Consider the following 288358-nt stretch of genomic DNA (forward strand, 5'->3'; position numbering starts at 1 on the left):
GTATCAACCTCCACCCAACTTGCATCCTCCCAACCTCTGTGCATCTTTAAAACAAGCTTTGAGAGATTAATTAGCACATCTTTAGACAGGCTTATGATCTGGTCTGCTAGGTGCATTCCTTCTGGCTCCCTGATTCTTCCCTCTGAGTTCTCATCTTTACTTCCCTAGTTTCCCTAAGAAACCCCCAAGGCTAAATTTCCCCTATAAAAGATCTGGTTATAATGAAGATCTTTGCTAAGTTCTTTTCAGGACTAAGTCCACTACACTCTATTTCCTTCACAGTGTCTTCCCTTAAATGGCATCTTTCTCCTCACTCTAGTTAACTCTAGTTAATCTAACCTGCTAGCCAATGGCTTGTTTCTACGTCAAAGTGTATTCTCTTTGTTAATTGTGAGTTCTCCTGGGGAACTTGTCTTTTTCCTTGCTAACTATATGTCTCCCAACTTTATTTTATATTTGTCATTCCTGGTGCCTATTTTACGTCTTATTTTGCCTGTAATCTTTTCCCCTAAATAAACCTACTTTTTGGCAATGACAATGGCCATTGTGAATTTGTCACATGTTTGTTTATTTTGAACTAGGAATTAGCTCCCTGGACATAGGGACATGTATCCTCCTTAGTCTGTCATAAAGATATGACCTGAAACTGGGTAGTAAGCAACAGAGCTGCCCGTTTACACCTGCTCTTGTGCCCTTCACACTTTTAGGAACCTCTTGCTGGATCTGGGACTTTTTTGCCCTGGTGTACATCTGCTTATGCTGGAATGCTCTACATGACTGTTTCTTCCATATTTTCATCTCCTGTATCCATAGATCTCTCTTTTTTTTCTTGCTGTGCTGACCTGGGATGATAATAACTCACTGGGATTTTTTCTTGAATTTCCAGATCAGCATTCAGTCTGGTTTTCTAGATGTTTGGAGATATTGTTAGGAAGAAACTTCCTGTAATTCTCATTACCCCATTCTTTAGGCTCCTCCTTCTCTTTGATGTTAGGGAGGTATTGGACTAGGGTCAAAGGAGAGAAGGGAACATGTTTAAGAGATGTTGTGAAGGTCACAGCAGACTTGGGCAACAGCTTATATATGGTGGGGGGTGAAAAATAGTAAGGAAGTCAAATTATGGAATCTGTTGATAGTGGAGAGAATTTTTTGAGTAGAATGATGGGGAAAGAAGCCAGAATTTCAAAGATTTAAGGGTTTCTGACCAATGGGTAGTAAGGAATGTAGACTTACTACACTCCTCTAAGGAGCTCATTGGGAGAGAGCACTAGAGGAATATCAAGCAAAAAGTAATATAGCTGAGACCAGAGCAGCAGAGGCTCCCAATTTAATAGTTCATTTATAATTTCAGCAGAGGACATTGGAGACTCTCTCATCAGTGGGGTAGCAAGAAACAGTATGTTTCTCCTTGTTTACTTAGCTTACAAAGGTCTCCCACGGCATCCAGCTCAGACTGAATGTAAATAGCAATTATTTCTGTTTTAATCAGAAACCCTGAAGGTCCTTCCAGATTTATTTTTCTTTTTACTAGATAAAAGAGGCTATTTTTTGCTTCAATTCTTATCCAATCTTAATTATTGAATGGGTGCTACCTCAGTCAAACTGAGACCTGTTGAAGACCTTAACTTAAAAAGGAAAAGGTCTCCCTTTGCATCCAATCCAGGGCCATCTGCAGTCTTCCTGTTCTCTATCTGCCCCTGGACCCAGATGGCTCTAGAGGGGAAAGTGAGGCAGGGAACCTTGCATAGCCCTTCCTCCCTCAAATCCAATTAACTTGCATGTCATGGCATCACCTCCCTGATGTCATGATCCTCCTTGAGAAGGAAGGACAAACAACTGCAACAGCAGTAATAGATGAATCTGTTTGCCTCAAGTCTCTTTCTAATCCATTCTCCATTTATCCACTAAAGTGATTTTTTTTGGGGGGAGCAAGGTATCAGGATTAAATGGCTTGCTCAAAGGTCACATAGCTAATAAGTGTAAAGTATCAGAGGGTGGATTTGAACTCAGATCATCCTGACTCCAGGGCTAAGTGATTTTCTTAAATCTTAGATTCATTTCTAAATGAATCACTCCTCTACTCAGTAATCTCAAGTGGTTCCCTATTGCCTTCAGGCACAAGTATAAAATACTTATTCAGCAGATAAAGCACTTCATAATCTAGTCCCCTGCTGTCTTTTCAGTCTTATACCCTTACTCTTCAGTAATGTACTCTTCAATCCAGCAACACTGGCCTCTGAATATTCCACAAACAAGACTTTCATTTCTCTAATTAATAGTGACTTGGAGCACTTTTCATATAGCTGTTTATTGTTTGGATTTTTTCCTTTAAGAACTGTCTGTTCACAAATTAAGACAATTCTGAGATACCACAACACACCTGTCAGATTGGCTAGAATGACAGGGAAAGATAATGCAGAATGTTGGAGGGGATGTGGGAACACTGGGACACTGATACATTGTTGGTGGAGTTGTGAAAGAATCCAGCCATTCTGGAGAGCGATTTAGAACTATGCTCAAAAAGTTATCAAACTGTTCATACTTTTTGATCCAGCTGTACTACTACTGGGCTTATATCCCAAAGAAATTTTAAAGAAGGGAAAGGGACCTGTATATGCAAGAATATTTGTGGCAGCCCTCTTTGTAGTGACTAGAAATTGGAAACTGAGTGGATGCCTATCAATTGTGGTATATGAATATTATGGAATATTATTGTGCTGTAAGAAATGACCAGCAGGATGATTTCAGAAAGTCCTGGAGAGACTTACATGAACTGATGCTGAGTGAAATGAGCAGAACCAGGAGATCATTATACATGACAACAATACTATATGAAGATCAATTCTGATGGACGTGGCCCTCTTCCACAATGAAATGAACCAAATCAGTTCCAATAGAACAATAATGAACTAAATCAGCTACACCCAGTGAAAGAACTCAGAGAAATTAGTGAAATTAGAATTCCCAATCCCTCTATTTTTGTCCGCCTGCATTTTTTATTTCCTGCACAGGCTAATTGGACACTATTTCAAAGTCTGATTCTTTTTGTACAGCAAAATAACTGTTTGGACATGTATACATATATTTTATTTAACTTATATTTTAACATGTATTGGTCAACCTGCCATCTGGGGGAGGGGGGGAGGGGAAGGAGAGGAAAAATTGGAACAAAAGGCTTGGCAATTGTCAGTGCTGTAAAATTACCCATGCATATATCTCTTTATAATAAAAAGCTATTAAAAAAAAAAAGAACTGTCTGTTCATATCTTTTTGATATGATCTATGACATGGGGTTTTTCACCAAATGATGGCAGACATCAAAAGTTGGGGTATAGTCATATGAAGAATTCACAATAGCCATTCTCTTTGGTAAAATGTAGATTTATTGGGGAATATGTTTATAGCCAAAATAAAGGTATGCAATAGAAACCAGGAATGGTAAATATGAAAGATAAGATCCTCAGGGGAACTCATAATTACCCAGTAGAAAGAGAGCACCCCATGAGCTTGGTATGTCCTTACCTGGCAGGCTAAATCCTTAAAGAGACTCAGCACCCTAAAAGTTAGCTTTAAGGAGGAGAAGTGGGGTTGGGAAGCATAGTGGAGTTAGGGGGAAATACCACGTGGCATGGGGGAAATGGAAGGGGAAGGGGGAAAACATCACAAGGCAAAGTACCATGGTGGTCTCAGGAGTTTGACATAACTGGATTTCAACTGGACCACCTCCCTAATGGGTGGGACCATAGAATTAAACTAATTATCAGAACCTTCTGCCTGCTTGCCACTGGGATCAATTGTTGTTTCTCTTGGTCCAAAACAATATTCAAGACTTCCTCACTTTGATCATCGTTAGGGAATAGCTGTTATTTATTTTATTGGTAGAGTGAGGAAATTCTCTCTATCAATTCTTTCTTTCTTTTTTTTTTTTTTTTTTGTTTGTTTGAATATCTTTTTATTTACAAGATAAATGCTTGGGTAATTTTACAACACTGACAATTGCCAAGCCTTTTGTTCCAATTTTTCCCCTCCTTCCCCCCATCCCCCTCCCCCAGATGGCAGGTTGGCCAATACATGTAAAATATGTTAAAGTATAAATTAAATACAATATATGTATACATGTCCAAACAGTTGTTTTGCTGTACAAAAAGAATCAGACTTTGAAATAGTGTCCAATTAGCCTGTGAAGGAAATAAAAAATGCAGGTGGACAAACATAGGGGTACTGGAAATTCTATGTAGTGGTTCATAATCATCTCCTAGAGTTCTTTCACTGAGTGTAGCTGGTTCAGTTCATTGGAACTGATTTGGTTCATCTCATTGTGGAAGATGGCCACGTCCATCAGAATTGATCTTTATATAGTATTGTTGTCATGTATAATGATCTCCTGGTCCTGCTCATTTCACTCGGCATCAGTTCATGTAAGTCTCTCCAGGCCTCTCTGAAATCATCCTGCTGGTCATTTCTTACAGAACAATAATATTCTATAATATTCATATACCACAATTTATTCAGCCATTCTCCAATTGATGGGCATCCACTCAGTTTCCAGTTTCTGGCCACCACAAAGAGGGCTGCCACAAACATTCTTGCACATTTAAGTCCCTTTCCCTTCTTTAAGATCTATTTGTGATATAAGCCCAGTAGTAACACTGCTTGATAACTTTTTGATGGCTGTTATTTTTATAACCTTTAACCTGTGGATGGCTGGAGCTAAACAGAGTAGGCTAGAGACAGAAGAGTCAGGAAGCAAACAGAAGTTTAATTTCAAAGTGAGACAAACAGCTTGCAAGCAGGGACACATGTGCCAGAGTCCTGTCCCTAACTGGGGGAGGGGACCACATCAGTGTGGCTGAACCTTGGTTTATATACTTGTGATTAGACAGAGTCAAACAGCATATTGTAGCACTAGTAGTGAGGTTCAACAGCAACAGTAAGGCACAAGAGCAATCATGCGGCAAGGTTGTCTGGTGACAACCTTGTTCCTAGAGGGGTCTCCTGTCTGGGCTTGTTGTTGCCCAAGCTTAGAGACCATTGGCTCCAGAAAGTGAGCTTAAAGGATTGTTGTTATACCAAGCTTAGGGCTCAGCTTGCTTGCTGGAAAAAAGGGTCTCTTCTGTTCTTGATATTTTCCCCTTCTAGCCAATAAGGGAGAGGCCGGTATAAGCCAAGGTACCATGAGAGGCCAGTTGAGCTAAGATGAAATGTTGCTCAAGGTGGGGTGGACAGTGAGTTCTGTAAGGGGACCTACTGGGGTAGTGTGTCCCAGGTATCATTGCTAGCCATTATTTGCAGAAAAGAGAAGGCTAAGAAGGTAGAGGGAGAAAATGACAACACGTGCTTGAATTAGGGCTTTGGTGGTTGGACACATAACCAAAGACGAAAAGGAGATTGCTTCTGGATGAAGCCCAGGAACTTGTAGCTAGGAGCAATGCCCAACAGCAACAGTGAGACCATGAGAATGTGACACATTGGGGAGAGAGCTTCCAGAGACTGAGATGGGAAGAATTACAGATATGACACCTAGTGGGAAACAGCAGAGGTACAACAGCCAACCAGAGAGAACAACGTAATGAATCATCGAAGATAGGGAATAGACCCACAGAAGTACTCAAAGAGGTGAAATAACTTGCCCAGGTGATAAGCAATGCCTTGGCTGGTCTGACAAAGCAAATCCGAGGCATACAGCAGTCCTACAAAGTTGCTTTACTTTCTGGGATATGTTATTAATTTTTTTTTTTAGGATGTTATTAAGGAGTACTTATGAGTATTTGTTTTTAAAACATTTGTGGTAGAGAAAATAAATAGCTATCTTATCCTGTATCCATTGTCTGTTGGACACTTCTGACAAGACTTTTTAAAGTCTCTTTTGGGAAGATCATAGACACAAACTTCATTTTGGATATTGTTCTTAGAGTTTCAGTGAGGAAGCAATGAACCAAAAAGTGCGGGTAAAAGCCTAACCCTTTTTTTTTGTGGAGTCAGACTCCCCTAAAACTGAATCTAATCTGTTGCAGCCCAGAGCCAGAGGCCCTTTTTCTAAAAATGGAATCTCCTTGGGCTATGGGTGATAATAAGCAGGCATTCAATAGGCAAAAGAGAGATGAAGGGCATTCCAGATATGGGGGGACAATGTGAGCAGAGATAGGAAAATGTGACTTTTGAGAGATGTATTATGTGGTACAACGGAAGATTAGAGCCAGAGTACTTAGATTCAAAGCTTAGCTGTGACTTAATGCTTTTTGGACCTCCATTTCCTCATGTTTAAAATTCAGGATTTGGCCCTGGATGCCTTCTTAGGTTACTTCCAACTCTTAAGTGTATGGTTCTAAGATCATCTCTCTCAAATGATACTTTCTTGACGAGGTCCCGAATGGTGGGTGTGCTGGGCAGAGAGAAGGGAAGAACAGATAAAAGGGATCCCGGGGCAGGGAACAAAGGACACACAGCAACCGCAGATTGATATCCCACTTTGTTCTCCAAGAGGACGACTTCAGGAGGGTAAAGTTGTGATATGCAAGTGAATTGGATTTAAGTGAGGGAGGGCTGGGCAAGATGTGAGTGAGACTAAGCAGGGCTAAGTTTCCACAGAACACTTAAAATTCAATTCCTCGGGAACCTTGAACAGACGATGAAAAGCTAAGTTTCCACAGAATGTTGTTAGCTCAGAGGTAATGTAAGATAATAAGTATCTCTGACTAATGAGCTTTCCGAAGGAGAAACTGATTTGGCTACAGAATTCTGATAAAGGGGTCTAAGCTAGAAACTGGCTTACAGCAGCCCGGGCCAGTGACTCAAAGGCCTATTCTTTATTGCACTTGCTTAATGAGGCTCATGCATTGTATCTTCTCCTCCCCAGGGGGAGAAATAACACAAACCTAGTCACAATGGGATGGGCAAGAGGGTGTTCCTCTTCTAGCCAATAAAAGGCTAAGTGGGAGGGAACAGGGAAGGGACAGACCTAGAAAAGCTTCCTCTGGCCTCCTTCACAGGGCACTGAGGGGGGGGGGGTGCCTGCTGCTGCATCCTTCAATCTCTCTCATTCTTTCAAATTTGCCATCAGTAGATACTAGATCCTAGGGCAAAGCCCTGAAGGTCTTCCCCTCCCAGATTCATGTATTTATTTATTTAGATTTTTTTGTATTAGGTGAAAAATTTCTACCTAGTCTTTCCTTCCTTCCTTCCTTCCTTCCTTCCTTCCTTCCTTCCTTCCTTCCTTCCTTCCTTCCTTCCTTCCTTCCTTCCTTCCTTCCTTCCTTCCTTCCTTCCTTCCTTCCTTCCTTCCTTCCCTCCTTCCTTCCTTCCCCTTCTTCCTTCCTTCCTTTTTTCCTTCTTTTCTCCCTTCTCCTTCCTCTCTCCCTCCCCTTCTTCCTTCTTTCCTTCCTTCCTCTCTCCCTTCCTTCCTTCCTTCCTTCCTTCCTTCCTTTCTTCCTCCCTTCCTTCCTCCTTTCTTTCCTTCCTTCCTTCCTTTCCTTCCTTTCTTTCCTTCCTTCCTTCCTTCCCTTCTTCCCTCCTTCCTTCCTTCCCCTTCTTCCTTCCTTCCTTTTTTCCTTCTTTTCTCCCTTCTCCTTCCTCTCTCCCTCCCCTTCTTCCTTCTTTCCTTCCTTCCTCTCTCCCTTCCTTCCTTTCTTCCTTCCTTCCTTCCTTCCTTTCTTCCTCCCTTCCTTCCTCCTTTCTTTCCTTCCTTCCTTCCTTTCCTTCCTTTCTTTCCTTCTTTTCTTTCCTTCCTTCCTTTCCTTCCTTCCTTCCTTTCTTTCCTTCCTTCCTTTCTTTCCTTCCTCCCTTCCATCCTCCCTCCTTTCCTTCCTCCCTTCCTTCCTTCCTTCCTTCCTTCTTTCCTTCCTTCCTTCCTTCCTTCCTTTCCTTCCTTCCTTCCTTCCTTTCTTTCCTTCCTCCCTTCCATCCTCCCTCCTTTCCTTCCTTCCTTCCTTCCTTCCTTCCTTCCTTCCTTCCTTCCTTCCTTCCTTCCTTCCTTCCTTCCTTCCTTCCTTCCTTCCTTCCTTCCTTCCTTCCTTCCTTCCTTTCTTCTTTCCTTTTGTAGAAAGAGAGTGCCACATGACGTTGGGACAGGCTAAATCCTAAAGGGGACTTAGCACCCTAAAATAATTAGCTGTAAGAAGAAGTGGGATTGAGAAGCATAATGGAGTTAGAGGAGATATTGAAGAAGGCACCCCTAAACTAAAACCCCTTGAAGGAGAAAAATCTGAGAGGAAACAAGATAAACAGTTTCATTCTGTTATCTAGGTGGGGTTGGCTCAGTCCTGAGCTAAAAGAATTCCAACTCCATTCAATTAAAGAAACTCCTATTATAAAAGAGCCAATCTAAAATCCTCTCTTTTCAGAGGTCCTGACATGCCAGCTATGCCATGCTTGCTATGCCAAGGGCCTCTGCCCGCTAGAATATTCTTTTCCAGTGCCACCCTCTCTTTACCCTCACCTATTTCCCTAACCAGACTTTATGCCTCTGTCAGGATTTCTAACTGTACTTCCAATCCCCATAAAAACCTCTTTTATCAATCTAGGTTTTTGGGTCTGTAAATTCCTTTACAGAGAATCCCTGCACCGCCAAAAGGGGATTCTCTAAACTCCCTACCCTTGTGCCGAATCCCAAGGGGGTACAGGGGAGCCAAACCTCTCCATTTGGTTCCCTGAAACCCAAACTTGCCTCTAGACCTTTTCATTTAACTCCCTGACCACCAGAAACCCTAATCTCATTTTGGTTCCCTGAATCTCGACCTCATCATTCGGTTCCTGAAAGGGAACCCCAAAACCTAAACTTCATCAATACCATGTGGCAAGGGGTGGGGTAAGGAGAAAAACACCACTAGGCAGAGTGCCATGGTAGGCTGACCCAAAGTAGGGTAGCAGCCATTGGATGGCCCACAGTTAGATTTTATAGGGAAAATTTCATCTCGGGGACATGACTGGGATTTCTGACTGGGTATGGCAAGGTGAGACTGCTGGAAATACTACAGGGGAGAGTCACAAGGATTTGACACAACTTGAATTTTTGACTGGAGGCCCTTCCCAAAGGGACGATGGATGAACTGATCTCTATCACTGCCTTCTGCCTGTTTGTCTCAAGATCACCAAAACAGCATTCAAAAACCTACCATTCAAAACCTACCTTCTGCCAAGGAGAATTGTGAACTTTTCACATGACCAAATCCTAACATTTGGTGTCTACACCAGCCATATCATTTCAGGCTTAAGGAGTTTAAGAAGTAATTTTTTGCATTTTGGAATATGGCTATGTACCTGGGGTGTGTATAGGTGTTTTTTTTCCCTTCCCTTTTTATCATAAGCTAAAGTAAACTCTATTGTGATAGAAAGTGCCATGCACATCCAGAGAGAGAACTATGGAAACTGAATATGAAAGCATAGTATTTTCATTTTTGTTGGTTTTTGTTTGCTGGTATTTTTCTTTCCCGTTTTCCCCCCCTTTTGATATTTCTTGTGCAGCATGATTGATATGGAAATATGTTTAGAAGAATTGCACAAGTTTAACCTATTTCAGATTGTTTGCTATCTTGGGGAGAAGGAACAGTGGAGAGAGGGAGAAAAATATGGAACATAAGATTTTGCAAAATTGAATGTTTAAAACTATTTTTTCAAGTATTTGAGAAAATAGAATACTATTTTAAAAATTAAACAATTTAACGAACTCCTCTTCCCCTCAAAGTCTAGACTTGGTGGATAGTCACACTTCCATTTAAACTTTGGTTCTGGCCACTAGAGGGTACCCATAGGATTACTAGTAGTCATCTCTGCCATTCCTACCTTGCAATATAGGGTGCCATCTCTCCAAAGTCTCTTTCCCCCAGAAAAAGTCCCCCAGACTGTGCCTGTGACTATTAATTTGCTTGGATACATCTGGCTTTTTTTTTTTTTTTTTGCTTTGTTGATTCATGAGATTTGGTTTCCCATCCTTTCCCCTGATTCTCTTATAGCATCCACAATGAACCTGAGGAGGCTCTAGAGAGAAAAATGAAGGAGCCCATGGCTGCTCTTCTCTGCTGCTGGCAGGGCTTTTTCTAATTGGATAAATCTGATTAAAGGGATTAGGGTGACCTCTCTGGCAGATCCTACTTTAATAATCTGCAACATTGAGACTGTTTCTCCTTTGCTCGCACAGGACGGCAGTTGGTGCTTCTTGTCTTTGATGAACTGTGAATTTAATGCTGCTACTCCTGAGCTCGTTGGAGCCCTAGGATAAAGGAGTAGACATGGCCAGACCTGAGAAGGGCTCCCTGCAGACTATGCCATCTGCCGTGTCCCAAAGGCCTTGAATTTTTGTCTCCCACCAAGTTTAAGAGCCCAGAGCCCACTTGGGCTCCAGCCAGTAAAAATGGCACTGATGAAAATCAAATTCGACCAGAAGAAGAGAGTCAAATTAGCCCAAGGGCTCTGGCTCATGAACTGGCTTTCAATACTAACTGGAATCATCCTCTTCAGTTTGGGAATATTCCTCAAGATTGAGCTCAAGAAGAGAAGCGAGGTAATGAACAACTCAGAGAGCCATTTTGTGCCCAACTCCCTGATTGGGGTCGGGGTGCTAGCTTGCATCTGCAATGCTCTTGGAGGCAAAATATGTTATGATGCTCTAGACCCTGAAAAATACTCCAAATGGAAGCCATGGTTGAAGCCCTACTTGGGCTTCTGCGTTCTATTCAACATCCTCCTCTTCTTGGTTTCCCTCTTTTGCTTCCTGATGAGGGGCTCCCTGGCAAGCACCTTGGAACATGGGCTCAAGAATGGCATGAAGTACTACAGGGACACAGACACCCCAGGTCGGTGCTTTATGAAGAAGACTATAGACATGTTGCAGATTGAGTTCAGGTGCTGTGGAAACAGTGGCTTCCGGGACTGGTTTGAAATTCAATGGATCAGCAACCGTTATCTGGACTTTGCCTCCAAAGAAGTTAAAGAGTGAGTAGCGGTATGGGGTTTCTTTGTGTGAAAGTGTGTGTGTGTGTGGGTTTGTGTGTGTGTGTGGGTGTGTATACCCATATGGATGAGGAACGGAAGCAGCCAGGGTGCCCCTACCCATGACTGGAGTGGAGGTCCTTAAGGGAAACCAGCTAAAGTCTAGGTCAACTTCATCAGATTTGGGAGGAACTGTTCATTCCCAGGTCACATCTCCTGAGAAATTATTTCTCTTCCCAACTCATTCACCTGTAGCCATCAGACCAGATTGATTTGGGACCTGGATGTTTTATTTAGAAATGCTATCCTGTCCAAATTCAAGTATTTTTTTTTCTCCACCACCACTTATTTCCCAAGATTCTGCCACAGACCATTCCATCCCAAAGAACCCCATCGTTTTAAAATCATGGTTACAAAATACATGGTTAAATGTGTCTATTGTTTTCTTTGACCGAAAGAAAAAAAAGGATAAGCTTTTATGAAGGGAAGAACCTTGATCTTCACTTTACATATACATTGTTTAAAGGGCCTCACTCCACAAGGAAAGTGTTTGTCCAACTTCTAAGTGATATATAAATATAGCATATTTAGTAATAATTTAATAAATATAAAATAATTCACAATATAATAAATATAATATGAATAGCACTTAGTAGGTTCTTAAATGTTTATTGACTGATAAATATGAAATCATGAATGATGAATTTTATACTTTCTAACTTGTGATTATTATTACTATTTTGAATACTACTACTACTATCTCTTTGGTTTAGCACAAATGCCTGGGACCTAGTAGGCACTTAAATGTTTATTAGCTGACTGATCTATGATTTCACCAGTGGAACTTCCAGAGTGGAAATTATTTCCACTAATACAGATCAGCAACTTGGCAGTAATTTATGATTTTACAAAGTTGTCTGGTGGCACTCAGAAGTTCATCTACCTGCCCAGGGTCATATAAACACTATGTGTTTATATCCCTCTATTTCACCAATTGCTTTTCTGATGAAGTAATCATAGTAAACTAAAATGTCCTTCTGAGTCAAGTGTCTTCCTGTCCTTTTTCTGAATGAATGTCCACTGTCCACTCACATCTTACATTGTTAGGTTCAAATTCATGTCAGAAGAAAGCTAGTCAAAACCAATCTGGTAAACAGGATGAATGATGCATCCGAGGGCATGGAAGTTTAGATCCCTATTGATTTTCTTGTATGGCTCATAAACTAGTTTATAGGTTATTTCAAAAGAGGAGATTCAGAGGGAAAATCCTTGCTGGAATAGACAGGAAAGGAAAAGAGACAGACCTTCTCTTACACTTGAGAAAGCTGTAGACTTGTCTTCATTTAATATGTAAAGATGACATTATAAGAGCAGACAATGAGATGTTCTTCAAGGATAACACTGAGCTATCTACCTACTGGTTCCCCTTTCATCAAGAGTAAGGACTAGTGGGGCATTAAGTAGATATAAGAAAATGCTTACTCTAAGAATATAAGAGGCAACCTTACAGACATTCCGTTATATGGTGAACTAATGAGCCATACATACTTGAGAGAGATAGGTAAAGCCACATTAAAACGTTGTCACAGTGGACAATGTCTGGGTCCAAGTGGCAAGCTTTGCTTCTTACCACTATAATATTTTTATGTTACCCAGAACTATATTTGAGTGTTTTATAACTTTGGACCCAGATGGCTTCTAGCTCAATAGAGTGAATGAATCACAATGTATTTGGAGTCAGAAAATTGAGATTGGGATCCCAATTCTGTCATTAACTGTGTGAACTTGGGCAAATCAGTTAATTTCTGTGATTCTCAGTTTCCTTATCTGTAAAATGAGGAGGTTAGATTACATCAGGGGTTCTTCACCTTTTTCATGTCATGAACTCTTTTGGCAGTCTTGTGAAGCCTGTGGACCGTCTCAGAATAACAGGTTTTAAGAACATAAAAATAAAATAAATATAATTACAAAGGAAAGCAATAACGCTGCAATAAAGATGTAAATTCCCTCTCCTATCCACACTCACAGACTCTGAAATTTATCCATAAAATCTAACCATAAAAATCTATCCATATAACCCAAGTTAAGAGTCTCTGAGCTGGATGATCTTCTCTCACTCTAAATCTATGAACTAGATTAGCTAATTATAGCCAATTTGTATATGATGACTTAAGGTTTGCAAAGCACTTGCTATCCTTTATTTCATTTTTTCCTCACAACAACCCCTGTGAGATAGAAGCTATTATTTTCCTCATCTTACAGATGAAAAATTAAGGCTTAGAGAGATTAATTGACTTCCCAGAATCACACAATGACAGAGTGTCTGAGGCAATATTTCAACCTAGGTCTTCCTGTCTCCAAATCCAGCCATCTGCAAAGAAAGGTCTGGGTCTCAGTCTTCTCTTCTGAAAAGTGAGGTTTGGGTTAGGTCACCCCTAAAGTGACTTGGAGTAGGCTATGAGTCTGAACATTAATGAACCTCCGAGGGCTTTGCCTAACTAACTACACCTGAAAAGATAAGAAATTCAGACTGAAGGTCATTACTGGAAGATTTTGTTTTCTCCTTGCACAGGGATTATAGATGTAAATCCCTGTTGGAGGAGGGGACCATAAGCCTTTCTGTCCTTCATACAAAGGGAGCAGTGTGTGAGTATATGTGTGTGCCCAAGTGTCTACACATATGTTTCTTATGTGAGTGTGTATGTGTGTGTAGTATCATTGAAACTTTCCCTCTCTCAACATGGGTGTGAGACATAACAAGCTTTAAGTTTTGCAAAGTGCCTTATATATGTTATCTATTTTATAAATACTATGTATTTGTCATATATATGTTATATATTTTCTAATTTGTGGTTAATCATAATGATAATTTCTGTTTGGACCTGTGATTTGACCAGTGTAGTGATCTTCCAGAGAGGAAACTCCCTCCATTTATGCAGACTGGCATCTTAACTGTAATTTAAAATTTTATTTATTTATTTTGAAAGGGGGGGTGTTTTTCATTAACTTTACTTCTTAGTAATAAAAACAGGTAAGTAAAAATGGCAGACAAAAAGATTGTATCTAATAATATATACAACACTAGACTCTCAAAGCTTCCTACTCTATATTTTAAAAAGGAACAAGTACATCACAACATTGCATTTGGCTGCCTTTTAGTGTCATATTTATTTATATTATTATAGTCACTGCTTGCTTTGTACAAATTCATACAAATTTTCCCATGAAAAGGACTTTTAAAATTATTATTATTATTTTTTAAGACAATTGGTGTTAAATGACTTGCTCAGAATCACACAGCTATTAAGAGGCAAGAGAGGATTTGAACTTGCGTCCTCCTGACTCCTTGATTGGCGTTCTGCACCACCTGGCTACTTATATTTTGTAATTTTAATAAATCCACCAAGACCAATGAGAGGATAAACTATTTACCCAGGGTTGTGTAAACAGAGGCAAGTCAGAAACCAGGTTTTCTTGGAAGGAGAAAGCAGTTCGCTGGTGGTTTATCTTTTGAGAGTCCAACTCCCAACTCTCCATGCAAACCCCAGCTTGGATTCACGTCTCTCCAGATAATCGCTAAACCCCTTACCAGGAGGGAGCAAAACTGGGCTTTTTCCAAGTATCAATTTTGCTCTGAGGAGCTGGATGCTTCAGGCAAAATTGAGTTCTAGGCTGACTGTTCACTGTATCAATTGTTTAGTTACAAGAAGCATGGAGGGAGAGCCAGTCTTGAAGCCAAGAAGGCTCAGGTGAAAGTCTGGCTTCTGACACAAGCTGTGAGACAAATTCAAATCTATAGACTTCTCTGATATAGAACAGTCACAGACATATGTTGGTGGAGGTAGACTTCCTCATGAGGAGGTCCCCATATTGACAAAATTACAGGTTTAGACTAAAAAAAAATTGTTTCATTTGTTTCTTTCCTTCCCTTTCTCTCTCCTCCCCCCTCCCTTCCCTCCTCTCTCCTTATCCCTCTCTCCCTCTCTCTCTCCTTCCCTTCATTCCTCCCCTCTCTCCATCCATTCTTCCCTCCCTCCTTCTCTCTTTCCCTTTTCCTCCTTTCCTCCTTCTTCTCTCTCTCTCTCTCTCTCTCTGTTTCTCTCTCTCCCTCCCTCTCTCTTTCCCTCTTCCTCCTTTCCTGCTTCTTCTCTATCTCTCTGTTTCTCTCTCTCCCTCCCTCTCTCTTTCCCTCTTCCTCCTTTCCTCCTTCTTCTCTCTCTCTCTGTTTCTCTCTCTCCCTCCCTCTCTTTCTTCTTCTTCATCATCTTCCTCTTCCTCCTCTTCCTCTTCTTTCTCCTTCTCCTCCTCCTTTTTCTCTTTCTTTTTCGCCTCCTCTTCTTCCTCCTCCTCCTCTTCCTCCTCCTCCTCCTCCTCCTCTCTGCCTTGGGTGGAATGCCCCAACACTAATCATATCTCTCACTTTTACTACATCTTGAGCAGGTCACTCTCCATGTCTCAGTTTCTTCATCTGTAAAATGAGAGTTTGTATTGGTGGACTTCTAAGGTCCTTCCAACTCAAAAGCTTTGATCCTTATGATCTCTTATAAAAGATATGGTGCAGGTCTTCAGATCCATTATGAGGTACAGTAATTCTAAATAATGGGGGGGCCGAACTTCAGGCCTGACTTGTATACCTCTGGCATCTCATTAACTCCAATCCTCCAAGAGGCTGTGGAAGGGGCAGCTGAGGTCAGGGGAAGGTGCCTAGGAGAGGTACATCAAGGTGATAGGATCTTTAAGGTTGTAGCCTGGGACGAGGCAAGGCCTGTGATGATTACACAGGACAGAGAGAGTGACCATAAGGATGGTGGACTTTAGGATCACTGTGGGAAAGATATGGCTTCCTCAGATTGTCAGCACCCTGGAACAATTCTCAGTCTCCTCATCCTAGTTATTGCTCTGCATAAACCTGTCAGTCTGTTAATTCTTCTGAGGCATTTAGAAACTGCTTTCTGACCACCACCAGGAAGGGTTGCAGAGATAATGAATAGAGAGCCTGCCTTTGACCCACATGTGTGAAGCTTGCTTAACCTCTTGGTATTCAAGGCCAGTTTGTAAGGTCAAGTTTTAAAGAAGGTACTGATCTGTATGGTGGAGGGAATTTCTTCCTCTAAAAGTTCCTGACACCAATAAAATAATAACTAACATTTATATAATTCTCATTGTATACCAGGCACTGTGCTAAAAGTACTTTACAGTTATTATCTTATTTGATTCTCATATCAACCCTGGGGTAGGTGCTATTATTATAAAATCCACATTTTATGGGATTTTATGGAGGAGGAAACTGCGGTAGATAGAGATGAAGTAGCTTACTCAGGATCACACATAGTAAGTGTCTGAGCTTGGCTTTCTGACTCTAGGGCCAGAATTTTCTATCCTTTGCACTCCCCAGCTGTTTATGAATCACAAGTCCAGTCCCTTATTTTTTTGTGATTTATGCATGATAGAATGTAAGATCTTTGAGGGCAGGGATTGTTTACTTTTTATCTTTATATCTCTAGCTTCTGGCCCAGTCCCCAACACATAATAGGACCTTAAATACTTATTTGATTGATTTATATTGGTGGAAGAAGGTTTTCCCTAGGAGTTCCCTGACAGGCCTGGCTAAAAAATAAATAAATAAATAAACTAAAAACCAAAACAAACAACTCTCTTCTTCCTCCCCCACCCAACCGATATCTTTCCCACCAAATTCATACTGAAGCTAGCAGCTGAGCTACTGCTGAGGTTTTTTTCCTCTACTTATTGCCATATTCCTTGTTTGGAGAAAAAGCTACCAAGCAGTGATATGGTCATAAGGCAGATGGACCTGAAGAAATCACTCTGAGGAAAGAGTCTCTAAATAATGGAGGTGGGCAGAATCCCAGAGGATAGGAGCGCCAGTGATGAGGTATTTGTGAGAGCTTCCACTATACATTTGGATAGATTACCCCCTCCACACTTTGGTAGACAGTCTTCAGGAATAACTGAGATCCAAAAAACTGACATCTCCTGGTGATCAATCTTCTGATAATGAGTTTATCTGTGGTTTTACATGGTTCCACATAAAATATAATTCTTTGGTACCACAAAAACAAGGTTAAGTAAAAGAACCTTGATAGAGGCAGTGAACAATATGAACAATGTTATGAACATGGCATCACAATGAATTTCATGACATTGAGGTGAAATTCCATTATAATGCATATTTAGGTTGGTTTTTAGACTTCCAATAGAGTCCATCTCTAGACCCTTCTTCAAAGTCTTTCCAGGGCCAGTGATTTCTTGGCACAGACTTTGAAAATGTAGGGTCCTCACATGTGCAGAAATGTTTGTAGCAGCCCTTTTTGTTGTGGCAAGAAACTGGAAACTGAGTGGATGAAGAATTAATTGAAGAATGGCTGAATAAATTGTGGTATATGAATGTTATGGAAAATTGTTTTATAAGAAACAACCAGCAGGATAATTTCAGAGAGGCCTGGAGAGACATGAACTGATGCTGAGGGAAAGGAGCAGGACCAGGAGATCATTGTACAACAACAAGAACTGATCTTCTGATGGACGAGGCTCTCTTCAACAATGAGATGATTCAAACCAGTTCCAATGGTTTTGTGAGGAAGAGAGCCATCTATACCCAGTCAGAGGACTATGGGAACAATTATGTTGTGGGACTATAACATAGCATTTTCACTTGTTGTTGCTGTTTGCTTGCATTTTGTTTTCTTTTTCATTTTTCCCTTTTTGATCTGATTTTTCTTGTGCAGCAAGCTAAATGTGGAAATATGTACAGAAGAATGGCACATGTTTAGCATATATTGGGTTGCTTGTCATCTAGGGGAAGGATTGGGTGAAAGGAGAGAGAAAAAAATTGGAACACAAGGTTTTGCAAGGGTGAATGTTGAAAATTATGAGTATGTTTTGAAAATAAAAAAAAAATTATAAAAAAAGAGAATGTAGGGTCTTGAAGGCAGCTGGGTGGCTCAGTGGGTAAAGCACTGGCCCTGAAGTCAGGAGGTCATGAGTTCAAATGTGACTGAGATACTTAGCTATGTGAGCCTGGACAAGTCACTTAACCTCAATTGCCTTGCAAAAGAGAAAAGAGGATGTAGGATGTAGGAATCACAGATTTAGAGCTGGAAGAACCTCCTACTCTAACCTTTTATTTTATAGTTGAGGAAACTGAGGTTCAGTGAGGTTAAATGACTTGTCTAATGTCACAAAGTCAGTAAGTATCAAAAGCAGGGTTTGAATCCAGGTCTTCCTGATTCCAAATGTAGGTCACAAATGTTTGTTGCCTCTTTAGGAAGCATTGTGGGAGGACATTAGTGGAGAAGCACCATAGACCCATGTTGAATTCCCAAAAAATCAGGGTTTTTTCTCCTACTATTCCAGTTCTTCCATTAGAATAGAAGTAGATGTACAAGAATACAAAAGCATATAAATTCTATCCAAGAGCAGACAAATTCTATACAAGAATGTATTAAGTACCTACTATGAGCCAGGAACTGCTAGATACCAGGAATACAAGACAAAAATAACTCATACTCAAAAGAATCACAGATTTTAAAAAATAAACTTAAAAAAATTTTTTTGAATAGGCAATTGGGATGAAATGACTTGCCCAAGATCACACAGTTAGTGTTAAGTATCTGAAGCCAGAGTTGAACTCAGGTCCTCCTGATTTTAGGGCCAATACGCTATTGTTCCATTTAGTTGCCCCTAAGAATTGCAGATTTTGGACTGGAAGGGACCTTAGAGGCCATCTAATCCAGTCCCATCATTTTATAGATGAAGGAACTAAGGCTCAAGGAGATTACATGACCTCCCCAAACTTATAGAGCTGGTAAATAGCAGAGGTAGAATTTATATCTGGGTCTTCTGGCTTACAACTTAGATGTCTTTCCACCATTATAGTGTAAATTCTAAATTCTTACTTCCTCATGTACCATTGTCTTTATCCTGCCTCCTTTTCTCTGCCTTTATTCCATAAGCAGCTATAATGACTCCACAGAGACCCAAGATAGGGAATTTGGGTTTTATGCTGGCTTTGACTCTTAGCTGTATGAATTTGGGTAAGTTAGGCCATGAAGCAATGGAAATGAGATTGGTTTTTCCCCACAGTTACATGTAAAACAACTTTTTTTTGGGTTATATATGTATGTTCATTTTTGACATATTTACATATGAATCATGTTGGGAGGGGGAAAATCAGAACCAAAGGAAAAAAACATGAAAAAAAGAAGGAAAAAAAGTGAACCTAGCATGTGTTGATCCATATTCAGGCACCAATAATTCTCCTTCTGGCTGCAGATGGCATTTTTCCATTTAAAGTTTATTGGGGATTGCCTTGGATCACTGAACCGCTGAGAAGAACCAATCTATGATAGTTGATCATTATACAATCTTGCTGTTGCTGTTTTACAATATTTTCCTGGTTCTACTTACTCATCATTAGTTTATGTAAATCTACCTAGGCTTTTCTAAAACTAGTCTGTTCATTATTTCTTTTAGAACAATAATATTCCACAACATTCATATACCATAATTTATTCAGCCATTCTCCAACTGATGAGCATCCATTCAGTTTCCAGTTTTTAGAAGTCACTACAAAAAGCTGCCCCAAACATTTTTGCACATGTGGGTCCCTTTCCCTCCTTTAAGATCTCTTTGGAATACAGACCCATTAGAGACATTGCTGGATCAAAGGGTATATACAGTTTGATAGCCCTGTGGGCATAATTCCAAATTGTTCTCCAGAATAATGGGACTGTTTTTAGAATAATCAAAGAAGTTCTGGAATCAAGTCTGGATCTTATATTTGCAATCTGTGTAACCTTGGACCAATCCTTTAAATTCTCTAGACTTCATGTCCTGTATCTGGATACTGAAAGATCCAGGCCTTTAAGATCCCTTCCAACACTAACTCTGTGTGCTTTTAAGAGTTCTACTTTTGTTCCCTTTGAGCTCTGGAGCCCATTCTTCTTATACTATTATCCTCAAATTCCATGAGCCTCAGTTTCCTTATCTGTAAAACTCCAGGATTAAGAACATTTGCACTACTAGTAAGGCAGCTAGATGGTGTCATGATACATAAAGTGCTGAGCCTGGAGTCACAAAAACCTAAGTTCAAATTTGGTTTCAGACCCTGTCTGAGAGATCCTGGACAAGTCATTTTATTTCTATTTGCTTCAGTCTCTTCATTTGTAAAATGGGCACCTACTTCCCAGGGTTGTTATGAAGATCACATGAGATAAAAATGTAAAATGCTTTGCACTGGGTTGTAGAAAGAAATGTACTCTGTAAACCTTAAAGTTCTATATCTATCTATATGTATGTGTATAGTTAACCTAAAGTTCTATATAACATCAGTTATTTTTGACACAAGCATAAGATCTACTATGTCTACAATGTTGGACTAGGTATAAAAGTGGTACAAAACTAAAGTTACAATCCTTGTTTTTCCAGGATTTTATAGTATCAAGGTGGTTAGAATCTAATGTAAGTATCAATCCTATGTCTGTGAGAAGTGACCTCTGGAATGGTGGGGTGGGGAAGGGCTGCCTCTGCTGTCTGGTGTTTTCTCCTCCTGTTGGAAATGCTATCAAATGGTGGAGGGGCTGAGGGCTAAATTCATTACTCTGCAGTACCATGTTCTAACAAGCTAAATGGTCATACACACTTAAAAGACCCAGTTGGGATGATTTAGAAGATCCAGGTAAGAATGTGATGGGAGAAGGACATAGAGATGACCACCTTTGAGGTTTCCTAGTGGTTGGGAATCCTCTAATCATAGAAATTTTAGGGTTAAAAAAGGATTTATTTTATTTTCATTTTTATTTTATTTTTGGCAAGGCAATTGGGGTTAAATGATTCATTCAGGATCACACAGTATTAACACAAGTGTTAAAAGTCTGAGGTCTTATTTGAACTTAGGTCCTTCTGATTTAAGTTTTTTCATTTTTTAAAAAAGGATTTAAAAAAATCTGGGAAGACGCATTGTACATTAACAACAACATTGTAAAGACAAACAACTTCAAAAGACTTAATGGTTTTGATCAACACAGTGACTACTATATCTCATGATAAAACATGCTACTCACCTCCATATAGGGGTGAATGGCCTTAGAATGCAGATGAAAGCATCTTTTTTTCTTTTTCCTTTCTTTATTTTCTCTTTCCTTTTCTTTCTTTCATTTCCTTTTATTTTCCTTTACTTTTGACTTGGCTAATAGAGGAATTTGTTTTTCATGGTTATACATATATTACATATGTAATTTTTTTTTTTTTTGCCTTCTTAATTGGTGGGGAAGAGGGAGATGAGAGGGAGAAGATGTGAAACCCACAATAAAATAAAGCTGAAAATTTTTTTTCAGTTCCAATTCCCTCATTTTCCAAGTGAAGGAACAGAGAGAAGTGAAGTGATTTCCCCAAATTTGTGTAACTCATTAATGGAGGAGCCATCATTCACAGAAGGGTCCAAGTCTATTTTGGCACTTGTGATTAATTCTTGTAGAGAACAATGGGACATTGTTGGACAGTGGTCCAAATCTTGTGGTTCCCATTTTACATGACCACAGAATATTGAAAATTGGTATTACTTAGAAAAATTAAGATCTGATGAACTGTGAGCTCTAGCATGGCGCATATTTTTCCAATCTCCAAAAATGTTTGTGAGTGTGTACATATACAGGCAAAGCAAAGTGGGTGAGGTTTTCTTCAGTGCCCCTTCTCCTGCTATCTCAGATACTCATCTTGGGAACCCCATTCCTCTGTGTTCACCTATCCCTTGACCCCTTAACTTATTCTGTGTCAGGTTCCTCCCTCCTCTATCCTATCCCACTCTCACCAGTGAGTCTTCCGCCTGAGGCTGAACAGAATAATTGGTTAACTTGATGAACAAATCTATGTGAATATTCCAATTTGAGAGGCAGTGGGAGTTAGTGGAGAAAACACTAGAATGAGATTAAAGAAACATGAGTTCAAGTTCTAGCTCTTTCATTGACTGTATGATTTGGGGAGCCAATTAATCTCTCTGCTCTTCAGACCTTGCCTTACCCACACCTCACAGGGTGGCTATGGGCAGGACCAAATGGGAAAATGAATGGGATAGTGCTTTGCAAATTGTGATCTATACATATGTTATTGCCATTATTTACACTTTGATCAAATGTATAGTGCCCAGGGGTGTACATGATCATTATATCATGATGAAAATGAATTGGAGAATAAATATCTGGAGCAATGATGTTTAAAAGAACACTTTAAAATATCTATTTATTTCTTAACATTACTTAAAAAAATACATTTCTAAGGTTTCCTCCCTCCAACTCCTCTCCCACTCATAAAGAAGGCAAGCAATTATAATATAAATTACACATGTGAAGTTATACAAAACATATTTCCATATTAGTCATGTTGCAAAAAAAGCAAAAAAATTTTAAAAAGTGAAAAAAAGTATGCTTTATCAGTTTATCAATTCTCTGGATGTTGATAATATTTTTCATCGAATCCTTTAGAATATGCTTGTATCATCGTACTGATAGAAATAGTCAAATCTTTCAGAATTGATCATTGTTTCAATGTTGTTACTGTGTACAATGTTCTCCTGGTAAATAAATTTTCCCATGCTCTTCTGAAACCATCTTTCATCATTTCTTCTTCTTCTTCTTCTTCTTCTTCTTCTTCTTCTTCTTCTTCTTCTTCTTCTTCTTCTTCTTCTTCTTCTTCTTCTTCTTCTTCTTCTTCTTCTTCTTCTTCTTCTTCTTCTTCTTCTTCTTCTTCTTCTTCTTCTTCTTCTTCTCCTTCTTCTCCTTCTTCTCCTTCTTCTCCTTCTTCTCCTTCTTCTCCTTCTTCTTCTTCTTCTTCTTCTTCTTCTTCTTCTTCTTCTTCTTCTTCTTCTTCTTCTTCTTCTTCTTCTTCTTCTTCTTCTTCTTCTTCTTCTTCTTCTCTTCTCCTTCTCCTCCTTCTCCTTCTTCTCCTTCTTCTCCTTCTTCTCCTTCTTCTTCTTCTTCTTCTTCTTCTTCTCCTTCTTCTTCTTCTTCTTCTTCTTCTTCTTCTTCTTCTTCTTCTTCTTCTTCTTTTTCTTCTTCTTCTTCTTCTTCTTCTTCTTCTTCTTCTTCTTCTTCTTCTTCTTCTTCTTCTTCTTCTTCTTCTTCTTTTTCTTCTTCTTCTTTTTCTTCTTCTTCTTCTTCTCCTCCTCCTCTTCCTCCTCCTCCTCCTCCTCCTCCTCCTCCTCCTCCTCCTCCTCCTCCTCCTCTCTCCTCCTCCTCCTCCTCTTCCTCCTCCTCTTCCTCCTCCTCCTCCTCCTCCTCTCCTCCTCCTCCTCCTCCTCCTCCTCCTCCTCCTCCTCCTCTTCCTTTTTTTTTTTTAATTTTTTGTCATTTCTTATTAGTGGAATAGTGTTCCATCATAAACATATAGCACACCTTTTCAGCCATTCCCCAATGATGGATATTCCCTCCATTTTCAATTCAAAAAGAACACTTGTTGATGTTTGTTTTGGTTTTGTATTCACTGACATGTGCTTTTGTAGCTATTCTTAATATTATGTCTCCAGTCAGACTGGATGTTCCTCAGGGGCAAAGATTACTGGGGTTCCTGGAAGAGGGAGATGATAATTATTCCCTCTTCTGTATGGGACTTTTTATCCAGTGAGTACTCAACAAGAAAATACCTATCAACATACATCCATTCATTTATTCATTTAAGAAGCATTTATTAAGGCTTTTAAAAAAATTTATTATGTCTATGGGCTAAAAATTGAGCTAGGAGCCAGAGATACAAAGATAAAACTAATTCTTGTCTTCAAGGAGCTTATATTCTTTTAGTGGAGAGATGTACAACGTGTACACAAATCAGCAAACACAAACTGGATGCCAATTTAATCCAAAGTAATTGGGGGGGCAGTTCTAGCAATTGGGGACATTAGAATAATGTTCATATAAGAAGTTGACTTAAGTTGACTCTCGAAAGGATTCTATAAGGCAGAGATGAACAGGAGTTGGGTTCCAAGCATGGAGTACAGACTACAAAGGTACAGAGAGAAGAGAGAGAAAATTGTGTACAAGAAAATTTTTGTACTAAATAAATCATTGTGCTTATTCAGGCAAAATCTAACCCCTGGCCTAAAAGGTTGAATGAATTTCTATTAAAACCTGGCTAGACTAAGAAATTCCTTAATTATTATAAATACTCTGCATAACCTCTCTTCTAGGGCTTAATAAGATTCTTATTAAGAGTCTTATGCACCTCACAACACTGAAAAAGACCTGACATTCCCCCCCCTTTATATTTAAAATTGATTTTTTTTCTTTGCTACAGCCCCTTAAATACCTCTTCCTCCTCGCCACTCCCCATTCCTGTCAGATTTTTTGTAAAAAAAAAATAAAAAAAGGAAAAAAAAAAAAAAGCAAGGCAGCCAAACCAACCAATGAAATAATTGTGTCAGAAAAATATGCAATATTTATTTATTAAGTACCTACTGTGTGCCAGTCCCTGTATGAGGAATTCAGGATACAAAAACACACTGAAACTAGTCCTGAAGTTCCCCACAGAAGTGGGATTTGTAATAGACCTGAGAGGGAAATCATTGAAATACTCTAGGAGGTTATAAATAGATGCCTCAATGACCTAGGACTTGAGATCTCCTTGGCCTGGCTTTGGCTTAAGAGTATGAGCTGCCTCTTAATCCAGAATTGGAACAAGGACAAAACCCCAGGCAAACAAGGTGAGGCTTCAGGATAGGCTGATTCAGGAAAAGGGAAGGCCCCAGGAGAGGGGAGCAAGGCTGAAGCTTAGAGAAGACTGAAAACCATAGACCTTTCCTCTCTGCAATCTGTTTTCACAGATTTCATACAACCTTGTACTTGACACTAAAGTGGATGCAGAAAGAAATGATACAAATCTTGTCTGTTGATAATTCTGTGTTTAATGTGGGGAGTCCCCTAACGGGAGCACTTTCATTCTGATAAAAGAGAGGCAATCCCTAAACTTGCAAATGCCTCATAGCATTTACCTCCTAAAAAATTTTCTGTGGCTCTCCATTTCCTGTAGGGTGAGATACAAACTCCTTAGTCTGGCATTTAAGGTCATCCACTGTTGTTCCAGTCTATTTGTCCAGGTTTATTTCAACCAATAAATCAATAATCATTAAGTGCCTTCTGTGTGCCAAACTTTTTTTTTTAATTAACGCTTTTTATTTTCAAAACATATGCATAGATGATTTTTCAACCTTGACCCTTACAAAACCTTGTGTCCAATTTTCCCTCCCTCCCATCCTTTTCCTAGATGGCAAGTAATCCAATATATGTTAAACATGGTAAAAATATATGTTAAATCCAATATGTGTATGCATAGTTATACGATTATCTTGCTGCATAAGAAAAATCAGATCAAAAAGGAAAAAATGAGAAAGAAAATAAAATGCAAGCAAACAACAACAAATAGAGTGAAAATAATTTATTGTGATTCACACTCAGTTCCCACAGTGCTCTTTCTGGGTTAGATGTCTCTTTTCATCACTGAACTCATTGTTGAAAAGAGCCAAGTCCATGAGAATTGATCATTGTATAATTTTGTTGCTGTGTATAATGATCTCCTGGTTCTGCTCATTTCACTCAGCATCAGTTGATGGAAGTCTCTGCAAGCCTCTCTGTATTCATCCTGCTGGTCATTTCTTACAGAACAATAATATTCCATAACATTCATATACCACAATTTACCCAACCATTCTCCAATTGATGGGCATTCACTGAGTTTCCAGTTTCTGGCCACTACAAAAAGGGCTGCCACAAACATTCTTGCACATACAGGTCCCTTTCCCTTCTTTAAGATCTCTTTGGGACATAGGGCCAATAGAAACACTGCTGAGTCAAAGGGTATGCACAGTTTGTTAACTTTTTGAGCATAATTCCAGATTGCTCTCCAGAATGGTTGGATTTGTTCACAACTCCACCAGCAGTGCATCACTGTCCCAGTTTTCCCACAAATCATCCAACATTCTTCATTATCTTTTCCTGTTATCTTAGTCAATCTGACAGGTGTGTAGTGGTATCTCAGAGTTGTCTTAATTTGCATTTCTTTGATCAATAGTGATTTGGAGCACCTTTTCATGTGAGTGGAAATAGTTTTAATTTCTTCATCTGAAAATTGGATATTCATATCCTTTGACCATTTACCAACTGGAGAATGGCTTGAATTCTTATAAAGTTGAGTTAATTCCTTAATTCCTTACATATTTTAGAAATGAGGCCTTTATCAGAACCTTTGAATTAAAAATGTTTTTTCAGTTTATTGCTTCTTTTCTAATCTTGTCTGAATTAGTTTTGTTTGTACAAAAACTTTTAAACTTAATATATTCAAATTCATCTCTTTTGTGTGCAATAATGAATTCTAGTTCTTTGGCCACAAACTCCTTCCTTCTCCACAGATCTGAGAGATAAACTATCCTATATTCTTCTAATTTGCTTATAAGGTTACAACAAAAAAGCCAGGCTGTTTGGATTGTCCAAGCTGGGCAGTGATGCATCCACAATTGATTTCAGACTCTCACCTCAAATGTATAGACAATGAGGGGTGAGGAAGGGAAGCCAGAGCCCATGAGCTCAGCTCTGTTGGCCAATTCAGAAGATAAATGGGAGTGGGGGTAGGTTTAGCCAGTGACATTTCTATAAGACTGATGTATCAATGAATGGCACACAGTGGTGATGACATGGAGAGTAATAGTTTAAGTAAGGGAGGATAAATGGGACACAGTCTGGATAAGGCACTAAGAGGACCAGTAACTATTCATCAGGCACCCACTACTTACCAGGCTAGGCACTGTACTAATTGCTGGGGGTACAAAGACAAAAATGAAATAGTCTCTGTTCTCAAGAAATGTGCACATATACCTTCGTAATTGATACAGTCAGTTAGAACATCACTAATAACTTGTTGCATAACCATGGGCATATGAGTGTGCTGGCTAGATCTCAATTTCTTGGTCTTTTAAATGCTGGGGAGGAGAGAATTAAATGGGATAAACTCTAAGATTTCTTTTAGCTTTGCAATCCTAGGATTCTATGTCTCTGGGATTGGGATTATGTTTATGTGAGTTTATATTCATAACTATTAGATTGAAAGCAGGCGCCAGGAAACTTACATGAACTGTTGCTAAGTGGAGTAGAATCAAAAGAACATTGTACACAGAAACATCAAGATTATGTATTTATAAATTCTGATGGATGTGGCTCTTTTATTTTATTTTTTTATGGAAGTTTTTTATTTTAAAAATATATGCAAGGATATGGCTTTTCTCAATAGCGAGATGATTCAGGCTAGTTCCAATGATCTTGGGATGAAGAGAACCATTTGCACCCTGAGGGAGAACTGTGGAGACTGAGTGTGAATCACAACATAGTACTTTCACCTTTTTTTGTTGTTTGTTTGCATTTTGTTTTCTTTCTCATTTTTTTCCTTTTTGATTTGATTTTTCTTGTGCAGCATAATAATTGTAGAAATATGTATAGAAAAATTGCACCTATTTAACATATTTATAAACATATAACATATCTAAACATTATAAAGTTATAAACATAATATATTTAACTTTAGATTGTTTGACATCCAGAGGAGGGAGTGGGTGGAAGAGAGGGAGAAAAAACAATTTTGCAACAAAGGTTTTTGCAAGGATGAATGTTGAAAACTAGTATGTGTTTTGAAAATAAAAAGGTTTATTTTAAAAAAGTAAGTTCTGACTTCTATGAAATCATTTCTCAGTCAGTCAACAAACTGACTTGAAGTAGGCTCCAATATATGTGAAATCATTTCTGTTTTGTACATTATGTTTTTGGTATACAAGTATCACTTCTTTGGGATTTTCTGTTTTCATTTGTAAGGAGAAAGGCACACCCACATACACACAGAGACACAGAGGCAGAAAGAGATCAAAGAAAGTTTTCTTTAATATGCAAATAGGTTGTGGAGAATGATTAATAAGGTAAGGAGCTGTGGAGTGTGTGAGTGTGTGTGTGTGAGTGTGTGTGTGTGAGTGTGTGTGTGTGTGTGTGTGTGTGTGTGTGTGTGTGTGTGTGTGTGTGTGTGTATACTAAGTCTATCATCATAGAGCACCCTTAATAGCTAAGTCTTGAGGAATGTCCAAGACCCAGAGAAGTTAAGGAGCTTGTCTATGTTCACACAGTTAGTAAGGGTCACAAATATATTTGAAGACAATTTTCTTCCTTAGGTCTAAGACCAGCTTATTCTCTTGTTTTGCCAAATACTCACCAAAATGCCAGAATAATTCCATAGCTGATCTACATGATTCAAGTCAATAAAACACAAGTATGACTTGGGGTTGGGGTGAGGCAGATGCTCTTTCTTTAAAAAAAATACTATTTATTTTTGACATTAATTTTTAATGATTCAGAGTTCCAAATTTTTTCTCTTACTTAATTACCTTCCCCACCCACTGAGAAGGCAAGTAACATGATATGTATTGTATATATGAAATATTTATGTATGTAATATACATATCCATATTAGTCCTGTTGGAAAAAAAAAACCAAGATAAATAAATGAAAAACAAAATATGGAGGAAACTTTCCTTATTGGAATTTATTTTTAAAAATATTACTTTATTTTTCCAAAACATGTAAAGATAGTTTTCAATATTTACATTTACAAAACCTAAACTAAATTCTTTTTGAATTCCAAACTCTGTTCCTCCTGTCCCTTCCCTACATTAAGAAGGCAATATATCAATTATTCATGTGAAATGATGTAAAATCTTCTCCATTAGTCATATTGCCAGAAATAAGAAAAAGAGAAAACTATATTTCACTTTGCACTTATAGTTCATCAGTTCTTCCTCTAGAGGCTCTTAGAGGCCTTAGAGACTCTTCATCATAATTACCCCGGAATTGTCCTGGGTCATTGTGCTGATCAGAATATCCAAATCTCATAGGAAACTCTTTTGATGTTATATTATTTATAGGATGGTAATATCCAGAACAAAGGGGATGATAATCCTGCAGCACTGTTGTGATCATACATTGGGAGTTCTAGGTTCAGTTGTGAATGTGACATTTTTGGAAGGTCATTGATGAACTAGAGCATATCCAAAGGAGGACACTAATATAGTGAGGGGACTAGAGCCCAAATCATATGGAGGAACTGGAACTGCCTACTCTGATATAATAGTAATAGTAATAATGATGATAATTATAGATAACATTTACATAGTATTTTAAGGTTTGAAAAGCATTTGACAATTATATCATTCAATCCTCAAAACCCTGGAAAGTATTATTATTATCATCCCATTTTACAGATGAGAAAACTGAGTCAGAGAGAGAGTAAGTGACTCATGCAGGGTCATACAATTAGCAAATGTTTGAAGATTTGAACCTAGGTTTTCTTGATTCCAGATTCAGTTCCATCCACAATTCAACCTAGCTTCCTCTACTACGTGGCTCTTTATGGTCTGCAAAATGTATTATTTCAGTTGATCTTCATAACAACCCTGTGAGGTAGTTGCTATTATTACCCTCAGTTTACAGATGAGGAAACTGAGGAAGAGAGAAGTTAAGTGGTTTGTCCAAGGTCACATAACAAAGGGAAAGTCTGGGGGGGATTTGAACTCACCTTCCTCACTCCAAGTCTAGGAGTCTATCCATTGCACCAGCTGTCTTAGGCAGAACAAAAAGAGACATCTAGAAATATTTGAGGCAGCCTGTGCAAGATCAGATTTTTTTTTTTCCGCTTGCTCCCAGAGAACAGAATTAGGAGCAATTGGTTGAAAGTTATAAAGAAGGTGATTTAGATTAGTCAATTGTGTATCATGCTACTTTCATTCTTGAATGTCTTCCTTTCTCTTTCCCTTGTAACAAAAGACAAAAAGAAGAGGAAAAAAAGCAGGTCAGCAAAACCAACTCATTCACTAATTGTATCTGAAAATATATGCTATATTCCAATCAATTTATCTTGTTTGAACAGAATTGTCTCCTTCATTAGACCATTAGCTCCTTGAGGGCAGAAACTGTGTTTTGCCATTCTTTGGATCCCCAGCACTTAGCACAAAGTAGGTGTCTAATCAATGTCAACTGACGGGTTCACAACATTAAATGTTTACTATATGCCAGGCACTGGGAATACAAAGGCAAAAGTAAAAACAGTCCTTGACTTGTAAAGGAGCCTAGCTTGACTTAAGGAAAAACTTCATAAGAAGTAAATCTATTTAAATGAGAGGTAGTGCATCACTTCACTGGAGAATCACTTGTCATGCTGGAGAGGGATTTCTGTTTTGCCCTCAGCTCTGCTAGATGACAGCTGAGATTCTAGGACTCATTGGGATTATATTGCCTCTCTTTGCCTCAGTTTCCTTACTTGAATAAAGGATGAGAGTGGACAGGTGATCTCTAAGAAGCCTTCTAGGATCCTGCTAAGTGAAGCAGAGCCCACAGAGAACCTGGTAATCTGACAAACCAGGGTGTTAGCTGGAAAGATGCAGGGTGGAAAGATGCAGGCTCCAGGTAACATCCCTCAGTGGTAGGAGAGACAGGGAACTGAGACTTCATTTCATTTCAGCCAGGTTACAGAGAGGAGATTGTGGGAAAACAATTTCGGTGCTGGTCTTGGGGACAGGGAGAACAGTTCCATGGATGTCTGCTCAGTTGATTAGGCCATTGGTAACTTCTCCTTAACCCCAAATATCCTATTTTTGTTCCTTATGTTGGCCATAGGGAAATAGATCTATTCAAAAATTATTGCAGAAGAGATCTTAGTAAGGGTCCTCCTTCTTTTACACTATTTCCCCTGCCTCTCTGCAAATCCAAATTTTCCTTTCCCTGCAAAGTCCAGTTCAAGCCTTGCCTCCTCCATGATTCTTATAGTTCCCACTGATGCTTTTCTTATCTCTTATAGTACCATTCCTTCTTAATTATGTTGTTCTCCAATAGTTTCCTGAGCTTGAAGTAAGCTTGAGGACAAAAGTTGAGTTTTATATAGTAGAATTGCAAGACCTCAGTATTTCAAGGAACCTCAGAACCCATTGAGTCTCTAAGGAGGAATATTCTATCTAATATCCCCAATAAATGGTTATCTAAGGTCTACTTGAAGACCTCAAGTGATTGGGAACTCACCACCACCCAGCACAGCCCAATCCGTTTTGGCTAATGGTAATTGTTAGGAAGCATCTCCTCTTCCTCTCTGCAGCTGTCACTGACCTCTGTCAAACCTGCTCCCTCTTTTACACACTGCCCTTCAAGTATCTGGAGAACCAGTATCACTCCATGACAAGTCTTCTCTTTAGGTTCAATAGTCTCAGTTCTTTTAACCAGTCTTTGCTTGAAATGATCTTGAGACCTTTCCTCATCCAGTTCATCCTTTTCTAGGCTTGCTCTGATTTGTTAATGCCCTTAATATGGCATGTTCTCCAGATTCAGATATGTTCTACTTGTATCCAGGGATGTGCTAGTAAATGTTTAACAACTAAAAACCATGCCCTAAAAACCCTTCTGTTATTGACATCTTTATTTGAAATCTTATTGTTCACTCTTTGTTTCAAAGAGGACTAAAGACATCAGAAAGGCAATGTGTTAACTTGTAAGCAAATTGGATTTAAGTGAGACAGAGCTGTACAAAGTTATCAGCCTCATTCACTCTCTCCTTGGAGTCATCATGTCCAGTGCCAATAAATAGATTAGGATGACTAACGATAGCCCTGGATGCAATGGGAGAACTTGGCCTTTTTCAGCTAACATCGTTCCCAGGTCTCCATTTGTCTGATGTAATGCTCATTAAGTGATTAAAGGCTAGCTAAGAATTGAGGCAAAAGATGGCTTAATTTGCCTTCCCAAAACAATTTGGAACCTTCAGAGTTTCTCATTTGAAATCTAGAAAATAAACAAAACTTCAGCAAGCCCAATGTATAGTGTTTTCCAGTTTCAGAGGCATGAATGCTCATATTGAAAATTTAAATATCAGCTTTCCAATTGGTTCAAATAGGCACTAGCTTATTCCTGCTTGCATCCCACATCTTCAAGCACAGTGCTGAGCTCAAGGCTACAAGGTTAATAGTGTAGCTATCACTTTACATCAGCCATCAATAATGAATGTAGTTTTATGGACAAGTGCTCAGGTTACTACAGCTTTAAAAAATTTTTATTTTTTAAATCATAAAAATCTACTTTCTCTCTTTGCCCTTCCCCTCATTGAAAATAAACAAATAAAAAATATACATAGTCAAGCAAAAAACATTCCCACATTTTCCAAAGGAGATTATTCTGTACCCTGAGTCCATAACCTCTTGGTCAAATAGCATGTTTATCCTGGGTTCTCTGGAGTTGTTTGGTCATTGTTTTGTGTGGAGTTCTTAAGTTTTTCAAAATTGTTTGCCTTTACATTGCTGCTATTGTATACATCTTCTTGATTCTGTTCATTTAGATTTCACCTAGGTGGTGCAGTAGCATGTCAGTCTACTTACTAGTTGTGTGACCTTGGGCAGGTCACTGAGAAAACCCTGTTTGCCTCAGTTCCCTCATCTGTAATATGAGCTGGAGAAGGAAATGACAAACAACTCCAGTATCTTTGCCAAGAAAACTCCAAATGGAGTCACAGTCAGACTCGATTTAACAACAAAATGTTTTCAGCACCGAGGACAGAGCACATTAAGGATTTTATGAGTCATTGAAGATATTGGTCTCAGGGCTGGTGGCCAGGTTTCTGTACAGTATGATCCAGTAACAGGTTATGATTTCAAGGAGGGAAGGGGAAGAGAAAGAGGGATAAACAATTTAATCTTACCCTAAGAATGACTTTGGGCTAGAAGGTAGCTTTCATGTATTTATTTATTTTGATTATTTTTACCCCTCTGTCCTTCACATCAAGATCAGATAAGAATTGGATGGGTTGGGCAGAAGATAGATGATAGGTCTGGAACTGTCACTGACTTATGAACTGATAGCAATTAACGAGACTCCTCTGGAACAGTTTCCTTGCCTGTAAAATGAATTTGTTAACTCTTGTCATGCCAATCTACTTCAGAGCCTTTATTTATTTATTTATTTTTGCTTTTTTTTTTTTTTTGGATGTTTTTGAATTTTTTAAAATTTTCAGTAGTATTTTATTTTTCCAAATACATACAAAGATAGTTTTCAACATTCATTTTTGTAAGACTTTGTACTCTAAATTTTTCTCCTTCCCTTACCTCCCTCCTCCCCAAAGCAGCAAGTAATCTGATATGAGTTAAATATAGGCAATTCTTTTAAACATATTTCCATATTTGTCAGGTTGTGCAAAAAAAAAAAATCAGATCAAAAGGGACAAAAAACATGAGAAAACAATCAAACAAAAAAAGTGAAAATACTATACTTTAATCAATATTCAGCCTCCATACTTCTGTCTCTGGATGTGGATGACATTGTCCATCTCAAGTCTATTGGAATTGTCTTGAATCACCTCATTATTGAAAAGAGCCAAGTTCATCACAATTGACCATCACATAAGCTTATTTTTACTGTGTACAATGTTCTTGTAGTTTTGCTCACTTCACTCAGCATCATTTAATGTAAGTCTTAAAAAAATTTAAGTGAAAAAAGCAGCTTTAATTTGTACCCACACAATCTCTCTCAAAGTTGTCTTAAGAACAACATCAATCTAGAGACAGCTATTTGCATTTAGAGAGAGGATAGTGGGGACTAACTGTTGTTCACAACATAGTATTTTCACCTTTTTTGTTGTTTGAATTTTTTTTTTTTGATCTGATTTTTCTTGTGCAGCATAATTGTGGAAAAAATTCCATATGTTTAACTTATATTGGATTACTTGCTATCTAGGGGAGGAGGTGGGGAGAAAGGAGGGAAAAATTAGAAACACAAGGTTTTGCTAGGGTGAATGTTGAAAATAATCTTTGCAAGTATTTTGAAAATAAAAAGCTATCATTTAAAAAATACACCCATACATACACATATACCATTAATCAAAATGAATTTCTACTCAGGACATATCTGAAAATTTATCTTGAATTTTGATCCTTGAATCTCTTAGTCAGGAGATGGGTATGGGTAGCATGTTTTATATGTGTCCTCTGTGAGTCATTACTTGGATCAAAGTTGTTTGTCTTTAAGGTTTTATTGTTTGTTTGGCTGCATATTATATTAATTACATAATCATATATAGAACACTTTAAAGGTTTCTCTGAAGAATGTTGGAATTGACTGTGAAACGTGGAAGACACAGGCACAGGAATGCCCAATATAGCATGCCCATATCAAAGAAGGTGCTCTGCTCTATGAGCAAAGCAGAATTATAGTCACTCAAAAGAAATGTGAGATGTGCAGATTTGGAGATGTTTCTGCTCTATGTATTCACGTGGATTATTTGTGTCCAACTTGTGGTAGAGCCCTCTAAGCTCATATTGTTCTGATCATCCAAAGTCAGAAACGCCGTACTTCAACCTCAACATAGTAATGTCATTTTGGCTCTCTTCAAGGATGAAGGGCAACAACCAACTGATAATAATAACATATTAAACTCCACAATTTGCATATCTACTTTTTGAACCAAATATGAATGAATAACCGTCTAGGGTTCAGAGCAAAGTGGTGTCTGATAGCAACAGATATACAAGGACAATGAATGAAATAATCATTACTTTCAATGAACTTGCATTCTAATAGGGGACATGTCAAGCACACACATATTTATATACATATACATATTTTGTATATATATAAAGTTTATCTGCACACAAAAATATAAATATAGTTTATCTATATGTACACATGAAGTAATTAAAATAACAATAGCTAGCATTTTTTAGCACTTTATACATATATAACTATTTTCACAACAACCTTGAGAGTCAGATGCTATTGTTTCCATTTTACAGGTAAGAAACCTGAGGCAGAGAAAAGTGGCTTGCCCAGGGTCATGCAGCTAAGGAAATGTCAGAGGCTGGAGTTAAACTCGGATATTTCTCACTTTAGATTCAGCACTCTATCCATTGTGGCACATGGGTGCCTAGTTAAACAGATGATAGTTTGGGAACTAACTGGGCAGTAGCAGTTGGTGGTAATAGTGCTGGTAAGAATCAGAAAAAGCTTTGTGCAAAAAATTGTTCTGAACAAATGGTTCCCCTTCTCTAGGTCCTTTCCCATTTTATAGGGATCAGTAGGATACGTAGACTGTCCATTTGTCATCTTTTACTTTTACAACATGATTAAGTCATGTCCTTTTCTTTTAGGGAGGGGGGACTCTTCCTATTTATCCAGGCTAGAACAGAAGTGGTCACTGCTAGTCTGATCCCAGTGCTAACTGGCAGGGAAGCTTTTACCTGCTCTGCTTCCAACATGGACACTTTTCCTCTCCTTAGGCAGTCTGGTGGTTTCCATTCCTGTGGGCTTATCATATTGGTACTAGACTTAGGACAGATACATGATCAACATTAGTCCCATTTCAGTTCCTAATTCCTAAACTCAAGCAATCCACAATCTTCCCCAGCGCCCAGTGGCATGGATTATAGGTATGTGTTTCTGAGCCCAGCCCATATCTTCCAATCACATACCCTTTCTACTGAGAGATGTCTTGGCCTAAGGCAGGGTTTTTAAAGTTGGTGTGTGTGTGTGTGTGTGTGTGTGTGTGTGTGTGTGTGTGTGTGTGTGTGTGTGTGTTTCCCTTCCTATAAACCCCTTCATAAAATAATTTTTTGAATACATAAAATAAAAATCATTATATTATAAAAGAAACCAATAATATTTAAATACAGTTATCAGAATATTTTAAAAATCAAATTCATGGGGCCCATTATGACTCAAGAAGTCTCAGGAAGACATGGTCAAGTCCAGTTTCTGACTGACACTGGCTGCCTGATTTGGGCAAATTACTTCTCAGTACCCCCATAGGTACTAATTAATATGCATTGGTAGAAGGAATTTCTTCCTTTAGAATTTCCCCTATTAATGAAATTGCAGGTCCAAAAAAGTCTTTTATGCTCCATCTTTGAGCATTTGTTCTCACTGGATACATGCTGTGACCCCATTGTGTTTGCCGTATCTCTCTACATTGCTAGCCATTTTTATTGTTTTAGTTATCTATATTTGAGACTTATTCCCCTCCTAGATTGTAAATTCTACAAGATCAGAGGATTTGCCTTCTATAGACTAGTTCCTGGCGAAGTATTCTATATATAAGTGTTGTATGTTATTAATTAGGGTAGAGTTGGGATCAAAGAAAATGTTTTCAAGGAAATTTTTTTTCAAAACCTTTGGGAATTTGGTCCTATCACTTTTTACTTTTCTCTGAGGGGCTCTGGCTGGACTTAGACCCACTTATTCCCTAAAGCTAAAGGACTGGGGAAATCACGCCAATATACATCAAACAGTTACTGAAAACGCAGCTCTGTGAGAGACAACAAGAAAAGAAGATAGTTTCTATTCTCAAAGCCCTTACAATTTAGTTTGAAAGAGGACTAACATACATGAAATGTTTAGAAACTAACTGTATGGTTTTGATTATGAGCTCAATGGAAATTAATTTTTTAAATTAAGAACTTTTTAATGAGCCAATTTTTTTTCTTTCCTCCCCCCAACACTGGGGAAAAAGACAAAATCTTTGTAACAAATACACTCACATATATATGTATGAATACATACAAACATATACACATCATTCATATATTTACATAAACAGATTCACATAGATGGAAAACCAGTTCCCACACTGGCCATGTCCAAGAAGATCTCACTCTGCCCCATGTCCTTTACTTGGCTCTGTTACAAGGTGGGTAGTGTACTTCTCCCAAATTATGGTTGTTCATTGCATTCATTGATCAGAATTCTTGAGGTTTTCAAAGTTGTTTGTTACATGGCCTTGTTGTTATGATATAAATTGTTTGGGTTCTGTTTGCTTCACTCTGCATACATTTAGGGAGATCTTCCCAGGTTTCTCTGAAACAATAATATTCTATTATGTTCACATAATTTGATCAATCATTCCCCAGTTAATAGGTACTCCCTTAGTTTTCTGCCACAAAATTATCTGCTGTAAGTATCCTTTTGCACATGAGACCCTCTCCTTTGATCTCGTTTGGGGGCAATAGTTTAGAGAGGTGAGGGATGGAACTTCATGGAGAAGATAACATGAAGTAGAGTTTGAAAGAGGAATAAAATTTGAAGAAGAGGGACAACAGATTGAGGTGTGTCAGGTATGGTGCTGGGAATGAACCGGGAATGAACAATGAGGTATGAGTGACTGGGAGACCAGTCTGATAGAACAATAGGAACCCATGAGAGGTGATGTTAAATAGGGACGTTGGTTTTGGATTGTGGAGGGTCTTGAAAGTCAGCCAGAGGACTCTCCCTCTTCTTCAGTCCTCTGGCTTAGAAATAACATATGTGAAGCTTCTTCAAAGTAGAGGGATGGTAGACAATGACCTCTAGGGACACAATAATAATTGATGATAAATTTATATACACCTTTAAGGTCTGCCAAGTCTTTTACAATAATCTTGTTGGATCTTCACAACACTGGGAAGTAGGTGCTATTATTATCCTAATTTTACAGATAAAGAAGCTGAGGCAGATGGTGACTTATCAAGGGTCACACAGCTCTCAAGTATCTGAGGCTGGATTTGAACTCAGCTCTTCCTGAGTCCAGGTCCAGCACTTTATCCTCCCTCACACAACTAACCTCCATTTCAGCTGCAGGCAATCAGTGACCTCAGGAATCACCTTATCATGCACTTATCTCGTCTTTCCTTGCAGTCGCATCAAGAGCAATGTGGATGGACGATACCTGGTGGATGGTGTTCCCTTCAGCTGTTGCAACCCAAACTCTCCCCGGCCTTGCATACAGTACCAGCTCACCAACAACTCTGCCCACTACAGCTATGACTACCAGACCGAAGAACTCAATTTGTGGGTCCGTGGCTGCCGGGAGGCTCTGCTCCATTACTACAGCAATATAATGAACACCATGGGTGCCATTGTCCTCCTTGTCTTGCTCTTTGAGGTACAGATTTGGCCTGTTTGCTTTTAGGGCTATGTGGAAGGTATGGTCAGTAAGGAATTTGTAATGAGACTAGGCAAGGAACTAGGGGTCTTGCCATAAAGTAGACTTAGCCCTATAACAGACCAGGATGCACCAACTCCATAATAGCCTACAATGACAGAGACACTAGTGTTTGTATAGCACTTTTATGTTTGAAAAGCACTTTACCAAATGTTGTCTCATTTAATTCCACGCTATTCCAAACAGTTTCCCAAACATTGTTCTCAATCCTTACTGCCACCTTATTACACTTACCTGAATAGATGGCCAACCAGTAGAACAACCATTCATTATCATTGGCCAACTAGCTTCTATACTTTACTTCCTACTAATCCTTATCCTTATACCTCTAGCAGGCCTATTCAAGAACTATATATTAAAACCTAAGTGAAGAGTGCAATTAATTTAACCAAAATACTGGCCTTGTAAGTCAGCAATGAAGGTACACCCCTTCCTAGGACACACCAGGAAGAAGGCATTACACCCCACCATCAACACCCAAAGCTGATATTCTCTCACAATCTTGAGGAAGAAATACTCTTCTCTTTCTCCTCCTTCTTCTCTCCCTTCCTTCCTCTCTCCTCTCCTTTCTGTCTCTCTCAACAAATAGAGAAACTGAGGCAGAGGTTGAGTAATTTGCCCAGGGTCACACAGATAGGAAGTGTATAGGGCTGGATTGGAACTTAGGTTTTCTTGCCTCCAAGTCCAGTGCTCTTTCTGCTGAACTAAAACTTGAACTTAAAAAAACAAAACAAAACATCACAATAGAGAACTTGTGCGTGGGGGTAATCATTAGTATTACAAAGGCACTTATGGAACAGGGCTCTCATATTTTTATATTAGGAGCTCCCCAAGTGCATTTCAAATTAATGATCACATCAATTACACAAAAGAGTTGTGCCTCTTTTAAAAATCCAGTTTATAAAATTGAAAGAAGGGAAAGAAGAATAGTAGAAGTTTTTTTTTTTTTTTTAATTACTTCCACAAACTTAAAAAAAAAAATACTACACCAATTGAGTAGGGAACACAAACACTAAACATTAATCTGTGAACTAATAGAAGAACAATTGGTGAGTTGGGTGGGCGCAATCAAGGAAGATTTCTTGGATGAGGTGGTTTTAATCAGGGAAGATTAAGGAAAGACTTCACCAAGTCATCGAATTTAGTTCCCTGTAACCAATCAGGAAGATACTTGCAACATCCCAAGGCCTTCACCATTTTGAAAGATTCCCTGGGGAGAGCCACAACCCCTTTCAAAATTGTGATTCTGAAAATATGGTAAACATAACAGAACTAAACATTAAGAAGTTGCACTTTTGGCCTCCTAAAAGTAGCAGCCAATGTGTAATGCTTCGTTCTCTGAGTTTTCTCCTTCCCTCTCCCCAGGTGATTATTACGGTCGGATTACGCTACCTACACACCTCCCTGGAAAGCGTGGCCAATCCCGAGGACCCTGAGTGTGAGAGCGAAGGCTGGTTGCTGGAGAAGAGTGTGTCAGAAACCTGGAAATCTGTCCTGGAGAGTTTGAAAAAATTTGGCAAAGGCAGCCAGGTGGAAGCAGAGGGCGATGAAGGCGGCCAGCCCCCAGTGGCCAGCTGAAGTGTTTTTAGGGAGCTCCCGCCAGGGACTCTCCCACTGAACAATGCCGTACAGAGAAATGGTGGGACTCAGAGCGGCAGTGGAAACTCTGTTCCCCTAATGTAATATACATTTAAGACCCCCAGTGGAGAATGACCATCTTGAAATAAATAAACCTCTCTTAGTGGGTGGGTGAATGGAGAGTCAAACAGGAGGGTTACTATAATGCTGGCTATATTTGCAAAGGGGTCTCCTTCCAGTTCACTCTTCCTGGAGAAACTTCACATACCCTTCAAAGGCTTCCTCCCTTCCTTTTGTGCATAAGGGCAAGTCTTAACAAAAGAGCAATAGCTATATTCACAATTCTTGCTCCCCTACTACATAAATGTGATCCCAACATCTACATGGGATGTCTGCCTATATTCATGCTCTCTTCTCCCCATTCCTCATCCTAGCAAGTGCTTCATTTACTTAAAAAAAATCATTTCCCTTGTGTACTCTTTGGGCAGGTGTCACTCAAATAATTCAAGAACTTGAGATCTTGTCTGGGACTCTATTGTGTGTCTGGAGGGGATGCTGAGAGTCCCCTTGCTATTTCCAGGTCTGCTTCATTTCTAAGACCATGTATATAAAAGCATCATTTGATAACTCTAGGTGGGATCACAGTAGAGGAGTCTGAGAAATTAACTGTCCTTTTAAATTATAGGCCAACTCCTTGGCACAGTTGATGCCTGGAATGTTGAAAGATGTGTGTGTGGGGAACAGATGAGGGATCAAGATTTCTCCTGTCCCAGATGGGCAGGACTTTCAAGGTGTTGGTGGTCCTACAATAGAGTGTGAGCAAAGAAGAAAAATGTTAGCTCTTTCCCCGTTGAGACCTATGCATGGTCTTTGACAGAGTTCCTCACGGATTCATTTTAGCAGAGCAGGTCAAAGGTAACATTACCTAAGTCGGCACATGGTATCTCAGAAACTTCACTTATACTCTTATTAAAACACCCCATTGGAATTTTTTCTTAAAAAAAAAAATCAGATATTCTCTCCTCTCTGGAAGGGAGTAGGGATGTTTCCTAAATGAAACACTTGCCCCTTGGGAAGTGTTGTGCATTTCTCTTGGGGGTAGGGACACGGGGATAAGATTAAGCGACCAGTAGGACTTCACAAGCAGTTTTCCCAACATACTCCGGGCCTCCCAGGTAAGAGATGGGAGGGAGGTCCATATTCTTGGGATGCCTGTCTTGAAGAATGACCTTTTTGGCTCTTATCCTAAGCCTAAAGACAAGAGGAACCCTGGTCAAGGTACATTCAGGTACAGTATAAGAATGGTCTTGCCTCCAACCTAAAATCTTAGAGAGACCAGGCCAAAACAAGTACTCATCACAGCCCTGAAGCAATGGTTAAGGGATCTGCTGCTTAACTGGATCTCCATTCAATTAAAGATTCATTTTGCAGTCCTTGAAACCAAGGCTGGAACAGGGAACAGTTTTTTTGTTGTCAGGGCTGAAGGGGGCTGCATATCTATCTATCTATCTATGTTTCCCCCCCTCCTGTGAGTGCTTCAATTCAATCGAGGCATTTGCAGTCCAAATGCAACCTAAGTACCTTTCACAGTCCACCCCTCGCCTTCTTACTTTACTTTATATCCACCATGATGGGAACTTCTGAGGTTTTATCATCATTGATCTGACTAGGTACCACCACCTTTTGCTCTACCCTTGTGAATAGAGTGAAACACTATGGAACCTTGGATAAGGAAGCCAGGACTCCAAGTTCTAGTTTTTGCTTTGCCATTGGTTTTACTGTATAGGTAGGCAGTCTACACAGGCTTTTTTAACCTGCAATTGAAGGAAGATGTGACTGGAGGATTGCATTTTTTTTTTTTTTTTTTCCTTCTGCGGAATTGGAATGTAAGCCTGCCTATTCTCAAAGTAGATGAAGACATTTAACCCAGGTGCCAGCAAGAATTTTTTTCTGACCCAAAGACCCTGTATTAATTTTTTTTTTCTTTTTCTGAGGCTGGGGTTAAGTGACTTGCCCAGGTCACATAGCTAGGAACATTTAACAAGTGTCTGAGATCAGATTTGAACTCGGGTCAAATCTCAGGGCTGTTGCTCTATCCACTGCACCACCTAGCTGCCCCGACCCTGTATTAATTTAAAAATTCTTTCACTCTAACAGGAAAGCTATGTATTAATTACTTATACTTGGGCCCCTGTCCAGGGCCAAATGCCGCCATGCAAATGCTATTTTAGACTCACACTTGTACCTATACTATTGTCAGCTGTAACATAGATATTAAAAACATTTTAAGAAAAATGTTTGTTAAATGAATGTCACTTAATATAATAACACTGCCTAATGTTAATATTTGAGACATTTCTGCTTTTCAAAACCAGTATCTTATATTGGTGATACTTCCCACTGATTGATCTGTTGAAGATGGCAACTTTGATTATTAAGATTATCCAACTAATCTCAATTTGAATCTAGATTTAGACTTCATTTTGGCTTTTAAATGGAAAATAACCTAAATTATTCTTTTAAATTTTCATGCAGAAACATCTGTAGGCCTAACTCTTTGAATTTTTTGATGGTCTGCTTTAGCTGACACACATTCCCACAACCATGGAGATCTAAAGGAGGCAGCAGAAATTTGGGACTGAGTTAATTTCAGCCACCTTAAGGATATCAAGTCACCTCATTATTAATACCATGAATCCTGGCAATTTCACAAATAAAAAATTCTCTGGGAAGATTCTATGGAGGCTCTGCTCACCTGCATCAATGATTAATAAACTTTTATCATCAGCCACTTCTTCTGTCAATCCTCACTTTCACTGGTGGCATAAAGCAGTTCAATTCTCTATTTATTGCCTATCTGTTGTACACAATATAATTTCAGGCATCATGGAGGATATAAAGATAAAATAGTTTCTGTTCTCAAAAGAGACACTATCTAATCTAGACAAATCTAGAAGACACTGGGCTTGATTTACTGTTCCTCTAGCTTTGTGTCTGACAGTCCCTCATATTGGGGACATTATTAGGGACCATCCTTGATGACCCAGTGTCTGGCAACAATTCCCTTTCTTAAGCTGGGCTGGTGCTACTACAATAGATGCATAAATTTGTTGCCAGCTTTGTGCCTGAAACTGTTCCAGATTAGTGAGTAGGGTCTACTGGCTTCCAAGAGCCAGTTTCCAAGAAACTGAGTTATTTTTGCACCATGGTAAGGCATCAGGATAGAATTTTAAGGGAAGCAGGGATTTATTATTTAAAAATCAAATAAAACCCATCATGAAATAGAAGCTGTAAGTTTATTTAGAATACTTAAGGATTGTAAAGGATTTGTGCACAGACTGAGAACATGGAACAATTATCTTTCGGGTCCTAAATACAGCTAGCTAGTAACTTCAAGGCATATAAATCTTGAGTAACCTTAATATAGTTAAGAAGATTAACTGCTAGCTCTGCACCTTCCCAGGCCAACCAGGACACTCAATTCAGGGCACAGCCCAGGCTAGCAGGTTTGCGGCTTAGTCAAGTCTGGATAAGACATTAAGTTCCCTCCTCTTTTTATGATTAAACAAAACTCACTCCAGTGACAGGAAAAGACAGCAGCCATGAGGTTTAGTAGGACTTTGATAGAATTTAGAGTGTCTTTAAAAAATCATTAAAATTAAAGGTGACAGAGAAATGGAAGGAAGAATGAAGTAGGGATCTTCCTAAATAGGGAAAATGTAAGACCACAAGCAAGAGAACATACTATCTTTTCTTCTGAAAGTGGAATTTGAGCAGAAAAATAACATAAGCTGGAAATCAAATTGACTGATCCATATCCTCCCCATCCCCTGCTACTTCTTTTTTGGGTTTATTTCATTTCCCAAAGGGAAGAATTAGGTATAAAGTGCATTTCTTTTATACAGTGTCTGCTTTCTCTGTTTTCCCATTAACTAGTTTGGGGAAATTTGTCAGAAGCAGTAAACCTCTTGTTCCTTTTCTTAGATAGGATCATCGTAAGCCTGCAATGTCTGATATAACAAGAACAAAGACCCGAGATGAGGAAACTAGAATATGAAAATTCCTGAAAGACCTTAAATCTACACATTTTCTAACAAAATCTAAGTCTTTCAGCTGTGGGGGCATCTCCAGCAGCCCTATTTTCTTCTTGGACTTAGATCCATCATGATTTGAAGTAAAAAGGTCACAAGCGGTCATATCCATTTAATGTGCAGCTTAATGAAGCAAAGTGATGACCAAGCATTCTTTGGGAAGGTGAAGAGAAGGGTTCAGCTAATGGTCATAATTGACACTAATAATATAATCATCTTAATTTACAGCTTAATACAAATGCCTCACATTGTCAGCAAGGTCAAAGGGTGAAAACAGTTCCAAAGCATTTAATATGATAAATTTAAGAAAGGGTAACAGGCCAGTATGATGTTAACATCAACACCTAAAGCATTTATTTGGATACCTTTTAAACTTTTTACATATGATACATTCCAAATTTTACAAGTTGTCCACAGATTTTAAAGTTATAGCCAATTTATTAACAGGTATGACTTCCCCTGATATTGAAGGCTTGTATATATAAACATTTCTACAATGAACATAAATACATGCGGAACAAATAATAAAACAAAGAAAGTCCATTATGGAAAGAAGAGGACTAGGTTTAAGAGCAAACCCAACTCCTCCCCTCTCAAATAAACCCTCACAAAGTTCAAAAATGCATGTTGCTATTTTATGCAAATTCATAATTCTCTCAAAGACTATGAAAGCCTCACTATTTTAGATAATGGAACCTGAGAGAATCAAATTTTCTTTGCTAACTCAGGATGTTGTGGGTTTAGGCACAATAGCTGGTGTATTTGTATTAAGGAAGTGCCTACACTGAAACCTTTATAATACTCCTGGGAAAAAAAGTCAAACTGGCCTTGCAATTTTAAACAAGTGCTCTGTGAATCTATGCAGAAGAGCTAAAGGAAGCCGAGGCAGAAACACCATGAATAACCTAAACATTAGGATTTATTTAGCTCTACCTGAAGGCAAAGAAAAGGTGGAGAGTGACTGGATTCCAGTTTGGATTTGCTTGCTGCTCTTAACTAGGTGTGCCTGTCAGAAGAAGGAAGACGGTTCAGTAGTGCTCTTTAGAAAGGATGGACTCCTTTCAGACACTGAATATATTGAGAGGAAACAGAGCTGATGCTGGCTACTTTACATTGCTTTTGCATTGCTGTTTATTTTATTACAAGGTCTGGATTTGTAATCCTACTCATGGATCTCCTCCCAGTACATACCATGTGGTATGCAAAAAAGATTTAAAACACTAACTCTATAAAACCCCTGAAAATGACTTAGAGTCATAGTGAACATTCAAAGGATTAAATTCTCAGGGGTTCAAAGAAAAGTAGATGAAAGGTCACTCGCATAGTTAAAAACAAGAAAATTCATTGTATTTATTAGTCCTTTACCAACATGGTGACTTAGAAAGAAAGGAGGGTCTTGATTTGCACCTTGCACCATCTGGCATGCTGATCTCCAAGCACATAAGAGCAAATCTCAAAGGCTCCTGGTATATTGGTATACCAAGTCTGAGTGTCTGTGCTATTCTAGCATATATTTATAAAATAGACCTGAAGCAGACATCTTTCCAGGAAGCCAAGTCCTAGGCAAGGGTGGACGAGGCCCAAGAATGATTAATAGTAAAGAAGGGCCCACTGTGACATGGGCTGACTGAGAAACATATTGAGTGTTGCAGGTTAAGTAGAAATGAAATCAGTCCAGAGAAATGCTATAGAGGAAAGACATCCTTAAAACATCGAGTTTTCTCCTCTGTAAGCTTTGATTCCAGGAACAAACATTTCCAATAATTTATTCCTGGAAATTAAGCCAAACAGCATTTGCATCTGAAAAACTAGGATATTAAAAGATTAAAAAAAATTAGCGGCATATTCCTTATACAATCCCTCCCTCCCCCCCTTTGCCCCCCAATTATTCAAAAAAGCCCTTTAATGTGAGTTCTTTGTGCATGGAATCTCCAAATCACCAAAAAACAAGAGCCTCAAAAATACAATGTCAACCTTTTAGAAATACTGAAAACCAACCAGCATATTTTCAGGAAAACTGTTCCCCTGAGCGGCGCTGCCCTCCCCCGTGCCATTCACACAATCACTGGGAACAGTGCAATGCAGCAGAGACACATTAGACTTAACTGTTTTGCTTTTAAAGCTATTGTTCCTTCAGCAGAAGGAAAAATAAAATTGGAAGGCAAACCAAGCTCCAAGTGTACAGAGTTGTCCAGGGAAAACCTGGAGTCTTAAGAGATAAAAAGGTCACCCGGCAGTCCGTTCACACAAACACACACATGCACACATAAGCACAGACATACATACACACATACATACGCCCAATGGCGTAATTGCTTCATTTCCTTGCCTGAATGTGATCAGCTTCAGGCCTGAAATGCAGGATAATAAATAATGCAAAATGGCTCAGATCACTGGAGAATGGCCAAAGACAACTAGGGGGAAATATCCATCTTGGCAATCGTCTCCTCTCTCCATTTGTGAGTAAACTCACAGTCAAGCTTCCAAAACAAGTCACACTCTTGTAACAACAAAAGGAAGCGCCTTATCAGGGGCTACAACCCCAAGAAGTTTCATCCAAAGGAAGGGTAGTGCAAACAGTGCTGACAGAAGGGGACCCACTAAAGGAAGATGCTGTTTACCCAGTCCCTGGAACCAAAACTTTGAAAATAAAACTGGGGGGGGGCAGGGGAGGGAAAGCTTAAATAAAGAATTTATTTTCAAAATCAGTCGACCTCATTTTCTACTCCCTCTCTCTGAAAAAATGACTGGGTTACAAAAATCAAAGTTCATGTTCTCCCAGGGTAAGTGATTATAAATGTTGCCAATCAATGCCAACAAGTGTCTGGTTTGCTTCCTGGGCATGCCCAATTTCCTCTGTGATACTGTGCTGCTGCCAGAGTTTCTGAATCTTCTTAAATCGCTCCTTGCACAAGTGTAAGGGATTCCCGCGCCTATAAAAGAGAAACATCTTTCTTAGGCATGTTCATTCCAACATTTTCTCTCTTTCCTCTTCAACAATTATGAATAAAGGCAAGTTTGCATTTTTTAGTCCCTGTGCAAAATTTTTGATTTGGCTATTGTAGTTGTTAGCAATAACTTGAAAGGACTGATAAGAGTAGCAAAAAGGTGGGAACAGCCCATGGGCTGAAAAATGCTTCCATTTCTTTTGTTAAGGCAGACAGAAAACTACCCATCAGGTTATAGTTGAAGGGGTTGTTTCAAGAGCTTCATTTAATAATTACAGTATCTATTTTGGTGGTAAATTATCTCCTAAAAGCAGAGAGACTGAAATTGATCCATTAAATATCAGGGAATAGAGTGATTTTAGAGCCTGAAAGAACCTTAAAGATCATCAAGTTCAAACCCCCTCATTTTATAGCTGAGGACACAGAGGCCCAGGGAGCTCAAGAGGATCACATAGCTGGGCAGTTGTCCAAATCCAGTGTTACTCTGCCCATCCTGGAAGTGGGGGTAGCCGGGCAGTCAGAAAGCTCTGACGAACTCAAATTTGGATCCTAATTTAGTTGCAACCCCAACTATTACTAACCCATTTGATGGATTATTATGTACAAGGCACCAAGTTGTTTTAGTCATGCATTCCTGTTCCTGATTTTGGTCTCTAGTCCTTCTTTTCTTCTTCCTCTCCCTCCCCTGACCCTCCCCAACTAGGGGCATCCCTTTCTGTCCCTGAGCCAGGAGGACACACCTGTGAAAGGAGAAAAATACATTTAGGACACCATTCTTAGAACCAGGCAGGAGGAGGAACAGAGGTGGGAGGCACTAGGTGTACAGCTGGCAAAGACTTGGGTTTGAGTGTGCCATCTTGGGCAAAGTCACTGAGTTATATTCTTCTCATTTGAATAGTAATGTTTATAATGCCTACTCACAAGTCTGTAATGTAGAAAATGCTTATATCTTAGAGTGCTACATAATGTGATTATTTCCATCACCATCAACCATCATCAACCTGGTCAGGGATTTCTTCCTGTGTCTGGTAAAAAGGACTCAGTTTCCATACTCCTGGGCTTTAGTATCTGTGCTGTCTATACGGCAAGGCAGTATTACCCTCAGCTAAAACTCCCCAAATTTTTTTGAGGCTATGGCATGGTTTGTAATAATGTTCTTGGGCAGCAATATTGTGTTTGTGGAAGCAAAGAACACACTGTTCAAAGACACTGGGATTGTCTTTAAATTTTTCATGGGATAAGTTAAGAGGAAGATGAGGGACGCACAAAGAAGGTGAGCAAAGTGGTAATGTCCTAAGAGTTTTGTTTATTCTTTAAATAAATAAATAAATATTTATACGTATGTGTGTATATGTATATACATATATGTATACATACAAACACACAGACACAATATATACACAAAGATAACAACTCTCATATTTAAAATAAATCATATATATAAATATGTGTATGTATGTGTGTGTTTTTTAAGTTGGTAGAGTTTCAAAAGTTATATATATTCTTTCTCACTCTCCTGATAATTGCCTTTATATCTGTTACTTGCCTAAGTTAAATCAGTCAATTTTCTCCAAGGCTACTAAGAGTGTTAGAACAAGTCAGATTGGCTGTAGTCTTAACTTCCCTATTTAAAACAATATTACCCTATGCTATTACATAGGAGCCTACAACTCAGTCAATTATCAGGAGTGAAGGACAGGAAAAGAAGGTACTTCTTTGTTAGTATCAATATGTTAATGATTCTCTTGGATTATTGAGGGCTCATTTAGGTTCTCCTTGCCCTCCCCTCCCCAATCCACACATTCATCTGTCACCCTGGCACAAGTAACCATTCGATTTCTTGGGACTGGGTCAACACTATGACTAACTAGTGCCCCAAACTCCCCAAATTTTGGTAAGAAACAGTCATTTAATATAAGTAATTAAAGTCATTCAGAGCAATACAAACTAATCTTCTTGCCCACTAGGCAAAAGAAGTCCTAAAGCCATAGAAACAGTCAATGATATCATCAGAAGTGTTACATGTTTAGCAGTGGAATTATCATTAGGTCTTTTATTTATTACCTACATAATATTAAGTCAGTCATTTCTCTAATGGGGATTTCCTTGCTTTAAAATGAGTTTGAATTAACATAGTCCCTATGGTGCCTGCCACCTTTAAATACCACATGACATCCATATCATTATCTAAGAATGCAGTATTACCTGAGTCCCTGGTCTGTTTCTCCATAGTCATCAAGGTATGGAGGAGCATAAAAGCAGCCTTTGGTTTTTCCAGCTAAAAACAGCACCTGACATTCTCGTACTCTATAAAGACAGGTTCTAGGTTAGTAACCAAAGATTGAGTATAATTTCAAATGAATGAATGCATAAAGAACATAATGCTACAGAACAGAATATACATAAAGTCTTGTATGGGTCTACTTAGGATATAGCAGTATTACAATCTGGTCTGATCTAAAATAAGGTTTTCCCTACATGTCTATATATCATATATACATTACATGCACTATGAATTATTACTAGAAGAGTTAGGCAGGAACTGAGTAGTTTTTTAAAAAGATATTTTCAAGAAGCTGAAACTTTAATCTTCTAAAGGATCTGTGATCTTTCCAACAATGCAGAATGCACACTTGTCTATCAATTCTATGTGATTCTTATCTACATTCTATTATAAGTTGGCACAGGGGATCCATTCAATATTTCTGAGCCTTTCTTGCGTTCTCTTGATATTGTGTAGCTAACAGTGGAGCAGCTGGTTAGTTAGTTCATCAATTATCCCTTGCTTTCATAAAGTGATTAGCTCATCTTTTTTTTCTACCATCTATTTCTTTACACCATGTTTTCTTTCTAAGATATTGTAGCTTGCTCACTTGAATCTCACATCTTGTGAAATAGCTGCTTTTATTATTCCCATTTTACAGAAAAAAAAAAAATTAAGGCCTAAAATTAAGTGACTTGCCCAAGGTCATATAACTGAGGTAGGATTTGAACCCAGGGCTCCAAGTCACTGCCCTAAAGGTCTCAAAACTTCTCTGAGTTACTGGAAGGAAGAAAAAGGACCCAGAAAGCCTGGACTGGTTCTGCTAAGAATCATGCAAGTTCTTACCTTAGAAAGATCCCTACTCCAGATCCACAAGTATAGGTATGTGCAGTACAGGCTCCAACATCTTCCCCTTCTAGCTCAGTCTGGCAGCAGTAGCTCTGGGAGCACAGCATGGTCCCACACACAAGGCACAGGGTGGGTGCTCGGCTCTTGTCCCCTCCAGATTTGGGGCACCTTGGGGCCAAGGGAAACACAAGCAATTTTTTTTTATTAAGCAATTAAAAAAAAACACATACAAGTGTGGTTAGAGCTTTAGATTTCTAGATTTTTTTCATATATATATATATTTAATAAATAGTATATTATTTTTCTAATTATATGTAAAGATGGTTTTCAACATTCATTTTTATAAGATTTTGAGTTCCAAATGTTTTTTCTCCCTTCCTCCCTGTCCCCAAGACAGCAAGCAATCTGATATAGATTATGCATGTATAATTCTTATTTTTTATGTATAATTATTTTTAACATATTTTCAGATTATATATGGTTTTGAAAACTTCTAGTTAACTATTACAAGTTTTTTTTCCTTTCACTTTATCCCATGCTTGGATGACATTTTAAAAATATTTATTTTTATTTTATTTATTTAATATTTTCCCCCAGTTACATTTAAAACAATTTTTTACATTTTTTTTTAAATTTTTGACTTCCAGATTCTTTCCTTTATCCCCATTTCCAGCTCCCATTAAGAAATCACATGTTTCTTGTTATACAAAACATTTTCATGAAAGACATGTTGCAAAAGAAAACACCTCCCGTCCTAAAACAAACACTTAAATAAATAAATTTTAAATAAAGTGAAAAGAGAGAAGGAGAGAAAGGGGGAGTGGGGAAGAGAGAGAGTTAGTTGGTGAGGGGAGAGAAAGAGACAGAGAGAGAAAGAGAGAGAATTCTTTAATCTGTATTCAGACACAATCAGTTCCTTCTCTGGGTATGGATAGGATTTTTCATTATTAAGTTCTTCAGAATAGTTGTGGATCATTGTACTGTTGATAATAGCAAAGTCATTTACAGCTGATCATCCCAGTACATTGCTATTACTTTGTATATAGTACATTTTACTTTGCTTGAGTTCATGAAGGACTTTCCAAGTTTTTTCTGAGAACTTCCTGCTCATCCTTTCCCATAGAATAATAATATTCCATCATAATCACATACCACAATTTATTCAGCCATTTCCCAATTGATAGACATTTCTTCAATTTCCTTTTTTTTTTTTTTTTTTGCTCTGATAACTGGCATAAGTAATTTTATACATACAGGACAGATGACATTCTGAGAAATTAAGTCATGACTATTAGGAAAATTTTTAAAATCCTCAAATTTTATGTAAAATGGTTGAATACTCCCAGTGGCATCAGATTTCATGGTTTAAAATAGTAATAGGGCAAAAAACTTACGAGAAATTAGATGCTTGATTAATGAGGCTGCTGTAATCATCTGGAAGATCTATTAATTTATTAGATTCTCTTGCATAGCTAAAACAAAACAGAATATTATGTTTATGAGGATACTAAGGTTACAACTGAGACAGTCCACACACATCCAAATCCAATAGTGAAATTTATTCAACTTTATTAATATTAAGTTACCACTGTGCCCATAAAGCCACCATAATAACATATATATTACTAGCTATCAACATTTTTTAGCAGAGCTATCTTCTCTAGGGAATAATACTCTTCTTTCTCCCTTGCCCCTAAAATGGTAGTTTTAATGTAATTCTTTCTAGATTAAAGAGGTCAATCTGAAGTCTATCTTAGAAGCCTACCTTATCTCAAATATTCTGGAAGTCTTAAGTTTCAGCAAGATTTTATTCAGAACAATGAATGTCTGCTCTGTGGCAGGTTGTTCCAAAGGACTAACCCAGTACCAGTAAGAACATAGCTATCGGCACCCCCGATATAATATGGCTGTCCAGTCAGCTGGTAATCCACAACAAAGAGAGGGTGGTATGGAGGGAAGACAAACATATATAGCAGGGGTTCTCAAACTACGGCCTGCGGGCCAGATGTGGCCTGCTGAGGATGTTTATGGCCCGCTGGGTTATGGCAAATGGGCTGAGGGGCAGAGACAGAGTGTGAGGTTTTGTTTTTACTATAGTCTGGCCCTCCAACAGTCTGAGGGACAGTGAACTGGCCCCCTATTTAAAAAGTTTGAGGACCACTGATAAATAGTCTCAAAATAGGAAGGAAATAAGACTAGTAGGAAATATAAGAGAAATTACTTTTTTCTAGAACTTGGAATTTCTTAACTAAACAATGATTTCATTTTTACTAAATAGTCATGCTTTATGGCATTTCTTATGCTAAATAAAATAGCCCAAGCCAAAGTAAATTCCTCCTAAATGGATTGAAGCAACTATCAAAATAATGAAAAGTGCTGACTTTGCATACAAAATGGAACATGCCTATGTGTAATTCATTCAATGTCAATTTATTTCTTTAAATTATGATAACATTTTCATAGATGGAAAATATCTGTATAAAAATATGAATGAGAAAAACTCAAGAGAGGAAACCCAATTATCCTTCCCCCTTCTCACAGATTTCTTATAAACTTTTACTTACCTTATGGCTTCTCTTCCACTTTCCAGATATTTTTTGACTTCATTGTTATTGCACCAACTTCAATGGGGAGGAAAATTACATTTTTATTTATAATAAAGACTATAATTCCTGAAAAGTCTAATCTTAGTAACCATAAACAAAAGGATATTTCAATACATAAGCAAAAGTAAAATTATTTGCATGAAGTTGCAATTACACACTTTACATTGTGTTTAAAAATGCATAATAATTTTTGATAACCCAATTGCCTATTTGACTATGTGTCCCATTTTTGAGCTGATCCGGTTAAATAAACTATTTTTTTCTTTTATGGTTTTTGTCTTATTTTTTTTGAGATATAGGATCTTTATTCCTTAATATTCCTCAATATTTATTCTACAATAGATAATTTTCTAAATTATTATCACTTTTTAAACATTTAGATCACTGATCCATGCAGAATTTATAGTATATGCTGTCAGATGAATATCTAATTCCATTTTTTCTATGCTACAAAACTGCATGGCTATTAACTTTTATTGAATTATTCTCTTCAGCAATGTTTTGTGAATTTACTGTAGATCTTTGGTTCTAATTCTAATGATCTATTCCATTTCTCTGACCTCACTTTTATTTAGTATTAGATAATTCCAATACAAATTTATGCTACTTAAGCAGTAATTATTGAAATCCCATATTAAAGAAAAAAATCTCCTAGTTCAAAATAATATAATCCCTATGCTAAAGAAAGATGGAACAAATAAATACAGTATTTGATTTGCAAATTTTATGAATGCAGTATCACAGGATGATGGCTCTAGGGCTGGAAAGGATCTCAGAGGCTATCTAGCCCAATCCATTTTACAGATGATGAAACAGAGTTCAATGGAAGCTAAATGACATAAAGAGAAAAATTTCTCAGGTAGGAAGCACCAGGGTCTAAACCCATGTTCTCTGACTCTAAGGCAAACTACTTTCTACACTGTACCATAATGGCCAGTATTTGAATTTGCAAATTCAGGAAATTATGATAAATTTAAATTAACTGAAGAAAAGTCATTTTGAATCAATAGCATGGATGAATTATGAAGTATTAAAATCCAAAAATTTTATTCTTTTCAGATGTATAATTAGAAACAATTACAAAATGTTCCCAAGTAAGAATTTTTTGAGGTTGCATGAATGAATTGACAAGGTAGAAAGAGCAAATGTTTGCTTGTCAGGATGTCTGGGTTTCAGTCTTTCCTCTATCCCCACTAGGCTTAAGTCATACAATCTTCAACTTCTTTGGGTCTCAGTTTTTTTTTCACATATTTAAGAATTCATCCAATATGGAATCTATAATCTATTTACTAAAGTCCATAAGGTTCATTGCTTTAGTAAGGTGAAAAATCCCTCTTCCATTCTGTTTTTGTAATTAATCGGCTTTGCAAATGCTTCAGTCTAAGATGGGGACATGTTTAAGTGGAACACCTTCTCCATTCGTGGAACTCTAATGAAGTTTTGTTATGCCTCTGGATATCAACCTAACAGAACAAGTGAACTTTTCATGTTAATCTAGGATAATTATAACTGAGGGAAAATTTTTTGTTACCTTTCGATTAATGTGTTCATTATCTTGCTGTTTTCTTGGAAAAGGCAAATGAGGTTGCTTGGCAGAGAAAGATAGCTACACAAATGTTCGAACTGATTTGCTCCAATTACTGAAGGGAGATAAAGAAGGGAGAAAATGTAAAATGTACAAATTTTTACAGATGGCACAAATATCAAATAAAACTATGAGGATCAAAAGGAAAAAAAGTAAACAATGGAGGACCCTTTAAAAAAGCTAAAAAGATAAAGGAGAAAACATTCCAACTTTTCTACATAAATTAAAAATGATGGAATAATATTACTAACAACTTTCTATTGTGAAAAGAATATTGGACTGGGCACTAAAAGATCTGTGCTTTAGACTACTGCCTCAGCTATTGACTTACTGTGTTACCCCTAGCAAATTATTTAGCCTCTTTAGGTCTCAGTTTTGCCTTTTGTAAAATGGATATAATATATCTGAGCTTACAAGACTATTGTATGAATCAAATAAGATAAAGAATGTGATAGTGTTTTAGAAAGTAAAAATTATTATACAAATTTGAAATGTTATTGTGAGAGATGGGTACATCCTTGCTAAAAGATAATAGTTAAAATATACTCTAATGGTCAAGAATTGTAAATGTTTCAGGAGTTTGGACTATTTTTGTTTTTAAATGTTTTAAAATTTAATTTTTTTCAATTAAAAATTTATTTCATTACTCCTCACATCTTTCCTTCCGCCCTATACTTTGAAAAAGAAAAAAAACAAAACCCTTGTAATAAATATGAATAGTCAAGCCAAAAAAAGTTCCATATTGGCCATTTTCAAAATCTCTATTTTAATCTGCCTCCTGAGCCTCCACCATTGTGAGGTGAGTCAGCAAGTTTCATCAGTCTGAACTATTTTTAGATGTCATTTTTCTGGTTTATAATGTATGATCCACATTCAGACTTGTTATTTGGTAAATGAATGAAATATAAAATAGCTAAAAGAATAGTAAAACATGCAATCAAAACAACATCTAAATGGTCTTACTTGGAAGTTACAACTCCCATATTTTTTAATATATGTATGTATATGTGTATATATATATATATATATATAAAAATTTTAAAGTTCAAAATGTTTATGATCCTTAAAACTGGTTTGGTTTAGTTTTTTTTTTTTAATTATCCCAGATAGTCAATTTATTGATAACATTAAATAAAATAAAAAAAAATCTGTAGACAATGCTCTGCTGCTTAAAAATGCTTTTGTTATTGTACACTTTTTGGAATAGTATACCAAATTAGATCTATTCATGTGAGAATTTCAATCTCTTCATGAAGCAGTACAATATTAATATAAATTATAGTAAAAAACTGTAGTATAATAGCCGGCATTTATATGTTCCTACACAAATAGTATTTCATTTTATCTTAATAACAACTCTGAGAGGTGAGTGCTATTATTATCTCCATTTTATAGATGAAGAAACTGAGAAAGATGGCAGTAAAGTGTCTTGCCCAGAGTCACACAGCTAGTAATTTTAATTTGTTTTCTTTCCTTTGAATCAATCTTTCCCCAAATATTCACAGTGAGAGGACAGAACAAGTTTTCCAATAACTCGTAACTGAATAATTTACCTTGAATTTCAGATGGGGCAGGTACTCCATTTAAGTAATGGAAAAACAAGGCAGAGCATCTCAGGAAAGGCATAATTCCAGCTTTGACACTCCTCCACAGATGCCAGCCTGAGGGAATTTCTTTCAAGGCACTTAAGTACAAAATGAATTGTTATTGGGAAGTGTAATGAGAAACGGTCACTTTAGTTAGAACATAGAATAGAAATAAGGAGGAATAGTTGAGTCTGAGGCTAGATCTATTTCAGAGAGAGAGTTTAATAAGATAATGACATCACCTGGCATGCAGGATGGCAGGTATAAAGTCATAATGTTCAAGCCTCATGTATGGCTTGAATTACTCTCTTGATATACATGACAGACAGGGTCTTTCCCAGCTAGGACTCAGCAGGTTACAGTGCCCAGAATAAATCAGATATCCTAGAACCTATGTCTGTGACTCACCAACCTCTAAACTTAAAATATGCTTCTATTATTTGATTTTTGAAAAATCTTGTCTTGAACCTACTATTTTCCTCAAAATGTTTGTTATGACTCCTACCAATGTTCTCCAGTTTACAGAAAAGACACTATAAAATAAAAATTTTGTCAATTTTGAAAGATTTGTGATCTTGTTGATGTGGGTACTACTTCTAATAGTTCATCCAAAACACTTATCATATACAACTCACCTGTAATTCTACACAGGAGTCGACTGACTATATGGAGGATATGCTACTTACTATTATATGAGTATAAATGGACTATACTTCTGGTTACTCCTCATTCTTGCTACCTTTTCTATTTATTAAATTTCCTGATGTCTGATAATTTTCATGCAGATTTTGTAGATTGCACACTATATAATTTAAATGCTTTTGCATTTTTGCTAAAAATAAAATAGCCAACAAACAATAAATGTAGTGGAATCTTGATGAGAGTGATCTGCTCTGGTTTTTCTTATATGCTGTTTTTCTCCCAATTACATTTTATATTTTTAAAAATGAAGATTGTTTACTCTTCTTTCTACCCCACTCCAAATTGGGAAAGCATGCAAAATAAAATCTCCTCTTACAAACATGTAGAGTCAAGAAAAACAAATATCTGAACTGACCATCCAAAATGTTTGACCCCACTCATCACCTCTCTATTAGGAGGTGTGTAGCCTGTCTCAATTTGAGTCCACTGGAATCATAGTGGGTCACTGTGTTGATCAAAATTTCTAAAACTTTCAAAGCCGATTGTCTTTACAATACTACTGTTATTGCATAAATTGTTCTCTTATTCAGCTCACTTTATTCTGTATCAATTCATACAAATCTTCCAGGTTTTTTAAAACTACGCCCTTCATCATTTCCTACAGCACAACAGTATTCTTATATACACTTATATATCATAATTTGTTTAGCTATTCCCCAAGTGATGGGCATCCCCTCAGTTTCCAACTCTTTGCCACCAAAAAGAGATCTACTATTAATAATTTTGTACATATCCTTTTTTTTTAAAATCTCTTTTTGGGGTATAGATCTAGTGGTGGTATTACTGGTTCAAAGGGGAAATACAGTTTAATAACTTTTTGTGCATAGTTCCAAATTGCTTTTCAGAATGATTGGAATAATTCATAGTTCCACCAGCAATACACTAATGTACATTATCACTCAAGCTTCTCCAGGATTTGACTTTTTTTTTTTTTGTCAACTTTGACAATTTAATGGGTGTGAGGGAATGTGGGAAATTGTGGAAAATGTAGGAAATTGAAATTGAAACCTTGAAGTTGTTTTAATTTTCATTTTTCTAATTATTAGTGATTTAGAGTCCATAGTATCAAATTTAAATGTAGAGAAGGACCTCTGCAAGTAACATGACTTAAGTTTTAAAAACTTCAATATATGTTTTGATAAATGCTTCCCAATTATATACTTGGAAGAGTTGCAGGCTGCAAGAGGCCCACAGAACATATGCTTAACATTGTTGATTTAGAGCACTTTTTCCTAAGTCTACTAATATATTGAATTTCTTTCTCCAAAGAATACCTGTTCATATCCTTGATCTTTATCTACTGGAGATCCTTATCTACTGGAGAATGGTTCTTGATGTAGCTTAGGAATGAGAGCTTTATGAAAATTGTTGCAAAGATTTTTTTATTTACCCATGTCTCTTCTAATCTTGTTTTATTTTTGCTTGTGCAAAAGCTTTTTAATTTCATGTTATCAAAACTGTCCATTATATCATTTGTGACCATTTCTATCTCTTGTATGGTCATGAATTCTTCCTTTATCCATACATCTGCATAATTTCTTCTTTGCTCTTCTATTTTATGATATCATCCTCAAGAACAAATCTCTCTTCATATATAGGTTTAGTCGAGAAGAGTTTCAGTTTTATTTTCTTTAGTATTAGTTCTACTTTTTTATATGGCACATCAGGACTGATGTGACAAATGTAATGAGTGACATTGATCAAGAGAATAATTTTTAATTACATATTATAACTATAAATATTAGATATTATTATCAAAATCTTGATAGCTCTTTTCCTTTTTATATGCTGTTCCAAGTTTCTCTTTAAAAACATTAAGCTGATGTGGCTAAATTGTTATCTTTCTCCAAGCTCTTAACTTGTGTTTTCTCCACCATTTCTTGCTATCTTATAAGACAATATGGCTCATACTCCTCCATCAGTCTCCTCCATAAGATTTTTTTCAAATGAGTTTACATTTTAAATTGGAGTTAACCTGTACTCTCCTTTATTCTACATGACAATGAAAATAAGTATTTATAAAATAAAGCAATTGCTTTTGGCTTCCTTATTGTGGCAATTGATTTACATTGGCTTAACTTCTTTAAAAGAAAATTACAATATTTGTCAGTTTCCCACATTTATGCTTTTATTTTATGGCTTATATTTTATTTATTCATTTTTTAAATTTTATTTTTGCTGAGGCAATTGGGGTTGAGTGACTTGACCAGGGTCACAAAGCTAGGAAGTGTTAAGTGTCGGAGGATATATTTGAACTCAGGTCCTCCTGATTTCAGGGCTGATGCCCTATCCACTTCACCACCTAGCTGCCCCCTATTCTCTTTATTCTTACTTCTAGTTTCTAATTCTTTGTCTTAATTCTATCTTAATTCTCATTTTGACATTTTAAAAAGTCAATGAAAAGTTGCCTATCTATACAAAAACAGTTGATTTGGAAAAGACTCCCATATTTGTACTAGGTACTTCTTGCCTATTAAAATATATTTCAATTTTTGTGATGTTTTTTAACATTCACCATTCAGTGCCTACTCTGTTATTGAAACAAGTAGGCGAGAAGCTCACATATGTGCAAATATTCATTGCACTACAAATCTTTGGCCTTTTTTGTTTATTAAATCTGAGTCATATTTTTCCAATAAATTTTTTGGCAACCACTACCATGCTCAACTTTGCATTAAAATTATCAATTGTACATTGATTTCATTTGTTGGTTTTATGTTCTTTTTATAACTTCTCTAGCTCCAAATTTTCTTCAACAATGTTGGTAGGTAAATGGCAATTGTCTTTAATTGGCCTAGTTAAGAATGCTCACAATGAGCACTATCATGAGTTGACTATAGTAAAATAACCTTTTTTTTCTGTTGCCTTTGGATGCACAACAAAATTTCATTAACTCTCATTATTTTCCTCTTCAAGAAGAACTTGTGAGCAATGCTTTCATTTAACTGCAACTTTCCTTTATCTTCTACTTTCATTTAGAACAATAATGCAAATTCTGATATGACTAAGGTCATGTAGTTTAGCATGTTCTTAACTATTTTTTTGGTGACATGAGCTCCTTAGGCAGTTTGATGAGGCCAATGGAACCTTTTTTTTTTTTTTTTTTTAAATATAGGAAAAAACTCACTGGATTACAAAGAAAGTAGTTACATTGAAAGACAGTTAGAATATATTTTAAAAAAACAAAACAAATCCACAGCCCCAAGATTAAGAATCCCTGATTTACTTAAAAGTCCATTCAGTTACCACTAACATTAGAGTACTAATAATTATGTACATATCTGTAGGTGTCTACAAATTGTGTAACTGTGTACTATTATAAATAAATATTTAAAATGCAAAAGGGAAGGTCACATTTAAAAAGTCATAGTAAATACTTTATAATAAGAAGAATTCCTTTTGTTCTTAACTGGTAATAAAATTTTGAGATTGCTGAGCAACTATTTAAGTGGGGAAAACAATCATTTGAAAAAGTCTAATTGAATTAAAAATAATTTTGTTTTGAGAATTTTGTGGTACCTCTATTTTCTACAGCAAGCAGCCTAAGATTCTACTCAATCAGGGAATAAGAAAATAATTGGATGATATCTGAGGTTAAATAGGAAGTGCTTCTGATTCTGAGTTCTACTTACTTTGCCACTCACTGTTCATGCAATGATAGACAAAAAGGCTCAATTCCACTCCTAGGTTTCACTGACAATGCAACGTTCACCTATTTATAATAGGAAGGGTCAAAAGTGCCACTTAAATGCATCACAAGGAATTCAAATGTAAAAATAAAAAATGCTACAGTGCAAGTATTACTGCATGTCAAAAACCTTTTCTGCATGGTAAAGCTCATGTAGAAGAGCAACATGCTTCCTATGTAGTACAGATGTTACCTTCCTGCACAGTGACAAAGCGTTTTGTACAAAGCAAGCACTGCTAACTCTTCTTCACCAGAAGGATTTTCTTGATCCATGCCATTCTCTTCTAAAAAGATAAGGAAACATCAGTATAACTATCTTTGTCAATAAAGTATATTGAAAATGAAACATCATAATTTCCAAATAATTATGAGTACTTTATACCCTTCAAATGAAATATCTGAGATGAAATGCTTTATTCCCATACTCCCTCTTCTCCTCACCTCTCACTCCCAACAGTAAAAGAATCCCAGTCACCCAGGATGAGCAGAAATTGACAACACAACAATAGGACATGCTCAGCTCATGAGATAAGCCAGGCCACCCAGGGACCAAAAATGGTTTCTGCTAGGGGAGAATAATGTATTCATAAAGAGACTAGTTAATTAACAAAATACTGATCACAAATCAACTGTTTCTCTGAGATCAGCTTAGAAAAGGTGGACCTATTAGGGAAGAAGGGAGTTATGATAAGAGCATAGCTATTAGAAGATAGAAGTCAGAAAAGAACTGTTTGGGGTCCTTAACTCTCCTTAAAAATAAACAAACACTGAATATTTCCCTTGACTCTACTGGACAACATTCTACAGTTCATTCTGAATTTTTATCTCACCTTTAAATCTATCCTGTAGTCCATTCTTAGATTATATCTATTTTCTTCCATTTGAGCCTGTTTCTCCCCCCTCCACCCTCATTGCCTATTTGCTCTCTCAAAAAATTTCCAGATTAAGAGAGGTGTCTCAAAGAACGATGAATAAATGAACTAAAATTACTAACAGAATGTGTTCGGAAATAACAATGTATAAGATAAGTGCTAAACAGAGTAGAATAAAATAACTTTAACAAAAAACCTAAAATATTAACATGATTAGTGAAGGGCCTCTAACTTCTTTTAAATATTTATTTTTCTGTCAAAGATGTTTGAGTATATCAGGTCTAAATTCTTCATTGCCTCTTTCATTGATTAAAATTGGCTCAATATATTGCTTTAAAACTTATAGTAAAAAACAGATCTTATGTGAATCACCAATGTATAGCCATTACACTGTAAACTCTTTGGGCATACATATGCCATCCCTTATGTACTATCAATGAGTATTTAAGATACTGACATAACTAAATGTGCTTCAAAAGAACTGAATTTTCTTTTTGAGAGGGGATTGTTAAATATTTTATTTTAAAATATTTTATTCTGAGTATAACTGAAAAATCAAAGCAAGCAACTAAATTTGCTTAGTAACTTATTTATATTTATATTAAATATATATGCTATCATAACAAGTAAGAATTTCTTTTTAAGGCCACAAAATAAAATATGCACATTTCTGCAGAATTTTACTTTATGTAAATAGAAAAATGGATTGCTTCAATTCCAAAACATTTTATTTGCAGTTGGAATGTAATCCAATTACAATTTATATATTCATCTTTTAAGTGATTAAAAAAACAAACAAACATGAGATAACTCAGTGTTTTCTAAAAGAAATTATCAAAAAAATGTTAAGGAGAAGTCATTACCTGTACATGAGGTAAGCAAGATTTGTACAATGTGTGCCATGGTGACAAGATGGAAAATGTGAAGATCTCCAGTGGTGAGGCTAAATCCTGAAAAATCTTGACATTGTAAAGTAGGGAACGAGAGTACCAAGCTTACCTAGGAAAGAGATAGAATACAATACACTAAGTATCAAAGAGTATTCACTTCATTTTTTTTTTTTTTTTTAAATTATGAGTATGATAGTCATTAACAGCCAGGAATACTTTCATAGATGAAAAGACTGAAAAAAGAACTATCTATGAAATAGGAACTCTACTGTGTACTTCTTTTTATGCAAAAAATTTCCTTTACTTTCTTTAACCAAAGTATTTTTTACATTTCTTTATTCTATAATCTAATATTCATCATCTGACCAAGTGATCTTCCTTCCTTCCTCCCTCCCTCCCACTCCCTGCAATTGGGATTAAGTGACTTGCCCAGGGTCACACAGCTAGGAAGTATTAAGTGTCTGAGACCAGATTTGAACTCAAGTACTCCTGACTTTAGGGCTGGTGTTCTATCTACTATACTGCCTAGCTGCCCCAAGTGATTTTCCTTATTAAAGATCACAAACTGGAATTTTCACTCATTCTTGGCCAACAATAATCACCTAAAAAACAAAGGATCTATATGAAAATTCTGCCCTAAATCATTTAATTTGTAATTCTACCTTACCTTTCACAATAAAAACGATACATATTATCTCCACAACTACACTATGAATAAGGTAGAATGGATGTAACTTATGCATCAGATATGTAGCTGAAGCACTGAAAAGTTAAATCATTTGCTTAAGTCACAGGGAATATTTTAATTCTAGAGACTGACTCAGAACTAGAAAGTCTTTTGATACCAATAGCTAGAATTCTTTTAACTAGAACAATTCTCTTTCTCAGTACTTGCTTATTTGTTTTTTTCCACTTCCAAAGAAGACTTCAATTTAACAAACTCCAAAATAAAATCTAGACTTTGCTATTCTCAGAAATACAATGATCCAAGACTAATTTAAAGGACTTATAATGAAAAATGCTATACATACCCAGAGAAAGAACTGATTGTGTCTGAAAACAGACTAATAAAAAAATTTTTTTTGAGGTTTTTTTTTTTGGGGGGGGAGGGAAAATGTGTGAAATTTGTTTTATGTTTGTTCTTTTTTTTTTTTTTTAACGGATATATTTTGTATAATTTTCCATTTTCCTTCTCAATGAGAGAGGGAGATAGGAGGGAGGAAGGGAGAAAATCTGGAACTCAAAGTTTTAAAAACAAATGTAAAAAATTGTTTTACATGTAACTGGGAAAAATAAAATATTTTAGATAATTCTTTCCTGATCAAACTAATTATGTGGGTAACTCAGCTTTATTGAAAGTAATTATAATGAACATACTCACCAATAAATGAAACATGTCAATGTCTAATATGCTAGGAAGATTTCCATATTTCTCATTAGGCACTAGCGCTGAATAATAAAAACAAAAATAAATTAGTAAACATTAAATTCATTTTAAAACTAAATAATATCTAAATTTAATTTCCCACAAGATACAAATATATCGATACTTAATAACTCATAAAAATAATTTAGTTCATCCTGAAAGGTATTTATATTTGAATATTTCAGGGCTTGTCCTATCTAAAAAAATGTGTTAAATAAGAAAAATTATTTTACTAAGTGAAAATGCATATTTATTTTATTATTTTTATACTCATTAACAAAAACATTTCAAAATGTCAAAACTTACATGCAAAAAGTGTACAAAAATGTTCTTGCACCACTGAAAATGATGCTGCTGTCCAATGTGCAGCTGCAAATCTTGTTAATGACTTGAGACAGTCGTCCTGAAATGAGAAAATGGAATTATTAACTATTAATAAAAACTGCTACAGATGAATTGTTTGTATTTTTGCAGAGGCAACAATTAAAAATGTAGAACACAGAATTCTATTGTCTTTGGGAATTTACTAGGGTAAATTCAATTACATACCAGCCTTTTGATTTGTCCCAAGAAGGCATTATCTCATGTAAAACTACATTTATGCCACAAATATCATACAAAATGGTTAGCATATAGATATTGTCTTGATTGTGACATGGATGAATACAATTTAGGTGTCAAGGGCTTTAGTGTTTGAGATAAGAAGAGAAATAGGGTGTGTTTAGGAGCATTCATGCACATGAAAGTGTGTGCGCACGCACATACGAATACTATAGTAATAAGCTGAGGAGATATAAAATTTACTCAGAGAACTTCTGGGGGGGGGTTATAGAAACATACTGTGTGTTAGAGGGCAGCTAAGTGGCACAGTAGTTAAGAGCGCTGGGCCTTTAGTCAGGAAGACAAAAAGAGGAGCAATCCATTCCAATATCTTTGTAAAGAAAACCTTAAATGAGGCCACAAAAAGCTGGATATGATTGAGAAGATTTGAACAATTTGACACTTCTGCTTTAGAGCAAGGTAGATAAGTCTGTTTTATTTCATTTTTTATTTTTGCTATATTCATAGCGGAAATTCTACATATGAAGCTTATTTTAATCTTCATGAAAAGTAAATGAAATAATTTTAAGTGGCATAAAAGAACATGTTTTAATATGAAGGGAATGAACGAAAATATAAGTAGCTATTTCATAATTTAAAAAACCTCAAAACACTAAAAAAGTATCTTAAATTCATCCCATTCATATTTTTCATATAATCAAGAATAAGGTGAGATCTTACCTGTCGGCAAGGCAAATGACCAAATAATGGTTTCTCTTCATCATTTAATATTCTTTCTATAGAAAACAATATAATGATCAAATTTAGGTGCTAGAATTTTTTAAGTCATTTCATTTGTAATATGCTAATATTGAGCTAAAACTCAAAAGTGTTACTTTTGAACTATAAGAAATCAGTCCCCAAGGACATTATTTTTTAGAATGTTCATTCATAATTTATAATCTGTCAATCTGGATATTACTGCTGAAGTAGTTGTTTGTCTTTTATTTACATTACTATACTGACTTACAATGGGCCTTACCTATAGTTTGAATAGTATATGCACAGCTACCCCAACACATTATAGGCACACGGGGATCCTCTTCATTGGGATGAACTTTTAGTCCTACTTTGTAAGTAGCTGTTCCAAATGTTGTCAGCATTTCTTTAATACTTTCAGAATATGGATTCCTGAGGTGGACAAATATAGGGTTAGTTCCAAAACATTGTATGCTCACATTAATTTGAAGGCAGATTTTCTTGAATGCTATTCCCTCTATTTGATATGAGTTCAATGTGCAAGTTTTTAATGTTTTTTTTTTAAGACATTAAGTTTTTCACAATATACTGCACATGTGTAAATGTGAATTTATTATATGCATCTTTGCTGTGAGAAGAAAAAAAACAACACACAAACCAGAATTATACTACAATGTTTAATTTTGAAAACATAGAAGCATATTGAAGAACTAATAATGGCTAAATTAACTATAATGCCCACAAAAGGAATGGAATACTATTGTGCAGTAATAAAGCACCAATATAAAAATATAGAGAAACACTAACTCATATGAAATGACCAAAATGAAATATTCATATATTTTATATCAATATATACAATGATAATAACATAAATAAAATAAACAAAGAAGCAAATGAACACTAACTAATAATAATAATAATAATAAAAATGACTCCAAGAGATGAGAAAATACACCTCCATTGCTTCAATGAAAAAGTGGGAGGTCTATGATTTGAAACACAGCCTATATTCTCAGATTTGACTGACAGATTCACTGGTTTTATGGAACCTTTTTCTTTTTCCTTTCTTTTTTATTTGCTGTTACAAGATGGCTCTAAAAATAGGGGAGATGTGAAGGACATACTTGAAAATGGAAGTTATATAAAAGTAAAAAACATCAATAAAAACAATGAAAAAAAATGAACTGTATATTTATAATGTTTACTTAAGATGAGAAGACTTACTTTGGTCGAAAATCAGGCCTAAATCCTTCAGGGAACTGTGGTTCAATCATGCTTTCTGCGTTTTCAGAAGACAGAGTGCCTATAAGAAAAGCCACACATTATATATGTATACACACATACATACACACTATTCAAACCACTGAAAATATTTTTATCTGGTGATTAAAAGCAATAATAAGTCAAAGAAGCAAGTCAAAGACACAATCTAAGAAATTCAATGTAACCTCTTTAATCTCTCATAATTGTGCCATGAAAATGGGGCTTCCCTAGCTCCTTAATCTCCTCTTTGGAACAAAAATTAAATGCCAACTAACATAACCACAATTTGTTGAATGTCTAAGTTTCAAAGACTTGAAGCTTTGCGGGTTAGACAATATGATGTTAGATGGCATAAGTGGGATCCCAAAACGATCCCCAAAGCCTGGGGATCAATACTGGCTTAAATTTTATAAAATGAAGTTTTATTTAAGGAATGAATATATTTAAGGGATAAATGTAAAGTGTTATAAACAATCAATCATACAAGTATAGGACAAAGAATAGTTAGGTAGCAGTTTATATGAAAGATGTTTTTTAGAGGAGAAGATGATTACTGAATTGATAATATGATGTGGCAAAGTTAAACTAATATAAATAATATATTCTTCTTAAGCTGGATTAACGTATGTGCACATGTGTATGTATGTGTCCAGAATATGATTCAACAGACAACACCTACTCCTAGCTAGACAACATTTTGAGTACTGAGTCCAGTTTCAATAGTTACATTTCAGGAAGGACATTGATCAGCTGACACATATCTAAAGTGGTATATGTCTTCAATTATTAGAAGAGTTTCCATATAAAGACTGTTTTGAGCCATAGGACAGAATTAGCTTTAATGGCTGAAAGTACAATGAAAAGAATGCTGGATTTGCAGTAAGATGAATCCAGGCTATTTTATTTACTACCTTTGAGAGCTTGGGAAAGTTACTCCTTCTCCCCTCCCCCCCTTTCTGAGATGAAAAAGAGGGCACTAGACTAGATTACTTCTTTAAAGCCTCTTCTAACTCTAACTCCATGATTCTCAGATTGGTACAAATGGATAGACAAGCAGGGAATAAAGAAAGACTACTAATAATTAAGTTAAAAAAATAAAATGGTTGTATCAGGATGTGGTTGTTATCCTTCTCATCATCGTCACCATTATTTTCATCGTCATCATCATGTTTTCTAGGATCACCTGAGTTCTGATGGCAGGTATAGAAAGGCTTTAGAAAGCAAGGGTGGGGTGGTAAGAGACACCAAGCTAAGCTGCTTTGCTTTCTTAAATATTGATACAAATTTGCTTCTATTTCTTGATGACAAAACAATGTTAGTAATAATGTAACTAGCTGGTCTATTAGTAATAACTGACTTCATATAAATAGCACTTTATAAAAAAATTATAGTTCTTTATCTCACTTCAAAACAATTCTGTGAGTAGGTATAGTATTATCATTTCGTTATACATTTGAAAGAAGGACTTTCCATTATCACACAGATAGTAAATATCTAGTAGAATCTGAATTTAGACCTTCCTCACTTCAAATCCAGTGCTCTATGCACTATATCACTCCTCACTAATATGTAGTATTGCCATATTAAATTAAAATTTATATTATTTACTCCCAATTGCTATGAAAAGGAGTGGCTATTTTTGCTATAAGCTTCACATGTTCATATGTATGTTTCGAATGAATAAAGAACTAGATAGCAAAGCTAAAAGAAATAGTGAAATGGAATTAGTAATAAAATAATACTTATTATTATAGAGGGGTAGAGTAATTTTCCCAACTTCTCAAAAATAATAATAAAATAGTAACTAAAACAGTAACTCAGTGCTTGCCCCTATGGAAAAAATTAAGTCAGAACTTATTAAACTTACTTTCTTCTTTCTGTAGGATCTGCAATGCTTTTATCTGTTGAGATACGGTTTTAATCCACTGAACAAGATTTGGTTGGTCAGAAAAATCTAGCCTGTCAGAAATGATAAGCAATGTTAAAAAACAGGCAAGAGTAAGATACCAAACATAGGAGTTCTTCAAATAATCACAAATATACTTCAATTCTTTCAACTAATTACAAGGGGAAAAAAAAAATCACATTTGCATGAGTAAATAAACTATATACGAGTGCTTTCAAAACAAAAACTGTTATTTATCAGTCTACTACAAATAAAAATAACTCAGAATGTTCGTCTTCAAATTTTCCAAAAGTAGAATTTTAAACTTTAAAGCATCAACCACTCTTAACTAAGCTATGTGTATCTAAAAATATTTATATATGAATAAAGCAAAATCCCCTACATATGAATTAGGCATAATTCATAAAATTGAATTACAAATTTCTAATGTAGTTTTCTGTAACTTATAATCTTTGAATCCTCCAAAATGTAGACTCATTTCAATATCATACTACCCTTTCATTATTTAAAAAGTCAAATCTGACTTTTTAAATAATGTGATTTAAGGCTAAAAAGTTTCATCCCTTTTTTTTTAACCAGCTCTTTAATAATCTAAGTGTTATAGTTATATGAATAGTGGATTTGATTTCAAATTCCCAAACATTAACACATGAAGTATAGATTACTTGTAAGAAAAGAACTGTTTAAAATTCTTTATTATTAATACTTGTTGATATCCTTAGTACTAACTTCTAAATTTTCCAGTCTATTTGTTGTCTTCTGATGGCATAATCAGAAACCTTGCATAATGGAGGGCTAAATACATTTCTCTTGTAAGAAGCTGACTTATTTGAGGGTATTGGGAAGAGTAACAAAAAAAAAAAAAAAAAAAAAAAAAAACCGAGTATCAAAACGAATAAGTCTCTAAACTATTAGGAGCTGGCAAGAATCAGAGGAAGGAAGAAAATTGAGTCTGACAGAATATAAGAGCAAAACAAAAAGAAGGTCCATATAATCTAACTTGTAAGATTATTGCCTTGGGAGAAAGTGTTGTGGAAAAGACAGAGAATATACCATATTTGGATGATGAGGGGAAGAAGTTTGATGACATTGTCAAAGTGAAAGATGGAAAGAGCTATGATTATAGGAATTTGTGGTATTATACCTATAAGTTAGTACTTAGACTATTCTTTATACCTGTTCACATTCGAGAGAGAATGAGTCTGGAACCAAACATCTTGTTTTCTGTTTTACCAATGTTTAATACTAGGAAACTAAGAGACATGTGGACTTAATTTACAAGTCAAGTCAAATTCATTCTTCACAAATTTTTAAAGGGTTGAACAAAATATCAAAGGTCTCCAAAACCTAAAAAAGTCTGGAGACATTTAAAAATAGTCTAATTTAATATACATACATACTACTATATATTACTTTTAAGTCCCCAATTCCTAGCGGCATTTATTAAAAAACAATGTACAATTTGAGGCTTCTAAGCTACGTTATAGAGTTCAAAGGAAAAATAATGAAAAAAATTGGACATGTGATAGGTTCTTTAATGTTTAGAAGGCAAGATTATATAGACTTAATTTTCAAATATAAGGTTTTTAAAATATCTATACAATGTAGAGGCATTTGTGAGCAATGATTATAACCCTCCTATTCTTTATGGAAATGAAAAATATACTGCATGGATTTGTTCTAAGAAATGACTAATAGAAGTTTGTAGAATGCTTTGAAAACATTAAACAGAAACTTAGATGATTAATATGTCATTATCTTTAATGCATATTTTCACTTCATTAACGAAGTATTATAATAAGCTAGAATACCTGTTAGATATACTTCTTGGAGGCAGAAGCAAAGGAATAACAGTATTGCTTAAACATTCACAAAGGGGACAAAGGAATTCTCCATTTTCTACATCATAGCTTGTGTGCACACGCAATCTCTGTTGTCTTCTTTGTTCTTTTGCTTGTACAGCATCAAAATACCTTTAAAATAGGAGTTTTAAGTATTAACAAGAACTGTTAGGTCTTTTAATGAACTTTTAACTTTAAAAAATGATTCACTAAGTATATAGTTTCCACAAAAGATTCAGCTCTGGCACCAACTAGTAATGTAACTTTGGACAAGTCAAACATTTTTGGGTCTTGTTTTTATCTGTAAAAGAAAGTTGTTAAGCTAGATAACTTCTAAGGCTGATCCTAGCTCTTCTATGGTTCACAAATGACAATCCAGACAGAACATAGATGAAGCTCTGAGTGTAGTAGGTTTTACTCTTTTGCTTAAGATTTGGTAGCAGGAAACTGTATTTCCTTATTAAGAAATTATATTTACCAGAATCCTGTGAAATATATAACATATTTATCAAAGTAAACAAATAATGCATTTTTTGCAAAGAGGTATCTTGATTTCTTATGCAATAATTTTTTCCCAAGTTTTATAATCAGCATTTAGAATACAAATAATGAATTTTATGTTGTAGGAGAGGTAAACTTTTATTTTTCTGCATGAATTTTTCTTCATTCCATCCAAAAGACCTCTATTGACAATGGGTAACTGATATCTATCACTCTTTCTCACTTTTAAGTAAAAATAATAAAATATTTCTATGATCACAATCGTGAAATAATCCCATATTATATCAACCTCGAGGGGTTGATATAAATAGTGGCACAAGTAGTAAAGATGATCCAGGGCTATGATTATTTTGCTTTATTTCCCAAGAACTCCAGTTAGCGTGGGAAACTCAAAAAAACCCTACGGCTGCCTTAGGCCTTATTCTATACAAAATGGCATGGCTGAGGTGGTGACTGCTCTAGGGCAGAGTCCAATCTTGTGGCCGTCTTTAGCAGCAGTAAGCTATGATAGCCTGGGAAAATAAGTAGCTAGTATTACTTCCCTAGGAACCAAGACTATTTAACTTGGGCCTAAAGACAGAAAAGAGACCATTTCCTAAACAAGAGGTCAATTCGGATGAGAATTTCCTAAAACTAAATTCACTTTTAAAATTTTCCTTTCCCAATTATAATATTTCATATTTGTAAATATGCAGTATCTTCCTTATAAAGGAAGAAAGGGTTATATTTACTTATAATACTACTTTATATGTATTTACACAATCTTATGAATATTTGTAAATCATTACTTTTATAAGCAACAAATAGGGCACATCAACTTTATAACTTATCCAAATAAGGTATCTGTCACTACAATTCTGGTGTTCTTTTTTCTGGTATTTAATTCCTTTAATAGCTTAAAAGTTTGATTTTGAGAATTAAAATAAGATTAACATTTTCTAATTTACTGAATAGCAATTACCTTTGCCAACAATGAGCATGCATTATGTGCCCACAGCTACCAGTGTGTGTTCCACAGGACAATTCAGGATGCATGAATAATGGATCATATTTTTCTATACAAAAAGGAAAAAAAAAAGCATTTATTCTCCATATGAAAAAATGTGCACTCAGAAGTTGTATTTCAATTCTCCATCATGGTTTAAAGATGACCTACCTTCTTAAAGGCTAAATCAATCATTTAAACACCTACTATATGTCAAATCCTTTGCTAGTGACAGACAAAAAAATAATAATTTCTGGCCTCAGAATGCTTGGTTTACATTCTATTTGAGGGAACAACATGCACACAAATAAGTACATACAGAAAACAAAACTAAATTTTTTTTGAGGGTAATTTTGAGCAAGAGGCTCTGACATCTGGAGGAGGAAGAGAATCAGTCAAGGTCTCATATAGAAGGTAGTGCCTGAGATGAGCTTTGAAGGAAAGTGTATTGTAAATGGTGGAGGTAAAATGGGTATATGTTTGAGAAATGGGAAACAGCCTTTGCAAAGGAAAAGTATGTGAATAACAGCAAGATCAGCTTGGCTGGACCGTAGAGGCAAATATATACTAAGACTAGAAAGGTTTGTGGCTCCAGTTTCAGGATTATTCATGTCAAATAGAGAAATTTGCAATTGATCCTAGAGGTAACAGGGAGCCACTAATGTTTACTGTCAAATGCATGCTTTAGGAAAATCAGTCTGTAGGGTTAATGAGGTAGAACAGAGAAAGACTTCAGGCAAAGAGATCAATTACAAGGTTACTATGATAGTCTAGGGAAAAAGACATTAAGAATGTGGAATAGAGTGATGGTTGTTGAGTAGATCAAAGAGAACAGAACTGACATGTAGGGGAGGAACAAACAGAATTTGGACACTCATTAGATATATGAGGAGAGTGAGGAGTCAAGGATGATTCCAAAGTTATAAACTTGATGACTGGAAGGACACAGTACCTTTGATAGAAATAGGAATATTTGGAAGAGAAGTGGAGGAGAAAGAGAATGAGTTTTGTACTGGAAACAGTGAGTTTAAGATACCTATAGTATAACCATTTAGAATGTGAAGAGAAACTGAGGGGATGCCCATCAATTGGGGAATGGCTGAATAAATTGTGTTATGTAGCTATGATGGTATATTATTATTGTATGGGAAAGAATGAGCAGGATTCTCTTAAAAAACAAAAAAACAAAAACCTGGAATGTCTTCCAAGAACTTCAAGCAAAGTTAAATGTATTGTATATAAAGTAATAGCAATATTCTGGAATGATCAGCTGTAAATGACTTTGCTATTCTCATCAGTACAATGATCCAAAACTGCGCTGAAGGACTTATGATGAAAAATCCTACACATACCCAGAGAAGGAACTGATTGTATCTGAATACAGATTGAAGCATACTCTTTCTCTCTTTTTTTAACTTTTATTTTTCTTGAGTTGTTTTGTTTGTTTGTTTGTGTTTTAGGGTAGAAGATCTATGGTTTTTTTCCCCCAAAAGATGTTACATGTGAAGATGTTTTGCATATTTTCACATGTGGTTTCTTAATAGGGGCTGGGAGTGGGGATAAAGGAGAGAATCTGAATTCAAAAATTTTAAAAAACAAATGTAAAAAATAATTTTAAATTTAATTGGGGAAAATATTGTATAAATAAGTAAATAAAAGAGAAAAAAAAAGGAACAAAATGTATAAGAGGCAAGAGTTGATACTAGAAAGGCTGGGGTGGGCAGCTAGGTGGTGCTATGGATAGAACACCAGCCCTGAAGTCAGGAGGAGCTGAGTTCAAATCTGTCTTCAGATACTTTAACACTTCCTAGATGTGTGACCCTGGGCAAATCAGAACCTCAAATGCTAGGACTTGATACGTGGACCTGGGAGTCATCTGCATAGAGATTAAGCTCATGAGAGCTTATGAGAGTATAGAAACCAAACGAGAGTGTAGAAATAGATGATAAGAGGATCAGAGCCTAATGGTATGTATACTAAAAAGTTGGAGGATAGACTATGAATGATGATCCGTCAAAGCAAATTAAAGGAGTAGTCACACAGGTAGTAAGAAGTCCAAAGGAGAGCAGTATCACAAAAGCACACCAAGTCATATAGATCTAGGAAGAATAGAATATTCAGAAAAGCTACATGCTACAGAGTTCAAGTAGGAGGAGGATGGACAAAAGACCACTGGTGACTTTTAGAGAAAATCGATGCCAGGCATGTACTACATATGTAGGAGATAGAGGAAAAACAAAGTCTTTGCTCTCTCAAGAAACTTACTTTTTTTTTTTTTTTTTAAACTTGATAGGTTGCTTTAGTTAATCCACATCACATGGACAACACAATGAATATACTTTTCAAGATAGTTCAAATATATCGATTGTACAAAGACAAGTATATATACTATACAAAAAAAGTATTAACATTGGTAAACTCATATCAATTAAATACGGATAAGAAATCCCTCTTAAGTGTATAAACAGAAAATGATGCCTAATTAATAGCCATATAGCTATAGTACATAAATAATATTAGCATATAATTAAACAGAAAAAAGAAAATAGTAAATAAAATGAAATAGCAAAAATGTTAATGAATAAATTCAATTACATACAAGATACATATTCCATGGGTAAACTTTGAAATTTTTATCTGGCTATATATGAAATGACTTCTTTACTTTTTCCAGTGACATCATAGATTAATCTCTACCAAGGATTCTTTATTTTAAATTTAAAATAATAGCTTTTAATTTTCAAAATATATACAAAGATAGTTTTAACATTCACCCTTGTAAAACCTTGTATTCCCAACTTAAGAATTTTATATTCTAAGCGAAGAGACAAAACATGTATAAAGTTAGGACATAGAAGATACACGCAGAATAGATATTAAGTCTCCTACAGAACCTGGAATTCTAAGAGGCAGAGGTTAGGAGGGAGTATATTTTAGACATGGAGAAATGCCAATGCAAAAATGTGGAGAAGGAAGATGAAGTGTCAAATATGAAGAACAGGAAGTGAGCAGGTATTGCTAAACTATAGTGTATGTGGAAGGGGAATAATATATAAGAAGACTGGAAAGATAGGAAGGAGTAGGGATGTAAAAAGCCAAAGAAGTTTTAACTTTGATTTTGGAGGTAAAAGGAAAACACTGTTATTTATTGAATGAGACTTTAGAAGAGGGAATGATATGGCCGGATATTGTTTCAGGAAAATCACTTTTGCAGGTGTGTGAAGGATAGATAAGAGTAGGGAAAGACTTGAATTATGCAATCCAATTTGAAGGAGATAAGGGCATGAAATAGAGTGTGATTGTATGAAGAGATGCAAGAAATAATATAGGGAAATAAATTGCAAAATTTTTCAACTGAATGGTTATATAGGGTGAATAAGAAGCTGAAGATGATTAGGTTTTATACCTGCATGACTTGGAAGACTTGACTTGATACCTTCAACTGTAAAAATGGGAACTTCTGAAACTGGGTGGAAGTAAAGATGCTCTGATTTTGGATATGTTGTTTGAGATTTAGATGAGACATTCAGTTCAAAATGTATAGTAAGCAGTTGGTGATGCCAGACTAAAGTTCAGAAGACTAAGAATGGATATATGCATTTGAGAATCTTACCTTCATTAAGATGATAACTTGAATTCATAGAAGATGAAGATTATCAAGTGTGGAAATGTAGAGAAAAATGAGAAGGCCTAGGACAGAGCCTTGGAGCATAATTAAAGCAGATGTGCCATACCTTAAGATCTTACATAGACAGGAGGAGAACCATGAAAACACTAAAAAGAGACTATTCAGGAAGAGAATGTGATTAACAGTTTCAAATACTGTAGAGAAGATGATGAGTGGGGACTAAGAAAAGACCGTTAAAATTGACAATTAAGAGATCACTGATACCTGTGGAGAGAATAGATTCAATTCTGTGATGAAGCTGTGAGTCAGAATGAAATGGGTTGAGAAGTGAAGGCAATAAGAATATACTCCTTTTTCTAAGCCTTGGAAGAGAGATTTAACAAGATGGTAATAAATTCAAGTGAAGTTAAAATTTTTTTTTTTAAAGACAGAGAGACACCTACCTGCGAATGTTTACAGACATCAGAGAATTGTTGAGTACAAAAGGTATGCAACTGTTGGTGGGTTTATGAACTAATTTAACCATTCTGGAAAACAATTTGGAATTATGTCCAAAACTGTGTATTGTGCATGTGTAACCGTGTATGTATAAAACTGTGTACCTCCTATGAACCAGCAGTAATGATCTAGGGCTGTACCCTAGGACATCAAAGAAAGAAAAAAGGATCCATATATAACAAAATATTTCTAGCAACTCTTTTTGTGGTGGCAAAGAATTAGAAACTGAGGGGATGCTCATCAATTGAGGAATGACTAAACAGGCTATGGTATATGATTGTGATGACATACTTTGTTGTAAGAAACAATGAAGAGGAGAGTTTCAGACAAACCTAAGAAGACCTGTGTGAACTAATGAAGTAAGGAGAACCAGGAAAACAATCTCCACAGAAACAGGAATATTGTAAAGAAAATCCATTTTGACTTAATAACTCTGATCAACATAATGACTTATCACAATTTCAGGAGTCAGGATGAAAAATGCTATCTATCCTCCAAATAGAGAACTGAAAGATTCAGAATACAGAAATTTGTTTTTCTGACTATATGAGTTTGTAATAGATTTTGTTTTTCTTTCCTTCTTCTTGGGTAGGGGAGAGAAAAGAGAAGGGAGAGAATTTGTAACTGAAAACAAAAGGATAAAAAACTGTGTTCAAAAATAATAGGAAAAGAAGTTAAAAGTTCTGGCAGGAAGGTCCTCTGAGACTGGAAAGAATTAGAGTTTGGCCTCAGGGACAGAATTATCATTGACATTGTCCTATCTTGGTTCAGGGTTCTTATCACTACAAACTTGATCACCAGCTGAGGAACTTATTTTTACCATAGTAACTCATGAAATCTTTTATAAGACTTGAAGAGAACACCTATCTATACCAATGAAATCACATATTTTTGGAAGTAATGAAGTACATAGCTTCAAGATGTTATTAAAGTATTAGTAAATACTGGCTTATTAATAAGTATCATCAATTACATCAATTACTTTTCCAAACTACTCACAAAGTAGAACTTAAAATTTTTTTTTATAGAACTGACCAAATCAATATCACATTCCTGAATTAACAGTTAAAATTAGTACTTAGTATTTAAATAAATGGACATTTATCAAACTTATTAGTAAATCAAAAAGCATGACAATTGAAACAAATGTTTATGTCCATCCCATCTCCATGCTCCTTTTGTAGAGAGTGAAACATCGCATATAAATAATATCAAGTTCTCCTAATTCACTGATTGATTTTGTTGAACTCCCTCACCCCCTACTTTTTTTCTTAAGAAAAAAATAACAACTATTTGTTGACTCTCTGAGACAGGATAGGAGGAAGGATACTGGGGAAATATGGACAATGTTAAAACAAAATAAATAAATAAAAAAAAATAGAAAAGTCAGAAATTTGTAAATATTGCAAAATAAAAAAGGTCATTAAGTAAAAAGGCAAAACAAATTAAGTACTAAACTGGAATAGGATCATGGCTATGACAGAAATGACATACCTGGATCTTGAATCAATTTATTTCTGTTTTTTGACAATACAGTTGATCGTTGAACAAATGCTGCTAGTACCATAGCTTTGTTGTCAACTTTAACCTCCTGTTCCTCTTGACACAAAATACAAGTAACAATTTGCCTTTGTTCAGTTACTTGAGTTTGTTCTGGGCCCAAGGCTATAAGGGGGGTATCTGAAATCATAGGACTAAAATAAAAAGAAAGCTGTGAATACATAGGTAATTACGTTGTGATGAATGACCCTGAAAACATTCTGGTAATTATAGTATATTATTTAATAAAACCCAGAATAATGTTACTTGGCATTTAAGCAAAAGTGCTTGAATTCGAACCATATCCAAATATCCATTCACAAACTACTTGCTTTACAAATCAAAATTTCAAAGATTTATTCAATTCAGCAAGAGGAAAACATCAAAAACTCTTCTATTAACATGAATCAATGTATATAACTTCAGATTCAAATTAAAACTTACAGACTGAAAAATTAATATGAAACCTAGGTCTTCTTCATGAGAATTTTATCAACTATTATTTACCCTAAATAATTGCTTGAATCCATTTCCCTTCTACATTCTGCATATTTCTTTCCTATCCTTTAGTCCTTCTAGACTGCCATCCTGTAAAACTTCTTCCTGTTGTCAGAAAATTAAAGGCTCATTGTTCCTTTAAACCCCCAAATTTTGTAAATTTCTAGTTGGACTAAAAAAAAAAAAAGGGAAACAATATTATTTTAACTATAGAGCACCTTGAGCTATTCAGCAATCTATTACGTTTATTCTCTAAATTTATCGATAAGTTGATTTAAGAATACATTTAAAACTCTATGTCACCATACCCTAAAACTTTATTAAAGTCTTATAGGAACTTTGGATAAAAGTAGGAACTTTTCTGTATAAAAACTGGGGATATAGAATGGAATACAATTTAAGTCTTAGGAAATATATTTTAAAATACTCTTCAGTTAATTTTATAACAAATTCTAGATAAGGATATGGAGAGGGCATTTCATAAAACCTAAACTAAAGGTGATTAGACTAAGATGTTAAATATTTTGGATTTAGAGCAACAGGGAGAAGAAAAGAATTTATAAAAAATCTATTTTAAAAAATTAGCCTACACTAATTTTTTAAGTGCTCAATTAAAACAAGATGAAATATTTGAATTATCTTAGTCTAAAAATGAGAGGGCATGGCATAGTTGAGAGAGAATCAGACATGAAGTCAAGAAATTCTGGGTTCAGGCCAGCACTGCCTTTGATACATAACGATTTCCATGTGTGTGAACCAGGAGTTTTAAGTTCAACTCTACAATATATATTATAGATGAGCTGCACATCCCCTAAGAAGGCTAAAAACATTTCTTTACCTGTTATCAAGCACAGTGGATGTAGAAGCATCTAGTTCCAATGTTTGCTGGAAAAGTTCTTTGTTTTCATCTATGAAGTGTCTTTGCATTTCAGACATTTGAGCCATGATCTTTTCTCTCCGCAGCCTGGCTATTTCAGCTTTTCTCTTCCTCTCAGCTTTGTCTTTATCTTTTGAGCTCTGAAATGAAATTCAATCAGGCATTTTGGAAACTTAATGATTACATTTAAATTCTGTACTGCCTATATCTTTCTTCTTTGAGCAAAGGTTAAAAAGATCTCTTTACCACTGTACTTTAAAATATAAGATAATAAAAGCCAAAGAAAAGATGAAATAAAGTAAAATCAATATTCTAAAATAAAGTATGGTCAATTTCTTGATATTTAAAAGGGTAATTATTATCAGTAATACAAGATGAGATTAGAAATTTACTTGTTAAGAGTCAATTTGCTAATATATTACCTATGCCTATATTATCAATATAGTTTACCTCTTCCATTATTGTTCCTTCTGCCTCTGCCACAGGACTAGTAGAAGAGCTCTCTCTTATCTTCTTAATGGCATTAAAAGTCTATTTAAAAATAGGAAAGAAAGTAGAAATGAAATTATTTCCCAAAAGGTACATAAAAAATTTGTGCTAAAGCTGGGACTCAAACCTATGATTTTTTTCATATCAAAGTCCAGCAAACTTTCAATACATGATATTTCAATTCCTTAATTCTTTAGTCAAAATATTTTGTATCTATAACTCTAGTGCTCAGAATAGAGTTTGACACACATCAAATGCTTAATGCTTTTTCATTCATTCATTCATAAGCAATCAGTGCTAGGTGCTAATCATAAAAATAACAATAGTGTAGGAAATTTTACCTTCAATATCCATCTGATCATATCTTTATGAACTTCCAAGTAGGGGGCATTTTGCAGTGTTTCTAACATAGCTAGTATGCTAGGAGAATTGCTGGGTGATTCACCAGGTTCTAAGAAAAATAAGCAAAAAAGATAAGGAAAGCTGATAAATGTTATGCTTGGCATTGCTAATGTTAATAGTAATGACAATATATTATAATGGAGCTGTGACCTTATGGATTCTATACTCCAATGGCAGAAACCACAATTTATCCAAACCTTCTCACTTCATGCATCTTTTGCATACAGGTCTTTCTGTAATTCCACCATATTAAGTCTACCCTAGTGCAGGCCTTCTTACAATGCGAGATACTGAAGGAGCACATGTATTCCTCCTTGATATGAGTAGCCTTTTCTAAGCATACATTTCTCTGGCAACATCTTTTATGCGGATCCTCTTATGTTAATCTTAATATGCTATCACCTATTACATGAACAATAGACCTTTACATGGTCCTATGTGTGAGACCTATAATTTAAAGTTTTCAGGGACGATTTCTAAGTCTCATAGTTATAAAGGATCAATGGAATACAAGTGTTTGTTTAAAACAATGGACTCATGTTTTAGGAAGTACTTTGGGGTCATAAAAAGCACTGTGTATTTCCCAATGTAATCATGTCTACTTTTTAAATTCTGGGATAGATCCAACTCCATTGTTTGTCTAAAGAAAATGTATTTTTGTCCTACAGCTAGCACATTCAACTGCAAACCACAGTATGGACGATAGGCATTCTCCATTTACTTGGCTTTTCCTCTATAAAAAATTAGGCTAAAATCTTTGGAATGACTTTGCAATATTTTCAAGAGACTCTAATTTCAGTGTTTAATCAATCAATAAATTTACATTTAAGGCTTACTATATCCCACATACTATGTTAAACATTAGGGTACAAAAAAAGTGCAAAAAGTTCCTCCCTTTATGAATCTTAAATTCGAATGGAATCCTCATTAGAAGATATGTACATAAAGAGGTCCATAAAATTCCAAATAGAGTAGGAGAAAAGATGGGAATACAATGAACATCCTGGAGAAAATAGCACTTGGGCTGAATCTTAAAGTAACTCAGGGTGCTAAGGGAGAAGATGAGAAAGGAGACCATTTCAAGTCTGGGTAGCAGCTGATGAAAAGGCACCAAGATGGAAAATGGAGAGGTCAGCATGAGGAATGACAAGTAGGCCAGTGTGGTTGGAACAGAAAGTTCACGAAAGGAACTAGTAAGTGATAAAACCAGAAAGATCCCAAAAGAAAAGTGATACTGAATTTTAAATGCTGAAGACGTTAGATGTACTAGAGAGCCAAAGGATTTCAGACTTATGCTGTCACTTTGGCAGTAATGTAGAAGATGGACTGGAGTGTGGAAAAACATGATACAGGAATTCCAATTAGAAAACTATAGCTGATCTAGTTCTCGGACTGCTCCCACTGTGGTTCCTACCAGCCCAGTGGTGGGAGGAGGAGCGTTTAGGCCCAGCAGCCTTGCTGAGAAGAAGCACTCATGGCTGAAGCTCTTTTGCCTCTGACCCCTGTAGCCCCCGCTGCTGTTTGCCCTGCTTTGGGGAGAGGGAGTTGATCCACACTGGCAGTCAAGATCCCTAAGAAGAAAAACAATTCTGCAGAAGGGGAAGCAAGGAAGGAGCCCAAGAGGAGGTCGGCCAGATTGTCAGCTAAACCAGTTCTTGCAACGGTTGAACCTAAACCCAAAAAGACAATTGGGAAGGATAAATCCGAGGACAAAAAAGTTCACACATAAGGAAAAAAAGGAGCAAAAGAAAACAAGCAGAAGCTACTAACCAAGAAGAAAATAAAGAAGACTTGCCTGCAGAAAATGGAGAAACTAAAAACGAAGAGGTTCCAGTCTCTGATTTAGCAGGAGAGAAAGAAACCAAATCTGAATAACATCTTATACCAAGTCTTTTAACAATTGTCCCTGTTACCTCCCTTCTTGTACAATTCAGAGGAATATTTTTATCAACTATTTTGTAAATGCCAGTTTTTTAGTAGCTCTAGAAACACATTTTTAAGAAAGAGGCAATCCGATTTCATCATATTAATTTTTAAAAACATTTGGATAAGTGTAAGCCAATCTAAAATGGCTTTATTTAAAGTCCTATTTAAAGAGGTGAAATCATGTGCTGGTTGTTGATTTGGTTTTTTGGTTTCTGTTAATACAACCAGAAATAGAATTATTGATTAGGAAAATGGTATATTGTACATAGACTTAACATTCCATAGACAGTTTTTACATCATATTTATTAAATCATAGATAGCAATTTGGAGTTGTGACCATGAATTTTAAAAATCTTATTTTGATTGATCTGTATCCATCTTGTCTAAAATTGTCTACAAGTCTTGTATACAATTGTTTACTTTTTTTTTTTTTTTTTTTTTTTTTTGAGGCTAGGGTTAAGTGACTTGCCCACGGTCACACAGCTAGGACATATTAAGTGTCTGAGACCAGATTTGAACTTGGGTCCTCCTGGATTTAGGGCTGGTGTTCTATCCACTGCGTCACTAGCTGCCCCCTACTATCGTTTACTAAATAAAATTGCCCCCTAGTGTTGGATCTCCCCTTCAAAATTGTGTGCTCTCTGTGACATTGTTATCTTGGTAGAGGTGGAACAGGTTTTTTTCCCCCCCAGTAACTTTGTTAATGTGCTAAAAAAAAAATAATACAAAATTAGTAGAACTTTTTGTAAAAGACCTAATACCTTATTCATTTCAGAATGATGGTATTTGATAACCTCTTTTTAGGGAGAGTTGCCTCCAAATTTAAAGTAAGAAAGTCACTAGAATAACAGTTTAGAAAAGGATTACAATTATGTAATTTTTAGACTTTTCTAGCAGTTTTTTAAATGTACAATTTATTCATAGTGTTTATGTACTGATGACCAAACAAACTAATAAAATCTTGATTATAAAATAAAAAAAAACCAAAACCAAAAACTATAGCTATTAGGGTTTTAGATAGTGATTAGATAGTGATTGTATTAATGGGGAGTGGAGACAATTGGAAAAAATAATGTAGAGGTAGAAATTACAAGATCTGTCAACTGATTGGATATGAGAGGTGAGAGAAAAATAAAAAAATGACAATGAGGCTGCACACCTGGGTGCTTGCAAGGACAATGAAGCTCATGAGAGTTGTTTGTCCCTTATTCTTTTTTTCCCCACTTTATTTTTATTTTTTAAAATAACAATAGCTTTTATTTTTTAAAATACAAGGATAATTTTCAACATAAACCTTGTAAAACCCTGTCTTCTAAATTTTTCTCTGTCCTTCCCCATTATTTCCCTCTCCTAGACAGCAAGTAATCCAATATAGGTTAAACGTGTGGGGCAACTAGGTGGCACAGTGGATAAAGCACCAGTTCTGAAGTCAGGAGAACCTGAGTTTCAAAAATGGCTCCAGACACTTAACACTTCCTAGCTGTGTGACCCTAAGCTAGTCACTTAATCCCAGTTGTCTCAGGAACACAAAATACAACAAAACATGTGCAATACTTCTAAACATATTTTCACATTTATTATTCTGCAAAAGAAAAATCAGATCAAAAGAAAAAAGAGAAAGAAAAAAAAACAAGCAAAGAACAACAACAACAAAAAAAAAAGATGAAAATACATTCAGTCCCAATAGTTCTCTCTCTGAATGTAGATGGCTCTCTCCATCACAAGTCTATTGGAATTGGCCTGAATCACCTCACTGTTGAAAAGAGCCAAGTCTATCCCAGTTGATCTTTATGTAATCTTGTTGTTGTGTACAATGTTCTCTTGGTTCTACTCACTTCACTTAGCATTAGTTCACATAAGTCTCTCTAGGCCTTTCTGAAATCAGCCTGCTGATCATTTCTTATAATATCTAATTACATAACTTATTCAGCTATTCAGACATCTACTCAGTTTCTAGTTCCTTGTCACTACAAAAAGAGCCACCAGAAAAATTTTTGTACACGTGGGTCCTTTTCCCTTTTTAAGGCTCTTTTTGAGATACAGGCCCAAAAGAGACACTACTGAATCAAAGGGTATGCACAGTTTGATGACTCTTTGAGCATAATTCTAAATTGCTCTCCAGAATGGCTGGATCAGTTCATAACCCCAACTATGTATTAGTGTCCCTCTTTTTCCATATCCCCTCCAATATTTCTCATCTTTTTATGTCATTTTAGTCAATCTGAGAGGTGTGAAGTGGTATTTTCATTTCTCTAAGCAATAGTGACTTAGAGCACTTTTTCCATATGATTAGAAATGGCTTTAATTTCTTCATCTGAAAATTATCTGTTCATATCCTTTTTATTTTTCATTCTTGAAGAGAACTGTAATGACATCTAGAAGGTAGGTGATACCATGACATGCAAGTGAACTGAATCTAAGTGAGGGAGGGCTGTGCAAAGTCACCAGCCTCATCTTCTCCTCTAGAGCCATCTTGGTCCAGTGGCAAGATGTAGATCATTATGAGTGGATGGCCCTGGATGCAGAAAGCTTTTTAAAAACCCTGGCCTTTTTAAGCTAAGGTCTTTAACTTATACTTTAACATATTTAATATGTATTGATCAACCTGCCATCTGGGGGAAGGGGTAGGAGGAAGGAGGGGAAAAGTTGGAACAAAAGGTTTTGCAATTGTCAATGCTGAAAAATTACCTATGCATATATCTTGTAAATAAAAAGCTGTAATAAAAATATGTAATGGGGGAAAAATAAAATACTATTTATTAAAAGAAAAAAAAGAAAGAAATGAGGAGAAGAATGGCCTTTTTTAATCTAATAAAAAAAAAAGGAAGAAAGAAAGAAAGAAAAAAGGAATCAACCTGGGAGGGAAAGACTCTTAGGATTTCTGGCTAAAACAGCAACAATTTCTGTTTATATTCATTCTGAAGTAATAAGGATAAAAAAAAAAAAGTATGTTTTAATTTGTATTCACACACAATCAGTTCTTTTTCTGGGTATAGATGGCATTTTTAATCATAAGTTCTTCAATAGATCACTGTACTGCTGAGAATAGCAGTGACAGCATTTATAGCTGTTACTTTGTAGATAGCACATTTCATCTTGCTTGAGTTCACGGAAGACTTTCTATGCTCTCTGAAGCATCTTGTTCATCATTTCCCATAGAACAATAATATTCTCTCATAATCACATACCACAATTTATTCATCCAATCCTCAATTGATGGGCATCCCCTCAACTTCCAATTGTTTATCCTGAGAAAGTAATTGCTATAGATATTTTTGTATATATCGATCATTTTCCTTTTTAAAAAACTCTATTGGGATTCATGTCTAGTAGTGGTATCATTAGGTCAAAGAATATGCATGATTTTATAGCCCTTTGGGCAAAGTTCATTTTTTTTTGATCATTTGTCAATTGGGGAATATCTCATTTTTCTCATAAATTTGACTTCGTTCCCCATGCATTTGATAAATGAGGCCTTAATCAGAGAAACTTGCTTCAAAAATTTTTCCAATTATTATTGCTATCTGTATTTATCCTGTTTATTTTCTTGATCCTTTCACCCTGATCCTTCACAAAAGTGTTTTGCTACTAACCAGCCCCTCCCTCCAAATGACCTTTCTTCTATCACCCTTCCCTCTTTTCATATCCCTTTCCCCTTTTTATTTTCCTGCAGGGTAAGATAGATTTCTGTGTATGTTATTTTTTCTTTGAGCCAATTCTAATGAAAAATGTTTACTCACTCTCCCTTCTCTCTCCTTTTATTGCAAAAGCTTTTTCTTGACATTTTTATGACAGATAACTTATGTCATTGTACCTCTCTCTTTCCCATTCTTCCAGTAAATTTCTCTCACCCTTAATTTTACTTTTTTAAAGCATATTATTCTTTCATATTAACTTAAACACCTGTGCCTTCTATGTATGTTTATATATATATACATATGTATACACACTCTAGTTGCCATAATAAGAAAGTTCTTGTGAGTTACAAGTATCACCCTCCCATGCATGAATATAAAAAGATAAATTTTATTAAGTCTCTTATAATATTCCTTTCCTAATTACCTTCTTATGCTTCTCCTGAGGACTATATTTGAAAATCAAATTTTCTATTCAGCTCTTGTCTTTTCATCACAAATGCTTAATTAAAAGTCCTCTTTTTCATTGAATATCCATCTTTTGCCCTGAAGGAAGTTTTGCTGGGAAGATGATTTTTGGTTGTAAATCCTAGCTTCAGTGCTCTCAGGAATATTATATTCCAAGCCCTCTGATTTTTAAATTTGTAAGCAGCTAAATCTTGTGGTATCCTGAATATGGTTCCACTATACTTGAATTGTTTCTTTCTGAATGCTTGCAATATAGTCTCCTTATTCTGGGAGTACTAGAATTTAGCTATAATATTTCTGGGAGTTTTCATTTTGGGATCTCTTTCAGCAGGTGACAGATAAATTCTTTCCATTTCTATTTTATCCTCCGATTCTAGAATATCAGCACAGTTTATCTTGATAATTTCTTGAAAGATGATGTCTAGGTTCTTTTTTATTAATCATCTTTTTCAGGTAGGGCAATAATTTTAAAATTATCTTTATCTGGATCAAGTTTCCAGGTCAATTGTTTTTCCAATGAAATATTTCACATTTTCCCCTATTTTTTCATTCTTTGGTTTTGTTTTATTATTTACTGATTTTTCACAGAGTCATTAGCTTCCATTTGCTCAATTCTAATTTTCAAGGAATTATTTTTCTCGATGAACTTTTGTACCTTCTTTCCCATTTAGACGGTTTTGCTTTTTCAGGCATCTTTTTACTCATAAGTTTTTGTATTTCCTTTTGCATCACTTTCATTTCTCTTCCCAATTTTTCTTCTTGATTTTCACAATTCCTTTTGAGCTCTTCTATGGCCTGAGACCAATGCTTATTTTTCTTGGAGACCTTAAATGCAGGAGCTTTGACTTTATTTCCTTCTGTATGTGTTTTGTTTAGATATTTCTTGTCATCATAGTAGCATAATAGAATTTTTTTTTTTTTTTTTTTTTTACTGTTTGTTCATTTTTCCAGTCTATTACATGGCTTTCAATTCTTCCTGACATATTATTTTCCAGTTTTCCCAGAAATTTTTGTGAAATAGTGAGTTCTTATACAGAAGGTGGATTTTGGGTTTTTTTTTAAATACTAGGTTACTATCACATGTATCTAATCTATTTCATTGATCCACCGCTTTATTTCTTAGACATTAACAAATGTTTTTGATGATTGCTGCTTTATAATAGTTTTAGGTACTGCCAGGCCACCACCCTTTGTATTTTTTTTCTCATTAATTCCCTTTATTTTTGCCCTTTTGTTCTTCCAGATGAATTTTGTTATTATTTTTTCGAGCTCTTTAAAATAATTTTTTTTTTTTTTTTGCAGTTTGATTTGGTATGGTATTGAATAAGTATGCCAATTTAGGTCATTTTTATTATATTAGCTCAACTTATCCATAAGCAATCGATATTCTTCCAATTGTTTATATCTGACTTCATGTGAGTATTGTCTTATAACTGTGGTCATATAGTTCCTAGGTCTGTCTTGGCACCTAGATACCCAAATATTTTATTTTGTCTAGAGTTACTTTAAATAGGATTTCTTGTTCTATTTCTTGCTGCTGGGCTTTATCAGTAATATACAGAAATGCTCATGATTTGTGTGGGCTTATTTTATATCCTAAAACCTTGCTAAAGGCATTAATTTCAAGTATACTTTTGGATGATTTTCTAGAATCCTCTAAGTATATCATCATATCATCTGCAAAGAATAGTAGTTTTATCTCCTCATTGCCTATTCTAATTCCTTTAATTTCTTCTTTTCTTATCACTAAAGCCAAAATTTCTAGTACAATACTGAATAATAGTGGTGACTGGCATCCTTGTTTCAGCCTAATCTTACTGGGAATGTGTCCAACTTCTCTCCATTACAAATAACACTTGCTGATGGTTTTAGATAGATGCTATATATTATTTTAAGGAAAAATCCTTTTATCCCTCTTCTCTCTAGTGATTTTAAAGGAATGAGTACTGTATTCTGTCAAAAGTTTTTTCTGCATCTACTGAAATTATCATATGATTTTTGTTAGTTTTATTAATGATACGGTCTTTTATGACAATAGTTTTCTTGATACAGAACCAGCCCTGCATTCCTGATACAAATTCCCCTTGATCATAGTGTCTTATCCTATTGATAAGTTGTAGTAATCTTGCTAATATTTTATTTGAAGTTTTTGCATCGATATTCATTAGGGAGATTGGTCTATAATTTTCTTTCTTTGTTTTGACTCTTCCTGGTTTAGTATCAGTACCCATTGTAGAAGGAATTTGGTAGGACTCTTTACCTATTTTTCCAAATAATTTATATAGTATTGGAATTAATTGTTCTTTCAATGTTTGGTAGAATTCACTTGTAAATCCATCTGGTCCTGGAAATTTTTTCTTAGGACTTGAAGTCTTTGTGGAGTAAAGAGTATGACATCCTTAGCTTTGAGAATTTTGTGTAGCTGTTTTCAAAGATCCTTCTAGGGACCTGGCTACAAGCACTCTTTTCTGCCTTGAAACTATGAAGAGGGTCCCTCCACTGTGAATGTAAGTTATAGTGTGCTAAAGCAACAAAGTCTTTCCTTTGTACTAATAAAGAGACCTCCTGTGGGCTGAGGTCTCTGGAAGCTGCCGCTATCACCACCCATTCCTGGTTTGCTGGTTTCCCAGGTCCTCTCACCCTAGTTGAGACAAACCTCTCCTGTTTGTCTCAAATTGTCTTTAGTGTTTGGATTTCGTGTTCCAAATTTTTTCTCCTTCCCTTCTTTCCTTTTCCCCAAGATAGCGAGTAATCCAATATAGGTTAATACATGTATAATCTTTCTAAACATATTTCTATATTTATTGTGTTTTACCAGAAAAATCAGATCAAAGGGAAAATGTCATGAGAAAACAAACAAACAAACAAAACAAAAAGTTGACTAACACTATCCTTCAATCCACATTTAGTCTCCATAGTTTTTTCTCTGGATGTGGATGGCATTTTCTACCCCAAGTCTATTTGCCTCCATTAATTCTTCTCTAACAGTCCCCATCTTTGTAATCTGGCTTTCAACCTGATATAAGATTGCTGGTTCTCTCCAAAGTTGCTCATAATGTTCTTAAAGTTAAATTTTTATTGAAATCTTAGGTTTTAGATTAGCTGCATTTTCCAAAATAGATGAGAGAGTGAGATTTCCCAATATTCTCCCCAGTTCTGTCCATATATACCTGAAATGCCCTGATGAATTCCAATGGTACATTGTATACTTTAAGTTCAAATACAAATTCATCTGTTTTGGAACTTAAATTTTTTTAAATCTTTCCAACCATTTCTCAACATATGTTCTACCCCAAATTTCTTCTCATTCTACATCTCAGTTCTGCATTTTTCTACAGAGGAGGGAAGTATGTTTCATCAACTGTTCTCTAGAGTCAAAGTTGGCATTTTAATCTGAACTTGGTGCACCTAACTTCTCATTACCACCAGAAGTTCAGAATTTAGCTTCATTTTTAATTATAGATTAGATCAGAAAGATAAAGCGATGGTTCTAAAACATATCAGTTTATGTCCATGTCTTTTAATCAATCATTAAGAATTTACCAATTGCCTACCATGTGACAGGCATTAGGCTAAGCATTGCAAACACAAAGAAAGGAAAAAACGAATCAGCTCCTACTCTTAAGGAGCTTAAAAATCTAACAGACTTCTTCATCTATGGATGTACTGAACAATATTTATATAAAAGAAATACACCTAGATTTGTAATTGCCCATAGCACAATGATGCTTAGTAAACAAATGAATACTTGGTCTCAGTTCATTTAGTGCTTCTTAAAATAGATTCCTAGATGTTACAGTTTATTAAAAAGATGTACAGCCTTCATTTTCACAAAGGGAGGCAAAATAGATAAAAAGCTGACCTTGGAGTCATGAAGAATTGACTTCCACTTCAGACCGTGACCTCTCTCTCTCCCTTTTTTTCTCTCTCTCTCAATTGTGTCTCTCTGTCTCTCTCTCTATCCTGGCCGTGTGACCCTAGGCAAGTCACAAGTCACAAGTCACTCTTAGGCGCTAGCCAATTTTAGAACACTTTTGGTCGATGAGAAGGTGCTAATCTGCATGGGTAAAGGAAGTTCCTCACTGGGAGATCCCCATAGCAAGGCAATAACATGTATGGTTAAAAAGATTAAGAAATAAAATTGAGACATACTTGATATCTTCTGAGTGAAAGTAAATGTCACTACAGACTCTTCAGTGACATTTTCTAAATGTTGTTTTTCCTCTTGCAGTGCCATTCCAATCAAATGTAAGACCTAAAGTAAAACAGAAGTTTTAAGAAGAAAATATCTGATAATTCAGTTGTCATATGAAAGACCAAACTGTAAGTTACAAAAAAACTGAATTTTAAAGACAACCTACCCGTTGTAGCATAGATTCCGACCAAGCATATCCATTATGTTCTACAGCCCATTGCAGTATTGTCCCCATGATACACAACATAACATCTGATTGCAAAATATTAACCAGACTTGCAAACAAGGGGCAGAATGGAGGCAAAACAGGAGGTGGAAGTGCTGAAAAACAAATTAATTAGTTTTTTTCTCAGAATTAATTTTTTTCCATACTATTTCAGTGTCTAATTAATTCCCATTAACTTATGTCTTGGCAGTTCAAATTAATCTTAGGAAAGCAAAACTTTTTTTCCCCTACACATTCCCCTCAATACTCCAGATCAAAAACTTTCAAAGGCTAATTATAGAATGAAGTATACACTTTTTGGCTCAAAAGCTGTATCTTGGTCTTAACCTCTTCTTTTTTCAGCCTTACTGCTGGCTCCTCTAAAGTCCATATTCAGTCAAAAACTGAGTTACTTCTACCTCTTCCCAAATGCTCTCCTGGTTCTTTCTTGAAATTCCCTCTAAGAGGTGACAGACTCAAGATGCAGAATAAGAACTTTACATTTATCTTGAAAATGTGCTCTTTTATCAGGCTGTCAGTTTTAAGAAGAGGAAGAGGGAACTTAGTTTTATTCAGTAAGCCCAGTGAGAAGGATCTTATTATCCTTACGCCTAGATCTCCTGCCTAGGCAGCAGGCTGCTTCTCATTCAGATCCACTCCTCAGTATAGTTATCCAGAAATATTAAAGAGTCCTTGAGCATGAATTCTTGTTAACTACTCTTCAGCATCTGCCCACCTCAGGCAAACTTGAAAATAGCCTTATGTCTCATGTAGAGCCAGAGCCTCTACTCTTCCCTTTCCTCTCATCTTCAAAAGTAGCAGTAAATAGCAATTCCAGCTAAGGGAAAGGCTTTTTGGTTTGGGGCCTAGCGTTCAGATCTCAAAATCTACTTATGTAAGTGTGACAAGATATACAGGAATTATACTCAACTTATGGAGATACAACCCTAGGATAATACTGTGGAAGGACTGAGTTAGGGAGAAAGGAGTTTTATGTTAACAATTGAGGAAGAATCTAAACCAGTGGCCCAATACTCTAAAATCAGATTTAAATGTAATTGGGTAATGTTTAACAAAATAAATAAAAATACAATAAAATATAGATAATATTAATTTGTGATTAATTCTAAGTCAATATGTAGCCCACAGGGATACATTTCTATTTGAACTTGACACCACTGATCTAAAAGATTATTTAATGTGGACACTTTTATATAATACTTTGTATTATAGCCTCAGTCCAGGTAAAAGTTCTGTACCTTACATATTGTGCCTTGTTTGGTTCACAATGGACATGAATCCCTTAAGTCATGGAACTTTTAATGTCATTCAAACTAAGTGTGATTTAAAAAAAAATGCAGAATGTTATATAAATATTTGAAAATGGAAAATATAGTCCTTTGTTTTACTCTAGAGTGTACTTGAAAATTTTTTCTTTTATTCTAAGGAAGGGAAAGTGAAAAGAAAAAAAAAATTTTTCTTTCTAGATTATTTTTCCTTACACATTTCCTTACACATTCATCCCCCTTAAAGGCTTCTTTTCTGATTCTTTCTGGGAAAAAGGTATTTCTCTTTCCTGTAAATTCATATAGTTTAATATTATATCATGATATATGATTATGTAGTAACTATAATTATTTATAGAAATCTTATTTTCCTTACTAGACTCTAGGCTAGAGGAGTGCTGGATTCACCTTCCTTTTACTTATTTCCACATTGAAAATGTGCTCCCCCACCACAAAAATCCTTTCTTTTAGGCTCAAATCAAGTGCCTCTTCCTGTACTAGGAATTTTCTAATTTATTCAGTTATTAGATCTCTTACTATTTCATCCCCAGGAAAAAATTACTTTGTATTTACTTTTGTATTACTTATTGATCTATAAGTTGTTTTCTATCATAGAATATGAACTCTTTGAAAGCAGGAACAGTTTTTATCTCTGGCTCACATCATGGCACTTTACATAAAGAAAGTACTTCTTAAATGAAATCACATCTCCAACAACTTGTGTAAATATTACTGAATAAAAAAGAGAAATAAGAGAAATAAGGTGCCAACCTGTATCTTCCCTATTTTGCCTTTTTAATTTTCTTTGAGCTTCTTCTGCCTAAGAAAAATAAAAAAATATTTAGTTTAAAATTCAATAAGGAATACCTGAAAATCATAAGTTAATGATCTATCAATTTTACAAATTACCAATCACACAATTAGCAAACAAGAGAATAATCATTTGGCTTGAGCAAATTTATATTCTTTAAAACTGTTTTCAACAACAGTTGTGAGAGCATTTAAATATATTTTTAATCGTGCAAAGCATCTTTACTGAAAAAAAAAAAATGGGGGAGGGGGACATTATGGCAAAGACTTACTAGAAGTAAAATTAGCAGCAAAGAAGCAAATCAGAACTTGGATATAAGATGAAAAGTTTAGCTCCACTCACTGAAAACTACAGAATTTTTATAGTTCATAGTTGGAGGTAGTAGGAAGAATATTAAATTCAGACTCTGAGGACCCAGACTTGGATCCTGATTGTCATTCATAATCTGTGTTATTTTTTGGGGAAACCATAAAATCCAATTAGATAATAAATCCCATATTGGTTAAATGAGGAATTTGGATTTATGATTCACAAAGTCCCTCTCTTTCCAGTTCTAGATTATATTACTTTTTGAAGTATTCAATTAGAATGAGAATTGATAAAAGCTTGACCAAATTTTAAACTAGAAGTTAAAAAATGAGATTTCAATAAATTTTCATGAGAAAAAAAAACCCACTGCCATTAAAATGATTCATCAATCATTCAGTAAGTTTTTGTAAATTGCTTACTAAACACCAAGCATTTAGGGTTAGATAGGAAATATACAAATATAATGAAATGAAACAATCTCTGTCTATAAGGGGCTCACATACTAATGGGAATGAAGGAGGACATATACAAGTATATGGGGGAAAAAAAAGAAAAAATGAAGTACTATTTGGATGAGAGGGAGACAGCAGTTAAGAGAATTAAGAAGAAGCTTCACAGAGTGGGCAGTTTTTGATCTGAATCATGAAATAAGAAAGGGATTTGATGTGGTGAAGGAAAAAAATACATTCCAGGCAAGAGGGAAAATAATTAAATAGCACAGAGATAAGAGATAGCAATGTCATATCTGAGAATCAAGGAGACCATTTGGCTGGGTAGCAGAGTATAGGGGGGAGAGTAATGAGTAATATGATTAGAGAAGCTGGATAAAAATTGTAAAGAGCATTAACAACTAAAAAGAATTTATATTTGATCCTTGAAGAAATAAGAAGCCACTGCAATTTGCTGAGTTGGGGAGAGGGTGTCACAATCAGATCTTCACTTTAAAAAAATCATTTTAGCAGCAATAAGGAAGCCAGACTGGAGTGGGCAGAGACCTGAAGCAGGGAGGCCACTTCAAGAATAAATTTGAGAGGTAATGAAGGTCTGAATTGAGATGATGGCTGAGTGAGTAGAAAGAGAATGGGACAGATGCAAAAGATGATATAAAAATAAAAATGGCAAGATTTAGTAACTGACTGGATATATAGAGTGAAGGAGAATGAAGAGAAAGAATAACACAAACTATGAATCTTGAAAATTTTATAAACTGATATAAAATATAACGGCTTACAATTTGATTTTAAGTAGCTAACAGAAAGCATCTGAGTATGTTTTTCCCCATAATTACCTTAGATTGCTCTGCTCTTGAAAAATGGTAGAAATATAGATTGAAATCTTTAGTGCATTCTGGCTTTAGTTCATATAGACCTCGTCCTGTCAATCCAGGCTTCCTATAAACAAAAAGCAATGATATTAATTGTTATCACAAAATTTTTGAAATGACATTCATCCTTGTAAAGGACAAAGCCTCTGATCTCAGATCAAAAATGTAGAAGTTAAACCTAGTTTTTGATTTTTACAGAGTTTTTTTTTTTTTCCAAAAAGAAAGTCTTTTTATATATAATTTATGGTCATATTTATTAAATACTAAGTTTTTTTTTTAAACTGCTTGCTGCTCACTTATCAATCTTTCACTACTACCAGTTTTGATGATTATTGTTTTATAATATAGTGAGACCTGATAATTATCCTTTCATTCCTATAGTTTCCTCCATTATTTCCACTGAGATAATAGATTTTATTCCTCCATTAAATTTTGCATTTATATAGTTCTAGTAAATATTTCCTCAATAATTTAAGAAGTATAGTACCAAATCTATAAGTGAATTTACATAATATTATTTTTATTTTACTGTCCTATCCTAACCAAATCTGCTGAATTTCTATTTACATCTTTCTTTCTGTGGAATGTTTTATATTTGTATTTATTTATGACTTTTGTGGAACTGAGTATCTGTGGGATTCTTAAGATGTTTTATGTATTTTGTAATTTTGAAGAGAAATTCTTTTTTTTTTTTCTTCTTGATTGTTGTGAGGGATGGATCATGCTCGTAATTTTATCTGCTACTTTAATGAATATAAATATAATATAAATTATATATATTACATATATATAAATACCATTATAATATATATATATACATAAATACAATCCTTTTGATCAATTTCTTCACTGATTCTGAGGTTTTCAGGATATTACATTATCTGAAAATAAGAGTAGTTTTGTTTCCATTTTTGTCTGTTTTATATCTTTAATTTTTTTGTTCTTGTATTTTGTTAGCTAGCACTTATAGAAGTATCAGAAAGAATGATGAAGTCAGCTAAACTTAGGAGTAACAAGACTTGAGATCAAATTCTTTTTCTGCAAATTATACAATTTATATGATCTAGAATAAGTCATTTAACCTTGCTGGATTTTTGTTCTTAATTTTTTAAATAAGGGGATCAAATTTGATGATTTCAAAGTTCCCTTCCAGTTTTAAATTTATGACCTTATGAATGACATCAAATAAGAGTATTTAAAGAGGACAGTTATATTTTTACCTATCTGGACTGGGAGTTTTTCTAATGTTTTTCAACATAAAAGATGTTCTTAGTTCTACATATATCTATTTATTGAAAAAAGGTAACTCAATGGCTATATTTTTTAGGAATTTTCATATGTGTTTTTCTCCTGCATTTATGTAAAGCATCATGTGTTTTGTTGCTTATATAATTAATTATGCTTCTGAAAAATTTTAACTTTTTAAAATTACAATGGAAAGTTCAATCTTAGTAAGAGAAATTTCCAGAAATCAATGTGATATAAAAACAAATAGCACGCACACACACACACACACACACACACACACATATATATATATATATTTTTTTTTTTTTAGAAAAAGATACTAATGCCATAGAATTTCCTGGTATTATGATTCTTTGTTTTTGATGAGGATATAATGTTCTCTTGTTCCAATATCTGGTGCTTGGAAATACATAAGAAAAAATTTTATAATAAATTTAGAAGAAAAATTATAAAAGTACAAAACATGTTAATGTTTTTCAATATAAATGGAATTATATTTACTATAACTTTGAAAACATATTTCCAACTTCCACTTCATTCAGATCGATGTTTATTTTCTACATATTAATGGTGATGTATTTTAGAAGGTTGATAAAGTATGATTAAGAAACTTTTCTAAAACTCAAAAATTTGAAGTCATTAAAAACTATTAAGGGCAGTTCACACAGGTTAGCCAGAAAAACTGAATGCTAAAGAGAACAAAGAAGGATATTTCAAGAAGTATAAAACATTAATTTAAAATAAAAATTTTAAAAAATTTAAAAGTTAACCATTATTATTATTATTATTTTTAAAAAATAATCAATATATAAAAAAAACACTCAATCTAGATAATTCAGTGAGCTGCTTCAATATCATGGCAACTGTCAACCATAGTTTTTTTTTTAATTTTTTTTTTTTTTAATTTTCTCAATTGTATTTTTTTGTTGTAAGGCAATATGGTTAAGTAACTCATTCAGTCAAACAGCTAGTTAAGTGGCAAATGTCTGGGACTGGATTCGAACTCAGGTTCTCTTGACTTCAGAACAAGCTCTCTTTCTACTACGCCACCTAGCTGTTCCCCAAATTATTATGGGAAGCTGGCTTAATTTAATTTTGTAAAGCATGTAGTAGAAGGGTCAAGATGTCATCAAGAAGATATCATCTAAAAACATGGCCCTGTGAGATTAAATTTCACACTTCACTGCTTACTGTTAAGAGAAATCAGCTATGTTAAGAAAATGAAATTTTAGAATATAATATTACTTTAGAAAATAAACTCACTTGAAACAGGCAACTGCTTCAATTACACTCTCCATTCCCGTCTCCTTGTTCTCCTGAATGGCATAATAATAAGTTAAAAAAGTGTTTCATATTACTAGTTAATAGTAGTCCAGAGGCTTCATACACAATGTGTGTGTAAGATCTTCCTGTGTGCTGACATTCACAAAACTTAATATAACTTCAAAGAACAGTAACAAACGCCACTATATTATATGGAATCAAGGCCTGAAAGGGGTTAAATGAAAATGCTAAACTCATTTTAATAATACTTAATGACATTTAATAATCTCATATTAAGGTTTACATGCATTAATTTACACATATATTTATATGTATTACTTCAATTAACCACAACTTGAAAATGAAATTTAAAAAAAAATTTTTTTTTGGAGTAATTTATCACTATCTCAAATTTTTCACTTTTACAATTACAATATGCAGAGTCTTTTGGTATCTTTAAATATGGTTTTTGATTTTTAAATATTCCTTACTCAAATTATTAAGAAAATTTAAATTCATTTTTTTTAACCCAGCTGGACAAAATTCTATTCCTATGCCTCACTAGAGATAAATAGCTTCTATCAACCTGAAACAGTTTTTGAGCAAGGACAAATGATACTTGTTTAATGATATGGATAATTAAGATCAAAGAGACTTATTAACCTAATTCTATGATGATTAATTTTTTATCAACCACAATTCTGGAAAAACATTTATTGAGTCAACAAAAGGGTTGTAATCTGTAACTGTGAAAGGGAAATCTCTTTGTCCCCTGGATACCCTCTCTCTCCTCCTACTGTTCCATGAGTTATGAAAGTATACTTGCTAACTTCACAGGTTCTTACTTACTATAGAAGAGGGGGTATGCAAAAACTTTTCATTGCTTTATAAAAGATTTATTATACAATAAATATAAAAAGCAGAGATCTTTAAGAGCTTTCTATTTGTTCCCTGTACATTCAAGTAATGTGTTTTATTTTTAGTTTGGGAAAACTTAAAGAAAACTTGTTCTATATATTGTGGATTTTTAGATACTTACATCTTCTGGCAAAGCTTTTACCAATTCACTATGAGCCATAGGTCTAATGCTCAGCTGATGGATAATCTCACGTTTAATTTCATCTGTAGCATTTACATGTCCAACTCCAGGACTAAATCTTTCTCCTGTTAAATTAGAAAAAAGTATATAAACATATACATTTAGTGTAGTTATAGTGTTTATAGCTAAATAAAATGTTTATTTTTATATTTCTATCCCTTAGTCTGCCTTGGAAGTGGGAAAGTGAACAGTTTGGCAACTGTCACCAAAATCAATGGGTGTTAGTTCTTAGGTCCACAAACAGTTGGAAAAGAGGCCTGGGCTTGGAAAAAAGCAAGGAAAGATAAAAAAACCTTTGTATCATAGCCGTACTGAATCATAGTCATGTCAGGTAACTACAAAACACTGTTTTGTTTGAACTGGGGATGAGGTGGGAGCAGAATATGGTAAAAAGAGTATAATAATGGAGCAGATGGAAAAAATAGCAGTTAAGGTACCTCTTCTCATTCATTTCACCTGCTACTTGGCAAACCAACCCAAAAAAACCCTTTGTTTTCACCACATTTTCCCCTTTTTCATCCCCTTGGCAGTAATTATAATTGTTTTTCTATGGTACACAGAGATGTTATAGGGGAGCTAAAATAGCACAGGATGAGGGGAAAGACAGGAGACAAGAAAAAGCAGAGGATAAAAGAAAGGAAAGATTAAAAAAAAAACCTTTGTAACTATAGTTCACTAATTAAAATTATTAACCGTTAACACTGCCAAGAAAATTTTTTTGCTTCTTAAAGAGAAGAGAAACCTTTTGGACCAAGTGCCAGGAATCTCAGCAACAATGGTAGTGCACTGGACTTTTGAATATTCTGTTTTCTAGTATGCTACCATTTATTCCTTTAATTTTTTCAAACCTTGGAACCCTTTAGGTTGATAGTACTCTAAGAAGCCATTTTTCACAAATCTTCCATCACACCTAACTGAAGGAAAAAAGGAGTAAGAGGGGTAACATCTATTCTTACGAACTGAATTTCAGAAACACATCAGGTTATTAGGATTTCTGAGCTATGTTCAACTGAAAGACCCACCCAAATTTATATTTGTGATAGATTGAAAAACTTACCAACAAGCATTATAATGAGGTACAACATTTCTTCTATTAGAGTATTATTTTGCTGAACGATATCCTATTGTAAATAAGGGATGGAGAGACAAAGGGCAAAAGTTTGAAAAAGCACACCTTATGGTTTATTGACAAAAGGAAAATGATGCATTTAGGCTTTCAAATAGTAAGCAAATATCAAGTTGTATGCTAAGCAATGTTATATATCTATATTTATATTTATATGCATATGTGTATGTGTATGTGTGTGTGTGTTTTTAATAAAGGAATCCAACATCTCATACTGTTCACAAATTAAACAATTGCTAATTTTACTTGGCACTGACCATTTTGCAAGATTCATACAAATTCCACATAAAGCTCCTATTTGCTTTGGTACCTGTTTTAGAAATGTGAATAGTGATGAGGGATAGTTAAATGAAAAAATATAATTAGGATCCCTTGACTTCTTATTACTGTGGAAGCATTAGAAGAACGGCATCTGTTTTATTTCACTATGCTTAAACATTGTCTGATAGTGCACAGAATCTGAGAGTCATGAAGAATGTTAAATGCTGTCTATTCTAACTCAATCCTGATTAAGAATATTTGTATCTCATATATTGTATTTAACATGTATTGGTCTACCTGCCATCTGGGGAAGGAGGGGAAAAATTGGAACAAAAGGTTTTGCAATTGTCAATGCTGAAAAATTACCCATGCATATATCTTATAAATAAATAAAAAGTTATATAAAAAAAGAATATTTGTATTCTTACAACATACAGGAAAAGTAATATAATGTACTACTTCAAATAACTGTTTGAAGCTTCATTACAGGACATCATTAATTGCTAGGAAATTTCCCCTTTATACCAGGCTAATGCTCTTGATTTTATTCTGTGGAACAAAGAATATTAAGTCTTTTACTTGATGGCCTTTCAAATACTTAAAAATAATTAATCATATCCTCCCTCTACATCTTTTTTTTCCCCTTTAGGTTTAATATTCCGATTTCTGTCAAACAAACCTTATATGACAAAATGCTTCAAGATCTGCCTAGGGCAGAATGTGCTGCCCTAATCTGGATCCTCTTTAATTCATCAATGTTCACCTCTACAAGCAGTGCTCAGAACTAAACCTAATATTCTAAATATTGTCTAAAGGGACATCACGTAAGGACCATTCCCCCTTGTCCCAGACACTAGACCTTTCTTAACATAGCTGATATCACATTAGCTTTTTTGGTTGTCACATTGTGCTACTTCATGTTAAGGTTGTAATCCCAGATTGCTGGGTTTTTCTTAACTTTCTTTTTTAATTCTAAGTTCAAATTCTCACCCTCTTTCTTGTCCCTCCCACATTCACTGAAATGATAAGCAATATGATACCCATTACACATAAGAAATCATGCAAAAAATTTTCTATTAGCCATGTTGCATAAAAAAGGGAGAAGAAAAATAAAATTAAAAAATATACTTCAATGGAATTCATCAATTCTCTCTCTGTAGGTAGATAGCATTTTTTATCAGGAGTCTCTTTGGAATTATTGAATTGTATTGTTGATCAGATTGGCCAAGTCTTTCACAGCTGGTCATTAATACAATATTGTTGTTATCATATACAATGTTGTCTTGGTTCTATTCACTTTCATTCTGCATTAGTTCATACAACTCTTCCCAGGTGGTTCTGAACCCATTCCCCTCATTACTTCTTATAGCACAATAATATTCCATCACAATCCATAAACTACAATCTGTTTAGCTATTCACTGAACTGATGGACATCCCCTCAGTTTCCAATCCTTTGACACTACAAAAAGAGCTGCAATAAATATTTTTGTATAGGTACATCCTTTTCCTTTATTATTATTATTATTATTATTATTATTATTATTATTTTGGTGGTAGTGGAAAATCTCTTTGTGATATATATCTGTTAGAGTCTATACAGTTTTATCACCCTTTGGGCATAGTTCAAAATTATTCTTCAAAGTGGTTCGATCAGTTCACAACTACCCAAGAATGCATTAATATTCCTCACCTATTTTTCCACATCTCCTCTAGCATTTGTCATTTTCCTTTTTTTGTTTCTGTTGTCATTATAACCAATTTGATAGGTATGAGGTAGTAATTCAGAATTGTTTTAATTGGCATTTTCCTAATTATTCATATTTAGATAATTTTTTCATGACTATTGATAGCTATGATTTCTTCTCTCAACATTGCCTGTTTATATCCTTTAATTGGGAAATTATTTTTATTTTTTTGTAAATTTGGTTTAGATCCCTACCTATTTGAGAAATAAGGTACTTTTTCTAAAGGTTCCTTCCCCCCATTCCCACCTTTCCCTAGATCCTGCTTTCCTCCTCATTCTGGCTATACTGGCTTTGTTTGAATGAAAACTTTTATGTTTCATATAACCAAAATTATTCATTTTATTTCCCATGACCTTTTCTAGGTTTTGTTGGGTTATAAAAGCTCCCTTTATCCACAGATCTAACAGTTACTTTTTTCCATACTTCCCTAATTTACTTTTCATTTTACTCTTTATATCTACATCATGTATCCATTTTGATTTTATTTTGGTCCTCAAAAAGCCTGTTTTTGCTTCTGAACACCCTCCTGCCCTCCCCTCTAATCATTCCCCTCTTTTCTTCCTACTTCCTTGTTGAGCAAGACAGATTTATAATCCCAATAGAATTTATATTTAGGTCAGATGAGAATGAGATTTTTTTTTTTTCATTCTTTTGATTTTGTTTTATTATTTTGTGTTCTCTCATGGAATCTACTTACTCAATTCTAATTTTTAAGGAATTATTTTTTAAAATCAGTTTTTATACTACTTCTTTTTACCATTTAGTCAATTTTGTTTTTTAAGGTGCTATTTTCTTCACAATTTTTTGAGCCTCTTTTAACCAACCTGTTAATTCTTTTTATAATTTTCTTGCATTGCTCTTTCTCCAATTTTCCTCTACCATTATTGTTTGATTTTTAAAATCAATTTTTTTGCTCTTTTAAAAACATCTCCTTGGCTTTTCCCATGAATTTTTGTGTTTATGTCCAATCTACATTTTAGTTTAAGGCTTTGCTCTTTGATGTTTTTACATTGTTGTCTTAAGAGTTTGTGTCTTAAGCTTCCTTATTACCACAGTAGCTTTTGATGGTCAGATTCCTTTTTTGTTGTTTACTCATTTTTCTAGTCCTTTTTCCTTTTGGTGTCATCATTGCTCTCCTGATCTGCACTCTGGTCCTTATCCGGATGATGGACTTATTCCACTGAAATAAGAACTACTACTACCCCCTTTTTCTGCCATGGAACTGAGACTTGGAACTAGGGATCTTGGAATTGCTCTGAAATTGCAACTAGGGTCCTTGTTCCCTTGCGTGTTCCTCTTTGCCCTGAATCTGTGACCCAGAACTGAGTATGGATAATACAGTTGCTAAACAGGAACTAGTCTTGTGCCCAATACTTTCACAAGAATCTCTTGTAAATCTTTTTCAATCCTTTTACTGTCTCTGGGTGATGAGGGCTTCTAAAACTAAAACTAAACTAAACTGAACTAAACTAAAATTTTTGTTGCTGTTATCCACTGCCACTTCCAAGGTCCACAGCTGGTCCTGCCATAGTATGCTGCAGGCCAGCTCCTACTCCACTGTCACACACCTCACTTTTTGATCATCCAAATTGTCTTTGACTGGAAAAAAGTCTCACTCTTGTTTTTTGTTGTTTACACTGCTCCAGAGTTTGATTTTAGGGCTTCCAAAGGGGTGTGATCCCAGTAGAGATGTCATCACTGCTCTCCTGATCTGTACTCCGGTCCTTACTCAAAGGCACCTATTCCCTTGAAGTTAGTTACTTTAAAATTGTTTGAGAGGAATGATCACCTACATTGGGGTGACAGGAACCATCACTATATAAAATTTCAGACTTTTCACCCTACTCTTTGCATAGATAATTCTGGGGGAGTCTATAAGTTCTTAGGGCTTCCAAAGTGGTGTGATAAGAATAGAGGTGTCATCATTGCTCTCCTGATCTGCACTCTGGTCCTTACCCGGATGATGGACTTATTCCCTTGAAATAAGAAATAAATACTACTACTCCTTTTTCTGCCATGGAACTGAGACTTGGAACTAGGGATCTTGGAACTGCTCTGAAATGTCAAACACTTACAAATTGTGTGATCTAGGGTACTTAGCCCATCTCAATCTCAATTTCCTCTTTTGTAAAATGAGGATAATAATAGCACTTATCTACTGAATGAACTGAGAATAAAATGAGATAATATCTGTTAAGTACTACAAAAAGTGCCATAAAATGTTAATTATTATCTAAAAGTGTTCAGTATCTTCCCCAATACATCACATTCCTGATGAATGCTTTCAACATTCCTCCAACCAATATCACTTGTGATCATGAAGATAAACAAAAGTAGACACCATTCATCAAATTTCAATGTTCTCAAAACACTGTTCAGATGCTAGAATTAAAGCTGACTTTTCTACTGTTAATACGTCAATAAACAGCTGCTTTAGCATTATGTAGTAGAAGATCCCCCAAATACCTTATCAATATTTTATTTTCACCCTTGTTGGATGACCAGTCCCTTCATGCTTCCTGAGGCTTCCTATCCACATTCTTTAGAATAATTTGAAAGCTGTTTCTTCTGTAGAGAACTCAGCTTCCACCATCAAGGGAAGAACCTCACAAGTTCAAGAGTTTTCTTTCCTCCCTCTTTCAACTTTCTGACAGATAAGGATTACTCTGCTTTTTCAGATCCTCCTTTTTTTTTTTTTTTAAATGAAGTATTCCATTGATATCCATTGATAACATAGAAAGTAGAAAATTATTCTTCTAATGCTTAACTTCTTTCTAGGAGGGAAACCACTGTGAACATTGAGCATAGATAATGACTGATTGATCATAACAGAAGTAACAGAAGGAAATGTTACACATGCTCTTCGGGTCATTACAAAATTCATCCTGCTCTCTTTACATTCTGGAAACAAAAATCTCACTCCTTTATTGTTCTTGCTAGAAACTCATATAGCAGCTTGGCAAACACTTGTTGGAGTCTAATTCAGGCATGTCAATCTCCTTACTTCATTAGCTCTTTAACAGATATACCCAATTTCTTCCATCTTTCCACCTTTCTTCCTCAAATCTCTCTCCTGATTTTGTCCCTTCTCTTTTAGCCTAAGTCCTCTAAAATTTTCATTCCTCAAAATTCAATGTCAGGTCTCTTTCACAATTCAAAACCCTTCCAAATTCAACTTTGCAATCCCTTCATCATATTCTTCAGTTGAAGTCCACCTTCAACCAACTTCAACCAACCCAGAAATTTCAAAACAACAATAAAAGCACAAAACAATTCATAAGGCTACTCTTAATTTTAATAAATAAAAAACCTAAATGTCTACTTGGTTAAATTTGTAGATTCAATAACCTTTTTTTTTTTTTTTTTTTTGGTTTGATAAATTTTATTGATATCTTCTAATTTTATATTACACTCAATTCCCCCGCTAAAAACCCAAAACAAAACATTTTTAAGAATGTGGGCCTGAGAGATTATGAGTTGTTTATACTTATATTTAGAATGAACAAAAAATAAGAGTTATACCTAGATAAACAAATACATTATACAAATACAAACAGATTATTCTGTAGACTTCTACTTTCTAAGTAATGTGAATACACATTGACAGAGGGAAGAGGGGCAGGGTAGGGTGCAGGAAGGGGGCCACACAACCAAAAAGAGAAGTCTGGCACACAGTTCAAGGACACATTAGGGCCAGAGACAGAGAAGCGTGAGCAAGAGGAGAAACAAATGAAGTTGGGACCAGCCACATAGGGGCCTGGACAGAACTGAGGGGAAAAACATGTGGGGATACAGAAATAGCTGGGAGAAATGGGTGATATGTGGGGGCCAAGGGCAGAGAGATACACAATACTAGAGCATAGATAAACAGAAGAGACATTCAGGGACCAGATACATGGTGGAGTAAAGCAAAGGTCTCCTTTCCTAGCCTACTAGAGATTTAAAGTCATGCCCCTGCTCCACCAGAGGCAGTGGAGTAGCAGTAATAGTCTCTCCACTTAAGTCTTTGTTCTGCTGTCACTTCAAAGTTTGTTTGTTTGTTTGTTTGTTTTTGTGGGAGAAGGGAGGCATGGAGTGCTGAGCCAAGGAGCAGTCATGGAGACAGTGAGAGCACAGTACTGTAAAGCTAACATAGATGATTTTTTGGGAAAGTGGATTTCTTTCAGATTTCTTTACTTAAAGTTGAATTTGCAAGAACTGTCTGTAGATTCAATCATTTCAGATTAGCAGTCTAAGGGCAAGAATCTCTTCATAATCCACCATGGTCTCTCCTCACTAGCTGAAAGATTATGTGTAGAGGAACCACTTAAGGGTGAAGTACCATAGTCTCAATGAATAAGTCTGGTTAGTTCAGTAAAAAAGACAAATTATGAAATGTCAATTCATCTTTTCAAAACACAACAGGATAAGTAAACTCTTCAAAAGGAAGGAATCAATATTAAGTATATATATATAATGAATTAATATAAAAGAGTAACAATAATTACCTTTCCCAAATACAAGTTAGTATTGAGGGAATATATTATACTTGAAATAAATTTAGCTTTGAGAAAGAAAAATATTTTAATGTTAACAAAAATAATAGTTATATATCACATTGCTTTAATATGCTGTAAAACTATCTTTGAAGATTTGGTAGAACATCCTTAAATATTGGGATTACAATATTGAATAAAAGTTCAATTACAGATTCCTTTAAGAAAAAAAAAAACCTGTCTTTTCTGCCCTATAAACCTTTCATAAAGACTAACACAATACTTTGCAAAATAACAAAATGTGTTCAATAAATACCTGTTAAATATTACAATTTTGCCCAAAATAATGTTAGTTTGTTGGAGGAGAGAGGCAAGAGAATTTGCAATGCAACTTCTTTTCAATAAAAAGTCACTGAAACAGACCATACATATTATTTACTATTTAATCATGTAAAAATCATATTTCATATTCTGATTAATATAGGGCAACATTAAGGGACTCAAAATTCCATCTCCCGTCTTTACTAACGTTGATAAAGATTGCTAAAAGATGTATTAGTGATATGAAAAATATTTGGAAAATTATGCATCTTACTTACCTTATTGCTATTTTCAGAGCTGAATCTTTTCCCATAATCAGGAGTACTGAAAATTTGATAAAGTTCAAACCGACTGAGCATTATCATTAGGAAATGATTTGGATCCATCATGCTTACACCTGTCTGTTTAAAACAAAGGTTGAAATAAAAGAGAAAAGCTTTAAAGTTAAGATTTGGCAACTCACTGATGACAAGTATTGTTGATTTTCAGGCTGCCTGAACTTCTTTTAATTCCTTAGACATTTTCTGAAAGTTGTATAGTCCTGAACCTTTATATCTATTTCTTATCAACTGAAATTCATATTGGTGGCCAACAAGTTTGAAAAAAATTGACTCACATGGACAATTTAAAAATACACTTTTTTGGGGGGAAGGGAAAGTGAGATAATTATAGTTAAGTTACTTGCTCAGGGTCACACAGCTAGGAAGTATTAAATGTCTGAGACCAGATGTGAACTCAGATCCTCCTGATTCCAGAACTGATACTGTGTCATCTAGCTGCCCCTTAAAAATGTTTCTTAAAAAATGCATGGCAATTCCACATCAACAAATTACTAAAAGCAGCAGATTCACAAAGATATAATACCATATTAGGAAACTTTCCATTTTTTTTTTCTTGTGAGGAATACGTCATCAACATGTGACAACTTTTTAACTACTGCTATTTTCAAGTATCTCTTCAGTTTTCTTTAATTGCACCTTTGTAAGTTCTGAAGCAATCTATATTTTTTATATAATCTTGACCAAATATTTTATTTCTTTTTGATGTTCTTTTTTTCTGGACATTTTCTCTTTTAATAGTGTTATTACTTCTTATTTTTATGCTACCATTCTTATTCTCTTCCGTAGTATTAAAATTTTTTTTTTCTGAATGTTATAGTAATAACAATTAGAAAAAATATCTTTGTGTTAAAACTACGTATCTTAGTCTCATTACCTGAAGCATTACTATATCCTTGTCAAACATCTCACGTCTGCATTTCACATTATGGTAGTAATAAATCTGTTAAAAAAACAAAACAATACAACACACATCAACTTTCCTAAGTAATTTGTCTTTATTTATAAAAACATTCTAACATACAATAAGTGATAACCTTAAAAAAATTTGTTTATAACTTTTTATTTTTCAAAATATATGCAAAGATAGTTTTCAACTTTCACTCTTGCAAAACCTTGGGTTCAAATTTTTCTCCCTTCTTCCCCACCTCCTCTAAACAGCAAGTAATCCACTTTAGGTTAAACATGTACAATCCTTCTAAACATATTTCCACATTTATCATGTTGCACAAGAAAAAAATCAGATTAAAAGGGGAAAAATGAGAAAGAAAAAAATAAGTAAGCAAACAAGAACAACAAAAAAAAGTGAAAATACTACGTTTTGATCCCCATTCAGTTCTCATACTCCTCTCTCTGAATGCAAATGGCTCTCTCCATCACAAGTCTATTGAAACTGGCCTGAAGGCAATAGCTTTTGTAATCAATTTATCAAATATATGAAGCTACCGAATAATGAAAGTAATTCTATGTTCTACAGATCAAGGTATGCTGCATGCTTTAGATGATTTGCAGATGAACAGTTGTAAACTAGTCTCAAAATTAAATGGGAGAAGTAGAGTAGGCTAGAATGCATTTGAGAAAATATGCAGCATATTTACACTAATAATCTATGGATGTGATATTGCTGAAAATCATGGAACATCATAATCTCTGAAGAATAAAAACCTATAAAAGACTCAGCATAGAGACAGATGGTAGAACTAAATAGGCTGTGGCATATTATTCCTGCATAAACAGTTATGTAAAAGATACTCAGATTCATCATCTCATCAATTACGATAGACCCTTCAATAATGCAGATCATAAGCTATCCATGCTTATCTAATGAATGCTACTGTTATTTTTGTTTTCCCCTAATTCTTCTACAGGACACCTACTTACTCTCCTGGAGGCATTCCTTGTTTTCTCTGACGCTGCAAAAATAATTGTGGCATACTCTAGCTGTTCTTTTGCTGTTCCTCAATATTGACACAGGATGAACCCAATTTCTCTTCCCATCATACATCTCTTTGATAATATCTTTTACACCTATTCTTTTCCAGAAGTCTTCATTGGTTTTAAGTGTCAGTCTGCTCATATCTATCATGTACCTCTTTAACACAACTCTCTGTGACTTGCATTTTTAATTCTTTGTATATTGCTATATTTCAGATCTGTTCCTTGTTTTCAGAGAAGCAGTATGAAAGCTCTGAAGTTTTCTGAAGGCAACCCAAGCCCCTCTTCCTTATTTTGTTTGGTCTTGGGCCTAATTAACTGTCTATGTGTACTATCTGTCCAGTATATGCATTTACATATACATAAATACAGACAAACCTGTGCATCCATATAAATACATATATATTTATGCATATATACAAGTATATAATATGTATAGATGTTATATAATATGTATAGATATATCAAATGTAAACTTCTTTAGGTTGTCCTGATCTTTCTTGGGGGAGGGCCATAGTAAATTTTCTTGAGCTATTACTGTTCTTTTCCAGGAAGTTTCTGCTATGTTTGGGGTTTGATACCACTGATACAATGCCATTCACAAATGGGAGACCTCACTAGTTATGAGGAATCACGAATCATGCTAGCCTTGGAAAAAGGAATCCTTGGGTATGAATCCCACTTCAGATATCAACTAACTGTACATATAACCTCAGGCAAATCATTACCCTTCTCTGGACCTCAGTTTTTTCATTATGTAAAATGAGAATGTCAGAATCAATTTTACATTTAAAACCCTTTGAGTGAATCCCTCTTGTGTTGGATATTCACTGTGTACAACTAAAAAAGGAATTCTTCAGGAAATGTGTTGTCCCATGTGTGTTGTCATGTAACAAAAACTAGATATGATAAATGGACATTTGATTTCTCAATTTATCCATGAAGGGTTAAGAGATCAAGAGAAAGGCCTCAAATGCAAACACCTTAGAGAACGTAAGGGAAGAAGAACATGCTTCACATAGGAAAAGAAGTTACGGATGAGATATGACTTGAAATGCCATGACATAGCAATGTGCTAGAATGAAGAGCTCAAAGGACCCTTATATATCATTTAGAAGAATAAGGACAGATAAGGAAATTGAGGCTTAGAAAAAGGAAGTAATTCTTTTCTAAGCTCATACATGATAGTAAACATTAGGATGACCAGTTCTTTTGATTCTAAATCCATTTCCCATACCTATACATCATACTGTTTCCTGCTCTAGGACCAATTTCACTGATGAAGTGATAGATTAGTTTAAGCAGTATTTCTAAGGATGCCAGCAAAATAGGGCTCCTAGGTCTATCTCTATAATCATAATTCTTCAATTTCCAGCTTGTCTTCTAGTAAAAAATAAGGCCAAAAGTTATGGGGAAAAAAAAGCTCCAAAGTCAATCTAGACTAAGTGAAATTTAACAATAATTAAAACTCGAGTTTTAATACTATAACAGCTTTTAGCTGAATTTGACAATGAAATCTAGATTATTGCTTTGCTTTTCTACTTTTAACATTGTGTTTCTTATACACTTAACAAAGATAGATTATGAGAACTTTGAATTCTATGATTAAATTTGTGTTTTTTCTTTTTTTCTTTTTTCTGAGGCTGGGGTTAAGTGACTTGCCCAGGGTCACACAGCTAGGAAGTGTTAAGTGTCTGAGACCAGATTTGAACTTGGGTCCTCCTGAATTCAAGGCTGGTGCTCTATTCACTGTGCAACCTAGCTACACCCTCTTTTTCTTTTCTATTGTAGCTTTTAAATTAATGACTAAGTGCCATGAAAACTATGGTAGCTAATAATTACAGTATTTGGATAGCATTTTTAATCCTGCAAAGTCTTTACAAATATTTCATTTTATTTTCACAATGATCTTGAGAAATAAATGGTATAATTATTGCCATTTTGTAAATAAAAAAATTAAAACACAGAAAAGCTAAGTGTCTTGTCCAGGGTCACACAACCAGTGTCTGATGCAGGGTTTCAACTCAAGTCCTCTTGACTCCAGGGCTAGCTCTCTAACCCCTATACTCTACCTCTATCTATTATACTCTAACTTCTAATCACTGCCCTCTCACTCCAGCCACAGCACTGCCTATACATTATCTATGCATATATGGTTAGAGGCTTCGAAATGTAGTAAAACCGTCTTCCAAAATCTGAAATACAAACCTGATTAACAAGAGAGAATCCATTTCTTCTCCACATTCCTGCATGCACTTGAGCACATAGAACAAGGCATCGAAGAGGGTGTTCTATCAACATGGGTGGACTGAGTTCACTCTGCAAATAATAAGCCACATAAAATCTTAGTATTCTATATTAACAAGAGCAGATGGGCAGGGAAATTTTGGACTAAGTTCAATTTAAAAAAATTTGCTGTTAAAGATAAAGTACTTGGGACTTCAAAGATAACATGAATGCTACAGAAAAAGAATTTGCTTTTAAGTTTCAGTACCACTTACCAGAGGAAGTAGTTCTGGAAATTTATATGCCACTTCACTTTTGCTTAACAATACATGTAAACCTGAATGGAAAGACAAAACCCAAAAAAATTTTCTGAAATAAATATATAAACAACCATTCACTTCTAATTTTTCCATTTAACTTTGTTGCCTACTTCATATCTTTAAGGGTTACAAAATTAAAATTTTAAGTGAATTGTACAATAAAGCAGTTCTTTTGATTTCAATGATTTAACATGATGACTGTATAGATGCAGTAACAAACATGAAGCAAAACCTCAGGATTCTAGTTCTGGGGAAGCAGAGCTAGACTAGACTGGGAAGAAGAATGGTGGTTGTATCATAAGAGAAATATGACTTTAAATTCTAACCTTGGGCAAGCCACTGAATCTTTTTGGGCCTTAGTATACTCATCCATTAAAACCTATACTGTTCCAGGTACTGTGCTAGGAACTGGAGAAACAAGGACAAATAGGAAGTAATCCCTTTTTTAAAGTTTACATTTGATCCAAAGAGATGACCAATTACATAAAGAAGTATATACAGAAAAAAACCAAAATAAATAAATACACTATACATTTAAGGAAATTGGGGCCCCAGCGGCGAGAAAGGGAATAGATCTATTCAAAGTAGAATAAGGATGAGCGATGAGGCATAGTGGCTTCTCTAATTTCTTTTAAGATTCAGCTCAAATCTGAACTTCTATATTCTACATTGATACATTCATAGTGGGTACTTAAATAATTTTTGATTAATTATTTGGGGCATATGAACTAACCTTTTAAAAGTTAAAAAAAATTTCTTTAAACACTCTTATCAACAGGCCTTCCCTAGGTCTAAAATTTCATCAGATATTTATAAAAACCAACAAGTGTGAAGAAGCAAAAATTTAGATAATTTCTATTTATTAGCAGTTGCTTTGATATAGTATCTGCATCAGATGCTCTTGAATTACAAAGAAAAAACTACCTGATGGGCTTATCATAACAAATTATTATACTATAAAGACAAAAAGTCAATAAAACTTCTTTAAAAGTAATTTTTCTTTTTTTTTTATAATCACAACTTTTTATTGACAATACATAGGCATGTGTAATTTTTTACAACATTATCTCTTGCACTCACTTCTGTTCCAATTTTTCCCTTCCCTCCCTCCACCCCTTCCCCTAGATGGCAGGCAGTCCTATACATGTTAAATATGTTATAGTATATCCTAGATACAATATATATGTGCAGAACTGTACAGTTTTCTTGTTGCACAGGAAGAATTGGATTCAGAAGGTAAAAATAATCTGGGAAGAAAAACGAAAATGCAAGTAGTCCACATTCATTTCCCAGTGCTCCTTCTCTGGGTGTAGCTGATTCTGTCCATCTTTGATCAATTGGAACTAAATTAGATAAAAGTAATTTTTCTTAAAACAATCTGAATATACCAATAAATATAGGCTGCTCTACAGGCTAGGTTGATTTATACTCTATAATAATATCATAAATTAAGAAAAAATAAAATTCCAAGTTTTCAAAGATTATTTACCTGCAAGTAAGCGAGAGATTGGAAGATGAATGCTAACTTTTTCTTGGGAGACACAGTATCTGATGGTGTCAACTGCGTGCCCACAGAGAGTAAGTGTGATGGGCTGCTCCCCGTCAGTGAAGCCACTATGGCATTGCATCAGCACTGCCAGGCATTTCTTGTATGCTTCGATCAATACTTTTTCCTAGGAAGGAGGATTGAATGTAATTATTCAGTAAAAGCCAGACTTCAGAGACAACTAACACCGATTTCCAAGCCCAAAACCAACAATTATTTTATGATCAAATCAAAATCAAAAATTTCATTTAGACATAACATTTTGAAAAGTTATTTGAGAAAAAGTGGCATGACAGAGGCACTAGGAAATCACAGAGCATTAGCACAGTGGTGCTCCGGGTTTCTATAGTCTCTTTCACCACTTTCTGTAAGTTTACTATAAAATTACCAATAATTGTGGAAGACAGAAAGATCAACTCTAGGAAAAAGGATTGTGATTCTAAGAACTCAGAAGTATTCATCTGGCCAAAGAGATCCCACTACTACTACCCTGCCCCCAAACACGCGGGATTCCTTAGCAAATCCTTAGCAAATTTCTAGTGCTCCAGGCAACTTTTTAACATACTAAGTTTAGAGTAGCTGACAATCTTTATTGGTAGGCTCCCTGAGTTCCCTTTATCAATAAACAAGGTCCAGTTTAAAGATAAAATAACTGTTATTTAAAGATAAAATAACACAGTAGAACATAAGAGGATGAGGACAGCATAAAGACCTGGAAAAAAATTGAAATGCACTGCCGAAAAGGTAAGCCTTGGACATTATAGAAAGACTATCTTGGGCGGTAGATACCAGGAATAAGTGGCATTCACATAAAGGAAAACTATGTATTTCAATTTTATTTCCTGACCCTGGAAAATCAACAAAAAAATCAAATAACAAATACCATACATCTAGTCTTATATTAGGTGCTATAAGAGATATGAGAAGTATCCTTTCATTGAATTTATAGATTAGTCAGAGAAACAATATAAGAGAGGAATATAAAGTACTAAGTGGTCTGATACTGACTATAAATGCTTAAGACTGGGGTACAGAAAGATCATTCAGAAGAAAAGTATATCAGACTAAAAAGAAAATATGTTTAAAATGATTGTTCCTGTATAATCTATATCAGATTGCTGGTTGCCTTGGGAAAAGGGGAAGGAAGGAGAAAAAATATGGAACTCAAAATCTTATAAAGATGAATGTTGAAAATATTTTTACATTTAACTGGGAAAATAAATACCATTGAGGGAAAAAAGGGAGAAATGCCTACAGAAAAAAATAAAAAAGAAAAGTATGTCAGAGAAATCAGAGACAACTTCATGGAAGAAGTATTATTTTAGCTGAGTCAAAGGATAAGTAGGTTACAAATATGAAGAGGAGAAGAAAGGTATTCCAGGCTAAGGAGCTACATACATAAGCAAAGTCCTAGAGCTAAAGATAAGTAAACTATAAGAAAAAACTATAAGAAACTATAAGAAAAGCCTGAAAGTAATAATGAAAGATGATTCATAATAATGAAAAATGAGTCTTAATAATGAAAGTTGAATAGAGTTAGAAGAAACCTAAGAAATCATCTAAGTCAAATAATTCATTTTATAGATACAGAACTAATAGGTTAAAGGATTGGCCCAAAGTCACATAGATTTATAGTATGAAAATTAAAATGTGATCCTGGGATTTCTGGCTCAAATCCAAATAAAAAAAATTAATTATGAATTTGAGATACCAAAAAAAACCCATCATGTTCATATACACAGCAGAACACAAAAAGAGGACTGTATTTGCAACTATGACTGGTCCAGTTTATTTTTAAATTTGCCTGTTTCCTTCTGAACTTCTTTATGTTCTTTTCTGTACATTAATAAGAATAATGTTTCAGTGGCTCTAATGTTGTGGACACTGTTTTAGGCCCAGCCTCCCATAGCTCTTCCCCCCCAATTAAAACTAGACTTTGTAGGAAAAGCAGAGTAGAGCCAGATTAGATAGATTTTGAACTAATGTTGTAGTCATTGGAAAATCATTCTAAGTTCCTGAGGAAGGAAATGACATAAGTACTTTTAGTAAAACACTCTGTTATCAATCTTGTTATACATATAGAACTTGTTATACATATAATTGTTATGGGAGAGAATAAGGGAATATAGAGAAGAGAAAATAGCAGGGATACCAGTGGTTGCAGTTATCAATGCATAAATTTATGAGAATCTGGAATAAAGTAGTGACTGAGAAAGGAAAAGAAATAGTTTACAGTTACAAATTCAGGCTTTGTGTACAGGTAATGGAATAGATAAAGATATGAATATGGAGTCATCTGTTTAGTGATGGTAATCTATTCACCTCAACAAGTATTTGCAAATGAAGCCATGAGGCTAGGTGATATCTATAAGAAAACAAGTATATACAAAAGAAGGACTAATAAACAGAATCAGAATTAGAAGAGAGAATGATAAGAATATTTTTACTGTCTCTTAATCATTTAAGTCATGTACAAAACTGAAACTTTCCCCAGTGTTTAGATTGCTCACAACAGACTAAGTTTAATACACATCTTTTTGGTTTCAAGTTTTTTCTTGACTTCTTAACATGAACAAGAACCTTTTTTATACTACATCACATGTATGTATGGATGGATGTATTAGGTCTTTGGTTTGAAAAAATTCAAATGGCCCAAACTGAATTTCAATTAAAAAAGAAACAAAACAAACAAACAAAAAATCATTAATGTATAGAGGAAGGACTATTTCTTCAATTGGTTTTGTATATCACCATAGTACCTGCTATATAGAATACTTAAACAACATAGCAATTCAAGTATACTATGGGGAAGAATTTGTATGTAATTTCAAGTTTAGATTTCATAAAATTGGAAAGGGAGTTCTACAGGAGCCCACAGTCACAAGTATCATATAATTTATGGCGCATTTGGAGTGCCACTGGCCTATGATGTGGTATTGCTTTTGGTACATGTACAGGACCTATCTACTTTTGAAAGGTTCCTTTCCAGGAATTTCATGCAATGGTAAATTAGTAACCTTCTCAAGTCAGACAGCTGACAAGGCAAATCACTCTTCTAAGAGTATACTTAAAATAATAGCTTCTGAGGCAAACAATGTAAACCAAACAGCATAATGTATAATTTAGTTTTTCTTCACTAGACATAATGCCTTCAACTACCTTGAAATCATTTTCAAAAGATGGAAATGGTTATTTAAAGTTTGGAAATTGTTGAGAAGAAGTGAAAATAGCTTCTGATCTAGTCTTTGTAACTCAGATTCAAATGTACAAACAGTGAACATTTTAAAATGTATTCATAAATTTCTGTTTTAGGATAAAAGGCCTCTTCATTGAAAACAAGATTCATTAAAGTTCCTCTTCACATATGTCCTTGCTATTATGGGAAAGTTGACACATAAGTAGACACAGCAAAAAGAAACTTACATCCAAAGCACACCAGTCCTGCATCATGGATATGACATGTGTTAATTTCATTTGTAGAGTAAAAGCTGCTTCCCACTCAGGTTCCATTTCAATATGCTGTCCTACTTGGCGTGTAATTGGATCCATTCCCTAAGAGTAAATAAATATGAATTGGAAATCAAAATACAAAATAAATTAATATAATGATTTTATTGAAATTTAATTGTCCTGTATGGGATAGATTTTTATCTTTTTAATCTTCAAATCTTCAAAAGCCCTTTTCAGCTCAATGACTCTGTATAAAAAAAAATTACAAGATTTAAAAAAACAAATGAAAAAGTCTTTGGTTAAAGCTATATAATCATCCCATATATACTCAGAGTATAATCTTTTTCATAATAGTTATCCTCTTTGAAATTAAAGCATTTTTCCAGTCAGAAAAAAATCGATAACAGAAAAACAAAAAAGCTAAATTTTCTATCTCAATTCATTAAAAAAATTAAATTTTTAGAATTTAGGCATAAGTGCTATGGAATTAGCAGAGCTAATTAAATGGAAATGTCAAATCCCAAAATATCTTAAGTATATTAAACAAATTTTTAAAACTTTTTTTCTTTTAAAAAAGTTATAGCAAGATCAAAATGGTACATATACCTAACCTTATGTAATGCAGGCTGCCTGTCTTTTTGCAATTAAAACTAGTTAAAATGTAATGATTGGTCTTCGCTGGAAAATTTAGCCTCTGTTTTGGGATATCAACAGAGGAAAAGTAATTTCACTTGATAGATATCTATCAAGAAAATAGAATAGTGAAAATTTAATATTATGATTTCTAAATCAAGTAAACTATAATGTAACATTATCCATGTGTGTGTGTGTGTGTGTGTGTGTGTGTGTGTGTGTGTGTGTATTTTTTATACATGGACATGTAAGAATAAAGATATTTGTTCCCTTCAAAAGAAATGAAGGAAACAACTGAAAGTATTACCAATACATTAAAAAAATATTCCTATAACACTAGATTAATAAACAGTTTCCTGACAAAATCCTTTCATTTAAAATCTTGATTATTTTTTTTTCATTAAATGGATCCAAACCAAAACTCTCTTAATATCCCATATGTATATTTCACTACAAATTAAATATTTTAAATGTGATGGGCTTATTTTAGTAATAAACTAAAAAACAAAATCATTCTTGACATTTTTTAATATGTTGGTCCACATACCTGCATGCATTTTAGCAGTTCTAAGAAAGCATCAAATCCTTCTAGGAACTTGTGTCTCAGTTCATCTGACCAGTCAGTGGGTTTACTAATCAGCACATATCTAAACAAAAAGAAAAAAAGATTATGAAAAATGTAGGAGTGTTTAACATTTAAAGTCTTAAAAAAAATCCAAAACTTTTAGCTTACTTTTCCCCAATTAACAAATTTTATTTCCCCCCTTCTCACTTTGTTTTTTCCAAAGGGGGGAGGGGAAAGAGAGAGAAAAAAAACATATAAAATGCATAATCAAGCAAGACAATGTCCACATTGGCTACATCAAAAAATGTATCTCATTTTGCATCTTGAGATTCTCACTTCTCTCTCAGGAGGTAGGCAGCATGTTTTATTGTGGATCGTTTGCAATTGTAGCTGGGTGTTACACTGATCAGATGAATATTTTATTTTAACTGATTTAATAATTAAGCAACGCTTACTTGAGGTCTAAAATAAGGCTCTGAACCCTCCTGAACTTGAAGGCTTGCAAGGCTGTGTATCGTTCAAATTGAAACCTGCCCTGGACATCTCGATGCTTTAAATGATCCATGAAAGTCTTGATGATGGTAGTCATGAGGTTTTCTTCTGTGATTAGCATTCGAGCCTAATCAAAAATATATTAGAATATTTTGTAATAAAAAAAACTATTCACTGGGTAGATAAAATATGGAATAAAGGATTTCATAAATAATATTTATTTTTTTAGTTAGGGCCTATTTCCTCCCCACAGGCATGATAATACTAGCTCTTTCCTTACATTTCTCAATTATTGTTAATTATGTTGTTTTTTCACTGTTTTGTGAGGAGACAAACTATTCAGGGAGCTTAAAGTATTACAAAGATCCTTGCATTTCAGTTAAGAGGTACAATGGTCTATTCAGTAGCAGAACTAAGCTACATATTTACTTGAATTAATGTGTATATAAATAGGAAATACAAGATAATTGATAAGAAATATAACATTATAAGAAATCTATGCAAGAGGAACTTTCATTTCATGCATTCTCCTTAGTGGAGAATTATAATTATAGACTCTAACCTTTTGATATTCCCAATGACATCTTGTTGCTTTCCTGTTCCTACAGAGTGTCTCTTAAATGTTGTCTTTCCAATCCCGCTGAGTTTACCTGATATCACCCCAGGGTCTGGACCAATGTACAGGAAGGGATTTAGTAGCTACCCAGATTAGACTGTGCATATATTATTTACAAAACAAAGAAGTAGTAACAAGCTATGTCAGGGTGACCACACTCTCATAATGATTATCAATGAAGAAATTTGCATGGAGAAGTAATGAGAAAAATGTTCTAAAAGAGAACTTGTAAAAAGTGAGATTGGATACAATATAATCCAAGGTACTGAGAAAAAAAATAGGACAAGAAGTCTCAAGTGTAAAAGAAACTTCAAATTTGTTAATAAATGTCAATGGGACAAAATATGGTATTTATTACTGTCTTGTGTAAGAAAATATGACCCCAGATCTTTTTGAGAGTCAGTTAATTTGCTCACATTCTGATACTAAAAAACAGTTGCTTAGAGGCACTGTGGTACAGTGGAAAGCATGCTAAATCTGGAGCACTGAATTCACATTCCAAGTTCTGCCATTTACTTTTTTTTTTCCCCCCTGAGGCTGGGGTTAAGTGACTTGCCCAGGGTCACACAGCTAGGAAGTGTTAAGTGTCTGAGACCAGATTTGAACTCGGGTCCTCCTGAATTTGGGGCTGGTGCTCTATCCACTTGCACCACCTAGCTGCCCCCCATTTACTTTTTGTGTAAGTTTGGGCAAGCCACTTAACTTTAAGGGCTCTCAGTTTATAAAATGAGACAGTTGGCCTAGATGATCTCTGAAGTTCCTTCCATTTCTGTAACTATGACCCTATAACAACTAAACTTATTGATCAGGGTTCTGCTGCTGTTGACTAGATGACAAATCCAATATTTAACAGAGTAGATCATTTTTACTATTCTACTCAACAACAACAACAACAACAAAAACAAAAAAAAATTATCTACTAGTTTGGCCCAGGGAAATTCCAAAGCCCAAATCTGACTTAAACTATTATAGTTCTGCTGGCAAAGTTACAAATAAGAAAGATCATAAGGGGCTTAATATTGTCTCTAATAATTGCTTATTAAAAGTCTGATACTTTATAATTTTCTAATCCCTAAATTTCTAATTGTTTCTCAAGATGCCATTCTACATGAAATGGATTCTAATGCAATAGATATTTAGAGCTAATAAAATAGATCCAATTCACCATTATCTTTGGGACTCTTATTTTATTTATACATATGTCTTCTCTTTACTTTGTTTCAGAATATTAATCTCTTACTTACCTTAAACATTCTCACTCTATGTAATTCTCAGCCTCATTTAGAGATGCCAGTCTCCCACATATACCTAACTTAATATGTTCAAAATAACAAGGCAAATCCTCTAACACTCTGGAAAAATTCATAGAATAAGGATAAGTCTCAGTGTTCACCAACTCCTCTTGAGTTGCACTGTATATGGTATAGACAGGGCACACATTTGGTCAAATAACTTGGAATACAGGCTAATTGTAAGATGTAATCAAATTATTTACAAACATAATCTCTTTGGATTAGCCTATTATTAACTGAGAATGAAACTGGTTCTTACCCAATTCTCAAGAATCATGACCTATTTTTTCATGGATACCAACAATTTTTTTTTCAAGGATGGGATGTGGTTCTGTAATATTTAATACCTTTGTCAATATTCAAAAGGAAAAGATTATATTCATGAATATTACCAAGTTGAGAAAAAATGAGAGAAAAACTTTAGCACTTTGCAAAGTAGGTACAAAAATTAATACAAGCATCATAAACCAGAAGTGATCAGAAATAACCAAGAATAAACATGGAGAGGAAAAAACAAAGCAGCAGAAGTAGCTGGGAGTAGGAGATGTTATCACAATTAGGTTGAGCAAGTAATCAGCCCCAACAAATTCTGAAAGGCAATTCTGGCATTCTGATAAATAAACATGTACTCAAGATGTTGACTTTTATAAAAGCTTGTCATAATCAGACAGGAAACAAAAAAAATTATTGATACACGGGAAAAATTTAGATGATTTTTAAAATGTTGGATAAAAGGACCTTAAAGAAAATGAGGTTTTGTTGTAAATCAGGAAAAGAAAAAGTTAAAAGATAACCTCATGTGCAGTTATTCTTATTAAGAAATAAATCAGACTACTGCCAGAAAAACATATCTCAGTACTTTTTCTATCCATGGGAATATATTCTGAATTATCCAAATTCTCTTAGGCATACCACATCTGACCAGAAGGGCTGTTCAGGCTTAGACATAATGTAATCATAGAATAATTTTTAAACTGGCCCCATAAAGATATCTGGCCTGTATATTTAGCCTCATTAGCTTGAAACAGTTAAACTAATGACTCGACATCATTTTCATCTTCATCCTTATCCTCACCATTCCTAAGCAATGTAAATAATTTTATTTAATTCTGTCCTTTTCTCTGTTACACTTAGAATCTGATTAAATACATGTCCCAAATGACCATGGCCCAATGTTTGTAGCATATAATAATTAATGTAAGGCAATTGTCAAAGAAGGTTTTCACCTTCTCTTATATGTAGGGGTAGCTAGTGTTAATAACTAAACAATTCTGTTGTCTGAGACTTTTTTATACTTATTTACAAGTCTATGTTAAGGTTTTCAGCAAATAAAGTTTTAGAAACTATAACTCACACCTAACAACAAGGGAATACTAAATTACCTTTTAAAGTAAAAGTAATCCTATTAATCTACAAGCCTACTATGTGCTATGCACCGAAATACAAACTCAAAAAGTGATACAATCTGTTTTCTTAAGGAGCTTGTACTACAAAATAAAGCTGTAGTTAACACTTCATTTATTCATATGAAAATGATGTTCAGATAAACCACTAAATATCTAACTGTGTCAAACACAGAGCCTTTTATAGAGATACAAAATATTTTTAGTATTTCTTTTAAGATTATTTACTGCTTTACTCTTGCTGAAAATGTTTCCAAAATGTATTATATAATTCTATAGCTTATTAAACAAGAATATAATTTAACTTTATCTTGGTGATTAGGAGTCATTTTAATAAATTATTGGACTGGGAAATAATACACCTACTAGGACCGACAATTTTGTTGCCTCCTCCTTCCCTTACAAGCCTCAGCATATCAACTTCTAGCAATTCCCTTATCTTTGGATGTTTGACTACAAGAGATACAAGAACCAAAGGTTTAATTTTACATGAAATTCTAAGTGGTTGTCTTCTGACAGTTACTCTCTTGACAAATAAAATTCACATGTTTTGTGACAGTTATTTTCACACAAGCTAAAAAGCTTTTTCTTATGGTGCTATGTTCTAAGTGATTGAAGTTGTCTTAAAGTAGGCTTTCAAAATAGGTGGAATATTACTGTATTTAGGCATATGTCAATCTCAATAGTCTAAAATTTAAGGCTTCAGTGCTAACAGAAAACAGGAAAATTCTTCTTAATCTTTCAGTACTTACAAGTGAAGGAACTGTGAATATCTGTACCGAGAGGTCTGCGATTGAAAACTCTCTGTCGTGGTCATCTGTCACATAATCACTCTGCAAACGCTCATAGTTCTATTAAGAAGGCAAAAAAAGGCAAGGAGTGCCAACTATCAGTTAAGAAGAAAAGGCAAGCACTACTCACCAGAGTAGGTGCAGTGAAGAACTGGACAGATAGAGCAGTCACCGACACTGCTCGCTCGTGATCATCTTCCATAAAATCTCTCTGCAACTGCTGGTAATTCTAAACAACAAGGGGGAAATTCACCTCTAATCCACACGGACCAAATTTTTAGTAGTTATAATGACTAGTCTGTACTGAGGAAATTCAAAGAGATAGTACAAGTATAAAAAGGAGTGTTCCTCCCCCTTAAAGTCATTCAAATAATTTCCGAGAACACAGTAGCAGTTTAGTACTGACAAGATACAAGTAGTTCTCAAAATATTATCATATAATAGAGGAGGTAAATATTAACAATATTATAGTTCCTGATGATATTATTCCTTGGGCTTAATTTATTGTAGCTGAAACCTACAGGATTGATGATTCAATTTTGGGCTGCCATAAGGAGAGAAAATCCAAATGTACATCACTTAGAATTCATGGCTTTTAGAGCAGATAGTACTTATTAAATTAATTTTCTATATCTAAAAGTCTATAGAAGGGACAACACTTTAATTTCAGTGATGATAGCTTTAAATTCTCCATTTTCATTTTGCCATTTCAAATACCATTCAGAATTAAGTATATGGATATATACATTATATTGGTATAAACATGGAGTCAAAGATTATTGACCTGAGGTTAGTCCATAAATTTATTTTTAACTAAAATATTTTAATAATTACCTTTCAATAAAATTTATCTTCATTGTAATCCTATGTATTTTATTTTATAGCATTTTAAAACATTATTCTGAGAAAGAGTTCATAGGCTTTATCAGATTAGCAAAGGGATCCCATGGCACAAAAAGGTAAAAAAAGGGGGTTTCCTCTTTCCTGCAGACTATTAATTCTGCAATTAACAAAAAATGAGAAAAGAGTTACCCCTTTATTAAAATTTTCTTTTGGACCCCAATCCATTTCACAAATTCAATTTGTACTTATTTATGTACTTATGTACATATTTGTATACGTATTTATATTAAGTAGATTTAAATGTTTGGCCCCAAAGAACTAGGAGACATGTAGAAAATTTAGGTTACATGTAAAAAAAAAAATCCTAACAATTAATAATGTTCAAATGTCTGCATCATGAGATAGGAGTGGGTTACTACTCACTGAAGGTCTTCAAGAAACAGTTCGATGACCACTTGTTAGGTATACTGTAGTTAGTATGACTAGATGGCTGATGAGTAAAGTCCTTTCCAGTTCTGAAATATTGTGATTCTGCTATAAGCTGTTAAATAGCCAGTTCTACGTGTTATAAGCCTGAACTAATCCATTATTTATGCTGCTTATTTTAGAGGTTTTCAAAGTTGAAAAAACTACTTACTTTTGCAAAGTGGATGGCAAATAGTTTCTTATATTTTAAATCCATAAGTAAACTGCTCATGAACAATTGATGATAGACACTCCTAGCTCCTATTAAGGAAAAGATCAGGGTATGTGAGGAAAGCAAGAAAGAAAGTTATTTCCAAGGAATTTTGAAACTGTATTATAAACTTCAGGGGTTTAGCTTTAGCTCTTCTTCTGGGACGTACATTTGTGCTTCACTAGCAGAATTTAAAATTCATATTTGCTTTTGAATTATATTAAAAAACAACCTTATTAAATACAGCAAAAGTGAAAATATATTTGAATTTACTTTCTCCCTAAAAATGAAATTGAATTTCTATTTGTAAAAGACTATTAAAAAAAAACTACTAAGGTTTAAATATCTAATAATTACTCAAAACATAAAATCATTAAACATATCTACTAAAATGAACTTTTAAAAAAAGATTCTTCTACTAATCTGAATATATTATCTTTCCAACTTTTAAAGAAAATTAAAAGAGACTCACCTTTCCATAATTTTGAATCACAGAGCATCAATTTATCCACAAGAGAAGAGTTTTCACCATCTGGTCCTTCCTGTAAACCAACCTGACATAATATTCGACGAAGTCCATCTTAAAAAGACACAAAGCGGGGGTAAAACAACTACTTCAGCCATCTTTTAAATAGAGATTTTAATACAAATCAAGTTGAATCTAGCTGTTCCTACATATGCTCTTAAAACTCATACATAGCTATAAAAAATGAAAAGGATCAGCAATTTATGAATTCTTTACAAAATGGCCAATTCACAAAGTGATTTAAAACTCTACATTAAAATTTGCACCTTTAAAAGGGAATAAGAAAGTAGAAGTAATGAGTTCTTATGCTTCAAAAAATTTTTCATTAAGAAAAAAATGAGCTGCCAATCACCAATGGAAGCTGTGGAACAGGAGAAAGGGCATAAAAAGATCTGGGGATACTAATCCCAGCTCTGAGATTTACTATTCTCATAACCCTGAACAAGGTATTTAACCTTTCTATTCCGTAGCCTAAGGAACAGAAATACTCTAATAATACTAAATACTCTAATAATTATAATTACATTACTTATTATACCAGGGTAATAATAAGGAAAATGTTTTACAAAAAATGCAGCAGTGTGTATATATAAAACATATGTGGGTACATACAATATTTATAGGTGCATATTATTATCATAATTTTCTTTGAGCAAATTTCATGCTAACAACTAGTTTACTACTACCAATATTTATATATAAAACTTGAAGCAACCTTATGTGCCAGCTAAATCAGGATTAAAAATTCAGTAAATAAGTAAGTAATAGATTGGGAATCAAAGGACTTGGGTTCAAATCCTGACTACCACTTACTACCTTTGTGACCTTGGGCAAGCACTTCACCTCTCTGGGCTTCAGTTTCCTCATCTGTAAAATGGGGAGGGGGAAGGACGACTCAATGAACTCTAAAGACCTTTCCACCTCTAAATCTATGTTCTACAATCCTATTTTATAGGTAGCACTTATTTATAAATAATATTTATATTTTCATATGATGAAATAATCCAACTTTAATTAGAAAAATAATACTAAGGAGGCATGCAAGTGCCAACAGGTTAACAAAACCTAAAATGTAATTCATACTATAACAAATATCAAGATTCTAATCTATGACAAAATTACTAAAATATACTTTCCATTTCAAAGTGAATATCAAATAACAAGACAAAAATTAACAAAACAAACCAAGAGTTTCCAAATTATGTCCCCCAAACAGTATTCAGTCTTTCCCCACATAATCACTGCTGGGTGTCACTTTCCAATGTTAAGATCATTAGGAAAACAAGGGTTTGTTGGTTTTTTACTTTAATAAAAATACTTAAGCCATATGTGGTGATATACACCTATAATCCATTATTGGAGAGGCAGACTGTTTGACCTTGGGATTTATGAATAATACACTGTATGTTTCTACAGTAAGTTCAGCATCAAAATGGTGAATCCTGAAGAGTGCGGGTTTATCAGGATGCTTAAGAAGGGGCCAATCTGCCCAATTTAGAAATGGAGGTCAAAATTCCTGTGGCAATCAACACTGGCTTTGAGGCATGAAGGGCTGTTACACTTCCAGCCTGGGAAGACAGGGAGATCTATGCTCTAAAAAAATGGATAAAAATTTCTCTAAAGTTTCAAATAATAATAATAATAATATTAAAAAATTATGAAGTCCTAACAAAAGGACTGTCAAGAATTCTCATGAGAAATTTTCCTTTTGAAGGAAAATGAAGATATTAAAATATCAATATTCTCTTTATTAGCATCAAAGAAAAAAAAACTTTAATGAAGGCATAATTAAATCTGTGAAATTCACTGTCAATTTAATAGGCCAGTAAATAAATTCCCCTAAATTTCCAGAATCTCATATTTTCATAAGGCACAGAATAACGTTCTTAAAAAAACCTCAACTGCAAGAGCATTCCAGCTATTTAACAAAAACATTTGAAAATTCTCAGTCATTCCTCTGTTTCAGCACTTCTCTTCAATAAAGTATGTAGGGTACTTCAGACACACGCCTGCTCTTCCCTTTCCTGCCAGGAATAATGTTTGCTTTTTGGTCTTTGGTAGGCACACGAGAAGAGAACAATGATGGCTCTGAATTCTCTAATGACTACACATTCAAAACATCTTATAGGCAAATTCTCAAACTATATGGAGGAAAACAAAGCAAGATTTACTAGTTTAATTATATTATTAAAAATCAGTCAGGATTTTGATGACAAAACTATAAAGGAAAACATTCTGGTAGCAAAACAACAATAAAACATCAAAAAAAAAAAAACACAAAAAACACCCAAGTTTAAACATGACTAACACCAATAAAGAGTCAAGCTATGAACAACATAAATTTTCCCAAGTATTGGGGGGGGGAGTTGTTGAAGGCATCAAATTTAATTTAAAAATTCTCTTCACTTGCTGTTTTTTCAAATAGTTTAGATATGATGCTACAACATTTCTTAATAATATTTAGCCATTATTAAGAAAATGGATAACATACCTGAATATCCAATAATACTGCCAAGCCAAGTCAAAAGCTTCAAACCAAAACTCTGATGTGCAACAATAGATGAATGCATAACTTGTACTTTCAATGGTTTAGTCTGTCGACTGGTATTTCTCTTAAAAAAAAAAAAAAAAAGCAGAATGAATAACAGAACTTAAAGAGATATTTGAGTACTAGTTTATTTAATATAGCAATGATCCTCAACTGCTCAAGTCTGCAAAAGCTCCATTCTTAAAGGCCAACATTATTTCAGTGATGTTACTTAAATGAAAAATTTTAGTCTAAGAAAAATAAAATTGCAAACCACCTAAAAGGTTCTTAAGATTCTGAATACTATAGTATTATATATAAACCATTTGAAAAAAATAAATGAAGAGGGTTTTTTAATATTGAATTTGATGCCCAAAAAGAAAAATAAAAGATTTGTGTATAAGCAAGATTGTAGCACATTATTAAAGATGATTTAAATATAAAAACTGGTGCAAAAGACTTGAGGCTATTATTGAATGGAAAAAAGAAATGATTCATGTATACATACCATATATAATAAAAATAAAGGATGACAGAGAGGTCAAATGGCACTTTATTCAATTTATTTATTTATTTCTTGCTTAGGCAATTGGGGTTAAGTGACTTGCCCAGGGTCACACAGCTAAGGAGGTGTTAAGTGTCTGAGACCACATTTGAACTCAGGTTCTCCTAACTTCAGGGCTGGTGCTCTATCTACCGAACCACCTCCCTGCTCCACAAATGATGGAACAACATTAACACTGAAAAAGGAAGAGGAACATCTCTCCTATGTTAAGTAGGTTTTTGGAGGATTTATGGGAATACATTGAGAAGAATCCTAGAAAAGAACCCTAGAATCTTCACTAATAGACAAAATTATCATATTGATGAAATCATGGATTCAAAGTTTTCACAATGAAAGAAAAAAAGAATGTTAAAAATGCCTTTCCATGTAATTGGGAAAAAACAGAAATATTAAATTATTAATTTAAAGTAATCAAAATTATCCTATCTCTATCTCTTGTTTATTCATAAATTCTCTCTTACTTATCTGATAGGTAATATATTCCATGTCCTATGTATACTTATGTCTCCCTTTATGCTTAGGTCATATGCCCATTTTTCCTTATCTTGACAAATGGTGTAAGATATTCATCTATGTAACTTTGAAGATGAAAAATTATAATGAAAAATGCTATCCATATCTGGAGGAAGAACTGATAAGTGTTTGAATATTGATTGAAAAATTTTTTTTTACTTTATTTTTAGTTTTTTTGAGAGGGAAAGGGAGTTGGTCTGTGCTTTCTTTAACAACATTATGGAATTGCTTTGCATGATTACCTATATATATATGCCTATATATAACTTACACTGAATTATTTGTATTCTCAGTGAGGGAGAATAGGAAAGGGAGAATGGAAGAGAATCTGGAACTCAAAGTTTTACAAAGAATGTTAAAAACTGGTTTTGCATAACTAGAAAAAATTACTACATTTTAAAAAATGAATTTAAAAATAAAAAGAATTATTAAAATACATATTGTCTATACCTAGTTTCTCCCAGATTGCTTTTGTTTTCCTCAATAGTTTTATTAGTGAGTTCTTATCCCAAAAGCTCAAATCTTTACATTTTTCAAACACAAAATTACTATAATCATTAAGTGTATGCCCACTCTACTGCACTAATCCACCATTCTATTTCTTAGCCAGTACTAGATAGTTTTGATAATTACCATCTTATAAATATACATATAAAATCTGGTACTGTTGGACCTCCTTCCTTTACACCTCCCCCCCATTAATTCCTTAGATATTCTTTATCTTTTTTTCTTTCTGATTAAAAAAACAATTTTTTTGGTAGTTTAATTGGGATGGTACTGAATGAGTAAACTAGTTTAGGAAGAACAGTCATTTTTGACATATTGTCTCAGCCCACCAATTATTTAATTCTGATTTTATTCATGTTAGAAGTGTTTTATAATTATGTTCATATAGTTCTTGTGTTTGTCTTGGCAAGTATACTCCCAAGTATTTTATATTGTCATTTTAACTGAAATATTTCTTACTATTTCTTCTCACAGGTCTTTTTGGTGATATATAAAATTTCTGATGAGGTATGTGGGTTTATTTTACAACATGCTACTTTGCAAGAATTATTGCTTCAATTAATTTTTAGTTGCATTTATAAGATTTTCCAAGTAAACTATTAAATCACATGCAAAAGAACAGTTTTCTTTCCTAATTGCCCATTTTGATTTGTTCAATTTCCTTTTTCTTCTCTTAATGGTTTTGCCAGCATTTCTAGGACAATGTTAAATAATACTGCTGATAATGCACATCCTTGGTCTTACTGGGAAGGCTATTGTACTTCATTCCCATTACAGGTAATGTCTGTTGAAGATTTTAACTAGAAGCTTATTACCATTTTAAGAAAAAAAAATTTATTAACACATATGCCTTCTTATGCTTTTAATAGGAATGAGTGCTGTATTTTGTTGAAAACTTTTTCTGAATTTATTATGTTAATAGCTGTTTTTATAGTGAACCAGCTCTACATTCATGATGTAATTCCCACTTGGTCACAATGTATAATTTTTGTAATATATTGTTTTAGTCACCTAGTATTTTATTTAGGATTTTTGTATAAATATTAATTAGTGAAACTAATCTGTAATTTTTTTTTCTGTTTTCACTCTTCCTGCTTTGGTATCAGCACCATATTTGTTTCACAAAAGGGGTCTGGTGGGACTCTTTTGTTGCCTATTATTCCAAATAATTTATTCAATAATGGAATTAGTTGATAAGTGCTTGGTAGAATTCACTTTTAAATCCATTTGATCTTGATTTTTTAAGTAAACTTATTTATGGGTTGTTCAATTTCTTTTTTCTAAAACAGCTTTATTTAAATATTTGATTTTCTTTTCTGTTAATCTGTGTAGTTTATATTTTTATAAGTATTCTATTTCACTTAAACGTTAAAACTGTTTTACTATATCAGCTAATAACTTTTAATTTTATCTTCAATAGTAGTATATTTACCCTTTTCATTTTTGATAGTAGTGATTTGGTTTTCTCCCATTTAAAAAATCATATTAACCGATGTTTTATCTATTTTATTTTTATTTGTTTTTTCACAAGATCATTTCCTAATTTGACTATTAACTCAATGATTTTCTTACATTCAGTTATATCATCTTAATCTTTAATTTTTGATATCATTTAACTGGGGACTTAAAATTTGTTCTTTTTCTAATTTTTTTAAATGAACAGCCAATGAATTGGTCTATTCTTTATTTTATTGATGTAAGCATTTAGATATAAAATTTTCTCTGCTGCTTTTGCTGCATTCCATATATTTTGGTATGCTGTTTCATTCTCTTTAATAAAATTACTTATTGTTTCTACAATTTGTGCTTTAATTAACTCATTCTTTAACATAAGGTGATTTACTCTATTTCTATGGTTCTTTATTAAATGCAACTAATTTCTATTCTGTTTCTTTATTAAATGAAATTTTAAATTGCATTATGACCTAAAAAAGATGCATGTAATATTTCTGCATCTGACCATAAAGGATTTATGCCCTAATATGTGGTTAATTTTTTTTTATAAAGATGTCATATACTACTGAGAAAAAAAGGTATATTCTATTCATTCAGTTTTCTCTCAGTGTCATCCTATCTCACTTATCTAATATTCTACTTATCTCTTTGATTTTTTTCTAATTTTTTGGTTAGATTTATTTGAGAAGAAAAAATTGAATCTACCATTAATGTAGTTTTACTATCTATTTCCACCTATAATTTATTTTTTCCTTTATAAATATGGATGCAATAGAATTTGGTGCATCTATGTTTAATATTGACATGATTTAATTATCTATGATACCTTTTAACATGATACAGTTTGCCTGAGTATCTTTTAAAATTAAATCCATTTTAGCTTTAACTTTGTCTGAGATGATTGCAACCCCTGCTTTTTAAAAAATTTCAGCTGAAGCATAACAATTTCTACACCAGTCTTTTATTTTTACTCTGTGCCTTTCATTTATAAATGTTTTTCTTATAAACCACATATTTTGGGGTTCTCATTTTTAATCCTTTTTATGGGTGAATTCATCCCATTCATATTCAAAGTTATAATTACTGTGTATTTCCCCCAAACTATTTTTATCCTTCTCTTTTTACTTTATTCTTCCTCCAAAGTCTAATTTACTTTTGATCACTGCCCTCCTAATACACACATATTTTCTTATTCTATTCCTTTGTAAGAAGAATTTTATACCCAGATAGAGGTATTGTTATTCCCTCTTTTGCCCAGTTCCAATAATAATAAGGTTCCTACATTACTTGCTCTACCCATCATCTTCCCCCTCTACTGTAATAGTTCTTACATTTATGGCTCTTTTTTATGAGCTAATCTAACCTTTCCTTACCCAATTTTATTTTTTAGAATGATCCCATTATAATCAACTCAAACCCAAGACTTCCATTCATATATACTCTAACTATCCTAGTAATGATAACATTTAATATTAAGAGTTACAAATATTATTTTCCCATATAGGAAGTAAACCGTTTAACCTTATTAAATACTTCATGATTAGTCTTTCATGTTTACTTTCTTATGTTTCTCCTGGTTTTTGTATTTAAGTCAAAATTTTCTGTTCAATATTAGTCTTGATTCCTCAAGAATTTCCAAAAGTCTTTAAATTCATTAAATATCCATTTTCTCCTTTGCCCAATTGTAGCATTTTCTTCTTAATACACTTTTAAGTTTATTGCTCAATTCTAGTTTTTAAAAATTTCAGTAGTATTTTATTTTTCCAAATACATGTAAAGAGTTTTCACTATTCATTGTTGTTTAAAACTTTGTGTTCCAAAGTTTTCTGCTTCCCTTCCTAACCTCCTCCAAGATAGCAAGTAATCTGATATAAATTAAATATGCACATTGATTCTAATTTTCATGTAGTTATTTTCTTCACTAAATTTTTGGATCTCTTTTTACAATATTTTTGATTTTCTTGCATTGCTTACTTATTTTTCTTATTGATTTTTAAGGTCCCTTTAAAGCTCTTCCGAGAACTCTTTTGAGGCTTATGATCATTTTCATTTTTCCTAAAGCTTTATAAATAGTTATTTTGACCTCATTATCTTCTTCTGATTTTGAAACTTTTTCTACCCTGAATTTTGATTATTTCTGCTACTCTAAAATTCACTTTAAGGTATTATTTTTAAATTATTTTGGGGAGAGCCAGATAATTTCCTGTCTTATTATGCCATTTTTCCTCAATTACTTTCAAATTAAATTTTTTTTTCTATCCAACTGGTTAATGAATGGATTTTTAAAAAAAAAGTTTTGTTCTAAGAATATTTCAATTAGAATTAACAAATGCTGATACATCAATTCTTTTATTATTATAGTTTTTTATTGACAGAACATATGCATGGATAATTTTTCAATATTGACCCTTGCAATCACTTCTGTTCCAACTTTTCCCTTCCTTCCCTCCACCCGCTCCCCTAGATGGCAGGCAGTCTCATACATGTTAAACATGATGCATCAATTTTAAAAGCTGTTCCTTATATGGCTCTTCTCAACAATGTGGTGACTCAAGATCCAATAGGCTTGGGATGGAAAATGCCATTCACATCCAGAAAAAGAAGTATGGTGCCTGAATATAGTTTGAAGCATATTATTTCCATCTTTTTTTGTTTGCTTGCTTTTTATTTCTCATATTTTTCCCCCTTTAGTTTGATTTTTCTTGCACACTATGAGAAATATGGAAATAAGTTTAAAATGATTTCACATGCTAACCTATATCAGATTGTTTGCTGTCTTGGGGATGAGGAAAATAAGGAAGGAAGAAAAATTTGGAACACAAAGTCTTACAAAAACAAATGTTAAAAACTATCTTTACATATATTTGGAAAAATAAAATACTATGACTAAAAAGAAAAAATAAATAAATGAAAAATAAAATTAAAAAATAAAAAAAGTTCTTCACTTTTAAGGATATTAATTACCACCAGTTACTGGTACAACCAGTAACCAATTGAGTTACATGAAATGGTTATGTATTCTAAACTCCTTAATTTAAGTATTTTTTATTTACTGATCACAGAAATCTTACTCAAAGACATGAATGAGGAGCTTTTGGAAGCAAAACCCAATTCTATTGCTTAAATACATATCCCAGGATTTTGTTATCTAAATTACAAAAATTTAAATTTCTGTTGAAAAAGCAAATTTTTGTTTAAAAATATTTTGTTCCAAAACATGTAAGCTCTATATTTTCTGTAGAAGTTTTAAGTCATTGTGGTAACTTTAGCTGCTAGGAAAAGTAATATTTGTATTTCTTAGTAGGAGGGGGAATTTTTCCATCCCTTTAATTTGAAAAAGTGGATTATTCTCTTTTGACTGAAAAAAAGAAATAAATGTAGTTTCCAGATGATGGCATGAAATTTTAGCAAAGTATCTGGTACTTTTTCCCGAAGGCAAAAGTTTTCATCCCGGAATTAAGAGTATTAGAAAACACAAAACAACCAAACCAGTCTGGGACTATCTAGCGCTTTACTGAAGAAAGGTTCAAAGGCACTTCTTAATTCTAAATTGACCTCAAGTTTGATTGTAAAATACATTCAAAATAGGTAAATAATTTATAAGTAGGTTTGGGAATATAATTAATATAAGATCAAGTTAAGATGGATAATAATTAAAAATAAGAAAGAAAAAATGTGCTATTTAAAAAAAAATCTGACTTTGTATGTATTATCTGAAAATGTTCCTTGCTGCTTGTGTTTTAATAAATAATTTAGTTTAAAAAATTATACAGATTTTTTAAAAAAGTTTAAATAAGGCTAACCTCAATATTGTTCAATAACTTTCAATATATTGTATCATGTTTCTAATGATATAAGCTTGGTGAGGCAGAAAATACAAAATTCCAAGGCAATTATTGACAACTTGTGGTAATATATCCTAAAAATTTAGGATTAAGTACTTCTTAGTAGTAGAGAAACCTCCTGAAAGTTAAATTTACTAACCCAAATGCAAAGTAAGAACAGCAAACATAAAGATTATTATGCGAGTAAAGTGAATTCAATATTTAAGCAATATGATGTGATAAGTACAACAGACAAAATTTCTCCATCTATAATACTTCTAGAATTTATCTTTCACAGGTGCTAACCTTTGAAAACCTGAAAATATTGTGTAAATGTATTTCTTTAGTTAGAAATTACACATTTAAAAAGAGAAGGAATCTCAAGTCATTACAGTGTAAATTCTTCACTTTACAGATAAGAAAATAGCCCCAGAGAAGTTTAGTTACTTCCCCAAGGTCCCATAGTTTATAAGTGCAAGAGCTGAGATTTCAATCCAAGCATTCTGAATCCAGTGCTTACTACACTAGATTGCCTTTCTGGCAACAAATTACTAAAAAAGGCAAGAAATAAGTCCCCAAAATTAAATTAAGAGGAAAAACTAAATCCATATTACATTGCTAGCCAATAGCAGCTCTTTGCATTCATTATTATTACATAGTTAAATATCTAAATATTTTATTATCAGATCTATACTTTTTACTTCATTACTCCTGAGGAGGGAGCAATGTTAAACTTAGATTATATTCACATAAAATGTAACAAGAAGATAGTAAAAACAATGAATAGAAAATTTCTAAAAGAATTAGAACATCATATAGAGTTGGAAGAGATCTCAGATGTCATGTAGTCCAACCTTATCAAATTTTATAATTAGGAAACAGAGTCACTAATTGTAAGGAATATTTTGTTTATTTGAATAACAATGTAACACTCTAGTATCAGGTGTGCTATTATAGCAATGTCCTTTCCCTGTATACAAGATTTCAGAAACCAGAAAGGCAAAGTCTCCTTGAATTGAAAAGTTTGGATGCTAATATATCAATTTCATTCCAATAGAATTGCCTGAAATCCTTTCCTATGGATGTTCTACAAACTTTTCTGGAAGAACGTCATAATAGAATACCATTATTTTGACACATAAATATCAGAGAGAATAGAAGAAAAATAAGCCTTATCTAAAATTTGTACAGGCCCTAAATCTCAATTATAACTATTAAACAATTGGAGTAGGGAGAACTATGCATAATAGCCATATACAATATGTAAGCAATACTTAGTTAAAATTTTTTTGTAAAGTAAACCTTAAAATTAAAAGAGAAATTAAATACATAAAAAACCCAATAAATTCTGGAATTGATAACTGCTGTAACATAAAATAGAATGGTACTAATATTACTTACCACAATCACTGATTTTGCTTGTTCACAATACTGGAAATCTCCATATCGAACTGACCTACGTCCCTTAGGATAAAAATAAAGTTTTGAATTACAATCAACACAAATAAGTTTAAATGAGAAAAACATTTTTGAACTCTTAAAAAAATTATACGATTTCAAATAAGTAATGACTGACCCTATTATTAGATGGAAAACAAAATCAAAGACGTGCATGTCAAACTTTGAAAAAACTTTTTTGAGTAACATTCAATAAATTACATTTTAAAGTACAACAAGAAGTAATTCTAACTAAAAAATCAAGCACTTTTACTCTCTATTAGAATAATAGCAATTTAATGTCTTCTAATAATTTTACTGTCAGGGAGTATTTTGAAATTACTTAATAATGTGCATAGAATCACATTTAGAAAAAAGAAAAATATCTCAGATGCATTGTAATTATCTCCAAGAAAAGTTATTATATAAAATTAAATGTTAAAATTGTTTTTTAAAAATACTCTTTTTTACATCATTAATAAAATGAAATCACTTACATCTCGATCTACAGTGGTTGCAAAGCCAATGGCTTCTTTCTGAGTGCAGTTAACAGCTTTCTGAAGAGTATAAATTACTTGTTCATATGTATGAACCTCATCATTAAACAGCATGCAATAATAGGTGTCACTCTTCCCTCTGTGGGATTAAGAAATCATGTAATTACTGGTTTCTGAAATTAAAAAAAAAATTATTTTGGTTACAGTACTAAGTGGAATGATTAAGTCTAGGTTTTCACTTTTTTTACTAAAAAAGTCAAGAGTAAGCTATCTGATAGTTTAGTTTTTCTATCTAACCATTCATAATAAGCAAGCTCAAAATTTATTGCTTATATTACTCATTGCAAAATCCTAATTATCTACAATTCATCATCTTCCAATTTATGAAAAAGCTAGATAAGATTGAAGCCACTATTTCTTCTCTATCATACTGAGTACTTGATTCTTTGGGATGTATGTTTATGATTTAGAGTCAAACATTAATACAAATATTTCAGATCTTCTAAAAGTTTACCTTAAGTCTTGTAAAAATAAAGAGTAATGTTTTATCCAGCTGTCACCAAAGTGCTGTTATTTCACAAGACAAAAACTAAAAGGAATAAGGATACAACTATAACTCAAAATGGTTTAAACTTTTTTTCATCATTTATAATTAGCCTTAAAATACAAACCTGAAAATCTAATATTATAAACTAATCTAACTTAATCTAGCTATTCAATAACAGACTCTGGTGTTTAATATCTAGTTTATTTCATTATCTTCTGGACTCAGGAAAGGCTTCTATAACAAATCCCTGGGTATCCAAAGCTCAATGATCTCTACAGAAATAATGTATTAAGGACCCCACCAAACACAGAAACACAAAGGACAAACAAGTTATATACTTACACCACCTCTAAATCTGGCGGTAGTTCATTTTCTTTCTCCCATGTTAATATATCTACTGCATAACGAAACATAATTGCAAAAATGTTGTAGGTTCTTGCGATCATATCTTCTGTTAAATGTATAAGAGGATCCTGAAAAGAATTTTACAGTGGAATGAAACAATACATATTACTTTCTTTTTATATATGTATGTGTAAAAAAAAAATTACATTCCCATAGTCACCATTCTATTCAGGCTCTTATCTTTTCATGTGACTACTATACGTCAGCCTTATGGGTCACTTTGTCATCAGTCTTACTATATACAAATACATATACACACATACATATATGTAAATGCATATATCTTACAATATTTTCAGTTAATCATCCTAAAATATTATTTTATGACAATATAACAAAGCAGTAATCATCAAAACTGTTTAATAATAGTTAAAATATAGAAAAGCAGATTTGTGGGAGAGATTACAGAGGCAAGAACCAGGACTCTTGGAAAAGATTGAGAGCTGATTCCCCGTCTCCCCACAGAAAAATACAGATAAATTTTTCATCAAGCAAGGGATAGAAGAGGTCACAAAAGATAAAAGAACAAAAATACAATTTTTGTAAAGCATGGCTCAACAAAAGCAAAGGCCAAAGTATGAAGAATAATGAAGACAGAAAAATAAATTACAGAAGGTATTCCCCATTAAATATCTTCAAGTGGATAATTGAAACATTTGTAGAATTCAAGGAAAAATGAGCACTGAAAACAAAATCAGAATAAGCAATAAAAGAAGTTATTGTAGTTAAAAAGAATCACAGAATGAGCTAGAGCTGAATAATATCAAAAAGATAATGAGAAAATGAGAAGCTATAATCAATATGAATAATACAAAAATCTAGAAATATCAAAATAATGAATCAAAAGCAGAGTCATCTTTATTCTTAAAATTATGAACAAACAGAAGGGAAGTGGAAAGACAATCTCAAAAAACAGCTAAAATGGATAAGGATTCTGAATAGCTTCACAAAACAAATTAAGTATCTGGAAATTAAATCAAAATACGACTTAGGACCACTCATCTTTCTGAGTTCAAATCTGATCTTAGATACTTACTAGCTGTGTGGCTCTGGCTAAGTCACTTAACCCTGTTTGCCTCAGTTCCTTATATGTAAAATGAGTGGGAGAAGGAAATGGCAAACCATTCCAGTATTCCTGCCCAGAAAACCCCAAATAGGATCACAAAGAGACTTGACTAAAAAAAAAAAAAGACTGAACAACATTCATAAAAATTTCAGATATTAAAAAAATGAAAACTTAATATTTTAAAATTTACCATAAAACCTTGACAAAATGTTCATAATTCAACTCCCAGAGATATGCTATATGTTATTACATAACTTTAAAATTACAACAGGAAAAAATCCTTGAAATTGCCAGAAGAAAGAAAGCCATGACAAAGAACATTAATTAAGAAAATAGCAGATCTTTTTCTAGGAAGTTTAGGAATAACAAAAGAAATTAGGATATGATATAATATAACATTTTAAAATCTGGGCTATCCATAAAAAATGGCTAAACAAATTGTGGCACAAGAATATAATGGAAAGTCTATATTATGAGAAACAATAGGAAGAACTGAAAGCATAAGAAATTTTTCACGAAATGAGGCAGAGTAAAGCCTGCAGAAATGGGAAAATAATATATACAATGACAACAATAATGGAAATAACAAGAAACAAACAAGTTTGAATGTTATATGATTAAAATGAATGATGTGCTTATCCTTAAAGAAAAGATACTGCCACTAGTGAGACTAGGAACTATAATGTGGAACACCGTATCTACAATAGATTTAACTGATATTGTTGATTAGTTTTGCTGAACTGTTTTCTTTTTCTTTCTTTTGTTCTTATTTATTTTTAGTGGCACTCAGTAAATAGGCAATTTGGGAAGGTATGTATTAAAAAAATTAAGATGATATAGAAACAAACAATATAAAAAAATTCAAATACAAAAACATAAGTCACTCTTCTAGTGAAACTAACATGCTGTTTGAAGTCTTGTTCCTGAGACACTAGTATTGGAGTCAAAGGAACTAGATTGAAAATCTTTTCTATAGTACTTGTAGATCTTAGGCAAGACTTTTAGTCCCTACTGAATCTCAGTTTCCGTATCTGGAAAATATAAAGGTTAGCGATTCAGATGACTTCAAATATTCCTTCCCACTCTAGTTCTAAATCTGCAATGCTAAAGCAAGATACACACATATATTTTAAACACCAAAACAATTAAAGAAATTCAAAGAAAAAACATATTTCAAAGAAGTCTCTGATATCTACAATATTCAGATACTATAATGCAAATAGAAAATGCCAAAAGATAATAAACAAACAGTATTAAAAAGAAGTGTAAACTAATAATAATCATATGAATTACTGCCTCAAATTTCTTCATCATAAGAGAAATACACATAAAATAACTCAAGTTTTACCTTAAATCCTGAAAACTGGTAAAGAACACAAAAGATAGAAATATTCAAAATATTCAAAAGTTGACATGAGAAGTCAGGTACAATAATGCATTACTTTAAAAGCTGTGAATTCCCATTCTGGGAAGCAAATGAGTAATTATAATAAACAAATGATTCAAACATCCACTCTTTAACCCAGAGATCACATTGCTAGTATTGTTCAAGGAGATGAAAAACTGAAAAAATTTTCACCAAATACTTTGAAATATTTACAGCAGCTCTTTTTTTGTGGCAAAAAAAAAAAAGAAAGAAACAAAATAGAAGAAATTGATTTGGAATAGTTAAACAAATGTAAATGCAATGTTATTATTTGACTCTAAGAAAGAACTTTAAAATAGTTAAAAAATAAATGGGAAGGCATAAGAATTAATAAAGGATTTAATTACTAGAACCAAGAAAACAATATATATGACTATGACAAAACAAATAAATAAAAAGGACAATAAAATAAAACTGAATACTATATAATTAAAATGATCGAGGCTGGCCCTGAAGCAGAGTTTAAATATTGCTTCCTTTTACTCAAGAAATGGTAAACTATGTCTGTGAAACATTGAACATAATGCCAGACTTGGTTAAAGTATTAATTGATTTTACTGAACTGCTCATCTCTCCCCTCTCTCCCTCCTCTCCTTAAAAAAAAATCCTTAAACCCTTACTACAAGGAATAACTTACTGGGTAGGGGAAGTGTGGAGGGGATACACTGATATGTTTGGAATAAAAATGATTTAAAAACAAAAAGGAATCAATGTAAACAAAGGTAAAAAATTGAAGTACATAGATAAGGCAAGAAATAATAAATATTCAAACTATTTTTACTTGGTTAAATTTTATATTACAATTTTTTTTCTCTAGTAAAAATGCAAACAATTTGAATTTTAAATTTTTATTTGAAATATCCGAAAGTCTTAGAAGTTGAAAGCCTAAATAGCTACTTAATTATTAAAGTTTAAAACTATACAAAGATTTTTGGGACACCCTGTATTATTTGCAACTAAATTCACAAATTTAAAAAAACCCCAATAAATATATATTAGGCATTATATGATGCCATCAAAGATGGCAAAATGTTTTAAATAGTCTAATCTTAAAACACCAGAACAATAAGGCAAAAACTAAAAGTAATAATGCATTCATTTTACAAATGAGAATCTCACGATGCTTAAATTTTAGCTTTCCTTTTTCCAGGTCAGAAACAAAGCTTTTTATATAAGACTAAAGACACATAATGTATCTATGTTCTTTAGAAGCTATGGAAAAATTATTTTTCTCCATGGTACAGTTTAGCAGAGTATCTTATGCTGGTGATCGGGGATAAAGAAAGAGAACAGAGGCAGAGTTAGGAATTCTTTCAGCTAGGACACACTTTATTATTGTTTTTAGGAAGCTGGGATGGAAACAGTGATAAATGACAGTCCAACTGGTATGTGTGTACATGTAATATTTGGGGGTTTTGCTATATGTTTCATAAGCCCAAACCAATTCTTGATTATTTATGCTAAAAACAGATGATGGTAACAGCAAAAATATATAAATTTTTTTGGCTGATTCAAAATTTTAATTGAATTAATATTACTTAAGTGAATTAAATCAATAAGCATTTATTAAACACCTACTATATACCAGCAACTGTGTGAAGTGCTGCAAAAAACAAGAAAGAGGAAGAAAATTGAGAAAGATAACACACAAACCAGAGAAGTCAGGAAATAGATTTGAAGAAAGAATTACAAGAGAATTGCCAATGAAAATGCCCAATTGTCATTAGATTGCTGTGTGAGAGAGAGAGAGTGTGTGTGTGTGTGTGTGTGTGTGTGTGTGTGTGTGTGTGTGTACAGGTAGGAAGGGGCCAGATTATGGAGGGAGCTTTAAAAGCCAAATACAAAACTGATCCAAACCTTCTAGAAAGCAATTTGGAACTATGCCCAAAGAGTTATAAAACTGGACATACTCTTTAATTCAGCAACATCACTACTAATTCTGTATCCCACAGATTTGTACAAAAATATTAATAGCTGATCTTTTTGAGTGGCAATGAACTGGGAAATTAAGGGGATGTCCATCAATAGAAGAATAGCTACACATTGTAATGGAATACTAGTGGGCCATAAGAAATGACAAGCAAGATGATTTCAAAAAAACGTGGAAAGACTAACATGAACTGATACAAAGAGAAGTGAAAAGAATCGGGTGAACACTGCACACAACAACAACGACACTGTATAATGATCTAAGACAATTTCATAAGGAAAAATAACATTTCTATCCAGAGAAAGTGTTGATGGAGTTTGAATGTAGATCAAAGCATGCTATTTTTCACTTTCTTTTATTTTTATTTTTGGGGTTTGCTTTTTTTTAAAAAAATGTTTCAGGATCCATGCTCTAGTCACTGAATCACCTTGCTGTCCCACTTTTAAGTTTTCTTTCATAACAAGACTGATATGGAAATATGTTTTATATGTTTGTACACATATAACATTATCAAATTGCTTATTGTCTCAGGAAGGTATATGGGAGGGAATTTGAAACTCAAAAATTTAAAAAAAAGCTAAAATGTTTTTATACATAATTAGGAAAAAAATTACAATTTTTGAAAAGACCAAATACAGGATTTTATATTTGATAGTGGGCACCTGAAACAGAGTGCTTCTGTAGTGCTACAGTACTAGGACCTAGTTTCCATTTTTTTTCTCTCAAACTTCATATCAGAAGCACAGAAAAAAAAATCAATTAAAATTCAAGAAAAATACATACCACCTTTCCTAATCTTCCTTATAATTCATGTTTTATTAACATTAAAGAGTATAAAATGAGAGACAAAAAAGATGATGATTCAATATTATACAACAGACATCTGAATAACAAAGCTGACAGCAGGAAAAAGAAATGTTTAATCTGGAACAAAATTAATGTAGTGTTTATACAAAATGCCAATGACCAACTGTTGATAGGGAAGGTGCTTTGTGGCAACAGTGGTTTGTACTAAGTCGTTGTGACTAAAGGCTTATATTTGCCAGACAGTGACTAAAATCAATAGATTTAGAGTGGAAGAAGAAAATAAAAACGAACTGCTTGATGTAGGATTTATCCTTGTCTTTTTTAGTATCATACTATAATCATTCGAGCTACCAGAACTAGAAGGGAAAATACAAACTCTCAAGAACCGATTAGAATTCTCCAAAAATCATAAATGTGAAAGACCACACAAAAGTAAAAATCAATGAAGTAAATAATGATTAGAGTTCAGGAATAACTAGTGGTAATCAGACCCAGCCCTGAGCTCTGGCCAGAAGAATGGGAATACCGAGAGCTGATCACAGACAGACTTAGCAGCAGCATGGAATCTTAGGGGAACTAAGAACAGAAACAATGTTTGGAGCTCAATAGTGGGCCAGCAACACAAGGATACTGACAGGTGATCTTGGACTCAGTTCTAGATACAAGGGGTCAATATGGAACCAAAAAGGGTAAGATAGTAGACTCATGTCCAAATCTCCCAACTAGGTTAGTACTGGTCATCCAAAGGAGATCATGAACTCTTGCATAGGACAGCAGGTAAAGAAGTGGAGTATAGAGGAAAAGAAGAAAGGGTATCCCAGAAAGGCCAGGATTGTAGGTTCATCTCCTAGGTTTTCCAGATAGGCCAGCAACAACTGACCAAGATGCCCAGAACAACTCAATGGAATAGGGAAACAAAAGAGATAAAGAGCTAAAGAAATGCTGTAGACACAAACCTAGAAAAGAAGATCTCTCTCTCTCTCTCTCTCTCTCTCTCAAGCAAGCCAGGGAAAGAGTCTTGCTTGCAGTCCCAGTAAAGGCCATGCCAGTGCAGCCCTAGCCACAAACCTAGTGGCCCCAGCATCAGCAGGGCAGGACTCTGTTGCTTCAGCAACAGATTTTTACATCTACAGTGGGGCAGAGACACTCCTAACATCTCCAAGGCAGAAAAAAGTGCTTATGGTCAGGTTCCTAGAAGATTTTCTGAAAACAGCTGTACAATATCTCTGATGCTTGGGACAGTGCACCCTCCATCCTGGAAACAGAGCCCTACTTTAACAGAGTTAAAAGCTGAATAATAGGCAAGGAAAATAAACAGATAATAGAAAAAGTTTCTGATCATTGAAAGTTATTGACAAAAACCAAAACATACACTCAAAAGATGATAACAAGGTCAAAGCTCCTACATCTAAGCCTCCAAGACAAATAAGAATTGGGTTCAGGCCAGGGAAGAGCCAAAAAGAGATTTTGAAAATCAAGTAAAAGAAATAGAAGAAAAATTAGGAAAAGAATTGAAAATGAGGCAAAAGGAAATACAAAGCACTAATGAGAAGAATGCCTTAAAAAAAAACAAAACTGGCCCATTGGGAAAGGAAGTACAAAAGCTCACTGAGGAAAATAATTCCTTAAAAATTAGAACTGAAAAAATGGAAGATAATGACTTCATGAGAAATTAAGATACAATAAAGCAAAACTAAAACAAAAATGAAAAAAAAAATCAAAAAATGTGAAATATCTCACTGGAAAAACAAATGACCTGGAAAATAGTCCATGAGAGATAATTTAAAAATTATTAGTCTACCTCAGGGGTTCTTAAACTATGGCTCAAGGGCCAGATGCGGCCCGCTGGGTTATGGCAAATGGGCTGAGGGGTGGAGACAGAGTGTGAGGTTTTGTTTTTACTACAGTCCGGCTCTCCAACAGTCTGAGGGACAGTGAATTGGCCCCCTATTTAAAAAGTTTGAGGACCACTGGTCTACCTGAAAGTCATCATCAAAAAAGAGCCTGGACATCATGTGTGTGTGTGTGTGTGTGTGTGTGTGTGTGTGTGTGTGTGTGTGTGTGTAGAACCGAATTTTTTGTTGCACAGAAAGAACTGGATTCAGAAGGTAAAAATAACAGTTTACATTCATTTCCCAGTGTTCCTTTTCTGGATGTAGCTGATTCTGTCCATCATTAATCAATTGGAATTGGATTAGCTCTTCTCCATGTTGAAGAAATCCACTTCCATCAGCATACATCCTCGTACAGTATCATTGTTGAAGTGTATAATGATCTTCTGGTTCTGCTCGTTTCACTCAGCATCAGTTGATGTAAGTCTCTCCAAGCCTCTCTATATTTCTCCTGTTGGTCATTTCTTATAGAACAATAATATTCCATAACATTCATATACCATAGTTTACCCAACCATTCTCCAATTGATGGACATCCATTCATCTTCCAGCTTCTAACCACTATGAAAAGGGCTGCCACAAACATTTTGGCACATACAGGTCCCTTTCCCTTCTTTAGTAGTTCCTTGGGGCCTGGACATCATCTTTAAGAAATTATCACAGAAAACTCTCCTGATATTCTAGAATCAGAGGGTAAAATAGAAATGGAAAGAATTTATCTGAAACTCCTGAAAGATATCCCAAACTGAAAACTCCCAGGAATATTACAGTCAAATTTAAGAGCTTCCAGGACAAGGAGAATATATTGCAAGCATCCAGAAAGAAACAATTTAAGTACAGGTGGAGCCACAGTCAAGATACCACAAGATTTAGCAGTTTCTACATTAAAGAACAAGAGGAATCTTTGGAATATATTCCAGAGAGCAATGGAGCTAAAATTACAACCAAGACTCACCAGCCAACAAAATATAATCCTTAGGGTAAAAGATGGACATTTAGTGAAATAGAAAATTTTCAATTCATGATAAAAATTCCGAAATGAATGGAATAATTTGATTTTCAAATACAGGACTCTGGAGAAGCATAAGGAAGTAAGCAAGAAAGTGACATCATAAGGGATTTAATAAGGTTAATCAGTTTACATTTCTACATGGGAGAATTGATACTTGTAACTTATTAGAACTTATAATTATGGCAATTAGTATATATAGACAGAGGGCACAGATGTGAGTTGAATATGAAGGGATAAAATCTTTTTTTTTTTTTTTAAATGATGAAATTAAGAGTTGAGAATGTATTGAGAGAAGGGGAAAGGGAGAACTAGAATGGTACAAATTATTTGCAAGAAGCAAGACAAAGCTTTTATGGTGAAGGGGAAGAGGGGGAGGAATTGGTTCAAAGAGGAAATAACGTACAGGCTCAATATGGAAAATAGGAGGGGAATGGAACATGGGAAGGGGAAAAAAGAAAGAACATACTGGGAGAAGGAATGGTCAGTACCAAAGCATTTTTGAGAAGGGACAAGGTAAAAGGAGAGAGAGAATAAATAATGGGGAAATATAGTTAGTAATAGTGTAAAAAGAATTGCAAAACAAGTTTCTCCGGTAAGGTCTCATTTCTCAAATACAGAGGGAAATGAGTCAAATTTATAAAAAATAAGAGCCATGCCCCAATTGATAACTGATCCAAAGATATGATCTGTGCCCAAAAGGCTATAAATTCATGCATATCCTTTGACCTAACAACACCACTACTAGCTAGGCATGAATACCAAAAGAGATTTTAAAAAATGAAAATGACCTATATGTAAAAAAAATATTCATAACAACTTTCTTTTCAAGGAAAAAAAATTGGAAACAGAAGGGATGCCCATCAATAGGTGAATGGCTCAATAAACTGTGCTATGTAATACATTGTTAGTCATGTTGTGAAATGATTCTGGAGAGCAATTTGGAACTATACCCAAAGAACTATCAAACTGTGAGATATATTATATATAATATATAACATATAGATTTGTGATAGAGAGCTATTTACATCCAGAGTCCCCCAGATGGGGACTGCCTGTGAATCACAACAATAGTATTTTCACCTTTTTTGTTGTTGTTGCTGCTTGCTTGCTTCTTATCTCTCATTTTTTCCACTTTTTGATATGATTTTTCTTGTGCAGCACGATAAATGTGGGAAATATGTTTAGAATAATTATCCATGTTTATATTGGATTATTTGCTATCTAGGGGAGGAGAGAGAAGGGAAGAAAGGAGTAAAATATGGAATATAAGGTTTATTTTAGCAAGGGTGAATGTTGAAAACTACCTTGCATGTATTTTGAAAAATAAAAATTTATTATTAAAAAATTAACTGTGGTATGTGTTTGTGATGGAATAATATTGTTTATGGGAAATGATAAACAGGATGCTCTCAGGAAAAAAAAAAACAAATAACAAACCAACACCTGGAAAGTCCTCCATGAATTCAAGCAATGTGAAAAGTACTATACACAAAGTAATAGCAATGTTCTGGGATGAACTGCTTTAAATGAAGGATGGAATTGGAAATTGAGAGGATGTTCATCAATTGGGGAATGGCTCAATAAACCGTGTTATGTAATACACTGTTAGTAGAGTTGTGAACTGATCCAACCACCCTGGAGAGCAATTTGGAACTACACCCAAAGGGCTATCAAACTGTACATACCCTTTGACCCAGTATGCTATTACTGGGGTCTATACCCCAAGGAGATCACAAAGGTGGGAAAAGAACTCACATGTACAAAAATGTGGATTGAAGGACTTGTGATGAAAAATCCTATTCATACCCAGAGAAGGAAATGATTACAGATTGAAGCATTCTCTCTATCTTTTTTAACTTAATTTTTATTTAGAGTTTTTATTTTCATTGAAGTGGAAGATCTACACTTTCAATCCAAACCTTTGATATCACATTACAAAAAAATCATGAAAGAAAACTGTCCAGATTACTAAGAACCATAAGGAACTGAGCCAAAGTTATAAAAAATAAGAGTCATGCCCCAATTGATAAGTGATCAAAAGATATAACCTATGTCAAAAGACTTTTAATCCATCATATCTTTTGACCTAACAACAACACAACTAGGCATTAATACCAAAGAGATTTTTTTAAATGAAAATGATCTACATATTTAAAAAAACATTCATAGAAGCTTTCTTCTCAGGAAATTGGAGATTGAGGGGGATGCCCATCAACTGGGGAATAGCTCAGCAAATATGGCATGTAACAATATATTGTTGGTGAAAATATGAAGAATACACCAGTCATTCTCTTAGTGAAATCCTAAAATGAAAACTTTAATGAACTTTAGATAAAAAAAAAATTATAACTTTCATGTCAAAGGAAAAATATTAGAAGTAGCCAAAAAGAAAGAGCTTAAATATTGAAAAACTATAGTTAAGATCATATGAAATTTGGATAACAAACTTATGTAACACAACTGGGGAAATGAGCATTTATTAAAATAGACTACTTCCTATCACTGCTGATGAAAAATTTGAGTTAAAACTTGAAAATACAAACACAGAAGCAAAATAGAAACACAAAAAGGCAATATTAATGAGAAATTGGTAATTCTTTATAAGGTAATATTAATGAGAAATTGGTGAGACTTTATCATAAAGGGAGAAATTTTAAGGATAAATCATTTGAAATGGGAAGAGAGAAAGTGTGATGATACAAACATTCCCTAAGAATCATTTATCATTTAGATTATAGAGGGAATCAAATAAGAGAGGACATAGCAGTGATTTTTGTTACAATGAATTTAGTTATAAGCAAAACAAACTTTAAATTCAGAAGGGAGATACTAAAGACAGGTTTAAAAGAAAAGAAGAAAAGGAAGTTTGTCATATAGAGATATCATTTCCAAGATATATAAGGAACTGCATCAAGTTTGTAAGAAGAAAAGCCATTCCCTACTTGACAATGGTCATAAAATATGAACAGGCTGTTTTCAAGGAAGAAATCCAAGCCATTTGTAGCCATGTGAAAAAAAAAATCTCCAAATGACTAATAATTAGAGATACACAAATTAAAACAATTCTAAAGTTTCACCCTACAGTGAATTTGGCAAAGTTGACCAAAAAAGAGAAAATGATAATTCTCGAAGAGACTGTAAAAAAAAAAAAATTAGGCACACTGATGCATTGCTAATAAATCTGTGAACTGGTGTAAACATTTAGAAAGCAATTTTGAATTATGCTTCAAAAATTATAAATTATTCATATCTTTGATCCAGCAATACTATTGTGGTATAAGGAATAGAGAAACTTGGGAAAAGTTATTTTATATAACTAATACAGTGAAGTAAGTTGCACTAGGAAAACAATTTATATTATTACATCAATATTGTAAAAACAATTTTGAAAGACCACGATCCTGACACAGAAGTGATGAGACTAATTTGAAGAATAAGATATATGTTTCTGGATATGACAAATATGGAAATTTGTGTTGTTCAACTATGCTTTTTTTTGTTACAAGGTTTCTATGTTTTCATTTGTTTTGTTTTCAGGGGGAAGATAGAAGGAGGAAAAAAAATATGTAGCTGATAATTACAAAGAATAAAATTTAATATCAAAAAGGCTGATTAGGATTAAAGTATATCCAAATGTTATGTTGACAATAGTAGATATGGCACAGGCAAAGAAAAGTGAACATAAACAGTTACAGAATAAGAAAAGAAAAAAAAAGCCTGTTTTTTTGTTAAGACTTTTCTAAGAGATAGCATTTCACCATTTTGTGATTGAGCAGGAAAAAGATAAATGTTTTAATTGCTCAAATGAATAACAATACTTTTATATAGAAGAATTAATATGTTAAAATGACATTTGTAACCTATAAATACTGTCTCCTAATAAAAGTATATTGAATTTTTCAGTCTTTTTCTTGATCAGTACAGGAACATATCTTTTTTGCATACTGAATGTCACCTCTAATTGCATCTACTAAATAATGTACTTTTACCCAAAATCCTAAGTAAGGTATAAGTTTATTAAAATTACAGTTCCTACAAGTAATACTGTCAGAGAAAAACAATTACCTCCTCTTCCTCAGTTTCAGATATGTTAAGTTCATGTTTTGTACAATAAGGACCTTCTTTCCAAGCTTCAGTGTCACCACAGTCACAGAAGCCTCCACCTCCAGATGTTGTCATCTTAAAAAAAATGGTAAGAAAACACTTGATCAACATCACAAATATATTAAGACCTAAAGAGTACATATTTGCACAAAGGAATTGAAACTACTTTGATGTGTGATCCCCCCCTCAATAACAGAAAATATCTCTAGAGTTATTTTCAAGTAACTTCATTAAATAGCATGCAATATCAACTGATATCATTGCCAATGATGTAGCTTCCAAATTGTCTGTGCTTTCTTGATGTTTTAATTAAAAAAACATAATTTTGTAGACCAATCTAAGTGATTTCAGGATATAAGCTATTTTACAGTGCCTAACATTTTATAAATATTTTTAAAGAGTTTTACTACAATATTGCCCAAGAATATGAAGGATTTTCTTCCTGATAATAACTCTAGTTGTTAACAGGAAATGCTCTATTTAAATTTAAAAACCTTTGGATAACATTTTAGTGTGTGCATAAACTGTATTTTTATGACCTGGGTATTTATGTTATGTCCATCATGCTCAGAAACACTAAGCAAACCTAATAAAAATTCAGACTGTCCTCTGATACCCATCATTTACAAGTTTCCCTTAAGTAAATCATAAGGATATTGGTGACCCAGATGTAACAGAAGAGCCACCTGGATAATGGTTTCTCTGCTGTCAGAACATTTTACAAAGTATTTATTATTTTTCCTTTAAGGAAAGATACTTAAATTGCATTGCACTTTGGTTCAAATAAATGGCCAACTATGAAAATCTCTTAACAGATTTTTTTCCCCAACCCGCTTAATGGTTTATTTCTCTCCCCAAAAGACTGAAAAGGAAACTCAGTTCATACAAAGTTGAAGGACAGGCAGGATTTAGAACCAAACATTTTAAAATGCAAAAATGATTCCATTGGTCAATATTAGGAAAAAGGGAAATTGTACTTTTAATATCATAATGAAATAAAAATAGGTGTCCAAATATAGAAAATACTAGGAAGAAGATTATAATAACTGGGGGAAGAAAAATTCAAGCTACCCAGAATTCATTTTTATATTGCTATGATAGGATTTTTAATTCCGTTCTGCAATTAGTAGTTCTAAAAAACATTTGCAGATTTTGTCAAGATAAATGATAGATTATAGACTCAAGAGCTGGAAGGGAATTTAGAGGTCATATAACCCAACCCCTCATTTATTAGTGACCGGAGTCCAGAGAGACCAAGTTGGCCAAGATCATACAAGCAGCAAGTAGAAATGCCAAGATTTGAAATCAAGTAGTCTGACTCCAAATCTAACATTCTTTCTACTGTACCATACTACCCTCCCCTTCATAACACCCCACCAATCTATTTACATGCTTATTCAGGCTTTTTAGTACAGGTAGGATTGTTCAAAGAGAAATGGACATTTCTCAGATCTACCAGAGAGAGAAATAGTATATAAAAGTATTCTGAAGAATCAGAGCTCACTCCCATTAGAATTGCATAGTTCCTATTATTCACATCACTAACATGTAAGAAGGTACTCAGTAAGAACAAACTGGAGGGACACAGCAGGTTTTCTTAGCATAGCAGACACCAGCCATTTCTGTCTTCTACCTTTTAAGGTGTAGGGAATATAAGAAAAGAGTAAATGAAAACATTCATAAGAGCAGGTTGAGGAATCAACTATCAATTGAGGAATGGCTAAATAAACTATGGTAAATGAATGTAATGAAATATTATTGTTCAGTCAGAAATGACAGATAAGAGGAATTCAAGGAAAGGTGAGATTTGTGCAAACTGATACTGAGTGAAATAAACAGAGCCAAAAAATATACATAATGACGATTAAAAGATGACTAAAAGGAACAAATGAAAAACTAATAAAGGTCCTAGAGAATAGATACTGAAAAAGAACTCTCATGGACATTCCCAGACATGATCTGTATGAAGCACTTTGACTTAATTGTCTTTGTTAGAAGGGAGGTTTCAACTTGGAACAAGTTAGGTTATATATTTCCAGAAATCATAATGATCTTAAAACAAAGATATCAATAAAACTTTACTTTTTTTTTAAGAATATAAGGAGAAGTTTCATGTAACAACACCTTGATCTATTGTCCTCTAAATATGCCTAGCTTTGTTTTAGGTTTCTAAAGAAACCACCAGAAAAAGGCATTAAATTTAGACATATGACTATTTTTTATCTATAGAACTAATGTCAAAGCAAAATGTATTCAGAATTTTTAAAAGTACTAATTATTTATAGCAATAACTATGGGCAAAACTGGTAATGGGCAATGTGCTCTGCAACTGCATCCTCCTCTAACTTGACAGAATTCTTAACATTAAAAAACTAGTGTTCTACAGGAAACAGATAATGGAAGTAGAGAGTTGAGTATCATAGACAGCAAAAGACATTTTTTTTTTTTTTAAGTTTAATGGTAATTTTTGTCACTTTTGGTTATTTCTTTCCTTTTCTCTCTCTTTTCTTTCTTTCTTTTTTTTTTTAAACTTCATATTCCCAACCACTATTCTCTTTCCTTTAAATTACTAATAATTTAACTTAGTGAAGTTACAACAATGGTTAAAAATAATGCACATAAAGCAAACAAAAAACAGAAAACATAACATTTTAAAATGTGGTTAACAATTCTTTTTGAAACCTGTCTCCAATTAAGTTTTAATTTTTGGACCATCTGTTCCTCAATATTTAGAGTCTCATTTTTTTTCTTAAGTTCATTTCTCATTAATAGTGTCATGTCCTTTAAGAAGCTTACCTAATATCTTGTTAAATCTTATTGTACATCTTTTAATCTTATCATAGGGAAAAAGTACAGTAGAATAGCAATATATTTATTATAGCCATACTAACCCTATATCGATGCTCTCTGTGAATACTTCCCAAAAAGCACTCCATGCATAAAACACAAGTTGGATCAACAGCACAGTCTCTGTAAAATTAAAAAAGAGAAAGTCAGGACAATTGACAGAATGAAGCATTTTAAAATGTAATATTTTGAGATGAGAACATCCCCTACAACAAATAGGATACCAAGAGGCTGGTAAACTACACTGGATATGCTGTCAGCTAGTAAGCTTTTCAATCTGGAATTAAGCAAAGGAAAATGACTAAAAGGTTCATATCCTTTGACCTAGAGATTTTATTACTGCGCATATCACCTACATAGGTCAATGACAAATAGTAAAGTGCTCATGCCCACCAAAATATTTGTAGCAACATTTTTTGTGAAATCATAAAAAAAAAGCAACAAAGTAGATGCTCAAAGAGTAGGAAATGACTAACAAAACTGTAGTGTGTGTGTGTGTGTGTATATATATATCTATATCTATATATATAGATATATACACACATACTAGAATATAATAAACAACAAATATGATGAAGACAGAGTAATATGAAAAAGATTTATATTCAGAGTGAAGTAAGGACAAATAGAAAAACACTATCTAACAATGCAAGTGGGAAAAACAAAACCACTGAAAATGAATATTGTAAAGTCAAAATTACTAAGCCAGAACATTAAGAAATAAAAGACACCTTTGTAGAAGTGGAGATCCATAGATACAGAATACCACATATGTTAGACTTTATCAACATATTGATTAGTTTTGCTGAACTTTTCTTTCTTTTACTTTTGAAATTCTTTGTTATAAAAGATGGCTTTATAGGAGAGGGGTAATAGAAGGAATTCAGCAGGAAAAATTCGTGAAAAAACAAGATTCAATAAAAATCTATTCAATAAACTAGTGTTAAACTTAGTTTAGCTGACAATCACAGCTTTCTATCAAGGGGTTCTATGTAAACCTTTAGGACAAGAGTTTTTAACCTAGAGTCCACAAAAAGCCTAATAGCTTTTGTAAGTGATAATTTCATCCTTATAAAGATAATGGAAGCAACAAGAGAGAGTCTTTTCAGGTTCTGATTCTCACTGACAGGGAAAATGAGTTCTTAAATAAAAATGATGGGGGTCTTGGGGAAAAGGGACCTTTTCCTACAAAAATACATGAAAGGGAAAGAAAAGATGGAGTCACTGAATAGTTTTCGTTAAATACTTGAATTTGGGTAGGCATAAAATTATATCTTTATCCCATGTATTTATTTGTTTATTTTTACAAATTTAAAAACAACATTTTGAGGAGTTAAAATCTTATTTTTTTAATTAAAACTTTTTTATTTTCAAAACATATACATGGGTAATTTTTCAACATTGGCCCTTAAATCTAATATATGGATATATATTTACACAATTATCTTACTGCTCAAGAAAAATCAGATCAAAAAAGAAAAAATGAGAAAGAAAATAAAATGGAAGCAAGCAACAACAAAACGAGTGAAAATGCTATGTTGTGATCCACACTCTGTTCCCACAGTCCTCTCTCTGGGTGTAGATAGCTCTCTTCATCACAAGATCATTGCAATTGGCCTCAATCATCTTATTGTTGAAAAGAGTCATGTCCCATCAGAATTGATCATAGTATAATCTTGCTGTTGCCACATACAATGATCTCCTGGTTCTGCTTATTTCACTCAGCATCAGTTCATGTAAGGCTCTCCAGACCTCTCTGAAATCATCCTGCTGATCGTTTCTTACAGAACAATAATATTCCATAACATTCATATACCATAATTTATTCAGCCATTCTCCAATTGATGGGCATCCACTCAGCTTCTAGTTTCTTGCCATTAAAAAAGTGGCAAGATCTCTTTGGGATATACACTGATGGATCAAAAGATATGCACAGCTTGGTAACTTTTTTTTTTTAATAGCTTTTTACTTACAAGATATATGCAAGGGTAATTTTTCAGCATTGACAATTGCAAAACCTTTTGTTCCAATTTTTCTCCTCCTTCCCCCCACCCCGTCTCCCAGATGGCAGGTTGACCAATATATGTTAAATAAGTTTAAAGTATATGTTAAATACAATATATGTATACATGTCCATACAGTTGTTTTGCTGTACAAAAGGAATCAGACTTTGAAATAGTGTACAATTAGCCTGTGAAGGAAATAAAAAATGAAGGCGGACAAAAATAGAGGGATTGGGAATTCTATGTAGTGATTCATACTCATTTCCCAGAGTTCTTTTACTGGGTATAGCTGGTTCTATTCATTATTGAACAAATGGAACTGATTTGGTTCATCTCATTATTGAAAAGAGCCATGTCTATCAGAATTGATCATCATATAGTATTGCTGTTGAAGTATATAATGATCTCCTGGTCCTGCTCATTTCATTCAGCATCAGTTCATGTAAGTATCTCCAGGACTTTCCGAAATCATCCTGTTGGTCATTTCTTACAAAACAATAATATAACGTTCATATACCACAATTTATTCAGCCATTCTCCAATATCTGATGGTCATCCACTCAGTTTCCAGTTTCTGCCACAAACATTCTTGCACATACAGGTTCCTATCCCTTCTTTAAGATCTAAGATTTAAGATATAAGCCCAGCAGTAACACTGCTGGATCAAAGGGTATGCACAGTTTGATAACTTTTTGGGCATAGTTCCAAATTCCAGAATGGCTGGATGTATTCACAATTCCACCAATAATGTAAGTTTGATAACTTTGTGAGCATAGTTCCAAATTGTTCTCCAGAATAGTTGAATCTGTTCATAGTTCCAACAATGTATCAGTTTCCCAGTTTTCCCACATCCCTCCAACATTCGTCATTATCTTTTTCTGTCATCTTAGTCAATTTGAGAGGTGCATAAGAGGTGCCTCAGAGTTGTCTTAACTTGCATTTCTCTGATGAATAGTGATTTACAGCATCTTCTCATATGACTAGAAATGGTTTCAATTTCTTCACCTGAAAATTATGTATTCATATCCTTTAACCATTTGTCAATTGAAGAATGGCTTGAATTCTTATAAATTTGAGTCAATTCTCTATATATTTTATAAATGAGGCCTTTGGCAGAACCCTTGAGTACAAAAATTTTTTCCCAGTGTATTGTTTCCCTCCTAATCTTGTCTGCATTGGTTTTGTTTGTACAAAAACTTTTCAACTTAATATTAGCAAAATTATCTATTTTGTGTTCAATAATGAGTTTCAGTTTTTCTTTGGCCATAAACTCCTTCCTTCTCCATGGACCCAAGAAGTAAACTATTCTTTGTTCTTCTAATTTGCTTAAAATATCACTCGTAATGTCTAAATCATGAACCCATTTCAACCTTAAATTAGTTTAGGTGTTAGGTGTGGGTCAATGCCTAGTTTCTGCCATACCAATTTCCAATTTTCCGAGCCGTTTTTGTCAAATAGTGTCCCCAAAACTGGGGTCTCATGATTTGTCAAACACTAGATTATTATAATCAATGATTATAGTGATCAATTACTCTATTTCTTTTTTAAAATTAATTTCATAATTATAATTTTTTTGACAGTACATATACATGAGTAAATTTTTTTTTTAAACAACATTATCCCTTGTATTCATTCTTCCAAATTTTCCCTTCCCTCCCTCCCCTAGATGACAGGCAATCCCATACATATTAAATGTGTTACAGTATAACCTAAATACAATATATGTGTAATTACTCTATTTTTTAACTAGCACCAAATGATTTTGATGGTCACTGTGTTATAATATAGTTTTAGGTCTGGTACAGCTAGGTCACCTTCATTTGCATTTTTTTCATTAATTCCCTTGAAATTCTTGACCTTTTGTTCTTCCAGATGAACTCTATTATTATTTTTTCTAGATATTTAAAATAATTTCTTGAGAGTTTGACTGGCATGACACTGAATAAGTAGATTAATTTAGGTAGTATTATCATTTTTATTATAATTGCTCGGCTTACCCATGAACACTTGATATTTTTCCAATTTATTAGATCTGACTTCATTTGTGTGGAAAGTATTTTGCAGTTGTGTTCATACAGTTCCTGATTTTGCCTTGGCAGGTAGACTCACAAATATTTTATATTATCTACAGTTCTTTTAAATGGAATTTCTCTTTGTATCTCTTAAGGTGGACTTTGTTGGTAATATATAAAACAATGTTGATGATTTCTGTGGATTTATTTTGTATCCTGAAATTTTGTTAAAGTTGTGAATTGTTTCTAGTAGTTTTTAATTGATTCTCTAAGTATATCATCATATCATCTGCAAAGAGTGATAATTTGCTTTCCTCATTACCTAATCTAATTCCTTTAATCTCTTTTTCTTCTCTTATTACCAAAGCTAACATTTCTAATATAATATCGAATAGTAATGGTGTTAGTGGGCAACCTTGCTTTACCGCTGATCTAACTGGGAATGGTTCCAATTTGGCCTCACTATATATGATGTTTGCTTATGGTTTTAAGTAGATGCTATTAATCATTTTAAGGAAAACTCCATTTATTCTATGCTCGCTAGTGTTTTTAATAGGAATGGGTGTTGGATTTTGTTAAATGCTTTTTCTGCATCTATTGAGATAATCGTGATTTTTGTTAGTTTGGTTATTGATACAGTCAATTATGCTAATAGTTTTTTTTTTTTCCCTAATATTGAACCAGACCTGCATTCCTGGCATAAATTCTACTTGATTATGGTGTATTATCGTAGGAATAACTTACTATAATCTTTTTGCTAATATTTTATGTAAGATTTTTGCATCAATATTCTTTAGAGAAATTGGTCTATAATTTTCTTTCTCTGTTTTGACCCTACCTGATTTTAGCATCAGCACCATATCAGTGACATAAAAGGAATTTAGGAGGACAAAGAGTCCAAATCACACTAAAAAGTTAAACACTCCATTTTTTAGGACTTTCATTCTTCCTTCTATATAGAAATCAACAATTAACTTGCCAAATAGCATTATGTCACTAATGCTTGCTGATCTAACCTGGTTCAATATGAAAATGATTGCCAACATTACAAATTTAAAAAATAAGACTCATTGTAAGCATTAAACAACATAGTGAAGCTGGTCAGTTTCCCCTGACTATTTTCTCAATTTTAAAAATATTTAAAGGCCATGGTAGCCTTAAATTCAGGTTTTATAATGCTTTGCTGTTACCTAAGGTAACAGGAGTTGTTTGTCCTTCCTTCTGGAAGAAGACCATACATCAGGGAGGTGATGGCATGATTTGCAAGTGAGTTGGATTTAAGTAAGGAATGGCTGGGCAAAGTTATCTGCCTCGCTTTCTCCTCCAGAGTCATCTAGGTCCAGTGGCCAGATATAGATCTAGATCACTAGAAATCTTGGCCTTTTTAAGCTAAGGTCTTCAACAGATCTCAGTTTGACTGAGGCCATACCCATGTAGTAATTAAGGCTATAGGTAGGGACTGAGGCAAAAAAATCTTCCCTTTCACATGGTTAAAAAAAAAAAATCTAAACAAATAAATCTGGGAGGGGAAAATTCTCAGGGTTGCTGACCAAAGCAGAAATGATTTCTATTTGCTATTTACATTCAATCTGAATGCATCAGGATTCTTAACAATGACCAAATGTAACTTGGCCTGGGACCTATAGGTGGCCAATCAACAAGAATCAGAGTGGTTCTGGTTTAAGACATGGTCTTTAAGAAAGAAATCTAGCCAGCAAACCTCAAGCTATCTTGGGAAGTTTCAGCAATCCAAAAGAAAAAAGATTTTAAGAGCATCTGACCTTTCCGTGGACTTTTCCTTCCTGAGAGTTCCTTATACCAAAGCCCAGGATGAAAAGAAATTTCCATTTCCTAACATCCCACCTGGCACATATTATGGAAAACTCTTCACAAATGTACAAAGAATTAAAGTGAAATGAGCTGAGAAAAACTGCCCCCCCTGGAATGACCAGGAGATGCCTAAAGAACTTTCTTGCTGGTACCAACAAAAGATTGAAAAACCCCAAAAACTCTAAACCATAAAGCTGAAAGCCCAACCTAAAAGAAAATCTGCTGCATATAGTTAAAAAAAAATAACAAAACAAGAAATAGAAAGCAACAATTATGTACCATTCTTTTTTAAATTCTTTCTTCTCAATAGTATTTTATTGCTCAATTATATATAGAGTTTTCAACATTCATTTTTGTAAGATTGAGTTCCAAATTTTTTCTCCCTCTCTCCTTTATCTTCACTTTCCCAAGACAATAAGCAATCTGATATAAGTTACACATGTACAATCATTTAAAACATATTTCCATATTTGTCATACTGTACTACTCAGTCTTAAAAGCATCAAATAAGTGTTTTAAGTTTTAAAGCAAAAACATGGGAAAAAAAGGTTTAAAAAAATCTACTTTTTTCTTTGCAGCTAAGAATAAACTACTAGAACTAAGGAGATTAAATATTTTGGCTTTAAAATTTCCAAAACAAATCCCTTCACAAAATTTTCCACCATCAAGAGTACTTCATATAATGTTATTAATTGCCTGGTGGTATAGGTCTGGAGAATAAGGTTACTAATTTAATCTTATACAAAGAACACCTTGAGTTTCATCTCTCTTTCCCTGCCAACCCATTCAATTTTATTAAGTATTACCACATCAAATTACAGCTCTAAATCACATATCAACTGTGAAAATTAAATAACACTTTCAATTGTCCTCTTCTTCTAGGGTAATATTATTCTTACTTCTTTAAAAATAGACCCAATGACTAAGTAAATCAATATTATGCTTAAAAATAACTTTTTTGAGTCAGAAACACAATTTTTTTCATTAGTAACAATGAAATAAATTATAATTAATCTACCAATTATAAGTGTTTTGGTTGTTACCTCTTCCCCTTGTAAAAATTAAGCAGACAAAATTGTTATTAAAATACAAAGCAACATACAAGTAAAAGACTGCTATCATGGGTTTTAATCAAAACAATTCATAGGGCCCTCATAAACTTACATATTGTAATGCAAAAGGCCAAAAGAACACCCATCCCATCAAGAATTTTAAAAATTTTAAGCCCTTCCTTAAACAGTTCATTTTTGCAATTCTCAAAATCACACTAATAATCTAGGAAGAGGAGTAACAACTCTGTGTAAAATAATGTGAAATCTGTGTGGAAAGGTGGCTGTAAATGGATGTGAAGGGCTATAAATGCTAAACAAAAAAGTTTGTACCTTATGTTAAAGATTTTAGGGGGGCAGCTGGGTAGCACTAGCCCTGAAGTCAGTAGGACCTGAGTTCAAATTTGATCTCAAACACTTAATACTTGCCAGCTGTGTGACTCTGGGCAAGTCACTTAACCCCAATTGCCTCAGGGAAAAAAAAAAAAAGACTTTAGGTAGGAAGCCACTGAAGCTTTTTAAAGTGGGGAAGTGACATGGTTAGAACTGGACTTTAGGAATATTAATTTGGGAGCTGTATTTAGGTTGGCTAGAAGAAGGGAGAAACTAGATATAGAGAGATTGATTAAAAAGCTATTGCAATATGCTGTCTAGTGTAAAAGGGAGCTGAATTAAAGGGGCTGCAGTATAAAACAAATAATGAATCACAGAGATAAAATAAACAAAATCTGGGAAATGAATTCATATAGTAAGTGATGATGATAAATTGATTCATCCTTCTAGGCTATAAAATAGGGTAACTGGAAGAATGGAGAAGATTTTGAAGAGATATAGGACAGGAAAAAAAGTGGGGGGGAGTTTAAGAAGAAAAATAATGAATTCTGTTTCAGATATACTGAATTTAAAATGTTGAAGTTATTGAAGTGAGAATGTCCAATAAGCAAATGGTAATATAGGTCTAGAGTTCAAAAAAGATAAGAGATGGATATGTAGATATACGAATCAGCCATGATGATGGCTGTTGAACTAAAAAGTGTGGATGAGATTACCAAGAGAGAGTTTAGAGAAAGAAAAGAAATCCAGGACAGAGATCTGGGGAATGTTCATACAAGGATAGGTCATAAATGGTCATATTGCAAAGACTGAGAAGAATCAGTAAGGTAGGAAAATTAAAATATGAAAAGAGAAACAAGAAATTACTGATAAAATATATGATTAGAAGGAAAAATGTTCAATAAATTTATGGCACAGACCAAAAAACTGGTAAAGAACTAAAATATAATAATATTGTGAACTTCAACTATCCAGACATCTCTATCTGTTTAAAATAGAGGAGTTGAGAAATTCTTGACACACCTCACTACCAATTTCACCATTCATAATGCTTCAAAAGATTATTTTGGATCTGACTCAAACAATGAGAAGAGATTAGCCTTATCACATATGATATGGAGCCTTAAAAAAAAGGTGACTTTAAGATCTTAGACTTTCTGACCAAAAAACCCAAACCTATCAGATTTAGACTTTTAGTAGAAATGGTTATAGAGAAAACCCTAGGTTTAGACTTCTAGACAAGATGGTTACCTGAATGCAAAGTTGACGGTACAGCTTCCACATATACCTATTCCAGCAAAACCCTGAAGTTTACATAGTACCATATAATGATGAAGAAATCCAATGAGAAATCAGAAAAATTTCTTCTTCCCCGCCAGGGTTGCATTAGAAATCAAGCCAGAAGAAGCCCAAGGAAAATAGGAAAGGAGGCCCACCAGAGCAAGAGGTATCATAGAAGGATATCCTTAGGCCTAGGGTATCCTAGCACCATAAAGTGAGGTACAGAGAAAGGCTCTGAGAATTTTGTGGTCTAAACTTAGAAGATCCAAAATGGCCAACCCCAGAGAGTGAAGATAATAAATACAGGAACCCATGCAATCCATCCCACCTGAAAAGCAAACTAGGAGTAGAGCTTAGCCCTAACACAATACCCCAATTTAGGAACTAAAACTAAAGAAATGAGTAAATCAAAGAAAACAACAAAACAATATGAAAAATTATGAATTACTACAAAGTAGGGAATAATTATTAATTGCAGAAATGCAAAGAAAAAAATTGACTTTCCACTAGGATTACATGAATAACTCAAAGAAATTAAGACTAACAAATGAAAAGAAGGTACATAGGGAAAGAATTGGAAGATTAATAAACAGCTTAAAAGATTTAAAGTAGTAAGACTTAACCAAGAAATGGCCTCTGAAAACTAAAATGTACCAAACAAATCAATGACTCTATGGGACAAGAAATATTAGAATAAAATCAAAACACTGAAAGCAATTGAAGAAAATGTAAGATATCTAATTCTGGGTCAAGGAGAGATAATTTAAGAATCACAGGACTCCCTGAAAACTCTGATGGGAGAAAAAAAAACACAAAAAACCTGGGTGCTATCTTTCAAGAAATCACAAATAAAAACTGTCTCCATATATTAGAACCAGAGGGTAAAAAAAAAACAAAAAAAACCCAGAAAGAATACATTGATTACTTCCTGAAAGAAACCCCTCTAGGTAAGAGAAAATCCAGAATTTGTACATCAAAGAAAAAAATATTGCAAACATTCAAAAAGAAGGCAGTAGTTTAAGTGCCAAGGAACCACATTCATGGTCACACAAGACATAGCAACTTCTTTTCACAAGAGAAGTCTTGGAATAAAATATTCCAAAAGGCAAAAGATACAAACTTATATATAGACTTCTAATGGAAAAACTACAACTGAAGAGGAACTCTGAATTACAAACATAAGAATTCAAAGAAACCTATAGAAATAAATTTATTGGAACTGAAAAAAACAAGAGTGATGATGTAGTACTAATGGAGGATTCTAATGGAAGAAAAGAATTAAGAGAAAAATCCCTTCAGAAATTTAATGTCTTCAAAGGCTATTGAGGAAGTTAATACAGAAAAATAGAAGTTATAAAGATGAATTAGTATTACTCTAAGGCTTTGAAGAAGGCCAAAAGAAGATAGGATAAAAAGAATATATAAAAAAGAATACTAGTAGTGTAGAAAGGAGAAAGAAGGGGGTGGAATTTACTCTTTATCATAAGGTATGTAAGGTTATACAAACATGGAAGAAGAAGTGGGGGGAAGAGAGAGGAATCATACCAGAAATGAATAGGAGTTGAACATATACATGAAGAACTTGGTACAGAAATACATTCAAGGAATTCAACAAGCTAAGAAATGAAATGAATGAAATGAATAGAGAATACATAGAGGATGAAAGGATTAAAAGAAAGAACACAAAGGAGGGAAGAGCTACAAGCAAAACAAAAACCTTCTTGATTCTGAAGAGTCAATAGGGAAAAAAAAAAAGGAAAAAACTAGAATTTAATAGGATGACTTGGATCACCTCTTAGCCAAATAAGGGATAGCTAAGCAAACTATGATAAGAATATAATGTTTAGTTGAAACAGAAGTTTTATTTATTTTGCTTTCTTTCTTTTAATTAGGAGAGGGACCTGGGAGGATATCAAGAAGGTTAGCAATAATGAGCATTCCCCCCTCACCCCCCCAAAAAAAAAAACCTTCGATGAAACATTTTTTTTAAATACACATAAAAGAAAATCAGAAAGAAGTAAAAATAATTGGGATAGTTTTGAAAGTAAAACAGAATTTATTATCTTTTTTTTAAATAAAGCTAGCAGCTAGAATGGAGATTCACAGTTTTGCAGAGAATACTTTTTATGTTTTATTGTACATGGAAATCTTTTTTTGTAAAATTCAAAATGTTTAAGGTAAAAAACAAATTTTTAAAAGGATTAACAAACAACAACAAAAAGAAAAGAGATTTGACACTTAGCATGCACTTTGGAAAGGCACAAAATAAACAGTGTAGGGAATGAACAGGTAAATATACCATGAACCCTGGAAGAAAATATTATGAAGAATAGGAGACCTTCAAAAATTGTATTCTAATATCAGAAACATAGATTTCTCTATTGAATGAGAAAATGGTAAGCTATTTACTGATTTCATCAACTAACTAAAATTTTTAAAATCCAAGAAAACAAAGACAAGTAACTAAGGATGAATACAAAAATGCAACATGGGTGGTTAAGAATAAAGTCAGATTGATGCAATATATGTAATAAATGCTAAGTTTGACAATTAAAAAAAAAAGTTATGTTGGTAGTATGAGAAAGATCAAGGAAAGGCAAGATATGAATGATAACCTGTAGAGAGAAGGCTGAAATGCTTAATTCTTTTTTTTCCCTTTGTTTTTTCTACCAGTGAGAAGATTCTTTAGATTATAAAAATAAAATAGTTCAAAAACACAACATAAGCGAAAAAAAATCATTTAAATATATTCAAGTCAATGACTCTATGGGACAAGAAATATTAGAATAAAATCAAAACACTGAAAGCAATTGAAGAAAATGTAAGATATCTAATTCTGGGCCAAGGAGAGATAATTTAAGAATCACAGGATAATGATAATGAAGGAAATGAAGGAAAGGGGCATTGATACACATTATAACCTTTTCCTAAAGTTTAACTGATAGAAATTAATTATCATGATAAGACTACCAAAAGGCTTAGAAATCATCTCAGCTAGCAAACATTTGATTTTCTTGTTAGACTGAGCGATATGTCAACCAACTACATCATTTTAAAATATAAATTCATTTTAGAAATCTTACAGAGAAAAATGGTGGAAAATCTCATAAAACACTAAGAAGTAACAGAGAAGAAAATAAGTTTAAGAAAGCTTAAAGAGAGATCCGTAAGTCATCCTAAAGGCATGTAGGAATGAAACTGGAAGGTCAACAGACAAAAAAAGAGAAAGATCTGTAAAGACTTTGAAAAAAAACAACAACAAACTCTTCAACATCAAAAACAATGGTGCTACCATATTTGGACTTAAAATCCTAGATGAGTTATAAGAAAGTAGAAATAACATGGAAGAAAACAAAGAGAAAACAAAGCTGGGTCAGATAAAGTAAGCCCAGAGGAAAGCTATACTGTCCAAAGACAATTTTAAGTGCACTGAAAGATTAATTCAATAACAAAGATTAAAAAAAAAAAAAAAAAAAGGAGTACCTTGATGGGATAGAACAAATCTCAAACCTTATTAACCCCACTCCCCAAAAAATGACCAAGGAAATAAAACACTATCAGCAAAACAATCTGCCCTCTTTTATAGCTCTATAAAATGTTCATGAGAATAACATTCACAGAGAGAGACAAAAAGGCAGAGAGACAGAGAGGAAGGAGAGAACATCCTTGATGGAGTTGTATAAAAAAGGAACAGGAAGGCAAATGATATTCTATAAAAGACCACGTCTTTATAGTTATACAATTGACAGTAAATAAATTGTTCACTGTGCTTACTGATCAAAAAAAGCATTTAATTTGGTGGACCACAAAGCTACTCTAAAATTAGTCTCTCCTTCAAAAAAGTATCTTCCATGCTTATAATCTGAGATTGCTTGAAAGTTATTCAAGTTATAATATGTAGCTTACCTTACTATGATTATTCTCTAATTACTAAAGCATTATGTATATAATATGTACATATACAAATACACACACATATAAAAACACACATATGTATATATATGTAATAAGGAAGCCATTCTTTCTAAAGGTATTTGTCATTGTCATTGAGGCTTTCACTGTAGAGGCCAAATGGAAGAGGAATTCCCTATGGATGGAGAGGTCTTCCAGAGATACCTGTTTGTAGTAATAGTAATAGTGTGCTAATTGCATAAAGTTCTAGAACATTTTCAGAGTCATTGACACAAGATACAAAGCTTGGAAATCTTAAGCCATATTCAGGAACCAGAGTAGTCCACACGGCTGAAAAGTGAAATATATGGTAGTGAACTATAAGAGACAAGGCTCAAAAAGTTGGGTGCAACCAAAAAGTGGGGCTTCAGTGCCAGGTAAAACATTTGAACTTTACTTAGGTAGATAACAGGGAGTCACTAAATGTTTCTGAGCAAATGAGCTGACTAAAAAGATCTTTTTCAGTAAAAGAGCTATAAATAAAGATTAGCTTGGCAGCAGTGTGACAAACTGATAGGAAGACTCCAGATTTGTGGTAATATAGTCATCTATAAATTTTGTGACTATATATACAGAACTAAAGTACAGGGTGTGAAACATATTGAAATGATAAAATTAGTAGGACTTGAAAAGTAATTAAGAAAGGGAAGAAAGGAAAAAGAATTAAAGGGAAAAATCAAGGTTTGAAATATGAAATCCATGTAAATGATGATGCAAAAAGGGAGAAAGTTTGGGGCATTTTTAGTTTGAGGAGACATGAATATATTCAGGTAGACCCCATATGTGGTTAGGAATATGAAAAACTGAAAAGAAAGATCAAGGACAGAGATGTTGATTTGGAAATAATTCATATAGAAGTGATAGTTGAAGTTTGAGGTCAAATAAGATTGCTTCAAGAAACACTGTAAGAGAGAAGGGAGTTAAGGGAAGAACACTGAAGAATATTTTACTGCAAAAGTTTTGAAGATGAAGAGCTAGTAAAAGGCACGGAGAAAGAAGACTTAAAAAGGTAAGAAATCAAATGCGAAGTGTCATATCTAAAGACAAAAGAATGGTGAGAATGAAATGGGTGGTCCACAAGCAAAGGTCAAAAGAATGAAAACAGAAAATCAACCTAGGGATTAGGATATAGGTTACTTCTAAAAGAACAGTTTCAATACAGTAGAGGGAAGCATAACTCAAGACTGTTTAGGGATGAGGAGAGAGATTAATTATACAAGTATAGACATTGAGTAACAAACTCCTGTTTTCCAAGAATTTTGGTAGTAAAAGGAAGGAGAAAGGCAAGCACTTGGTATAGAAATTCAACAAGGAAAAGAAATGGAAATACTCTGAAGAATCAATAGGAAAGTCAATAGAGAGGAAGGATATTTACTAAAGCAAAGTCATGGAGGAAGAATAAAAGGATGGGGTTCAAAAGCATTGGCATTGAGCAAGGAATAAGTATATTACTTCTTCTTGTGATCCAAGAGAACAAAATAGCTGTGAGGACTGAAGTTTGCTGAAATAAATGAAGAGAATTAAGGAAATTCAACAAGTGAAAAAAAATTATTAAGTGCCTATGTAGCACTATGCTAAGCACTGGATAAAGAAAAAGCATAATAATAATAATAGTTGTCATTATTATTATTATTCATTCCCTCAAAGCACTCACAATCTAGTAAGTCAAAGTTATATATAGAGAATAGGGATATAGCTGGAGGATGGAAGATAATTTTGGAAAAGTTTCTAGAGAATGGAATAGGGTATTGATAAGAGCAAAAACACTAAATAATAAACAATTTGTGTATTCAATGAGAACGCTACTTAATTCTAGGGGCTACATTTTAGAAAGGCTTTAATAAATTGAAGCAGATCCAGAATAGAGTGACCAGTTTAGTGAGGAGATTTAAAACTATGCAACATGATGACTGATTAAAGGTCATAGGGATTAAAGGTGAAGTTTAAGGGAAAAGTTGGTAGCTACTTTCAAAAATTTGAAGGTCTCTCAGATAAAAGAGGGATGATACTTGTTTTGCTTGGCTCCAAAGGGCAGAACCAGGGCCAAAGTATGAAAAAATATGTTGAATTTAGAGACAGAAGACCTAGGTTAAAAATTCCAGCTTACTACTTACTACTCATGTAACTAAATAAGTCCCTTAACCTTTCTAGGCCTTAGTATGCTCTATAAATAAGGGGGTTTAAAACTACATAAGTTCTAAGGCCCCTTCCAGCTTTAAATCTATGATCCTAAAATTACAATGAACTGTTCAACACGATAATAAGTTCCCACTTATTGGAAGCAGAAATGATAATCAGAAATGTAGCTTTTCTGATGAAACATTGATTGTACTAGGTAACCTCAGTCTCTTACATTTCACTACCTCTACCAAAGTCCCCTATTGCCTTTCCCCAAAACACAGCTTTTCAGAATACCTACTTCTACATGATACATCTGCTGTCCTAAATTCTCAAACTAAAATCTACTTCATATCCACATGATCCACTAGTTCACAGCTATTTAAATTGTGGGAAATCACACTTTAAAAAGCATAGAAAGCTACTGTCAATGTACGTAAGAACAATGATATCAATACCAAAATATCAATTTTAGAGACCAGTTCAAGACTGAAAAGAGAATTTTAGACATTTACAGGCTACATAACATAGAAGAAATAGTAATGGACTTGATATCAAGCAACTTGGATTCAACTTTCACCTTAGGTAGAATTGCTTTACAGAAAAGTCACCCAATTTCTAACAACTGCTGTTTCTTAATTTGAAAAATGAGGGAAATATCTGTACTATCTACTTCACAGGGTTGTTAGACAAATGTAAAGGCATTCCTTTATAATAAGGATTCTAAAAACCTTAAAACACTATGTAAATGAGTTAACATCCAATACCTTTAAGATCCTATTGCATGTAAATGACTTACTCTATAGAGTGATACATGATAGTATATAGTGAAATGGATTGAGTGGTCATTACTGATTTGATATCAACTTGGAAGGAGGCCTCCAATGGAATTCCCCCAGGATTTATCTGTGCTTGATCAATGACTTATATCAGAGATGTCAAACATGTATCCTATAGGCCTACAACATTCCCACAAAATAAATATACAATAAAACAAAGAGAGCAGTGCAGTTTAAAACTAAGTCAATATGTACCTTATAGAGATTCTTATCTATGTATTAGTGGTGCCTATTTCCCTTTCAGTTTGACACCACTGGCTTAGATAAAGGCATAATGACATCTGTAGATGACACAAGGCTAGAAGAAATTGACAATATATTGGATGAGAAATCCAGAAGTTTTTTTTTTTTTTTTTTTAAAGTTAATGAATGTTTCTTTAGCATCAATACTAAAGCCAAAAATTTATTTCTTAGGGTTTAAGATTAACAAACATTCAAGCATGGCAAACATTCAGATATAGCAATAAATTCCATTAAATGCCTGCTTCTGACCAATGTCTACAAATCCAGAACATAAATAGAATTTTACAAATGAAAAAGATTGTATAGAGGTAATGTGGTGTAGTTATTGGATTGCTCAAGTTGGAGTTAAGAAGTCCTGGGTTTAGAATTTGCGTCCTTCACTTCATAAGCAGAGGGTAAACAAATTACTCTCTCCTAAACTCAATGTCCTGATTTGTGAAATAAGGACAAGAGTGACTCTAGCATCTACAAAAAGGATTTATCAGAGTCAATTAATCAGCAAAGATTTGATTACCAGTTATTTGTCAGGAGTATTCATGCACTAGGTATCAGGTCTACAAAGGGGGTCTAATCGAAGCTGTCACGTTTTTCAAAAAGTCTTGTATAGGGAGGAAATCCATAAGTTTTTCTAGAGGCTTTAGCCACATTTAAATGTGGGACAAAATCTTATGAGACTAAATTTAATGAGTATAAATGTGGTCTCATACTGGTAGTCAAGATTAATTTCACAAATTCACTATTAGTAAAGTGTGGTCACATATGGTAGTTCATATAGATAGGATATGGGAGTTTTATTGAATTCTTTAAAAAAAGCTTATGGAATCTTGGACAATATTACGCAAGCCAGAGCATCCAGGAATAGGCAGGCTAACATTCGGCTGTACTCTGCCCCTGATCAGATGCTAATTGAAATACTGTTTATTTTTGAGAGCCACATTTTAAGGACACTGATAAGCTGGAAAGCTTTCAAAGGAAGATGACTAGGATGGAAAGGGCATGAAGGTCATGAAATATAAGAATTTACCAAATAAAATGTGGACATTTAGCCTGGAGAGAAGATTTGGGGAGAGGTATAATAGCTACACACAACTATGGATAATTCATTTCTCTGAGCCTGTTCCCTCAATTACAAATAAAGAAACTTGGACTAAATGATCTCTAAGGTCCTCTTATTTTCTATTCCTATAAATACATATGCCTGAAGCCAATTTACTTTCATATGCATTGTTTTATGAAATGTACATAATATTCAATAGCAAGAAAGTACAGGAGCTTCTCCCCTGTTGGCTAGATCCAGAAAGAGTAAAATCTCATCCTATTCTAGAGATATTGTGGTTTAATAGAAAAAACTTCTAGGTCTGATTTAAATTTCAATTCTGCTATTTCTTCTTATGGTATCTTATGTCACTTAACCTTTTAGACTTGGATTTCCTCAACTGTAAAATGAAGGGTTTAGACTGCAAGGCCACTAAAATATCTTCCAGTTTTAAACATGAATCTAAACTGTACTTACAGAAGACTTGAGAAAAGGTCTGAATTGTTTTGTGCTAATAATAAATCAGCCAGGCTAACTGAAAAACTAAAAAAAAACAAAATACATCAGCAAGCTAATATAGATCCACAGTCCTCTGATGGAGTCAGAGAACAATTAAGACTAATTTGACAACTACCAATGAAGGCACACAAAAGCAGAAGTAATATAACAAAAAACAGAATGGCATAAAATCCTACTGAAACAAAAAACCAAGCTCCTGACATAATTAACTAGAAAGATACGATAAGTTTGGTACAAGTGAAGATCTCAAAGAACAGAATAAAAAAAGGAGACCTCAGACCTATTGGAGGTCATATAAAATAACAAAGAAAAAAATCTAAGCATTCTATATCAAGAAATCATACCAAAAAATTCCCAAAACTTTTTAAACAAGTGCATTTTGAAAATAGAAAGAATTCATGGAATCCAAGGAGAAACTCAAAATTCAACTCACCCAGGCACATCACCACTAAACTTCAAAACTACAATGACAAAGAAAAAAAATTTTTCAAGCTGTCAGAAGAAATTACTTATCATAAAAAGATCTCACATAATTTTTCCATAAAAATCAAGAATAAAATAGGAAGAACATGCCATAAATAAAAATTTTGAAACACGGCCTTCAAAGAATCCATTTTTCAGCAAATCTTGTGTTTCTTTTTTTAAAATAAAGATAAACATTTAAAAATAAATATGACTTTAAAGAACTCATGGAGAAGAAAAACAAACTTGAAAAAAAAAACTTTAGTGGTGGTAGGATGGATGTAAAAATAGTTTCAGGGTTAAGCTCCTAGGTTTGATAAAGAGAATGGGGTTGAGTTTTAGAAAGAGAAACAGTGGGAACATGGTATAATGAAAAGGGTACTTGATGGGGTTGGAATCCCAGCTCTGCTACTTACCACTGCTTTGACATTGGGCAAGATATTTTACCTCTTTGGGACTCCAGGTACTTCTTTTACAGATGAATTTAATCATCTACAAAAGGAAAGGATTAGACTAGATGACCCCTAAGGTATCATCCATCTATGAAGTCTATTAACAATATATTTACAGAGTTGATAGCATAAAATATAGGAACTATATTGAGAATTCTTTTGTTAAGTTTAACTTCTTTTTTTTTGGGGGGGGGGATATGGACACAAAAACTCACCAGTATAGAGGGTTCCTAGTGAAGAAATTCCCTGGGCCAACAAATCATCTCTTAACTTAGGGTCTTAAAATATGGCTTAAGCCAATGAGAGATTAAAGGACTCGGCCAAAATCACAAAACTAGTATGTGTCAGAAATAAGATTTGATTCAAGTCTTTCTGACTCTAAAGTCAGTTCTCTATCTACTATATACCACACTAACTCTTAATTTGATTTAGACACAGTAAAATGAGAATGTTACAAAATATATAGCAAACAAAGAAAAAATATATAAAATATATCAGTTGAATATAGATGGATATAACTCCTTCAATAAAAGAACTACAAAACAGATTTTAAAATAGAATTCAATAATATATCTCCAGAAAAAGCATTCACTTTCCAAATAGTGACAGCTTCCTAAATTATAAGACAGAGGTTGGCTAAATAATTTCAAAGGCCTATACTATCTGTAAATCTTATTAATTCCTATGAAGATTTCAAATTGAAAGTGCCACAAAAAGTATTATGCCATATCTAGGTAAAACTGATACATTGATGATAGCTGATGATGTTGAATTAAAAAAAGAAAGCACTGAGAGATAAGTAAAATAAGTATATCATATTTAAAGATACCATTGAAAATAAGCATAAAATTGGCAAAAATGACAAAAGATAGAAATAGTCAATATTGGAGATCTATGGGAAGACATACACATTAACACATGTAGCTATGAATTAGTCCAACCAGTCTGGAAAGTAATTTGGAATTATGGTTTTTTTTCTAACACTGAATGAAATATACATACCCATAAGAAAGATCAAAGAAAGACAAGTCCCAAATACATAAAAATATTCATAGCAACATTTGGGGTAGAGAATTAGTAAAGAAGTGGAAACAAAGTAGGTTCCCATTGATTGGGAAATGGCCAAATTATTATATGTGAATAAAATGATATCTTACTGTACCTTAAGAAATGAACATAGGGGCATCTAGGTGGCGCAGTGAGTGGATAGAGCTCCAGCCTTGAATTCAGGAGGACCCGAGTTCAAATCTGGTCTCAGACACTTAACACTTCCTAGCTGTGTGACCCTGGGCAAGTCACTTAACCCCAGCCTCAGGGGGAAAAAAAATTAAAAAAAAAAAAGAAAAGAAATGAATATAAAGAATTCAAGAAAAGATGGAGAGACTTTTGTGAATTGATGCAGAATAAAGGAGAACCAGTAGAACAATACGCACAATAACAATACCAAAAAAAAAGAAATTATTTTAAAATTATAATGACTAAGCTTGGCACTAGATAAAGAATTGAAAAAATACATCTCCTTCCTTTCACTACAGAGGTGGAAGACAGTGAGTATTACATACTGTATTGTCACATTTGTCTGATTGTTGGCTGGTTTTTTTGATGAAGTATTTTATTCTCTTTCTTTTTAAATATTTGCTACAATGAATAGCTTTGTGGGGAAAGGGAAAAGGATATATTTAGAAATTAATGTGATAAAAACAAAAAGCAACAACAAAAATAAAACTTTTTAAAGAAAATACATTTGTCATTTTGGACATATTTGCATTAAAAATATAACAGCTTTGTTTGTAAAAAAGTCCAAATTTTTGCAAGAAATAAATAGAAAATTGCTGAAGCAGATTATACCATCCTTCTATCAGAACACATTTTAAACATGATTTATGGGTTATAGACTTGAACAAATCATTGAATAAAGAAGTTAAAGTAGAAAATATACATTTTTGAATTAAACATGGAATGTTCACAAAAACTGATTCTGTTCTTAGAGAAAAGTCCTAGGCAAATTTAAAAGGGCAGAAATTTTAAATGTTACATTTACAGATCATAATTCAAGAAGCATAGAATTAAACAGAAATGATATTCAAATCCAAAAGGGCACTTAAAAGTGATTTCTTAAAACTTTTCCTGTATTAAAAAAACTAATTATAAATATGTTAAAAGATTATTATCAAAACAACCACAAATGCTACATATCAAAAGGGCAGGTATATAGAAGAGAGCAAAGAAAGGTATGAAGAACACTAAATGTGCTAGGAGAGAAGAAGGAAGTCCAGTTTGATTACATCTGAGAGTGCATATGTAAAAACCCTAATATACAGTGTACCAAAGAGATATTCAGTCCTTCCAAAAGACTATAAATTCTTTGAGGCCAGAGACTACTAGTTTTCATGTTTGTATCTTCCCAATGCTAAGTATTGAATCCTTTAAAATGATAGAACTTAATAAATGCTTGTTAAATCTAACCTTAAAAAGTTTTTATGAGGGGCAGTTAGGTAGTGCAGTGGATAGAGCCTAGTCCTGAAGTCAGGAGGCCCTGAGTTCAAATATGATCTCAGACACTTAATACTTCCTAGCTGTGTGACCCTAGGCAAGTCACTTAACCCCAATTTCCTCAGGAAAAAAAAATTATAAAATGTAACTTGAGTAGTATAGTAAATCCAAAGAGAAGAATGACAATAGTAAGAGAAAGAGAAAACAAATGTCAGTTGAGTCTGCATGAACAAAGTAATTCTCCAAAGAAAAGAAGAAATAGGGAGAGTACTGAACATAAATTAATAATTTTTTTTAAAAAGATCCAATGAAATCAATGTATGGTTAGAAAAATATTTTGTAAAAGGATTAAGGAAAGTTCAAAATTAGAAACAAGAACGAAAGCAATTATAACACTTAACAGAAATTTATGCTAACAAAAATTTTAACAAAGGTGGCTTATTTTTAAAAATATAAAATGCTACACTAAAAAAACAATAAATAAATAACCTAATCTCAAAAGAAGAAATAAGGTTTTGAAAGAACTCCCTGGGGAAAAAAAAAAAAAAGATATCAAAACCAAGCCTGACAGATGAATTTTTCCAAAATTTCAAAGGATAAACAATTTCTGTTTTATATAGATTGTTTCTAAACATAATGACAACAGGTTTTCTGGTTCTCTAGGTGTTGCTGATTATGGTTTTAACCTTTAAATTTAACATAAATAAAGCAATAAAAGAAAATTATAGACTTGTATCATCAATAAAGGTGAAAAAATATTGAACTAACTGCTCACAAGAAGAATACTATCAAATATGTGTATATACTAAAAATATATGAATGATTCAACATAAGAAAAATAATATGATAAAAGTTCTAATTATATGAACACAGTGACAGATGTAAAATAAAAGTGTTTTCATAAAATATATCATAAGTCTATGGTTTTTTTTTTAAAAACCCAAAAGTATAAAAAAAGAATATTTTTCCTAATTAGATTAAAAATAAGTACAAATGATACCAAAAGCTAAGATTACATGGAATGGCTGGTTTTGTACTACTACTCTTTAAGATTTTATGCCAGAGCCAAACTTGTCATACTGAAAACTCAATGCCCTTTGTCAAATTAATATTAGTTAAACCATTTATAACTAAAATGCATTTCTTCCTCTTTTCCATCTTCTGGAAATTTTCTTCAGTGTTTCTCTATGAAGCTATGCTAAACATTCTCAAGTTGTGACAGATTTCTTCCTCATCAGTGTTTCTATAACACAAATTCTATGTATGTTTATGCTTTCTACAGAAGGTTAAACTTGAATTTTTGTTCTTGAAATTAGATGATTTAGGGGCAGTTAGGGTGGTACAATGGATAGAGCACCAGCCCTGCAGTCAGGAGGATCTCTGTTCATATCTGACATCAAACACTTAACATTTCCTGGCTGTGTGACACTGGGCAAGTCACCTAACCCCAAATGGCAGAAAGAAAGAAAGAAAGAAAGAAAGAGAGAGAGAGAGAGAGAGAGAGAGAGAGAGAGAGAGAGAGAGAGAGAGAGAGAGAGAAAGAGAAAGGGAGGAAGGGAGGGAGGAAAGGAGGGAGGAAGGAAGGAAGGAAGGAAAAAAGAAATTAGATTATTTTAAAATATCTGTTGAATCTTAATTAAAAGGAGAAACATTAGAGGCATTCACACTAATAACAGATGAAAAGAAAAGTTGTCCAGTTTTAACACATCTATTTAACAATTTTAGAAATTTTTGCTATAGCAAAAAAAAAAAAAGTTATGGAAAAGAAATGAAAGGATTTGGGCTATTAAAAGGTAAAAATATTCCTTTTTCAGATTACATGGATTTTCTGACTACATAAGGACTTACACATATTAACAAAGTCTGAAATAAACCCACAAAAAATTAACTATTTTTATACATCATTAACAAAAATCAGAAAATGTTGATACAAAGAGAAATGTCACAACAATAACCAAATTAATGAATATTTGTTCATAGAATAAGACATGAGGTCTAAATAAAGCCAATTTTAAATGATCTTGACAAGAAATTAATAATGGAAGCATATCCTCCTGCTCATAGCTAGGTTGAGCCTATATAAGTCTATTGACTTAAACATTAATATTTTCCAAACTAACTGACTCAATGGAATATTATTCAAGATGTCAATGAATAGCTTTCTAGAATCAGAAGACATTAAAAATTTTGTGAAAAAAAAAAAAACAAATAGGCAAGAATATCAAGGAGATGTATAGAAAAAAATATTAAGAGCAATGTTTTAGTCTAATCATTCTGGAAAACAAATCAGAATTATGGAAGAAAAGTCACTAAACTGTTCATTTTCTTTTGATTTAGCAATCCTATTACTGTCTATATATCCTGAGGAGTTGAAAAACAGAAAGCTTCCTCCCCTCATACATACCAGCAACAATTTTATTATAGCAGCTATTTTTGTGCAAGGGAAGGGGAGAAGTGTATGCCTATCAACAGGGAATAGCTGAACAAATGGTATTAAATTAATATTTAAAAAAACGATTATGTTATAAGAAACAATAAATACAAAGAATCCAAAAATATACAGGAAGACTTTATGAACCAATATGGAAACATGACAACTATTACAAGGTAAACTGTGGTTCAGTGGAAAGATTTGGAGACAGAAGACCTCAGTTCAAGTCCTAGCTTTCCTTTTTCAGCTTGGATCAGTTAGTTGACTTCTCTGGCTTCAACTATCCCATTTATAAAATGAGAGTTTGAACTAGGTGACCTCCAAAGTACCTTACAAATCTAAATTTATGATCTTATGACAATTATAATATGAACAAAAGGAATGTTAAAAAAAGGATTACTTATTCTAGTTATTCAGTTTGACTATCTCAGAGGACAGATAACACCCCAACTCTCTCAGGAAAGAAGTGCAAGACATTACATATGTTGCCACATACGGACATTGTGTCAATTTTAATTAACTATTTTTCTTTGTTACAAAGATGGCTGAAGGTAAGGAAGAGGGCACACTGGAAAACAGAATGTGGTACAAAAAACAAAAGACATTAATTAATTATTATTAATTAACTTATTTTATAGAAGAAAAAAAGACCAGAATGTGATTTACCCTACTATTATTTCAAAATACATTATAAAATAGTAATAGTCAAAATGACAAGATCATGATAAATAATAGGAAAATATATCAATGAAACATAATAAAGAATACAGAAAAGGAACAAAATATACTTCTGTATACAGAGGTCAGTGTTTGATAAAACATAAGATAATAAAACATTGGGGGAAAGAATCAGTCAATAAAATTGCTGAGAAAACTGCATAGCAGTTTGACAAAAAACAACTTTAGATTCATATTTCATAGCACATAAAACAAATTGAACAGTTGAATCACTATCAAAACATAAAAAGCCAAACCATAAATAAGAAAAAAATTAAACCTTTCAGTTTTAGAAGAAAGTATTAAAAAATAGAAGAAATTTTAGTGCTTTACACATGACAAATACTTCTTATTCAAAGTGAAAAGAATAAATGGGGAGGGAAAATTTCTAATCAATCTAATTCAAATTTACAACAGTAAAACTAATTCCCCAACGTAAAAATGGTTAAAGTGTTCACAGTAGTAAAGACAAGTTATTAAAAAGCACTTGAAAGACTGTTCATGCTTTCTATTGCAAAGGGAGATGCAAAGAAAAAAAATACTCTAAGATTCTACATTATATCCATTAAAATAACTTAAGATAGTAAATTCAATGCTGGCAGGGTTAAAGAGAAGCAATCATATTGTTACTTAGTAAGCTATATAAATTGGTGCAATCTTTTTGGAGAGCAATCTGGTAAAATACAGTGAGAGTCACAAAACAGTCCCTAATGATCCTATTTTTTGAGACACCCTAAGGATGCATTCAAAAATATTTAAAGCTACTCAAAGAGGGGAAAAAAATAAAAATTTATAAGGTCCATTGTCTGGGAAATACCTGAATAAACAATGTTATCTGATATTATTGTACAATAAAAACAACATGTAAAGAACATACAGAAATGTTATGATATATGAAATAATCCAAAGTGAAAAAAAACTTCAGAAAGACATAAAAAAGATTATACAAATGTAACAGCAACAAAAAATTTTTAAGAAAGAAAATGGAAAAGAGATAAGACAAATATACGTATTAAACTATTACTGTTAGTATTTTATCAAAGTTTATTTTTTAAATCAAAATGTAAAGTTTTGAATTTAAGGTCTTGATCTGAATTTTATTCCATATTTTATGTGTTCATAATAATTGAGACTATTATTAAGTTTATAACGAAAAATTATTTTTAAAAATGGGCAACAGCAAAACAAAAACAAAAACAAACCAAAAAAAAAAACAACCCTGAGCAGCTGTTATGCACAAAGTTGAATTAGATAAAGCAAAAGAAATGCTTTTATTTCTATACTTCAAAGCACAATTTAATGATAGCAGTTATAGATTATTTGAGAAATAGTAAAAAATAGGCTAGTAGGCCAGGAAACAAAACAAAAACAGAGTAACTCATTTTAAATAAAAGTAGGCATATCAAATACCCAAAGAAACAACTATTATTATAATGTAAATCTCAACAGTTCAAAAGTAAGCATTTCATATTTGTTTAATGTTTTTTTCTTATGGTAGTTAAAAATAGTTTCTTGGCATTTTAACCGTTTACATATGGACTCCAGACTCCTGTATTAGGCTGATATTACATAATTCTCCTTCATGCACTCTATGTTATTACCAAATTGATTTGCTATCCTCTAAACAAGACACTGCATTCCCCACCTCCAGCACAAGCTGGCCAACAGGACTGGAATGCATTTCTTCTTAACCACTGTGTCTTTGAAACCTGAGTTTCTCTAATCGCTCAGCCCAAGTGCTACTCTTTCCATCCCAAAACCTTTCTGCCTCTAGTTACTGCTCATTTTCTTCTCAAATGTTCTTGTATTTGATTATATGTATATAGTATTCCTCCAATTAATGTATATTCCACAAAAGCAGAGACTGTACTATCAGCATACACATAATAAGCATTTAGTTAAGTAAGTAGTTGTTATGAGGCATGTTTCAATTATTTTTTAAAAATAAGATATACATAAATAGAAGTAAAAATATTTAAATTTTCAAGTAAAATTATGTTAATATTTTAGGAGGAAGATGTGTTACCTGCAAGAGTACGTAGGCTCTCCTACTTTAAAAACACGACCACAAAGATGGGAAGGTTTGTTTGCTTGTTCAAGTTTTGGAAATCCAAATGCAGGATCTTCACCACAAAGATACCATTCCATGGGTCCCAACAAAACATGCTGTGCCAGCATATCTTCTCTCTGTGGAGCAGGATTGGGACCCCTACAATATATTTTGGGTACATAGTGGGCTAGATGCTGGTATACTTCTCTTGTGAGGTCAGTTGCTTGTAGCCATTTCTTAAAAAAAAAAAAAAGAAAGAAAGAAAAAAAAAAGGTCAAGTCAGAATACCTTAATAGTTTAAAAAAAAAAAAAAAAGGAAACTAATTACTTTTCATGTGAATTAAGTGCTGCTGATTGACTCTTTTAAAGATATATTTCAAATTTTCATTTAAAATTATTTTTTGATAGATCCATGTTTTTGTGATCAGTGTGAATATTCCTTTAGTGATACAAATTAAAATCCCATTTATTCTGGATAATTCTAGTTTTAGTCCTCCTCATAAATCCTCCACCAAACCATTATTAATTCTAATTCAGTTGTAGAACAGTTTTATTTTTAATAAGGTGAAAACAAATTTACTAAAATTGAAAAGAAAAGTCAGTTCTTAAAGTCATTGTTTCCTCCTTTCAATTTTTCATGTATTTATATTTGCTGGTAAACTGACACTATAAGTGGAATGAAAAGATTCAGCCTTTGATTCTAGCTCAATCCCTTCAATGCTCTAAGCACTAGCTTCTTCATTTATATAATGAAAATAATAGTCCCTGAACTACCTCACCCATAGGATTATTTTGAGGAAAGTATTCTTTTTTTTTTTTTTTTGAAAGTGCTCTTTAAATTTGTAACATTATTCTAAAAGGTAATTTGTTCTGTCTTAATTCTATTTTGTATGCTCCATCTCTCCAATTCTATCATTCCTCCACAACATTTTCAGGAACTTGACTTTCTCTATCTTCATACTATATCTTGAATAGAAATCAAACCAATTTTGGCACTTCAAACATGAAAAAAAAAAGCTGCTAAATTGCTTTTTCTAGTACTAAAATTGAGTTAATGCAACTAACAATTCATTACTGGGCAGTATTTATGCACAGAAAACACTTTGAAACATTTCGAAGAGAATTAGTTTGTTATCAAAATTGTCCACTAATTATGTTACAGCATAATAATATTTACCTGGCACAAAAACAGCAATATTTAATTATGAGACTATTTCTAAATTTCTAAATGAAAAGCAGAATATCTAATTTTAATAACAAAACTGTAATAACTTGATATTACTCCCACTTGCCATTCCCCCACCCTATCATAATACTATTAGTAATCTTTGTCCAAGGTCAATGCTAGTATTATAAATAGACTATACAATTACATTTTTTTTTCTTCCACTTCTCCGGAAGTTTGTACAACTAAGGATAAAAAGTATTTTTACAAAATATTTTACCACCTGCAAAGACTGAAAATTTTTCACTGAAATAAGAGATTAAAATTAGTAAACAGTTCCTAATTCTGAGTTATAATCAAAATCAAACAATTGTTGGCACTAGGAATATATCTAAGTGAAAGTTAAGTTCTAAAGATTAAAAAAATTTTTTTCTTCCTAGCCAATTTCACATTTTAAGTGAAACTTAAGAATTCTATTAAGTCTTGGGTTTTGTTTTTTGTTGTTGTTTGAATGGATCAGGACTTGTATCATCAGGGTAAGAGTTCTCTGTGGAAAAGAAAGTAACTGTTTTATAATTGTTCTTTAACTTATGTTCCTAGAAAGTTGCTTGAGTTTGTTACCAATGAAATGGCTAATCAAAACCACAGAGTACCAATGATGAAGCATGCTACACATCTTCTAAAAAAATGAGGCAATAGACTCAAGTTGAAACATGACATATACATCTTGGGACATGACCAAAGTGAGAATTTGTTTGCTCAACTATGTGTTATGTTACAAGAGTTTGGGATTTTTTGGATGTTTCTATTTCCGATTTTGTTTTATTGTTATTTTAACTGACAGAGGAAGAGGTAGAAAGGAGAAAAAATATGCTTTTTAATTTAAAAGAAATTAACAATTTTCTTTTAATTACAAAGTTGCTGGGATATTGAGAGGTCAATTAAGTTGAAAATTATACAATTGGTATATAGTAAAAATAAGACTTTAATTCAGATTGATGTGGACTCTCTACTACGCCAGTTGTCTCTGAGGTTAACATGTCATAAAAATGGAATGCAAATTAATTCAAAGGAATTTATCATTTAGACAGGTTAAGTTGATGATTTTATCTCCTAAATGTAAATCTATCTTTCCTAAACACCTTTTAATTTTGTTAAACCTTTCAACCTACAGTATATTTCTAGAAGCCTCAAGGATCTTTTGGATCCTGTCCTTTGGAATTGCTGGGCCTAAGTTAAAAATATATCTATCTATACCTTAAGCTCAGATATGAAAATAGGAACAAATAGAGTAGCCAACAGTCAAGTCATGTGATCAGTTACTAATAAATCAATAAGTAAACAAAATATGTAATCTATTAGGTAATTATTTTTACTAGAACTAGTTTGTTCAGGAACAAACTTCAGGTTTCACAGCAAGTAAAAGTAGAACAAAAGCTCTTCTTAAAAAGGAAAAAAATCAGATGTTTTTAATACACTACTGGCAAAGAATAACATGCACAGAAAAGAATAAATATTAAGAATTACGATTGAAAAAATCTCCTAACAATCCTAAAAAGTTATCAAATTTCTTGATATATGATATATGTGAAAAATAGGAATGAATAACTTCTTGTTTTTCCTTCATTTTATGGTCTCAAATCTTATGAAAAGAGTCTTTTTTAACAGTTATTTTAATTCCAGGGAGGAAAGTGATGAAGTTACCTAAAATCACTATTGTAGCTTAATGATGCTATTGACCAGGGAAGGTCAAACCTATTCTTGGATAATTTAAAAAAACAAACAAACAAAAAAAACAGTTCAGGTTAAATAAATGTTTCAGTTGATGAAATACAAATCAAGACTACAAACCATTCTCTCAATATTCAGTTTTAATTATGTAACATTTCACTGTAATATTAAGATTTTTTAAAGTATCAGAACTAAGACAAGTTTCTTTTTTCCAATAAAGATAAAAAAATTCTGGAGGGGGTGAATTATACTTTAAGTTCTGACCTTTCCCTTGTTCTCCACCATACAAAGGGGCCAACATTTGACACCTTTATAAATATATGTAAAACCATACTATGCTTACTTCTATTTATTAGTTCTTTCTCTGAAGGTAGATAGCATAGGTCCCTCTTTTTGATCCAACTATTAATAATAGTCAAAATAACTTGATGGCTCATATTTGTTACTGTATAGATTTCTCTTGGTTCTGGTTATTTCACAAGTCATTATTTCATGCAAGTCTTTTCATGTTTTCTAAAATGAACCAGCTCATCATTTCTTACAGCACAGGAATATTCTCCATAACACTAACATAACACTATTTGTTTAGCCATTCCCAATTAATTAATTCATTTACTTATTTATTTTTGCTGAAGCAATTGGGGCTAAATGACTTGCCCAGGATCACACAATTTTGGAAATATTAAGTGTCTGAGGCTAGATTTGAACTCAAGTCCTCCTGACTTTAGGGCTGATGCTCTATCCACTGTACCACTTAACTGCCCCCAGAGCCATATTTTAATAAAGAGTTAAAAATCAAGTAACAGCTAGAAAAATGAACAACAGAAAAAGATTCTGATCATAGAAAGTTATTATGATGACAAGGAAAATTAAGACACATTCAAGAAGATAATTAAGTCAAAGCACCTACATCCAAGAAAAATATGAAATGGTCTCAGGCCATGGAAGAACTTAAAAAGGATGGTAAGAATGGTAAAAGAAAAATTGGGAAGAGAAATAAGAATGATGCAAGAAAATCATGAAAAACAAGTTAATAATTGGTTAAGGAGACAGACTAGGCCAAATGGTAAAGGAAATACAAAAAGTCAATGAGGAGAAGAATATTTTAAAAAGCAGAATTGGCCAAATGGAAATGATATAAGAGAAACAGAGTGGGAGGTTTCGGGGAAAGGTAAAAAAAGGCTCCTTAGAGAATAAAGGATCATGAATTTCTAAACAAAAGAAATTCATGTTTCTTTTTTTTTCTTATTATACCTTTTTATTTACAAAACATATGCAAGGGTAATTTTTCAACACTGACCCTTGCAAAACCTTCTGTTCCAAATTTTCCCTTCTTTTCCTCCACCCCCTCCCCTAGAAGTATTCCAATACATGTTAAAATATACACTAAATCCAATATATGTATACATATCCATATAGTTATTTTACTGCACAAGAAAAATTGGATCTAGAAAGAAAGAAAAAAAAAAAAAACCAACCCTGAGAAGGAAAACAAAAATGCAAGCAAATAAAACAGAAAGTGTGAAAATGCTATGTTGTAGTCCATACTCAGTTCCCACAGTCCTCTCTCTGGGTGTAGATGGCTCTCTTCATTACTGAACAATAGGAACTGGCCTAAATCAATTCATTGTTGAAGAGAGCCATGTCCATCAGAATTGATCATTATATAGTCTTCTTGTTGCCATGTGTAATGATCTCCTGGTTCTGCTTGTTTCACTTAGCATCTAAATCTTTCCATGCCTCTCTGAAATCATCCTGTTGGTCATTTCTTACAGAACAATAATATTCCATAATATTCATGTACCATAATTTATTTAGCCATTCTCCAATTGATGGGCATCCATTCAGTTTCCAGTTTGTAGCCACTACAAAAAGGGTAGCCACAAACATTTTTGCACATGTGTGTCCCTTTCCCTTTTTTAAGATTTCTTTGGGATATAAACCCAGTAGTAACGGCTGGATTACAGTTTGATAACTTTTTGAGCATAGTTCTAAATTGCTCTCCAGAATAGTTGGATTCATTCACAGTTCCACCAACAAAGTATCAGTGTCCCAGTTTTCTCACATTCTCTCCAACATTCATTGAAATTCATGTTTCTTAAAATTAGTTCCAACTAGTTGCCACAATTGCTGTTTTCTTCAACTTACTTTAAGTTAGGATTACAAGGTGAGAACTCAGGACTTTTATTTATCCTGACAAGGACTTATTCTGAGCCTTCAGAGGAGCTAGCCAGGACCTTCATACTTTAACATTTAATATCTCTCATTTCATCAATGTGAGCACATCTTCAACTGAAAGATTCCACTGGGCTTACTTGCTTTAGCAAAAAAAAAAAAAAAAAAAAATCATGTAGTAGACAAGCTTCTGTTTCTGAATTTTTTCCAACTTGCTATAGAACTTGCCAGAATGTGTTCCATTGGTATCACTTTCAAGAACTCAGAGCCACAAGGTAAAATAACACAAAATAGATGTCATTTGGAAAAATCCTGTTAACATGTGTTAATTTTTTAAAAATAGGACCCTAAATTAGTTTTATGTCTATATTGGAAGCAACTAATGAGGAAAGTAAATCTAAACAAAAATAATTCTTACTACAGGAGTTACCATCACATCATACTTATAAGACTGGATTTCTTCTTCTAATAGTATGATCTAGCCTCTGGGGAAAAGAAGTAAAGCTCAAAATAGTTCTAGTAAGACTCTTAAAAATCATCTCTCTAGTCTCAGACTACCAGGATACAAATAACCTATCCTCAGATAGCATAGGAACATCTATACACCTCTATGCAAGGGTTGAAAATTATACCTTCTTTGTCATTACCACTTCCTGCAAGATTTGAGCTGTCAAAAAAATACATGAAACCGATACATTACAAAAATTAAACTATATTCAACAGAAAAACATATGATCATAGAAAATAATTTTTAACTACCCCTAACATCTATCTTACTCTGATGCTTCTTCATGGCATTGAAATGATAAGCAGAGTACAAGCTCTGGCAGACCCTAATAATTGGGAAGGCTTTCAGTATGGGCTTGTTGGTATGTCTGTCTCCCAAGGACCAAGCAAGGTAAGTTCAGAAATGCTCATAACTAACTTATGACAAAGTGATGAATTTTGGCCATTGCAACTCTTAGAAATCATCTACTAAGTCATAAAAGCATCTCACATTGCATCAATGGCTGTCACCCATGCCAATAAAAAGACTATCCTTTAAATAATAAAACCAAGTAAAATGTTGGTAAATGTTCCTTGATTTATCCATCCTCTTCAATAATCAAAGCAGCTGTCTTCCTAGGCCGCCCGTAAGACCCCACTTTGTCCCACTATAACAAAGGAAAAAAAATATTGTTATGCATTTATCCAAATAATCATTAGTTGCTCTCACATACTATTTTGTACTGTTAAGAAAGGATAAAAGCTCTTTGCAAACAGTTTCTGTTATTACAGTTTGTATGGTACTGTTTCTTAAAATAATAATCATCTGAATTTATTTAATGAAGTTTTTGTGAGAAAACAGCTCAAAACAAATTTACATTAGGAAATGTGTTCTCTAAGAAAAGGATATGAAAAGAATTTATAAATAAAAACATCGACTACAAATGCTAAGGCGCAATAGAGCAGTAGCCTTGGAGTCAGGAGGACCTGATTTCAAATCTAACCTCAGACACTTAATACTAGCTAGCTGTGTGACCTTGGGCAAGTCATTTAATCCCAACTGCCTCCCTCCCCCCACCAAAAGAAAAAGATTATATATGTTAAGGGAAGAAGGAAGTATATTCTCCTTTTGCATTCCGTTTGTAATATGAAAAAAAATTCCATCAGTATAGTACTTCAAGTTTTACAAATACCTTTCACAGGATCATAGATTTATAGCCAGAAGGGCTCTTATCAGCCATCTGTCCAATCCTTTCATTGTACAGATGAGAAAACTGAGGTCCACTGAGGAAAAATAACTTGCTCAATGTCAAAGAGCCAGGATCTGAATCCCAGTGTACTTGAACTCCAAAATTCGACCTTCTCACACTCTATCCCACTGCTTTCTCCTAATAGCCCTATAAAATAGGTAGTTTGAGTATTACTTCCTTCTACAGATAAACAAAGGTCTAGAGGCTGACTTGTCTACAGTTACACAATAAATGTCAGAGAAAAGACTTGAACACAAATTGCTGATTCAAAGACCAGAAGTGTTTCTGCTATAGGAATGTACATCAGTATTTTTAGAATGAACTATAAAATCAGCTGTAAAATCAACTATAAATCATTACCTTTGAAAAATTTCAGAGGAATTCAAAAAAATTAATTCCAATTATGGAAGTTTACTTTTTTCTAAGGCAAATCCTTAATACTTAAAAGCAATAACTATAAGCTATAAACAGCTAATTGTGGCATTATATTCAAACTTGTTGATACAAGAAATGTAGACATATAGAGTAGGTCTGGGACATCCACACCTGCTGTGAAAACAATTCTGCCAAGAAAAAAAAATTAAAAATTGGAAATAGAGGAATGGGACATTTTTGTAATTATATTAAAGTGCAATATATTAAAGAGTAACCTTAGAAATAAATTTAGAAGTTATGCTAATCAAAAGAAAGCAGTGACAAGTCAAGAAATATTTATTAAATGCTTACTATGTGCTAGGAACTGAGCTAAATATTGAGAATATAAATACAATACAAAGAAAGAAAGAAAGCCCAAGACAAAGAAGATATATAAACAGAAGCTGAAATATAAGCGGGAAGACAGGAGATCCAGGACACAGCATGGTATCTGACAGTAAGGAGTAGAGTCTGGAAAAGAATGAATTTAGAGGCAGCAAGGTATAGTATACAGGATAAAATGCAAGGCTTGGAGTCAGAAAGATCTGAATTTGAATTTCACCTTAGACCCAAATAGTTGTGTGATTAACTGCTATGTACCTCAGTTTCCTCATCTATAAAATGGGAAAAACATCAGCCACTTTAAAGGGCAGCTATAGGAATCAAATGAGTTAATATATTTAAAAGAGTTTTGCAAACTTTAAAGCATTATATAAAAGCAAGCTATTATTATTTTTGTGGTTATTGTTATTAGATGGCTGGCCTGGACTCATTCTCTAAAGTGAATGTTCTGAGAGGAAACAGCCAATCAGAGGAAGACTACAGGGTCAGAGTGTACTTCTAAGATAAGAAATCCAGAAGTAGAGCAAACTTCTTGCATGAAGAATCTTCTATAGCACCATAGAGAAAATCCAGAATCAGTGATAGAGCCCAGTTCCAAATCCAAAGCCCTTTGGGCTTGTGTCCCAGAACACAGGCTTCTCTGGGTTTCCTTGCAGGACTGGTCACAACATCCAGCCTGTATTCTTGAACTCCAAGAGATAGATGGGATCTCTGATAAGCAGAAGATCATTCCTGCTCATATAATGTTAGGCACACTTTAGGAAAAGCAATGTTTCCAGTCATTTGATATAGTTATAGATTAAAGATAAGGAATGAGAAGATAAGACTAGTGTTCATTAGTTACAATTTCCAATGATAATGTGATTCCAACCAGTCACCAGCTATACTTTTATAACACGTTACTTGCTTACTTGCCTTTCTTCCTATGTAACTATTTAATAGAAATTTAATTTCAAACCTATAGACTTATTTAGTCCTACAATAGCACCAACATGAAAACTATTATTAATAAAAATTTCATTAATTCATTCTAACTTGAGGGGGAAATCTAACTTTAAAGTCAGACTTGGAGAATATTGTGAAAAGTATTCTACTTCATTACCATCCATTACATTCAGTGACCTACTCAAGTTTCTTTAGTCATAACAATGGAAAGCAGTCCCTGACATGTTCCCCTAAATTCAATACAACAAACACTTATTAAATACCCACCCAGACATGGGAATGTTTTAGGCACTGGTGATGCAACAAAAATGAAACAATCCCTGTGGTCAAGCAATTAATATCTTAATGGAATGATTACAATATACATACAGATAAGTGTGCATATATAAGTAGGAAATAAAAGTAGCAAAAAAAAATATTCTGGGAAACATGATGTGTTACACACACACACACACACACACACACACACACACACACACACACACACACACACACACATTCTCTCCTTCCCCTTCTCCCCAATAGCTTGGAGACTCAGGTAAGGCTTGGTGGGGAAATAGGCACAGATGAAAAGGGCAAACATCTTAGGTGGGGGAAGAGTCTTTATGTCGGAAGGTAGGAAATTAGTCTAATTTGGTTGGAATACAGAATATAGGAAGGGGAATAATGTGAAATAAGGTTAGAAAGGTAGAATGGTACCAGAATATGGAAGATCTTCAATGCCGGGTTATTTTGCACTTAGAGTATATTTAAATTTTCCTTTTTATCTTAGAAAATTTAGGGAACCACTAATGGATTTTGAAGGCAGAGTACCATGGCCAGACTCATGTTTTAGGAAGATGAAACTGGTAATAATATGAAAAACAGATTGGAGATGCAAGAGACAAGACACAGAGGAACCCATAAGATGACTACTATATTAGTCTAAGTGACAAGCAATGAAGACTTGAAGTAGAATTGTAGCTATCAGATCATAAGATCTTTGATTTAGAACTAGAAGAGACTTTGGAATTTGTGTATTCCAGCCCTATCATAAGTAAATTTAAAAAAAGAGAGAGATAGGAAAGAGAAATTATGTAGAAGGAAGCAAACTGATTAGATCAGGAACCATACCAAATGACTCCATGTTATTAATTTGAGTTGACTAAGATGAAGAGTGTAACCCCTTCAAGCTTGACAATAGATTGGGTTCTGATTCTCACACTTCCACTTATTAACCTGTGTGACTTTCAGCAAACAACTTAACCTCTCTAGATCTGTTTCCAACTAGATAATTTTTAGGGTCCTTTCAATTCCAAATTCATAATGATGGTGCCCTCAGAAATGATACTTATTTTGTGCTTTAAGGTGTGAAAAGTACTTTATATGCATTAATTAATTTATGCCCAACAAGCCACAAAAGGATCAGCAAAATCAAGTAATTTATAAGCTAGTAAAATTAGGGTTTGAACCTACTCCTAGACCTTTGCTCATACCAAGTCAGCTCTTTTGCTAATATACCAATAAGAAAGTTAAGACTTAATATATAGACTTGGACACAGATTATTAGTTATTCCAGCATCAACCTAATTTAGTCTTATTAGGCTAGCCACCAGGCAATGATTTTTTTTTTCCAATTACAATTTACAAAGACTAATCAAAGTTTAGAAGAATAAGTATCTGGATCGGTGAAGGAAGACAAAAATCACAATTCCTTTAAGTTAACTAAGAAGTACATAATTCTATTAAAAAGGCAGCAAGAGATACTAGAATCAGCCTTTGAATGAAGACCTGGATTCCAATTCATGCCCTGACACAAATGCTAAGACCCAAAGAGGCAGAATAGTAGATGATTTTCATCAGAGGATGGGCCCCCCAAAAATAAATAAATAACTCTCAGATGATTGGGGGAGGCAGGAAGAGACGGATTGTACATTATATAACTCATTTTATCTTTCAATAATTATCATAGACACTGCTGAATCAGTGAACATGCAGAGCCAACTTCATTGTTAACCTTCAGGTCTCAGAGCAAACATTTCTTTCTTCTTTACATTATGAATTTGTTTAGTAGTGGCTCACTTTAACCCATTTAAAAAGTAACATGATGATAAATATATATTTTGTACTGTGTACCAGTTTCTGGTCCCAAAGAAAATGTGAGGATTTAGTTTCTAACTCTTTTAGATGTACTTTCTGTTTGGAATCCATTGAAGAATTGCATTAAGCCTATGAATACCTACAGATTATATATGGAAAATGAGACTTAAAAATAATTTACTGTTTGCCTCTCTCTATATATCAATGCATATCTATCTATCTATACACACACATATATATGCTATATATATAAAAAGACATGGCACTGAATTTTTAAAAAGTAATTACAAAAGTAAAATTATTTTGGAAAGTTTGCACTATAAAAAAATTTTAATTCAGTGAACTCCAAACTAATGACTTTGGGTTGCAATTCCTTTGATCTCTCAATCAGTGTAGTACTACAGTCTATTGAACTATATGTTCTTAGAAGCCTGGGATTCTACTACAGATTTTCTTACTAGTTTTCTACTATAATCTCACTATTTCATCCAATTCAATAAATATTTGCCTAACCTTATTTTGTGCAGAACATTTTGGCAGATAGGAAAAGATACAAGATTTTATAAATCAGGATCCCTATCTTCACGAAACTTATAATCTAATCGGTTGATAAAAGCGAGCTATAAATAATATAAAATAACAAGTATATTAGATAGGCACAAATATACATTAGACATATTAAATATACAGAAAACAATACTACTGACTGGGAAAGGGAAATTAGGGAAGGTTTCATGGGGGTGATATTTTAGTTTAGGTTTAAGGCAATAGTGAGATTTTTGAAAAGAGGCATAAAATAACCACATATATGCAATAAGATTGTTTTTCTGACATTAAAGGTGGATTAGAGGAGGAAAAGAGAATACCTTTAAAATGGTATTGCAATTATAATTCAAAAAGAGATATGAAAAGATACTTTCAACTCCTTCTTGGAAGTGGACAGTATGCAGATGTTGTACATGTTTTCAGAATTTTCAATATATTCATCAGCTGTCCTAATTTTTACTTATTCTTTTTCTTTCTTTTGTCTTTAAAAAATATTTGTTATATGAGATGGCACTCTAGGAGTAGGGGAGTATTATGAGAATGTTAAAAACAAAAAGACATCAATAAAAACATTTTTCAAAAAAAGAGAATTTTAATATTCCAGGGAAGTGGTAATAAAGGCCTGCATAAAGACAATAGCAGAAATTGGAGAGATGTTAGGGAAGCAAAACCATAGCTCTAAAGCTGGAAGAAACCTTAGTTTTATCTAGTTCAATTCAACTGTTTCATTTTACAGATGAGAAAACTACAGTCATCAAGTATCTAAAGAATGGGTCAACTGTAGATAGAATACTTTATCCATATAGTTTCATTATTTATTAATTGAAGGTTGTTCCCATTTTGTTTACATGAATCAACACAGAATACAGCAAAATCTAGGCTAAGGTTTTCTAATCTTTAAATATTGAGTGGATGTTACAAGTCAGTATAAAGTAGATGAAAGCAAAGCCTAACCAAACAGTTCTACACTATAGTTAAAAAGACCGAAGACAAAACATTCTTGACTCTTTGGGGAAAATTGATACACAGATGCAACATATCAGTAAATTAAGTTCCAATTACAGATCTTTCTGGTACCTCCTTCTAATCCCTTTCCTTTTTCCAGTCAAATTCACTTCAGTCTACTCTCCCATTCACAGAGAACTTCTAAGCATTTATTTAACAGTAATATCCCCTCTCCCTTTCAAATATAGCCATCCATAAGTTCACAGGTCATTCAAGGCAAACAGTAGCTTTAAAAAAAAAAAAAAGATCTGGAGCCCTGGAGATGGCACCTATGCCAAGGGATCATTGAGAAACTAAAGTTATTTTCAGCTTTATTTAGAGGCAAACTAGATGATTAGCTCTTAGCACTTCTGCTTGTTCTAAAAAGATTTCACTAGAGAAGAGATGTCATATATTCTTTAAAGGCAATTTTAAATTGTTAATTTTTACTGCCATTAAACACACACACACACACACACACACACATACAGGACAGTTCTATGGTTCCATCAGACACAGTTGTGTTTAAAAATCAAAAGAATGGTTTACTATAGAGATATCAAACTGTTAGCCCTGAGACCACCAAAACTCCCTATATTAAAATGTCATTAAGAAATGTTTAATAAAATAAATAAAAATATAATACAAAATAGAGAACATAAAATAATTAATTTGTAGTTTTTTCTATGTCAATATTCATTTCTATTTGAGTTTGATCCTACTGTCATAACTCTTCCTAATGTCGCTAAAAGCCCAGCGAATATAGTTCCAGGTCTAAAAGACTCATCTCATACAAACCTGGCTGCTTACTACCTGTGTTACCCTGTTTGTCTCAGTTCCCTCATCTGTAAAATGAGGTGGAGAATGGCAAACCGCTCCATATCTTTGCCAAGAAAACCCCAAGTGAGGTCATGAATTGGACACCACTGAACAACAAAATGAAGACAGTGAACATCCTATTGCACTTGTGGATCTGCTACTCAATAAAAGTGACTTTTTTCAAGGAAAAGGAGGGGAAAGGATGAAGGGAAAGAGGAATTGAAGAGTAAGGAAGTAGAAAGGAAGAGAGAAAAAGGAGAGATTCAGAGAAAGGAGATGGGGAAGAAGAGAAAAGGAGAAACGGAGAGAGAAAAAGAGGAAAAGTTGAAAATAGTGGAAAGAAAAGAGAAGAGGGAAAAGAAAAGGGAGGAAAGAGAAAGGGAAGAGAAGAGGAAAGAAAAAGAAGGGAAGGGAAAGGGGGAAAAAGCAAGAGGGAAGGAAAAGGGAGAAGGGGAAGAAGGAAGAGAGAAAAAGGAAATAGGAGAACGGGAAAGAGAGGAGGAGGAGAAGGAAGAGAGGAAAAAGGGAAGGTGGGGAAGGGAAAGAGAGAAAGAGGGAGGAAGAAGGGAAAGGGGGGAAAGGAAAAAGGGGGAGAGGAGAAAAAGGAGAGACAGACACAGACAGGTAAAAGGGGGGGAGAGAAAGAATGCGTTGGGGGAGGAGAGGGGCACAGAAAAGAAAGGGAGAACAAGAGGAGAGAGAAGACAGGAGAGAAGATAGGGGAAGAAAGGAAGGAGAGCGAGCCTGCTCTTTTGTCCCCACTCGGTGGAACAGATTTCAGGACACTTCCAATGAATGCGGAATGACAAGTGGGGGTGGGAGGCGGGCGTCAGATGTTACAATTGTTTACATGCTCCTCCCAGAGACTAGCTGCCTCTAGATGACACTCCACAACCTGGAGAGGACGATCTTTCCAAAGTTGACAAAAAGATTCAGAGGGAAGAAGCAGCCGGGGCTGCCGGCCCCTAGGGGACAGGGGACAGTTTGTGGGGGAAGAGTCAGTGCCCCGGCGTGTTCGCTCGGCCCCGGCCTGAGCAGGAGAGAGGGAGAGAAGGGTGCCAGACAGCTGGGTCACGATGAGACGGCCCGAGTGGGGCTGCTCTCTGGGGCCGTTACCCCGGAGAGCTGAAGGACCAGACTGCCAGGAGCGGCCTGGCGGCTCCTTCCACCCCACTTCCAGACATTCCGACCACCGCTCACGGACCGTCCTCCGGGCCCCGGAGCTTACCCCCGCGGTCTCCTCAGCGGAACATTCCAGCAAACTCCGGTCAATGGCCTGCACCTCCGGCTCCAGCTCCGACGCCATCTTCTCTTTTCTGGCCTCCGCCTCCGCCTCCGCCGCCCGCCTCCTTCAGTCCCCGGGGCTGCGGCCGACACCCCCGCCTCAGGCAGCTCCGCTCCCCGGAACCCGCCGGGGGAGAGGGGGGAAAGGGAAGGGGGGAAGGGAAAAAGGGGAGGGGGAAGGGGAGGGGGAAGGGGAGGGGAGGGGAGGGGGTTGGGCAAGGAGGAAGGGTAAAGTGAAGGAGGGGTGGGAAGCAGACTAGGCGACCCGGGACGGGAATCGGGATGGGGACGGGGGTGGGGGAAGCCCTTGGTTCTGCCTCCTGGGATTCAGCGGCACGTCACCGTCTCTCAGTGCCCGGGAAAGGACACGGCAGACCCCGGGGCCTAGCGAGCAGATCTTCTCTATCGCGTCCCAAAGCGGGGAAGGGGCAACAACACCATGGAGAGCGAGCAGGGCACTGTGGGCATTGTAGTCTTCTCCCCGGGGCTGCCGGAAGGGAGGTGGTGCTGGCCGACGAACCACAAAGGCATTGTGGGAGTTGTAGTCCGACTTTCGAACTCGAGTGCAGGGAAGGTTAAAGTAGGGAGGGAGTTGAAGGCGTGGAATTTGCTACGAAGAAGTTTTGCTGAAGAGCCACAATCCTGCACAATCCCCCACACATTGTATTTACCTTGTCTGTAGTCTGAGTTTATTTACCTGTGTATGAGTAAGGTAATGAGCTTATGAAGCTCTTCCTTTTTATCTTTGTATCCTCAATGTCTAGAATGGTGCCCGGCAATAGTAGGCATTTAATAAGTATATTTGCTGATGGATTGATTGATTACACCCTCTTTCTCCCACACAACAAACAAAAACCATTTCCCTCCGGAATTTCCCTGTTTTTTTTTTTTTTGTTGTTGTTTTTTTTGTTGTTGTTTTTAATTCATTGAGTTTATTAAGTATTTCTTAAAATATATTCTGAACTTGTTACAAGGAGGCACTTATAGCCTCCATCTTGATTCTATTTAGTGAAAAAGTTCTAAACTGAGTAGTCTCCCCGTTCTCTCTCGTAATTAAATGCAGTTGCTCCAATGGGAGAAAGTGCTAAAATCCCAAGCTCTCTTTATTTCTCAGAGAGAGGATAACTCTATTATTTAGCTATGATTTTGTCTAGGGAATAATTATAGGTTCACCCAATCAAAACAGCTTTGAGAATCCAAGTATAGGAAAACTTATAGATTCCTATTCCCATAGTACTTGGCTACCTACAAAAGGAAACAAATATTCTTTATTGTATATAGTACTTATAGAATCCTCAAAAGCAATGAACAATAAAGTTATGCATCTTAAACTTGGCTACACCTCTATAAATTCTTTCAGATCCCAGTAATCTTATAGCTCCAAATCCAGGATTTCTAGGGAAAGAACTGATAGTGGGGTTTTTTTTTTTTTTGTGTGTGTGTGTGTGTTTGTTTGTTTTTAATTCACAAGAAAGTACAGATAATTAGTACAGTTCCCACTTGATGTTCAGGTCACAAATTCAGCACAATCAGGTGAAGACTAGCAAGGGACTCAGTGTAGAGATAGGGATTTTGAATCCAGTGCATTAGGAATAAAAAATGATGGTTTTTCTTGGTTTCCTATGTCCTGTTCTTAGATGACTGATTATTCCATATTCCTGAGGAAAGATTTCCCTATTTCTTGCAAGGGTGCCTCACCTACGTTAGCATCCTCAGCATTATGCTTGAATTTTCACTCTCCCTCACCCCACACATTCAATAGTTGTCAGATCTTTACAACTCTCATATTGGTTCTCTTCTCTTCATTCACTCATTCACTCCATATGTTGTGATTCTACTATGTATTCACCAGGTCACCATAATTCATACTCTCTTATCACTCCTGGACTATTGCAGCATTCTCCTAATGAGGCATTCTGTCTCAAATCTCTCTCTTTTCATATATATATCCTCTACGTCATACCAGGAATATATTATACTATACTAGTCACCTCATTCTTGCCCCCTGAGAATCTCCTATTTCCTTCAAAACAGCTCAAGAGATAACTTCCCTGAAACCTCTGATCTACATCTTTCCCCAAAATGCTGTTCATTTTAAATTAATTTTGTATGTAAGATATAGGTATTGTGTTGTCTATATATAGACACAGTTCACCAGTGCCATGGATACATGAGGCATCTGGCCCATTTTTATTTATGGTTGGAGGATGGTCATTATGGCACTGTCAGCGTCCTATCCACCAGAATTATAAATATCTTTACCCCTCGGATATTTCTAGCATAAGATACAAGCTTTTGAACAGTTGCTTTTCAAACCTTTGAAAAAAGTGCTGAACTTAGAGTTTGGAAGATCAGAATTTGAATCCTAACTTAGGACATTTTCAAACTGGGCATGTCACATAACTTCTTTGTGTTTCAGTTTCATTTGTAAAATGGAGATAACATCTTACCAGTTGGTTATGAAAATCAAATGAGTTAACACATGTAAAATAGTTTGCAAACCTTAAAGCTATAAATACAAGCTATTATTATCACTTTGCTTATACTCACTAGCTTAGCTATCAATTGCTGGTTACACAAAAAGCCATATAATAGTAGACCTCTTTGCCAAAGAAAGAAGCAAACAATAGAAGTTATAGATATTAAAATAACCAAAGACCAATGCAGGAAATTCTTTTGCTTGATTACAAATATTTCTAACAGGAATTCTGTAGATTTTATTTTCTTAATTGGGAGAAGGGAAGGGGGAGGGAGAGAATATAAACTCTGGAAAAAATATGTGTAATACATACACATATTCTTTAAAATATTTATTAAACATATGGTATACACACATACATATATATATATATACACACAGATAACACTCAAGCTAGTGAGTTAGGCAAGATCACAGCTAAAACAGAGACAAGAAATTATCTTAAGATAAGGATGATACTCTCAGCAGTTAGATACTGGAAATCAAAGGATATGATGGAGGCCAGCTCCCTTTTGTGTCTGCCCTCTCGTACTCTAATTCACCTAAGTCCAGATCACGTTTCTATTCATATGAAAAAATGCTCTAAATCACTATTGATTAGAGAAATGCAAATTAAGACAACTCTGAGTTACTACTTCACATCTCTCAGATTGACAAAGATGACAGGAAAAGATAATGGTAAAATTTTGAAAGGAATGTGGGAAAACTGGAACACTAAATGCATTGTTGGTGGAAGAATTAAATCATTCTGGAGAGCAGTTTAGAACTATGCCCAAAGGGCTATAAAACTGTGTATAGCCTTTGATCCAGCAGTGTCTCTCCTGGGTCTGTATCTCAAAAAGATCATAAAAGAGGAAAAAGGACTTACATTTACAAAAATGTTTGTGATAGCTCTTTTTGTAGTGGCAAGAAATTGGAAACTGAGGGGATACCCATCAGTTATGGAGTGACCGAATAAGTTATGGTATATGAATGTAATGGAATATTATTGTGCTGTAAGAATGATAGAGAGATTTCAGAAAAACCTGGAAAGACTTACACGAACTGATGCTGAGTGATGTGAACAGAACCAGGAGAACATTGTACACAGTAACAACAAGATTATGTGGTTATCAGCTGTAATGAACTTGGCTCTTCTTAACAATGTGGTGATTCAAGGCAGTTCCAATAGACTTGGGATGGAGGATTTCTATCCAGAGAAAGAAATATGGAGACTGAATTTGGATCAAAGAATAGTATTTTCACTTTTGTTTGTTTGGTGGCTTTTTCTTTTTCATAGGTTTTTAAAAATTTTTACCTTTTGATTTGATTTTTCTTATATAATATGGCAAATATGGAAATATGCTTAAAAGGATTGCATATGTTTAACCTATATCAGATTGCTTGGGAAGGGGGGAGGAAAGGAAGGAAGAGAGAAAAATTTGAAACTCAAAACCTCACAATTATGAATATCTTTACATGTATTTGGAAAAATACTATTGAGAAGAAAGTTAATAAACAAAAGAAACAAAAAAAGTCTAGGCCACATCTCTTCCCTACAAATTGCCAACTGCCCTCTCTGTCTCTGTTTTGCCTCTTCCTTTGTCTCTTTTCTCTCATTCTCTCTTTTCTCCCTCACCTTATCTATTCCAATGTCCTCTTTCAAAGTTTGTTTTCTACAAACTGATGTAACACCCATTTTCACTCACAGAGATTCAATCATGAATCCTATCCTGTTACAAGTACTCACTGCAGGCCAAAGGGCTGCGGCTTGGGGAAAGCACTTCAGGTTTGGTTGGAAGCAAAGTTATATGTATCTCTTTTGTATATACTTTTATTTATATGTTCTTTATTCTTATAGAATATAAACTTCTTGAGGATGAGACTGTTTCATTTTTGTCTATCCCTAGTTCCTAGCTCAGTGTCAGGCAGTGAGCAACACTTCCTACATTTTTTTTTTTCTTTTTTTTCCCTGAGGCTGGGGTTAAGTGACTTGCCCAGGGTCACACAGCTAGGAAGTGTTAAGTGTCTGAGACCAGATTTGAACTCGGGTCCTCCTGAATTCAGGGCTGATGCTCTATCCACTGCCCCATCTAGCTGCCCCACTTCATACATATTGATTGGTTGATTTCTGGGAAGAGAAAGCAGAAGATATTACCTCCTCATTACAGTATAAATATGTACATACATATTGTATTTAAGATATACTTTAACATGTTTAACATGTGTGAGACTACCTGCCATCTAGGGAAGGGGGGGGAGGGAAGGAAAGAAAAAGTTAGAACAGAAGTGTTTGCAAGGGTCAATGTTGAAAAATTACCTATGCATATGTTCTGTCAATAAAAAGCCATAATAACAAAAAAGAAAAAAAAAAGAAAATAGTTGTCTTCAAAATTGATCATTGCACAATGTTGCTGTTACTGTGTATGTTTTCCTGTTTTTGCTCACTTTGCTCAGTATCAGTTCATGTAGTCTTTCTACATTTTTCTGAAATCTGCCTGTTCATTTCTTATTGCAGAATAGTATTCTATTATAGTCATATCCCACAGTTTGTTCAGCCATTCCCCAATTGATAGGTATCCTCTCAGTTTCAAACCCCTTGCCACCACAAAAAGAGTTGCTACCATGTTTCTACCAGATCTGTATCCCAAAAAGATCATAAAAAAGGAAAAAGTTTGCTTGCTTTTTTCCTCATTTTTTCCTTTTGATCTGATTTTTCTTGTACAGCATGATAAATGTGGAAATACACACAGAAGAATTGCACAAGTTTAACATAGATTGCTTGCTGTCTAAAGGAGAGGATGAGGGAAGAGATGAAGAAAAATTTGGGTAAAGGTTGAAAACTATCTTTTTGTGTACTATGAAAATAAAAACCTATTTTTTTCCTAAAAGAACTACTACAAACATGTTTGTACAAGCATTTGGTACAGGATTCCTTTCCCCTTTTTAATGATATCTTTGGGACACAGGTATTTCTGGATCAAAAGGTACAGAGGGATGAAACTCTGAAAAAGTGTGCTTGAATCGGACAGCAGAACACTTACGGCTAATTATTCAATGTGAGATAATGGCTCTATAAGCATACACTTAGATGATATGGTAATGTGATAACTTTCCTCATGATTGGTGGTGAGGCAAGGATTGGAGGGCTGAGAGAGAGAGGTCAGAGTTACTTACTTTCAGGATGAAGAAAAGAGAGGCTGGAAACTCCAGGCTCCAGAATCCAGGATATTATCTTTGGCAAGCCAAGTGGCAACTTGCCTGCCTTCTTCATTTCTCCCCCTAAAGACCAAGGACTTTGACTGATCCTGACTCTGACTGATCCTGAGTCCCTCCAGGGAGCTAGCCTGAACATTATAAAAGGGTATGCATAGTTTTGTTACTCTTTGGGCATAGATTCAAATTGTTCTACAGAATGATTGGATTAATTCACAACTCTGCCAACAATGCATTAGTGTTCCAATTTTCCCATATTTTTTGCAACATTTATGATTGTGTCTCTTAGAAATATGTTAGTCTGATCAGAGATCTCACCCAGATTTAATACATCTTCCCAGACTTATTTCACAATATTCACAGTTCAAATTAAACTTCTGTTCTTTCATAGATTTGGAGCTGAAAGATCCTTGGAAGTTATTTAGTTCAACACTTTCTTATTTTAGAGATGAGGAAACTCAGGTTTGTCTCAGATCCCACAGGTGGGACCTGAAACCAAATCTTTTGAATCCAGAACCAAAGCTCTTTGCAATATTTATTTGTTTTCTAAGAAGAATCTGAGGTTCAGAATTCTATGATGAGATAGCCAGAATTGACCCACAGCAAAATTATGACACATGTAGAGTTTGTCTTTGGTTCTGACTTCCAACCCAGTGCCTTCCTTTTTGTCACCCTTCTCTATACCTTCAGGTATTAAGTACTGTCATTCTATGGAGGGAAAGGATCAATAGGATTTAGAGGTGGAAATCACCTAGTTTAACTACTTTGTTTTTCAGAAGAGGAAACTATAGAAATGAGCAAGAAACATTTAGGGCTACTCATGCCCTGCAACTCCCTCCACTCTTCTCTAGAATGTTTTCCTCTTAAAACAAGAGAGGAGAGGTCCAGGGAAAGGGAATGAAAGTAGCCTAAATCTCACTCCTAAAACCCTGGTTTCAATCTAGCTGTCTAAAACCTGCTCTCAGAAAATGTATCCTCTTCTTTGGGAAATTGTAAAATATTAATCAATAATTCTCCTTTTTCTTCAGCTTTAATCTCTAAAACAGATAATTGCTCTAACAAAATACCACACAATCTACTTCTCCTTCCTAGGAACTCCCTGCACATGGTGTTCTATTTGAGCAAGGATAATACACACACACACACACACACACACACACACACACACACACGCACACACACACATACGCGCACACACACACAGACACGCGCACACACGTGTGTGTGTGTGTTTATGTATAGATAGATAGATGGATGGATAGATAAGCAATGAAATGCTTAGCCACAGTTATAATAATTTGCTTAAGTGACAGAGTAGTCAGGAAGAAAGGAAGTAAGCAATTTATTAAATACTTATTATATAGTAGGTGTTGTACTTGGTACTTTTCAAATATTATCTTATTTGATCCTCACAACTATCCTGGAAGTATGTGTTATCATTCCCATTTAATGGATGAAGAAACTGAGATAGAAGTCAATTGATTTACCTAGGATCACATAACAAATATGAGCTTGAATCTGAATTCATGTCCACCTGACTCAAGGACCAGTGCTGTATATTTATTTATTTATTGTTTGTTTGTTTGTTTTGCAAGGCATTTGGGGTTAAATGACTTGCCCAGGGTCACATAGCTAGGAAGTATTAAGTATCTGAGATCTGATTTGAACTCAGGTCCTCCTGACTCCAGATACAGTACTCTATCAATTGCATCATCTAATTGTCCCCAGTGCTCTATACTTATTGGACACCTAGATGCTTTAAGCAGAAAAATAACAAATTTTATGAAACGGAGTATAAATTTGGAGAAAAAGGCTGTAATCCTTGGCTCAAAGGGCCTGGAATGTAGGAGGATCAGGTAGAATTGGCAAGAGCTAAAAGAGAAAAGAGGCATTGGAGCTGTTTGGTTTCAATATATGGAGAGGACAGATTATTTTCAATTCTCTTCAACTCCACTAAAGTGGAAAAGACACTTGGAAGAAGCTATTTAGAACTTCTTTCCGATCTCTATTACCAACTTACCCTTTGGGTAAGGTCTGAGATTCTCTCTTGACTGACAGGAATCATCTCAATTTTAAGAAGAGAGCTCCTTCAATTTGTATTCTCAGGTATATGTTTTCATGAGTATACTTTTTAAACTTTTAGTTTCACTGTCAAATTGGAGAAGGGTGGAAGACTCCAGAGACAGCTATTTTTCCATCCCTATGATCTACATCTTGACAGACCCATGTAAACATATATAACCTATATTGGCCAATCTGATACATTAGAAAGCTTGTCAAATTTAGAATTAGGCTATGTATTTGAATCTGATCTCCTTTATATAAGTCCTAGGACAAGTTATTTTACCTGTCTGGAGCTCAATTTCCTCCTTTGTAAAATGAGATTAGACCTAGTTACCTTTCAGCTTTGAATCTCTGATTCTACAAAATTACGATTTTTAAAAATGAAATGCTTGATCTAGTAGCAGAAGGATCATAAGATCACAGTAGCTTTAAGCTTAGGACAACTAGATGATACAATAAATAGAGTACTAAATCCAAAGTCAGGAAGACTTACTTCTTAGTTCAAATCTGGTCTTAGACACTTTCTAGCTGTGTGATCCTGAGTAAGTCACTTAACCCTACTAGAGAAGGAAATAGTAAACCACTCTAGTATTTTTGCTAAGAAAACCCCAAATGGATTTGTTGAGCCCAAATGAAATGATGACAAAAGAATAAATCTTTAGGTTTATAATCTGCAAGTCATTCAGGTTCTTGGATTTCATGTTCCATTTTGTTGTTCTTGTAGAAAGGGTAGCCACCTCTTTGTTCTCAAAGAGGACCAAGATGTAAGGATTGCAATACTATGACATGCAAGTGAGTTGGATTTAAATGAGGGAGAGTCACCAGCTTCACTTTCTCCTCCAGAGCCATCTGGGTCCTATGGCAAAATATAGATTAGAATGACTGGAAATAGCTCTGGATGTGGTGGGAGACCTTGGTCTTTTTAAGGTTTTTAACAGCTTTCAGTTAGATTAAGATAATATTCATTCAGTCATTCAGGCTAGGCAAGATTTAAGGGAAAGAATGGCCTCTTTTACCTAGTCAAAAAAAATTCAAATCCAATCTGGAAGGTCCTTAAGGTTTTCATGTCAAAACAGAAAAAATTGCATCACATTTACTCCAACTCAACCAGGGCCCACACAGACGATAACCATCTGAGGTTTGACCTGGGACCTATTGTTGGCCAATGAATAAGAGCCAGAGTGATTTGTATTTAAGGTATAGTATTTAAGAAAGAAATCTTGCTGGGGTTTATAAAATTCAAGATATCTTGGGTCAAAAAAATGTTTTTTGACATTCCTTTGGGTAGAGTATCCACAGGAAAGGATATGATATCTTATGAAGGAAGAAAGAAAGATCCAAATTCAAATCCCGTCACAATGATGAAAACACAGGTGGTATTGAACTAAGTTTCATGAAATTTATTTTATCTTACCAGACTCACAGTTTACATTCTTAATGGCAAGAATTGGACTACAAGTACTGCTATTGGCCACTAGAGGGACCTAATGAGTAAAAGCAACAGTAGAGTATTATAAAATACAGGCATACATAGAGATAATACAAGTTCTGTTTCAGATCCCTGCAACAAAGCAAACATTGAATATCACAATAAAGCAAGTTACATGACTTTTTTTTGGTTTTCAAGTATATGTAAAAGTTATATTTACACTATACTATAGTCTAGAGCTTCTTAAAGTTTTTCCACTTGCAATCCCTTTTTGCCAGAGAAATTTTTATGTGATTGCAGGTATATAGATATATAATGTAGATATACAAAATAAACATTTACTAATAATAAATCATAATTTTACAATTCCCATATTCAATTAGGAAACCCCTTATGGGGTAGCAACCCACAGTTTAAGAAGCTGGTTTGTAGTCTGTTAAATATACAATAGTATTATGTCTGTAGATAGATCAATAGATATGGATTTAGCTATTGATCTAGCTATTTATATATCTTAATTTTAAAAAATTATTGCTAAAAATGCCAATCTTATCTGAACTTTCTGACAGTTTTTGCTGGTGGAGGATCTTGACTCCATTTTGATTCTTCAGGGTGGTGGTTGCTAAAGGTTGGAGTGGTGACTGTAGCAATTACTTAAAATAAGTCAATTAAGTTTTCCTCTTTGACTCTTCCTCTCATGAAAGTTTTCTCTGTAGTATGGGATGTTGTTTATAACATTTTTAACCACAGTAGAACTGCTTTCCGAATTAGAGTCAATTCTCAAACTCTGCCATTGCTTTATCAACTAAGTTTATTTAATATTCTTCAATATTGTTATGTCTCAACATATAGGGAGGTCACAGGAGAGGGAGAGAGAGAGATGGGGAGTGGCCAGTTAGTAGAATATGAAAAACATTTAGTCATTAAGTTCCTTATTTTATATGGGAAAAATTCATAGTGCTCCAAATCAATGACAATAGTAATATCAAAGATCACTGATCACAGATTGTCATAACAGATAACAGCAATAATGAAGAAGCTTGAAATATTACAAGAATCACCAAAATGTGACATGAAGACAATGTGAGTTCATGGTGTTGGAAAAAGGCTGCTGAAAGGCATATTATACACAGACTTTCCACAGACCTTCAGTTTATAAAAATGTGTGTCTGTTTGTCCATGAAGTGCAATAAAGTAAAGCATAATAAAACAAGGTATCCCTTGAAGTCTGGAGTTAGGGGAGAGGGGAGTAGCAGAAGAGGAGGTCCATGACACTTCTTAAGCAGGTCAGAAAATCAATGCTCAAAACAAATGACAGTAACTTGCTAATTTGTATTTATTTAAGACGTATGAGTTACCCTATGATAGACTTGTACCCACAAAATGTAAAAATTACAAGAAGGCTACCAGCATATTGGACTTATCCTCTGTGACAAATTACTGGATAAAATTCATATAGGATGAGAAAATAGAGATGTTTTTTCTTTATTTCCTTATTTTTTTTTCTTCTCTTCAAATATTTGGATTTCTTTTTCAGGATTTTAATTTAATTTGTTTTTATTTTGAACTTGAGGTATAGCAAAACACAAGAAAATTATCATATACAAAAAAAGAAGACTATATATGAAGCCATGGATCTGTATTGTATATAGATAGCTTTTTCCCTTAATGTAATTGGGATATCAGCAAACATCTACATGTTCATACTCCCAGGACTGAGCCTTAATTGTCCAGTTTCCTGTTATACCATATATGTATATAAACATTCAGCATATTAAGTTTTAAAACTTTCCTGTTTGTCTATATATTAACTTCTGTGAATTGTAAAAGTTTTTGTTTTTAGTTTTTTATTCAATTTCTTTTCATTTTCATATCACCAACTACTGAGAAATAAAAACCATTACATATATATATATATATATATATATATATATATATATATATATATATATATATATAATGTAAAGTCCAGGCTAGCTCCTCTGAAGGGCTCAGAATAAGTCCTTGCCCCACGTTGGGCGCCAAAATGTAATGTTCTGATTGTCTCTCAATTATAATCCTTCTCTGGGAGGATGTTTCTTTTCTGTAAAATCTTTTCCTCTATAATCAGGTTTCTTGGGAGGCTTCTGGAACCTCCAGTCACAGTGAAGGTAGAATCTCAAATCCTCTTCTTCCTGAATCCTGGCTCTGAATCTCCTTGAGCTTCCCTGAAGTTCTCCTAGGAAGTGTTGTTCTTCTCCCAGTCTAGACTCTCTCCTTCTAGACTGCTGTCCCAACTCAATGTCCTAGTCTAGACTGACTTCAGATTCAATATTGCCTTCTTTTATGCTCACAGAGAATGGGCTTGTGAGAACTCAGGGGCTTGTGGGAAATACTTCAACCAATGAACTTGCTCCTTTTAAAGGTATAAACTCCTTTAAAGGTGTAAACTCCTTTTCAGAAATCTAAAGGTATAAACTCCTTTTAAAGATTTGAACTAAAGGTATGAACTCTGAGCTAGAGAATTGTTTAGACAACCTGAGTTATCACCTTGTATTCCTAACATACACACACACACACACACACACACACACACACACACACAAACATACAAGCATACATTAGCCATCTTCCCACCCCCAATAAAAAAAAAAACAAGAAAAAGAAAGAAAGACAAAAATGCATCATTCTGCACTCTGAATCCATCAGTTATCTTTTTGGAGATGAACAACAAATTTTTATTTTGAGCTTTTTGGACTTGTGGTTGGTCATTCTATTGATCAGATTGATTGTCTTTCAAAGTTGATTATTTTTAACAACATTGCTGTTACTGTATAAATTATTGTGGTTCTGTTCATTTCACTTATACTTCCTAGGTTTTCCTGAAACAATGTCTTTCATTTCTTATAGGACAATAGTATTTTATCACATCCATACAACCATGATTTGTCCAGCCATCCTGTGGACAACTCTATCTCTTATTTGACCACGAACTCTTCCCCTTCCACAGATCTGACAAATAATTTCTTCCCTGCTCCATTAGTGTGTTCATGATATCACCCTTTAAGTAACATACCCATTTTGCATAGTAAGATATTGGTCAATATCTAGTTTTTGCCTGACTACTTTTCAGTTTTCCTAAAAGTTTTTGTCAACTTTGAGTACTTGACTCAATAGTTATGATTTGGGGGTTTATTAAAAATAAGCTATTCTACTCACCTCATATATTTTGTACACAATCTGTTCTACTGATCAAACTACTTTTTAGCTAATACCAAATTGTTTTGATGATTATCTCTTTGTACTATAGTTTGAGATCTGATACAACTAGGTTCCCTTCCTTCCCAATTTGTCATTGCTTTCCTGAATATTCCTGAACTTTTGCTCTTCCAGATAAATTTTGTCACATTTTTTTAAGCTCTATAAAGTTCTTTGTTATATGTTATATGTTAGTTTGATTGCTATGCCACTGAATGAGGAATCTGATTTGGGTAGCATTGTAATTTTTATTATATTGGCTTAACCTACACATGAGCAATTTAATATTTATACATTAATTTAGTTGTTTTTATTTTTGTGAAGAGTGCTTGGTTCATGAAATTCCTATGTGTATCTTGACTCACAGAGTGCCCAAGTATTTGGTAATTTCTATAATCAATTTAAATGAAATTTCTCATTCTATTTCTTCCTGCTGAATTTTGGTGGTAATACTGATACAGAAATGCTAATGATATATGTGGATTTATTTTATGTACTGTAATTTTGCTAAAGTTGTTCATTGTTTTAACTAAAATTCTGTATGTAAACCATCACATCACCTGTAAAAAGTGTTAGTTTCTTTATTGCCTATGTTTATTCTTTCAATTGCTTTTTCTTGTTATATTATCATGGGCAACGTTTCTGATACAATATTTAATGTAATTGTGAACATGGGAATCCTAATGTTATCCGATCCTATTAGAAAGGCTTCTTACTTATTTCTCTTAGAGATAATGCTTATTCTTGATTTTAGATATATATTATCATTTTAATGAAATTTTTTGTTCCTGTGCTTTTTAATATTTTTTTAAACAAGAATTGTTATCGTATATTATCAGAAGCCTTTTCTGCATCATTGAAATAATCATATGATTTTTGTTTTTGTTGTTTAAATGATCCATTGTATTTATAATTTTCTTAATATTAAATCACATCAGCTAGGTGCTGCAATGAATAAAGCACCTTTCCTGGAGTCAGGAACACCTGAGTTTAAATCCAGTGTCAGACATTTATGAGCTGTATGACCTTGGGGAAGTCATTTAACTCTGTTTGTTTCAGTTTCCTTATCTGTAAAATGAGCTCAAGAAAGAAATAGCAAACCACCAGTATATCTTTGCCAAGATAATTCCAAAATAGATCATGAAAAGTCAAATACAATGAACAACATTAAATCAATTCTGTATTCTTTGCATAAATCCAACCTGATCATAGTGTATGATCTTTGTGATATTTTGCCTACTTGCTGGTATTTTATTTAATTTTTTTTGCATCAATATTCATTAGGAAAATTGGTCTAGAATTTTCTTTTTCTCTTTTGACTCTTCCTGATTTAGGTACCAAAATCATTTGCTTTTGATTATTTGGTAGAATTCCTTCTTTACTTATTTTTTCAAATACCTTATATAGAATTGGAATTAATTTTCATCTAAATGTTTGGTAGAATTCACTTCTAAATCCATCCGGTCCAGAGGTTTTTTTTTTTTCCTTAGAATGCTCATTTATACTTGTTCAAAAAAATTTTTTTTTCCTAAGACAGGGTTATTTAAATATATTTTACTTTTTGTTTTTTTACTCTGGTCGATTTATATTTTTGTAAATATTCATTCATTTCATTCATACTATCAATTTTATTAGCATACAGTTTAGCAAAATAGTTCCTTATTGCTACTTTTTAAAATTTCATTCACTTTTTCCATTTTTGATTCTGGTAATTTGATTTTCTTGTGTATGTGAGTGTACATATATAAAAACAGATCCTAGTTTTCATTGATTCAATGGTGGGTTTTTTTTTTAATTTTTGATTTTGTTAATCTCTTCTTTGAATTTTATTTTGGTGGTTAAATTGGGGGTTGTCAATTTGTTGGTTTTTAATTTCTTTAATTTCTTCTTCTTTTAGTTGTATTCTCAGTTTATTGATTTATTCTTTCTTTTACTGATGTGTTCGAAAATATAAAACTTTCCTTAAGTAGGTTTGGCTGCATCCCCAAAATTTTGGCATGTTGTCTCATTATTGTCATTAATTTTAATGAAATTATTGTTTCTATGATTTGTTCTTTGACTGACACCTTCTTTAAGATTAACTTAGTTTTCAGTTAATCAAAATATTTTTAGTAAGTATCCTTTTCAATATTTCATTTTTTTCAATTATAGGAAAAACATTTAACATTTGTTTTTCAAAATTCTGAATTTCAAATTCTTTCTTTCACTCCTACTAGTCCCTTATTGAGAAGACAAGAAATTTGATGTAATATATAATGCAGCCATGCACAATGTATCTCCATATCAGTCATGCTGTAAAAGAAAACAGAAACAAAAACAAAATCCCACGAAAAATAAAGTTGTTTTTTTTTTTTAAAGTACATTCCAATCTGTACTCAGTTCTTATTCTAGAGGAGGATAACACTTTTCAACATGAGTCTTTCTGAATTGCCTTGGATCATTGTATTATTCAGAATAACTAGATCATTCATAATTGATCATGTTATCGCATACGCTCTTCTCCTGATTCTTTTAATTTTATTTCGAATCTGTTTATGTAAGTCTTTCCAGGTTTTTCTGAATGCATTCTGCTCATTATTTCTTATGCACAATAGTATTCTATCACAATAAATATACCACAGCTTGTTTAGCCATTCCCTAATTAATGTTTTTGGTTATTTACTACTACAAAAAGAACTGCTATAAATATTTTTAGATTTTTCTTTTTCTTTTCCTTAATCCTTTTGGGTTACTGATCTAGTAGTGGTGTTGCTGAGTTAAAGAGTATGCAGTTTTATAGCCCGTTGGGCATAGTTTCAGATATCTCTCCAGAATGGTTAGATATATTCATAACTCCACCAATAGTAGAATCCCATTTTTCCCATACCCCCTTCAACATGTCATTTTTCTTTTCTGCATGTCAGACAAATCTCCATCCCAATGCTACGGACTTCTCCTGCTGATCTCTCAAGTTTTTTTGTTTTTTGTTGTATGTTTTTTTAGGACAGAAAAATGTTTCACATGACTTTCTGTTAGTTCTGCTGCTCCAAAATTTTGTTTCTGTACATGACTTCACATGTATAATTGATATAATATTGCTTGTCTTTTAAGTAGGTGAGGAACAGGAAGGAAGGAGAGAATCTGAAACTCAAAATTTAAAAAAAAATGAATGTTAAATTTTTTATATATAATGGGAAATATTTAGATCTACATAATCAAGTTTCTGAATTTATTATTAATATTTTTGCTAAGTATTCAATTAGAACCCTGATCTCAATCCCATTTATTCCTTTCTACCCTGGGTCTTTAATTTAGAACTGGGTAATGAATGACAGATGGCACCTGTTTCTGCTCCCAGCATAAGTTTAAGAATCCCTTAGGGTCTTTCTACCTCAGCATCTCCTGCTTTAGAGCTCTATCTTAGTTCCCTTTCTACCTTTCTACTGGAATGCTCCTGGTCAGTCCCAAATATCTACAGATCTTTCTTTCTGTCTTCCTAACTTACAAATGATTTGATATGATTTGATGTGACTTTTTTTTGCCTTTCCTGATCAGAATTTAGTCTAACACATTTTGGGGGTTATTATGGAGGAGGTGTGTTGGGAGGACTAAGAAAAAAATGTTTCCTCTCACTATGCCTTCTCAATTCTGCCCCCATATCTCCTATTAAGAAAAAAAGATTCATTAATGCTCTGTATTTTCTTCTGGGGAAGGGTATCACTGTCACTAGTTTTCCCTTTCCTAGCTATCCCTTTTATCCCCCAAAAATCTTACCTTAGAACAAATATAATACTAGAAAAAAATCTGAAATTTTTCAATGATTATTCAATGTGGAAAGTATTCTCTCTCCCTCCCTCTCTCTCTCTCTCTCTCTCTCTCTCTCTCTCTCTTTCTCTCTCTCTCTCTCTCTCTCTCTCTCTCTCTCTCTCTCTCTCTCTCTCTCTCTCTCTCTCTCTCTCTCTCTCTCTTCTCTCTCTCTCGCTCTCCTTCTCCGTCCCTCCCTCCCCTCGCTTACTCCCTCCTTTCTCTCCCTTCCTTCCTCCCTTCTTTCTTTCCCTCCCTCCCTCTCTCTGTCTCTCTCTGTCTTCGTCTGTCTGTCTGTCTCTCTCTCTGTCTCCCCTCTTCTTTCTCCCCCCTCTCTTATCTTATTGTTTTTATCCCTATTTTATTTTTATAACAATAGCTTAAAATACATGCAAAGATAATTTTCAACATTACTCTTGCAAAACCTTGTGTTCCAAAATTTTTCCCCTCCTCCCCCCCTTCCCTAGACAGCAAGTAATCCAATATAGGGTAAATGTATGTAATTCTTTTAAACATTTATCATGCTGCATAAGAAAAACCATATCAAAAAGGAGAAAATAGGAAAGAAAAACATAAGCAAGCAAGCAAACAACAACAAAGGTGAAAATACTGTGTTGTGATCTACATTCAATACCAATAGACCTTTCTGAATGCAGATAGCTCTCTTCATCACAAGTCTATTGAAATTGGCCTGAATTATCTCATTGTTGAAAAGAGCTGGGTCCCTCACTGTTGACTATCACATAATTTTGTTGTTATGTACAATGTATGGTTCTACTCCCTTCACTTAATATCAGTTCAGTCTCTCCAGACGTTTCTGAAATCATCCTGCTGATCATTTCTTATGGAACAATAATATTCCATTATATTCATATACCATAACTTTTCAGCCATTCCCCAAACTGATGGGCATTTGGAAAGTATTATCAAAAAAAATTGAAATTCTCATTTTGCACTTCTAGTCTGTCATTTTGTCAAGGAGTCCTGGAATCCATTCATTTCACTCTGTATCAGTTCATATAAGTCTTGAAAAATTTATTCCAGCAGACAAGCTATTTTTCATCATTGGCTTTGTAGAGTAATGGCTATATGTAGAGGTATTGGTTATCAAAATGAATCACTTTCTACTCTCTAGCTATCTTCTTCTTAATTGCTCTGTAGAACCCAAAGAAGTTTGCAGGATAGCCAATTTGGCATTTCAAATTTTGCCTCTTTAGTTGTCAAAGTACTCCAAGATGTCATGGTGCCTCCATAGGTGGCCTCCTTCCCCCATCTCCCTATCCTTCACATGCAACCAAGAAAGGGTAAGCTACTTGTCACATAGTCCAGAGACAGAAGAGGCATATGCCAGAAAATGTCTCTCCTTTAAACTGACACAGCACTCCACTCCTCTGCTAATGTTGGGAGGGAGATGGATCAAGGGACCATTTAGACTTTGCTAAGTCTTCAATGAGGTTTCTGCAGGAGGCAGTAGACATTTGCTCTTCCACATCACTTTTTCCTTGTTTTACCCTTCTTTCTGCTCAGCATTACTTACTTATTTCCTGAAGCTCTCAGCAGGTGGCATCAGTCACTACTCTCTGTCCTGCTCCTCATTTCCATCCTCCACAACTCTCCTTCCTGTTTCTTCTCAGCTCCCAGCCTATTGTTTCTACTCTTTTGCCAATCTCATTCCCTATCTTATATACCTCTGTAATTCTCTTTTTGTTAAATTTTCTTTTTTATTTTGACAATAATAATTAAGATAACTATTATAGAAACATTTCAATATACAAAGAAAAACCAAAAGGAGGCTTATAAATGAAATTTCTATTATGTATAGTTTTCTTTTGAAAAGTTTATATAAAATTTGTAATGGTGATAATGATTCCTTATTTGTTCTAAACTTTTTTCTTCTATTTTAATGAATTATTGTTCTTTTCTTTCTAAATTTTTTTTCAAAATCTCTATCACAGACTACTAACTCCTCCCCTTGCCAATAACTTCAGAGCTCACTGAGAGCAGGGATCATCATGTCCCTCTTTTTGTATCCTTAGTGCTTAGCACAGTGCTTGGCACATAGAAGACATTTAATAAAAACTTATTGCCTGAATGACAGGCAAATAGAAACTCCCTTGTTGCAATCAAATATAGTCAAGGAAAGGAAAAGAACTCTACCATAACTGGGAAAATGAACATCTCATTCTCCTTATTTTCTCCTATATTATTGTGGTCATTGTGTAAAGTGTTCTCTTGGAGTCTAGTCATTTTATTCTGATCAGTTCATTTAGCTGCATACAGTTCTTGACAAATTTATCTGATTTCTTCATGTTTATCATTCTTATAACACTTTTGTAATAATTTTATTACATTTATCTATCATATATTACATTTATCTATTCAGCCATTATCTATTACATAATATATTTATCTATCTATTCAGCCATTTCCCAATTGATGGGCAGTTAATTTATTTCAAGTTCTTTTCAGCAGAAAGTGCTGCTATAAATATTTTTGTATATACAGGCCTTTTCCTTTAATTTCTTTGTTATATATTCTTTGTAATTGGATCACAGTTTACTCACTAAGTATAGTTCCAAAATTGTTGGACCAGTTCTGCCATTCACCTCAACTTCCAGAAGATGGTGCTTGTTGCTTTCCCAGGGGACCAGTTCCTTAACTGGCTTGTATGGAAAAAAATCTTTCCAGGCATTTATTGTTCAAAACTAATTCTGTTCATCTTAAATTTTCTTTTGCACATGGTCCCTACTGCTCCAGGCTTCAATTCAAAAGTTTCTTTAGAGCTGGAGAATCATCTTGACTTGCATTTTATGAGCAAGCCCTAGTTTTCCACACAATATAAACTTGTTTGTTTTTCCCCCCATTGTCCAGCAGGTATGCCTCTTACTCACATCAGCATTTCTTTCTAGGTCTAAGAATTCTAGAATATTGTTATTATTTGTCCTTCCTTTTTGAAGAGGATCATGACTTCAGGGAGGTGATGTCATGACAAGCAAGTGAATTGGATTAAAAGAGGGAGGACTGAACTCCCATCTCATCTCTCTAATTATCCCTTTGTTCCCAGTATTTCCTTGGGGAATCTGGGTCAAATTATTCAAATTATTCTTCTCCAAACATCTAGTAAAGGGAAAAGATATGGAGCAGCTGCTTCACTAAAGGAAGAGAGAGATTTGTCCTTGCTAGTCAAATTAGTTCAGAGTAAAGTTAAGGGACAAATTAAAGTTAATTCATTTGATCATAACCAATGTCACCGGTTTGATCCCAGAAAAAGCAGGTTAGCTGTACTTTGGAGTCATAACTAAGGAAGAGCTAATTCTGAACAAAGTTGCAAACTATGGAATTTGTCTTTAGTTCCTAATATATTGCTTTTGTCAGTCCTTGCACCAAAAGCACACAGCCTTCTCACTGACCTCTGACTACTTAAGTCTCATGGTTTTGGAACCCCAATGGGGCTGCCTCCAGATTTCTGGTTCAGACTCCAGATTTCTCCTTTTTTCCCCATGTTTTCTTCTTTATGCTTCTCCCACTTCCTCTATCTCAACTGGAGAAATAGCTGAAAGCCAGTTAATAGAGTCAGTGATATCTGTTTCCTATATGAACTTTGAATTTAGTAAAGGCTGCTCTGATGAATATCATTAGAATGCCTTCTGGGCTGCTCATTCTGTGTGTTAACATGGAAGTTGTAATAAATCTTGGTGCACTGGACAATTTGTCTTTGTACTTAGTCTTTTGATCAGAGTTTGTGTGTTTCCTCAAACTCTCTACTGTTTTTGCTTTCCTAAATTTTTTTTTTTTTAATTAGCAGGTAAGCAAAAGTGATTCATTGTCTGACAACATCTTCTTCTCTGCCTTAATCCCTTAATGTAAAGAAGGATTAGGTAAGAGGATACAAAGAGATTAAATAAAATCCATTATTAAATTATTAAAAATAAGGCTGAGTCACTTTAGCCCAAGGAAAAATGTAAAACAAAACAAGTAATGCTATAATTCATTGTCAAAATAGTTTTGCCTGCTCCTGCCCCTTTAATATTAATGGAATATAATAATCACTTAAACTAAAAATTTTTTGGGTTCCCGAAAATCCTATGTCAGTGGAGCACAAGCTTCAGCAAGCCCTACTAATTTGGAAAGCTTTGAGTATGGTCCTAATGACAGAGAGTACACATTTATATGTGTATATATTATCTTACAAATAAAAAGTAAGCTCCTTAAGAACAGAGACTATTTCATTTTTGTCTTCGTCTCTATCCACATTTCCTGGCACATAGGAGAAATAAAATAAATGTTTATTCACCAGCAAACTGACTACTCTGATTGATTGAAACACATTTTCCAGCAATAAATTTTTATTCTTGATATTTTCTTTTATTTTACCTTCATTTTTAAATCTCTTTCTCTCTTTTCTTACCCAGAAAAAAATCATCTCTTATAGCAAAGAATACAAAAGAGGGGATAGAGGAGTTAAATGCAACTAATCAACACATTAACTGAGTGTAATAGTGTAGGCAATATCCCACAGTCAGTCATCCCTGTAAATAAAGGAGGCAAGAACATTTTCTCAATTTTTTTTCTAAGGCTAAGCTTCATGAACATTATATTATATATTATATGACATTTAGTTATAATTTTTTGTTCTTTACGTGTTCTTCATATTATATTACACAACAACTTGGTTACAGGCTTTTATTCTTTATATTTGTAGTGATGCAGTCATGTATATTTTTCACGTTTTGCTTACTTTACTCTTCATCAGTACATATCTATTTTCCCAATGATTTCTGTATTCTTCACATTTGCTATCCCTTATGGTACAATAATATTTCATAACACATAATACAGTTTGTTTAGCCATTTCTCAATCAATAGGCATCTACTTTATATTTCCATTTCTTTGTTACTACAAAAAATATGTTCCTATGAACATTTTGATGTATATGAATTCTTTTTGACTTTGACCTCCTTGAGATATATACCTAGCAGTAGGATGACTCGATCAAAAGATAATGGCATTTGAATCACTTTTTTTTTTTTTTTTTTAAGAATAATTTTAAAACTGCTTTTCAGAATGGTGGGACCAATTCACAGTTCCACCAAGAGTGCATGTGTGCCTATTTTCCCACAAACTCTCTAACATTGAGTACTTTAATCTTTTGATATCTTTGCCAATATGCTAAAACCTCAGAATTTTTTCAATTTGCATTTCTCCTGTTATTAATGAATTGGACCAATTTTTCATTTGGTTTCTAATAGTTAGCAATTATTCTTTTGGGAACTATTTGTTCATATCCTTTGACCATTTATTCTTTGGGGAATCGGCCAGCATTTTTGTAGTCATGTATTCATGGCATCAATGATAGTGGAGCTTTTTTGGAATCTTAACATCTAAATGCCAGATGTTCTATATAAGGAAGAGAAACCTAAGGACAAGAAATTAGGAATAGCAAGTGCTCCAAATTAAATTAATAAAACTTAAATTTAAAATTGTATTATAATTTTAAAAGTATTTTAGAACTGATTTCTAGGAGGGGAAGTTGCTACTTATAAAATCATAAATGGTATTATTGCCAAAAATAGAGCAATTGAAAGTTCAATAATAACTCTTGGGCCATATAATTACTTTCTCATCACCATAAAATTTTTGTTAAAATATCCTCTACATGTGCCAAGGATATTATTCATGAAAAATACAAGAAAAGAATAGCAGGGTTTTTTTGCATATAATTTTACATATTTTCACACTTATACTAAATGGTTCAAAGATCACATTTTATTATAAAAATAATATAAAAAATCATTTGACTAGTAAAACAAAACCATCTTAAAAGTTTTCATCTATGTATGGATAATACAAGATTCTTTGGGCAATAAAATCAACAATTTTCTGATTATTCATATCAAATGAACATGTTTGCCACAGTTATGGAAGGTGTTCCTAGTGGAGTCCAAATGGGAGAGGGATTCCTTATAGATGTTGAAATTCTCCAGATGCTCCTATTCAAAGTTAAGATTGTGCTAATTGCACTAAGACCCAGAAAATTACACTGCTTCTTTTAGGTAGCTACAGATACTCAAAAGAGAGCAATATAACAATCCACAGAGGAAAAACTACATAGTTGTATGAAGAATACCTAATAGGAATTAGCATATCCTTTGGAGAATTTGACAGGAAACAGTTTTTCAGCTTCTCTAAGGTTCTTATTAACTTATTGACAAGTTTTTAAATAAATTTCTTTTTATAGGATTTCCTAATAATATAACATTTAAGACAATTCTCACAAGAAAGAAGGTAACCTTACCACTACACACCTGTCAGATTAGCTAGAATGACAGGGAAGGATAATGAGGAATGTTGGAGGGGATGTGGGAAAACTGGAACACTGATACATTGTTGGTGGAACTGTGAATACAGCCAGCCATTCTGGAGAGCGATTTGGAATTATGCTCTAAAAGTTATCAAACTGTGCATATCCTTTGATCCAGCAATGTTACTACTGGGCTTATATCCAAAGAGATCTCAAAGAAGGGAAAGGGATCTGTATGTGCTAAAATCTTTGTGGCAACCCTCTTTGTGGTGGCCAGAAACTGGAAACTGAGTGGATGCCCATCAATTGAAGAATGGCTGAATAAATTGTGCTATATGAATGTTGTAGAACATTACTGTTCTGTAAGAATATTACTGTTCAATGAATTGAACCACCTCCACCCAGCAAAAGAACTCTGGGAGATGACTATGAAGCACTACATAGAATTCCCAATCCCTCTATTTTTGTCTGCCTACATTTTTATTTCCTTCATAGGTTAATTGTACACTATTTCAAAGTCCGATTCTTTTTGTACAGCAAAATAACTGTTTGGACATGTATACATATATCGTATTTAACTTATACTTTAACATATTTAACATGTATTGGTCTGCCTGCCATCTGGGGGAGGGGGGGAGGAGGAAGGAGGGAAAAATTGGAACAAAAGATTTTACAACTGTCAATGCTGAAAAATTACCCATGCATATATCTTGTAAATAAAAAGCTATTTTAAAAAAAGATTCTATGGAGAGAGAAAAAAAAAGAAAGAAGGCAATCTTCACTTTTTTTCTTGCTGACCTTCCTATACACTCTTTATACGTTCTCCAGAATCATAGATAAAATAGTCTCTTTGACTCCAGGTTGGAGATTCTCATTAATCTATTTCTCAATCATTTCTATAGTAAGACATTTCTCAGCTGACTTTCTAAACTGCTAGCACAAAAGTGCTTTTCTCTTGACACTATAAGCCCTTATAGCTATAGTAACAATATTTAAAGTCTCTTTGAAATAGATATTCAAAATAAGGGTTACAAAGATAATGAATATAAAGTATTTTGCACATTTTAAAGTGCTACAAAATGTTAGTTATTATCAAGGCTGCCCTTAGTGTAACCAAAATAGATTTCAGTGGATCAGGGAAAGACCTAGTAATATCACAAAGCATCCCACAAATCTAGGTGGCATAAGGAATAGAATACTGGGACTGTAGTCAGGAAGATCTGAGTTCAAATCCAGTATCAAAAACGTAGGAGTTGTGTGATCCTGAACAAGTCATGGAACAGCTATCTGCTTCAAGTTTCCCAAACTGCACATACTTCCCAGGGTTGTTGTGAGGATTAAGTAATAAGGTAAGTACTTAGTAGTATCTGGCACACAGTAGTATCTGCTCAACAAATGCTTATTCCATTTCTATCTATATATCCTCCCACAGTCACTTATTAGAGGGTGTCTGAAATTCCACTAAGAAGCTTATTTTACTTATTTACGGCCTTGATTTCTGTAAAAATTCAAATTCTGCTAGTTGTCTAGAAAGAAGTAAGGAAAGTTAGGAGGTAGAGATCAGGAAGTAGAATGTTCCAAGAACTTATAACAGCCAGTGAAAAGGCACAAAAATGGGCAATAGAGTATCTGGTAAAAAGAACAAGAAGACTAGGGTTGCTGTAGGAAGGGACTACATTGTAAGACTGGAAAGGTAAGAAGAGACCAGGTTATGAAAAGTTTTAAAAATCAAAAAGAGGATTTTATACTGTACTTTGTTCTGAAGGTGAGAGAGTCATCAGAGTTTATTGAATAACTTGATAAAATCATGACAAAAATAAGATAAAATTTATAATAAATTCCAATTAGCACAAGCTAAATAGTTTTAAAACACCACAAAAATGGAAGGAAAATAGAATAATATAATTATCTCATTTTGAAGAAGAGTAGTTTTTTTCCTATATGTTTAATGGGAGAAATCATTAAAGGTTAAGTAGATAGGTCACATAAAATAAAGGGTTTTGTGCAGCAAAAACAAAGCATTTAAATCTGAAATCCATATTCTATAAGGAACTGACACAATTTCTAATCTTTTGCTTTGACTCTGAATAAGTCCCTTAACTTCTCAGTAACTTCTCCAAATTCAGTAGGACTATAAAGTTACAAAATACTTGTATATCTTCATTGATAGAAAAAAATTACTTCTCTGGGAATTCACATATCACAATTCCGGTTCCTCCAAAGAAATGAAAACCTAGAATCTTGTTCATAATTATAAAATTTATTTTAAGATTTGATTCATAAGGGAAATCACTTCCAGATGAGGGGTTAAGAGAAGGCTTCATGGTAGATTTTTAACCTTTGTATCTTCTGCCCTTTCCATCCGTACCATTACTGTACCCTTAGGACTTCTGAGTCTTTCCATTTGCCTTTTGCTGACTTTTCGTGATCTAGTTGAATCTTGAAGAATAGGAAAGATTTCAACAGTTGAATAGTGATTGGGTGAGGGTGAGTGCAGTGTGCATTCCAGGTGCAAGAGAAGATTAAAGTGTAGTGCATCTTTCAGTTCAGGGATATCAAGCGAGAAGCATAAACAGGAGGAAAAGAAAACATGCATTTATTACGCATCTATTATGTTCTAGGCACTGTGTGAAGGAAAAGAGGGAAATAGGAAAAGAGGGAGGGAAGGAGAGAGGAGGGGGGAGAGAGAGGGGAAAGAGAGAGGGAGAGGGAAAGAGAGAGGGAAAAGGAGGGAAGGAGAGAGAGGGAGAGAGAGAGGGAGAGGAAAAAGAAGAGAGGGAGGGAGGGGGGGAGGAAGGAAGGCCTTTGGAAGAAAGGAAGGAAGGGAGGGAGGGAAGGAAGAAGGGAGGAAAAAATTAAAAGATTTAGAACTAGAAGGGAATCTCAGAGTTCTTCTTATCCAGCTCCCTTGTTTTTAAAGGTGAAAACATTGAGATTCAAGCAGATTATAGAACTTGCCCAAATTCCCAAATAAATTGAGTAGAAGAGTTAAAATTCAAACCCAAATCCTTTAATGAAATCCAGTTCTCTTTCTACTAAAACATGATGAGTGAATTAGTTTGGTTTCAGATGTACTGAGATTGAGATTGAAAGACTTCCACCCACTCAATATCCAAGTGATCTATTTAGACAATAAATGGAAACACAACATTATACTTCAGGAGAGGAATCAGGCAAACATTTAGCATTCATCAGCACTGAGGTCATATTTGGAATTATCAGAGTGGATAAGATCATGAAGGAAGAAGGATATAAGAAGAGAAGAGGTCTAGGGGCAGACATGTAAAACACCTTTTGAAGTTCTGAGTTCTTAGTCTCCAGAGGGACTGGGAATCCTATGACTATTCCCTGTTCTGGACACAAGCATTCAGTTAGTACCAGGTTTTATCCTACAGGAATCTTAAATTAGAAAGAATCTCTTTGACCTTACACTTATTAAATCCTAAACCCCATTCTCCCAGGTACAATTTTACTCACTGGCTTAAATTTAGGTCCTCCTCAAAAAAAGAGGGAAGTAAAAAGAAAGGTATTCAATGTAGCATATATGAGACAGGTAATTTCTTTATTTTAAAATAAATTTTATGCTTTTCAATCAACAAAAAGCTATCTTCCCTTCTTATTTCTACACCCACTGAAAAAGAAAGAAAAAACCCCCTATATTTTAAATATGTATAGTCAAGCAAAATAAATTTCTGCATTGACTGCGGATGGAGAAAAGTTTCTTTGTATATTCTAAGTCTTTTTTCCTTTCTATCATTTCCTCATCCTCATTAGTCCTCTAGAATTGTGGTTGGTCATTATGCTGATCAGAGTTTCTTTCAAATCAAAGCTATTTATCTTTATGATATTGTCATCAGTGCAAAAAAAAGGTTTTGTTTTGTTTTGTTTTGTTTTTTACTGGTTCTGCTGTTTTCAGTTTTCATTAGTTTATACAAGTCTTCCTAGATTTCTCTTCAATCTTTTAATTTTTTCCTCCTTTCTTCCTTCCCTCACTCCTTTCTGGTCTTCCTCCCTCCCTTCCTTCCTTTGTTCCAAAGGCCTTCCTTCCCTCCCCCTCCCTCCCTCTCTTCTTCTTCCTCTCCCTCACTCTCTCCCTCTCTCCCTCTCTCCCTCTCTCTCCTTCCCTCCTTTTCCCTTTTTCCCTCTCCCTCACCCTTTCCCCCTCTCTCTCCCCTCCTCTCTCTTTCCCTCCCTCTTTTCCTATTTCCTTCCTTCCTTCCTTCCTTCCTTCCTTCCTTCCTTCCTTCCTTCCTTCCTTCCTTCCTTCCTTCCTTCCTTCCTTCCTTCCTTCCTTCCTTCCTTCCTTCCTTCCTTCCTTCCTTCTTTTCTCATTATTAGGACAATAGCGTATTTTTGCTTTGTTAGTGTTAGGCAATACTATGTAATAGGCATCATATCAAGCAGGAAAAAGAAAAACCTTTGCATTCAAGAAGTTCTCTTAGGTAAATAAAAATTCTTTGCTTAGGTAGATCCCAAACATAAATTAATGTCACAAAAAGAGTCTAGTATTCTATTCCAGGGTAAAAAAAAATCAAGACTTGTTCAAGAATCTATATCCACTTGGATTTGCTTTTTAATGCTATATTTTTAGAAGGTTTTTATTTCCAGGGTTTTATAGTCAGAGAAGACCAAAGGGTTCAGCTTATAAGAACTTTAATTAATTAGCAATGGTATGGCTGGCATCTGCCAAACTAACTCTCCTCAACTGCATAAAAAAACCACATTATCCTATCAAAACTGATTTTAAAGAAATGATGAGCAGGATGCTCTCAAAAAAAGAAAAGAAACCTAGAAAGTCCTCAATGAACTCATGCAAAGTAATGGTGATGCTATGGGATAATAAAATGTGAATGACTGCAATTCTCAGCAATACAGTGATCCAAGACTACTCTGAAGGACTGACTTATAATGAAAATGTTATCCTTACCCAGAGAAAAAACTGATCATATCTGAATAAATATTAAAGTATACTTTTTAAAAATGTATTTTTCTTGAGGGTTTTTTTTTTGGGGGGAAATCTATGATGCCTTTCACAACATGACTTTCACATTTCACAGAAATGTGCCTTCTTTGTGACTGGTGGTGGCAAGAGAGGTAGGGAGAAAATCTGAAACTCAAAAGTTTTAAAACAAATGTAAAAAATTGTTTTGCATGTAACTGGGGGAAATACAATATTAAATATTAACATTTTTAAAAACTGCTCTTAAAGTTTTGTCTTTTAATATATATAATAGCTGAAAGTTCTTCACAAAATGTTATGGTCAATGTTCTTATTTTTCAGATTATTTGTTTGCTTTGTTGTTTGGTTTTTGTTAATTTAGGATTTCATTTTTTCTCACAGTTACAACATAAAAGCAATTTTTTACATTCATTTTTATAACTTTGAGTTCCACATTCTTTCCCTTCCTTCTTCCCCACTCCCTATTGAGAATGCAAGCAATTTAATTTTTAAGTTATACATGTGTAGTCATGCAAAACATTTCCATAATACTCATGTTGGGAAAGAAAACATAGACCCCCAAAAAACCCTCAAGAAAAATAAAGTTTAAAAAAGCATGCTTCAATCTGCATTCAGACATTATCAGTTCTGTCTCTGGGGAGGGATAGCACTTTTCTTCATAAAGAATTCCCTTTCCCCTCCTATTATCCTATAAGATAAGATAGATTTTCATACCCAATTAAGTATATAGGTTATTTCCTCTTTGAGTCAGTTCTTATGAGATTAAGGTTCACCTGTTTCCTTATCTGCCTCTTCTTTCCCTCCATGGTAAAAGCTTTTTCTTGCCTCTTTTATATGTGATGTCCTTCCACCTCTCCCTTTCCCTCCTAGTACATTTCTCTCTCACTGCTTAATTTTATTTTTTTAGATATATCATCCCTTCACATTCAACCAATATCTGTATCTTCTTTCTATAAGTACTCTGAACTATTCCAGTAATGAAAAAGTTCTTATGAATTACAAGTATCATCTTGCCATGTAGGAATGTAAAGTGTTTAACTTTGTTATGTTCCTTATGATTTCCCTTTCCTGTTTATCTCATTATTCATCTCTAGAGTCTTGGATTTGAAAGTCAGGTTTTCTATTCAGCTCTACTCTTTTCATTAAGAATGCTTGAAAACCTTTTATTTCATTGAATTTCCACTTTTCTACCTGAAGGAATATACTCACTGTTCTGAGTAGGGGATTCTTGGTTGTAATCCTAGCTCTTTTGCTCTGCAGAATAAAATATTGCAAGCCCTCCTATCTTTTAATGTAGAAGCTACTAAATCTTGTGTTATCCTGACTGTTGTTTCAAGATATTTTAATTGTTTCTTTCTGGCTACCTACTATATATATATGAAGAGAGAGAGAGAGAAAGAGAGAGAAAGAGAGAGAGAGAGAGAGAGAGAGAGAGAGAGAGAGAGAGAGAGAGAGAGAGAGAGAGAGAGAGAGAAAGAGAGAGACAGAAAGAGAGAAGAGAGAGAGAGAGAGAGAGAGAGAGAGAGAGAGAGAGAGAGAGAGAGAGAGAGAGAGAGAGAGAGAGAGAGATTATGTGAAAGCTCCTTTTTGATCATGGTTTTTAGGTAGACCAATAATTTTTAAATCATGTCTCTTGGATCTATTTTCCAGGTCAGTTGTTTTTCCAATGAGATAGTTCATGTTTTTTTTTTTTTTTTTTTTTTCTATTTTTTCATTCTTTTGTTTTTGTTTATTATATCTTGATTTCTCATAAAGTTCCCCTTTCCTTTTCTCTTTCCCCTATTTCCCTATTGGGTGAGACAAATTCCTATACCAAACTAAATATGTATATTATTCCCTCTTTAAACCAAATCCAATGAAATTAAGGTTCAAACAATGGCCATCCTCCTGCCTTCTTTTTCTCTACTATAACATGTTTTTCTGCCTCTTAATGTTATATAATTTACTTCATTTTACTTCCCCTTAATTTTTATCTTAGTACAATCCTTTTTCCATTCCTTAATTTCTTTACTATACCATCACATTAAAGTCAATTTATATCTATACCCTTTATCTAACTGACCTAAAAAAATATAGTTCTCACAAGTTATAAATAATCATCTTCCTGAACGAGATGAGGTGAGATCTTTCAAGACAGTTGTGAAAATCTAGTAAGGCTTCATCTACTTCAGAGTTTGAGCGGGCCTGAAGGACTTTGAGCATTGATTCAAGGGCATACTTAAGTCCCCTTCCTGCTATACTCTCATGACATCATTTTCTCCTTATTTCAATCAAATACAGGCAACTATGTACCTATTGGTCAAGTTCAATTTCTTGGGTAGTTCTGGAGTTTAAAATGTAAGGCCCTCAGCCAATGAGGATGAGAGTCAGTGGTAGGAGGGGGTTTTTGCATTAGGGATTAAAATGTTAACCCTGTCCCCAGAAGGTTCTTCCTCCCTTCGATTGTCTGCTCCATGGTGAGATGCCCTTTTCTGGAGAACGTTCAATAAACTTTGCTTTGCTCCCAGAGATTTCTCCAGCTTTTTTATTAAATGGTGACCCTCTCACCATTTCTGAGCCACACATTTCCATGTAGGGATGTAAACACCTTTAAAAACAGTGGGTTTTTTCCCCCTTTCCTGTTTATTTATTTATTTATTTTTTGCTTCTATTGAGTTTTATAATTGGAGATCAAATTTTCTGCTCAGTTTTGATCTTTTCAGCAGAAATGACTAAAAATCTCCTATTTCACTGAATGTTCATCTTTCCCCCTGAAAGGTAATGCTCAGTTTTGCTGGGTAGTTGATTCTTGATTGTAGTTCAAGCTCCTTTGCCTTACAGAATATCATATTCCAGACCCTCTGATCTTTTTCAGGTTGATTGTTTTTCCAAATGAGGTATTTTATACTTTCTTTTGTTTTTCCCTTTAAAAATTTTTTTGTTTGGCTGATTCTTGATGTCTCATTGAGTCATTCATTTCCATTTGTCCAATTCCATTTTTTAATGAATTGTTTTCTTTAGTTAGCTTTTTTAAAATGTCCTTTTGCATTTGGCCAATTGTACTTTGAAAGGAATTATTTTGTTCAGTGGATTTTTTTCCCCATTTTTCCAATTCTATTTTTTAAGGAGTTGTTTTCTTAAGTCAGTTTCAGTGCTTCCTTTTCCAAGCTGTTAGCTTTTCCAAAAAAACCTTTCATAATTCTTCTGCATAGCTTTCATTTCTTTCCTCCATTTTTCTTCTATTTCTCTTTTAAAATCTTTTTTTGAGCTCTCCCAAGAAAGTCTTTTGAACTTGAGAGCAGTTTATAGTCCCCTCCTGTAGGCATTTTGCCTTTGTTATCCTCTTTTGGGTTTGTGTTCTGATCTTCCCTGTCTCCACAGTGCTTTCTATGGTCAGAGCCCTTTTTGCTTTGTTGCTCATTTTAAAAAGTTGATCTCTGCTTCTACAATATAGAGGAGATTGTCTCAAGCTTCTTTTGCAGGGGTCAGGGGCCTCTCACTGACTTTCTGTCATGCTGTGGCTTTCTTACTGTGCTGAATTGGCTTGGCCAAGTCACACCTGTTATGCCAGGGTTCAGGGACTCACAATTTGCCTTCTGTGGTTGCATTGAAGGTTTCACAGCAGGCCTGCTGGTCCAATGGCCTTCAGAACCAGGAAAGAGCATTAGAACCTACAAAGATAGAATGAAACACTTTTCCAGCCTAGGACCTCTGAACCATCAACACTGATGTACTTTGGCTAAGAGTCTCTCGCTAGATTCCCAGTGCTGGGTCTCCCTATGCCATGCATCTCCAAACCATGCTTGGGCTGAGCTACATTCGCTCCTAGGCAATTGAATCTCTTCTGAAGTCCTTTCAAGACATCTTAAGCTGGAAAAATATTACACTTTAAATTTTGTGGGTTTTGTCCTCCTAAATCTGTCCAAAGGCTTTAGCTAGCATTGATTCTGAGGGAAGCTGGGAAGAATTCAAACAATGTCCTGGCTTCTCTCTGCCACCTTGGCTCTACCTCAGACTATTTTTTAAGGTGTTATTTTCTTCAACATTTTTTGTGTCTCCTTTGCCAAACTGTTCACTTGTTTTTCATGATTTTCTTGTATCACTCTCATTTCTCTCCACAGTTTCTCTTCTGCCCTCTTACTTGATTTTCAAAATCCCTTTAAACTCTTTCATGGCTTGAGACCATTTCATATTTTTCTTTGAGGCTCTGGGTGTAGGAGTCTTGACTTCTTATCTTCTGAGTGTGTATGTTGATCATTGTTGTCACCTTACTAACTTTCTATGGTCAGAATCTTTTTCTGTTGTTTGCTTATTTTCTCAGCCTATTACTTGACTTTTAACTCTTTATTAAAGTATGACTCTGCTTCCAGGGTAGAGGGTGCACTATTCCAAGTTCAGGGATTTTGTGCAGCTGTTTTCAGAGATATTTCTAGGGATCTATAAATTTTCAGTTCTTCCAAGATGGTATGATCTAAAGAAAGGTGTGCTTACTGCTCTCCTGGGTCTGTGATCTGATCAGTGAGTGACTACAAGCACTTTTCTCTGTTCTGAAGGACCCCTGCTTAACAGTGAGTGGAAGCTTTGCTTTTGGTTTGCTGGGACTGTGCTGGCAGGGCCTATGCTGGATTGTGCTCCACTCTTAACCAGATGCAACAAATGCTGACCTTCCAAGTTGTCCTAGGCTGAAAAAGTGTTTCATTTTATCTTTGTAGGTTCTAATGCTCTAAAATTTGTTTAGGTTCATTACTTAAGGGTATTGGAGAAATTTAAGTGAGAGTTTGGGTGAATCCCTTACTTTTCTCTCCCATCTTCTCCTTTTCATAATTTCTTATAAAACAATATATTTTAAAAATTACATTTATATGATATATATTCCCACTGATGGATGCTTTCTAAGTTTCCAAATCTTTGCCACGCAAAAAAGAACTGTGAAAATTTTTGTACATCCTTATTGAGAGTTTATTTGCTTTCTTTTTATGGTCTATGGTTCTAAGAAATTCAGACTGTTTTCTTCTATGATTTCTTGGAATATGAGGTCTAGGCTCTTTTTTTTTTTTTTTTTTTTTTTTTTTTTTTGATCATGGCTTTCAGCGAGTCCAGTGATCCTTAAATTTTTTCTCCTCAATCTGTTTCCAGGTCAGTTGTTTTTATTATGAGATACCTTACATTTTCTTCTTACCTTTAGTTTTTTTATTTTGTTTTTTTAAAAACATTTCTTGTTCTCTTCTGTAGTCATTAGCTTCAATTTGGTTTATTCTTATTTATAGGGAGTTCATTACTTTGACAGGTTCTTGTACCTTTTATGCCAAATTGTTAATTCCTTTCCATTTTTTTCTTCCAAAAATGTGATTTATTTTCCAATTTTATTATCATTTAAAAAATTAAGAGGGCAGAACTAAGATGGTGAGAAAAAGTAAGGATTTATCAGAATTTTCTCAAATTTCCCTACAAGTAACTTTAAGTTATATCTCTAAACGTTATGGTGGATGGAAGAATGCAGTAAAGCACAAAAAAATTCAGCAAGCATTGGGGATGATCGAATCAGCAACCTCATTGCTTCCGGACCTCTGAACTCATACAGATAATAAGAAGAATTTGACAACTGGTCAAAAGGAAATTAGAGAGATCCCTCTGCTGGCACTGGTACTATGTTGTATTACCCATACGTGTATCTGGGTCACAATATGTATCTTAGTCCAAGAAGGAAGGGGAGCACTAGCACAGATTGCTCACAGACCAGAACAAAGCCTAGGAGACTAGTAAACACAGCTCTTCTTAGGTCATACCACTTTGGAATAATTAAAGTTTACAGATTCCCCAGAATTAGTTCTGAAAATAACTGTACAAAAATATGAAATTTGGAACAATGCTCCCTCCACCCTGGGAGTAGAGCCCGATTTTAATATAAAATTAGAGGTCAAGAAATAAGCTGGAAAATGAACAAACAACAAGAAAAGTTCTTGACTATAAAAAGCGAAAGAGATCAAAACACAAACTCAGAAGAAGATAAGAAAATCAAAACTGCTACATTCAGAGCCTCAAGAAAAATGTGAATTGGTCTCAGGCCCAAAGAGAATTCTTGCAGGAGTTTAAAAAGGATTTTTAAAAATTAAATGTGTGAGATAGAAGAAAAAATTTGGAAAAGAAATGAGAGTAATACAAAAAAATCATTAAAGAGTCAAAATAAAGAAGGCACAAAAATATTGAAGGAAACACCTTAAAAATAGAATAGATCAAATGGAAAATGATATATAAAAATCAAATGAAGAGAAAAATGCCTTTAAAAGCAGAACTGGCTAAATGGGAAAATATGTGCAAAAATTCTAGATATCAAGAACTAGAGGACTATAAAATTCTAAAGCAGTATTCTAGAAATTCTTTGTGGGAAGGGGTAGAATACAATCTGGAAATAATTTATCACTTGTAAATTGTAGAGTAGGTAGATCCAGAAAGCTGAGATTCAACAACATGAAACATTAATTGAATATAGTTGGTGCCTATTTTTCTTGTCCTGCTTGAACCTGACAAATCAAGGAGTATGTTACAAAGGGAAAATTCAGTCTTGATGTCAGGAAAATCTTCCTTAGAAGGTAGCATTAGTGCCATCCCTTAGATGGCCATATAAGGCCTTGAAGTCATTTGGCCTGGCCTTACCAAGGCTCATTGATGAGCTTAGGTACCACAATCTCTCACTGCTCTTGTTTTTAAGTTGAATGATATTATAAATCTCCAAACTGCCCTAAGCAGAAAAAAGATTCCCTATCCCTGCTTTAAAGTAAGGGAATCAAACTTATATAAAAAGTGGGACTACTAAACTATATGTAAAGATCCCTTTGGGGCACAATTTTGACTTAGAAAACTATGTGTTAACCTTACTCTTGTTTTATTTTATTTTTATATATTTTGTTAAATATTTCCCATTACATTTTAGTCTGATTTGGACCTTATTCTATAGCTTTTGTGGGCACGTGCACCTTCCAGGTAAGATGTTTGATGCTTCAGTCTTATAGCTATTCTAAAGTAGAATCCACTATCTACATAAGAACTTGACTTTCTCCTCCAGAGACTGAAGGTTGTTTTTTGATATGACACAGGGCAGATTTTTCAATTACAGGATCAATGAATTGGCTATGGAATTCTCTTCCCAATTCCCAAATTCTGTGATTCTTTGGCTCCTAAAAATGGCTACAATTAAAGCTTGCTGGAAACCCAATGCATTTGGATCTTATGGAAGATGCTAGATCCTGGCATAGAGTTCTTTAGGGTTCTAGTTTTGATATTAAAGAAGAAAATTTATCTATTTTAAACTCTGAGAAAGATTATTTCCTTAACATCTGATTCTAATGTTTTAAAATGGTACAGTTAATTAAAAATCTTGGACTATATTTAATTTATACCTGATAGGTTGGTTAAAAGAAAAGGGAGCTGAACTGTCCCTTAAGGAAGGCAATTGACTCCAGCACTGAGACAGTTCAGGTCAGGAATTCAGTGGTATGCAAACTAACTAGGACAAAATAAAGTAATAACTTTCATTGTATTACACAATAAATTTTCCATATTTTATATCTTTAAGAAATGCTTAATATGTCATATTTTTGCTGTAATCATATATTTTACATTTGGCATGGAGTTCTGTAGATTTTTATAAATTCTTTAATTTTTCATCTAAAATCATCCTTCTATCACATTATATATTAAGTGTATTTTTAGCAAAATTCCCATTTTACTATCTCTAGCTTTGATCATAACCCATAGGTTTTCAATGGGGTTTAAGTCAACTGAGTTCCAAAGCCCATGAAGCATGTTTATCACTATTTCTTGGATAAATTTCCTAACATTTCATGATATATAGCATAATAGAAGATCATGTTGAGATATTTCATATCTATTTGGGAATTCCTGTAATATTGAAACAATCATGTTTCTCAAAACATCATTATATTTATCAGTGTTTGTGACTTCCAGGCTTCCTCGAAGTAAAAAAAAAATCCTCAAAACGTCACTTTTGGGTAAGTGTTTTATGGTATGATAAAAGTCCCAAAATATTATTGATTCACCTGGACTTCTTATTACTATTCTAGCCTGATATCCATGTTGGGGACTGGAGAATGAAGAATTGGCCTATCCACTTTTCCTAAATTAATTTGGCACACAGTCTTCCTACTCTCTTACAAAGGCAGAAATCATATGAAGTTAGGCTCAATTTCAGATCACAGATTTTGCTTTTCAATTGTTTTTCAGTCATGTCTGATTCTCAGTCATGATCGATCCCATTTAGGATTTTCTTGGCAAAGATATTGGAGTAGTTTGCCATTTTCTTCTGCAGCACATTTTATACATGAGAAACTGAAATAAATTAAATTAAGTGGATTACTCAGGGTCACACAACTAATATTTGAAACCAGATTTGACCTCAGGAAGATTAAATCTTCTTGATTCCTAATCTGGTGTTCTGTCTATTGCAACACCCCACTGCCCCCAGATCACAGAAACCAGTCATATTTATACTGCATGACTTGATTATCTATGCTCTTCATAAATAAAAACAAAAATCTATTTTAAAAGATATAATATTATTTGGGGAGATGGGAAGAAATTTAACAACTGGGAATCAGAAAAAATCCTATTGGAAAAAAACCCTGAGTTATATTCTGAAGGAAACTAGGAATTTTACAAGGTGAAGATGAAGGAGAATAGTCAAAGTATGTACAAAGACAAAGGGATGGGAAAGGGAATATTGTATGAAAGAATAACAACTAGATCAGTTAACTAGAACATTGAGTTAGTGTAGGAGGATGATATACAATGGAACTGGAAAGACAGAATAGTGCTAGTGCCAGATTGTGAAGAGTTTTAAAAATCAGACTGAAAAATTTGTATAATAGAATCATTAGTGGAGGAGTAAAACAACCCAATTTGTGATTTATTATTTGGCCATTTTGTGGAAGAGGTCTTGGAAAAGGAAGAGACTGGAGGCAAGGATAAGGGAGGAATTTTTTTATAATAGGCCAGAAAGAATATATAAGTGCCTGAATTTAAGTGGTGACTGTGTCAATAGAGAAAAGGGAATGACTCCAAGGTTTCTAATTTGAATGATTGGAAGGATAGTGACAATCAATAAGATTAGTTAGAGAAAAGATTAGGTTTTGTGGGGAAGTTGATAAATTCCTTTTTGAACTTGAATTTGAGATGCCTGTGGGTCATCCAGGTATGCTGTCCACAAGGCAGCTGGAATGAGACCAGAGCTCAAGAAACAATGGGAGGGGATATGGAGAATTGTATAGCTATGTGTATAGAAATGAGAAAGCAAAAAAATGACCTAGGCTATGTACACTCAAGCAAAATAGGGGAGGAGATTGGCTTGTGATCCAGCAGAAGAAATTGTAAAGAAGTAGTTGGAGAGAAAGAAGGAAAACAAGAAAATCCAGTGTCATGAAAGCCAAGAGAGTTTCTAAGAGGAAAGAATTTGATACTCTTTTAATATTAAAAACTAAGGAGAGGACAAGGATTAGCCAAAGGATTTAGCAGTGAGGAGATTTAGCAGATTCAGTTGAGGATTGAAAGTGAGAGTGTGAGGAGTGGAAGCCCTGAAGAGAGACACATTTTTCTAGTTTGTCTTTGAATGAATGAATGAATGACAATAATTCATTAAATCCATTAAATCCAACATGACAATCACTAACCAGCTTACTGGATATACAAATACAAAATCAAAGACAGTATATTCAAAGTGGCAGCTGGTGGCACAGTAGAGTTTGGGATCTGGAGTCAGAAGTTCTGAGTTCAAGTTTGGCCTCTAATATTTACTAGCTATATCATGCTGAGTAAATCCTATTTTTCCATATGTAAAATGGGGATGATAATATTACCTCCCAAAATTGTCGTTAGGCTCAAAAGAGACAGTATTTGCAAAATGCACAATGCCTGGCAAAAGGGATATTTATTCCCTTCTGTTTTAGATTATTTTTTTTTTAATTTAAAATAAATTTCTGAATTTAAAAAACAAGTAAATGAGCATTTTTACATACAAAGTAGAACAGGAAAGGAGGACTTCAAACAGTTTTTTCTATTACTTATATATAAATTGCTTTTTTTTTTAGGTTTATAATAAATTCAACATAGAGTTGTGTAATTTTCAAAACCATCTTATTTCTTTCCTTTTGTTTTGCTGTTCATTAAAAAAAAAAGTTCCAATGACTTTCTCCTTCTCTTTCCTTTCTGTCTCTGTTTCTGTCTCTTTCTCTGTCTTTTTCTCTCTCATCTCTCATAATCCTATCCCTAAATTTCTACATTATCTCCACAATTCTGGGGGGAATCCTTCTTAAAAATATGCATAGTCAAGCAAAATAAATTGGTCATATTGGCCACATTGGTCATATATTTTTTTTAAGCCTCAATCGAGTCTATTACCTTTTTGTCTGAAGATGGGTATCATCTTCAGTCTTCTAGAATCATAATTAATCATTTCATTGATTATCATCTTTAATTCTTTTAAAGTTTGTCTTTATAATACATTATCATATAAATTGTTCCCTTGCTTTTGCTCCCTCACTCTGCACTAGTTTATATGATTTATCAGTATTCTCTGAAAATTTCTCATCATTTTTAGAGCAAAATAATATAGTTATTTCTGACTCTCTATAACCCCATATGAATTTTCTTGGCAAAGATATTGCCATTTCCTTCTCCAGCTCATTTTACAGATGAGGAATTAAGGTAAAAAGAGTTAAATGACTTGCGCATCACATATCCAGATTTGAACTCAGGAAGATAAATCTTCCTAATTCCAAGCCCATTGCTCTACCTATTGTGCCACCTAGTTGCCAAAAAGTACTCCTTTATGTTACAATCATATACTATAATGTATTCTGCCATTCCATTAGATGGACACTCCTTTCATTTTTAGCTCTTTGCCACTATAAAAAGAGACTCTATAAATGTATTTGAACTATAGGCTCTTTTCTTAAATGGGCTCTTTGGGGTATAAGGTTTGTAGTGATATCACTGTATCAAGGGACATTTATAGTTTAGTGACTATGATTACAAATAGTTTTCCAGAAAGGTTATATCAATTGACAAATCCACCAACAGTTTATTTCTATATGTGTTTTCCTGTGCTCCTTCTAATAAATGACATTTTCCTTTTTGTCATTTTTAAAAACTTTAAGATAGAAAGTCAGAGTTGCATTCATATGCATTTCTCCAGTTTTTAGTGACTTGAAATTTACATTCTAACAGGAGTTACATATAAAAAATTATTGTCTGAGGAGGTATATTTTGATTTGGAAATTTACAGAGATGATGAATAGAACCCATAGGAATCTAGTACCTTCTCTATTAATAGACCTGAACCTAATAAAATGAAATGGCAAGACCCTTAATTAGAGCAGAATAGCAAAACTGAAAAATCCCCTCTTGTACAAATAGATATAATGTCCCACTGAATCTTATGCTATCTGGTGAAAGAACATTTCTTGGACAGTTCACATTTATTTCAAGCCAGATGAACCATTTCTTACACCTTCATCTCCAAGTAAGTGGCTGTCACATTCTGCTTCCTTAGTAGTTATTCCTCTCTGCCTCTGAAGCTTCTATCTTCTGCTATTCCACAGTATACTAATTTGTTTCTTGCTATAGTTTCTTCCTCAAAGGGATAATCTTTTTTTGTGTGAAATTGCCTAGAAAACACGATTCTTATTTCCCATTGAAGCTTGTGAACTCTAAAAAAACCCCAGAAGATTATCTGATCAATAAGGTGATTGAAGGGCAGTAAAGAAGAAGACATTATTTCTTTTTTAAAAAATTTTATTGATTTGTTTTTATATAACTTTCATTTCCAAATATATAGCAATCTTCTCTCTATTCAAAAAAACATCCATGGTAACAGACTATAAAAAAAAACAAAACAAGGGTAAGGAGGTGTAGACGAGGGGGACATAGTTTAGCAAAACTAACCAGAAGTAACAACAAAGTCTAACTGTATGTAGAATATCTTATAACCATAGTCTATCATTTCTGCAAAAGATGGAGAAAGATATATTTTTTCATCTGGAAGAAATTATTTCTAATAAAGACAGTCTTCCAGGGTTAATTGCCCTGCAGATGAAAGGCATAGTGCTCTGGATAGGCAATTATATTTATTGAAGTGGAGAAGCAATGTGGAATAGTAGAAAGATGGCTTGAGTAGAAGTCAGCAATCCAGAGTCCTAATACAAGTTTAGCTACTAATAAGCAATGTAATTTTGGGTAAGCTATTACCCCTTTCAGTTTTTTTGACATATGAGGTTCCTTCCTGATATGTCTTTCTAAGAGGAAAGATGGAAGAAAGGAAACATTTATTAAATATATTATGTGCCAGGTTAGCAGCTAGGTGACAGTGGATAAGAGTACTGGGCCTCAAGTTAGGAAGAGTCCTCTTCCTGAATTCGAATTTGGTTTCAGCTATTACCCTGGGCAAATTATTTAACCTTAAGCCTCAGTTTCCTAATCTGTGAAATGAGCTAGAAAAAGAAATGACAAATCATTCCATTATCTTTGCAAAAAAACCAAACAAACAAATCCCCAAATGGAGTCACGAAGAGTCTGATATGACTGAAAACAACTAAATAATAAAAACATACCAAGTACAGTGCTACATTCCTTATAATTATCCCATTTAATGTTCATAACTCTGGGCAGCTGGTGTTATGATCCCTATTTACATTTAAAGGAACTGGTAAAGTAACTAGCCGAAAATCATATAACTAACAAGTGATAGAGGCCAGATTTCAATTTAGGAAGATGAGACTTCCTGGCTTTCCCACAAAATGTTAATTACAGAAAGGATTATCGGAACTTATTAATAGCAAGTAAACTCATTTATCCAAATAGAGAACAAACAGAAATAAGAGAATTATACAGATTATAATTCACAAGAAAATATACAGAATGAACAAACTCTCACTAGGAATAAGTTCAACCAAGAAAGATTCCCTGATCTCAACAAAGGGGAAATTCCTTCAAATCTCTTTAAAAGGCTCTCTGGAAATCAGGGACACATTGAAGTTCTTTCTGTCTTCCTTACTTGTTTATCTTCCAAAGTCACTTCTATTTCTTTCCAGGTTTTTCCCTGGAGAAGGTCTAGAACCATATATGTCCCCTCTCAAAGCAGGAAGTTAGTGGAGAAAAAAAAAGATTCACCTCTCCCAAATTCTTCTGACTTTGCATTTCCCATAGTTACCTTGTATGAATTGAGTCATCTTTCCCTACAATGAGAAAAGTCACATGGACATGCAACTTGACAATTAATTTCTCCTTCAAGTAACATATTGGAGACCCACCAAAGAAAGTGTGCCATTAAAATCCTTGACATTTCCAATGTTTCAACATCAGAAATTGATAGGATTTTATCAACAGAAATGAAAATAGAGGTATTCCCATCTGCTTGGCCACTGACTCCTAAGAATCATGGAACCTTTTAGTCTGACTTACAGCTGAAATATTCCATATTATTGTCTCCACAATTAACATACGAACTCCTTATTAGAGATTGTCTTTCTTTTCTATTTGTATTCCCAGAGCTTAGTACGTAGTAAGTGTTTAATGAATTCTTTATTCATTTTAGCTTTGAACCCAGAATTACATTCAAGAATATTCATAACAGCACTTTTTTTTCATTTAATGCCTTTTTTCCTCAATATTATTTTATTTTTCTCAAAACATGTAAAGATAATTTTCAATATTCATTTTTGTCAGACTTTGTGTTCCAAATTTTTCTCCCTCCATCCTTTATATCTACCCTCTTCAAGACAGCAAGTAATCTGATATAGGTTAAATATGTGCAGTCCTTTTAAATATATTTTAATATTTGTCATTATGCAAAAAAAATCAGACCCAAAGGGGAAAAACATGAAAAAAAAGAAAGAAGGAAATAACAAAAATCATATTCAGTTTCCATGTTTCTTTCTCTGGATACAGATGGCATTTTTCTTCACAAGTCTATTGGAATTGTTAAGATATGTCCAACCAATCACTGTGTGAGTCAAAGACCTGGCTAAGGGTCCAAGTCTAAACCAGACCAAAGCAGCTAGGATCAATGACAGGGCACAAACCTTTTGACGTTTAGAATGGGCAAATAAAGAGGTTTACAAATCTGACCAATTGTAACTTTGGCTGTAAATCTGACCAATTGTAATTAACCCTGATTGTAAACCCAACCAATCTAACAGTATAAAGCTTGCTTTTGCTTTTTTTGTATCTAGCCCACGAGCATACCTGCTTTTCATGAGAATCACTGAATAAAGAATTCTTCTCTCACTCTAAAAGAGCATTGCTTGTAACATTTCTCCTGAACTCCACCTTTGCAACTGGAGAATCAGTAGGCGGCAGCAGCTAGTCTGGGGCTTCCTCCCCAATCTTGCTGAGTTCCATGGAGTCTTTTGATAACAATTTTTCTCAGTATTAAGGGAGTGTCCATCAACTAGTGAATGACTAAACAAATTATGATATGTTGACTTGCCTCAAGTCTCTCTATACACCAGTCTATCCCACCACTCAGCCATGAAAAGTGAACTTTCTAAAGTCTAGATATGACCACATTTCTCTATGCTTCTCATTAAGATGGTGGTATAGAAGGGGCAGATAGGTGGCACATTGGATAGAGCACCAGTCCTGAAGTCAGAACCCTAAGTTCAAATCTAACCTCAGAGACTTAACACCTCTTAACTGTGTGACCCTGGGCAAGTCACTTAACCCCAATTGCCTCAGAAAAAACAAAACAAAACAAAAAAGATGGTGGTATAGAAGATAAATCTCTCCTCTTTACTGTATAGAAAGTCTACAATGACCAATAAATCCAGAGAAAAGCATTGAAAAACTCCATCATCCATCCCAAAACTTTACAAAACGATAAAATCTCATGAGACTCTTCTTTAAGGAAAGTCAGTGTGAATGGGGGAGAATAATCTAGAAGTCTGCCAGTTCTGGGATCAAGAGTATCTGACAGTCATGACATTCTCTTTTCAGGATGAAAAACTCAAATTGTACCAACTGGGAAGTTCCAGGCAGATCAGAAGCCCTCAGCACTCTGACTCTTCTGACACTAGACTCAGGCTGACTAAAATGTCCCAAAGAATCTGGAAATCAGAGGTATGGGGCTTTTTTTGAGCATCTCAGGTCAACTAGTTGGGTATCTCTAGCTCTCTGGGGCTTTACAACCAAGGTATTTTAGGATGCTAAATGTCAACTATGACAAGAACAGTCAGAATATTGAATCTAAATACTCTCAGTTTCTACATCCTGGGAATAGAGCATTGTCTTTTCATTTGCTCTTGGAATATCTCTGAAGCACTATGAAGCAATGTTATGGGTCAAGAGATAATTCCCCCCCCTCAAAAAAAAGAGTAACTCCACAACAAGTACAAGCAAATCTTCAAAAAAAATGTCTTGATCACAAGGACTACAAAAGTCCCTAGAAGAAATGAAATAAGAAATAAAGAATGAGAGAAAATGTAACACAAGTTGGGTATGGACTCACTGAAAATTACCATGGAGTAATCAAAAATCAATGAATTACTGAAATAACAATATCAAAAAGATTGAAAAGAAGAAGTAAATATAATGTATCTATTATTAAAAAACAAAAACCAAAAACAACAATGACCTGGAAAAGAGAGTTTAAAAGATAAAGAGATCAATTTAAAAGCATCAGTCTTCCTGGAAATCATGATTCATAAAGAACCTAGATATAATATTTCAAGAAATGAAAAATGCTTAGGTCTTTGGAACCAAAGGGCAATGTTAAAACAGAAAATATTCATCAGTCACCTCCTAAATGAAACTCCAAAATAAAAACTTCCAGGAATGTCAGAGCCAAAATCCCCAAGTCAAAGGAAAAAAAATCCAGAAAGAAAGAATTCAAGAGCTAAGGCACCACAGTCAGGATCACCCAGAGCTTGAAAGGTACTATCATAAAGAGAAAATAATAAATATATCATCAAAAAAAGATTTAAAATCAAGAATAATTTACCTGGTAAAAGTGAATATAATCCTATAGTAGGAAAAAAATGGTCCTTCTGGAGAAAGAGGACTTGAATGTGGTAGAATATTATTGCATCATAAGAAATGATAAATGGAATAGATGTGAACTGATGCAAAGTGAAATGAATGGAACTAAAAGAACAATTTACATAGTGACTATAACATTTTAAAGAAAACAACCTTGAAAGACATAAGAACTCTCATCAATGTGATGAGCAACAGAGACTACTCCAGAGGACTAATAATGAAGTGTGCTACTTACCTTCTAAGAGAAGTGCTAAATGACATGCTTTTTTGGACATGACAATTTGGAAATGACAATTTGTTTTGTTTAACTATACTATTTGTTACAAGGGAAGGGTAAAAAATTAAGGGATGGGAAGCTAGTAATAGCAATGTCAAAAGAAAGAGAAAGAAGGTGTCATTAAAACTTTTTTTTTTTAAACGCACAGACGAGAACAGAATGAGATTCAGTGGGAGGCACACAAACAGTTCAGCTTTTAAACGAACATATTGAATATATTATATCATTTTAAAAAATTAAGCTGTACCAGATAGAAATTTGTGGTTTAATATAAATTTCTTTTTTTTCTATAGGGAAGTGTTGGTATTTGTTTCTCAAGTTCAAAATAGCAAAAAATAAAAACTAATTTTAAGTGATTCCTTTCCCTAATATTTTATGATCTTAGGTTTCTCAAACTAATTTATTGTATCATAAGCATTATAAAATAAGACATATTGTTTGCAAGATTCCTTGAAATATATGAAGAGGTAAACTGGTTTATGATCCTCCAATTATTGTTATATGCTTAAGAAAGTGTTTGCCATTGTCATGGTAGAGATTCAAAGGTGAAGTATTATTTTGACTTCATCCAAAAGATGTCATTTTGCAAAAGTTTACGGGTCTAATTGAAGTAACAGAGAATCACAATCTAGATAGACAGAAATGAGTTAATGTATATATAATTCTTTATAATTCTAAAAGTGTCATACAAATATCAACTATTAGCATTACATATATTTGGATATGCAATTATCTTTGAGATGATCTGTTTCTGTTACTCTAATTTGTTCTTTAATTAAGCATTATTCATGTACACTATTTCAAAGTCCGATTCTTTTTGTTCAGCAAAACAACTGTTGGTCGTGTATACATATATTGTATTTAATTTATACTCTAATATATTTAACATGTATTGATTGACCTGCCATCTGGGGGGGGAGGGGAAAAATTGGGGAAAAAAAGTTTTGGCAATTGTCAACGTTGTAAAATTACCCATGCAAATATCTGGTAAATAAAAACTATTATTTTATTTTTTTTAAAAAAGCATTTTTCTGTAAATTCTCCCTCATCTACTCAGGTTAGGTCCTCAGAGGGCAGTAACAGATTTGGATTCTAGGATATTCTGTGGCCGACTACTAAAAACTGAGGCAACATCCTTGCAGTGATTAAGGCTAGAAAAGAATTGAAGCATAGAATGAATGAATTCTTATCTAGCATTAATCAGTGAATGAGCATTGACTCAGTGAAACTGAGACCTATTAAAGAACTTAGCTTTAAAAAACCAAGGTTTCCCAGTGCATCCTTCCTTCCTTCCTTCCTTCCTTCCTTCCTTCCTTCCTTCCTTCCTTCCTTCCTTCCTTCCTTCCTTCCTTCCTTCCTTCCTTCCTTCCTTCCTTCCTTCCTTCCTTCCTTCCTTCCTTCCTTCCTTCCTTCCTTCCTTCCTTCCTTCCTTCCTTTCTTTTCTTTCTTTCCCCCTCGCTCCCTTCCTCCTTCCTTCTTTCCTTGGGTACCTGCAGGTACTTTGCCCAAAGGAATATAACTTTTTTTTGATTCCTGAAACCTCCCAAAATATCTTGGAGTTTGCTAGGTAGATTTTTTTTTTTTTTTATTAAGGATCATGCCTTAAACCCAAATAACTCTGATTCTCTTTGATTGGTCAGCAATAGATTCCAAGTCAAGTCCTAATTGGTAATTGTTTGGACCTGATAGATTCAGAATGAGTGTAGATAGTGACTGTTTCTTTTCATTTTTTAAAAATTTATTAATTTTATAATTATAAATTTTTTTGACAGTACATATGCATGGGTAATTTTTTTTTTACATTATCCCTTGTATTCACTTTTCCAAATTTTCTCCTCCCTTCCTTTACTCCCTCCCCTAGATGACAGGCAATCCCATGTATAATAAATGTGTTATAGTATATCCTAGATACAATCTATGTGTGTAAAACCAAATTTCTTGTTGCACGGTAAGAATTGGATTCCAAAGGTGTAAGTAACCTGGATAGAAAGACAATAGTGCAAACAGTTTTCATTCATTTCCCAGTGTTCTTTCTCTGAGTTGTTTCTGCCCATCGTTGATCAACTGGAACTGAATTAGATCTTCTTTATGTTGAAGATATCCACTTCCATCAGCATACATCCTCATACAGTATCATTATTGAAATGTATAATGATCTCCTGGTTCTGCTCATTTCACTCAGCATCAGTTGATGTAAGTCTCTCCAAGCCTCTCTGTATTCCTCCTTTTGGTCATTTCTTACAGAACAATAATATTCCATAACATTCATATACCATAATTTATTCAGCCATTCTCCAATTGATGGACATCCATTCATTTTCCAGTTTCTCGCCACTACAAAAAGGGCTGCCACAAACATTTTGGCACATAAAGGTCCCTTTCCCTTATTTAGTATTTCTTTGGGATATAAGCCCAGTAGTAGCACTGCTGGATCAAAGGGTATGCACAGTTTGATAACTTTTTGGGCATAGTTCCAAATTGGATAGCAACTGTTTCAATTTTGGCTAGGGACCCTAAGGATTTTCTCTTCCCAGATTGTTTTTTTTTTTTTTTTTACTAGATTTTAACCTAGCCTTAATCACTGAATGGATGGTTGCCTCAGTCAAACTAAGACTTTTTCTCCCTCAATAGTATTTTTTTAAATTATAGGTAAAAATGGTTTTCAACATTCATTTTTGTAAGATTTTGAGTTCCAAATTTTCCTTCCTTCCTCCCTTATCTCTCCCCTCCTCAAAAGCAAGCAATTCAATATAGATTATATATGTACAATAATTTTAAACATATTTCCATTTTAGTAATATTGCAAAAGAAAAATCAGAACAAAAGGGGAAAACCACAATAAAGAGAAAGCAAAAAAAAATGAAAATAGTATGCTTCCCTCTGTTTTCAGTCTCCATGGGTTCTCTCCCTGGATGCAGATGACATTTTCCCGTCCCAAGTCTTTTTGAATTCTTTTGGATCACTGTATTGCTGAGAAGAGCTAATTCCATTAGATGATAGTCACACAAAGTTGCTGTTACTGTGCACAGCGTTCTCCTGGTTCTGCTCACTTCACTCAGCATCAGTTAATTTACATGAACTTTCCAGGTTTTTCTGAAATCAGCCTGTTTATCATTTCTTATAGAATAATAATGTTCCATTACATCCATATACCACAAGTTATTCAGTCATTCCTCAGTTGATGAGCATCCACTCAATATCTAATTCCTTGACACCAAAAAAAAAGAGCTAACACAAACATTTTTGTACATGTAGGTCCTTTTCCCTTTTTTATATCTCCTTGGGATCTGCTGGATCAAAAGATATGCATGGTTTTATAACTTTTTGGGCATAAAAACTGAGGTCTCTTAAAGATCTTAGTTTAAAAAGGTCAAGATTTCCCACTGTGTCCAGCACTATCTTCATCTATTCTGGTCTACATCTTACTATTGGACCCAGATAACTGGAGGAGAAAATAAGGCTGGTGATTTTGCATAGCTCACTTTAATTAAATCCAACTCACCTACATGTCATGATATGATGACATGATGTGATGTCATCATGTCCCTGATGACATGACCCTCTTTGAGAATGAAGGATAAACAACTACTTCTAAAACCATTAACAATTAGGAAGTAGGCCCAATGTTCTCTTAGTACTGGCTTTTATTAAGATGGCTTAATAAGAATTATTGTTCACTAATTTTCAATCTGACTCTTCTTGGACCCATTTGGAGTTTTCTCGGCAAAGATATTGGAGTGGTTTGCTACTTCCTTTCTCTAGTTCGTTTTATAGACGAGGAAACTGAGATAAACAGATAAATATAAAAGACATCACTTGCCCAGTATCACGCAGCTAATAAGTGTCTAAGACTAGACTTTAGACCAGGTATTCAATGGCCCATAGCTTTTCCTTAATAAAGATAGAAGTTACAAAACATTCTCCCTTCTAAACTTGGGGCTTATTCTCCCACAAATATACACAGTATCCAAGGAAGAGTGAGTTCCCATGTTAGTGAAATATGTGCAGAATAATAAGTCGTACATGCATGTGTCAATTCTATTCAAGTCTATTCTCTTGCTAAAGAATCCTCAGGAAGATGTTCCTTGGGTGCAACATCTCTGCTGGTGGATTGTTCTTCTGGGCTTGCAGCCTAGATTTGTTCTCCTCCACAACTCTGCCTTTGTCAGTAATGACAATTATGTCCATGAGCGCCCTTTTCTGCTAAAAGGGCCCTTATTCTTCCAGGCTGCTTCAACCTTTCCATGACTTTCTCTACTTGAGTCTGTCTCAAGTGTGATTCTCTCTTACTTCAATTGGGACCCTAAATTTTTCCAAAATGACAAACTCTTGAATTCCTAGATGAAGTTTGGTTAATTTTTCTGCCCAGCTATCAGTTGCTTTATTCCCTTCTTACTTATTAAGACTTTCATGTTTTAAAAAGTAGATTGTTCCCTCTTCCTCAATAAACTCCGATGACTGCCTATTATGTCCAGTTTCAAATATACACTGTTATTTATCATTCAGAGCTCCTTTACCCTGCCTCCACACCCATTCCCTGCTTGACGATTCAGTGGATAGAGCACTTGACCTGTAGCCAAGGAGATCTGAGTTCAAGTTCAACCTTATACACCTGCTATGTGTATTACCTTAGGGAAGTGACTTAACCTACTTGCCTCAGTTTCCTCAACTATAAAATGGGGCTAATAATAGGACTTAGCTTACAAGATTGTTGTGGGGATCAAATGAAATAATATTTGTAAAGCCCTTACTTAACACGGTGTGTGACACAAAATACATGCTATATAAGTTCCACTTCTGAAACACTTTCCTTACCTTCCTGAAATCCTTGACTTCTTTCAATTTCCTACAATCCCACTTTCTTTTTTAAATGATATTTTATTTTTCCAAATACATGCAAAGATAGTTTTCAGCATTCACCTTTGCAAAACCTTGTGTTCCAATTTTTTTCCCTCCCTTCTTTCTACCCTAGCAATCTATTATAGGCTAATCATGTGCAAACTCATCCAAACACATTTCCATATTCATTATAATGCACAAGAAAAATCAAATCAAAAGGGAAAAAACATGAGAAAGGAGAAAAAAAGCAAACAACAACAACAAAAAGGTAAAAAAATACTATGATCCACATTCAGTCTTCATTATTTCTAGATGTGGATGATACTTTCCATCCCAAGTTTATTGGAATTGTCTCATGTAATCCTACTTTCTTTAAGAAACCTTTCCTCGTCACAAGGCCTTAATTCTAGGGCCTCCTCTAGGTTGATCATCTCCACCTCATCCTGTCTATATCTTGTTTTATATAATTGTATGTTGCCTCACCAGCTGAATTATAATTCACAGTACAACTACTTGAGGACAGCCATTGTATTGCAGTACTTAGCATAGTTCCTGGCACTTAGTAACATTAAATAAATATCTATGACTGATTGCATGTAGGTTACCTGCCCAAACTTATTCCACCTTACTCCTATCAAATATTCTACATTCCAGGAAACTAGTCCAACCCCATAATATCTCCTCTCTAATTTTGGAGGGAGAATTCCATCTGCATCCAGAGAGAGAACTATGGAGAATGAATGCAGATGGAAGCATAGTATTTCCACCTTTTTTTTCCTTCTACTTTTTTCTCTTTTATTCTGATTTTTTTCTCCCAATATGAGTCATATGGAAATATGTAAAAAATGAATTTACATGTATAACCTAAAAAAAAACCTAATACAAATTTAAAAGAAAATTTCCTTTGGAACACAAGGTTTTACACAAATGAATGTTGAAAATTATCTATGCATATGTTTTGAAAACAAAAAGCTTTAATAATAATTTCTTAAAATGCTAAAAAATATTTAAAAATAGATAAAAAAGAAAATTTCCCATCTCTTTGTATCTAAGATCACTTTCTTCTCATTTCTGCCTCATAGAATCTTTAACTTCTTTGTAAGCTCAGTCAAGTGCCACCACCTTTATGAAACTTCTCCTGATCTCTCTAGTCATTAGACTTACCTCCTCAAATTACTTTGTATTTACTTATCCATGAACATATTCAGTTACCTAGTATAATATAAGCTTCTTGAGGGCAGGCACTATTTTTCATCTTTTGTCTTGCATCCTAACACCTAGACACTAGTAAGATGGCATAGTGGAGAGAGCATTAGGCCTGGAGCCATAAGTCTTTGGTTCAAATCTGAGAATAATTTTACATATAATTGGGAAATATTTAACAAAATAAATTTTAAAATATTTTTTAAAATTCACGCATTCTTCAGAATTTCAGAGTGAGAAGACCAAATAGTCCATGAAGAGATGCTTCTTTGTATTATATTTTTAATTATTTTGCCACTGTCTCTCTTTTTCCCCCCTACCCCTGTAGGAAGGTAAGATTCAGTGAGTATCTACTGTCTTGTTGATGTTACTTTTATTTCTCTGTAGCTACCATATTGAAATAAGAACCAGTTCATACTGGTAAGACAGCTGCCATCTAACATTCTAAAGACTTAAATTTTCAAAGTATTTCATCAAGAAAGGCTACCTGTAGAAACAATTTTCTCCTTTTTAAAAATTTTTTTTATATTTGATAATTTTTCTTCATGGCTTTCTCAACAGTAGTAGCTTGCATTTGCATAGAGCTTTAAGGTTTGCAAAGTTCCTTACATACTAACATAGTTCATTTGATCTTCAAAATAGTAGATACCATGATTAGCTTTATTTTACAGATGAGGAAACTGAGGCAAACAGAGGATAAGTGACTTCCTAGGGTTATACAGCTAGGAGTGTCTGAGGCTGGTTTTGAACACGTCTTCTAAGTCCTGTGTTGTTTCCATTAAGGCATATAGCTGCCTCCCTTTCTAGAATCTTTTAATTTACTCCTATTTCTTTAAGCCCTAACATGTTCTGAAGCTGAACAAATTTTTCAAAATTTGTCCAAATTCTTTGATTTTCAAAAGATCATCTTTTCCTTTAGAAAAATAAATTATTTTGTTTTTCTTAGAAACTGACTCTGGGATAGAAGCTCATGCTTTAATGCTTTTATATAAGTTCTGTCATTTCTCATTCTTGAAGAAAAATCTTATAAGAATCAAGCTGATGCTTTTGATAAGTAATACTTTTGCTCCCGACTGTTAAGAAAGATTTATTTTTTGATATGTTGAAATTTGGTGATGATGTGCTTGGTAAGTTGAATTTTGAATTTTTCCTTATTAGTATTCTATGAATTTTCTCAACTTATAGTCTTTGTTTTCTATATCTCTGAGAAGGGACTATTTTCTTATACAAATCTGCAACTTAACTACATTATTTGCCGATCTTCTTTTCAGTTTAATTATTTTCTTCAGTGGGCTATTCTATTTCAACTACACTTTCTGTCCTATAATGTGTTAATATTGCTTCTCATTGTTTCTACTATTATTTTCTTTTATCTATCCATTCATTTACTAATTTATAACATAACCCATCTATCTCTATCATCCATCTTTATATGTCTGTCTATCACTTAGCTATCATATATCAATCTGTCATCTACCTACCTAAATTATCTACCTGTCTGGGCATCCTGGTGATCTCACCTTCCATACCCCATCCCTACTACTCACTCAGTGACTTATTCCATTGATAATAGATTTAGTTTGGACACTGAATTAGATTTAGCCCCAATGAAATTCAGAACTCCTAAGTTCAAGTCATTTACCAGCCTTAGTCTCTGGATAGACATTATAGACATGTGGTACCTCTCCATACTCCATTGTTGTTTAAAAATCTATTTTTAAAAAAGTTTTTGGAGGGGCAGCTAATTGGTGTAGTGGATTGAGCACCAGCCCTGAAGTTAGGAGGACCTGAGTTCAATCTGCCTTCAGACATGGAATACTTCCTGGCTGTGAGACCCTGAGCAAGTCACTTAACCCCAATACCTCAGAAAAAAAATTGGAAAGACTTACTTGAATTGATGCAAAGTAAAGTGAACAGAATCAAGAGAATATTGTATACAGTAGTGGCGATATTGTGTAATGATTAACTGTGAATGACTTTGTTCTTATCATCAATACAATGATCCAAGACAATACCAAAGAACTTATGATGAAAAATGCTATCCACATCCAAAGAAAGAACAGATGGAATCTGCATATGGATCAAAATATGCTATTTTTACTTTGTGTGTATATCTGTGTTTTTCCTTTTGTTTCTGTTTCTTCTGTCATAACATGACATGTGGAAATATGTTTTATATGATTTTACATTGATATAGGGTTAGCTTATATCAAAATATCAAAAAAAAATCCAATATCAGAGAAAGCAAAAATGAGGGAGAAAATTTGGAACTCAAAATATTTTTAAAAGAATGTTAAAATTTGGTTGGAGGGGATGTAGGAAAACAGGGACACTGATACATTGTTGGTGGAATTGTGAATACATCCAGCCATTCTAGAGAGCTGGAATTATGCTCAAAAAGTTATCAAACTGTGCATATCCTTTGATCAAGCAGTGTTACTACTGGGCTTATATCCCAAAGATATCTTAAAGAAGGGAAAGGGACCTGTATGTGCAAGAATGTTTGTGGCAGCCCTCTTTGTGGTGGCCAGAAACTGGAAACTGAGTGGATGCCCATCAATTGGAGAATGGCTGAACAAATTATGGTATATGAATGTTATGGAATATTATTGTTCTGTAAGAAATGACCAACAGGACGATTTCAGAAAGGCCTGGAGAGACTTACGTGAACTATTGCTAAGTGAAATGAGCAGGACCAGGAGATTGTTGTATACTTCAACAACAATACTATATGATGATCAATTCTGTGTGGCCCTCTTCAACAAGGAGATGAACCAAATCAGTTCCAATAGAGCAGTAATGAAACGAACCAGCTACACCCAGCGAAAGAACTCTGGGAGATAACTATGAACCTCTACATAGAATTCCCAATCCCTCTAATTTTGTCCACCTGCATTTTTTATTTCCTTCACAGCCTAATTGTACACTATTTCAAAGTCTGATTCTTTTTGGACAGCAAAACAACTGTTTGGATATGTATACATATATTGTATTTAATTTATACTTTAACATATTTAACATGTATTGGGTTGACCTGCCATCTTGGAGGGGGGGGAAGGAGAGGAAAAATTAGAACAAAAGGTTTGGCAATTGTCAATGTTGTAAAATTACCCATGCATATATCTGGCAAATAAAAATTATTAAAAAAAAGAATGTTAAAATTTGTTTTTACATGTAATTGGAAAAAATACTATTAAAATATTTTCTTTCTTTCTTCATGGCAATTGGAGTTAAGTGATTTGCCCAGGGTCACACAACCAGTATGAATTAAGCATCTGAAGTGAAATTTGAACTCAGATCTTCCTGACTCCAGAGCTGGTGCTCTATCCTCTGCACCACTGGCTGTCTCTAAGATATTTTCAAAAGTTAATTTCAGAATAGAATCAGCTACTCCCCCCCCCAAAAAAGAACTCTGGGAAATGAGTGTGAACCACTACATAGAATTCCCAATCCCTCTGTTTTTAATCCGCCTGCATTTTTGATTTCCTTCACAGGTTAATTTTACCTTATTTCAAAGTCTGATTCTTCTTGTGCAGCAAAATAGCTGTATGGATATGTATACATATATTGTATTTAACATATACTTTAACATATTTAATATGTATTGGACTACCTGCCATCTGGTGGAGGCGGTGAGGGGAAGGAGGGGAAAAGTCGGAACAGAAGGTTTTGTAATTGTCAATGCTGAAAAATTACCCATGCATATGTTTTGTAAATAAAAAGCTATAATGAAAAAAAAGAAAAGAAAAGAAAATCCCATGAGAATAGGGACTCTGTTTTATCCAAACCATGCATCTTCCCGAGTGCCCAACTCCATACTCCTTGCAGTACAGGGATTTTTTTAATGAATAAAAGCTTTTTGATATTAAAACAACAACAACAACAACAACAAAAAGGTCAATTTTAGAATTGTTGAGTTTCAGCTCCATCTTATCCACAGATCTTTTGATTGTACCAGTTCTTACTGTACTGTGTTTTATTTTGGTTTTTAGTTTGGACTTTTATTTTTCTTCTTCCATGTGTTTTTTATTAAGCAACTCATTAAACCATATTACCCTATCTTAAAGTATGCCCTGTGTTGTTTCTGATGCAATTGCGGATACTATTTCAATATTTTTCTCTTGAAGATATGCCTCTTTTATTCTATAATAATTTCATCTTGGGGACCATGGTTCAGATTGGCATCTCCCAGAGTCTAGTACAATGTCTTTTATATAACAGGTATTTAATGTGTATTTGTTGTGCAAATAAAAGAATGAAAGAATGTCTTTAGGTAAATGATTTTGGACTTTGGTAAAAGTAAAAGGTTTGTGATTGTCATCCACCTCCTATTTTTGCCTGGCTCCTCCTTTTTCTTAGCTTCAATCAGTATGAATACTGAATGGAAACCACTTCCTTAACTTTGTGTCTCTATTCTCATATTTCTTCACTTCCCTAAATGTGTCATGTTCAATAGCAAGGTAACACCTTGCTAAGGGGAAAATTTTAAAGAAAACTGTCCCAAAAGAAGAATTGGAACTGTGATCATTAACACTGAGGGAAGTTATAAATGAGCTGTCCCTGGAGAATTTCGAGAGCCTGAGTGCTCTTGTATTGAGCCCAATTGCCTTATTTAATAGATGAAGAAACTGAAGTGCAAGGACACTATTATGACTCCCCGAAGTTTGCAAAGATAATTAAGTTCCAGAGCAAGGTTTTGAATTCACACTATTTGGCTCCAGAGCTAGTGTTCAGTCCACTATACCAGAATAACCTAGCCCAGAATAATAATGTAGTAATAATATCTAACATTTGTATAGCACTTCAAAGTTTGCTTTATAAATATTATCTTGTATAATTTTCACAATACTCTGGGAGACAGGTGCATTATGATCCCCATTTTACAAATGAGAAAACTAAGAATGAGAGAGGTTACCAGGGATACACAGCTAGTAAGTATCTAAACTGTATTGGAATGAAGGTATTCCTGATTTAGCTTCATTTCTCTATTCACAGATCCACTGAGAATTCTACTTTTTGTGTCCTATGTGACTTTAGGCAAGTCATTTAACTTTTCTGCTGCCTCAGTTTCCTCATTTGTCCAATAAAAGGGGTAGATGACCTCTAAGGTCCCTTCTAGCTCAAACCTGTAATCCTGTGATCAGAACTTTGGCAGAGAAGAGAAGATATATGAAGAGAGAGTGAAGAAGGGCTGTGGATGAAAATGGAAAACTTGGGAGTCTTAGTTTATAGAAAAAAAATTATCTTTAAAATGACAAGCACTGTCACAAAATCAGCTATGATTTATAACATGCTCTATCATAAGCAAAGTTCTTCCCCTAATTATTCCTGTAGAATCATTAGTTCTTTAGCAGTTAGTAACACAGAAAGATGTTCCTTTTTTTTTTTTTTTTTAACAAGGTTTTATTCAAGGTTGGAAGCAGGCCATCAAACAGCACTGAGTGGGGAGCATGAGGCTTTAATAATAGAGTAATAATCATTCCCTTCGCCTACAGAGTGCTTTTCAGCCAAATGACCTTGAAGAACTTTAAATATATAGACTTCATTAATCCTGGCAATGCTCATGTGAAATAGGTGACATAGATGTGACAGTTTTATAGACAGCTGGAGAAAGGATGCCAAAGTCCAACTTCTGAATACAAGCAAAATAAGGAGGGCTTGGGGGGCGGGCTGGAGATGAAAAGGGGATTGTTAGTTGTTTTTTTTAATTGGACAAAATCTTTGTGTCTGTAATGTGAACCCTCCCGAATACTGATTTAAAAACATACATATTTTAATAAGAAGAAACCCCAAAAGCTTTGACTGATTAATTTTTAAGTTAGATAGAACAGCAGTGATCCAAGGCAATCCCAATAAACTTTGGATGGAAAACACTATCTAAATCCAGAGAGAGAACTATGGAGATTGAATGTAAATCAACACATAGTATATTCACTTTCTTTTTCTTTTATGTTTTCTCTCTCTCATGGTTTTTCCCTTTTGTTCTGAATTTTTTCTCCCAACATGATTCATAAGGAAATATGAAAAAAATAAATGTACATATATAACAAAAATGTACATGTAATTGGAGAAAACAAAAAGTTTAAAAATTTGAAAAAAAAAAAAAAGAAAACAAAAACAACATAAAAAAAGTTAGATGGAACAGAATGACTTAAGAAAGCTTGTGAAGAAAATTAAATTTATCTTCAGTAGTATTTTCTCCCCATCCCCACTTTGCATTCCCTATCCCTTAATTCTCCCTACCCCTGCCCTGATACACAGAGTCTGAGATCTGAAGTTATAGGATATAGGTTCAAATCTTAGCTCAGCAACTATTATTTTTATGAAATTGGGCAAATAATTTCATCTCTCTAAGCCTCAGTTTCCTCATATATTAAATAATGGGATTAGACTTGATGATTTCTAAGGAACTTTTAGCTTTAAATCTATAAACTTTACCGGATTTTTGTTTTTGTTTTTGGGTGATGCAGTGGGTAGAGCACTGGCCTTGGAATCAGGGAGATCTGAGTTCAAATCAGGACTCAAACCTTTGACACCTACGAACTGAATGATGCTGGACAAGTCACTTAATTTCAATTGCTTGCCAAAAACAAATAAACAAATAATTTATGGCCTTTCCAGCTTCCCTTCATTTCCTCTTGCTTTTTAAATTCCCTGCTTAATGCTCTCATGCAACTCCCTGATTGCCTATGGTCTATCTACTTATTTACCCCTCTGTTCAAAGTTGTTTTAGGCCTCTCTCTCAGATCCTTTGCCTATTGAAATTTGCTCTTCTGCTTCTCATGTTCTCAGTTGCCAATTGTAAAAATCATTCAATAATAAACTCATTCTAAAGAATTAATGTTGCATGATGACTCAATAAGCCACTTAATAGATGTGCCACCAGACCAAGTTTTTTGATCTCTCTAAATCAGCTTCTTCATCTATAAAACAGTGAGAATAATCATTATTTCATGGAGGGTGTGAGGAAAGCACTTGGCAACCTATATTACAATGACCTCTTATGGGCTATTATAATGATAATATCTATGACTTCCTGGCATTCCCATCATTCTACATCTAATTTTCATGGCAATTTTTGCCAAGTACCTGGGAAAATAGACTCTTATAAATAAGCGATCAGGACAGATTCCTTTGGCAGAAGAATGGAGCTCAGATCACAGGAGAATTTGGGGAATGCCATCCAGGCGAAGTGGATACCAATCATAAGGAAAAGCAAATTAAAGAAGGTGAGACTACAGAAAATGATAATGGAAGTTTGGATAGTTAAATGAACTTCCTGAATAAAAAACAAAGAGTGGAAAAGGGAATAGGGCTGGGTGAGACAGAGAGAGAAAGAGAGAGAGGCAGAGAGAAAGAGACAGAAAGAAGAGGGGAGGGAGGGAGGAAGAAGAGGGAAAGGGAAAGGAAAAGAAAGGGAGGAAGGGAGAAAAGAAAGAGAGGGAAAAGGGATGAGGGAGGAAGAAAAGGAGAGAGAGAGGAATCTCAGCTTGCTGTTTTTTGTTTTTTGTTTTCTTTTTTGGTTCCTGTTTTCCTTCCCCTCTCATTGGGTATTTTAATTATAAGATTTGAAGTCAAAGACCTAGATTTGGATTTAGTTTCTATTATTTAATAACTATGTGACTTGAGGTGAGTCACTTATCTCTGGGTCTCAAGTTCCTAATTTGTAAGAACAGATGATAGAACTAAATATCCTCTGAAATCCCTTCCATTTCTACAGCCTATGGAACCCAAATTAGGGTGAGATACCTGGGGCTTTTCCCCCCAGGTGCTAAAACTTGGAGGGTACTCACATAGCAAGTAGAAACAACTGAACTTACCCAGTTGGCAAAACTATTCATTCAAATAGAAACTAAGTGAGCATTAGTATCCCTTAATCCTACTCATAGAGCTTTATGTGTGTAAGTCCAAGATTTCTCCTTGAAACCTCTTCATTTTCATTCCCCCTGTACAAATTTACCTTTAAAAAGTTGTTTCGAGAGCGACTTTCCTAATTACTTGTCCTGGCTGTGTTTTGTGTGGCAAACTATGGATAAAGGAGTAAGAAATAACAAGAGTGGAAAGGTAGGAGGGAGCTAGCTTAGGAAGGGCTTTGAATGTTAAACAAAGCATTTTGCATTTGATCTTGAAGGCAATAGGGAACCAGTGGAGTTTATTGAGTAGGGAGGATGAACTGTGATTTAGGAAATCACTTTAGTGATTGAATGAAGGGTGACTGGACTGGGGAGTGACTTGAGACAGAATGACCCTCCATTAGGCTATTGAAGTAATCAAAGCATGAGGTTATGAGGGTCTGTAGTAAAATGGTGGCAGTGTCAGAGGAAAGAAAGGAACATATTTGAGAGATACTGCAAAGGTGAAATGAGCAGGCCTTGGCAACAGCTGGGGGGGAGAGGAGTTGAGAAAAAGTGATGAGTTGAGGACATTCCTAGGTTGTCAACCTAGGGATCTAGAAAGATGATATAATAATATATTCCTATAATAATAGGATAGTTTAGAAGAAGAGAAGGCTTAGAAAGAAAATAATGTTTTCAAATTGGGGCATGTTAAACAAGGTATCTGAAAGCAGTTAGATATAAAATACTGCATGTCATCAGAGAGGTTAAGAATAGGAATATTTGAATAGGAAGAGTTTAGATTTTTCAACATAGAGATATTAATTAAATCCAAAGAAGCTGATGAGATTGTGTCCCAGAACAGAATCTGTAGAATACCTACAGTTAGTGGTCAGGACCTGGATAAGAATCCAACAAAGGAGACTGAGGAGAAGTGGTCTGAGAGGTAGGAGGAGAATTAGGAGAATGCAAGGTCCTAAAGACTTAGAGAGAATATATAAAAAGGAAAAGTGGGTGGTTGACAGTGTCAAAGGTTGTAGAAAGGGCAAGAAGATGAGGATTGAGAAAAGGTCATTGGATTTGACAATTGAGAGATCATTAAGAACAATGGAGAGATCAAATTCAATGGAATGACAAGGTCTGAAGCTAGATTGTAAAAGGTTGAAAATAAAGTGAGAGAACACAAAGGGGATTTGGCTTTTTTTGGTAGATTTTTTAAATAAGAAGTTTAGACACACAACCCTTTTCATAGTGGCAAGAAACTGGAAACTTAATGGATGCCCATCAATTGGAGAATGGCTGGGTAAATTGTGGTATATGAATGTTATGGAATATTACTGTTCTGTAAGAAATGACCAACAGGATTATTTCAGAGAGGCCTGGAGAGACTTACATAAACTGATGCTAAATAAAATGAGCAGAACCAGGAGATCATTATACACGGCAACAAGAAGATTACATGATAATCAGTTCTGATGGACGTGGCTCTCTTCACTAATGAGATGATTCAAACCAGTTCTAATTGTTCAGTGATGAAGAGAGCCATCTGCATCCAGAGAAAGAACCACGGGAACTGAATGGGGTTCACAACATGGCATTCTCACTCTTTTTGTTGTTGCTTTCTTGCATTTTATTTTGCTTTTTTTTTTATTAGTTTGATTTGATTTTTCTTGTGCAGCACAATAGTTATATAAATATGCATACATTAGATTTAGCATATATTTCTACCATGTTTAACATACTTGCCATCTAGGGGAGGGTGTAGAGGAAGGGAGAGAAAATTGGAACACAAGGTTTTGCAAGGGCTAATGTTGAAGAATTGTCCATGCATATGTTTTGAAAAATAAAAAAAACTTTAATAATTAAAAAAAAAAGAAGTTTAGCCACAATAGGCTAAAGAAATAAGGGCAATAGTTAGAGAGGATGGGAAAAGTAGGATTTATACCAGGAATGTAGGGCTGGTTTAATATTAGGAAAACTATTAGTATAATCTACATCAATAACCAAACTAACAAAAATCATATAATTGTCTCAATAGATAAGAAAAAGCATTTGATAAAATCTAATACCCATTTGTATTAAAAACCTAGAAAGTATAGGAATAAATGGACTTTTCTTTAAAATGATTAGTAGTATCTATTTAGGGAGGATGGAAAGATCAAATGAAGTTTTTTTTTGCAAGATGGAAGATAAATGGTCAAGGTAGTAGAAAACAGAGAAAGTGTCAGTAGACAGGTACTGAAGATAAATGGGAGAATAGAGCTTTCAAAGGGCATGGAAGACAATATTTTAGAGGACATGGAATAAAACAGATAATTTGCATAGTTGGAAGGGTTTGCTTTGGAAAGTAACAGGGCCACCTCTTCTTATGAGACAGGAATGAAGAAGGAGATAGAAATGTCTGAGTGATATAAGGAAGAAGGGAGAAGAGACAGCTCATAGAAAATGGCTTCAATTTTTGTTGTCAAATAAAAGTCAAAAGAGTTAGCTGAAAAAGTGGGGATATGGGACCATGGAAGAATGGATAAAAAGGTTTGTAAGAACCATTGTAGAGAGTGGGATAATGAGTTGATTAAGAGAAGTGTAGAAGGATTGCCATACAGCAGTGAGGGTCCAATTCAAGTCAAGTGACAAAATTTGAAGTGAACCAATCAGAACAGTTGTGTGATATTCTCACCTTATTCAAGAATATTTGTGTAAGAATAAGGGGGGCAGATAATCCCCCTTTGGCAGGGTTCAATCCGTGATACGATAGGGGATAATGGATTTAAGAAAAAAAAAAGTATAAAATTGAACTAGTTTATCAAGGGATCAAATGGGGAGAAGAGGAGATAGTACTGAATACAAGATTGAGAGAGAATTACAAGGTAAAGGGATTAGAAGTCACGGTAAGCAAAAGAGTAGGATCTGGTCACAGGAAGGCAGAAGGAAAGGGGAAAAATTTTGGTCAGATAAGAGAATTTCAGAATTCTTGAACACAAAGGTGATATATTTGTGGATCATTGATGGCAAGATCAAGAGTTTTATGTGTGATTCAGATGGGGTAGAAGAATTGGTCATGCTATGGGAGGAGAGAAACTGAGTAGCTAAGGTACTTGGGGGGATGTCGATATGTATATTGAAGATGCTTAGTTTGAGGGCAAGATTTAAAGAGGAGAGATACTAAACTCATTGAAAAAGGAAAGACAGTTATCAGGGAGTTTGTCAAGCAACAGGTACCAGGATTTTGATTGGGTGGAAGACATGAATTATATGGCCCTCAAAGAAAGAGAGGCAATTGAGTGATGGAGATAGGGGGAGAACCTGAAAGTAGCAATGGGGAATGAGGAGTATTCAGACTCTCCTGCATGGACCAGTGAGCAAGGGAATGAATGAAGTTGCAATCAGTACTAGAAGTCATAGCCAAGGAAGCTATATCATCAGGGGGTAGTAGCAAGGTTTCAATGATTGCTGGAGGAAAAGAATAGGAAAGGAAAAGATATAAGATAAAGGTAGTTTATTGCCTATGGAACAGGTATTACAAGACACAATGGAAGGGATGGATGGTGTTTGGTCAGATCTTTGGGATGAGAAAGTGGAAGATGATAAGAATAAGGAATTGGGTGATAGGGGATGGGGAATGGCATTTGTGTGATGACTTACAGGGCTTAGGAATCATTGGGATTCATACTAGGTATGAATATGCTAAGTAAGAGGAAGCTAGAGATTTGGCAGGACACAAACACAGTAGGAGATGGAAGAAGTGAAATTATATGGAAGGTTCCTCCTCTTCATGAAGTGGGAGATCAGGTGGGGCTCAGCAGGAAGTGAAAGTCTTCCTGCGTAGGGGAAAATGGAAGTCTGTCACAGATGGAAGGCTACTTTCCTTACTTCAGAGGACATGTGCAGAGGATGGAGGGTCTCAATCTGAGGCTTCTAGTGCCTCAATTTCCCAAATTATCTTATAATTATTTGAAGTTTATTATGTACATATTTATAAGATTCCATGTTGTTTTCCAAAATAATAATGCAAACAACTCTATACAGCAGTAGTTCTCCCAATAAAAGTCACAGGACTTCTTGGATTCTTCATATTTCTGGTAATGCAAGTTATTACTCTTGTAGACTAGCATAGTTCCCATATTTAATTCAATATTCAACTCAACAAGCAAAGGGCAGCTAAATGACTTGGTCAACAGAGCACTGAGTCTGGACTCAGTAAGCCCTGAGTTCAAGTCCTGATCAAATGCTTAGAAGCTGGGTGACCCTCTGTGACACTTAACTTTTGTCTGCCTTAATCCCCTGAAGAAGAAAATAGAAAACCACTCCAGTATATATTCCAAGAAAACTCCATATATCCATAGATCACAAAAAGTCAAACACTACTGAACAACAAGGCTCAGTTCCTGACACATGGTAAGTAATTAATAAAATACCAGTTGACTATTATGTAGAGAGTACACACCCACCTCTATCCCCCCCCTCCCCATACACACTTTTGGATTGCCTTCCAGTGGCCATTGCCTATATGTTTAGATTGGCCAAAATTGCACCAAGAAGTTTGTGGTGGATGAAATACAAAAATAAGCACAGGACAGTGGAAGATTCAAAGCACAAGGAAATGAAATTTTTCATCATATGAAAAACAAGGATTGCAAAGAGAGGGCCCAGGGAGTCTTTTCCAAACATTAGCTTGTTTATTCCAAAATTCTTCTTTGCTCTAAATAGACATTAAGTCTCCCTCTCCTAATAAGCTCTAATGAAGGATTGTAAACTGTGGAGTACTTTGGTTTAAACAAAGTAATCAAAAAGTAAGCAATCTTCCTTTTCTATCTTTTGGCTCAGAGCTGGTTTTGTCTGTTAAAGACCCTTTTTCCTTTTTCCTTTGGAGCCTCAAGGTCAAACAGAGGTCAACCCTGAGCTTTTTGAGGGATGGCTGCTCTTAGATTATTTGATCATTTTTATTGCCGAGAATAACCAGTCATCTCCACACTTAGCCAAGACCTTGCTCAACACAAAGGATTGGGAGATAGGGCCAGGAGGGGGTTAATCCTTTTTCAGTCAAAGCCTACAGGTTCAAATCCCATTAACTGTCTGACAGGCTAACCTCCAATAGAAATATTTCCCAGTTACAAGATGAAGATAGCAGCGTGACATCAAAGTATTCTAGCCATTTGAGGAATAAATTGCCCCAACATACGAAAGCTGTCAACCGATTGGAAAGAAGAATTAAAGCCCATTAATAATGCAAAAGCAATGCTTATAGTTCTATGCTGGTAAAATTCCATTATAACCAACAGAGCCTCCAAATTATATTTTCTGTACATAGTGAAATTTTGTTATAAAGAACATATCACTGGAAATTGTATTACCAATTTGTGGGTGAAACTGAGCTTAATTCCTTCTATAAAATACAAACTTCACAGCTTAGCATTTAGAAACTTTCACAATCTGGCATCCATCTATTTTCCCAGGCTTATTTCACATTATTCCCTTTTTCTCATTTTGTGCTCTAGCCAGATGGGATGACTTTCTGTTCCCTAAATTAATCATTCCATTTTCTGGCTCCATTCCTTTGTGCACGTTTTCCTGCATAACTGGAATGCCCTCCATCCTCTGGCACTTAGAATGTTTAGCTTCCTACAAGACTCATCTCAGAATTACCTCCCACATTTCTTGTTGTTGAGCTTTTAAGTTACTTTTGACTCTTCATGACCCCATTTGGTTTTCTTGGCAAAGGTACTAAAATGGTTTCTTTTTCTAGTTTATTTTACACATGTGGAAACTGAGGCAAAGACAGTTAAGTGACTTGCCCATACAGCTAATATGTGTCTGAGTTCAGATTTGAACATCCTAACATTTATGAAGGCTTTCCACATGACAGCTCTGGAAAACAGGTAGTGTAGATATAATTATCCCCATTTTATATTTGAAGAGTAGGAGAGAACTGAATGGAAGGATTCATTGGATCCATTGAATGAACAATTCAAATTCAATTCAAATTCAGATACTTACTGTGTGATTCTGGGTGTTGGTTTCCTCAACAATAAAATGAAACTAATTATAATAAGCATATACATATATAATAAATATAATAATATAATTATAACATCAATACAACAGGATTATTGTGAGGATCAAGTGAAATAATAAGTATAAAACATTTTTCACAGTGGCTGGCACATGGTAAGTGCTATATAAATGCAAGTCCTCTTTATCTTTAATATTATAGGGCCTCAAATAATTGGAAATTGAGAGGAATACATTTATTCTATTAAAAATATTGAGTAGGCAGATTTCAGAAAAACATGGAACATTTTATATGAATTGATGCAGAGTGAGTATAGTGTATATGTTGACAGCAACATTGTGCGATGATCGACTATGACTGACTTAGTTCTTCTCTAGATCATACAATGGTCTAAAACAATTCTAAAAGACTCACAATGGAATATACAATCCACATCCAGAGAAAGAATTATGAAGTCTGAATGAAGATTGAAGTACATTATTTTAACTTTTTTTGTTTTTCTTTCTTTTTGTTTTGATTCTTTTTTTTTTACATGATCAATGTGGAAATAAGTTTAACATGATTGTATATGTATAACCTATATCAGATAGTTTGCCATCTTGGGGAGGAGGGAAAAAAATAGAAATCAGAATCTAATAAAAATAAATGTTGAGAGGGCAGCTAGGTGGCGCAGTGGATAGAACACCTGAAGTCAGGAGGACCTGAGTTCAAATGTGATCTCAGACACTTAACACTTCTTAGCTGTGTGAATGAGCCTTTCCAAAACTAGAAAGGGGAAAAGAAAAGTGACCATTCATCATTGAAAAGTGACATCTGTATGGCTGGAGTCATTCTTAGATGCACAAGTTATCCCTTCCACACAGGGGGAGGAGGGATTAGGGGCATATCATTCCCCCAAATCTGGAAAATCTGCATAAAATTTTTTTGGCCCTCCCTTCACACCAGAGAAAAAGTCTGAATTACTATAGTATTAAACAATGAAATATGTGAATATTACACAATGCTATACATACATTTATGCATTTCTGAGTTTCTAAATGTTTTCTATGTCTTTTACTGTCTTGCATTCATTACAGCCTCCACAAAACTCCCCCCCCAAAAAAAAAATCTTGTTTAATTTCTTATGCTGACCCATGATATAACAAACCCTTGATAAGAAAAGTCCATGTGGAAGGGATAACTAGTTGATCATCCTAATCAGGACAGTGAGTCACCAGGTAAGTGTTTTGAGTATAAAAGCCAGTTAGTAAATGATTTATCAAGAGATTTCTATGTGCCAGACACTGTACTATACACTGAGGATACAAACGCAAAAATATGGCTTTCTATGCATATTTGGACCTGGTCAATATTGAAGTTTGTTTTGCTGCTCTACTCATATTTATTGTGAAGTTTTGTTTTGTGCTTTTATTATTCTTTTGGAGAGCAGTGGGAGGGAGACAATAAATTCTGGTAAAAAGGAAATTAAAAAGCAAGAGAAATAGAAAAGCACAAATGTAGGTTCCTGCTCTCAACAAGTTTATATTAGATAGGGGGAGACAACTGACACATATAAGATACCCACAGTATAAATGAAAGGTATTCTTAGAGGGAAGGCACTAGCAGATAGTGTTGGCTAGGAAGGAGAGGAAGGCTGGGAGGAACTGGAGAGACTTTATAGAAGGTAGGAAATAGAAACTGAGTCCTTTATTTTTTTAATCTTATTTAATATTTTGTTTTTCCCCAATTACATGTAAAAACAATTTTAACTTTCCTTTTTTATTATTAAAGCTTTTTATTTTCAAAACATGTGCATAATTTTTAAATTCACCCTTGCAAAACCTTGTGTTCCAAATTTTTTCCCCTCTCTTTCCTGTACCCTCCCAGACAAGTTTTATGTTAAACGTGCAATTCTTCTACATAATATTTCCACAATTATCATTCTGTACAAGAAAAAAATGGATCAAAAAGGAAAAAAATGAGAAAGCAAAAAATGCAAACAACAACAAAAAAAGTTAAAATACTATATTGTGGTCCACACTCAGTCCTTGCAGTTCTCTCTCTGGGTGCAGATGACTTTATCACAAGACCATTGGAATTGGACTGACAATCCTTTTTTTTTTCCCTTCAAGTTTTGAGTTTTAAATTCTCTCCCTCCCTTCCCCTGCTTTGTTTTAGATGGCAAGAGATTTACATAGCTTATACAAGTGTAGTCCTGCAAAACATACTTCCATGTAAGTCATTATGTTAAAGGAAACACAGACAAAAAATGAATTAAGAAAAATAGATAAAGTAAAAAAAAAGTATCTTTGATCTGTAATTCTTTCTCTGAAGATGGACAGCTCTTTTCATCATAACTCCTACGTGAATGTCTTGTATTGTTGAGAATTGCTGAGAATAGCTAAGTTATTCATAGTAGATCTTATAACATTGATGTTAGTGTTCTTGGTTCTGTTCATTTCACTTTGCATCAGTTCATCTAAGTCTTTCCAGGTTTTTCTGAGAGCATTCTCTCATCATTATTTAAAGCATAATAGTATTCTGTCACAATCATATACAATAACTTGTTGAGGCATGCCCTAGTTGATGGACATCTCCATACTTTCCAATTCTTTGCCACCATTAAAAGAACTACTATAAATATTTTTGTACATATAGGTCCTTTTCCCTTTTTTTCAATCTCTTTGGGATATAAACTTAGTAGTGGTATTGCTTGATATGGTTTTATAGCCCATTAGGCATACTTCCAAATTGTTTCGCAAATGGTTGAATCATTATACAACTTCACCAATAGTACATCAGTGTTTTAATTTTCCTGTACCCCTTCCAGCATTTGTTATTTTCCTTTTCTGTCATATAATCAATCTGACAGATGTGAGGTAGTATCTCAGGATTATTTTAATTTGCATTTTTCTCATCAATAATGATTTAAATCATTTTTATGTGACTATAGATAAATTTGATTATTTTGTCTGAAAACTGCCAGTTCAGCTCCTTGAACTATTTATCAATTAAGGAATGGCTCTTATTTCTATAACTTTGACTCAGTTTTCTATATATTTGAAAAATAAAATTTTTTCATAGTAATGATTACTACTTATGTATTCTTTCCATTCTATTCACCCCTCCCCCATCTATCCTACTTTCTTTCTTCTTTTACTCTATCCATTCTCAAAAGTGTTTTGTTTCTGATTTTTACCTCACCCAAACTTCCCTCCCTTCTATCAGCTCTCTGACATCCTTCTCTTATCCCCTTCCTTTTCTAATTTTCTGTATGGTAAGAGAGATTCCTACACTCAAATGAGTGTGTATATTTTTCCCTCTTTGAGCCAATTCCAATGAAATTAAGATTTATGAGCTCCCCTCTCCAATTCCCCCATTTCCCCCTCCACTGTAAAATCTTTTTCAAGCCTTTCTTATGTCAGATAATTTATTCCACTCTACATTTTCCTTTTCCCTACTTTTCACTTTCCCTTTCTCCCAATTCATTCTTCTTTCTCTTTCCTTAATTTTATTTATTTATTTATTTAATGTGATCATACCATCACATTCAACTCACACCTCTACTTTCTGTTTTTTTTTATTGCTAATAAGCATAATTTAAAATATTGTGCATTATATCTTTCATCTTTTAAAATGTCTTTAAGTATTTTAGATGTTTGTAAATGTATGAAATTGTTGTTCAGCCTTTCATTTGTGTCTGATTCAATGCAATCCCATGGACTGTGGGGCTTTCTAGGCAAAGATACTGGAGCGTATTTTACAGATGGGGAAACTGAAATAAACAGAGTTTAGTGATTTGCTTAGATTACACAGCTAGTAAGTTTCTGATGTCACATTTGAATTCAGGTCCTCCTGACTAGGTTTTTTCATCAGAAAATTTTTCTGTTTTTTTTTTTTTTAATAATAGTCTTTTATTTTCAAACTATTTGCACAGATAATTTTCAACATTCATCTTTTGTTCCAAATTTTTCTTCCCTCCCTTCCCCCCACTTCCCTCCCTAGATGGCAATTAATCCAATATATGTTAAACATGTGCAATTCTTCTATATGTTTCCATAATCATCATGCTGCATAAGAAAAATCAGATCAAAAAGGGAAAAAATGAGAAAGAAAACAAAAAGCAAGCAAATAACAACAAAAAAGTGAAAATAGCATGTTATGATCCACACTCAGTCTCCATGATCCTCTCTCTGGGTATAGATGGTGCTCTTTATCACAAGAAGATTGGAATTGCCTTGAATCACTTAATTGTTGAAAAGTGCCACATCCATCAAAGTTGATCATCCCATATCTTCTTGTTGCTACATACAATATTCTCCTGGTTCTAGTCACTTCACTTAGCATCAGGTCATGTAAGTCTTTCCAGAAGACCTGGTGTTCTAACCACTGTACCACCTAATTCAGTCATATATACACACATGTGCATATGCATACTGTTAATATGTACATATATGTCTTGTATGAATGTGTGCATGTGTTTGTACACATGTGCATGTACATGTATATATTGATGTGTATGTATCTATATCGATTGTTCCTCTATGTTAGTACCTACACACATAAATATATATGCGTATTATTGAGGGTATATTATATATACAAATATATAATACATTACATATCATTATATATGTTGTGATATATATAATGACATGTATTATATATTGTATATACATATATTTACTGAAAAAGTTGTATAATATAAATATCTAGAAGCTACTGATCTAAGACATTTCCATCATGTGGAAATTTTCATATTAGGAGTTCCAATCATTGATGAAATCACCAGAATAGGCCGTCATATAGATAAGAGATACAGAGGGGAAAAAAGAGAAAAAGCTGCTTTGTGTGTGTGTCTGTGTGTACAACTCTACACTCTGGTTCCCCTGAGTCAGGCAGACATGACCTCAGGTTCCATTTCTAAAATACACTGGTTTTGTTCCTAACATGATTCTGGGCAAATCCTTCATTTAGCCTCTTGTGCAGACTTGCATCTGTAAGAATTCCCTTGGTTATAATTCTCTACATTCTAATGAAATCCAAAATAAATCTGCTGTTTTTGCCTTTCTTTGATTCCTCATAACTTGGAAAGTACCTAATATACAATAGACACTTAATAAGTAAACATATGTGTGTGCTTACAGAGAGAGAGAGAGAAGGAAAAAAAGGAGAGAGAGAGAGAGAGACAGATAGACAGAGAGAGGGAGAGAGAGAAAAAGGAAGAGAGATAGAGAAAGAGAAAGAGAGAGAGAGAGAAAGAAAGATAGAGAGAAGGGGGGAAGAAAGGGAGAGGGGGGGAGAGAGAGAAGGGGGGAAGTTGTCTTTTAAGATTTACGAAAGTACTAAGATTACAAATCTGTAGGATAGGACATAAAAGGTTTCTCTCATTTTGCAGAAGGAAACTGAGATCCTCAGAATCAATCAATAAGCATTTGTTAAGCACATATTATATGCCAGGCACTATACTAAACACTGAGGATACAAAGAAGAACATCAGCAGTTCCTGTCCTCTGGGAGTTCACAGTCTAATGAGGGAAACAACATGAGAATAATTAGGTACTTAGTAGATAATGCTGTATATATGAAGATAAATTGAAAGGGGAAGTTATTATCATCTGTGGGGAACAGGAAAGACATTTTTGTTGGAAGTGGCATTTGAACTGAGACCTAAAGGAAATGAGGGGAGTTAAGCTCCATGATAAGGGATGCCAGCATCCCAAGCTTGGAGGTAGTATTTATTTATTGAAAGCCAGTATCAACTGGATTATAAAATATTTGGAATGGAGAGAAGTAGAAGGAGGAAGGGGACAGGTTATGATGGGCTTTAAAAAATCATCAGATGATTTATCATTTGATTCTCAAAGTTGTAGGAAGCTATGGAGTTTATTGAATAGTCAAATTATAGTCACTTTGGTAGTTGAGTGGAGGATGGACTGGAGGGAGGAGAAACTTGAAGAAGGGATATCAACCAGCAGCCTGTCGCATTAATCCATGAAGTTGGGGGCCAGCACTAGGATGGAGATAATGTTAGAGGAAAGAAGGGAAGTATACCAGAGGTGTAAAAGTAGAATTAAGGGGACTTGACAAAAGAATGGATGTGAGGAATGAATGGGAGTGAAGATAAAAGGATGACACCTATGTTGAGAAGCCCAGGTGACTTAGGGAGATGATGGTATCCTTGAAAGCAATGGAGAACAGAGCTAGTAAATGTCTGAGGTCAAATTTCAGTTCAGGTTTTCCCGACTTCAGGCTCTGCACTCTATCCATTGTGCTACCTAGCTGCCCCAATGCCCAAATCAAATATTTATTTTTTCCCAAATCATCTATTTAAAGATAACAATTGAATTTATGGGAACTGATGGGATCACACAGCACAATATAATTTACTGTAAGGTGCTAGCAATTGGCAGGACAAAGTAGTGAATGAAAGGTGAGTTCAAGCTTAAAGAATAGAACTGACTTTATTTCTTACAGCTTCCCTTTTATATCCCCCCATAAGCATCTTTTTCTCTGTTATACATTACACAAATGTCATAAAACCATAGAAAGTATAACCAAGGCTGGGACATTTCCTTGTTTTATTAGTAAAGGCAAATCCTGTTTTTTGTTTTTCCTTCTTCTTTTCTACTATAAAAGGTATACTCCAGTCATACTGACCTTCTTATCTCCAGTAAATAATTTGAGGAAACTTAGATATGGATTATCAGCTGTGGAACAGACATTGCCATGTTCAAAATGTCCCCTGCTTCGGTCTTCCAAAGGACGTATAACTGGATCCCCACAATACGGGCCAAACTAGAGAGTTTAAATTTGAGGCAAACCATAAGAGTTTATTGAGTAGGGTCAAACATGGTCAAATGTTGTCAGGAAAACCAGCGTGGCAACTGAATAGAGGAAGGTTTAGAGAGGGAGAAGAATTGACAAAAGGAAAGCAATTAGGAGGCTCTTTCAATAGTTCAGACCAGAGGTACTGGACCAGAGGACTAAGGTGGTAGGCTGATGAGTAGAGAGAAGTATGTGACAAATGTTTTGGAGATAGAAAAAACAAACATATGCAATAGCTGACATATGTGGGGTCAGGGAGAAGGAGGAATAGTGTCAAAACTGAGAGTTAGGTGATCCTTGATTTTGATAGAGAAGCTTGGAAGAGATGGATTGGTGGGGAGATAACTCAGATAGCATCCTATTTCTTCCTGCTCATTCTGAACTACCCAGTCACTCTATCCTACCTCAGATTAAAAGGGTTGTGGTAGAGTTCTCACTTGCCAGTTATTGCCTCTGGAGGCTGAGGGACACATTTTCCCAACAATACATTTCATCTGCTATATGAGGTCTCTAATCTTGCTTAGGACACAAATATTCTGTGGGGCTGAATGCCTTAAGATTCAGAGAGCATAGGATAAGTCCTAGCTTCCCATTCCGTCTTTTTAGTTCTGTAAACTATTAGAAAAGGCTATCTTCCTGAGTTCAAAACTGGATAATGCTTGTAACCCTGGACTCAGTTTCCTCATTTATAAAAAGAGCTGGAGAAGGAAATAACAAACCACTCTACTGTTTTTCCCAAGAAAACCCCACTTTAGAGTTGGCCACTACTGAACAATAACAAAGCATATAAAAGATGCTGTATAAATGCTTATTTCTTTCCCTTCCCCCAACGAATTGGACTAGACATGCTTTCTAAGGTCCCTTTTCTGTCTAAATCATTTTCTACAATAAATTCTATAATCAGTGAATAAAGTGAAAAGTTGAGATGTTATGTGATTCAAGCAATAACTTTCTACTTTAAAAAATATATTTTTTTTCTGTTCCACATCCTCCCTCCCTCTACTTCTTCCCCACCATTGAGAAGGCAAGAAATTCAATATTCACAATACAAACGAAGTCATGCGAAACAACTCTACTTTTTTACACAAAGGATTCTGGGGATTAGTTCACACACTCCCAGATCAGTGAATGACACATAAATAGAAACCAAAATTAATTTTATTCCAGTTAAATATCGGGCTGAAGATATGAGAGACTGAGTTATTTCCTCTTTTTAAAAATGATAAATTTATTGTCATTTTAATTTTTTTAATAAATAAGAGGTTTGCTCAAAAAATCCCCAAAGCTTTCAAGTGGACTGAAGCTTTCCTGAATTTTAGTGCCTTCTCTTTTTGATTATTTCCAATCTATAGTTTCTAAAGGCTGCTTTGTGTGTTGTTTGCATGCTGTCTCCTCCATTAGATTATGAGTTCCCAGAGAACAGGCACTGTCTTTTGCCTTTCTTTCTATCCCCAGCATCTAATACAATGACTGGTAAATAGTAAGCACTTAATATATATTTATTGACTGACTAAATTTCCCTTTATGGAAACATTCTCTCTATGCTTCTTGTTTAAGCATTTTACATTCCTGCCAAATTGAATGACAAGCTGTTCCCTAGTTTCATCTTGTCCCACTTCCCCACTTGTCCCCACAATTCACTCCAAATAATTGAAATCTTTTTTTTTTTCAAGCTTCAACTTGGTACTTCTATGAAACTTCTTTTGATCCCACCAGCTGAAAGTAATCTTTGCCTAATGTGAAAATCCAAATAATTTGGGTGTCAAATCACAGGATAAGAGAGGGATTTTGATTTGATTACTCCTTTATGTTTACAAATGAGGAAACTTGAGACTGCTGGCATAACCTGCATACATAAGGTTATAGGAAGACAGGTTCAAACTGTCTAATCTAACCTACCTGCCTACCACTGGGAAAGTCATCTAAATTTTCTCAGCTGCAATATGGAACTATGCTCAAAGGGCTTGCAAATTGTGCATACCCTTTGATCCATCAGTGTCTCTATTGGGTCCATCCATATCCCCAAGAGATGATAAAAGAGGGAAAATGATCCACATGTTTCTGGCAGCCCTTTTTGTAGTGGCAAGAAATTAAAAACTGAGTAGATACTCAACAGTTGGGGAATGGCAGGATAAGTTATGGTTATAAATGTTTGGGAATATTATTGTTCTATAAAAAACGATCAGCAGGATGATTTCAGAGAGGCCTGGACAGACTTACATGAACTGATGTTAAGTGAAGTGAGTGGAACCAAGAGAACATTTACACAGCAACAATTGTTATATTATATATATGTATGTATATATGTGTATATATATATATATATATATATTATATCCTAGATTATAGGATGATAAATTCTGATGGACCTGACTCTTTTTAGCAGTGAGGTGATTCAGGCCTGTTCCAATGGTCTTGTGATGGAGAGAATCATCTGTATCTCTCTTTAGAGAGGACTGTGGGAGCTGAGTGTGGATTACAACATATTATTTTCATTTATTTGTTCACTTTTGTTATAATTTGCTTGCATTTTGTTTTCTTTCTCAGACTCTTTTTAGTCTGATTTTTCTTGTGCAACATGATATTTATGGAAATCTGTATAAAAGAATTGCATATGTTTAACATATATTGGATTACTTGCCATCTGGGGGAGGGGGAAAGGAGGGAAAAAATTTGAAACACAAGGTTTTGTGAATGTTGAAAACTATCTGCATATTTTTGAAAATAAAAATCCTTTTTCAGAGAAGCCTGGAGAGACTTACATGAATTGATGCTAAGTGAAATGAGCAGAACCAGGAGATTATTATACATGGTAACAACAAGACTATAAGATGATCAATTCTGATAGACTCTCTTCAACTATGAGATGATTCAGGCCAGTTCCAAAGATCTTGTTATGAAGAGAGCCTTCTGCATGCAGAGAAAACTGGATCACAACATAGTATTTCTGCTTGTTTTGCCATTTACTTGCATGTTTTTTTTCTTTCTCATTTTTTTCCTTTTTGATCTGATTTTTCTTGAGCAGCATGTAGAGAATTGCACATGTTTAATATATACTGGATTATTGCCCATCTTGGGGAGGGGAGTGGAGGGAAGGGGAGGAAAAATTTAGAACACAAGGTTTTTGTAAGGGTGAATGTTGAAAATTATTCATGTTATATATCTTCAAAATAAATAAGAAAATAAAAAGCTTTAAAAATAAAAATAGATTAAATTTTTTTCTCAGTCTGTTTCTGCATTTGTAAAAATAAAAGGGGGGGGGAGTTAATCTCAATGACTTTTGAGATCCCTTTCAGTTCTAAAGTTGTGATCCCATGAGCTCCAAGAAGTTTACCTGGGATCCATGGAGCAGCTAGTGTATATAATATGCTCTGGATCTGGAGTCAAGAAGACTCACTGAGTTCAAATATAGTCTCAGATAATTACTAGCTGTGGGACCTTAGACAAGTCACTTCACCCTCAATTTTTACTTCAATTCCCTCATCTGTAAAAATGAGTTGGAGAAGGAAATGGAAAACTATTCTAGCCTCTTTGCCAAGAAAATGACTTCCAAGCAGGATCATGAAGAGTAAGACCCAACTGAAAAATGATTCCCCAGCAACAACAACATGAGATCCATAAAGCTCCCCTGAGAAAAGTCATTTTTGCATAAAATAAATCCCCTCCTCTTGCCCTTTTCTGGAAGCTTCTATGCCTCATGTGGGAAACTTCTATACCCCATGGCTCTGTAACCGTGGTCTCATCAGCCAATCCCTAGCATCTCCTCGCCTGTGACATCAGACATGGGAAGCCAATCAGACACATCTGCGTGAGAGCCCACCTATAAAACCAAAGGCTCTGTAGGGGACGTGACCTACATCGGCCGGGAAGGACGGCCAGAGAGTGGCTGAGATTGGCTGTGGAGCTGGACCCCTCTCCCCATCCCCAGCCAGAGCAGCCTCCCTGCAGCCCCTCACTGGCTTCCATCTTCTTCCTGCCAGGACCTGAAGTCCATCCAACTGAGAAGGTATGTTCAACCTCCCTACTTGTAGCTTTCCTTAGTCCTCACACCCCTGTGTTAGCTATTGGGAGCCTGAAACTCTCCTTGTGAGCATTTCTAGGATGTCTGACTTAAATACAAACCTCTACATTCTAAACTAGATTTTTCATAGTCTTTGGACATCTCTGGTCATCTTCATCATAGTCTACCTTGTATTATATTCATTTGTGTCTATGAGGTAGACACCTTCTGCCCACCATGAGGTAAAAGGAAAATGGGAAATTATATATATATATATTCATTTTCCTCCTACCTCATAGTGCCCTTTTTTCACCTTTGTATTCCCAATACCTTAAACATAATTGTTGGTTTTTGATGGGGAGAAGGACAGAATATGAGATTTCATCCATATGGGGAGCTCCTGGGGAAGAATTGGCAGCTTTTCCAATGGAGATGGAAATTTCACTGCATTTTTTAAGCAGTTTTACTGAGAGGTTAAGTCATACTTGCCAATATAGGACAGACAGGATTTCAACCTAAGTGATGGACTCTATTCCCATTGCATGACACTGTGTTGTTCCTTTAAAAAAATGTTGATTGAGTTGTTGGATTGGGTTTAAAGTGAGTTTTGAGATGTTACCTGACAGCTCCAGTTGTCCACTCATCTGGTTCCCTTTGGGATTTCCCCTCCTCTCAGATTTGCTGTTCAAATCAGGCTCAGTGTGAATTGAAACTTAAGGAGCATTAATTAATGAAATGTAGTGAGCATTAATTTATACCCAGTTCATAGAATTGGAACACTTTGTGCATGGCTAAAATAGTTTGAAAGTATTATAAAAACAGCATGCTGGTTTTGACAATAATTCTCTCCCATTTTAAAAGGTATTTTGCCTGGAGTCTATGTGACAGGGAGATATTGGGGACAAATTGCTCCCATTACTCCAATATAGTGGTTCTCAAACTTTACTATCTTTAGGGGTACTTTTTATACTCTTAAAATTATTAAGAACTTTAATTTATTTTTATATATTTATTTATTTGTTATTAATCTCTATGTAGTTATATCAATTGATATTTATCTTCTTAGAAATAGAAATGTTTTAATATTAATTCTGACCCCGCAGGGATGGGGAACCTTTTTATGCTAAGGGCTATTTGGATATTTATAACATCATTAATGGGTCATAAAAAATTATTAACTTAGAGAACTCAAGCAGTGGGTGATTATTTTATCTAGTTTTCAGCTCATCATCAGCTGTGGTTGCCTTTGCAAATAATTTCATGGGTCTTATACATCCTATGGGCAGATGTTCTCTACTCCTGTCTTAAAGGACATTTGTAGAGGCCTTTGGAACACAACTTTGAGCATCAATGGAAAGGACACTGGATTTGGAGTTAAAGGAACCTAGATTCAAATCTTAGTTCTAGTCCTCATCACATGTGTGATTTTGTTTTCTTTATTTTTAAAACTGGTGAGGTGGTTGGATTATGTATAATCTCTAAGGTTCCTTCCAGCTCTAAATTGTGATTTGGCAGGATGAGTGCAATGACTAGAGAACAGTAAACTACTCCCTAGGTACTGTGATTTTCTCCCTGATAGGCCCTCTGAAGGCTTGTCAAAAGAAAGTGAAAAAAATTGTGAATATTGCTTAAAGCCAAAGTAAAATTTTTACTTTTAACTAGAATGAACTGTTTACCTGTCTTCCACTGCTCAGTTTATTAAAAAAGTGTTTCCGAATATCTGAAGGCAAGAAGTTTTCCAAAGAATACAATGTAAACTTTTTCTGCTCACTCATGAACTTTTGCCTTTTACCTTTTTGACCCCATTCAGAGTTGAGATTTTATTTTCTTTTGTACTGGTGCCTCCGAAATTCACTATAATACTCTGGGTTTTTCTTGAGTTTAGCTGTTTGAATCTGTGATTTAAATACACCAACAGATCTTTATGGTCAAAATTTTCTCCAGAGGCTGTGACCTTGATACTACTCCAGTGTCCAAGTTCTACTGGATAAAACTCAAAAGGACATGTCCAAGTTATGGAAGGTCCCCCCAAAATGACCAAAGAGTTGACGTAATTTTTCCTTGCTCTTGTTCCTGTAGTTCTGAATTTGCTCCATATAGGAACATCATAGATCCTATCTAAAGAAAGCTACAAAGGAGGTCAGAGATAGTCATTTATTCATTTTATAAATGAGAAAAAAGGAGGCATAAGAAGACTAAGTGATTTCCTATTGATGACACACACAGTGATGTGCTGGTAAAAATTTAACAATAAGATCTGGGAAAGGATGGGGAAGATAATGTATTTCTGATGTATTATTAACATTTTCTCCATCATTCACTTAAGTCAAGACAATGAACAAAATAATGAATCAAGACCTGATTTGTAGTGTTTGCTGATTTCTGAGATGTAAATGCTCATATTGCAAATTTAATTATTGGTTTCTTTGAGACAGTATGGGCCTAGCATGGGTAGTGTTTCTCAGACGTGAGGTTTGAAACTATATCCTCTAATCCAGACTTAACGGGCTTTCCACTATACACATTATAAACTCCTTATAGGTAAATCTTAGTCATCATCCTTCAGGAGTCCAATTCATTTTCTTCTCTGTAATAACTTTCCAGACCAGTCATTCCAGCTTGTACTGAGTTTCTTCCTCTTCCACTGAACTCAGTACTCATTACTTCTACAACTCATTTAGCAATATAATCTAGTAGAAGCTATTGTATCAATCAATCTCATAAATATTTATTAAGCATCTATTCTGTACCAGGTGCTGTGTAGGAAAGACAAAGTGAAAACAAATATGTATAAACAAGCTATATACAAGATAAATAGGAAATAATTGAGGGAATGTGCTAGCATTTAGAGAGACTAGGAAAGTTTCCTGTGGAAGGTGATAGTTTAAGAGGAAACTAAGGAGGTCAGGGGGTAGAATTAAGAAATAAGAGAGTATTCTAGATGTGGGAGAGAAAATGACCAAAGCAAAAAAAAAAAAAAAAAAAAAAAAAAAAAGGAGATTCTTGAACTCATGGAAAAGTCAGGAGACCATGGTCACTAGATCAAAGACTACCTGTCAAGGAGTAAGATGTAAGAAAATTAGAAAGATAGGAGGAGAATAGAGTACAAAGGCCTTTGAATGTAAAGCAGACTTTCTATCATATTTGCTGTCCTTTGGCCATATATATTCCTTATATTCAAGTCTTCTCACAAGTTCCCTATGTATAAATTTTTTTCCCCCTGAGGCTGGGGTTAAGTGACTTGCCCAGGGTCACACAGCTAGGAAGTGTTAAGTGTCTGAGATCAGATTTGAACTCGGGTCCTCCTAAATTCAAGGCTGGTCCACTATCCACTGCATCACCTAGCTGCCCCTGTATAAATATTTTGCTACTGAAAAAGTATTTGTTTTTAAGTCTGGATCCACTAAGATGTTCTTAAGTTTATGACGAAGGCCTGCATTTTGGATTTCCTTCACAGACTAATTGTACACTATTTCAAAGTCCAATACAGCAAATTAACTGTTTGGACATGTATACATATATTGTGTTTAATTTATACTTTAACATATTTAACATGTATTGGTCAACCTGCCATCTGTGGGGGGGAAGGAGGGGAAAAATTGAAACAGAAGGCTTAGCAATTGTCAATGTTGTAAAATTACCCATGCATAAATCTGGTAAATAAAATATAAAAAAAAGTTTATGAGGAAAATGTTTTATTTCTACTTTTTAAAATATTCTATTTCATTAAATAATTTTTGTTTCTACTTTTTAAAATATTCTATTTCATTAAATAGTTTTGCTTTGGAAAAAAATAAAATGAATGTCAAATAGAGCTTTGTATTGGATCCTAGAGACAATAGGGAACCACCGGAATGGAAATATGATCAGACCAACACTTTAGGAAAATCATTTTAGTGGCTGAATGAAGGAAGATTTGAGAGGCTTGAGGCAAGCCAACCCACCAGCCCACTATTGTAATGGTCTAAGGGTGACATGTTCAAGAGATGCTACAGAGGTGAAATTGACAGGCCTTAGCAACAGCTTGGGGATGGGACAAATGAGAGATGGTCAGGGATACAGGATGACTCCTAGGTTGTGAGTCTGAGGCCCTGGGGAAATGGGGCTGCCCTCTGCAGGAATGAGCAAGTTAACATGTTCCTTTTCAGACATAGTGAAGTTGTCCATCAGCTTGAGATAGCTAAAAGGCAGTTGTACATGTGAGATGAGAGGGCAGCTGAGAGATTAGAGGGCAGCTGAGAGATTAGAGAAGAACAGTTAGGTTTGAGAGTCATCAGTATAGAGATGGTAATTATATCCGTGGAAAATGATGAGATCATCTGGCAAAGGGGTAGAGAAAAGGGCCCAGGGTAGGTCCCTGGTGGGACACCTCCATTTCCTGGAGAAAATGGTCTGGAAGTGGGACCTAGCAAAGCAAGCAAATAAGAAGCAGTCACTTAGGTAGGAAAACCAGGAGAGAGTGGTGTCCTGAAAGCCTAGAGAAAGGAGAGTATCAAGAAAGAGAAATCGATCAAATATCAAAGGCCAAAGAGAGGTCACTAGGGGAATGAGGATTGAGAAAAGGAGGTCATTAAATTTGGAAACTAAGTAACTTTGGAGAAATGAATTTTAGTGGAATGATAAGGTGAGAAAGCAGACTGGGAAAGGTCAAGAAGACAGGGAAAAAGAGAAAATAGAAGCGCCTGTGGTAAATGGGCCTTTTAGAGGAGATTAGCGATAAAGGCAGAAGAGATAGAACAGGATAGTGAGGAAGGAAGGATCAAGTGAGGGATTTTTCAAGATGGAGGAAGAGACATGGTTATATTTGTAGGCAGGAGGAAGAGCCATTAGATAGGAAGAGATTGAAAATAAGTGAAAGAATGCGGTGTACAGAGGGGACAATCTGTTGGAGGAGATGGGAAAGATGAGATGAGTTTAACCTTTGGTAAGAAGTAAACTTCATCATGTGGGATGGGGATGAAGGAGGAGATAGAGGCAGAAGGCATTTAAGAACCAAGAGATAAAGAAGGCACAAGAGGGAGCTCACAATGAATGGATTCAATTTTTTTCTGTAAAATATGAGACAAAATTCTCTGCTGAGAAAGTGGAGAGAGGAAAGCCATGGGAGATTTGAAGAGGAATGAAAAAGGTTTAGAAGAGACGTTGTGGAGAGGGACAATGAGTTACTAAGAGAGAATGGCCTGGCATGCAGTGAGGGCCCAATGGAGATGATGAAACATAACTCTGAGGCAGACTCAGAATGATTGTGTGATTCCTTCTATCTTCAGCCAGCGCATTCCTTCAGAGAAAGCAGGAATGATCCAAGACTGAGGCTTGGCTGGCATAATCCTCCCTATGATAAGGGAGGAAGGGTTCCAGAGAACTGGTTCACCAAGGGATCCATGGGAGAAAGGAGAGAATGAACAGCGTAGGAGAGATGATGGCCTAGGAGAGAACTGAGAAGGTCAAGCAATTGGAGGTCATGATGTGGACAAAGAGTAGGGTTTGATAAGGGAAAGCAGAAGAAAGATGAAAAACTAATCGATTATGATCAGATAAGGAGATTTCAGAATTTTTGAACACAGAGGTGTGGGACATTTATGGGAAGTGACAGGATCAAGGGTATGCCCATCTTGGGGAGCCACTGAGGTGGGGTGGAGGAGTAGGTTATGGGACTGAGTGGTTAGGGTCTTTAAGTATGTTTAAGTCTTCTAATATGAGAGTAGGAGCTGGGCAAAAGATGAAAATTGTGAGCTCACTGAGGGACAAAAAGGAATAACTTGGAGGCCTCTAGACAATAGCTACCAGTATTTTTATTGAGTAGTAGATATGAGTAGCATGAGCTCTGTCACTCATACTAAGTGAAAGAGAAAGGAGAAGAACTTGGAAGTGGCAATGGAGGACAATCGACTATTCTGAACTCCCATCTTGGCCAGGGAGCTGAGGAGAATGAATGAAGGTATAGCCATACCAAAGAGGCTATATCATCAAGAGGAAACCTGGCTCAGTAATAGATGGAAAAGAGAGGGAAGGAGAATATTTAGGATGAAAAAAAAGTTTGTTATCTATTAAAATAAGCATTCTGCAGGGAACTATGGAAGGTACCAGTTCGAGTGAAATTTTGGGGTTTAGGGGATGGGAATGAGGAAACAGATGGTTAAGTGCTGGGGAATGGGGTTTAGATGGTTTTTATAGGAGTTCAGAATCTCTGGAATGTTTGGGGTATGACCATGTGGGTAAATATTAATAATTTAATGGAAGGTGCCATTCATTTTCCCCAAGGAGATTGGAGATTAAGCTGGAGGCAAGTCTTTTATAACTCCCTCCTCCTCCTTTCTAGATGGATAGATAAATATAGATACATAGATATATAGATATAGATACATGTACTGGTAGGAGAGAAAAGATCCCATTTTTTTGCATCTTTAACCTCCTTCTTAAGCTCTCCCTAGCACAGTGACACAATTCTTATGACAGTTCTTTTAAAAAAAGAAAACAAACAAATGAAAAATAAGAAAAAAACCCACCAAAATTCTGGTACTTATATAGACCTCTTTGAGGCCCACAAAGTTTACTTGTGACAAGCAACCTCTTGTAGAATATAAGTTGTTTGAGAAAAAGGATTACTTTTATTTTGTCTTTATATTCTCAGGACCTAGTATATCTCTCATGTATAGTATATAATATATTTCTTGAATGTATTTAGATACTGGATATGCTCTAGTCTCTGGTCTATTTTACCACTTTCTGCAGATTTCCTTATCCCATCCTTAGAGATCATTTTTGTGCATGTTATAATCATAAACATAATAATAATAAATGTTATTATTATTATAACAAATATCCAGTACTTGTATAGAGCTGACAAAATGCTTTGCGCATATTATCTTATTTGGTCCTGAGAAACAGCACTGTGAGGTATCACTGCTATTTTTATCCACAATTACAGATGAGAAAGTTGAGGCTAAGAGAGGGCTTCTTTGAAGGATCAGAGCTGAGATCCTTTTCCTTTTCACGGCAGCCAAATGACTCTAGTGGCTGATCCCTCTCACAACTGAGAGCCAATTTATCACCTTTGCCCTAATCCTTTCATCCCCTTTGTTGTTCTTCTCTCTTTTTTTTACTCCCAGTTATTTTGCTTTAGCAAAAATAAACTTTTTTATTATTTATTATTATTTTATTTAAAAAAGATTTATGAATTGACTGGTATTTCTATTTGGCAGACTCTTTTGTGAAATCCCCTCTAGGTCCTTTAACTGCTGGGAAGGACTGGCATGGTGCTGAATTAGTGTTTGTTGACTTAATTGAATGTGAAGATGTTAGGGAAGCTGGAGGGGGTAAAGAGCATTGCCATATGTGGTCTCACTGAGAAACTTGTTGTTTAGTCATTTTCCTGTTGTGTCTGACTCTTTGTGACCCCTTTTGGGGTTTTCTTGGCAAAGATAACTGGAGTGGTTTGCTGTTTCCTTCTCCAGCTCCTTTTACAAATAAGGAAACTGAGGCAAACAGTGTTTAAATGACACACTGAGGCCAGGTTTTAAATTTAATCTTCTTGATTTTGAGCTTCCCTCTATATACTTTGACACCTATTTGTGATGATGTGATGAAGCGGGGAGCTTGAGGAGCTGCCACATGAGGTCTCACTGAAAAGTTTAGGCTTCTTAATCTGGAAAGAAGGATGTGAAGACATGATAGGATCTAAATCTATAATTCCACAAGGGAAATTGATAGGATAAAATGTAACTTCTTTATAAAATCCTAGAATTCGAGAACTTTGGGGCACCTATTTGTTGCCAATGGGAAAAGTTATTTTTTTGGAGTAATCAATAAGAAATACATTTATGGTCATCATTATCCTGAAATTGGTGGTATTCAGCCTGATTTTTTTTTTTAAGTTCAAGAAGTGCTTATAAACAATACATGAATGATTAAAAAAACCCAAAACAATCTCACAACAACTTTGACTTGTGATTTCAGTGACATGAGAAACTCCTAGTATGTAAATTGTTTTTATCAATGCAAATAAGGCATCTAGCTATATGCTAAGGTTAGTGAGAGGTTAAATGCCCTGTAGAGTCAAATAGCCTAGCTTACTTGTCAGAAGCAGACCTCAAATTGAGGTCTTCTTGTTCCCACATAGCTCTTTGTCTATGCTCCTTTTCTATCTCAGATGATAAATTATTGGTTCTTACTGATTCATCATCTCTTTAATAAACTTATCATGATAAGGTTTTTTGTGATGACAAGTTTTAAAAATCACAACATATAGAGGGTAGGATTTGGGGAGTTCTTTGTCTGAAACGTATAAAAGCTGTGAACATTTTCAAGGGAGTGGCTCTCTCCTGCTGTGAATTTGACTCACAGACCAGGATGGAGTCCACTTCTTGAGATTCTAATAAATAATTTTGCTTTCTATGAGTAATCTCTGTAGTAGTCAATTTGGGTAGGTCTTTTTGTCCCAAACAGAAAGATTTTGGAGAGTGTGTAAGATAGTTTGTAACTAGGTTCAGGGTTGCTGACGCCATAATAGACAGCAAGTGAGCTGCCTCCTTTTGATGGGAAATTGATTTTCTGAGCATGTACTATAAGTTTAAATGAATTAGGCTTATTGGCCAGTCTCTCACTACACTTATAAAAATTTTTTAATTTAAAAGATAATTAGATTAGATAAAAGATAAAAAGATTATTATTTTAAAAGATAAAAAAATTATGATATCTAGAAAAAAATCTAATAATATATGCAAGATTCCACATCTATGGAACCTCAGCTCCCTACAAAGGAGTAGCATCTTCTAAATATTTCTTTTGGGGATCCAAGTTCATTTTTTGTAATTTTGCAACATTCATTTTTTATTGTTTTGGGTTGATTGTTCTTAAATTAAGTCAATAAACTCTTGTTAAGGATTTAGTCTGTTCTAGGCACTGTATAAGCCCTGGGGTCACAAAGAAATGCAAAGACAGTCCCTGTTCTCTAGGATCTCACAATCTAATGGGAAAAGGTAGTGGGGGAGCATGGACACTATTTAAATAACAACCAATTATCTATCAATAAATTATATGTAGGATAATTGAAGATAATCTCAAAGGAAGGTTCTAGCATTAAGAAGATCAAGAAGGGATTCTTGTAGAAGACAGGATTTTAGCTGAAGGAAACCAAAGAATCTAGGATATAGGAGTGAAGAAGGAGAGAATAACAGGGAAGGGGAATAAACAGTGAAAATGTCTGGAACTGGAAAATGGTCAAGTATTGGCCTAGGAGTCAGGAGATCCCCAAGTGAAATCCAGTCTCAGACTCTTACTCTTACTCGTGGCAACTTACCAAGTTCCAATTATCTCCCAAAAAAGGTGGGGGGGAGGGAAGGGAGAAATACCAGAGTCAACCAGATCACGGAATATTTAGAGAAGAAGATATAGGAAAACTGGAAAGGTAAGAGATCAATGTATATATTGATTTCTTAGTTCTGTTTATTTAATTTCATATTAAATTGTCTTTCTGTTTCTTTGAATTTATCACATTTGTAATTTCTTATAGCACAATCATAGTCCATTTACTTTCATTCTTTACAGTTTCTTTGGTTACTACCCAATTTTTTCCTTTTCTGTTTATTTTTTCTGGCATACATGTATATTAACTTTTAAAATATACATTACTTTATGAATCATGTTAGGAAAGAAAAATCAGAACAAAAGGGAAAAACCATGGAGGAGGAAAAAAAGCAGAAAAAAAGAAGTGAACATAGCATGTGTTGATTTACATTTGATCTCCTCAGTTCTTTTTCTGGGTGCAGATGGCATTTTCTAACTAAAGTTTATTGGGATTGCTTTAGATCACTAAACACTGAAAAGTACTAAGTCTTTCATAGTTGATCACCTGCTAAGTGAAATGAGCAGAGCCAGGAGATCATTGTACACGGCAACAGCAAGATTATATGATGATAAATTCTGATTGACATGGCTCTTCTCAACAATGAGATGATTCAGACCAGTTCCAATGATCTTGTGATGATGAAAGTCATCTACATCCAAAAAGAGGACTGTGGGAACTGAATTTGGTTACAACATAGCATTTTCACTTATTTTGTTATTGTTTGCTTGGATTTTATTTTATTTTATTTCTCATTTCTTTTTCCTTTTTGATCTGATTTTTCTTGTGCAGCAAGATAATTGTATTAGTAGGTTTGCCTACATTGGATTATATATATTTTCACCATATTTAACATATATTGGATTACTTGCCATCTAGGGAAGGGAGTAGGGAGAAGGGGAGAAAAAGTTGAAACACAAGGTTTTGAAAGGGTCAATGTTGAAAAATTATCCTTGCATATAAAAATAAAAAGCTTCAACAAAAAAAAAGAAAAAAAAGTTGATGACACAATTTTGCTGTTACTAAGTCAATCCCAAACTGATGGGCATCTACTTTGTTTCTAATTCTTTAGTACCACAAAAAGTTTTCCTATATATGGAGCCTTTACAAAATTTTTAATAATAATCTCCTTGGAATATATGCCTAAGAATAGAATTTTTGGGTCAAAGTGTATATTTTAGTCAATTTATTTGCATAGTTCCAAATTTCTTTCCAGAATGGTTGCACTAATCCATAGCTCCATCAACAATATATTAGTGTATCTATCTTTATTTAACCACTGCCATATTGATTATTTCAATCTATTATCATCTTTGCAAATTTCCTATGTATGAGATCAAGCTTCAGTGTTGTTTTAATTTGTCTTATTATTTGTGATTTGGAGCACTCTCATATGACTGTTAATAGGTTGCATTAGAATGGAAGAATTGCATACAATTATTCTTTTGACAACTGTTAGTAAGTTATCTGGCTACTTAATCTCTTGTGAGATACCTTTTGGCTTTATAGATTTCTGTTAGTTTTCTCTGTATCTTGGTTACAAAACTTAAGGGGAAAACTGGATACAAAGTTTTTTGTATTTTGTTGTTGTTTTTTCTCTCAATTGGACTGTTTTATATTCTAATTCTAGATGCATCAGTTTTGTGTAAAATTATCATGATAAACTAATTAATCTCACACCATACTGATCTTCTTTAAGTTTGGATGCTTAGGCACGCATGCATTTAAGTCTGAAGCACAATTCACCAACATGATGTTGTCATCTTGGTTATATTTGGAGGGAAGACCCCTAATCAGTAAAGACAATAATCATATTCTCCTCACAAACTTCCCCTGGAAGAGATATAAATAGGATGAAGCAACTGGTGCTTTAGAACAGTGTTGAACTCAAACTACCAGCAAAAGCACTGAGTGCTGCAGCACAACTAGATTAAAATGTAATTGGGAAATGTTTAAAATAAATAAAAATATAGTATAGATGTTCATTTGTGGTTTTCTAAATCAGATTGCAGCTTGCAGGAATCCATTTCTATTTGAGTTTAAAACTACTGGTCTAAAAGGTGTAAAAATGTAATGAATATACTCCTTAACAAATATTTATATTTGCAAATTTATCTGTCTACTGTCTGTCTGTATGTTTGTCTGTGTATCTGTTTACAGATATATTTACATATAGGGGTAACTACAGGAGTATTAGATAGAATGCCAATTCTGGAGTCAAGAAGATCTGAGTTCAAATCCAATCTCAGACACTTACTAGCTGTGTGACTTCAGGAAAGTTACTTTACCCTGTTTATCTGGGCTTCCTCATTTGTAAAATGAGTTGGAAAAGGAAATGGCAAACCACTGAAGTATCTTTGCCAAGAAAACTGCAGACAGGGTCATGAAAAGTTGGATGTGACTGAAACAACTAAAGAACAAATTTACATGTATGTAAATATATCTATATATGTGTATGTTATATACACATATGTAGATGCATCTATGTATGTATCTATATATGTCTGTGTATATATACAGATATCTATCTAAACATGCACATCTTTCTATATATACATATATAAAGATTGATATGTATAGATAGATATCTATATAGAGATATATATTAATAGATGGATATCTGTAGATACTATGTGGTATCTATAAATATATACATGTATATTTGATAGATATAGGGATTTGTATACTATAAATAGATTGCTATAGAGATCTCTCTTTCTCTCTCTATATATATAGATGGATATTGATAAATCTAGATAAATGTATACCCTAAATGTAGATCTCTCTTTATCTATCTAACTATATACATGTTTACACATACGTTATATATACATACACATATATAAGCATATGAATTTATGCATAGAGCATATATATGGGCACATTTGTGATGGAAAGCCAGAATAGTAAATAGCCATAGGACTCAATATTTAGAACCTGAAAAGTATCTGAGATGTCATTTGAGTCTAGCTCCTTCATTTTACAGATAATGAAATTGAGAGGCCCTATGTATATTGTAATAGCAGTAGCTTTGGACAATGAGAACTTGAGTTCAAATCTTACCTCTGAAAACGATCTGTGTCACCTTGGACAAACCTCTCTGTGTCTTAATTGCCTCCATGTATAAATATTGTACATTGGATGAGATGATCTTTTTGGTCTAATTTTTCTTGCTAAGATCACCTGGATTTGTATTAATTCTTGTTTCTATTGTTTTCAGCTCATTAATAACAAAGTTAATTGGCAATAACCCTAAACCTGTTTTCCTTCTGCTGGTCTGGAGCAAATTTTTGGTGTTTGCTATAACCAACAAAATTGTTGGTCATAACTCCATTTTAGACAGAATATTGAACTAAATATTAACATAATTTATTCTGATATGCTTTCTAAGTTTTCCAAATAAGTTGAGGGTCTGGGACATCTAAACTTAATTTGGCAAATGATCACTTGCTACCAATCTTCCTCTCTCATCCCCAGTCTTCTCTACCTTCTTTATTGTCTTTTGGAAGACAAAGAATTTTTATGACTTTGAAAATGGCAACCTATCAATGCTATTAGTATACTGGAGCCTGGCTTTATTATGCTTTATTAAGTTTGGTGGCAATCTCCATAGTGTGATCTCAGGGGTGCAAAAAAATGTTCCCTGTTGAAAAGCAGATTTCTCTTTCTTGCCTAATACTTGATAATCCACTATAAGAGATTGGTGAGATAATGCTGGAAACTCTTATTAGTCATTTATATCTTAGTATGAATAAGTTTATAATTGATTAAATCCTTTCCCCAGAACTGATTTGAAGGTGAGTTGGGAAAATTCAAATCATTTTGAGTCCTGAGGCGGCTTGAAACAATGGTAGGGAAAGAAGAAGAAAAGGAAAGACTTGGGACTATCTCACAAACTTTGCTGAAGAGAATTCTAAGTGAATTGTTTCTTAGTAAAAAACTAATTAAGAGGTAGATAAATGCCAAACTTCTTGGCATTTATTTAATTACTAAGTTTTGTGCTCAACTCCCCTATTTATGAACCAAATGCCCACAAAAATATCTATTAACACAGGAACCAGTTTCCTCATCTCTACAATGGCTATAATAGTTCCTGGTCTCAATTGCCTGACAAGTTTATGAGAATCACTGAACTCATGAGTCAAATTGTTTTGAAAACTATAACGGAGATGTCACATAAAAACAGAAGATAGTCAGAATTTCTTAAACCGACAAGGTCCATGCAAACATGCAGTATTGTCATGTTTATCTGTAGTCTGTACCCTGGTTCTTATTTCTACCTGTTTCCTAAACAGGAGAGGGAAGTATGATAATATTGGGTGAACTGTGAATTTCAGCCTTAATCTTAGCCTAACTTGCTTAATGCTTAATTTGAGCCTAACTTTGTCCAAAAAAGTTAAGTGATTTGCCAAGAGTCATATAACTAGGGGGTCTCTGAACACAAGTCCTCCTGATTCTTAAGTCTTAATGCACACCTCATGTATCTAAATGCACACATGTGATACATTGAATAACCCTAAACGTGAACACTAACCAAGCCTCTCTTAAGCCTCTATCAGTTTGTTCTGAAGCTATAAAATTTAACGCAAACATCTGGAATTTTTTTGAATATTTACTTTTAATTTTTATTTCTAGTTCCAAAGTCTCTCCTTCTACCCACGCCCCACCTATTGGGAAAGCAATCAATATACATTAAATACAATATGCATACACTTATTATGCATATGAAGTCAACCTGCATTAGCCATATTGAGAAAAAGAAAAAGAAGCCACAAAAATAAAAAGAAAAAAAAAGTGATGTGCTTCAATCTCCAAACTCAGAGTTTATCAGTTCTCTCTCTGGCAATAAGTAGCATTTTTTCCATGAGTACTATGGAATTGTCTTCTATCATTGTGTTGATCGGAGTAGTTAAGCCTTTCACAGTTGATTCTCATTACACTACTGCTGTTACACAGTAACAATGTTCTGGTTCTGGTCACTTCACTTTGCATTAATTCATATAAGTCTTCCCAAGATTTTCTGAAATCATCCTGTTTGTCTTTTCTTACAGCACAATAGAATTTCACTAAAAATCACAACTTGTTCAGCCATTCCCCAATGGGGTATCTCCTCAATTTCTAATTCTTTGCTATCAAAAAAGAGCTGCTATACAAGGGAACTAATGAAAAAAAAGTCAGAGGAAGGTGGTCTAAGTGTACCTGATCTAAAGCTATATTATATAGCAGCAGTCACCAAAACCATTTGGTATTGGCTAAGAAATAGACCGGTAGATCAGTGGAACAGATTAGATACAAAGGACAAAAAAGGATACATCTATAGCAATCTAATCTTTGACAAACCCAAAGATACCAACATTAGGGACAAAAATTCATTATTCGGAAGAAACTGTTGGGAAAACTGGAAATCAGTATGGCAGAAATTAGATATGGTCCCACACTTAACACCATATACCAAGATAAGATCAAAATGGGTCCATGATTTAGGCATAAAGAATGAGATCATAAATAGATTAGAGGAACAGAGAATAGTCTACCTATCAGACCTGTGGAGGAGGAAGGAATTTGTGACCAAAGGAGAACTAGAGATCATTATTGATCACAAAATAGAAGATTTTGATTACATCAAACTAAAAAGTTTCTGTACAAACAATACTAATGCAAACAAGATTAGAAGGGAAGTAACAAATTGGGGAAATATTTTTAAAAGGAAAGGTTCTGACAAAGGTCTCATTTCCAAAAAATATAGAGAACTGACCCTGATTTATAGGAAACCAAACCATTCTCCAATTGATAAATGGTCAAGGGATATGAACAGACAATTCTCAGATGATGAAATTGAAACTATTTCCACTCATATGAAAGAGTGTTCCAAATCACTACTGATTAGAGAAATGCAAATTAAGACATCTCTGAGATACCATTACACACCTGTCAGATTGGCTAAGATGACAGGAACAAATAATGATGAATGTTGGAGGGGATGTGGGAAAACTGGGACACTGATACATTGTTGGTGGAGTTGTGAAAGAATCCAGCCATTCTGGAGAGCAATCTGGAATTATGCCCAAAAAGTTATCAAACTGTGCATACCCTTTGACCCAGCATTGCTGTTATTGGGATTATATCCCAAAGAAATACTAAAGAGTGGAAAGGGACCTGTATGTACCAAAATGTTTGTGGCAGCTCTTTTTGTTGTAGCTAGAAACTGGAAGTTGAATGGATGTCCATCAATTGGAGAATGGTTGGGTAAATTGTGGTATATGGTTATGGAATATTATTGATCTGTAAGAAATGACCAGCAGGAGGAATACAGAGAGGCTTGGAGAGACTTACATCAACTGTTGCTGAGTGAAATGAGCAGAACCAGAAGATCACTATACACTTCAACAACAATACTGTATGAGGATGTATTCTGATGGAAGTGGAAATCTTCAACATAAAGATCCAACTCACTTCCAGTTGATCAATGATGGACAGAAACAACTACACCCAGAGAAGGAACACTGGGAAGTGAATGTAAATTGTTAGCACTACTGTCTATCTACCCAGGTTACTTATACCTTCGGAAGCTAATAATTAATGTGCAACAAGAAAATGGTATTTACACACATATATTGTATCTAGGTTATATTGTAACACATGTAAAATGTATGGGATTACCTGCCATGGGGGGAGGGAGTGGAGGGAGGGAGGGGATAATTTGGAAAAATGAATAAAAAAAAGTAACTAATGAAAAAAAAAAGAGCTGCTATAAATCTTTTTGTACATATAAGTCCTTTTCCTTTTTCTTTGATCTCTTTGGGTACAGATCTAGTGGTGTTACTGCTGAGTCAAAGAATAAGCACAATTTTATAGTCCTTTGGCCATAACATAATTTCAAATTGTTCTTCAAAAGAGTTGAACCAGTTCAATAGCAACTTTACTAGCAGTGCATTAGTGACAACCAGTTCATTTTTGTTAAGCCAAAATTAGCCCGAGCAGCAGAGAATTGATCCCCACTTTGTTTCATCTCAGCTTCAGATGCATTGATTGATTCAAAGTGAATGTAAATTGCAATATTTCTGTTTTGGCCAGAAACTCTGGAGGTCTTCACTTCCCAGATTGGATTTTTGAGTTTTTGTAAGTAGGTAAAAGAGGCCATTCTTTGCCTCATTTCTTACCTAGCCTTAAAGCTGTTAAATAACTTAGTTTAAAAAGGTCAAGATCTCCCAACTGCATCCAGGTCCTAGATGTCTCTGGAGGGGAAAGTGAGGCAGATAATTTTGCACAGTCCCTCCCCATCACTTACATCCAATTTGCTTACCTGTCACAGTATCAAAACAAACAACAACCCATTAAATCCCAGTTCCTTGATTTGTCATTCAAGGCATTTCATCAACTGGACCCTCCCTCCACCCATTCTTTTCCAACATACAGCCAACTCCTACCAAAAATTTCTCCTTGTAATTTCTGACCTTGTATTCATTTCTATCCCTTTGCCTTACTCATGTTATTCCTCCCAAAGTGAAATGTCCTGAATTCAAATCTAAATTCAGCTATTTCATCCACTAGCTATAAGATCCTGGGTAAGTCATCTTGTTCTGTTTGTTTCAAACTCCTTCAGTTTTAGTATCCTTATTTGTAAAATGGAGATAATAAACCTACTTCCCAGGGTTCTTGTGAGAATCAAATGAGATAGTATTTGTAAAGTCCTTAGCACAATACATAGTACTTAATAAATATTAGCTGTTATTAGTTGCTATTACTACTACTACTACCATTATCATAGTACAGAGTATTTAATAAATATTAGCTGTTATTAGTTGCTATTAGTTGCTATTACTACTACTACCATTATCATAGTACATAGTACTTAATAAACATTAGCTGGTTTTTGTTACTATTACTACTACTACTACTACTATTACTACTATTATTACTATTACTACTACCAAAATCACTACTACTACCAGTACTATCACCACTACCATCATCACCACCACTACTGCTTCTACTCCTACTCCTACTTCTAATTGTGGGGACCTGGACAAGTGATTAACCTCTCTTTACTACAGTTTCTTCGACTGTAAAATGAGGATCATAATAGTACTTACCTCTCAGGTTGTTATGAGGATTAAATGAAATAATATTTGTAAAGTGCTTAACACAATGCCAGGAACATAGAGAGCCATGAATTAATGCTTATTCCTTTCCTTAACTTTTCTATGACTCTTTCTTTAATTATATCATTGAGGTCCTTCCATAAATTTGGATGCCCAGGCCTCATACATATAAGTTTGACTCATCCTTTATCACACTTATAGTGTGTCACAGGATCATGAACTTAATGCTGAGGGGACCTTAAGAGATTATATTATTCCAACTTCCTCAATTTACATATGAGGAAATAGTGAGAGTAATTTGCTAATGTCATATAGGAAATAAGGAGGCAGAACCAGGATTTGAACCATCTTCTAACTTATACCATCTTGCTCCCCTAAGGTGATTTCAGAATTGCAAAAAATGTTTCTGGTTGAAAAACAGATCTCTCTTGCTTGCCTACTTCATGGCATTCCATAAATAGAGACTTGTCCTTTGTCTTTGAGCATTTTTCTCTGTTAAATGCAAGCACCCCGAGGTCGGATAATATTAGAAACTATTATTAGTCATTTATATCTTAGCATGGAAAAATATCTCTGATCATTGATCTTATGATCCTTTGCCTAGAACTGAGGTGGGAAAATTCAGATAACTTTGAATGCTTAAGGCAATGAGAGGGAAAGAAGAAAAAAGAAAACTTGGCAACATCTCACACACATGCCTGCTTTACTTTGAACTCTTTTTTTGTACTAATCATTTCTCCAGTCTGGCTTAAAATTCTCTTTGTTGGAAACCACTCAGAAACCAAGATATTTTGGGTACTTCTGAGCTGCTCTTAACTGTGTGTTGTTGAGGAAGTTACTGCAGGAGGCCCAGCTAGCATAGCACCCTCTGTAGGCTTTTTGCCATCTCTTGTGCTGGTGTTCCTTTTTTACCCTGAGCTTTAAAGAAAAATGTGGGGGTTAGAGGCATTTTCGATTTCCCCTCATGATTGGGAGGCACCAGGTAGGGAGTCAATGGGATTCCCTGAGAATGATACCCAGGAGCTTATTAATGAAGAATCTATCCTGTCTGTACTTTTTCTGGAGCGGATTAGGGATTACAAAGACTTGAACTGAGTGCCTGAAGTTTGGGGAATGGCACCCCACCTTCCATGGAATGAAATAAAGTAGATAACATTCTATATTTCCATTTGCTAGAGTAGCCCTTGACAACGAAATGAGAAATATTCATAGTGTCGCTAATGCACTTTCTTGCAATGCTTTCTAAGCTTCTACTTAGGAGCATAGAGAGCACTGTGGGCAAAATACTAGCATTTTTAGAGCAAGAAAGAGGAGGAAAGGGAACAAGCATTTATTAAGCACCTACTATGTACTAGGCACAATGGTAAACATTTATCTCATTTGATCTTTACAAAAACTTATTATCTCCATTTTACAGCTGAGAAAACTGAGGCAGAAATTAAGTGATTTGTCCAGGGTCACATAGCTAATAAGTGTCTAAACCTGGATTTGAATTTAGTTCTTCATAACACTAGAACCAGAACTCTGTCTACTGCGCCACCTGGTGGCTTCAGAGAAGAAAACAAGCATAATTTTAAAATTGGCTACATCATTTGTCATCTGAATATAAAATGACAATGTCAAAATTAAATTATTAATAAAACATGGTCCTAAACACTGCATTGCTTAAGAGCACCATGCCAGGGGCTTCATGGGAGGCAGGCAATAAGCAATTGTATTGTACTTTGGTACTAATTAAATTTTGCTAGTTATGTATATAGTCTCAGGCTAGGGTCTCTAGGATGTTTAAAACAACCAGAAAATTCGATGAAAAAAAAAAAATCAGCCCAAATGTGAGATTTGTCATTGCAAGGGAAAACTCACCTGTTGATCAAGGAACTTTCTGTTTTAAAGGGTCTTCAAGTGTAGATCTAGAGCTATTCTTACAACAAGTTAACAAGGGCTTTACTCCAGGGCATGAACATTTAAAGGGCTCTTGTGGCACTTAGATTTCTTCAAGAGTACTGACTGATGAATTTAGCACCTCGTTAGCGAGAATAATTACTAAACATAGAAACCTGCCAAATGATTCATTTGCTCCCTGCCCCCAACCAGTTGACATACTGTCCCTCCCCCCCCCCCTTAGCTCAGTTCTATCTTCCTGCCCCAGCCCCAGCCTCCTCAGTGTTCTGGGTTATTTGTCTCCCTGCCCTGGAGTTGGGTCCTAGGATCTCTTTCTTTCTTCCAACCAAGTGAATTTGTTTTTAAAAGTGAATTTGGGGAAGCTTATTTTGTGCTGTTTATCCAGAGCAAGTTTTATGTCAGATAACTATTTCAGCCCTGCTGACAGCCCAGGACTTTTCATTTTATTTTTTTAATTGTAGTAAGTTTATTTATTTTTAATATACATTACTTTATGAATCATATTGGGAGAGAAAAAATTAGAGCAAATGTGAAAAAAATTGGAAAAGAGAAAAAACAAAAAACAAACAAACAAACAAAAAGGAATGAACATAGCATGTATTGATTTACATTCAGTTCCCTTTGTTTTTTTTTTCTGGATGCAGATGGCATTTTCTGTCCAGTCTGTTGGGATTGCTTTAGAAGGGCTTTTCATTTTAAATTTAGTTGTAGTAATATGGCTGGAAGATTTGAGTCCCTCCTAGTGAGGTAGAGGAAGAAAGAGCTAAATTTTTCCATCTTCAACTATGCCACCTGTCTTTTTTTTCCTTCTAGACAGTTGAGGTTAAGTGACTTGCCCAGAGTCACACAGCTAGTAAGTATTGTCTAAAGCTGTGTTTGAATTCAGATGCTCCTGACTTCAAGGCCAATGGACTATCCACTGTGCCATCTAGTTGCCCCGATTTTTTTTCTCAAGACAATTGGGGTAAAGTGACTTGCCCAAAGTCAGGAAGCTAGGAAGTGTTAAGGGTCTGAGGTCAAATTTGAACTCAGGTCCTCCTGATTCCAGAACCCATCATGGGGAAATTTACTCTGTCAGGCAAGCTAAGGGTTAGCTATATTAGAATTACAGATTAACAAAGAAATTAAGCCTCATTACAGTTGAGTAAACATGTATTCTTGAAATAATTTCCACCTCATAAAACTCATCACATAAAATTCTAACCCTTTTTGGGAACCTGCTTTAATGAGTAGAGAAGAGTGATTTGTAACATCTCTATCATGTCCTTTGGGTGTAAAAGAATGCTTTTGAATTGCTTGAAAAGTTTCTGGTTTTTTAAATAGGTTAAACATTCCCTGTTGCAGGAAATTAATTTAGAATCAGGAACGCTTGAATTTGAAACCCAACCCCTACACTCAGCAGCTATGTATATATATATATATATATATATATATATATATATATAGGAAAATCATAAGATCATGGATTTAGGGCTAAAAGGACTTTAGTGGCTGAATTATTCAACCCCCTGGCTTTAGACTTGAGAAAACTAACTCCCAAGAAAGGTAAGTGCTTTGCCCAAGGTCAGTGGGCAGCAAGTATCTGAATTAGAATCTGAACCGGTATTCTTCTCTACTTTGAGAGCCATTATAGCAAACTATCACTTAATCTCCTTAGGCCTGAACTTTCTCACCTGTGAAATGGGAGAATAACATGTATCGAGCTTAATTCGCCCATTTGTTGTGAGAATCCAATGTATAAATACATTATTTAATATAAAAAATATTTTACATAGAAATGCCACAAAATCACCATATTTGAGAGTTAAAAGTGACAGTCTAGCCCAACCCACATACCAAGAAATTTCCACTATAATATGCCTGACATGTGGTTGTCTAGGGATAGGGATCTAATTACTTCTAGAGATACAAAGCACATTCCATGTTTTTCCCCCTACTGTTTCCAGATATGTCTGATTCTTCATGATGTGTTACGGGTTTGTTTTGTTGTTGTTGTTGTTGTTGTTTTTTTTTTTTTTGGCAAAGATTTTTTGGCAAAGAGTTTGTCATTTTCTTCTCTAGCTCATTTTACAGATAAGGAAACTGAGGCAAATAAGATTAAATGACTTGCAGCTAGTAAATGTTTGAGGCTAGATTTGATTTTAGGTCCTCCTGGTTTTGGAGGACTGAACTATCTGTCTGCCCTTATTTCACTTTTAATCAGCTCTAATTATTAGAAAAAAATTTCTTGGCATTGTCTAAATTTTCCTGCTCACAAATTCTACTGATTGCTCCTGGATTGTATCTTCTATTTATTATATTAAATAATATATCTATATATTACTTCTTTGGATTCTTATTGTCTTATATTGTCCCCATTTCACAATTGAGAAAGCTGAAACTTAAGAGAGATTTAAGTGCCAGTTTACTATAATAGCTCGCAAAACAGAATGCCTGAATTCAAATCCTGATTCTGATACTTGCTGTCTATGTGACTTTGGTCAAGTCTACAAAAAGAAATCTAATTCTTCTTCCACATAATGTAAAGATAGCTATTATTCCCAGTACAAGCTTCTTTTCTCAAGGCTAATAAACATGCCCAGTTCTTTCAACAACCTGGACAGTTAGTAAACACTTATTAAGTAAATACCTTCCATGTATCAGTCCCTTTGCTAAGTTCTGGGGATACAAAGAAAGATAAGACAGTTCCTTCTCTCAAGGAGTTCACAGTCTAATGTGGGAGAAAACATGCAAATAACTATGTACAAACAGGCTATTAAACAGGATAAATAGGAAATAATTAACAGAGGAAAGATACTAGAATTAAGTGAGATTTGGAAAGGTTTCCTGTAGAAGGTTAGATTTCTAGCTGGGACTTGAAGGAATTCAGAAGTAAAAGATGAAGAGGGAAAGCATTCCATTCATAGGGTAAGCCAGTGAAAATACCCAATTAGTATGTTAGGGTGACTGGATTGAAGTGTTAAGAACTTAACACCCTAGTTAAGTTTCCTCTGGTCACTCTCCAGCTTATTAATGTCTTTCTTAAGCAAATGGCCCAGACCTGAACATGATATTCCCAATAAAGTCTGATGGGGCAGAGAGTACAGTGGGATTATCTCTGCTACAGAAAGCTAGAACAGATCCTTTTCAGAAAAACTGCCATTTAACTGTGCCTCTCCCATATTTGTGACATTGATTTTTTTGTGCTCAAGGGCAAGACTTTACATTTAGACTTTGTGCATTTCATTCTCTTAAATTAGACCCAATGTTCTAACCTATTAGAATGCTTCTTGGATCTTTACTCTTGTTATCCATTGTGTCCACATATCATTTATACTTTTTGATAAGGATATCATCCATTCTGTTATTATCCAAGTGATTGCTATAAATGTTCACAGGGCCAAGTATAAATCCCTAGGCTATTTCATTAGAAATATCTTGCCCTTGTGTCACTCACTGAGGGTATTCAGTCAGTCTTCCCAGGCATCTAGTTCTTGAATCTATCCAAAGGTATAATCCTCTAACCTAATGGAAACACATTAAAAATAGTTATGAAGTAGTTAATGAAATAAATAAAAACACAATGGGACATAGAAAATATCAATATGTATATTTTCTCAATCAATATGTTGAGAGCAATATACCTTATTTTGTTAAAGCTTTGCTTAAATCTAGATAAGCTATATCCATAGCATTCTTTTTATAGACTGTTATACTGGCATGAATTGTTCTTGAAACCAAGAGGTCTCTTTTTAACAACTGCTATATTTTGAGACAACGGTGATTCAGTAGATAGAAAACTGGGTCCAGAGTCAGGAAAACCTGAGTTCAAATCTGGTCTCAGACATTTCCAAGGTGTGTGACCCTGAGAAAGTCAATTAATCTCTGATTGCCTGACAAAGTGGATCCACTGGATCCATTGAAGAAGGAAATGGCCAATCACTCCAGTAAAATCATGAAAATCTCTACTGGGATCATGAACGGTACGATAGGGCTGAACAACAACAACAATTTTCTAGATTTTTGCTAACAACCTCCTTAATGATCTTTTCTCTTATTTCCCCCTGAAAACCACCCCCATGGTAAATATTAACCTTAATATGGTGGCTAAGTTTCTTTGAAGGATTCTGTCACATTCAAATTCAAAAATCCAAAAAATAAATAGTTATGAGCATTAGATTTGGTCTTCCTGAAAATTCTTAACCAATCTCTTCTCAAACCAAATTTCAAAATGCATTGTCTCCTAGTTAGCACAAGTGACTGTATTTCTGGAACAAAGTAAAGAAGGCACAGCTAACATAAGCCAGCTTGGGCAAATTCAGCAATTGGGTTTAAAAATGCTTTGGTTCTTCAGAAGCATTTCTAAACAAATATTGTTCTCAATAAACAGTTCTGATAATTTTCACAGCTGCAGGCTAATAGTCACATAACAAAAGATTTCATAAGAAACTATGTAACAATGAACTTCGGTTAGAGAATTTTATTGCAGTCTACATATCTGGCAGAAAATTATACCATTAAAATTGTTAGGTAGAATAAACCTGTGTTTTGAAGTACTTCTTAAATGTTTGGTTTTTTTCCTTTTCTTTTTTTTTTCTCAAAAATCATATATTTGATTCTCCCAAGAAAATTCAAAAACATAAAACTATAAATGACTAATAATGTTTTTAGGCTATTAACATGCAAATAAGGTTTCATGGATGATTAACTAGGTTCTGATCTTTGTTCTTGGTCTTATGTATAATTTTTTTTTTCATCAGCTTCTTCTATTTCTTCATAATCAGCTTCCTTCACCTCCTTCATCATCATCTTCATATATCAGTATCTATGACTTCCCCTGAAAATTATAATATTGATCTTTTAAGAATATTTTATTTTTAAAATTAAATATAAAAACATTTTTAACGTTAAAAAAACCTCTTGAGTTCCAAATTCTTTCCCTCTCTCCCTTTTGTTCCCACTTATTGTGAAGGTAAGCAATTTTATATAGATTATAAACGTGCAGTCATGTAAAACACATTTCCATATATAATATTGATCTTGAGATTATGCTTCCACAAAAAGTGATCAG

The 288358-nt window shown here is 34.3% G+C and overlaps 2 protein-coding genes and 1 pseudogene across 4 annotated transcripts; 2 read left to right on the forward strand and 1 right to left on the reverse strand.

Moving 5' to 3' along the window:
- The first annotated feature begins 10239 nt into the window (after positions 1-10239).
- PRPH2 (peripherin 2) lies at positions 10240-39531 on the forward strand. The gene is made up of 3 exons (XM_074264719.1): positions 10240-10926; positions 37647-37893; positions 39319-39531. The coding sequence occupies exons 1-3, from the start codon at positions 10346-10348 to the stop codon at positions 39529-39531; spliced, it is 1041 nt and encodes a 346-aa protein (XP_074120820.1). The 5' UTR covers positions 10240-10345.
- Positions 39532-43882: 4351 nt separating this feature from the next.
- UBR2 (ubiquitin protein ligase E3 component n-recognin 2) lies at positions 43883-189683 on the reverse strand. Of its 3 annotated transcripts, none has more exons than XM_074310891.1 (47): positions 189463-189681; positions 175275-175534; positions 149524-149602; positions 146594-146707; positions 134333-134463; positions 133444-133582; positions 132911-132973; positions 124610-124730; positions 122065-122172; positions 121554-121642; positions 120204-120302; positions 115935-116098; positions 115462-115561; positions 114255-114383; positions 110775-110958; positions 109241-109302; positions 108948-109058; positions 105682-105747; positions 104745-104867; positions 97594-97657; positions 96477-96601; positions 95438-95490; positions 92891-92993; positions 91254-91302; positions 89158-89312; positions 88949-89051; positions 78706-78815; positions 78326-78406; positions 77837-78015; positions 76456-76655; positions 70812-70905; positions 69320-69481; positions 67470-67561; positions 65564-65642; positions 64620-64768; positions 64319-64374; positions 63344-63440; positions 62993-63060; positions 61585-61720; positions 60043-60133; positions 55427-55557; positions 53820-53928; positions 52247-52303; positions 51077-51154; positions 49680-49850; positions 48776-48877; positions 43883-46555 (listed from the first exon to the last, which is right to left on the reverse strand). In XM_074310891.1, exons 1-47 carry the CDS (start codon positions 189538-189540, stop codon positions 46414-46416), a joined length of 5256 nt encoding a protein of 1751 aa, XP_074166992.1. In that variant the 5' UTR covers positions 189541-189681; the 3' UTR covers positions 43883-46413. The 3 variants fall into 3 exon arrangements, with proteins under 3 accessions (XP_074166992.1, XP_074166991.1, XP_074166993.1); XM_074310890.1 differs by lacking the exon at positions 120204-120302 and adding an exon at positions 120035-120133 and having other exon boundaries at positions 189463-189680; XM_074310892.1 differs by lacking the exons at positions 43883-46555; positions 48776-48877; positions 49680-49850; ... (17 more) ...; positions 78706-78815; positions 120204-120302 and adding exons at positions 88574-88773; positions 120035-120133 and having other exon boundaries at positions 189463-189683.
- On the forward strand, positions 79910-80774 carry LOC141566905 (non-histone chromosomal protein HMG-14 pseudogene; annotated as a pseudogene).
- Positions 189684-288358: the final 98675 nt, after the last annotated feature.

Source organism: Sminthopsis crassicaudata, chromosome 4 (genome assembly GCF_048593235.1).
Source record: "Sminthopsis crassicaudata isolate SCR6 chromosome 4, ASM4859323v1, whole genome shotgun sequence".
NCBI classification, from domain to species: domain Eukaryota; kingdom Metazoa; phylum Chordata; class Mammalia; order Dasyuromorphia; family Dasyuridae; genus Sminthopsis; species Sminthopsis crassicaudata.

Excerpts from the sequence above, each read along its gene's own strand:
- UBR2 (XM_074310891.1), bottom strand. The coding sequence starts at position 189,540 with ATGGCGTCGGAGCTGGAGCCGGAGGTGCAGGCCATTGACCGGAGTTTG. Across the intron at positions 132,974-133,443 it reads CAACCACTGTAGATCGAGAT|GGACGTAGGTCAGTTCGATA; the intron begins GTAAGTGATTTC and ends TTTTATCCTAAG. Across the intron at positions 53,929-55,426 it reads TGCCCCATCTGAAATTCAAG|TAATTGGAGCAAATCAGTTC; the intron begins GTAAATTATTCA and ends ATCTCCCTTCAG.
- PRPH2 (XM_074264719.1), top strand. The coding sequence starts at position 10,346 with ATGGCACTGATGAAAATCAAATTCGACCAGAAGAAGAGAGTCAAATTA. Across the intron at positions 10,927-37,646 it reads GCCTCCAAAGAAGTTAAAGA|TCGCATCAAGAGCAATGTGG; the intron begins GTGAGTAGCGGT and ends CTTTCCTTGCAG. Across the intron at positions 37,894-39,318 it reads TCCTTGTCTTGCTCTTTGAG|GTGATTATTACGGTCGGATT; the intron begins GTACAGATTTGG and ends CCCTCTCCCCAG.